The sequence below is a fragment of the Saimiri boliviensis genome, chromosome 3, assembly GCF_048565385.1.
Source record: "Saimiri boliviensis isolate mSaiBol1 chromosome 3, mSaiBol1.pri, whole genome shotgun sequence".
In the NCBI taxonomy this organism is placed as follows: Eukaryota; Metazoa; Chordata; class Mammalia; order Primates; family Cebidae; genus Saimiri; species Saimiri boliviensis.
Genome location: NC_133451.1, coordinates 8517250 through 8720674, shown reverse-complemented (window position 1 = coordinate 8720674; position 203425 = coordinate 8517250). Strand labels below are relative to the sequence as shown.

At 45.2% G+C, this 203425-nt stretch overlaps 5 protein-coding genes and 1 long non-coding RNA gene across 14 annotated transcripts; 2 read left to right on the top strand and 4 right to left on the bottom strand.

Moving 5' to 3' along the window:
- Positions 1–41405: 41405 nt before the first annotated feature.
- Positions 41406–45657, bottom strand: DRD5 (dopamine receptor D5). The gene has a single exon (XM_003934678.4). The coding sequence runs from the start codon at positions 45149–45151 to the stop codon at positions 43745–43747; it is 1407 nt and encodes a 468-aa protein (XP_003934727.1). The 5' UTR covers positions 45152–45657; the 3' UTR covers positions 41406–43744.
- A 24495-nt stretch (positions 45658–70152) lies between these two features.
- OTOP1 (otopetrin 1) lies at positions 70153–107490 on the bottom strand. Its single transcript, XM_003934677.4, has 6 exons — positions 107024–107490; positions 94311–94447; positions 86677–86735; positions 84552–84682; positions 79306–80243; positions 70153–70890 (listed from the first exon to the last, which is right to left on the bottom strand). The coding sequence occupies exons 1-6, from the start codon at positions 107424–107426 to the stop codon at positions 70720–70722; spliced, it is 1839 nt and encodes a 612-aa protein (XP_003934726.3). The 5' UTR covers positions 107427–107490; the 3' UTR covers positions 70153–70719.
- A 5261-nt stretch (positions 107491–112751) lies between these two features.
- TMEM128 (transmembrane protein 128) lies at positions 112752–131357 on the bottom strand. Of its 4 annotated transcripts, none has more exons than XM_074395888.1 (5): positions 131221–131357; positions 129169–129310; positions 124093–124251; positions 121607–121715; positions 112752–117411 (listed from the first exon to the last, which is right to left on the bottom strand). In XM_074395888.1, the coding sequence occupies exons 1-4, from the start codon at positions 131315–131317 to the stop codon at positions 121616–121618; spliced, it is 498 nt and encodes a 165-aa protein (XP_074251989.1). In that variant the 5' UTR covers positions 131318–131357; the 3' UTR covers positions 112752–117411; positions 121607–121615. The 4 variants fall into 4 exon arrangements, with proteins under 4 accessions (XP_074251989.1, XP_074251988.1, XP_010343590.3 ...); XM_074395887.1 differs by lacking the exon at positions 112752–117411 and adding an exon at positions 119377–120059 and having other exon boundaries at positions 131221–131355; XM_010345288.3 differs by lacking the exon at positions 112752–117411 and adding an exon at positions 119377–120059 and having other exon boundaries at positions 131236–131353.
- LOC120363664 (uncharacterized) lies at positions 131352–144477 on the top strand. Of its 2 annotated transcripts, XR_005579128.2 has the most exons (3): positions 131352–131592; positions 132159–132264; positions 144232–144477. It is a non-coding gene; the product is annotated as an uncharacterized LOC120363664 (long non-coding RNA). The 2 variants fall into 2 exon arrangements; XR_012516805.1 differs by having other exon boundaries at positions 131352–132264.
- Positions 144478–147062: 2585 nt separating this feature from the next.
- On the bottom strand, positions 147063–170468 carry LYAR (Ly1 antibody reactive). 2 transcript variants are annotated; one of them, XM_010345287.3, is made up of 9 exons: positions 170268–170468; positions 164420–164593; positions 162627–162741; positions 156576–156683; positions 156391–156474; positions 154055–154469; positions 153024–153110; positions 147899–147984; positions 147063–147387 (listed from the first exon to the last, which is right to left on the bottom strand). In XM_010345287.3, the coding sequence occupies exons 2-9, from the start codon at positions 164539–164541 to the stop codon at positions 147253–147255; spliced, it is 1152 nt and encodes a 383-aa protein (XP_010343589.1). In that variant the 5' UTR covers positions 164542–164593; positions 170268–170468; the 3' UTR covers positions 147063–147252. The 2 variants fall into 2 exon arrangements, with proteins under 2 accessions (XP_010343589.1, XP_010343587.1); XM_010345285.3 differs by having other exon boundaries at positions 170318–170468.
- Positions 170469–170530: 62 nt separating this feature from the next.
- On the top strand, positions 170531–202151 carry ZBTB49 (zinc finger and BTB domain containing 49). Of its 4 annotated transcripts, none has more exons than XM_074395884.1 (9): positions 170531–170637; positions 174153–174270; positions 179615–179785; positions 181676–182781; positions 187144–187190; positions 193993–194066; positions 195915–195997; positions 196088–196249; positions 201343–202151. In XM_074395884.1, the coding sequence occupies exons 3-9, from the start codon at positions 179634–179636 to the stop codon at positions 202017–202019; spliced, it is 2301 nt and encodes a 766-aa protein (XP_074251985.1). In that variant the 5' UTR covers positions 170531–170637; positions 174153–174270; positions 179615–179633; the 3' UTR covers positions 202020–202151. The 4 variants fall into 4 exon arrangements, with proteins under 4 accessions (XP_074251985.1, XP_074251986.1, XP_003934723.2 ...); XM_074395885.1 differs by having other exon boundaries at positions 174153–178871; XM_003934674.3 differs by lacking the exon at positions 174153–174270.
- The last annotated feature ends 1274 nt before the right edge of the window (positions 202152–203425 follow it).

The window sequence follows — 203425 nt, the reverse complement described above, 5'->3', positions numbered from 1 at the left end:
TTCACATATTTTTATCACACACATATCCACCAAAGAACTTGCATCCAAAATACATGAAGAGCATTCAAAACTCAACAATGAGAAAACAACTCAAAAACTGGGTGAAAGCTATGAACAGGCACAATGTGTACACGTGGCAAATAAGCATGAAAGGCAAGAAAGGTGGATCATGATTAGTTATTTGGGAAACCAAAATTAAAATCACAATGAGATACCCCAAACCTATTGAAATGGCTAAAATAAAAAATCCTTATAGTACCAAGTGTTTGCAAGAATGCGGAGCAGTGAGAACTCCCATAGTTGGCTGGTGGGAATGAAAAACAGAAACAGCCAGTGGAGTGGTGATCAAAATATTGTCTGTTACTGACTGAAGCTGTACTGGAGAAAGCATCTTAGGCATAATTCCTAATATGGAATCCCTGAGCTGACTGTACTACCAAAACCTATAGGCTTTTCACCTGCCCCCACCAAACACACACACTCACAAGGGCTAGACTATCCCTGGATGGAGGAATGGAGACTACGTCAATCCTGTGGCAATTCCCACCACAGAGAAAATAGTAATTGTGACAAGGACGTCCACCTTGACTAAACTCTAGTCCAGCTCCTCTGAGCACTCTTCTCCACTAGACCTTGGCCTTGGCCTGCAGCCACAGTGTTAGCAAGAATCCTGCTAAGACAGTTCAGTGAAAAGCCCCCTGCCCCTGACTCCTAAGCCAGGCTCTCTCAGTAATTTTCCATCCACTGACTCCCTTATCCTGCTCCTTGCTCTAAATCCTCAGCTGGCCTTGTTGTAATCAGAGTTGAGTTCAACCTGTCTCCCCTATTGCAATAGCCTGGAACCCTCCTGCAATAGTTTTGAATAAAGTTTCCCTTACCTGTTTCAGTCTGTCCAGTGAAATTTTTCTTCAACAATACTCACAGCTCTATACTTTATCCAAACAAACAAACAAACAAACAAACTTGAGGCAGAAGAGCAGTCCTCCTTGCTTGGGGGAGGAGTGAGTAAAAAAGGTAGAAGTTCCTATTTAAGAGACCCAGGAAGAAATGTGAGAAGGACATAATGGTCGGTTTCACACACAGTGTCAGATGGAGATGAAAGTCTTGCAAAGGACACCTGCTCAGTATGGCCAGGGTCATCCATGATCCAGCATCCATCTCTGGAGTGTAGACAATAAAGGAAACTGAAGATGCTGGGACTATAACAATATTGAACCTATAATCCTCAACCCCAATTTGTCTTACAGTTTGGAAAACTATAATTAATGTAGCACTGGAAGGCACTCACTCAAAAGAGTGTTTAGCCACGTATTCACTGATCAACCCAAGAATACCACACAAGTGCTCTACCAAACACCAGCAAACAGGAGGGAGAGGCAAAGCCAGTGATTGGCTGAGCTTGGCTTCTGGCAGCAGGGATTGTCTGCTGCTCTTGCAGAACAGGATGGAGTCACCCATGGCTTCCAGAAAGATTAGGGAGCTGACATTAACAAGACAGAGATTTGGTAGGGCAAAAATCTCCCTGCTTTTTATTATTTAATATGACTGACAATTAGGAGAGTTGCACTGAGAGTTAGGGGTGTTCCCTTATAATGAAGGCTCATTCATTTAGCAAAAGGACACAGAGTGGACATTACACAAACAAAAAATATTTCTAAAACAAGTTTTAAACATTACAGTAACTAGGACACTCGTACAGACGTGACTATATGAGTGGATGTGTTTGTGCATGTGTGTTAAGCATATAAAACATTCCTCTATTATTGCATATGTTTACCTACTCTAGGATGGATCAGCTGGTGCTTATCTGGAAAAATGAAGAACTGCTTCAGGAGGACAGGAACCTTGTCTGTTTGATTCTCCACTGTATTCAGCCAACATAGTATCTGGCCATGCATAGAAGGTGCCTGACAAATATTGATTGAATGAGTAAATTAATGAATGGATAGGCAGCATCATGGCCCCTTCAAAGATGACCAGGGCCAAATCCTAAGAATCTTTGAGTATGTTAACTTACAGGGCAAATGGGGCTTGGCTGATGTGATTAAAGTGAGGATCTTGAGTTTGGCTCATTAACATGGATGACTGAGTAAACCCAGTGTCCTCATAAAAACATAAGGGTCCTTATAAAAGGGAGGTGGCAGAGTCAGAGTCAGAAAGGAAGTGATACCAGAATAAGGGATAAGAGAGAAAGAAAAATTTGAAGATGCTGCACTGCTGGCCTTGAAGATGGAGGAAGGGGCCATGAGCCAGGGACTGCAGGCAGCTTGTAGAAGCTGGAAAAGAAAAGAAACTTACTCTCCCTTAAAGATTCCAAGGTGTTGTGTCTCTATGAACACTTTGATTTTAGGATTTTTGATCTCCAGAACTGTAAGATAGTACATCTGTCTTGTTTTGAGCCACCAAGAGGGTGTATGTGTGTGATCACTTCTTTAAATTTTAAACTTTTTGTGTTGAAATATTTTCACACTTACAGAAAACTTATGAAAAGAGAAAATCACCCAGATTTCAATTTTTTCAGCTACACTGAAGTATAATCAACTCACAAGGGCTAGACATTTAAGACTCATACATCTTAAATTGCATATAAATTACATATTTTTAAGATGTAGAACTCAATGGTTTAAGTATACGTTATGAAACCATCACCATAATCAAGCTAATTAACATATCACCTCATATATTTACCATTTTTCTTTCTTTTTATGTATGGGGAGAACATTTAAAATCTACCCTCTTGGCAGATTTTAGGTATACAATGCCTGAAACTGTAGATAAGCATTCTAGATAAGCACCGTGAGATCTTCAGAACTTACTCAGCTTGCATAACTGAAACTTTGTACCCTTCGACTATCATCTTTCCATTTCTCCCCTTTCCTCATCCCGTGGAAACCACCATTCTCCTCTCTGTCCAGCCACAAGCTTTTAGTAATTAGTTACAGCTGCAACAGAAAACTATTACAGAGAGCCTAGAGCAGTTGTCTCCAGAGCAGTTAATGAGTGAGCAGAGCACAAGATGCTTTATTGTGATGTGAGAAGAAAACGTTAGAAAGTCTTTTTATGTTCTTCTTTCTTTCTTTTTTTTTTTTTTTTTTTTTTTTTTTTTGAGACAGGGCCTTGCTCTGTCACCCAGGCTGGAGTGCAGTTTCAGCTCACTGCAGCTTCCAACTCCCAGGTTCAAGGGATTCTCCTGCCTCAGCCTCCTGAGTAGCTGGGACTACAGGCATGTGCCACCATGCTTGGCTAATTTTTGCATTTTTAGTAGAGATGGGGTTTCACCATATTGGCCAGTCTGGTCTTGAACTTCTGACCTCAAGTGATCCACCTGCCTCTGTCTCCCAAAGTGCTGGGATTACAGGTGGATTGCCATGCCCAGCCTCATTCTTTATTTTAAAGCAAATATTATTGAACTTCATTTTACACGATTCTAACACTTTCTTAACCCAGACACTCCTCAGCCTCTCAAAGCACTGGGATTACAGGCATGAGCCACCACACCCCGCCTCATTTTTTATTTTAAAGTAAATATTATTTCACTTCATTTTACATGATTCAAATACTGTCCTAATCCAGACCAGCCATTACCTTGCTTAGACACCTTGGCTGCTGCTTCTTACAGACATTTTGAAAGACTTTTTTCCACCTTCCTTCAGAATACCAAGAAGGCTGACTTTTAATCCCACACATGTGACACCTTTTACTCTCTTTCTAGTACATAGTAGGAACCAGAAAAATTGCCTTTGTTGGAGGGAAGAACAAATGAAGCATGCAGATGTAGTGACAGGCTCACCGGCCACCCTCCCCAGACCATGAAACTGAAGGCCACACCCAAAGGGCACAGGGAAAGGAGCTTTAAGGATCTTAGGTCTGGACTTCATGGAGCAGAGCTTCTGTAACAGCTGTGATCTGCCCACCTCTGCCCTGTGCTTGTGACAGTCAAAACTTCTATCTAGTTTAATATACTCTTATGGGGTTTCTTTTACTCATGACTAAACCTAAACTCAATCCATACAGGTTATGAAAGGAAAAGGCACAAGGCAAATGAGAATACATGAAGCCAACCCAATTCTTTAGTCACTTAGCAAGTTGTTTCTGCGAGGCACAGGTGCCTCCAGGTTAAAGGAGCCTGGATTCCTAGTCCTGGATTCGCTATTCACAGTAGCTTTGATGGGGTTCTGGAGCTGTCCGTGGTGCTGGCTTGGGCTTTCCACCTAGCAGTGCGGATTTCTCTTCAAGTTTGCATGAATACTTTCACTCTATTGCCTATGATGCTGGAAACAACCTGTGAAGTAAATATCATTGGGTGATTTTATATGATTCAAATCCTCTTCTTCCAGCTTCAAATCCAATTAGGTTTAGTGCTCCTATCACTACGCTGCAGGACTTCCCTGTCTCCAGAATGATGACTCTGATCTGTTTTCCTACCTGTGTGTACCACATCTGCCTGCTAATCCCTTTCACTGTGACACTTTGACATCTACTAACCCTGTGGTCTTGGTGGACCGTGTCTACCAGCACATGCCCGTGTGTAATCCTCTACCACATTGTCTCTTGACTTAGCCACGCAACTTCCTTTGACCACTGAGACATCAGAAATGTGACACAAGCAGAAGCTTGATAAACACCTGTGCTCTAGCACTCTCTCTCCCAGAATGCTGATGTCATCACATGAGGAAGCCCAATCTGGCCTCCTTGAGGATGAAAGACCATGTAAAGGGAGAGCCCAGCTGTCTCCACTGTCCCAGTTAAGCCCAGATCCAGGTGACCCTCCAGCTAGATACAAGTGAGCCCAGGAGGAAGTAACAGAAGAACCACACAATCAAGTCACAGAATGAGAAATAATAAATTATTGTTGCTTTAAGCCACCAACTTCTGGCACGGTTTGTTAAACAGCAATAAATGGCTAATACAGACCTACTCTTTCTGGCCACATTTTTCTCCCCATTCAGTGAGTTCTTCAGCACTTCTTGGATCCCCAAACAAGACCATAGTTAATATTCTCTGGATTCATGGTTCATTCGTTCATCTGCCAGACCTTTTTATTGAGCATTTGCTTTATGCCTGTGCTAGGTAATTGAAATACAAAAATAGCTGAAACAAATGTCTACCTTCAAGAGGCTGAGAAAATGGTAGAGAAGACAAATCACTGATAGCCAGAATGAGTCTAGTGTTTCCTCTGTATAGAACGTCCTTCTCCTCCTCTTTACTTAGATACCTTCTATTCATTCTTTTTTATCTTTTTCCTTTTTTGTGACAGAGTCTCACTCTGTCTCCCAGGCTGGAGTGCAGTGACACAACCTTAGCTCCCTGCAACCTCCACCTCTCAGGTTCAAGCTATTCTCTTGTGTCAGCCTCCCAAGTAGCTGGGATTACCCAAGTAGCATGTGCCACCACACCTGGCAATTTTTTATTTTTATTTTTTATTTTTTGTATTTTTAGTAGAAATGGGGTTTCACCTTGTTGGCCAGGCTGCTCTTGAATTCCTGGCCTCAAGTGATCCACCCACCTCAGCCTGCAAGTGCTGGGATTGTAGGCATGAGCCAAATCACCCGCCCCATTCATTCTTAATGACTATGCTGAGGCACCCCTGCCTCTAGAACTCTTTCTCTGACTTCCCAGTCTGGGCTAGATTCTTTCCTTTTGACTTTCATAGAAGGCTGTGTTCACTTTTACTGATGGATTTATCACTGCTTTAGGATCTTTCTGATTCTTTTCCACTTGCACATCTCCTGTGATAGACTCTGAGATCCTTAACTACATTATATTTATCTTAGGGCTCCATGTTTCTGGCACCTAGTAAGTGCTCCTTACATATTCACTGAAGAAATGAATACCATCACAAAGATATAAAGAGAATGTGATGGGTGCCTTGTGAAGGGAATGAGTGTAGCTCCAGGTGACGGGGGCAGGTGCACATGCAGATGTGAGCTGTATCTCCAGGGAGGATTAGGATTGCATCAAACTGAGAAGAGGGAAGGAAGAAATTCAAGACAAAAGGCTGCAGACATGGGAATAAACAAGCAAATGGAATATTCAGCAAACTGTTGGTATGGACAAGTGTGGTGGCTATGAGAGTAAGAATGAGACATGAAATTGGTTGATGATTTTGGTCTAGACGCTGAAAAACCATGAATATCACACCAACACCACTTCTTAAATATTTCTGCAACCCACCTGCCCCACATTTTCCATATATGGCTGAACATAGGTCTATTCAGAAAACACTCAATTCTGATACTCCCTCTTACTTGAATAAGTGCTGAGATTCTGAGAGTTCAGATCACTATAATCAGCCTTCTCATTTTGCTTTCACTAAACATTCAGTTATGAACCCCAAAGAACAGAGGTCACATTGAGTGACAGGTACCCAGCAGCTTCTCATGGTGTAAGATATTTGCTATAATTTACACTAAGATGTGACTGTAATTATCCTTATCAAAATCACTTTCCCTGGCAAATTTGTACATTAAGTCAAGTAAATTTCTTCTCATTAAATCACAGTATTTGGGGACTGCAGTTTGTCTCTGCCAAGAACTAGAGCTTGGAAGTAATAAAGGCAAAGAAAGAAAACACTTGGGTTCCCAGCAGGAAGTGTGGGTGGTGAGGAGAGAGGCAGTATTTCAGAAGTGTGTCGGAAGCCCGAACCGCCAGCAGTTCCATGACTATGTGCCTCTTGAATTTAGAGCAGTCTTTAAAATGTGGCACTTCTCAGCTACCTCCACATTTGGCAAATTGAGAATGTTGCATCTAGAGGCAAGGTCTAGATGCGGAGAGGACATCTACAGACAGATATTTTTAGTGATGTGAGCAGGTACTTTAGAAAGGGGCTTATAGTTTCAAACCATCAGTCAAAAGAAAAATAAACATGTTTACACTGGAGCTATGTTAAGTATTTTCACACATATGATTCTCTTTGGTTTTCACAACAAGACTTCAGGATAGGATATTCACACTCTCATAATGCCCACTTCTTTTCCTTCTTGGAATTTAACACAATTCTACTTAAATAACTTTGAGTAGAAGTGGGGAATGCTGGATATGTCATTTCCTGCTAAATCTCAGCAGTTGCTGCAGTTTCTACATATAGTTAAGTGCTAAATAAAGTGCTGCCGAATGAATAAACTAATTTGTGGATAACATAATTTTTTAAAATCTGGGATTGTTGAGGGATATAGGAACTAACTTTAAAAGTGCTGATAGTCACCAGGCCAATAAAATTTGGCTGAAACCAAGTGGCGTGTAATAACACACTCAACGAATGAATGTTTATTACTTAGGACTCTTCCATTTACCTGTGACAGAATCTGGACTCACAGTGGCGTTAACATAAAAGAAGGAAGTTTTTTATTTGATTAACTAGGAAGTCCAGTAAGGCTGATGTACAGTAAGCTCATGTCATGTCTGGATTCAGGGGCTCAAATAACATCTTTCAAAGTTTCAACTCTGCCTCCTTTATTTTTTGCTTCTGCTTTGTTCTGCTTGGTTTCATTCTTCAGTTTCTCAAGATGGCAGCCTCCATAGCCCCAGCCTTGTGTCTTCTCAGCTTAGCCACTTCGGTGGGGAAAAACCTTCTGTCTCCCAGTGTATCAGTTTATCTATGGCTGAGGAACAAAATATCCCCAAGGCTTAGTGGCTTGAATAAACAACCTTTTCTTTCCTCGCAATTCTGTAGATCAGCAATTCAGGCTCAGCTGGGCAGTCCTGTGGATCCCTGTGGTGTCTCCTGAATTTAATCAGGCATTTGTGGCCAGGTGGTGTCAGCTGAAGGTGATTCATCTCAAATGGCTTTATTCACATGTCAGGGGACTCAGCTAGGATGGCTAGAATGGCTGGGACCTCTCTCTCTCTCTCTCTCTCTCTCTCTCTCTCTCTCTCTCTCTCTCCCCCTCTCTCTTTTTCTCTCTCTCCTCTCAATATGGTCCTTAGACCAAGTGTTACCATCTCCAAAAGGCCCCATTCTGACAAAGCAGCAGTGTTAGAGAGGAGAGCAGGAATAGAACCTGCAAGGCCCCTCAAGGCCGAGAACTCAGAACTCATACAGCATCTCTTGGATTGATCAAACCAAGTCATGGAATGAACCCAAATTCAAGGAGAGGGGAAGTAGACATCAGGTCTAGGTGAGAGGCCCCAAAGTCACACCCCAAAGGGGCATGCAGGATGAGGAGTTATTATGGGCAGCTTTGCAAACGATCTGCCACCCCCAACGTCCAGCCTTCACTCTCACGAAGAGCTGTATTGGCCCTATTCAGGACGTTTGCATATTCCTAAGTCCATCCCAGTGGCCCAGGAGGGTTAGTTACTCTGATTGGCCAGCTTGGTCATGTGCTCAGCCCAGAAGCGGTGGGCAGGGGAGAGGGCAAGAAGTAGAGTAATCTCACGGACAATTCTTTCAGAGCCACCTAGCATCAGGGAGGGAATCTCCCGCAAACCAGAAAAAGGTTGGAAAAGTGTGTTTGGGAAACAAAACTAAAGCTAACGTAGTTCAAAGCAGGCTCTGTTCATCATAAGGGGATGATGATCAGCTGTGAGAGCCTGAAGGTAAAGTTCAAAGTGTCAAAGGGTATTGCCCATTGGCCCCTCCAGGATGAAACTCCCCTAACTTACAGACTCAACCTGTCTGATCTCTCATTCCTTTGGAAATGAATGCATAAATCTCCAAGCCAAGTGCCAAAAATGGAAAATACATCAATTAATCCATGTCCCTTTTTCTCATTCCATAATCCCTCGACAGATTTCTGATTATAACTTGGCTTCCTGCGAACTGGTTAGGCCAATTTGAACACTAAATTTTCTTAATAATACTATTTTTTGCAGCAAAAATTAGTAAATTCTCATGCCTGGCTCATATGTCAGTCTCTCATGAGACTACTAGGTGTGTGATTCATTTCTAGTCCAACTAACTCTCAGATACAAAAGGAGATTTCATCTTGAAGGCTAAAAGACATACCACAGTGAATTTACCAGAATCTCAGTCCTTAAACAGTCTCCCTGAGGCCTCGCTGGAGATGCCTGAGTTCATGCTGCACCTGCCTCTAGGTATTGTCCCCACTTCATCTCAGAAGAAACTAAGGATGAGAAAAATGACTTGCCCACAGTCACAGCTGGCAACCATAGTGCAGAAAGGGGCTCTTCACCACCCATTCAATGCAATCCACTCATCACAAAACACTTAACTGTGGCTCTACTATGCACTTGGTAATGTTCTCGGCGTTGGAGATATGGTGGTAAAGAAGACTGAAAATGTCCAGCCTTCTATGAGGCTGACATTCAAGTGGATAAACATGGGAAATAATCAAATAAATAAATAGACCACCAAAAAGGTCACATGGTGATGAGTGCAGTGCCAACAATTAGAATAGGGTGACGTGCCAGAAAGTGGCTGGGTTGTGACTTTAGATTGGATGGCCAGAGAAGAATATAATAATAGCATAAAAACGTCACCCATGAGCTTCAGGTGCCCACCTATAAAATAGCTTCCCTGGACAAAGTGATCTTTGCATGCATATGTCTAGACAGGAGGCCAGACTTAACAATGTGTTACATGAATTAAAAATAAAAAAGAGAACTTGGTGATGGTGGCTAAATTAGGGTTGTATAATTTGGAATAAGTTAAAATAATTAATAGTAATAGCGATATCCATAATGTTACATGAATTAAAAAAAAAAAAACTTGGTGATGGTGGCTAAAAATTAGGGTTGTATAAGTTGGGATAAGTTAAAACTGTTAATAGTAATAGCAATAGCCATAATTTATTCAGTCCTCTGCTAAGTGCCTACAATAAATTGTCTCTGATTCTCACAATATGCCTGCCAGTGCAAGAGTTGGTCTCACTATGTAACCAGTGAGGAAACTGGAATTCGCTGAGGTTAAATAACTTATCCCAAGAGAGACTGGGAGAAGGTAGGTTGTGGTAGATCCTGCAGGCTAGGCTGAAGGGTTGTCTGGAATATGTTCAGCTGTTTGCTTCTTCTCTCCAAGCTTTCCACAATTCTTCTTCTTCTACCAGAGCCACGCTGCTCCCTTCTCTCCACCCCAGTACACACAAGAGACTGGAATCAGGCGCCCCGTGGTCAGCAGGGTATTTCCGTGTGAATGGAACAGACAGTGGGCCACCCATGGCCAACCCTGTTCCCTCCAATCCTCACTAGCCAGGTGGTTTTCTGGCTTCAGAGTCCCACATTAATGCTCCCATGACCCCTGCAACCAAGACAGCTGGGCCAGGGACAGCAGGATGTGATACCCACGGACACCTGATCCACACACTCAGGAAACTTCCAGGCAGGAAATATTTGTCCACTTTTGTCCATTTGTATAATTTCAAAATTGAGTCTGACTCTGACCTGCTCAAGATTTTCTAGTTGATGAATAATGGAGCTTGGATTTGAGCCTAAATACTCTAAACCCTCATTTCACGTACATTTTACCAAGTCACATCATGTCGAGAAAATGAACAGATTTTCCCAACTAGGGCAAATTAGAATCATTCTTTTCCATTGCATCAGGGGACTCCCAAGAAAGGCCAGTTGACTCAACAAATGCTGCCCATTTCCAGGGCTGCAGTGAAAATCCTGATGTCTGATTCAAGAAAGAATCAATGCTTCCCAGCTGCAGTCCAAGCCAGAGCCATTGTGTTGTACCTTCTTTTGTGTGAATGGTGCCCCTGGAGTTGTGCAGGGCAGCTCTGACCCCAAGTCCACACGGGACAGAGGAGAGAAATTTCTAAGCCAAAAGACAGTGTTCTCTCTGGTTCACATTGCTGCTCACTTTGGAAGCATGTTGGAAAAGGGAGAGGACAAACTTCCTCAAAGTCTGGATCTCTGAGCCTTCATCCTGCATGTGAGCAATCTTTATTTGTGGGTGCGAAACGCTGGTGGAAGGATTTTAAAGTCTCTCTTTTAAATGTGGAACCATACTAATAACTGAGGTTAAGTAATTTATCCCGAGAGGCTGGGAGAAGGCATGTCCCAGTAATAATTATTACTACTATTGTTACTATAAATATAATAATTATTGTTACGGATAATCCCAGGGACTGAGAATGTGTATAGAATGTGGCTTGTAAGCTGAACAGGGCTCTGGGATGTAAGGAATTGCCAGCAGGTTGGTAGAAGCTACACCAAAGAATATCGCTCTGGAAGAAATGTTACTGGCAAGCTCAGTCTCTGCTTCTTTCCATTTTTCCATTAACTCAAAAACCATGATGGGGAGCACCCAGTGTGTGCCCAGCACTGGCAATATGTAGGTGAACCTATCATACCCCCTGATAGGGAAAGACAGCCAGGTGCACAGTCTCAGGGCAATGAGGGGAGAGCTGGCATGGAGGGAAGCATGGAGCACTATGGGATTAAAGCAGGGCACCCAACTTCACCAAGAGAGTCAGAGAAGGCTTTCTGGAGGAGGTGGGCTCTCACTGAAGGGAGCCACAGATAAAGAAAAGGGCCTGTCCAGCCAAAGGGAAAGAGCCCCTGCTCAGAGGCCCTAGACACATGACAATGTGGCACATGGGGAACATGCATGGGGCTGGTACAACTGGCCCACAGGGTGTTTGGGGAAGTGGAAAGGTGTAGTAAGGTTCTAGACTTGAGAAGCAGACAGGGTCTTGCATTCTATTTTAAGGAATAAGGCCATTGTGCTGAAAGCAAGCTGTTCCCAAAGTGTTCTTCCTGGAATTGCAGAGTCCCAGGATGCCTGGGAAAGACAGTTCCATGGGAAAACTCTCACACTATCCAACTCCCTTGGAAAGTCACAGGGTGCATTCACATAATAAAAGTCCTGAGAGGCCCTGCAGCAAAAACCTGTTTCACTTTGTCTAACTCCTTTGTCCATTTTCATACTGCTATGATGAAATACTCAAGACTGCGTAATTTATAAAGAAAAAGAGGTTTAATGGACTCACAGTTTCACATGGCTGGGGGGGGTGCCTCACAATCCTAGTGGAAGGTGAAGGAGGAGCAAAGGCATGTCTTACACAGCGGCAGGCAAGAGAGCAGGTGCAGGGGAACTGCCCTTTATAAAACCACCAGATCTCATGAGTCTTATTCGCCATCAAGAGAACAGCATGGGAAAAATCCTCCCCCATGATTCAATTACCTCCCACCAGTTCTCTCACATGCCACGTGGGAATTATGGGAGCTACAGTTCAAGATGAGATTTTGGTGGGGACACTGGCAAACCATGTCACCCCTCCCTTCCTAAGCCTATTGGACCAGGAAGAATGGAATATTTATCATCATCCCACAGAACACTCTGGGAAATCTGCCAGAGCCTCTGGGGAGACTTCAAATGCTTTTTCTAAGCCCAAGAATAACCTCATCAGCTTGGTGTACTGGAGAGCTCTCCAGAGGGAAACAACGACCTCTTTATTAGTCTGCTCCACATTTCTCCAGAAATGTCACCAATTACAATTGTTGTAACAGGTTATTTCCTAGTGTGCCCTGAGCTTCTCCATCCTCCCGGCATGCCTCCTTCGTCACCAGCTTCAGACCCATTTTTCAAGGCTCAGTCTAGATGCTACCTCCTCCAGAAGCCCTTCGTGATCCACCAGAGAGGTAGGATGGTCCACACTCAGTGCCCAGGGTGACTTGTAGCCCAGTGAATGGTGACACCATGGGCCTCGGACACTCCTTCCTCTCTGAGCATTCCTGCTTGGCTTCCTTTGCTGCTCTTCCTACACTTACAGAGGCCCCACCATCCGCCTTCATCCCTCTCACATCCAAATGCCATCCCTAGACACTATTTCCCATCTCCATGATTTCAACCACCCAACCTGCCAAAGGCTGCCAGACGTGTATTTCCAGGCTGGATCTCCCTTTCAAACAGCAAACCTGTGTCCAGATACCCACTAGACATCTCCACCTGGACACTCACAGGCACTGCTCATCAGCACGTCCAAAACAGAGCTCACCTGTGCTGAAATCTGTTTCTCCTTCTGTGTGCCCTGCCTCAGAGAACAGCAGTCGCCATCTACCCGTCCAGGCTAGAAACCGAAGGGCCGTGTGGACCCAGGTGGCCTCTTGGTCACCACGTGCAGTCAGCATCCAAGTCCCGACACCACTCCCGGAGAGCATGCTTCCTTTCCTCTCACGCTCTGGCACTGCTCCCCGTGTCTGGTCCTTGGTGTTGCCTGTCTGCATGGCTGCATTGCTGCCATTGCTCTGCAGCCAGTCTTGCTCGAGCTGCTGTGATGGTGGTCCACGCTGCAGCCTGCACCCACTCCCCCTACTTCCTTTCCTGAGTCCTCGCTCCAGCCATACTTGCCATTCCTGGCTCTGTCTCCTTCCTTCACCACTCTAAGATTTTGCATATGCTATTCCCTTTGTCTTGGATGTTTTTCCATCTCTTTTACCCTGGAAGACTTCGAGCTATCCTCCAAGTCTCATTTCAAGGGTCACCTGGCCTAGATTGCCCCTCAGGGAAGCTTGGGTGCTCTTTCTCGCAGCCTCCATGGCCCCACTGAGCCTCTGTTTCCTCATAGGGAAGTGACAAACTCTATGAGAGAAAGTAGGCAGCGTCTACACCATGACTGGACTAAAGAGGGCACTCAGTCAGTAGCTTGGAGGTGAGAAGGGACATCCTGCCCCATCCCCAGGACAGTTGCTATGACCTGCACTTGAGACTGACCTCTAAGTCTGACTGCAAGGTTGTTCAGGTCTTCCAGCCAAGCCCATCCCCTCAACAAGAGAAGCTATTTTGAGAAGCTTCATCCTGCAGAGAGTGAGGATAAGAAATGAATAGATACAACCTTTAGACAACTTAGTCTAAGCTTTATCAAAGCACAAAAACACAATCTATCTTGGTGATTATTGTATCAGAGGATCTAACATATCCACTAGCACAAAGGCAGTATTTAATAAGTATATCCTTCATTCATTTATTCAACAATTCTTTCCTGAGAGCCTACTGCATCAGCTGGGTCCAGGCACTGAGAACACCATAGTTAAAGCACTAAGTGCTTTGATGTTCAAGAGCTCTGTCCCTCTTAGTGCTGACACTCTATGGGGTCAACAGACCACAGACACATAAAATCTAGTGATAGCAAGTGGTACTGAAAATACTTACAGTGAGAGGTCAAAGTGTGATAGAGCATCTCCTCATAGCTGTCAACAAAGGTTTCCTCAATCTCTCATGCTGGACAGTGAACTATTTTAGTGACGAAGAGATTTCAGGCTGGGATTGAATCCTGGCTTTGCTGTGTACTGGCTTTGGGACTTTAAGAAAGTAACAGAAATTCTTTGAGCCTCAGTTTCTAATCTGTAAAACGGGGAGAACAGTGCCGATGTTAAGTGTGGGTGTGAGGATTTAAATAGATAATTTATTTAGCACAATTCTTGATAGATACAAGACCAGTAAATAACAATGCATACTGCTAGAGGATGTAGTTAAATCACAGGCACAAAGTACCATATGTCATCACCATCAAAATCATCATCATCACAATAACAACCTCAAGCTCATATTGTGTTGAGGATGTTTAAGAATTTCCCATGGACTCCATTTAATCTTCGAACAACCCAACAATTATTAGACTTATTTAACAGATGAGAAAACAGAGAGAGTTAGACAGATTGAGACCTACAAAGGCTTTGCCAAGGACAAATAGCAAGATAGTGCCAAAGTCAGGCCCCAGTCCAAACCTTCCAATTTCCAGACAACATACTTGCCAAGCAAATTTCATCTCCTCTGATACCGTATATCTATCAAGAAAATGGTTGTGAAGTGAGTTCCTGCAGTCCAGCATCTACAGAGTATTCTGGGGAAGTTAACTGGGGTCTTCAGAAAGAGTTCTGTGATCAAATACACTTGGGAAATGTTCTTGGGTTGGACAGGATTAGAAAGCTCTTTACCCGGCAGGCACTGTGAGAGGCCTAGGAGGGAGGATCAGTTGAGCTCAGGAGTTTGAGACCAGCCTGGCCAACATGGTGAAACCCTGTCTCTACTAAAAATACAGAAAAATTAGCTGAGAGTGGTGGTGGGTGCTTGTAATCTCAGCTACTTGGGAGGCTGAGGCAGGAGAATCACTTGATCCCAGGAGGCAGAGGTTTGCAGTGAGCCGAGATCATGTCATTGCACTCCAGCCTGGGTGACAAGAGCAGAACTCCATCTCAAAAAACAGAAAAACAAAAACAAAAACAAACAACAAAAAAAACCTCTTTACTGCTCACCTTTTGGAAGAGATAAATATGCTAATTATGCTAATGAGTATGGCGATTCACTCAGTCCCATCTTCCACATCAGCCACAGAGCCCTTCTTTCCCAAGCATGGCACTGGCTGTCCCTGAATGTCCCGAGGAGGTGCTGTGGGACCGGCCTGCAGGCCCAACATTGTATTTTCCACATTGCCAGGATCCACAGATCACCACTTGTTTGAAATTCATTGCTTCTCATTATGAGCTCTATTTAAAAAAATGAGAGAGCATTTTTAAGAAACATTTTTCCCAAACCCTTTAATCTGTACATTCCCTGTCTCTAAATATATACATATGCATCCCTATTTCTCTGCTGGAATGGCCGCCTAAAAGATTTGGTCCCAAGTAAATAAGCCTGGCTAGTAAGCACTTGTCTCATGCTGATAATCCCATCATTAGAGAAGCAGGAACAAGGCCACACTTGGCAAAGCAGGTGGCCTCCTCCAGGGAGAGCTCAAGTGGATGGAGTAGAGCTCCCGGTGCTGCAGCCCAAACACAGCTGCCCAATCAATCAGCCGGGAGTCTGTCTTCTGCTCACCCTTGCCTGAAATGTTCACCATTAAGTGATCCCCTGAGTTAGATTAAGAAAAGCCTTTAAAAGGCATCACATTCTGAAGTTTTCACAGCACTCCCAAACCCATTGTCCTCAGCTGGTCTCCCTATCCTGCAATCCACCCTGTTTCTTTGCATTGTCCCTGTTATAATTTAGATAACTTAGATTCACCACATGCAGGAGATGCCACCTGAGCAGACCTCAGCTGCTGCTAGCGGGGGACAGTTCCTGGGCACCCTGATGGCTTCTCACCTCAAGGCCCTCTGAGGCTCAACTTTTCTACCTCAGAACTTCTCTGAAGCTACAGCAGCTAGCTCAGCCCCTAACCCAGCAGTTCAGGAGAGTTAAAGTCTGCAGGAACCACTCTCAATGATGGGGGGTGAGGCTCACCGGGCTTGTCCCTCAGCCTCTTGGGCTTCCGAGCTGCAGTGTTGACTGCATTCTGCACAGCTCATTAGGGTCTCCAACAGGGTTGAACCCATAGTGTGCACCTCCAACCGGCTTTTCCTCGGTGAGGTTATAATTATCCTCGGTTAGTGGCAGCTACTGCTGGAAAAAACCACTCCAAAATTGTATTTAGCCCATAAGTGTACCAGGCAGTGACCCAGGAGGGGCTTTTCTGGGTTGAGCTAAACTGATCTTGGCTGAGTTTGCTCACGTGTCTGTGGCCCAATGGTAGCAAGGCTGAGAGAGTGTGGGAGAAGGTCTTGGATGGCTTTGCTCACCTGCCAGGTGGTTGACTGCCTGTCTGCTGGAGTAAAAGAGGGGACTGAGCCATGTGTCCTTTTCCCCCTGACAACAAAAGCGACATTCAAATGAGCCATGTGTCTTACACATGTGTTAGAAGCAGGGTTCCCAGAAGCAGCCAACACCAGTCTGCAAGGGCCTTCCATACCTCTGCTTGTGTCATGGTAGCTGGTGTGGCAGCCGTGAGAAGAACCTGGCAGACCTCCAACTACAAGACTATGCCTGACTGCATGAGTTTACTAGGACTGCCGGAACAGAACACAGTTATCCCTCGGTATCCACGGGTTTTCAGGACCCCAGGGATACCAAAATCCACAGATGCTCAAGTCCCTGAAATAAAATGGCATAGTATTTGCATCTGACTGCACACATCCTCGCATCTACTTTAAATCATCTCTAGATCACCTGATGCGATGTAAACGCTATACATAAATAGTTGTTATACTGCATTATTTCATTGATGGATTATTATTTTTAGGGTTCTTTTTTTTCCTGAATATTTTTTATCTGTATTTGCTTAAATTCAAGGATGCAAAACTCAGAGATTTGGAAGGCTGACTGTACCAAAGAGTGGGTGGCTTAAACAACACAAATGTATTCTCTCACAGTTCTGGAGGATAGATGTCCAAAATCAAGGTGTCGTTGAGGTTGATTTCATTCTGAGAGCTCCCTGCTTAGCTTATAAATGGCCACCTTGTTTCTGTGACTTCACATCATCTTCTATGCATGCCTGTGTCCAGATTTCCTCTTTTTATCCCATCATATTAGATTGGGATCCATCACACTCCAGTAGGGCCCCATTTTAATTAAGCATGTCAACAAGGACCTTTCTAAATAAGGTAACATTCTGAAGTACTGGGAGTTAGGACTTCAACATAAAAATTTGGGGGTAACAATTCAACCCATGTCCATGACCTAGAGCCCAGCTGCAGCACTCTGAAATTCAGCTCTGCACTGAGTTCAAGCTCCCCACAAGCCACTCCCAGCCAGTAACTGAGCTTGGCAGGGATACTGAGGCAGGCCCCTTCCTGGTAGAAATAGGATTCCAGAAGTCCTGAACCCTGTCTATTTCTTTTTATACCTGCTTACAATTTAGCCAATTCTTTTCTACACTCACCTCTTTCTTACAGTGGTGACCAAGGGATACTACTAACGTTTAGTTTCCCCGGCTTTTCATAAGCTTCACGTTCCTTCAGTACATTATCTGCCTTTCAAGTTAGACTTACAACAGCTTTACCAGATATTTCACAGATTACCATCTTTCCAAACCTCAGTAACAATTCTTTTGCTGACTGCCATCTGGCCCTAGAGCCACATGTTTTAGGGTTTGTGTTTTGGCAGCTCCCTACTCCTGGTACCATAACACCATCTACCAAATCTACCTGTAGGTCATGAAATTATGTAGGGCTTCACCAAAACTGCTATGGAGGGAAGGAGAGGAACAATTGGAATGGAGCTCAGAAAGCTGCACTCGCAGAGTCATTCACATGAGATTGAGAGTGTGCTGCTGGTCCACATCAAAGGATGGGGACTACTATGGTCTGAATGTCTGTGTCTCTCCAAATTTCATATGTGGAAACTTAATCACGGTGATAGTTTTAAGAGGTGAGGCCTTTAGGAGCTGATAAAGGCATTTGGGCAGAGCTCTTCTGAATGGGATTAATGACCTTATAAAAGAGATGAAAGGGAACTGTTGACTCCTTCCACCATGTAAGGTTGTAGCAAGAAGGCACCTTCTTAAAGCAAAGAGGAGGTCCTCACCAGGACACTGAATCTGCAGATGCCTTGATCTTAGACTTTCCAGCCTCTAAAACTGAAAAAAATAAACTTCTGTTGTTTATAAATTACCCAGTCTTAGATTTTTGTTTGAGCAGCACAAAGGAACTAAGACAAAGGTGATGAAGACCATGCGGTGTCTCGAGACTTCCTCCAGCTCCAGTTTGCTGGTCTCCTGCTGGCATTTTCTGTCTGTAGGGAGGAACAAAAATTTCATCTTGCTTACCTGCACTTACGAAAAGTCAAACTGAGTCATGTTGAGAGCCAGGGAACATAGGAGTCTGCTCTTCTGCAGAAGCAGTCAGCCAGTTGAAGGCAATGTGGAGTGATGGGGAGAGAGCAGCGATGCTGGCACTAACTCTTTTACTGTGGCATCCATTGTACCAGCTGCCATACTCCTGGCTACTTCTATACTTTATCTCTATTCATCCTACAATTCATATTAGCTTCCCCATCTTCTAGAAAGGAAAACTCAGACCCAGAGGTACTAAGCAAGTAATTCAAAATCATACACATTATCTGTGATTAAGCCTGAGTTAGAACTGGACCTCGGTTTTCCACATTTCTGCCCTTTTCATGAAACTACCTAACTTTGATCCTCAGGTTTTTCCATCTATGATATGGGACTCCTGGACTAGAAATCTCTAAGTCCCTTTTACCTCCGGGATTCTCTGTCTCTAAGGATGAGAATAACAAAACTCCTTTGTCTCTAGCTCTTTCCAACTCAAAGCCCTATCACGCTCATTACACCTAATCACCGCAGCCAGAAGCGTTAAATAAAATGGATGGATTGACATTGGGGGTAAGCGAGGCGGGGGATGCTGGTGGTGTGGAGAAACAACTCTCTTTACGTAATGATTGCCACTATGATTTGGTTATAAACAACCCATGAAGACAATCAGGCGTCTCTGGTAGTCCCTGATTGCAGTGGATATTGGAAAAGAGTGACCACACAAATGCTCCAGGCTGGTTGGGAAGGTGCCACTTATAAATCAGCCGGGCTGAGTGCATTGCATAAGCTGAGCATTTAGATTAATAATTTTAGCCAGTTGATTAAACACAAGAATATAGAAGCCTCCTGTTATTTCTCAGAAGATAAGACAATGGCATTCCACGGCCAGTGTTTACTGTGGTCCCCAAAGGGAGTTCCAGTTTCTTCCCTCTGTACCTACATCCCTTGGAGCAACTGGCTGCACCCGTCCATCCTGACTAAAATCCCTGGAAAGGACCAAAGAGGGGATAGGGACAAAAATCAAAAATAAATCTCATCTGCTGTCTTTCCAAAGAACCCAGCAGCCTCTATCCATCTACCGTTCATTTACTCCTCATTCCACACACTTTCCTGTTGCCCCTGCTGAATGCCAAGCACTGGGCTGGAACTCTGGGGACTATGGAGATGGAAAAGGAGAATATAGACAAAGGAGTTTTGTTATTCTCATCCTTAGAGACACAGCTTTCTGTAAGCAGTAATTGATTAAAATATATACATCAGGATTGTAGGATTATGTGCACTCTAGCCTGGGAGACGGAGTGAGACCCTGTTTCAAAAAAATAAAAGAATTGTAGGATCATGGAGAAAGCATCTTAAGTGTCTGGTGCTGTGAACAGGCAACACAGGCAGAAACTGGTGGCTAGGGAATCAGAGAAGTTTTTCAGGAGGGAGCATTTGACTTGGGCTTGGACTGAGCATCACAGGGCAATAGAGAAACAAGTTTATGGATAATTCACTGACTTGGTGGCAGTTGGTAACTTGAATCTTCCTTCAGATGATTGGAGTTGGTAGCCCAGCTATGAAAGTGTAGGTTACAGATGTCTCAGTCAGAGTTTGCAAATGTGTGGACGAGGCTCATCCGTATGTAGAGATGGGCTTCTGCCAAGTCATGAGAGTTTTGGTCTGTCTCCTTCTCACTTCTAATGTTTGTGTCTACATGCTTGAGTCCAGAGTGGTCATGCAAAGAGCAGAACCCTGGAAACATCACACCAGCATTTGGTTCGAAGCTTAGCCATTTTCTTTTTTTTTTTTTTTTTTTTTTTGAGTCTCACTCTGTTGCCAGGCTGGAATGCAGTGGTGCAATCTTGGCTCACTGCAACCTCTGCCTCCAGGGTTCAAGTGATTCTCCTGCCTCAGCCTCCTGAGTACGTGGGACTACAGGCGTGCACCACGATGCCCAGCTAATTTTTGTATTTTTAGTAGAGATGGAGTTTCACCATGTTGGCCAGGATGGTCTTGATCTCTTGACCTCATGATCTGCCTGCCTTGGCCTCCCAAAGTGCTGGGATTACAGGTGTGAGCCACCGTGCCCGGCCAAGCTTAGCCATTTTCTAGCCATGGGAACAAAAAAAAAATTACTTAACTACTCTGAGTTCCAGTTTACTTGTGTATAAAATGGGGATAGTGATACCGGTGTTATGGGGAAATTGTGAGAATTAAAACAGTTGAGGAGAGGTTAAGTTGTCCTGGGGCCACCTCTGTCATTGCAGTGACCACACTCTGTAGTGAGAGCACCTTGAGAGCAGAGCTGCTATGTGATTCATCACTGAAACCCTGGTTCTTGGAACACTTCCTGAGAGCTATTAGGTACTCAAGAAATGTTTAGTGATATTGTGGTAGATCATAATATTGTATTATTATTCAGCAAACATCTGTTTTCCCTCCTTTCCATGAAAGTGGTATACTTCCCCACTCCACTGACATTGGGCTTGGCCATGCGACTTGCTTCAGCCAATGGAATGTGAGTAACTCAGTGAATGCCACATCCAAGCAGAGGCATTAAATATAAATGTTCCTGCATGGCCTCTAGTGATCCTGTCCTCCAGCATGAGACGAGCATGCTTCAAATAGCCGCTGCTACTTCCCTGGATCCTCTCCCGAGAGCCAAGTGAAGCAAATAGGAACCCAATTCACCATCTAGATCCAGGCCCATCTGAATCTAGCCAAGCCCAGAAGAGCCCTGTAGAACCAGAGCTGACCTATGGATACGAAAAGTAAATGCTTATTGTTGTTAGCATTGAGATTTTGAGATTACTCGTTATGTAGCATCATCACAACAAAGCCTGACTAATACATTGTACAAAGTTAATTGAGTACTGGCAATGTGCCAGGTATTGTTCTAAGTGCTTTATATAAAGAATCCCATCTAATCCTTACAGCACTGCGTGGAGTGGTGTGATAAGTATCCCCATTCAACAGATTAGAATTGAGGCATCTAGTCAATCCCATTCCTGTTACTCCTCCCCACTTCCTGCATCCAAATGAACCAAGCCTCCTGCGTTCATTAGAACCACAGACCAAGCCTGCTGGAGAAAGACAGGGCTGTGGAGATGGGAATGAATTGGCAAACAGCTTTGGGATGACAATGTTAAGGTCAGGGAAATACTCTCAATAACCTCAAATGAGTATTGATGTTCATGAGGGCTGGTCAAAAAGACATAGAAATTGACATCTTTAAGTGGAATATCTGAGGACCCTTCCTCAACCTCAGGACTTAAGTCTATGGGAGTATGAGCCACATAGCCGTGAGAGGCAGGGGGTTCAGTGAGAAGGATAAGCTCTAGAGTCTACTCATGGGTCTGAATCCCTGCTGCTTGTACACTGCGATCTTGAGCAAGTTACTGACCTCTGTTCCTTAATTTTGTTACCAGTAAGGTGGTACTATTACTTGTACTTACCTTCTGGATTTGTTGGGACATTAAATTAGTGTTTCCAAGGTGCTTAGCACAGAGCTTTTGCATGTGGCAAGCACCCAGTCAATGCCCATGACCATGGCCCTGTGCTCATGCTGCTGCTCGTTAGTTCCCCCTGAGGTCTTTTGGAAACAGAGGGTGCGAAAATGCCCTCTGTCCACACAAGGAAACAGGACTTGGGGACAGAGGACCTGTGTCCTGACCAAGGCAAGGCATCCCTCACCATATATGCAGGGGCACATCCTTTCTTATTGCCTTTTTTTTTTTAACAGCAATTAAGGCTTTAGCCCCTTTTGTTGGCATGCAAGGTACTTTCTTAATGGCCTTCCAGCACAGCCAGCACAAAAATGCTTTCCAGCACTCAGGGAGAAAATTTCTAATGCACACTAAATCCAGAATTCAAATGAAGAAAATAGAGGCATCAGGGGTCTCTTATGAGACTGAGTGACTCAATTACAGGGGATGTGGAGACTTGGGGAGTAAGATTGATCATGAATCACCAAATAGAAAAGCCCTGGAATGGCTTTCAGGAAGAATCCTCCTTGCAGTTTTAACTTTCACCTGCAAGTAAGTTTTCTCACTGCTCAGTATAGCAGGGTAAGGACAGCAGCCTCAGAGCATCCACCTGAGGATAGAATGAGTTAATGCATGAAAGCTCCTTGCCACAGGGCCCAGCACAAATTAAGCAGTCACTCAGTGTTGGCTATCATCTTAGGTGACATTGGTCCCAAACCCAGACCTTCACTCTGGCCCTCAGCTCATACACCCACCTGGATGGCCCATATGCACTTTAAACGTGAGTCCAAAATGGAATCCAAAATATCAGATCCCCTCATTGCCACTATCAGGTTTGCTTTCCTCTCAAGCCCCTGAGGGGTCCACAGAAGCAGAGAGCATGATGAGAACCCATCTTTAATTCTGGGTCACTAGCACTGGGGCAAGGAGTAGGCAGTCACTACATCTTCAGAGCTTGTGAGTTTTAGTTTGCTTTGTTTTGCAATCTGTCATCCCCACACTCTTACTATATGAGACAGTACCAAGCCAGACAAGCATAGGTTTAAATCTCTACCATGTCACTTCTTAGCTGTGTGACCTTGAGCAAGGAGTTTGAGCTCTCTGAGCCTCAGCACCTTTAGCTGTACAATGAGAATGAGCAGGCCTCCTCACAGGACTGCTATAAAGAATTAATGAGGCCAGGCATGGTGGTTCATGCCTGTAATCCCAGCACTTGGGGAGGCCAAGGTGGGTGGATCACCTGAGGTCAGGAGTTCAAGACCAGCCTGACTAACATAGTGAAACCCCATCTTTACTAAAAATACAAAAACTTAGCCAGGCATGGTGGTGAGCACCTATAATCCCAGCTACTTGGGAGGCTGAGGCAGGAGAATTGCTTGAAACCTAAACCAGGAGACAGCAGTTGCAGTGAGCCAAGATGGCACCATTGCACTCCAGCCTGGGTGACAAGAGTGAAACGCCATCTCAGAAAAAAAAAAAAAGAAAGAAAGAAAGAATTAATGAGATGACTCTGCACAATTCCTAATGTGGCATCTGATATGGAATGAGTTCTAGTAAATGAGCATTTTTTACACTCATAATGACGCTGAGATGTATCATGATGGTTTCATTATTAGAGATGAGAGAAACGAATTCAGAAATGTTAAATCATTTACTTAAAATCACACAACTGGGACTCATACCCAAGCCCCTTGCTTCCTGATCTGATGCTCATTCCTTGTGGTCTGAAATGTCAAGTCATTTTACCAGAATGGCAGGGGAGAGGGGGATGGACAGTTGCTTAAATTATTTATTTCATTTTAACAGCCTCTCTTCCTGCAGGAGGGGCTTGCAGTAACAAAGGCCTGGCACCTTTGAATTTGTTTTCAGTCCATTTTTTAAAATCTTCATTCCCTTTAGCTCTTATTGAAAATGGCTTTCTACCACTTTGCACAGAAAGATCTCTTTCATGAAATACCAAAACCAAACAAAACACAGGCCTTTGAAATGCTGTTTTGCCGCATCCTAAGAGCTAACATTTGCCAGTTGTAAATTAACATTCCTTCTGCTTCGTTCAGTAGAAAATCAATCAGGGCCCTAAAATCCCTGCACATCTGTATTTAATCCACAAATAATTTAACAATGTTCCATCTTAATGGAATATGGGGAGAAAAGCATAAATGTCAGCAACTTCTTTTACATGGAAAGAACAATAGGGTATGAACTTGTTTGTGCTCCTGATGTCCTTGGAAATGGATTCCCCAGGACCAGGGGTGCCCTCCCTGCCAATGATGCACAGTGCCGCAGCAAGGACAGCGAACTGGGAGTTGGGAGACCAGGATTCCAGTTCACAGCACCTTGCTGGAGTACTTGGACAAGTCCCTCACTACTCAGGGCCCCAGTTTCTGCATCTGCACAATATGGGGCATAGACAACGTGATTTCTGAAGTCTCTAGCCAGATTTCAAGTTTGCTTAAAGCACATAGAAAATTGCTAAAGAGAAAAAACTATAATGGCTGTTTCTGTTCAGGCTGCAAAATCTTGTGGATTAATTACATATTTAGGTACGAACTGTCTCAGAGGGTCTTTCATTTAAGAAGGAGGATGTGGGCTACAGCCATATACCCTGAAAATGCCCAATCTCATCTGATCTTGGAAGCTAAAAAGGGTCAGACCTGGTTAGTACTTGGATGGGAGAAAATGAAGGTGGAGATAGTTCTTTGTGAATACAGATGTGTCTGCTTATTTGTGCACATGTGTACTCACAACTGGATCTTGAGCACATGTGTATTGTGGAGGCATCTGTGTGCCTGTGGAGTGTGTGTGGTAAGTAGCTGGTGTTTGTTTGGCTGCAGAGGCACAGGAGGTCAGTAACAGCCGGTGGCTGCATGCAGGGACACTAATAATTACTCATTTCATACAAACTTTGTAGCAACAACATTAGCTATTCTACTTCTGACTTTATGAACACAGAAAATGTGACCAGACACAGTGGCTCTTGTCTGTAATCCTATCCCTTTGTTGGGGCTGAGGCAGAAGAATCGCTTGAGCTCAGGAGTTTGAAACCAAACTGGGCAACATAGTGTGACCTTGTCTCTAATAAAAAAATTTTAAAAAATTAGCCAGGTGTGGTTGTTCATGCCTATAGTCCCAGCTACTTGGGAGGCTATATCAGGAGGATCACCAGAGCCCAAGAGTTCCAGGCTGCAGTGAATTATGATTGCTCCACTTCACTCTAGCCTGGATGACAGAGCAAGACCCTGTATCCCTGCCACAAAAAAACAAAGAAGAAGAAAAGAAAAAAATAGACATTAATAGAAAACCTCTCCTGTTTTGCATCCTGGAATAGAGAAATGAGCAGAGCCTTTCAAATCAAACAGCAGTGATTTCATGTCCTGCCCCTCACCCAGCATCTCTGAACCTGAATATTTTCATCCAGGTTGACTTAGGATGAAATGGAAAAAAGTTTACAAAGTTCCAGGGGTATAGTGAAGGACTTAATAAATGTTTTTCTCTTCCATTTCTTCTATATTAGTTATCTATTGCTAAGTAACAAATTAACCCAAAACTTAGCAGCTTAAAACAGCAAGTGTTTATCTGATAATGGTGGGTCAGGAGCCCAGGCAAAGCTTCATTGGGTCTTCTGGCTCAGAGTCTCCCAAAGGCTGCAGTCAGGGAGTAATACAAGGCTATGGTCCCATCTGAAGGCTCAACTGAGGAAGGCTTCCTTTCCAAGATCACTCATGTGGTTATTGGCAGGTTCAGGTTTTGGCTGGCTCTTGGTCAGACAGTCCTGCTACCTCCAGTTTCTTGCTGCTGGGCCTCTTTGTAGAACACCCCACAACATGGCTGCTGGCTCCCTTCAGAACAAGAAAGCAAGGGAGCAAGAGAGGGTGAGCAGGATGGAAGTCACTGTCTTCTTATAACCTCTCAGAGGTGCTGTTCATCAGTCTCACCATATTGTGTTTGTTAGGAGCAAGACATTAGGTTCAGCCAACATGCAAGGGAGTCGAGAGGATTGTACAGGGGCATGAATACAGGAGGCATGGATCACTGAAGGCCTTCTTAGGGGCTGCCAGGAAGTCTGTCTTCCAGCCCCCAGTAATTCACATTTCCCACACTAAAAATGAGTAATTATTAGTGTCCCTGCAAAATACACTTGCCTCCTCCCAAGGTCCCTAAAAGTCTTCTCCTTCAGCATCAACTAAGGTCCAGAATCTCATCATGTCAGGTCTTGGGGTGGGGGCTTCTTGGGAATGACTAGTCACATGCAGCTCCTACAGTGCAGTTCCTCCTGATCTGAGGGCCTGTGAAACTAAAGAGACACACTATCTGCTTCCATACACCTAGCATTAAATGGTATAACAGGCATGGGTTAGCTCTATATCTGTCTCCTTTTTCTCTAGATGTTTCATGAGACAAGTATTTTAATTTTGTATTCCACTAATTTATTCATTCAATAAATACTTATAATGTACGTACTATAAACTTATTTATTTTGCATTCCCATTTTAACAAGGAGGAATCTGAGAATCAGAGGCAAAATATTACAGTTTGACCCACTGAATTGTTTTCTCTTCTGTGAAAGGACCTCTAGGATTCTCTATCAATGAGGACTTTCTAGTCACAGCTACAGTGATGTTTGAGTTTAACTATTTAAACCACCAATCACAAAGATTATACATTCAAATTCTTTTATGTGGCAGAATATTTAAGCTAAAAAAAGATCTAGATACTCATTAGATTTATTCATTGCTAATAAGAGTTCATTTAATATTGTAGCAAAGGCAAGATCAGGGAAAGATCACGGCAGATAAATTTCAGACATGCCTAATGAGAGTGTAGACCAATGGTGTTTCTCAATTGTGCCTACACATTCTAACACATTCAAATTTTTTTTTAAGTGAAGCTTAAGCCTTATCCCTTAGAAATTCATATTTAACTATTTGGAGTGGGCCCCAGACATCAATATTTTAACCTTCTTTCATTTTTTTTTTAAGATGGAGTCTTGTTCTGTCGCCCAGGCTGGAGTACAGTGATGCGACCTTGGCTCATTGCAACCTCTGCCTCTCAGGTTCAGGTGATTCTTCTGCCTCAGCCTCCTGAGTAGCTGGGTCTACAGGCATGCACCACTACCGTAGTTATCTCATGAACGAAGGACAAATGTGAAATCGAAGACAAAGACAAAAGGTTCTGTTTGAAAGAAGGGGTCAGGGGCTCTTTGTTTCTGGTGAACAAAGGCCCTGAGCTTTCACAGCCCTTCGTATTTATTAAGTAAAGTCAACAGGGAGGAGGGGGTGATTGTCAGTCAGCTACTTGACTTATCACAGGTACTACTTTCCTTGTTCAAGAGGTTCCAGATGTTCAGGTAGATAACCTCAGGATCACAGATCTCCTCAAGGAGCAGGGGACCTGGGGCGTGACTGCCCTCACATTCCTTCAGGTGGCAGATGCAGTTTGTCAGTTTGCCGACGTCCTGCTTTCATGAGGACAGTTTGCTATTTGCTCATGTAGCCTCCAGAGACATATTGAATTGGTCACACTGCACATTGTTGGGGTCACCAGCGTCTCCCCCTTTTAGTTTTTGCATTAATTGAATGAAGGTAATTCCAGGCTGGGCAGCTTTCAATTGCCAGTTGGTGGTCCACCCAATTCTACGACTATGAACAGAAAATAGAGACATAATAGCATTATTCCTATAATGATAAAGGAAACATTGAGATTGTGTTTAAGGTAAGTCCAAGGGTGAAGGCTCTCCAAGCCCTGCTGGAATTCTGTCCAAGCTTCTTTTTTTTTAATGATTTTTTTAAATTGCATTTTAGGTTTTAGGGTACATGTGAAGGACATGCAAGATTGTTGCATAGGTACACGCATGGCAGTGTGGTTTGCTGCCTTCCTTCCCCTCACCTGTATCTGTCATTTCTCCCCATGCTATCTCTTCCCTCCCCCCATCCCCCTGTCCCTCCCCCATTTCCCCCCAACGGACCCCAGTGTGTAGTGCTCCCCTCCCTGTGTCCATGTGTTCTCATTGTTCAACACCTGCCTATGAATGAGAACATGTGGTGTTTGATTTTCTGCTCTTGTGTCAGTTTGCTGAGAATGATGGTTTCCAGGTTCATCCATGTCCCTACAAAGGACACGAACTCATCATTTTTGATGGCTGCATAATATTCCATGGTGTATATGTACCACATTTTCCCTATCCAGTCTATCATCGATGGGCATTTGGGTTGGTTCCAGGTCTTTGCTATTGTAAACAGTGCTCCAATGAACATTTGTATGCATGTGTCCTTATAGCAGTAATCAAAACAGCATGGTACTGGTACCAAAACAGAGATATAGACCAATGGAACAGAACAGAGGCCTCAGAGGAAATACAACATATCTACAACCATCCAATCTTTGACAAACCTGACAAAAACAAGCAATGGGGAAAGGACTCCCTGTTTAATAAATGGTGTTGGAAAAACTGGCTAGCCATGTGCAGAAAGCAGAAACAGGACTGCTTCCTGACACCTTACACCAAAATTAACTCCAGATGGATTAAAGACTTAAACATAAGACCTAACACCATAAAAACCCTAGAAGAAAATCTAGGCAAAACCATGCAGGACATAGGCGTAGGCAAGGACTTCATGACCAAAACGCCAAAAGCAAAGGCAACAAAAGCCAAAATAGACAAATGGAACCTAATCAAACTCCACAGCTTCTGCACGGCAAAAGAAACAGTCAGTAGAGTGAATCGGCAACCCCAACAGAATGGGAAAAAATTTTTGCAGTCTACCCATCTGACAAGGGGCTGATATCCAGAATTTACAAAGAACTAAAACAGATCTACAAGAAAAAAACAAACAAGCCCATTCAAAAATGGGCGAAGGATATGAACAGACACTTTACAAAAGAAGACATACAGGAGGCCAGAAAACATATGAAAAAATGCTCATCATCACTGGTCATCAGAGAAATGCAAATCAAAACCACATTGAGATACCATCTCACACCAGTTAGAATGGTGATCATTAAAAAATCTGGAGACAACAGATGCTGGAGAGGATGTGGAGAAATAGGAACACTTTTACACTGTTGGTGGGAGTGTAAATTAGTTCAACCATTGTGGAAGACAGTGTGGCGATTCCTCAATGACCTAAAAATAGAAATCCCATTTGACCCAGCAATCCCATTACTGGCTATATATCCAAGCTTCTAAAGAAGGCTGATGCTCTCGAGTTTGCTTATTCAAGTCAAGAACCTTGTTTTGTAAATCACTGATATCAAAAGTAACATTGGATGTAAAACCTCCTTGTAAATGACCCTTTACAAGGTTCCATGGATATTCACTTTGATTGTATTCCAAATTGGTTACATAAATGTGAGTGTGGTTAAAATGACAGCGCAATGGGTGCTGCAATTGCAAACTTTGTACGTGTTCTCCCAGCCACAAAATAGTAGTCTTCAGCATTGCTACTTTTGTTTGTAATTCAGCATCAATTTATCAATTTCATTTTGGAGCATCCATGCCTGGCTGGCCATATGTGTCCAATTTTCTACACGTTGGGCTGCTTGAATAGAACTATGTAGTGCTACTGAGGACACTACAACAGATGTTATTAGTGTGACCAAGGAGATGATACCAAAAATTTTCATGCCTAAGGCTCTACGAGCATGCTGAGTGAGCCGGGCAAGAAGAAATCTCACAAAATGTAAAGCACAGGTAGCAGCCCATGGTTCAGACAAATTGACAGGAATCCATAATCCAGGAATATGACTTAGAATTGTTAGGGCGGATATGTTGTGTGTTTGTATAGTGCTATGATTAAGGCAATGATATAATTGACATGAGACACAAGTCAGTTGGGTGATGTTTACCTGTAGTTGACCCTTCTTAGCTGCTAGAAAAACATAAAGATTGAAAATCCAAACCATAAATTGAAAGATAACATTTCTGACAAAGGTGATGTTAAAGCTGCGTTGAACAGAATTACTATTATTGGATAGCGTTCTGACCCAAATGCTACCATTCATACATGGGAGCACTGCTTTCCAAATTGACTCCTGAACTGGGCCCCTTTTTCCTAGATAATACCACCGAGGTAAGGGTAGGCTAAAGCCAGTGCCGTGCCAAGCAAGTTCTGCAGCAGATTGGGATTGAATCCCAGTTTGAGGTGACAAGGACGAAGTTTATACCAAGAAGTCTGATTTACATCTTTCCCATCTAACTGGTCATGAGGACCCCAGTCAATAATGTCTCCTATTAACATGAAGTGCTGTCTGGCCAGGGGACCAAGACACTGGGTTCAAGGAGGGGGGTGAGAATTTTCAAAGGGAGTCAATTTCACATAATCGATACAATGTGGGTGATGGGGCCGGGAATAATTAGCAAACACACCAGTAATATTAATAGAGCTGAGGCCTAATAAATACATCTTTTTTTCCTGGTGACTTAACCATCCCTGAGATAGGACTGCAAGACAGCCATGGTTGAGCGACGTATCCATGGTGCTACATAAAGCGAGTCCTTCTAAAGGAGCAGTGTAATTGATGCTATTGTTCTGGGTGTTTAATTGTTCTGTATCTTGGGGAGCTAGGGGTCCTGGAGCCCATGCTCTTTGATCATGATATATTGCAAGAGGAGTGTCACTCCAGAGTACCAGTTGCACTGCTAGGGTGTTGGGAATATGTGCCCAATATGTTTTTGCCTACACAGGGGAGACACACCACACAGGACACTACAGCTAGCATTGCCAAGAACATGGAGTCCTGGCGCTTCAGCAGTTTCTCAGCTTCCTGCGTGGTTTTCTTGATCTGTCCCCATGTTATGGGTTTGGTTGTCATTGTGACTCTAGTCGGCCCTCATTCCGTCTTCACATTCAGATCCAGTTGGCTCATGGCTGGTGCTGGAGGGACTGTGCCCATGGTTGGCCACCATGGATCCCTCCAGTCTGCTGTTCCATGGTCGCACCCACCTGGAGGGCACCCACACCGTCTGTCCGTCTCCCATAAAAACACAAGCATACCCTCGTCCCCATGCCAGCAAATCCACCGGGACTTTCCACCGTCCTTCTTCCGGGGATTTCCATAACACTTTTAGATTCACTTGCCTCTTTTTCTCTAACACTTGCCGATGTCTTCCTGCTGAAATCTTACCATCCGTACCAGGAGTCAAAACATTTAAAGTAAACAAGGCTAAATGCAACTTTGTTTGAGGTGGTGATTGGTCTCCTATTCCCCCTTTTAGTGTTTTCAACATTCGTGTTTGATATGCCCCCTCAACAATCCCTTGTCCTCAGGGATTGTATGGAATTCCTGTTTTGTGTCTAATTGCCCATAATTGTAAAAAGTTCTGGAAAGCATGACAGACATAGGTGGGTCCATTGTCAGTTTTGAATTGTTTAGGGACCCCCATATGGGCAAATGATGACAGACAATATTGTCGGACACAACCAGCTGTCTCTCCTGTTTGACATGTAGCGTGTAACGTATGAGAGCAGGTATCTGCAGTTACATGAACATAGCTGAGCTTGCCAAAGGCTGCTATATGTGTAACATCCATCTGCCAAATTTCTTCTGGAGCTAAGCCTCGTGAGTTACATCCTTCCACGGGTGTAACACCCAAGATGTGTTGGCAGGTGGAACAGGCTTGCATCATGGCTGGAGCCTGGTTGCAAGACAGATGAAACACGCGAGTGAGGGCAGGGGTGTTTTGGTGTAATAATAATAATAATGCATAGGAAGTGTGGGCCTGTTGAAATACAGAACCAATTAACTATCTGCTTTCTCACTGCCTAGAGATAATGGCCCAGGAAGTTGTGTGTGTGATTGGATATGAGAAATATGAAAAGGAGCAGTACAAGAACAAATAACTTGTTGAAGTCTTAGAAATAAGCTAAGGAGTTCTGTCTGGTTCTAGGGTGCTTTTAATAGTGACAGTCTCAATGTGACTGGCTACATTTACAACATAGGCTGAATCACATTCAATATTGACAGGAGATAAGGCTGTGAACTGCTGAACCTGAATAACTGCCAGTGATTCTGAACGTTGGGCTGAAACCCTAGGGGTCTTGACTGAGTGAGTTTAGGTCCATAAATATCTGCACAGCCTTTAGAAGAGCCATCAGTAAAATAAGTCTGTCCACCTGGAATAGGCTTGTGATGAGTAATCACAGGGAGGATGAAAGGGTGAACCTTGTAAAATTGCAAAATCTTATCTGACGGATAATGGTTATCTACATCTCCTACAAAATTCTCGAGAGTGATTTGCCATGCAGTCGACATTTCCCAGGCCGCACCTGTCATTGGGAATCTAAGAAAACAATAACCTTATCAGGGTCATATCCTGTAAGCATTTTTGATCTATGTCTGCCAATTGTTATAAGTTGTGTGATTAAAGAAAGGTAAACTTGCAAAGATTTTACTGTTTGATTGGATAGAAAAAGCCATTCTATTCCCATTATAGTTTTGTCTATGAACTATCCTAAAAGTCCTGGTGGAGAATGGGGAGTGGGAAGAACAAACAAAAGCAAAGGCTTTTGTGGGTGGAGTCGGGAAGCAGGTGGTTCCTGGAGCATTTGTTCTATAAGCGGCAAGTCAGCTTCTGCCTCCTTAGTAAGTTGTTGGGGAGAATCTAGTGAAGAACCTCCTCTCAGTGTTTGATAGACATGGTTGAGTTGATAAGTAGCAATACCTAGCATCGGGTGCAGCCAATTAATATCCCTCAATAATTGCTGGAAATCATTCAGAGTTTGTAATCTGTCTCTTCCAAGAGCTACCTTTAGAAGCCAGACACTTCTTTCAGTAACAGTAGTTCCTAAGTACTGATATGAGGAGGTTGTTTGCACCTTTTCAGGAGCTATTTTGAGATTCAATTCAGTTAAGGCTTCTTTTATTTCTCTAAATAGAAGGTAGGACTGTTGACCATGCCTTGGGGTAAAACTTTCCACTGATAGCAAAAGACAGGCTCTCTGATTAATAGATGGCACAGAGAATGCAAATCGAGGTTTGTCCTTCTCGTGTAATGGAATAGTAAAAAAACAATCCTTGAGATCTATAACTATGAGAGGCCAATCTCTTGGAATGGCTGCTGGGGATGGTAAACCTTGCTGTAATGCACCCATTGGTTTAATCTATGCATTAATAGCTCTCAAGTCATGTAGCAGTCTCCCTTTTCCTGATTTTTCCCAAATCACAAATACTGGTGGATTCCAAGGGCTCACTGACTCTTCCATACGTCCTGCATTAAACTGTTCTTTTACTAGCTGATGAAGTTGAGTCCACTTCTCCTGTGGTAGGGCCACCGACCCACCCATTCAGGTTTATCAGTCAGCCACTCTAACAGCAAAGCCGTGGGTGGAGAAGTATCAATGACCCGCATTAGAAATCCCAAAAGCCCAGCCCTTTTCTGTTTGTTTGCCCAGTTATAGATATTAGGTCAGGGCTTCCCTGCAGGGACTTTCCTAAGCATTTTCCACTCTGATAACGCATCTTTTTCAACATACCCCATGCTGTAAGTCTCGGCCCCATAGATTAACAGCTATATTTGCAACATAAGGTTGAAAAGTACATGATTGCCCATCTGGACTGAAGCAGGGTAAAATTTCAATACTCTGCTGAACACTTTGAGCTGCTCCTATTCCTGCTAAGGATGTAGAGGTTAATTGCAAAGGCCAAGATGAGGGCCAATTGCTTTTAGATGTTACTGATACATCTACTCCTGTGTCCATAAGCCCATAGAACTTCTTTCCTTTAATTTGCACTACACAGGTGGGCCAATTAGAAGCTATGGGTTGGGATAGGTAAATTTCCCATGTAGCTGTGCTTCCAAATCCTGATTTCCTTGTCTCCCCTTTCATAGAGAAGGGTGAAACTTGCAGGGAATAGCAACAGCTGAGCAATGTATTCCCGCGGTCCAAAAACCCAGAGACCCTGTGACATTACAATTACTTTAATTTCTCCTTCATAGTCAGAGTCAACAACTCCGGGGATGACGGTAATGCCTTGAAAGTTAAGACAGCTTTTACCCAAGATGAATCCCATATATCTTGTTGACAAAGGTCCCCAAATGCCAGTGGAGATTCGTTCTCTAACTGGGAGATTAACACTCTGCACTTCTGGGTGTTCCTGGGGAGAGGGAATTAATGTTCCTCTGGGGACTCACCCCTTGAAGTGGGATTGTGGTCTGGATGGGGAATGCCCTCATTGTTTGAGGGGCCCGGGTCCAGGACCCCCTCTCGTTTCCCAGCAGGGGAGTGCCGTTCTGATGAAATTTTCAGTGGCATTGATTAGCCCAGTGGTTTCCTTTATTACAGCGAGGGCAAATTCCTGGCGTTTTTTTCTGGAAGGTGGGGTGCCGCGTTATAAGATACCTTCTGCCCATTAGTCCGAGGACATTCCTTTTTGAATTGCCCAATATTTTCACAGTTGTAACATTTTTCCACTTTAGGGCTTAATCTTTGGGGAGGTGGGGATTTAGATTTGTTTACTACTAAATTAGCCATGGCTTGAGCCAACTTCATATGGGACTCAGTTCCTACATCTCGACTGGCTTTGAGAAAATTTGTCAAGTTTTTTGCTCATTTTACCGGTGCCACTGCATGTTCACAATCCACATTTGCATTTTCAAAGGCTAGAGTCAGAGTAAGCATCTCTGTAGCAGCGGTATGAGGAATCTGGTGCTGCGTGGCCTCTTGTAGTGGTGCGATAACATTTGCATAGGGTTCCTGCAATCCTTGCATGACATGTAGAAAAGATTGCACTGGGACCCCTTCCTCGGGGATGGTGGCCCAGGCATGTCTGGCAGCTAAGGCTTACTGATGGCAAGCAGCGTCTGGGAGTTTAGATATTACTGATACAATCGCTGCACCAAATCTGAATAAGGACCACTACCCAACAGCATATCCTCTGCAATGTTTCTGTGTCCAGCGGCACGATTCTGTCTAGCCTGGTCTGCACACATTTCTTGCCAATTTAGATTCCATGTCAGATATGCACTAGCAGGCAAGCAAGTACAAGCTAAATGCTTTATATCAAAAGGTGGGAGGCACATAGCGCCAAATACAGATTCTATCAATCTAAAGTAAACAGGCCCTGTACTCCATTACTAACCACACTAGCTTTTAATTCTGTTAATAGCTTAAATTCTACAGGAGTGTGTTCAGGAATGAGTCATTGTGGATTGTTTGGATTGGGCATTACAGCAATAGGAAAAGCCTCAAGGTCCTAAGGGCTCTCCAGCTATAGCTGCAGCACACAGAATTTTTGGTATTGGAGTCTACTCTCTATTTCTGCAACTGAAGGAGGTGGTGCAGACCAGCTCTCCTCCTCTCTCTCCTGTCTCTCACTTCCAATGGGCGCTGTTTATAAGACAGAAGCCTCTTCCAATTTTTGAGAGTCAGAGCATGGCTCCTGCTGTCTAATTGAATAAGAAGGGGATAATGGCAGGAGGACAGTACGGACCAAACTCCAAGCAAAGAAAACAGAGGGATCTACTTTAAAACCTTTTTGATGAGCCCATTTCAAATCTTCTACCTGGCCCCAGTTTTCCACATCAAGGGTGACTGTGGGAACCATGAGTTATATGTAATGACTTCCTGTAGAAGCTTAGCCAGTGTTTGAGAACTGACATGAGCACCAGCTTCTTCAAGTAAAACTTTAAGCAACTGTACATAATGTTGCTCCTCAATAGACAAATTCTGCCCCATGTTACCTGATTCAGAAATCCCGCTCCCAGTACCTCTTTAGGGCACTGACCTTACATCCACTGCCAGAAGATTCATCCTGGGGTTCCTGTCTGCCTGTAGTTTCACTACCTCTGCTCCAGGAGACCTTCTTCGTTCAGGTCCCTGTTCAGGTGCCACTTGCCATAGTTATCTCATGAATGAAGGAGGATGAACACAGAATTGAAGATAAAGACAAAAGGTTCTGTTTGAAAGAAGGGGTCAGGGGCTCTTTGCTTCTAGTAAACAAAGTCCCTGAGCTTTCACAGCCCTTCGTATTTATTAAGTAAAGTCAACAGGGAGGAGGGGGTGATTGTCAGTCAGCTACTTGACTTATCACAGGTACTGCTTTCCTTGTTCAAGAGGTTCCAGATGTTCAGGTAGATAACCTCAGGATCACAGATCGCCTCAAGGAGCAGGGGACCTGGGGCGTGACTGCCCTCACATTCCTTCTGGTGGCAGATGCAGTTTGTCAGTTTGCTGACATCCTTCTTTCATGAGAACAGTTTGCTGTTTGCTGATGTAGCCTCCAGAGGCATATTGAGTTGGTTACACCCCCACCTTCTTGGGGTCACCAGCACACCACCACGCCCAGCTAATTTTTGTATTTTTAGTAGAGATGGGCTTTCAACATATTGGCCAGGCAAGTCTCGAACTTCTGACCTTCTGATCCACCCACCTCAGCCTCCCAAAGTGCTGAGATTACAGGCATGAGCCACTGCACCTGATCAATATTTTAATTTTCAATTGGTTCTAGGACAGATATGTTTAGGGGCTACTGAGAGACCAAGAAAAGCAAGTACGTAGAATATTCAAGCATCCCCCACCTCCCAAGCTCATAGTAGAAATCATTTATCAACCAGGCCCCTCAACATCATTGGTTGAAATGCAACCTTGGAGTCTGTCTCACCCCAGGACTCCAGGCAGCCCCTACCGATTAAGCCAAGTTGATACAGGAACGGGGACATATGTGTTAGCCCTGACAAGCCATACTGGGTACGCTTTCCCAAATCTACAAATCACCAAGGGTGTGGAAAAATAGAGCCCCCTCCATGTTATGCAGATCTCACTCATGTAGAAAACTGAGATCTAGTTACCTATTGGAAAGGGCCATTGGAAAAGCACAGGAAAAGGGCCAAGATAGAGAGAAAATTTACAACTAAGTCTGATGAGAAATAGTTTCAGAACCTCAAAATGCTTCTCCTGGAGAGGACCCATGGGCAATATACATGAAGGAGCTCTCTTCTTCCTGGATCCCTCTGAAGAGTTGTGTAAAGCCCAAAAGGGGGGCTTTCCAGGAGCAGATGCTCCTCAAGTCCCACTTCTGTCACCAGAAGCATAACCTAGCTTGCTATTGAACCTCTCTCAGCCTCCTTTTCCTCCTTTTTCAAATGAAGACAGTGATATCTATTTCACAAAATATTGTGATGATTGCATGAGAAGACATTTACAAAGCACCTCACAAAATATGTAGTCAACAAATGCTGCTTGTCACCTCTGTTCTGTCAGTGTTGGTGGAGTGCTGGTACTCTCAGTTCACTAGGAGTTTTGAGGACAGGAATAGAAGAGAATAGAAGAGAATCGGAACAATGTTCTGAGTGTTTTCCCTAGAACTGGCATTGTGTTAATATCCTACAAATGGGAGACACGTGTCCCATGGTCTCATACCTGGAATATCAAAATGATACTTCATTAACAGTGTCAAAGCAAAAGTCTGATGGCTCTGCCTGCTCTTGTGAGTAGGGGTACTCATATTCCCTTTAAGCATTTCCCCCAATTTGGCCTAGAGTCCTGGGGGTTCCACGTGGGCTCAAGAACGTTCTCTTCTTAACTCTCCCCTCATGTCAACAGCTTCCTCCTGTCAAGCTTGACATCTTGTCCTGTTTCTTCCTATTCTAGGTGTGACAAAGTCTAGTTTGCTGTTTACTCTCTTATCCCTCTCCGGGATGTTGACTCTTCAGTTCTCTGTCCCTGGTAGCTTCCCACACTGCCTGTAAAATGGAGTGCAGAACTGTACTCTCAGGTCCTCAGAACACAATCACAAGCAGACTGGTTTTTTGTTTGCTTGTTCATTGTGACAGAGTCTCATTCTTGTTGCCCAGGTTGCAGTGCAATGGTGTGATCTCCGCCCACTGCAACCTCCACCTCACGGGTCCAAGCAATTCTCCTGCCTCAGCCTCCTGAGTAGCTGGGATTACAGGCGCCCACCACCACACCCAGCTAAGTTTGTATTTTTAGTAGAGACGAGGTTTTACCATGTTGGTCAGGCTGGTCTCAAACTCCTTACCTCAGGTGATCTGCCCACTTCGGCCTTGCAAAATGCTGGAATTACCGGCATGAGCCACTGTGCCCGCCCCATTTTTAAATTCTCATTGTGTCCATGCCCTTACACATTTCACATGAATCATATCACATAACCCTGACAATAAACTGCAAAGTAAGCAACTAATTATCCCCATTTTAATATTTTTTTAAAACCTAGGAAGGTAACTTAATCTCTTTGACTTCCAGGTCTCATGAAACATTAGAGATTCAATATCTGAACTAGAAGTGATGGTTTTTAAAATACTTTTGCTGGGTATGAAAACAAATGCATGGAATTTGATGCATGTACATAGGTAGGCATAGAACTAGGTACAGACGCTCATGGATATGTGTACATGCACATATGAATATGTTTGCATGTATACCCATGTATCCACTTCCCAGCTCTGTCTTTTGAGAGGATCTAGAAACAATGTTACCCTAGTAACAATAAATACCCTTGTGCCCAGATCTTGATTTCTACATAGCCATTCTCTGCTAGAAGGAACCCAGGTCTCCTTGGGAAAATGGCTGACTCCAAGGCTTGGACAGAAAATATACAAAATGAGTCTGGCGTATCTTGTGTTGAAAAGTAACCTCTAACTACTCAAAGAATAGTGACAGCATGTCAAAAGGACACAAGAACCAATTTAAAAGGCTCCCACTAACCAAATCTAAGGCAACCTAAACGTCGTGGTAAGTTAGTATGATAAGTATGGATACCCTCTGAGAGATTTGAGGGCAGGGACAGTCTTAGAAGACAGTAGAAAACAGTGTCCTGAGTGTCGCCCCTAGACTGAGCATTGTGTTAATATCCTACAAATGGAACACATGTGTCCCCAGGTCCCATACCTGGAATGTCAAAATAGTATTTCATTAACAGTGTCAAGTAAAGGATTATAACCTATTATAAAAACTAGAGACCCAGGCTGGGCATGGTGGCTCATACCTGTAAATTCCAGCACTTTGGGAGGCTGAGGTGGGAGGACTGTTTGAGCCCAGGAGCTTGAGATGAGCCTGGACAACATAGAGAGACCCTGCCACTACAAAAATAAATGAAAAAATACCTTGGCATGGTGGCATATGCCTGTGGTCCCAGCTACTTGGAAGGCTGAGTGGGAGGATTGCTTGGGCCCTAGAGTCCAGGTCACAGTGATCTGTGATCATGCCACTGCACTCCAGCCTGGACAACACGGTGAGACCCTGTCTCAAAAACAAGCAAAACTAGAAACCCAAGGTTCTATGCTGATGTAAATATATAAACGAATATTCTTCCTTACAGTGGAAAACCAACAATAAATTTAGAAAGATGGTAAATTTTTTTTAAAAAGCACTGTTTGACAATCACAGTAATAACTGGTTCAGGTAAGGGTCACTAATAAATGCTAAAAACAATGGGTACAAATTTGAGAAATAATAGGATATTTTCATAGTCTCAAACTACTTCTCCAAAGGAAATACTTACTAATTAGAAGGAGTAAAAACAGTAGACAGCACCATAACCCCATGAGCAAAGTTAACCTTGCCAGTGATGGAACTAATTGACAGCACCTGCCCCCCACGTGATGCGCTGGAGGAGCTCAGCATGGCATCTCTGATATTCCTGCCCAGAGTGCATGACAGAATCTAATCACAGAAAAGCACCCAAGAACCCGAGCTGAAGGACAATTCTACCAGGTAACTGGCCAGGTAATCTTCACAACGGTCAGTGTCATGAAAGACAAAGCGGCAGAAACTTTCAAATTACAGGAGGCAGCTAAATGCAACATATGGTCTTGGATTGTTTTGTTATAAAGGAAATGATCATGAAGTCTGAATAAAGTCTGTGGATTAGATGAAAGAATTGGTGTACCCATTACTCAGATAAGGAAGCTGGAACTCAGAAAGCTGCCCAGATTCAAATGACTAATAAATTGTAGAGCCAAAATTCGACCTCAGGGAGGTGGAGCCTCCAATTCCAGGCAGGTGGCCTTGTGGACAGGTAGCTGGGACCTGGAGTGTGTCCACCCAGTCACGGCCTCTCAAGTGCTGCAACGAGAGTGTTTGGGGCTGGATAATTCCCTGTGCACTACGGGCTGTTTAACAACATCTTTGGCCTCTACTTACAAGATGGCAGGAGCACCTGACACCCAGTCATGACAACTAAAATGGTCTCCAGACATTGCCAAATATCTGAAGCATGCAGGGTGCAAAACTCCCTCTGTTGAGAACCGCTGACCTCGAGGTGAACCCTGGTTCCACTCCTTACTTGTCACATGACCTTGGACAAACAACTCTTCAAGTTCCTCTGTGCCCGGTGCCCTCATCTGTAAAACGGGAAGACAATAACATGTGAGGTTAATGTGAAGAATAAATAATGATCTGGGAAAGCACTTGGCCCGTCATGTAAGAGCTACTTTGCCCATAACCCCAGGGTGCCTTCCCTCCAAACACGAAGCTTATTCACAGAGCAGGTACACAGTGAAGAGCTGCTGTCGTGTAGTGGTGGGGATGAGTCAGTTAACCGTTTCAGTAATAAATGAACAAAACCTGATGTTCTGATCTGTGCACTAGTGCATTTGCTGACTGAAGAAGTTCTGGCATCCTCTCTCACCATCAAAGAGCAGTTAGGATTAAAGACTCGGCCGGGCGCGGTGGCTCACGCCTGTAATCCCAGCACTTTGGGAAGCCAAGGCGGGTGGATCATGAGGTCAAGAGATAGAGACCATCCTGGTCAACATGGTGAAACCCCATCTCTACTAAAAATACAAAAAATTAGCTGGGCATGGTGGCACGTGCCTGTAATCCCAGCTACTCAGGAGGCTGAGGCAGGAGAATTGCCTGAATCCAGGAGGCGGAGGTTGCCGTGAGCTGAGATGGCGCCATTGCACTCCAGCCTGGGTAACAAGAGTGAAACTCCGTCTCAAAAAAAAAAAAAAAAAAAAAAGACTCTGTGGCCAGGCTACCTGGATTCAAGTTTAGCTGTGCCACTCAGGAGGTGTGTGACCCCAGGCTGGTTATTTAGCCTGACAATGCATTCATTTCCTTATCTATAAAAAATGGAGTAACAAGAGTGCCTACCTCACAGGGCAGCGAGAGTCAGATGAATTAATACACTTGTTGTACCCAGCAGGACTGGGTCTCCATCATGCCTGCTGTGATTGCTGCTATGGCAATTATTAATCCTATCACACTCCTCTTTTGTGGCCCTCCAGCCACACTCCTCCAAGGGTGCCAGGACCAAGCCCATGTCCAAGCCCATGTCCACTCCGTCTGCCTGGATTACTGTCCCTCCCAGACATTAGCAGCGCTCCAACTCTTACCCAATCAAGGTCTCTCTTCATGTGGCTCTTTGGACAGGCCCCCCACCACCCCGACCTCCATAAATAAAACAGCAGCTTCACCACCCTATTCACCCTGGGATTTTTGCAACATAGCAATATCCTCTGCCTGGCATTATCTATCCTGGTCAATACAGCACAGTGCAATGCAGCACAGTGTAGTGGAGCAATCTTTATTGGCTTATCTCTCCACTGACTCACATAAATGTTCCAAGACAGCAGAGAATTTGATTGACAACTACATTCCCAGCATCTAGAACAGCGCCTAGTGAATAGTACATAATTATAATGAATGGTGAATGATATTTTACAGAAGGGAATTCCAAAGTCTTCACATAATTCATTTTCCATAACACAGGACTTATCTAAACTGGAGCCTACAACAGTGTTTTTCACAAAAGATTTTACTTATAACAACCCATGCTTTAGAATAGAATATTGTAAAGACTTCCAGATCAGTTAGATTTGAGTCTCTCAAACCATGGCTGTGGACTCCAGAGAGACAGTAATAGGAATTCCACCAAACAAGGTTCACAAGGTGAACAGCAATGGGAGATAATACAGAATCTTGCCCCACTGGAGGGTGCATCATGCACAGAAGCTCTAAGAAGTCCTGTTGAGAAGACAGATATTGAACCTGGGTTTGCTGAACTTATTTCACCAGAGACCCCATCCATTAACATCTGCATCACAAAGCACAATTTGGTAAACAGTGATCTAGCATAAGTCTTTCCATTTACAGACACAGACAGAAAATGAGTCCCAGAAAGGTTAATTGACTCACTCAAGGTCACATGGCAGTCTCCTGAATCCTAGAGCAGGGTGCTTTTCACTGCTCCCAATGTTACCTAATGGTTTGCTTAGCTATCCATTCACCAGAGGTCAGAAACTGAACACAGACCTCAGGTTCCAGTATCATTTTGACTAAATTACATATAAAAATTGATGTACTGGATAGGATTTGCTTTCAGCCTCACTGTTTCAGAAATAGTCATTCATTCAACAAATATTTATTAAATGTTATATGCCAGGAACTGCACATTTTGCAGTGATCAAGATATGGTTGCCCAGAAGACTGACAGTGAAATTATCCTTAAAGAGATCAAAATTGATTAAACTGTCCTTGATAAAACTGCTTCAAAGCAGGGACTTGTAAGAAATTACATATTCACATTTCATTTGCTTCCGTTAACGGCGCTCATATTTAGATCTGATGTTAATAACATGCTCTCAACCGGTGTGGGTCTGGAATAAAACACTCCCCTTGACTGTGACTGTGCACACGGCAGAGAGGAAAAACAAAATGATTGGAGTTAGTTGGGCTCTTCTATTGAGCACCTAGACCTACAGATTTTCCAATTTCAAGTTCATTCACATTTCATCTCTGGCTTCTACATTTTAGTTAAAAAGCATTCCCCTATTTGCTATTGTCCACTGAGGAAAATGCCTACTTAAAAAACAGGATTTCTTTTTTTAAAGCATCTTGATTCACACATTTCAAAGCTCTCCAGAAAACACGATTTCTCAAAAGCCATGTCATTCTAAAACATGCTACAGATTTCACATGGAGAAAGAGCGAAATATTATTCTACACAATCTTTTCAACAAACTGATGGCATCTGTCTAGGAATCAGGAGAGTTGTCTTATTTCAACAACAACAAAAAAAATTCCAAATGAGAAAAAAAGAAATCTAGGCTTGAGAAGATCTAATGCCTTGCCACTGAAGCCATGTTTGGGCACAGACCCCACCTGTGTATAAGTAATAAAAAGAAACCTGAGAAAACAGAAGCTGCCCAAGGTCCTTTGCCTTGTGTGTATCTTTAAGGCCAAACTGTACCCAGCAAACATCTTTGCATTTTAAGGATGCACTCATGGTTTCTTCAGAAGCCCTTCTGAAACACAAGGTAGCAAAGCAAACATAGTCACCCCATCATGCAAATAATTTGTGTTTATTAGACACCAGAATAAATGAGTGAGAATTCCTCGGCTGTTATATAGAGACACCCACCAGCACAGAGGGAAGAAATGACATAGCACAGAGCCACGGCAAGCCAGACCCAGGAAAGCTATGCTCCCACCACATCCTTGCACACACACCCAACCTGCTGTTTAAAAATCAATTTAAACACTAACAATGACTGAAGAAGCCATTTGTTTAAAAAGGGAGGGGAGAGCATATTTTTTAAGGACCAAGTATCACTTTTTTTTTTTAAGGAGCCAGCACCATACTCTCTTCTCTAATAGGATCACCTCTGGCAGGCTAAGTACATTTGACTGAGTTTATTGCAACTGCTTCTGCCAATTCTTTGAACTACCAATCAATGGGGTGAGGTTTCTAAGCACAGGAGCTACTACTCAGAAACACATGATAAACTGGGCAGCGCTGGAAAGGCATGTATTTGCGTGTGTGTGCATGCTTGCCGATGTCACTGCAGTTATGCAGATCCAGGAGGGAGTTTCTTAATGCCGTTTAATGGAATCCATTTGGGGTAAAAGGTATTATTTTGCCTAAAGAAATCTCTCCCTCGCAGTCCAGCTCCCAGACAGACTCTGCCACAGGGTCACCATCTGGGGACGTCTGATAGATCCGGGACATGCGATCGAAAGGGCCCTCCTCCTCGTCATCGTTCACCGCGTTGGGCATCATGTGGATATAGGCAGCTGTGATTTCCTTCTGGAAGACGGTGTCCTGGTTGTAGGAGATGAGCTCATTGCTGATGTTCACTGTCTCCACCGGCGTGCGGGAGCAGAGGTGACTGCACCCCAGCAGCTGGGCAAACACCTTCCGGAAGTCGGCGTTGAAGGCGTAGATGATGGGGTTGAGTGAGGAGTTGGCCCAGCCAAACCAGACGAAGACGTCGAAGGTGGTCTCACTGACGCAGGGGAAGCCAGCCGGGGGGCCTTCGGGGCGTCCACTGCAGAAAGGGACCATGCAGTTAAGGATGAAGAAGGGCAGCCAGCAGCACACGAAGACCCCCATGATCACCGACAGGGTCTTGAGCACCTTGGTCTCCTTCTTGATGGAAGCGCGCAGGCTGGTCTCCGGCGCGCAGGCAGCGCTGCGGCAGCTCTGCGCGTGCTCCGCGGCCCTCTCCAGGGAGGAAATCCTGCGGATCTGCACCTGGGCGATGCGGTAGATGCGCGTGTAGGTCACGATCATGATGGCCACCGGGATGTAGAAGCTGACTAGAGAGGAGGAGATGGCGTAGGTTCGGTTCAAGCTGGAGTCACAGTTCTCTGCCCTCACGTCGGGTTCCCAAACGTCCTCCCAGGGCGTCCCATTAGCCAGGTTGTTCGGCAGGTCCGGCCCGCCCCAAGAGCCCGCCTGGTCCCTGTGCCAGTTGAGCTGGACTGGAATGAAGGAGATGAGGATGGACAAGGTCCAGGCCAGGCCGACCATGACCAGGGCCATGCGCTGGGTCATCTTGCGCTCGTAGCGGAAGGGCCTGGAGATGGCCCAGTAGCGGTCCACGCTGATGACGCACAGGTTCAGGATGGAGGCGGTGGAGCACATGATGTCGAAGGCCACCCAGACGTCGCAGAACGCTCCAAAAGGCCAGTAACCGGCTACCTCGGCCACCGCCTTCCAGGGCATGACCAGCAGCGCCACGAAGAGGTCTGACACGGCCAGAGACACGATGAAGACGTTGGTCATTTTGGCGCGCAGGTGGCGGCTCCGCACGATGGCAGCGCACACCAGCAAGTTGCCCAGCAGGGTCCAGATGATGAGTAGGGTCAGCAGGCCGGCGGTGACCACCTGCGCCGGCCCCAGTGGCGGTGCCCCAGCCGAGCCCCCCAAGGCGTTTCCCTGCGCCAGCTTCTGGTGCATCGCGAACTGCCCCGGGTACGCGGTGCTGTTGCTCCCCGGCGGCAGCATTTCTGGCTGGGCTGCAGGGGCAGTCTGTGAGCCGTCCCAACTTCAGCCCTGCGACCCCCGGGCAGCCCCATCGGGCACCCAGAGGATGCACCCCCTCGGCCAAGGGACCCTCGATCCCCGGGGTGCGCTCACCGTGAGCTGCGCCGGGCCCCGGGGCGCGCGGGGGCTTCTCTCGCCGCCTGAAGCGCCTCTGGCTCGGTGGCCGCGGTGCGCCCCTCCAGTCTCGGCGCTGGGGACAGGAAGCCGCTGGTGCTCGCTGACGGCCAGGGTTGTTCTCGGGAGTTCGCAGCGCACCGGGCGGCAGCGGCAGCAGCTGTGTCGGGTTCCGAGCCAGAGAAGAAGAGAGCGAGCCGCCACTGAGGGGCTGGGGCAGGCAGCCGCGGGCGCCGGGAGCTGCGGCGCTGCTGCGGTCCCAGGCTGCTCCCCTGCCCCGCGTCCCGCCCCCCGCGCCTCCGCGCTCGGCTCTCTGGCGCTCCCGCCCCACCTGTGCCTTGGCGCCGTCGCTCGTCGCCCTCAGAGCTCCAGAGTCTAAGGGCGATCCTGCAGTTCCGAGAGGCGCCCCAGCGCCAGACCCTAGCCTCAGGAGGGGAAAATTCTCCCCGGAAAGACAGAAAGGTGCTTGGAGCAGCCCTGGAGCCGTAGCCCCCGCCACGCTTGGGGAACAAGAGGCGGGGTAGGAAAGAGGACTCGAGGGCTTCCAGAGGGGAAAGAGCTTGTGTAGGGTAAAGGGGGCGGCCTTGGATTGCCCACAGACCTGAGCCCCAATCCGGACTTTATTCTTGGCTCTGCAACTTTGAGGGCCTTTACCTGGCCTTGGTTTCCTTCTCCGCGGTGTGGGATAATGATTCCTATTCCTGCGGCGATGTCAGGGGAAGCCGTCTAGGAAGAGGTGCCCAGTAGAAAGTGTCTCCTAGGAACATGCTCCTGCTTCCCCCAGCCCCTCCCTCAACACCCTGAGATCAGGTTAAGCCTGATCTCTTGGGAGACTGTCCTTTCCCCGCCTCCCCACCGCCCGCAATCCTTGAGCGATCTTTCCATTGGGGAATAATTTGGGATGAACCCAAAAGACCAGAGGAGGAAGAGAGCTCCCCAGAGAGCTGGAAGCCTCTTCTTTCAGGGCACTTTTAAGATGGATGGATAAACAGCTCAGTGTTTAACAAAAAAGGAACTGAGGGCGCCCAAAACCCAAACTGGAAAAAAAAGAATGGTGGAAAACAGTGAAGAGAGAAAACAGTATTCCTGAGCTCTGCGCACACCTCCCAGCTGACAAGTGGCATTTATGAAGCGTTTCTGCCTCTGCTGGTGTTAAGCTCAGCTGAAGGCAGCTGGGAGAGAAAGAGATGTGGCAGCAGCCGGCTGCACAGCTCCGTCTGCCACCGGCTGGCCCAGACACCTGCAGCATGCTGAGGTTTAGAAACACACTGGAATCTCTCCACCATTCCATCTCCTCCTCCACCAAACCCACCTGCACCCTGAACCAACACCTGCAAGTGTCCCAGCTTCTCAGACATAGGCTGCTCAGCCGAAGCAGTCCCTTCCCCCAACCTCCTTCCCTTTTAGTGTTTTCTGCTGCTGGAGAGGGCAAGACTATCTGTCCAGGTGCCTAAACCTGAAACTAAAGAGTCATCCTCACCTCCTGTCTCTCCTCATCTTCTGGGAGCTGGACCACTCCTCTCACCACTGACATCCCTGTCCAGAACTGTGCCTCCTCCACCCTGTTTGATGGTGGCACTCTCCTGGCCTCCAGGCTCTGCCCTGACCCTCTGTCTTCCCGGCAGGCAGTGATCTTTCCTGAATGTGACTATGATCATCTCACTCCCCTGATGAGACACGCTCACTGTGTTTCATGATCACTCCCTGTGGCCCATGTTCCTGGCCAGGCATGCAAAGTCTTTTCTGCATCTTGCCCTAATCTTTGTCTACAGCTCCTGCTTCTTCTCCTGCCATCCCTCCACATACAGCCTAGATTCAAGCTGCCACCACCATTGCCACCGCCAAAAAAGAACACCCATTGTAAATGGTCACGTGATAATTCCTCAATCTGGAATGACCTTCCCCCTATCCTCTCCTCCTGGAGAACACCAACTCACGATGTCAGAAAAGAACTTGGATTTTGGAGACAGGGGTTTGAATTCCAGTCATTCATTCTTCTATTCAGCAAATATTTAACAAGTACTGACTTGTTCGAGATGTTGTTTTACTCACTGGTTATACAATGGGAGGCAGAGAGAGACCCTACTCTAAAAGTTTGAAGCCTAGATAGGCTTTAAGCCAGGAATAATCCAAAGAAATGCACAATTACAAATGTGACAAGGGCTGTGAGGGGAAGTTCACAGCCTTATGGAAGTACACAATTGTTGGGGAGGTTGGCCAAGGCAAGATGTTTAGGGAAGGCTTTCCTGGAGAAGTTTCTCTTTGGGTTGAATCACAGTTAAGTAGGCAAAGAGGAAGCCAGAGGGAAGGGAAGTATGGCAGACAGGAAGAATAGGCACTTCACCAGCTTTGGGATCTTGGGCAGGTCGCTTGATCTCTGTGAGCTTCAGTTTCCTCCTCTGGGAAATGGATTAATATAGTCATTTAAAAAGTGTGATGAGACCAAAATAATTAATGCATGTGTTCAGAACTAAACATTTTTCTTCCTCTACTGTAACTGTGCAGTTTCTTGACCTGGGCTGCCCTCCAGAAAGGATTCCATTCTGGCTTTTGTGGTAGTCAGAGAATGGATGCGTGATTAGATCTGAAAAGCTGGAGGAGTAAGGAATGGTCCCAAAAGGAAGAGACTGTGTTTGTATTCACAATAAAGAGCAGAGAAGTAGGGAGAGGGCCTGAAAGCTGGGGGTGGAGTTTTGCAGGGAAGATTGCGTGAAAGAGATGAGGGAACTGGAATCTGGGGGAAAGTAGATAGGAGATTAAAAGGGAATTCTAGAGAACGATCCCTACTGATTTCACAGAACTTAAGAAATGAAAGTAAAGGTCCAGTTATGGTGGCTCACACCTATAATGCCAGCACTTTCAGAGGCTGAAGCAGGTGGATCACTTGAGATCAGGAGTTCAAGACTAGCCTGGCCAACATGGTGAAACCCTGTCTCTACTAAAAATGCAAAAATTAGCCAGGCATGGTGGCATGTGCCTGTAGTCGCAGCTACTCAGGTGACTGAGGCAGCAGAATCGCTCAAACCCAGGAGTCGAGGGTTGCAGTGAGCCAAGATTACATCACTGCACTCCAGTCTGCTGGGCAGGAAAGCAAGACTCTGGAATTTAAAAAAAAAAAAAAAAAAAAAAAAAAAGGAAGGAAAGAAGGAAGGGAGGGAGGAAGGAAGGAAGGAAGGAAATAGAAATTCAAGTAAAGAATTTGAGTTTGAAAATTGCCTTTTGTCTACCAAACTTGAGCCTGAAAGACTGGACAACACGGATCTCTATAAATTGTGCAAAGCACTCAATGTTAGAACCTCTCCATCCTTTAAGAGCCAGCTCAATCACTTCTCCAGAAAGACTTACTGAGTCCTCTGCACTGAGCAGGTGTCCTGTGCTCTAGGAGAGCACTGGGTTGGCTCCTAGTGCAGCTGTTATGACCCTAGACTGCACCATCCTTCACATCACCGTCCGGCCTCCAGAATCCCAGCTTCTTAAATCAAGAAATTGTGTCTTGTTCATGGCTGAATCCCCCAAATGAACACAGTGAGTGAGTGCTTGACAAACTTTGCTGGTAATGAATGAAAAAGGGGATTTTGTACCCAATACCATGTAATCAATGCACAGAAGATTCAATCAACCAAGAAAGGTACACAAACACTGGCCACACACATTGACATTTGTTTTCAGATATTCCACTCCAGTCCCCCTGACTTCCACCAATCCATTCATTCATTTCACAAGCATTTCTGATGGGGTGGAGGCAGGGCCATACAGGGTATGTAAGTCACCATCGGGTGGGTTTGTATAATGAATATAAAAAACTTCCAGCAGAGCATGGTAAAGTATACCAAGAAAGGGCTCTTCAGCATCGCACAACTGCACTCCAGCTTGGGTGACAGAGGGAGACTCCATCTCAAATTTAAAAAAAAAAAAAGTGGGGGTGGGGGTGCTCTCTTTTTCTAATTAGCACAAGATTGTTCTACTTCGGGTTCTGCTGCAACCATCTCTCAGACCCTATTCCTTGTCTTTCTTGGGCTTATATTATTGAGGAGAGAGAGAAATAAACAATTTCAAAATACTGTCATATAATGCCAAGTCCTATAAAGAAAATCGAACAGAATAATGAAAGAGACAGTAGCAAGACTAGAGGGAAAAGCTGCTTTAGAAAGAGTTGCCAAGGAAGCTTCTTTGCAATCAGAAAGGTGACAAGGATTTAGTCAGGCAAATATCAGGGGTAAATCATTCTTGGAGGAAAGAAAGCCCAGGCAAAGGCCCTGGGGCAGATTGAGCTTATTTGATAAACAGGTAAAAAGGTCAGGATGTCTGTAGCAATAGTAGCCAAGGGAGGGAGAGGTATGAGACAGAGGAGGTGAGCCCTGTTGCCATGGTGAGACCATGAGGATTTATTCTAAGTTCCGGATACCTGGAGTTCAAGTCCCCTGAACTGGATGATAACTACAAGCCCTCATATCTCAATGCTACAGTCTTTAAGTCCCTGTTATAAGAGCTTGGAATCTTCAGAGATGACAGGAAACACCAGAACGCTATGGCAGAGCATATCTAGGGGCCTTCTCCCAGCTCAGACCCTTTGACTGTAAAAAGACACAGGTTTCAAGGCTGAGATTCACAAAACTCTAGCAAAGGCAGCACAAACACCGACCAATGACAGCAGGTGCTGCCTGTCACCCTGGAGCAGCAGACAGGTTCCAGAGCACCCTTGCTGTGCCGGCCTCTAATTGTTGATTATAGGAAGGCCTGGGGTAGTACCCAAAGCTGGGATGTCCAAAGTAGCTGGGACCAGTCAGGAGGCTCAGGGCAGTGGGAGGAAAATGTTTTCCTCCCTGGTAGAGCCACAGTGGGGTATCCAGGCTGGATATCCGTGGTGAGGAGGCCCATGGCACAGCGCCAAGACCTCGGGAACAAACCCCATTGGAGCTGAATCCAGAAAAACAACCTTTTTCTAATTCACTCTCCCCTACCCTCGTGTAATCATTATACTTTCGGGTGTACCTGGACTACTCTGAAACATTCAAAACATTCTTCATCACCTCCCCAACATGTGCATCAGTCTTTGCTTCCTTTTTACTTGCTTTCACTTGCCCCTTGTGGAAGAGATGGCTCCCAGCAGATCCCTCCCTACATTTGCTGGGTTCCCTTACTGTCAGGTGGAGGTTGGGAGCCAGATTCTGGCAAATAGAATATGGGCAGAAGTGATGTGAACCACAGATCTGAGCCTTAGAAACATCCCACAGGTCCTGAGCTTTTCCTCCAGCTGCTACAGTGGGCTTGGAAGCCACGTGTGTTCTAGAAGTATAGCTACAGATGGAGAAGGCCCATGTGTTAGCTAGTCTCCAAAGATGGTGCATCAGGCCATTCTTGCATTGCTATAAAGAAACATCTGAGATGGGGTAATTATAAGGAAAAGAGGTTGAATTGGCTCAGGGTTGTACGGGCTTTACAAGAAGCATGGTGCTGGCATCTGCTCCACTTACAGGGAGGCCTCAGGGAGCTTACAATCATGAGCAGGCACATCACGTGGCCAAAGCAAGAGCAAGCAAGAGAGTCGGCAGGTGTGGGATGGGACATGCCACACACTTTTAAATGACCAGATCTCACAAGGACTCACTATCTTGAAGACAGCTCTACCCCCATGGTCCAAACAACTCCCACTAGGCCCCAACTCCAGCACTGGAGATTGCAATTTAACATGAAATCTGGGTGGGGATTGATATCCAAATTTTATCAGAGGGCCTCCCCTGGAACCAGACCTCCTGATTTCCAGGCTCCTCCCATGCTGTTTCTGGGCTGGCCCCCCGGGAAGCCAAGAATGCAGTGGATCTGATGCTGCTTGGGGGCTGAGGCTTGGCCATGAGGGGGCTTACAGCTGCCACTTTGGTCTTTTGGAAGCTTTGTTCATGAGAGTCTCCGTGCTGGGCCCCAGCCACCATGCTATGAGAAGTGAAAGTCATGTGGAGAGGCCACGTGGAGGTTTTCTGGTCTAGAGCACAGTTGAGCTCCCAGAAGACAGCATCAATGGCTGGCCACATGAACCAGCTGGCATGGACACTCCAGACCAGCCTGTCCTCTGTCACCTTAGCTACAGGGAAGGCCCATGACTCCAGAAGTGTCCTGTCATTAGGCTGAATCCCCTGGCCTCAGTGGTCCACGAGGTGTGGAAGCATGTCCCACAGGGCTCAGATGGAGTTCTGGCCAGGATTGAAGTGTAGATGCTGGTCTTCTTTCTGCCGGGTGGCTCTGCTGTGATGTGGTGGGCCTCGGGTTTCCAGGTGGTCGTTTTCCTTATCTGCAGTAGAAGGAATGAGGCCCATATAGAGAAGAGAGCAAATGACAGGGAGAGAAAGAGAAAGAAGTAGGGAGAGGGAGGAAGAGAAAAAGAAGGAGGGAAGGAAGAAGGAGAGGAAAGAAAAAGAGAAGAAAAAGAAGAAAAGGAAGAGGAGAGAAAGAGAAAATTACTTCTTTCAATCTCTACCTTCAGTGACACCATGGTCTTCACAGTCACAGAGTCAGTAAGTCACCCTTTAGCTGAAACATGTCTATGTGAAGTTTCAGTTGTCACGCACATCTGACAAAGCCCTGCCTAGCACACGGGATAAACCATGTTCAGCAGTGGCACGAGAACAAGGGACTGCCTGGCTGGTGGGCAGCATGAGAAATGGCTGTCCAGAAGATGACACGTGGGGTGCAGGGCAAAGTGGAATTCACAGCCTACGGGGTGGAAGTGAATCCCTAACAGAGGGACCAGCATGGGCGAAGGCTCCGAGGCGGGAAGCTTCACATGCAAAAGGATACATTTTTGGAACACTAAAGAGTCTCCCTGTTATCCAAAAGATTGAGTTTCCTATCATTTTTTGGCCAGGCGTGGTGGCTCACACCTTTAATCCCAGCACTTTGGGAGCCAAGATGGGCAGATCGCCTCAGGTCAGGAGTTCAAGACCAGCCTGGCCAACATGGTGAAACCTCATCTCTGCTAAAAACATACAAATTAGCTGGCTGTGGTGGCAGACACCTGTAATCCCAGCTACTTGGAAGGCTGAGAGAGAAGAATTGCTTGAACCCAGGTGGCAGAGGTTGCAGTGAGCTGAGATCACACCACTGCACTCCAGCCTGGGAGACAAAGCAAGACTCCATCTAAAGAAAAGACCAAGTTTCTCATCATTTTTGAAAACTGAGAGTTTTCTCTGTACCCATAAGAACTTATGATGCAAAATAGAATATAATATGCAGCTAGATCTCCACAGCCCTCAGTCTTCCCCAGGGAGGGCTCCACAAGCTGCTTGTCTGGTAGGGATGGTGGTTCCTGTAAGCAGTGGGTATCCTCTTACCAAGGCTCTTTCCCACAAAGAGTTGGGCAGAATTAAAACCTACTGGAAACCAAGCTATCTCTCTGACGTTGGCTTGTCAGAGCTCAGCCTCATCAGCACAGACTCTAACCAACTGAAGCAGCTAGTAAACTCCTGCCTCATTTCTTCCAGCCAGAGCCCTGATCTCAGGGGTTGACAGCGAGGAAATGATCCTTTCACACGCCTGGCTCCTGCAACATTGTACTAAGAGGATTTTCCTCAAACAGTTTAGCACAGAGCAAGTTTTCCTAATCCAGTTAGCAAATATTCTTCTGTTTGAACTCACTGACCCTCCATCTTCTGAAGATGTATTTTAAATTGGATTTGCTTCACTGAGACAAATGGTAAAACAGATAAGAAAATGGGTGGGATTTTGCTGCAGCCACTGCTGGTATCAAAAGACGACTCAACTCTGTCCTACAGCAAGAGAAGCTCCGTTCCTGGCTGAGGGACACACTCTGAGCTCCCAGCCACCAGCCCTGCCAGTGTGCCCAGCTTGACACAGGGCAGGGAACGTTGTTTGTCGGGGAAAGGGCAGGTGGCCTGGGTGATGAGCCAGCCACCTCATCTCCAGCACAGGCCCCTGATGGTGGCCCTAAAGCCTCCTCTCAAAATCCAAAACTCAGCTCCCCAGTTCAGGAGCAAGGAGGTTTCTGGCAGGTTAAAATGGTTAACTCAGCCAGGCACAGTGGCTCATGCCTGTAATCCCAGCACTTTGGGAGGCCAAGGCTGGTGGATCATGAAGTCAGGAGTTCAGACCAGCCTGGCCAAGATGGTGAAACCCCATCTCTACTAAAAATATAAAAATTAGCCAGTTGTGGTGGTGGGTGCCTGTAATCCCAGCTACTCAGGAGGCTGAGGCAGAGAATTACTTGAACCTGGGAGGCAGAGGTTGCAGTGAGCTGAGATCGTGCCTGTGTTCCAGCCCGGGCAACAGAAAGAGACTCCACCTCAAAAAAAAAAAAAAAAATGGCTAACTCAGGAGTTTGGCACCTTTGAAAGGCAGCACTGTGTAGACAGAGGAAGAAGGATGGGCTTACAAGACAGTTCTCGGTTCAGATCCCTCTCTGACTTACCAGCTCTGGAACCTTGAGCAAGTGACTTAACCTCTCTAAGCCTCAGTTACCTCATCTTTAAAATGGCATCCCTAATCCTTACTATGAAGAGACATCGTGGGTAAGTGAGATGCTGTGATTAAGAAAGGGAAAGTCCCTGTATTGGTCAGGTTTTTTTCACAGCACTGCGATATAATACCCAGCCCCAGGGGCTCAGCAGCTTAAAACAAGTGTTTATTTCTTGCTAATAATTTGTAGTCAGCTGGGAAGCCTTGCCTTGGACTGGGGGCCAGGCTCTGTTTGCTTCTGTGTGTCTCATTCACAGGCCAGTGGTTCCCTGGAGCTTGCTCTTCTCACTGTGCAGAGATGGGGGTCAACGGAGCCACCCGATGCCACATTCACTTAGACCCTCCAGTCAGACCAGGTGTGCACTAACTCTGCTCATGCATCTCTAGCCAAAGCTGGTCATGTGCACAGCAAGAAACCTGCTCTGGGCCAGGCCTGGTGGTTCAGGCCTATAATCCCAGCACTTTGGGAGGCCAAAGCAGGTGAATCACAAGGTCAGGAGTTCGAGACCAGCCTGGTTAACATGGTGAAACCCTGTCTGTACTAAAAATACAAAAAATTAGCTGGGTGCCTGTAATCCCAGCTACTTGGGCAGCTGAGGCAGGAGAATTGCTTGAACCCGGGAGGCAGAGGTTGCAGTGAGCTGAGATTGTGCTACTGCACTCCAGCCCAGGAGACAGTGCGAGACTGTCTCCAATGAAAAAAAGAAAGAAAGAAAAATCTGCTCTGTCCACAGGGAAGTCACAGGAATGTGGAGAGGCCAGGATGAATTGTGAGCCAATAATACACTCCGACAGTCCACAATAGTGGACGTTATTATTGATTCATTATCTCAAATGGCTCCACCAGCCAATCCCTTCTATCCATCCCGGTGCCACCTCCTAATTCAGGTCCTCATCGCTTTTTGCTTGCATGGCCAACAGAGCCTTCGAGCAGGTCTCTCTGTGTTGATGTCTTCACCCACTCCTCCTTCCTCCACCTAACACTCTACCGTCAAGGCAACCCTCCTAAAACACAACCACAGTGCTCTTCATACTCCCCACGATTCCCTGCAACGCACATTATTAATCATAATCCAATTAATAAAAATGAATGCATTAATTCCCGGCTCCTCAGTGTGGCCTTTCACAATCTGCTTGTCCAGCCTCGTCTCTTGCCTCCCCAGCTTTGCCCCAGCAGACCCCTCTCCCACGCATTCCAGGGCTGTCCCCTCCTCCCAGCCTAGTTCTTTCAGGCCCTGTGCCTTTGCACTTGCTTTTGCTCTGTCCGAAATGTCCTTCCCACTTCTTCCTGATGGGGATGAATGTCCACTCACCTTTCAAACCCCACACCAGTGCACAGTGGGGTCTCCCTAAGACTTCAGGGTGGTAGCCACCATCTGTGCTTCTGCACCTGCCTCTAGCACAGCTCAACACCCCACTGAAGTGGCTGATCTGTTCAGTTGATGCTGTGCTGACTTGCTTTTCTTTCTCAGCTGCAAACCATCCAAGGTGAAGTCATGTTAGCCTCTTGGAGTCAGCCTGACTACAGTGAACCCATTGATGTGTATTGCATAAATGAACATATGGTAGCAGTGACGAGGGCTCACCAGCTATCTGTGTACTCTCCATGCTTCCCAGGCTCTTTGGCAGTTTCACTGGGTACTGGCTGAGTTCTGGAAAACAGGAATGCGGCAGAGTGCTGCAGCTCTCCTTGTCGGGAGCACCTAAGAACTGGCATGACTCTCACCCTCTCTCCTTCTGCAGTGACCTCGTGTCAAGAAGGCAGAGCTGTGGAAATGAATCTGCCTGGATACCTGAGTCACCAGGTGGAGGAAGGATGCCCTATAACTGAATTTCAGATGGTTCTGGGAAAGATAATGGAGTAGAATAGACTATATAGATGGAGAAAGTAAATGTGGCAAATAACAATTGTTGAATGTGGGTGAAGGGCATAAAAGTTCTTTGCCTTACGATTAATTCTTCTGTAAGTCTGAAATTATTTGAAAATGAGAGAAATGCTTTCAGCTATGAGTAACAGAAAGCCTGACTTCTTGTGGCTTTTGCAGTAAAGACATTTAATTATCTAACATAACAGGAATTAAGAGGAAGAAGGCAAGGGCTTGCAAAGGCTCAGTTATGAAGCTGAGTCCGCAGGTGCCTTTTATCATTTTGTCCAAAGGCTCCACCTTCCTAATTATTACTGCTTTATGTTCTTGCAGCCTCATGGTCATAGGATGGCTGTTATAGCTCCAGCTCTCATGACCAAGCTCAGACTCCAGGAGCAAGACAGGAGAAGCTATATCAAAGGGGCTTTTCTTGATGTGTCTTCACCTTTAACCAGTGAAGAAAATCTTCTTTGAAGGACCCAGCAGACTTTCTCTTATGTCTCATTATCCAGACATGGATCACAGGACAGTCCCTACTATCAACTATTTCAAGTATCAGGCAAAAAGAAATAAAATGCCCCAGCCTGGCTTAGACCAACCGTGAGTCATCACCTGACACTGGACACTTTGTTTCTCCAAGCAAAATCAGGATTTTCTCTTAGCAAGCAAAGGAATTGCTCATGGGTAAGAAATTAACAGGGTGTGCCGTAATAATTAATGTTTGCCACCGATCATCTCCTCAGGCTGATGCTGTGCCAGACATGGGCTGACAGAGCTGAAGATGCAGTTCCACCCCCAAAAGCTCATGGTCCCTGCTCTCACGGCAATCCTGGTAACTTCCTCACTACAGTTATCGATCCAGACCACGGAAGTCTCTTTACTCCTCAAACAGGAAGGAGTGCCAGGAAAAAGTGACCTCACTGAGCTGATTTGAGTTTTTCCAAAAGCAAATAAATAAATAAATTTTAAATCTGCACAGCCAAATATAAAATAAATCATATATTTTTTTGGGAAGGATGAGTTTTGGGGGTTGTTTTTTGTCTTTTTTTTTTTTTTTTTTACTTAGCTTTCTGTAGTATTAAAACTATCTCCCACTTCCTCATTTTTGTCTCAAAAGACGTTAAGCATTGGGCCAGATAGAGTGGCTCCTGCCTGTATTCCCAGTAATTTGGAAGTCTGAGGTGGGTAGATCGCTTTAGTCCAGGAGTTCAAGATGAGTCTGGGCAACATAACAATAGCCATCTCTACAAAAAAAAAAAAAAAAAAAAAATTAGCCAGGCATGATGGTGGATGCATGTAGTCCCAGCTACCTGGGAGGCTAAGGTGGGAAGATTGCTTGAGCCCCAGAGGTCAAGCACCTGGGCAGCAGAGCAAGACCCTCTTTGCTTTAATGGGAGGGTTCTAGGTTCTGTGACCCACCTTAAGAAAGATGAATCTTAAAAAAAAGACCTAAGCGTTCATTCATTTTAGTTCATTTGAGGATAATCATTGAGCTCCTCTTCTTCCAGCACCAGGGATAAAGAAGGGGAGCGAACAGACATTCCCCCTTCCTCTTGAGGCTCACAGTTAATTGCTAAAGAGAGAGCACTATTTGGAAAGTCCCACACATCATTGTATGACCAAAAGATATGACAGATGCAAGGAAGGTGTTGTGAGACTTCACGACAGAGACACCAGACCTGGTCTCGAGGTGAGGGAAAGCTTCCCTGAGGCACTGGTTTAAGTGGGGATCTGAAGGAGGAGGAAGAATGAACTCGATGAAAGGAAGAGGAGGCAGCAGGTGCAAGGCCCTGCCATGACAGGAGGGAGCACGGCACATTCAAGGTTCCTTGGTTCAAGGTTCACGTTCAAGGAACTCAAGAAGCCGGCAGTGTGGATTACAGAGGAGGAGTGTGGCATGAGGGCAGTGGCTTGAGGTGAGGACAGAGAGGATGGCATGCAGGACCGAAGGGGCCGAGGCAAGGATTTTGATGTCCATCAAATCGGAGGGTGCTGCGCAGAGGAGGGGTAATCGCGAAATTGCCTTTCTCACATGGCCACCTAGCCACAGCAAAGACAGACGGGTAGAAGCACAAATGAACTGGAGAGATCGTGAGGAGGCTGCTTCAGAAGGTCCACGGAGAGGTGATGCTGTTAGGGAATTAGGTGGTAGGAATGACGGTGGGAAGAGGTGAGTGAAATCCAGGTATGTGTGGGCAGGATGCGATGGTGGAATGTCGGTGGAATGGGTGCTTCTGAGGCCCTCCCAACGTCCTTCAGTTCAAAATACTCAGGCTGAGGCACCGCGCTTTGGGGTATCATGTTCTGAGCCTCGGCAGAGCACAGTGGCAGGAATGATGACATGAGACGGGCGGACTCCAGCTGTGTGTGGGTGGAAGCAGCAGGTGTGGGTACTGACTGCAGCTGGGCTGTAGGGCTGCGGAGGTGCGAGACTTTCCTCTCCCATCTCGAGGGTCATGGCCGACGCTCCTAGAACAAAAGACACATTAACAAGAGAAAAGCAGAGCAAGTTTATTTAGTCCAAGTTTTACGTACACAGGAGGTTTCAGAAATGATGACTCAAAGACTCAGGGAAAACTGTTGATTTTTATGCTTCACTTCAATGAAGAATGGACAGCTGGGTAGAAATGTGATTGGACAAACAGGTGCGACCCACTGGGAACAGACTGAAAGTGGCCCCAGCAAAGCTCATATTCTTCTCGGCCTCTCTTTGTAGCATTCTTTCCTCCCGGATATGGGGCAGGATCCCTTCTGAAATGAGGCTTTTCGAAGGAGAAGGAGAAGGCAGAGAGTGACCTGTCTAGGTTTTACGGTTTGCTTCAGCAGGAGGGTTTCTGGGTTCTAAGGCCTACCTCAAGGAAGATGAACTCTGGTTTCTGTGACTTACTTTGGAGGAGAAAGATGAGCGGGAGAGAGGGGGTCAGAAGGTTGGAAAGACCTTGCTTCTGAGGCCCTTCCAATGTCCTTCAGTTCAAAATTCGCAGGCTGAGGCACCATGCTTTGGGGTTTCATATTCTGAGCCCCAGCAGAGCATAAGGGCAGCATCAAGCCAGCCTTTGCAGCCTGGCTTGCACACTGGGCAGATGCTGGTGCAATCCATGGGGTTGGAAATGTGGAGGGAGAACCAGCTGGCTCCGTATTGGACACCTTGAGTGTAAAGGGCCTTTGAGACACTCAGGGAGGTGCTGGAAATCACCAGCCTGGAGCTGAGAGGTCAGCTTGAAAAGCAGCATCCGGATGCAGGTGGGCCCTTGGCTGTGAATTAGACAAGCAAGGAGAGAAAGTGAGAGGTCAAGAGGACCTAGCAGGGCCCCTGAAAACTCCACATGGCTAAGAAGGGGCAAAGAGCTACAAACAGTCCTGAGAGGGAGCCGAGGGCAGAGCCACCTGGAGGGAATGTGTCATCGAAGCCACACCTGCCCCTGCATCCGCCCCTCACTCTGCAGATGGGAGCTGGAGATGCCGAGGGGCTTGCTCTGTACCCAGGTCACCCGGCTTCATCCTGGGCAAACTGAGATCACAATCCCTGGCTCTCATTTGCCCTGTTTTTAGCCTTTTTTTTTTCTTTTATACTCTTTTTACATTTTTTGTGCATACATAGTAGTACATATATATGTGAGGTGCATGAGATATTTTGATACAGACATGCACTGTGAAATAAGTACATCATGAAGAATGAGGTGTTCATCCCTGAAGCATTTATCCTTTGTAATACCAACAAGCCAATTACATTCTTTTAGTTATTTTTAAATGTGCAATTATTATTGACTAGTCATCTTCTGTGCGATCAAACAGTGTGTCTTATTCACTCTTTCTAACAGCCTCCCCACCTGCCCTCAGCACCCCACTCCTCTTCCAGCCTCTGGTAACCATCCTTTGACTCTCTAGCTCCATGAGTTCAATTGTTTTGATTTGTAGATCCCACAGATCAGTGAGAACATGCCATGTGTATCTTTCTGTGCCTGGCTTGTTTCACTCAACATAATGACCTCCTGTTCCAGCCATGTCATTTTCTGCTTTTGTACAAGGCACAAAAAGCAGGGCAATGGGACTCAGTGGATCTTCCATGCTACTCTGACACACTACTGCAAACCCAGTGGCTTCAAACAGCGCAGATACATTCTTTCATAGTTCTGGAGGCCACCAGCCCAAAACAAGTCTTGCTGGATGGACTAAAACTGTGCTGTCGGCAGGGCCCTCGCCAGAGGCCCTAGAGGAGAATCTATTCCTGCCTCTTTGGTGGCTGCTGGCATTGTGAATCATGCCCACATCATTCCAATCTCTGCCTCCGTAGTTACGTCATCTTCCCTTCCGTAGTCGAATCTACTCTGCCTCCCTCTTCACCTGTAAGGATGCTTTGTGATTACATTGTGTGTCCACACAGATAATCCACGATAGTCTCCCTGGCACACGATCTTTGAATAATCACATCCACAGAGTATCTTCTGCCAACATCCCGCACACTAGTTCTGGGGATTAGAACATGGACATCTTTGGGGTTATCATTCCCCCTTTCACAGGCTCTCTGGGCCACGTACAGAACCAGTGCTCTGAGAATTGTCTTGCTAGCCTCATTCTGTGAGCAGAGAAATGCCTGGTCTATACTCAGCAGCAAGTCCTGGAGGCAGAGACCAGAAATTACGCATCTCCACTGAAGTAAGAGCTTGCCATGGGCGGGGCACCATACCCACAGCTGCACAGGCATCCCCTCGATTCCCTCAGAGGCCCTTTGAGGTCGCTCTCTTATTGCCGGCAAGTTGCAGGGTGGTGAAGGTAACTCACAGCAGAGACCTGGCCTCAAAGCCTTGTGTCCCTGGGGAAGGACCAGTCATCAGGAGCCTGTAAACACAAGAAGAAGAGGCAATCCGAGCCCTTCCCCAGGAGCCTCACCCTTCACCCTGGCTGGAATCCTGCCCTCCTTTCAGGGCCCAGCTTAGGGACAAGGAGCAGCAAGATCCTACCTCCAGGGCAGACCCTCACGTATTTCTGCAATGCATCTGCAGCCCATGGTCTGAATGAGCATCGTGCATCATAGCACTTGTCAATTGCTGGCGGGCTCCAAGCTGAGGGAATGTGCTTGTTCAGGGAAGGGCACCCTCTCCCATTTCTCCCCGAACCACGCTTCTGCCGTGGGACCCTACGGACACAAGGGCCCTCCCCTTGCCCTGTTGCTTCGTGTGGCTTAGTCTTGCTTAACGAACCTGCTAAGTGTGGAGGCTGAGGCCTGCATCTAGGGGAAGCAGGGACCACTCGGAAATGGTGAAAGTATTTTGTTAAAGGGGTGCCTTCCCATCACAATTGCTAGGCCTACGATGAGAAGATATTGCAGGAGAGCAAAGCACGACTCGGACTGCAGAAAAGATAGATCAATAGGTGGGGCTTTATGTGGTTATCCCAGCACCCCAGGCTGCTGACCCCACCCACACTCAAGCTTAGCCCCTGTAGCTTAGAACCCAAGGGCGCTTCTGAGCTGAGGCAGATTTCAGGGAGTACTAGTTAGGATAGGTCAGCTGCAAGTAACCAACCAACAAACCAAACATACAGCAAACTAAATCCAGCCCACCACCAATTTCTATAAATAAAGTTTTATGTGAACATAGGTGTACCCATTCATTTACACATTGTCTGTGGTTGTTTTTCAGTTTATAGTTGCAACACAGATCTTATGGCTCACAGAGCCTAAAATATTTCCCATGGGGCCCTTTACGGAAAAAGTTTGCCCACCCCCCTGCTTGAACAACGACGGCACTGAATTATCTCCCGTCACAAGAGGTCTAGGGGAGGGTCGCGCCAGGGTCACGTGGAGGCTCAGCAGGGCCATCGCGGCCCCAGGCTCCTGCGCCCTCCTCCGCACTCGGCCTTTCTTCTCCGGCTGGTTGCTTCATGGTGACAAGCCTGCTGCCACAGCGCCAGGCTTGACTGCCTCTCACAAGCACATTCAGGCCAGGAGGAAGGGCAGGCTTCCTCACACCTCTGCTTCTTTCGGGGCCGAAATCCCTCCAGGGCGGTGCACCAGAGGCCCCTTCCCTCTCAGTGTTCAGGCCAGGGATCCGCAAGCATTTCCAATAAAGGGCCAGATCGTGTTTCAGGCTTGTCAGGCCACATACGATCTCTGGAGCATATTCTGTGCATGTACACTCGAGCTTAGACCTCATAGCTTAGAGCCCAAGGGTGCTTTGTGTGTGTGTGTGTGTGTGTGTGTGTGTGTGTGTGTGTGTGAGAGAGAGAGAGAGAGAGAGAGAGAGAGAGAGAGATGACCCTTTAAAAATGTATACTCCATCCATTCTTCTCATGGGCCATAGTTTGTCAACGCCTGGGCTGGAACTCCTCACGTGCCCACCTCCATGCCCATCTCCAGCAAAGGGGTAGGGGGCTTGGCCCTGATATCAAAGATGCTTGGCTTAGAATGATCATCCCAAACTGATGTCCCAGAGATGCCTGCCAGAGGCGTGCAGGCAGCCGTTGCCACCGTCAGAAAGACAATTTGAACTTCACTTCCTTCTCCGGCAGAAAGGAGTGCTTGGCTGCTGGCTCTCTCCTGTCGGAGGAGGAGAACAGAACGCACCCACCAAGCTCTGGAGAGGTGGAGACACGGACCCCCTGGCAAGCCAGGTCTGAGAGCCAGCGGAGGGAAGGAACGCGTGTTCGCAGGCCTCCTTCTCAACAACCAGGCTTAAAGCGCCACCTTGTGCCTTGAAGGAGAAAGGAGATCAGGGCGAGAGAGCAAGAAGCCAGCTGGGGAATCTTCGCCAAGGTCTCAAAAACTAGAGAAGGAAACGCGGCGATCACCAGGGCCCGCGGTGGCCGCCCTGGCCCTTTCCAAGCCCTGCGATAGTCTGATGCTGGGAGGGTGGCCCTCATGTCCATGCAACCACCTCAGGGAGGCCCTGGGAGAGGAGGGGGCACAGCTCCTGCTCTCATGAGGCAGGCAGCCCCATCCAGGACCTGACTGGATGGGCACCAATAAGTAAGAAATCACAGATGACAGCAGGCTGTGAAGGGGTGGACAGGGTGCCGAGGTGAAGCCTAATGGGCTGGACAGTGAAGACCTCATCACAGAGGGACATCTATCTACACAGGACCTGAAGGGTGAGAAAGATGGATCCTCGCACGGAGCCAGGGGAAGTGCACGCCCCAGAGAGAGCGGCACGTGCCAACATCCTGTGGGGCAGGCAAGATTGGAATATCCAAGAGTGGAAGCCAAGCGTGGTTGCAGCCGTACAGGAGGAAGGGCGATGGGGGAGGGGAGGTAGAAGACATGACTGGCATGAGAAGAAGACGAAGTTGCAGAGCCCAGATCACGACAGTTTCAATAGACCATAGGTAAGAGTTTGTGTTCTCTACTAAAAGCAGTGGCTCATACCTGTAATTCCAACACTTTGGGAGGCCAAGGCAGGCGAAACACCTGAGGTCAGGAGTTCGAGACCAGCCTGACCAACATGGTGAAACCCCATCTCTATTAAAAATACAAAAACTAGCCAGGTATGGCAGCGTGTACCTATAGTCCCAACTACTTAGGAGGCTGAGGCAGGAGAATCGCTTGAACCCAGGAGGTGGAGGTTGCAGTGAGCAGAGATTGTGCCATTGCACTCCAGCCTGGATGACAAGAGTGAAACTTTGTCTCAAAAAGAAAAAAAAAAAAGGCAGTGGAAAGCCATTGAACAATTTTTAGCAGGTGACCTGATTTGATTTACTTTTTTTTTTTTTTTTTTTTTTTTTTTTTGAGGCAAAGTTTTACTCTTGTTGTCCAAGCTGGTATGCAATTGCACCATCTTGGCTCACTGCAATCTCCACCTTCTGGGTTCAAGCGATTCTCCTGCCTCAGCCTCCTGAGTAGCTGGGATTACAAGTATGTACCACCATGCCCGGCTAATTTTTTTGTATTTTCAGTAGAGACAGGGTCTGTCCATGTTGGTCAGGCTGGTCTTGAACTCCCAAACTCAGGTGATCCGCTCGCCTTAGCCTCCCAAGGTGTTGGGATTACAGGCCTGATGATTTACATTTTTTAGACAAGCAGGTTCACTATCATGGTTATGGTGGTCCCTGCCTTACTAAAATTGCTGAAACCACCGTGCCAGAATTACTCTCCGATCTGTGGGTTAAAACACTGCTCCCACCTGTCCCTGCTTCCCAGCATCCCTTAGCGGCTGCTCTCAGGAGGAACTAATATCGCATTCACTCCCCTATCACACCCAGCAGAAGTGCCCCCTCCTCAGCCAGCTGCCCCAGCCTCCCCACCCCACTCAGTCCCACCCACACCCGCATGCCAGGGACTCTCCCACCAGGGGAACCCCCTGTAACCCCCAAGTTCCTCCAAAGCCTGATAGGGACCAGCGTGCCCTGCAGGGAGTGGGACCTAGTGGGTCCGGTGGAGGAACTGTCCTTGCTGAAACTGGCTGGGTCCTGGCAGGGAAGTGGTGACTGGCGTCTCTGACACACGCTACAAGAACCCAGCGCAGCCAGTGGAGTTCAATCAGCACACCTTGTGCCCATCCCTTCGCTTGGTACCTTGAGGCCACTGCCTACCCGGCCACGTGCCCCCTTTCAGGCTTGCCCTGAAGTGCTGGGAAAGGCGCAGCGGGAAGGGCGCCGGCGCCCCCTGCAGGTCGCGCGCTCTCATAGCAGGGCTCCCATTCTGGGCGGAGAAACCAACTGCTGGCCGCGGCTTTCAGCAGCAGCTGAGGCTGCCTGCTGGGAATCAGAGATGCACCATGCTAAGCAAAGAGCAGCATTTTATAAGTGGGTGAAAAGCCAGATATTCTGTCAGCTGACTTGATTGCTCTGTACGCATATCCCTGAGCCATTGTTTGACGGACATTTTTACTGAGTTGACTTTTTTTTTTAAAGATGATATGACTAATTAAGAGAAAAGGCAATGGAATTTTTAAAACCGGCATGATTGCCCCGTTGCTCCCACTGGCTAGCTACGTACATGCGATCTAACCAGGTCAACTGTGAGCTGGGACTTCACAGACAGACATGGAGGGAGATGGCTGCGGGGAGGGTTTTGTTAGCTGAGAGGGTCTTGCACCTGGAAGGCAGTAGCAAGCATTTTCCAACTGGAGTTTTTGGCTGACATATGTGGTGGGGAGACAAACAGGTCTAATGTGCCCCCGGGCATGGGCAGTGGGAGGATGCTGGTGAGTTTGGTTCAACACTTTGGAGTCTTGTGGAAGGGGTGCTCTTTTCAATCACACACAGGCACCATGGGAGCCTGTTGTCACCTTGGACGTGACTCCATGCGCTTGCCCTTCCATCCTGCCTCGACAAGAGTCATGGCACCTGAAATGCATGAGTTCAAATCCTGGTTTCACGGGCTCAGGGATGAGCAGAAGCTACCAAACACACAGGCCCCTCCTGTGTACAGTTACAGCGGGTCGAGGAGTAACTTGGAGCAAGCTGCTGTGACAAAATAGCACAAGCTGGGTGGCTAATCAACCACAGACATTTATTTCTCTCGGGTCTGGAGGCTATCAGGGTGCTGGCATGGTCGGGTTCTGGTGAAGGCCTTCTTCCCGGTGACAGACAGTTGTCTTCTCATTACTTCCTCACGTAACAGACAAGGGCTGCACAAGCTCTCTGGCCTCACGTACAGGCACTAATCCCATTCACAAGAGCCTCATCATCGTGACTTCATTACCTCCCAAAGACCCCACCTCCAAATACCACCACATTGTGATTAGAGCTTCAACATACGAATTTAGGGGAGAAACACACATTCAGTCCACTGCAGTAAGAGGTTATCCTGATCAGATGTGTGCCCAGGACATAGTTCTCTCAGGGAAGAGCGAACTTGGAAGGCAAAACACTGTTAGGTTTCCTAATGTTCACAGAGTCATCCCTGGAAGAGCGAGTCTGGTGATCTTACCAGCTAATTGCACTGAGCTACCCCACCTTGGGGACCTACCTGCCAAGGAGAACAGAACACCACTGGCTTTGACACCCCTCTCTCAACAATGATGGACGAATGCTGGAAATCTACCTTCTCAGGTGGCTTTGTCTAACTTCATCTTCCTTAGGCTGACTCTCTTTTTTTCTTCCTCTCAAATGTTTTTATTATGAAACATCTCATTTAAAAGTTCATTCAAGTACATTTAAAAGTACACTTAAAGAGTGCCTTTTGAAAGTACGGATGAAAACACAATGAATACCTCTGTACTGATCTATTTGCTTAAGAAAAATATTTCAGACACAGCAGGAACTCTGTTGCTTGGTTCCAAGACCCTTCTCACTACACTGAACTTGGTGAACATTCTTTCTTCAGGTGTGTTTATAATCTTATCACATATGGACCTGTCCCCCAATAATTTTTTTTTCTAGACATCATATTAATGGTATCATACCAATTATCCTCCTACACTACTTAATTTTTCATTCAACGTTGTTTTGGGGGACTATCCATGTTGATACACGAATTTGGGCGTGTTCATTTTTTACCCTTCTGAAATATCCCCTTATGGAAAGAATCCCTAGTGTGTCTATCTGCACTCCTAATTGACAGGCATTTAGACTGTTTTCCATCTTTCCTAATTACAAGTAATGCTGAGTGAACATTCCTGAACACACGTGTGAGGCTGTCTCTGGAGCACAAGCCAAGGAATGGAATTCTTAGGTCATAAGGAATGTGTGCCTCCAGCCTTAGTCAATATTGCCCACTGGTCTCCAGTCTGATCTTATTAATTTATGCTCCCACTAGCACTGTATATGAGCCTTTCTTTCACATCTTGCCAACTCTTGCCAATCTGATAAATGGGAAGTGGTAACTCATTATCATTTCAGGGTGTATTCCCCGTATACTACCCGAGATCTTAACACCTGTGTACTGCACATTCTGGTTCCTCTTTGGCAAATTGCCTCGGCATTAAGATAGCCAATGTTTCTTGCCACCTACGGTGGTTGAGTCAGAATGCTTAATTACTTGGAGGTAAAAAACCACCTGGCTGAAATAGCCATCCCTGAGGCTGCCTGCTGGAGATAAGAGATGCTCCATCCATCTTCAGATCCTTTCTTGGAAACGTGGAGCCAGGCCAGCCATGCAGGCTTTTCTGATGCTGCCCTCGTCCACAGTAGCATCCCCACAGCCTGGATCCATTATTCCCAGCATTACGATGGCTACTTTATTTCCTTGACAGAGCCCAAAACCCATAGCTGAGGCCTCAGGCCTGCCCTAATGTGCTTAGAACAGGGTCAAAAGCAACGCCAACCAAAATGGGGAAACCAGTATCCTGCTCAGTCACTGCCGAGTCAGCACAAATCACTCCAGAGGACAGCTTGTCACTGACCTCAAAGACTCAGTTACGAAGGTGCTCACCATTGTTTATCGTAGGACCAAAAAAAGGAACCACCTAAATGTCTCTAAATGTCCAACATCATGGTTTGAAAAAATAAGGAATGGTACATCCTTCCATGGAAGGTACTTTAAAGCCACCCAAAATCATACTGCACATGGATACACAATGTCAAGGAACCTTGCTCAGGAGTCCTAAGTTGGCGTCCATGGACTCCCAAGGAGATGCTTATCAAAGGGAGTTGGCACCCCCTGAGATGCTCATGAAAGTGCAGATTTCTGTGCCCCACTCCAGACTGAATCTGCCCTTCCAGCTTGGAGAGCAGGAATTCTAACAAGTTCCCCAGATGCGTCTCAAGCACACTAAAGCCAGAGCATCAGTGCCTGAGACCCAAAATAGGGAAGAAGCACTCTGGTGTATCAAGAGGAAAAAAGCAAATTACACACAAATGCAGTGTGTTTAAAAACCACCCCCTTCATGTGAGTGTGGGTGTGCATGTACTTCTGGAAAAAAAAAAAAATGGCCAGGTGCGATGGCTTACACCTGTAATCCCAGCACTTTGGGAAGCCAAGGTGGATGGATCACCAGAGGTCAGGAGTTTGAGACCAGCCTGGTCAACATGGTGAAACCCTGTCTCTACTAAAAAAACAAAAATCAGCTGGGCATAGTGGCTGGCTCCTGTAATCACAATTACTCCATAGGCTGAGGCAGGAGAATCACTTGAACCCAGGAGGCAGAGGTTGCAGTGAGCCGAGATCGCGCCATTGCACTCCAGCTTGGGAGGCCAAGGCGGATGGATCACAAGATCAGGAGTTTGAGACCAGCCTGGCCAATATGATGAAACCTCATCTCTACTGAAAATACAAAAATTAGCCAGGCATGGGGGCAGCTGCCTGTAGTGCAAGCTACTCAAGAGGCTGAGGCAGGAAAATCACTTGAATCTAGGAGGCGGAGGTTGCCATGAGCTGAGATCATGCCACTGCACTCCAGCCTGGGTGACAGAGAGAGACTCCATCTCAAAACATATTTATTTATTTATTTATTTAAGGGACAGGGTCTTACTGTGTCACCCAAGCTGGAGTGCAGTGGCATGATCTTGGCTCACTACAGCCTCAAACTCCTGGGCTCCAGTGATCCTCTACACTCAGCCTCATGAGTAGCTACAGGCATGCCCCACCACAACTGGATTTTTGTTTTGTTTTGTTTTTTTGGACAGACAGAGTCTGACTCTGTATTTGTGCTCCCTGACGGGTATTAAATTCTTGGCCTCAAGCGATCCTTCCTCCTCAGCCTCCCAAAGTGTTGGGGTTACACAGGTGAGCCGCCATGCCTACCCTGTGTGTGTGTGTGCTAATAGCTACCTAGATAACAAAACTTAAGAGCAATTACTTCTAGATTACCTCAGCACCATGGACACTCGGGCAGATGACTCTTTCGGGTGGGGTGTCCCCTGTGCTGTCGGATGTTAGCAGTATCCCGGGTGCACTAAGTGTAACAATCGAAACTGTATTTGGTAGCACAAAAGGGCAACTATAGTTAACGATAATTTACTGTATATTTCAGAGTAACTAACACAGTGAAATTAGAATGTTCCTAACACAAAAAAAGATACACACTTGAGGTTATCTCAATCACCCTGATTTGATTATTACTTATTATATGTTTATATTAAAATATCACATGTAGTCTACATGTACAAATATTATGTATAATTTAAATTTATTTTAATTTTAATAAATAAATATTTAAAAATATCTGCAGATATTGCTAAATGTCCCCTCAAGGAACAAGATTCCCAGGTGGAGAACCGATTCTCTAGATGGGACATGCATAGATGATGATTTCATTTTTTAGTATCTAACCTATTTTTTAGTTTTTTTCTAAAATAAATGTATTTTACCCATGTTAAAAAAGAAAACAGCTTTGTATTTCTTGCTGTCCCATTGCCTTTACTCTCTGAAAAAAATACACTCAAATGAAAAGATATTCACATTAATACTTAGAGTAAGAAAACTAATTTTATTACGATATTAAAATAGCTATGGAAAAACATATACAAAGGTCTCCCAAATGTCAGTATTCCTTAGACACCTTTGAACTATTTATAATCTTAATCTTTAGGCATCCTAATTGTAATTCTGTATCTTAAAGAAGCAATTCTAAATATGGGAAATGCTTCACAGATATGGTTGATTTTTAGAGTTACTTATAAAAGCAAAAAGTTATAAACACTCTAAAACCAGCCATAGGAAACTGCATTAGTTAAGGTACATTCACTTGATAGACTATCTTACAGCATTAAAATAATATGTATAAAGAACTTATAACAATATGGGGGCAAAGTTTATGCCATATTGTTAAGTGGGAAAATAACTGAATACAAAATCAAATATGTTGCATCATCATTTAAAGGTGTAATAATGACAACAAAAAGAATCACATCAACAGGTTTGGAAGAAATACATCAAGATATTAAAAGTAATTGTTGCCGGGTGCGGTGGCTCAAGCCTGTAATCCCAGCACTTTGGGAGGCCGAGGCGGGTGGATCACGAGGTCGAGAGATGGAGACCATCCTGGTCAACATGGTGAAACCCCGTCTCTACTAAAAATAAAAAAACTAGCTGGGCATGGTGGCGCATGCCTGTAATCCCAGCTACTTAGGAGGCTGAGGCAGGAGAATTGCCTGAGCCCAGGAGGCGGAGGCTGCAGTGAGCCAAGATCGCGCCATTGCACTCCAGCCTGGGTACACAAGAGCAAAACTCCGTCTCAAAAAAAAAAAAAAAAAAGTAATTGTTGGCTGAGCCCAGTGGCTCTTGCCTATAATTCCAGCACTTTGGGAGGCTGAGGTGGGAAGAGATCATGAGTTCAGAAGATTGAGACCATCCTGGCCAACATAGTGAAACCCTGTCTCTACTAAAAATACAAAAATTAGCTGGGCATGGTGGTATATGCCTGTAGTTCCAGCTACTCAGGAGGCCGAGGCAGAAAAATCACTTGAACCTGGGAGGTGGAGGTCACAGTAAGCCGAAATCACACCACTGCATTCCAGCCTGGCAACAGAGCAAAACTTCGTCTCAAAAAAAAGTAATCATTAATTGAACAGTGGCAACATAGGTTACTTTTTCTCTCACTTTTCTGAAACATTCAAATTTTTTACAATAAACATGTATGTATTTACACTGAAAGAGAAAACAGTGAAATTTCTTTTTAAAAATACTTCAAAGTGATCACAAAAATGTGCCGACATTTCAGGTAAGAAATGTTTTTATTTTGGCCTGTACACAAATTTCTATCCAGATGATAAAACTAACTTCAAGAAATTAAACCTATGCGGAAACAATATCAGCTCAATGTGATTGTGTCCCAATTCATCAGCTTTGAGAAGGATAAAATTTTTAAGTATAAATTACTAGGCAGGTGGTCAGGAGAAGGTTGTGTGGAGTCGCATGATAAATGACACACAGAAGACGCTTTTTATGAAAAACAAACTGGATGGATTCTTTCCCAAACCATAATCACATTCTTCTAAATCATTTAGAAGGGAATAGAATAATTTCGGCTTGATTAGCATTTAACTACCCAAGGACAGATTCCAGCCACCTCATGGATTTTGATCTAACTTGTTTACACTCATCGGGGGTGACGGGCAGTTCCAGCCCACAGGAAGCGCAATCTTTGCAGACAAAAGGCGGCCCTTCTCATATTTGTCAGGCAATATTTGTCCAGCCTGGCCACTCCCAGGTGGTTCCAGTGAACTCTCTTGTTAGCTCACTCCTCGGTCTCTTGTGGACCCAGACTATATCTTACAATAGACCTCAAAGAGGGAGGCAGCTGCGTGCATTCGGTAGAAAATAGAAAAAGGCATGGCCAGATTGACCACAATTATCCAGGGTTCAAAGCCAAAGACAATCTCCTCCAATCCGTTGTCATACTCGGGTCGACAGCCAAAGGCGGGAGGTATCCAAAGCTGCAAGAGAAGAGATAATGGCCTGTGGTGGGGAGCAGCTTCCAAGCCACCGCGGAGGCCCCACTCAAGTCCAGGTCTCATGGAAGCCAACCTGGATGAGTCACCCCCGCCAGAACAGTAAGGAGACCTCACAACATTTCCCATGTGCACGGAAACCACCAAATCCTGCCTGCCAGGATCCTGCTCACTGCCTCACCCACGCTTCCCTGCAATCCATCCCGAGCGAGTGCTTTTTGAACCCATCCAATTCTCTCCATCCCTACAGCCCTCGCCCAGCCTCCGTTTCCTCATCTGGAAGATGGGAATACTAACACGTGTCTGAGAGGGCTTAGATGAGAACTAAGTTTTGAAAACTGAAAGCAATGACTTTTGATTGTGTTGCTCCCCAAGCCTACACGCTGTTCCCTGCTTCTCAGTCTCTTCCTTGTCCCAGTTCCCTCCTGCTCTGCCACCCCTTGAGCTGTCAGGCTTCTCAGGGCCCCAGAGCTCAGCCCTGGGCCCTCTCCCGCTTCAGACTGCACACTTCTTCAGCGTCCTCCACTCTTTGGTTGTGCTGGCAGGCTCTAGGATGACCCTCGATGATGCCCAGCTCCTGCAGTCACCCCTTTGTGGAGTCCCCACCCCTTGAGTGTGGGCTGCACCTAATGACCCGCTTCCAACTCACAAAAGACGGCAAAAGACATGGGAAGTCACTTCTGAAATTAGGTTGCAAAGGACCTGCTATCCCTCTTGCTCATCTTCTGTAAGACAGGCGGTAGCAGCCACGCTGCAAAGCACCCTCGTGCTTCAGGGAACTCAGAGCTTCAGTCCAACAAGCCACAGCTGAATCCTGCCAACAGCCACATGAGTAGATTTGGAAACAAATCCTCTGCCACCTCTCTCAAAGTCAAGCCTTGAAATGAATGCAGCCCCCGCCGACAGTTTCAGCCTGGGAATGGCCCTGTACAGACACAAGCTAAACTGTAGTTGGATTCACAAGCCAGAGAAACTATGAAACCATAAATGTACGTTGTTTAAGTTGCTGAGTTCTGGGGTAGTCTCTTACATAGCAATAGGTAACTGAGACACGCAGCCTTCATTAGAACTCCATACAGAACCCGCCCTGCTATATACAGCCAAACTCTGCATCCAGGGATCTGTGTCTATGGATTCAACCAGCCACAGATCAAAAATATTCAAAAAGTAGGCTGGGTACAGGGCTCACACCTGTAATCCCAGCACTTTGGGAGGCCGAAGCAGGTGGATCACCTGAGGTCAGGAATTCGAGACCAGCCCGGCCAACATGGTGAAACCCCATCTCTACTAAAAATACAAAGTATTAGCCAGGCGTGGTGGCACTTGCCTGTAATCCCAGCTACTCGGGAGGCTGAAGCTGGAGAATCGCTTGAAGCAGGGAGGCAAAGTTTGCAGTGAGCCGAGATTGTGCCACTGCACTCCAGCCTGGGCAACAGTGAGACTCTGTCTCAAAAAATAAAAGTAAATAAATTCAAAAAATAAAATGGTTGGGTGTGTCTGTACTGAATATGTACAGACTCTCTTCTTGCCGTTGTTCTCTAAACAATACAGTATAAAAATTATTTACACAGTATTTAAATCGTATTAGGTATTTAAGTAATCTAGAGATGTCTTAAAGTGTATGGGAGGATGGGTAGGTTACATGCAAACACTGCCCCATTTTACATATAGGACTTGAGCACTGTGCATTTGGAATCTACCACGTGGGGCCTGGAACCAAGATCCCTCTCTTCTACTTTGTTCCCTGGCTGCTGTGACTCTTAGCAGCTCTCCTACCTCTTTGGCGGGTCCCTCCCATCTCCTTTGCTGTTTCATACTTTGCTCTGCCCCTTAATGTTGGCCGGCGGTCCAGGGCTCCTCCTTGGGTCCCTTTCTGTTCTCTATACACATGAGCCCCAGGGCTCTCTCCAGTACCTGGTTGTAAACACCCACTATGGGCCTGTGACTTCCCAAGCTAAATCTCCAGCCTGGACCACTCCCAAGAAGCCCAGGCTCATAGTTTCCGCTGGCAACTTGAGTGTCTAAAACACATCTCAAACTCAACCCACCTTCCCCATTTCTCCATCTGATCAGTGACATCCTCCTCCCAGGTGGTCCATCAAAGCTCCAGGTGTCATTCTTATCTCCCTCCTCCTCCCATAACCATGCCCCCTGCCATCCGGCCCATCAGCACATCCTGACTGTGCGCCTCCAAAGCAGTATCTACAGCCCACCTGTGGCTCTCTGTCTCCGCCTGTCCAGCCGGACTCTCTCACCTGGACCACAGCGGTGGCCTCCTACCTGGTCTCCCAGCTTGCACTAGGACTCCACTCAGCTACCAGATTAACTTTTTATGAAAATCAGATCCTGTCCCTACCTTGATTAAACCCCCAGAGTCTTCCCAAAATATTTAAAGTAAAATGTACACTCCCGCATGGGGTGATGAAGCATTCTGTTAACTGATTTCTAACCACTGTCCACGTTCTCCCCACTCACCCCACCCACGTGGCACACAGCCCTTCTTCCTGTTTCTCACACCAGGCCCGCTCAGTCCCACCGGGGGTTCTGCACCAGCCACTGTTCCCTCTGCCTTGAACATGCGCGGCCAGCCCTCCCTGTCTCACGTCACCCTTCAGCAAGGCCTTCCGGCTGAGCTGGTCCATCTGATCTACAATGGCTGCCCAAGAGCTGTCTCCCACACCCTCCTTCCCACTTCTCCACCTAACACATGTCACTACTGGGGGGTCTTTCTTGCTTGATGGTCTCTCTTGGTTGATGGTTTTGCTTGCTGTTGCCTGGTTTCTAAGCCCCAGAGGAGGAAGACCAGAGATCTTAGTCGTAGCTGTACCCTTACCATTCACAGCAGTGCCCGGCCCTCTGCAGGTATTCAAGGGACATGTTTTAAAGGAAGGGAGAGAAGGAGGGAGGGGGAGACAGGGAGGAGAAAGGAGAAGAAAGGAAGGCGGGAAGATGGGACCTCTTCTGAAACCCACATCTTTCTATCTGCTGTTCAGTTGGCCGTAAATTCTTGTTACTTATCCTATTGAGAGGTGACCTATGATCTCTTTCCTTGAATCTGGATGGGCTCCGTCACTACGTGATTAATAAAATATGGCAAAAATGACCCCATGCAGTTTCTAAGCCCAGGCCTTAGGAGACAGGCTGTTTCCGGTTCGAACTTGCGTAGGGTTGGCTCTGGGACCCTTCAGAGTCCAATCACCCTGAGACAACAGGCTGGAGACCCACCTGCGGATGCCCCAGTCAGGGCTGAGCCCAGCCTCCCAGCCACCCCCACTCAAGGCACCAGACCATGGACCTTCCGGACAAGACTTCACCAGCTTCACCCGATGCCGTGAAGAACAGAACTGCCCATCCGAGCCCTGCCAGAATTTCTAACCCACAAAGCCATGACTCACAATAAAAGCCATGAGACAAAAACAAAATCATTCCTGTTACTTCTGTCATACATTTGGGGCAGTTCGCTGCACGGCAACAGAAAACCAAAATATCTGCCTACTGGCTTTGTCCATTTGGATGCCACAGAGGCACCTGAAACAGAACAGGTCCAGTACTTAACTCTGGTCCTTCCTTCCACGCTGACCTCCACTCACTGCCCCCAAGGTTGCCCCTCCTCCAGAGTCCTCCGTGTCCAACCTAGTGTCACCGTCTCCCCAGGAACTTAAGTCTGAAAGCACAGGTCCTGCTTGGCATCTGTCACCCTTTGTAACTTGCAACCTGGAGACCCTGGAGGGTGTTATGATGAGTGAAATAAGCCAGTAACAAAAGGACTAATACTCCACAAATCCACTTATATGAGGAGTCTAGGAGTCAAATTCCTAGAGACTGAAAGAATGGTGGTTGTCAGGAGCGCGGAGAATGGGGACTCCGTATTTAATGGGGTAGAGTTTCAGTTTCGCTGGATGAGAATAACCTGGAAATGGATGGTGGTGATGGCTGCACCATGTGAACGTCCTTCACTCAACTGTACTCTTGAAAGTGGGTGCGGTGGGCAAGTTTGTGTGGTGTTTTTTTTTACCACAATTAAAAATATAATAAAAATAGACTTGTCATGGTGGCTCATGCCTGTAATCCCAGCACTTTGGGAGGCAGAGGCAGGCAGATCACCTGAGGTCAGGAGTTCAAGACCAGCCTGACCAACATGGAGAAACTCCGTCTCTACTAAAAATACAAAAATTAGCCAGGTGTGGTGGCACACACCTGTCATCCCAGCTACTCAGGAGGCTGAGGCAGGAGATCACTTGAACCCGGGAGGCAGAGGTTGCAGTGAGCCAAGATGGGCAACAAAAGTGAAATTCCATCTCAAATAATAATAATAATAATAATAATAATAAGCATGAGTCAGATCCCGTTGCTCACAGATTAGACCCTTCCATGGTTTTCTGTTGTGTTTAGCATGGAGTCTTGATCGTGGGCCCTGTGTGGTCTCCCCTCGGCCCTCTGCTCCGTGCTCCGGGGTCATGTCCGGTGAGCTCTGCCTTGCCTTGCACCTGTGCTTTCCCCGCACCTGCAGCTCTGCCCTGGGAGTCCCTCACCCCAGCCCCGTCCACACCCTTCCTTAGAAGAGGCCTTCCCTGAATCCAGTCTCCCACAGCGCCCTGCCCTTCTCCATCACCACACCCACCCTCTGTTGTCTCCAGGGTGCGGCTCCTGGAAATTCAACTAACGTTTCCAACTCTGTCTTGGCTGGAGTGGAAGCCATGCCTCCCAGACGTGCGCATCAGCACCTGCAGCTGGGGCTGTGGACCGGCTCCCCATGCTGGAGAAGACAGCTCTTGCTCTCTGCCAGACGCCTGTGGCACAACCTTGGGTCAACTGCAAGGTTTCAAAGTGCCGCCCAATGAGCCAGCATTGACATCCTAAGACACCACCCTGTGGATTTCCATCCTCTGGTTCCGTCCCCATAACCCAGCCAGTGCCTGGGGGATCACGGGCCAAGCACACGGAGGAAGAAACGAAGCCCACCCTCCTCCCTGGACTGGGTCCTGGGTCTTGGGTCTGGCCTTCGGGTCCTGACAGACCATCAGCTGCCTCTTGATTCTGGGATTTCGGACTGCGCTATTTTTCTGCAAGTGGGTGCAAAAATGCAAGCCAAGTATTTCACCCAGGGGTCAACCAAAAAGGCAATCACAGACAAACAGCTTTTCAGAACTTAGTTTTTAAAACATCTATTAGGCCAGGAGTGGTGGCTCACGCCTGTAATCCCAGCATTTTGGGAGGCCTTGGCAGACAGATCACCTGAGGTCAAGAGTTCAAGACCAGCCTGATGAACATGGTGAATCCCTGTATCTACTAAAAATACAAAAAGTTAGCTGGGCATGCCTGTAGTCCCAGCTCCTCAGGAGGCTGAGGCAGGAGAATCGCTTGAACCCAGGAGGCGGAGGTGGCAGTGAGCCGAGATCACGCCATTGCACTCCATCCTGGGCAACTGAGCAAGACTCCATCTCAAAATATATATATATTAATCACAGGGCATATATATATACACACACAAAAAAAGCATATGCCTTGAGGAGAATTCTAGAAAGAGCTCTGACTGTATAAGAGTTTGCATTTTGGAATATGCATCTCAAAAATATACAGCCAACTAGTATCCATCTCTCTTTTAACTCTAAATTCTTGGTTGGCTGCTGTGCCCCAGACATAGTCCTGGCATACAGCAGGTGCCTGACAAGTGTCTGCTGGATGGAGAAGAGGGTCTGCCTGCAGCCAAACTCTTCCGGCCTTCCCCCTTTCGAGCTCCTCCTCACTGCCTACCGAGCTGAAGGAAGCCAGGTGATCCAAGGCTGGGGAGGATCAGGTTTGCTCAGCAGACACACAGCCGTTCTGACTTCAGAAGGGACCTTCCCAGCTTCGCGTTCTTAGGGCGATAACAAAAGTCGCAGGCCCTGAATGCACCATCTGAAATTCAGGGGAGGAAGCTCAAAAGCCTCTGAGCTGCTGGGGCGACAGAGAACAGGCTTGATAATGGAGGCTGGTAGCAGAGAGCTAGCTTCAGTCAGAGTGATGGGCAGACACCTCTGTGGACTGGGGCACTCCCTTCCGGCCACCAGTCACCGTCTCTGCAGAGACTCACACAGTGGCAAAGGCTGCTTCCCCCTCCTTCTCACCAGCCCCACCATCCTTCCTCTGTGTCTCTAAAAATACCCCAATGGCATACAACGCTTCTGATTCCTTTTTCTTCTCTATCCCTCCATCACTGCCCGGGTTCAAGCTCCTGCCCTACTTGCCTGGGCTGTTGCAGGGCTTTCTCTCCCAGTCTTTCTGCTTCTGGCCCCATCTGTCTCCATCCTTGCTACACACAGCTGCTGAGAGGATCACTCCAAAGCGCAAATCTGAGCAAGTCCTCCCTTACCCTCAGCATAAAGACTCCAGCCAGGCATAAGAAGCCCTGCTCAAGCCAGAGCCCACCTAGCTGGGCCCCCTCTCCTATATCACATTCTGCGGCTCTGCTTAAAACACGTGGAATTTATGCCAAACTACCTGGTGCTCCCAAAGCATGCCATGGAGTCTTTTGCCTCTGCGTCTTCACACACTGTGTGCCTCTGCCTGAAATGCTTTTCCCTGCCTTGATCATCTGGTGAACTTCCAGTCACCCCTTGCTGATGCAGACAAGATGGGGTGAGTGACTGTTCACTTTCCTCACCCCTGTTACCTTCTGTCAGAGAGGCTGGAAAGCAAACCATCCACTTCCCCAGCCTCCCTTGCAGCTAGGGGTGCCCACGTGAGAGACACTGCCTGGCACCAGCCCTTCCCATGCTTTCTGTCCTGAATCCATTTGTGATGCCTGGTGCAGCTGCAGCCACCTCGTAACCACGTGGCAAAAGCACCACACCACCCATATGACAAGATGAACAGTGCCTTGATGCCTGATGACATGGCTCAGCTGCCAGGCCAACCCCAAGCAACCAACCTCCAGAATTCTCATGAGATAATAAAACATTGTTAAGACTGAAGACACTGCAAATCAAACTGCCTATCACTTGCAGCCAAAAGCACTCCTGATTGGCACTGGGCCTCACTCTAGCACCCCCTCCTCACTGAAGTCCTTCTGGATCCCTGCTCCTAGTACACTTTGACAAGCCTGTCTCAGCACTTGTCCTGCTCACCGTATTAGATTTTCTCACTGTCTCCCTCCCCCATCATATTGCGACCTTTTAGAGGAAAGAGACTTAGTCTTTCCCCTTTAATTTTTAGTGCCTGGCCCAGCCCCTAGCACACAGCAAGACTTCAGTAGGTAATTTGTAGAATATAGGTCTACTTTCCAACCTCATATTTTAATTTTGTCCTTACAGCATTTTTATTACTAGCTGCCTCCATGTCTTATTTTTAAAAGGCAAGAGAAACCTCGATGTCCATCAGTAATGGACTGGACAAAGAAAATGTATTATGGCCGGGTACAGTGGCTCACATCTGTAATCCCAGCACTTTGGGAGACTGAGGCGGGAGGACTGTCTGACCCCAAGAGTTCAAGACAAGCCTGGGAAGCACGGTGAGAACCCATCTCTGCCAAAAAGAAAGTTTTGGCTGGGCTCACACCTGTAATCCCAGCACTTTGGCAGGCTGAGGCAGGCAGATCACTTGAGATCAGGAGTTCAAAACCAGCCCTGTCAACATGGTGAAACCCCATCTCTACTAAAAATACCTTTTTAAAATTAGACAAGTGTGGTGGTGGGCACCTCTAAGCCCAGCAACTCTGGAGGCTGTGGCAGGAGACTTGCTTGAATCCAGGATGCAGAGGTAGCAGTGAGCCAAGATCATGCCATTGCACTCCAGCCTGGGCAACAAGAGTAAAACTCCATCTCAAAAAAAAAAAAAAAATTTTTTTTAATTAACCATGTGTGATGGCATGTGCCTGTGGTCCCAGCTACTCAGGAGGCTGAGATGGGAAGATTGCTTGAGCACAGAAGGTCAAGGCTGCAGTGAGCTGTGATCGCGCCACTGCACTCCAGCCTGGGCAGCAGAGTAAGACCCTGTCTCAGAAAATAAATAAATAAATAAATAATATGGTAGCTATACACCATGGAATATTGTGAAACCTTAAAAAAGAATGAAATCGCATTCTGTGCAGCAACTTGGATGGAACTGGAGTCCTTATCTCAAGTGAATTAACACAGGAACAGAAAACCAAATACCACGTGTCCTCTAAGTGGAAGCCAAACACTGAGTGCTCACGAACACAAAGATATGAACAATAGACACCACTAGGGACTACCGGAGTGGAGAGGCAGAAGAAACCTACCTATTGGGCACTATGCTCACTACCTGGGTGACAGGATCATTTTTGCACCAAACCTCAGCAACATGCAATCTACCCATGTAACAAGCCTGCATGTGTACCCCTTGAACTGAAAATGAAAGTTTCAAATAAAATTAAAATAAGAATAACTTGGTGCGGATTACCGAAATATTGCAGAGGAACAAGAAGGCTGCAATATTCCTCAAGACTTTTCTCTTGGCGTTGCCCTGTAAGAAACAGGGAAGGTGGGCTGGGCTGGGGCTCTCTCCCCAGCTGCTCTCCTCCCGCTTCTCGTCCTCCTTGCCACAGCCTTCTCTCACGTGCACATTTCCGTTGGCTGCTGGTGGCGTGTCCCTGCTCCGGGGAGCCACATCTTCAGCCACGCCTCCACTCTTGAGGCAGAAAGAAGCAAGGGGCATGGTGTTGCCATTGCAGACGGTGACCACCCGAAGGGTTCGGATGTCCTCAGAGAGTTTTTCAGGCTCTCGGTGAATGGACTCGATGATGAAGAGGTTCTGGACATATTTCTCCAGGATCACGAGGATGGAGTAAGGCAGGTTGTACCAGGTGTAGCTGGGGTGGTTCTCTGCACAGAGGATGGCCAAGATTGAGCCCCAGGAGATAAGCCAGGAGCCAGAGGCAGTGCCCACCAAGAGGTCTGAGTCCAGTTTGCGGGCCGGATTTTTGGACTCATCCAGTGATTTTTCATCCATCCTGTAAATCCGGATTCCAGCCAGCCCCGCAGCCCCCATCAGCATCAGCAGGGTGATGGCATACAGGTAGAACATGATGAGTGCCGACTCGCTCTTGGTCTTGGAGCGCCCAATATGAATCAGGTACACCACCACCACACCAATGGTGGCGGCCAGCGCAGTCAGGCCCAGGGCTGCGCCCACCACGACCCCGTCAGACTTGATCTGCATTTTCGGGTGCTGATGGCTGTCAACTTTGCGCCCGATGTTCTTCCATAGGACGTAGAGCATGGTGGAGGCCAGGATCTGATACTCTATGTTGAAGGGGTAGAGGTAGTAGATCCCGTGGGATATGGCAGTGCAGAGAGTTGGGGGCGTGCAGTTACACTGCGGTGTGTGGTCATCTAGAACTGGGGGAGACAGGTAGAGCACAAGGGAGGGCAATGAGCGGGTGCGAGGGGAGGCAGAAAAGCCCAGAAAGCCATTTCCACTGCGGATTCATGCTTGATCTTCCCACCGGATTACAAGCTTTATCATGTCATGGCTTATTATCATGTTTAATATCATAGCTAAGTTGATAGCCATGAGTATCCCCAGAGCATATTCATTACCTCAATCACATTTATTTGGCAGGTTGCCAAAGACAATAAACACAATGACTGTACTGCTGTAAGAAATAGATATGCATACGGCAGACAGATGGATAGACAGACACACAGATGGAAAAATCTGGAAGGACACAAACTAAAAATGTTAGCAGTGGTTATCTCTGGGTGGAAAATGACGGGAGATTTTTAATCTTTTCTAGATTTTGCTTCCCTGTATTTTCTAACTTTTCTAAATTTACATGTGTGATTTTTAAAATTATTTTTAAAAAATACTTTGTAAATGCCATTTTTAATTAGCAAAAGATATGCCTCTTATGACTCCAGTGCTAGCAAGCGTGCAGGAGACGGGTGTTCTCCAGCACCAGTGTGGGGAAAGCAAGTGGGCACCACCTTCTGGAAGACAAGCTGGTGGCGGTATTGAAGGGCCCGCTTCACAGGGTGGGAGATGCTGCAAGTAAATGACGAAACATGTCACGAAAGCCCTAAAGACGACACAGTCTCTGACCCATAATTCCATCTACCCTCCTACTCAAAGGGACAAATAAAGAATGTAATCAAAGAGTCAGGTAAGACCAGGCGCGAGGCACACTGTCTCAGGCCTATAATCCCAGCACTTTGGGAGGCTGAGGCGGGTGGATCACTTGAGGTCAGGAGTTTGAGACCAGCCTGGCCAACATAGTGAAACCCCGTCTCCATTAAAATTACAAAAATTAGCCAGGTGTGGTGGCATGCCTGTAATGCCAGGTACTTGAGAGGCTAACACAGGCGAATCACTTGAACTTGGGAGGCAGAGGTTGCACTGAGCCAAAATCACGCCGCTGCACTCCAGCCTGGGCAACAGAGTGAGACTCAGTCTTGAAAAATAAAGATAAAAAAAGAGTCAGATAAAATTGTGTGTGTGAGAGAGAAAGAGAGAGACAGAGAGAGAGAGAGAGAGAGAGAGAGAGAGAGAAGAAAAAGAAAGAGAAAGAGAGAGAGAAAAACACCTCAGTGTCCAACAATTTAGAAATTGGTAAGTAAATTTTAGTATACCCCATCAATGGGATAGTAGACAGCCACTGCAGATTATAATTGAGATGTGCTTTATGGTTTTTGTTATTTTTGATGTGTGTTTGTTTGTTTGTTTTGAGACAGAGTCTCCTTCTGTTGCCCAGGCGGGAGTGCTGTGGCACAATCTCTACTCACTGCAACCTCCGCCACCTGGGTTCAAGCGATTCTCCTGCCTCAGCCTCCCGAGTAGCTGAGACCACAGGCATGCACCACCACGCCCAGCTAATTTTTATATTTGCTGTAGAGACAGAGTCCGCCATGTTGGCCAGGTTGGTCTTAAACTCCTGAGCTCATGCTATCTGCCCACTTCTGCCTCCCAAAGTACTGGAATTAAAGGCATGTGCCACCACACCCAGCCAGGATGTGTTTTGATAATATAAGAAAGTAATCCCATTTCAAGGAAAATGGAAAAAGTAAGAACAAACTGTATATCTATTTTTTAAATGTAAGCCACAACCCAGTATCAGGCTGTAAAATCAAGTAGCAACCAACTGTTTTGTAGCAGAATAAATTTGCAGTGGACTAGAATAGGATAGAATGGAGTAGAATCAACTATAAGAAAATTTGAGAGTGTCTCTGATATAGTAAAATTAAGTATTATTTTGTCACACACATATTTATGTGTTGGTTGCAATGTAAAATCTGACTCATTAAAAGGTTGCAATAAAAAAAGATCAAATGTATGGTATAAAATCAACCATAAATAAATGGCACACTATGAAAATAAAACAAACATTCACAGCATTTACTGCATTTCTGGGTAAGTGCTGTGGATTTTTTTGAGATAGAGTCTCACTGTCACCCAGGCTGCAGTGCAGTGGCATGATCTTGGCTCAATGCAACTTCCGCTTCCTGGGTTCAAGCGATTCTCCTGCCTCAGCCTCCTGAGTAGCTGGGACTACAGGTGCACACCACCACGCCCAGCTATTTTTTGTATTTTTAGTAGAGACACGGTTTCACCATGTTGGCCAGGATGCTCTCCATCTCTTAACCTCGTGATCCATCTGCCTCGGCCTCTCAAAGTACTAGGATTACAGGCATGAGCCACCGTGCCCAGCTCAGATGTTTTTCTTCACACTTTTTCATTGTTTTAGTTAATGATATGTATATATTACTTTAAAAATCTGAGAAAAGCTACATAATAGCATTAATTTTACTTTTACAGAACATGATACAATTTTCTTTTTTTTTTTTCTTTCTTTTTTTTTTGATATGGGGTTTCCGTCTGTTCCCAGGCTGGAGTGCAGTGGCACAAACACAGCTCACTGCAGCCTGGACCTCCCAGCCTCACGTGATCCTCCTGCGTCAGCCTCTCATGTAGCTAGGACCACAGCCCGTGCCACCATGCCTGGCTTTTTCTGGCAGAGATGGAGGTTTCCCTTTGTTGCCCAGGCTGCTCTCAAATTTCTAGGCTGAAGCGATCCTCCTGCTTTAGGATTACAAGTGCTCAGATTATAGGCATGAGCCACTGCACTCGGTAATAATCTTCAATTCATACAGGGTTTCCCTAGCACTTACAATTCAATACGGTGTTATGCAGAAGACAAGGGAAGAAATCAGGAGGAAATGCTCAGATTAACAGAATGTTAGATCTGACAGCATCCTTTTGTAGAAAATTAATCCAACCTCATCTTTCACAGAGGGTCTTGAAGCCAGATTGCTGGGATTCAAATCACGGCTCAATCATGTATTCACTATGTTCCCCTGGGCTAACTTCTCTGTGGCTTAATGGCTTTATTCAGATGAGGTTAATAATGCCCACCTGAGGCCAGGTGCGGTGGCTCACACTTGTAATCCCAACACTTTGGGAGGCCGAGGTGGGTGGATCACAAGGTCAGGAGTTTGAGACCACCCTGGTCAACATAACAAAACTCCGTCTCTACTAAAAATACAAAAATTGGCTGGGCATGGTGGTACATGCCTGTAGTCCCAGCTACTCAGGGAAGCTGAGGCAGGAGAGTCACTTGAACCCAGAAGGCTGAGGTTGCAGTGAGCTGAAATTGCACCACGCACTCCAGCTTGGGTGATAGGGAGAGACTCCATCTCATAAATAAAAAACTACCTGAGAGTGTAAACTTTCAAGAACAGTGTCAGACACTCAGCAAGTGCTTAACAGCAATTTGTTTTTGTTATTATTGTCATTGCTGCTACTGATATTGATACCAAGGAGGACATGAGGCCCAAACGCTAAGAGTGGCTGCTGGTTGGAGGTGGTGCTTGCGTTGACTCTACCCCACTGATGAGGAAACAGGTTCAAAGTGACTTTCCAGGACAGCCGAGGGTTACACAGCTAGCATAGACTTGCTGCACGGTAAAGCCAGAAGGGATCTTTGCAAGTACATGATTTGGACACCCTCACTTTACAAATGAGAAAAGGGAGGCTCAGAGAGGTTAAATGTCTTTCAAAGGTCACACAGCTTGTACATGATAGGAACAAGCCTGAGACACCCAGTTCCCTGCCCCACATCCCCCTTGGCCTGAATGTTCTAACACAGAAGTGACATAATGTAAAATGCTAGAGGATTTTAGAAGAAAATAGAAAGATTAACCCAACAGGCTCTCAAATACGAGCAAGGGGGAACAGCCATCAGCTAGAATTAAAAGCAAAGTAGTTAGATTAAAACTTTAAATGAACTACAGCCAATAAACCACAACCTACCATTAGACTTGTAGGAATTTTTAAAAGCCATACTTTTACCAGAAAGAACTGGTAATAGAGGCTTAATTAAAAAGACAAGCAGAGGCAACCATCAATCTTCTGTAGTTGAAAACAAAGACCTTTATTTCTGCAGCAAACTGGACCATGAGAAATGGCCATCAGAATGATCACCGTGGGTCTTCCAAATCCCTGAGTCATGGAAGAAATCTTTAATTATGCTCAGCACATATCACTTATGAGAGATTGAGGTTTTGGAAGATTTTCAACAACAGGGCCTGTCTGGCTGGTGCTAAGTTGGATGGCCTGCAATTCTTTGGGACCTGCACTCCATCTCTGAAATCTACAGGTTTCCAAGATATTCCAACATGGCAGAAGGGCCACTCACCTCTCTCACCACTCACCTGTTGTTATGTTCCCAAAGCCCAGAGTAATGAGCCGTTCCTTGTGCTCATTGAGTTGGTGCTTTGACTCATTGAGGACACCGTTGGCCCACAAAAGCAGGTTGGTGAACACCGAGTGGATCACCCCAAACCTGAAAAACACAGGGACTCTGTCCTTGTGCAGCCCTGGGAAAGCCTCAAGCCCCATGGGGTGAGACAGACGTGTGCACACAGTCACACGGCTCCTTCTTAGACATGGTTTCTGGTTTCACCTGGCAGCTCAGGTTCTGGGTGGGTCTCCTGCCTGGCAGGGAGGGGCAGTTCCATGAAACTTTCCAAACCCACAGAATCTTGGCATTCAGCCTTAGTCTTGAACTCACCAGTACTCAACGCAATGCCTACAGAACATCAAAGAAGCTGAGTCTCGGAAGCAGAGCTGGAGGGGTGAAAATTTACTAAAAGCAGACAACCAAAGAGACCACTTGTCCATATTCTGCCCATGGGAAAAATGGTCCAACTGCATCCTCAACTTTGACCCTGCCTCTCCTCTGAGTTTTAACCTCAGCTGATTTCTCTGAGGCTCTCCCGGGCAACTGCAGGCAAAACCTCGCCTCATTTGAACCCTGGCTTCCTTTGGCATAATGTCCAAACACAACTGGAGAAGGAAACAGAATCCCAGGGTGTCTGAGTCAGGTGTTTGCCCATCTGTTTGCCCCTTGCGCTTGCCCAGTTGCTGTAGATCCTGGCCAGCCTTCCCCGAGGCATCTGGGAGGCATTCTATAGAGCCTTTGACAAAGGCAGACAATGCTGTTTGCCTCACACTGGCTGGCTTTTCTTTTACTCGTAATGTGCACAGCTCCTCTTTCTTCTCTCTTTTTTCTGGTCCAAATGGCACTATCCAGTCCCAGGCCCATTGAACCCAGGGAGGTAGCACTGTTGCCACGCATGGCTATAAACTGTTCTACCACGCAAGTTCCCTGCGAGCTGGCAGCCTCCTGTTGGCTTGATCTGGAAACGGTCCACAAACCAATGGCAGATGTCATTTTCCCATGCCAGGCTGCCTGCATCCCAGACTACAACATGGGGAAGGTTTCCATGAGCCATTTGTAATCTCAGTGTATGTTTCCTTCATCTGTATGTGTGTGCGCATGGTGTTTTCTTACATGGTAACAATGCCTTGCGTTTAGCTGATTCACTCCATTATCCTGTCAATGCTTTCCCTCCATCCTCACAATCACCTGGGAGGGTGATGGGTGGACCCTACACGTGCTGAGTGCCTCTTACACGTGCTTTACATCAATCCCCTCTTTCAATCCTCTAGGCAGTCTGTGTTACTGTCTCTGAAGGGCACCAATAGATTCCTCTCTACAGTACTGAAGACTGTCAAGTGGCAGAAGGTTAAAAACACAGGGGACACTGCTTCTCCCTGTGCCTGCCTGATGGCAGGATGGCGATTAAAAAAATAAAAATAAATAAATAAATAAAGATCCTGCTACCTCCCCTTCCTTTCCTGCATACAGACGAGATGTGAGTTTTGTTCTTACTGGGGACAACTCTGAGCTCTTACCAGCTCAGAAACGAAGCCAGCAGAGATAAGAGAATCTGGGAAAAACTCGCCTTAATCTTGTCCTTATAGGATTTATGGCTCTTTGTTAAATACTAATTAAGCAAAGCCCCTAAACCACTGCTTTGACAGAAACATGTTAGAACTGAGGTCCCTCCCACATGATGGGCACAGAGCAAGTGTCAATAAACTCCTGCTAGTTTTTCTCTTGTTAATCTGACCTTTGTTTTCAGGCCAGCATCTCAACTGAGAATTTATCAGGGTTAGAAAATGAAATTAGATGTTCTTCCCTTCCTCTCTATTTTATAGATGAGGAAACTGAGGGTCATAAGGCAAAAATGTCTAAGATGCAGATTCAAATTCAAAATTCAAGCCCCGCGCCCCATGCTACCTCTGGACTTGTCCCAGGGAGGAGCCAAAAACAGTGGCCCTCTTCTCTCGGCCACAAGTGAGGGCTTAGCTTTCAGGACCAAGTGGAGAGTTGGTCTGTTTTTATAACCAAAGCAAGATGGCAGTGATGAGTTTTGATAATTCTAAATGAATGCCAAATTCAACATATAAAGCAATTACCCACAATTTTACCTTTCCAGTGTTTTGAAAGACTGGATAATATCCTTTGCATGCCCCCAAAGAAAATATACCTAGATGGAAATAAAGAAAGAAGAAAAATAGGTGAGACACTCATCATTACACTTGCAAACTTGAGAAAGTACACAACTCAAAGAAAAAGTGTGGGAAAATTCTGGGACATCAGTGACCTCCTACTCCATCTTAGGTGGCAGTGCCACTCCCCAGCGGGGACAGTGATCCAGGAGTACTATGCAGAAAAGTAAAGTGAGGCCTCTTGGTTCAGGAAGAAATGGTGCTGCAATTGACTAAGGATGTCTTCTGTGAGATGGGATGATTGATTGAGGATGTCTGCTGTGGGACAGGGTATGGAAGTAGTAGCCTGCCCATCATTAATTCTATAACTGGTTTATATCACATTAGTTTTCATCCAAGAAATATTCACTGTACAGTTACTCTGTGTCGGTGGCCAGAAAGGAAATGTTGAGGGCTTGAAATGAATAATGAAATTGATTTGGGCTGGTCTTTTATTTCACTCTGTTACATGTGCTACGTAGTCCCCTGGTTATGTAGTCACTAGCAGCAATGAAGGGAAGGGATTGAAGTCATGGATGCTATATAGCAGGCGTCCCCAAACTTTTTACACAGAGAGCCAGTTCACTGTCCCTCAGATCGCTGGAGGGCCGCCCCATACTGTGCTCCTCTCACTGACCACCAATGAAAGAGGTGCCCCTTCCTGAAGTGCGGGGGTTGGGGGGGGAGGGCGGATAAATGGCCTCAGGGGGCCACCGTAGTTTGGGGATGCCTGCTATGTAGTATCAGACCTGTGAAAATCCTGACTTCCTCACTGAATAGCCTATGGCCTTGGGCAAGTCAGGGAACCTTGCTGAATCTGTTTTCCCATCTTTGAAATGGGAATGATAGGAACTTACCCTAGAGGGTATTGTGAGCAATGAAATGAAATAATCTATGTCGATTACTTAGACTAGCTCCTGAAGAAGCATGTATGTTTTCAATAAATTCACTGATGTTGACAGGCATTATTTGGGCTTCTAAAATGTTTTGGGCTTTATTTTAGACATAAACACATATTGAGCACCTACTGCATGCCAAACACTGCTAGGCATTTTGTAACTTCATCTCATTTAATCTTTGTTTTCTAATTAAGAATTATAAAAACAAGGCCGGGCGCGGTGGCTCAAGCCTGTAATCCCAGCACTTTGGGAGGCTGAGGAGGGTGGATCACGAGGTCAAGAGATCGAGACCATCCTGGTCAACAAGGTGAAACCCCGTCTCTACTAAAAATACAAAAAATTAGCTGGGCGTGGTGGCGTGTGCCTGTGATCCCAGCTACTCAAGAGGCTGAGGCAGGATAATCGCCTGAACCTGGGAGGCGGAGGTTGCGGTGAGCCGAGATCGCGCCATTGCACTCCAGCCTGGGTAACAAGAGCGAAACTCCGCCTCAAAAAAAAAAAAAAAATTATAAAAATAAAATCAGACAATACAAAATAAAATACACTTATACATATCACCTCTTTCACATTCTTTTACCTAAGATTTACTGTCTTACTCAGGAAAACACATTCAAGGCACTAATTGTCTGGAAACATCCAATAATAAAAATAGCAGTGACTCCTCGTTAAAGCATTCAACCCAATAACAGGGAAACGGTTAAGTAAATTAGCAATTATCGATGATTTAACATGAGACAGACATTTAATTAATGCTTTTTTATAAAAACTACCTACCAACATTAAAACCTTTTCATAGTGAAAAATTTGTAATGGGAAATTCTACGTCCATTAACTTTGACAAGAGTGCACACTGTAAGTACAAGTAACGGAGGAAATACGTAAGAGCAATAACAAATGCTGCTTTCAGTTGATTTGTTTACAGATGCATGTTTATTATCTTTTCCACTTCTTTCAGTAATGTTACATTTTGTTTTTTAAATAAATGCTTTTTGGGTTTTTTTTTACTTTTAGAATTATCATATGGTCCAACAATACCACTTCTGCATATATATATATATATATATATATATATATATCCAAAAGAAATGAGAGCAAGTTCTCACAAAGATATTTGTCCACCCATGTTCACAGCAGCATTATTCACAATAGCCAAGAGGTAGAAGCAACCCACGTGCCTGCAGATAGATGAGCGGATGATCAAAATGTGACATAAACCATAAAGTACCTGACGCAGGTCTCAATCTATTTAGAGGTTTATTTTGCCAAGATTAAGGACATGCACCTGGAAGACAGGTCTGTGCCTTTCTTTAAAGATTATTTTGAGGGCTTAATATTTTAAAGAGAAGGGGCAAATGTTGGGAAACAAGGAAGACATTTTTTTTAATAAAGGTGTGAGTAGATAAGAGGCAAATGGTTGCATTCTTTTGAGTCTTTGATCAGTCTTTCACATGTGAGATCAGTCTTTCACTATGCATCCATCTAGCTCAGTGAACCCAAATTTCTACATAAGATAAAATAAACACAGGGCACAGGAAGACATCAGGTGTGTATTTGTCTCAGGTGAGCAGAGGAATGGCTTTGAGTTCTGTCCTTTGTCCTGTGCCTGTGAAGATAAGCTATCCATTTACTTTGTGAGGGTGAAATTGAACACAACTGTTTTAGGGTAAAGATCTTGGAGCCCACAAGGAATTTCCTAGTGGGCAAATTGTGAAAGAGGAATGCGGCTTTTTCAGATCTTTGTGGCTGTCTTATTCGGGACTAACATGGAAGGCAGGTTTGCCTGATGCAGTTCCCAGGTTGACTTCTCTTTTTGACTTAGTGATGTGGGGATCCCAAGGTTTGCTTTTCTTTCACAGTGGTATAGACATCCAATGGAATTTTACTCAACCTTAAAAAGGAAGAAAATTCTAATACACACTGCAATATAGATGATCCTTGAGGACATTATGCTATGAGAAATAAGCCAGACACAAGAAGACAAATACTGTATGATTCCATTTGTATGGGGTATCTAGAATATTCAAACTCAAAAAGACAGAAAGTAGAATCGAGGTTGCCAAAAGTCAGGGGAGGGGAAATAGAGAATTGTTTAGTGGGTTCAGAGTTTCAGTTTTGCAAGATGAAAAAGGTCTGCAGATTGATTGTACAACAATGTGAAAGTACTTAACACTACTGAACCGTACACTTACAATGACTAAGATGGGAAATGTAAATACGTTAGATTTACTTGGAAATAGAAATAGGAATTACAATCCAGAATAATCCAGAAGGCATGGAATGCCAAGCCACCAGTGCATTCAGTGAGGGAAGGGTAAGGAGGAGCTGTTATTAGCAAAGAGAGATTTACATAAGCTGCTTAGAAACAGAGTTCACTGGTTCTAGAGGCTTAAAGCCAGAGTTGTCATCAGCTCATTGGTGGAGATGCCAGTGCTGCGCAAGTGTTCTTCCAAGAGCATCTTATCTACATTACTGCAGTCCTGAAGAATGTCTAGTAATATCTAGCCTCATCAAAGCAGGAGATGCATGAGGGTTTTAAAGAAGTCCTTGGAAACAGTTTTTATCTCAGACATGTAAGCAGGAGTCCCCTCTCCTTGGTGCCTTCCCAGCCTTGTTTTGCCTGGGTCTGACAAAAGCGATTTCATCCTGGTAGCTACAGGTTTTACACTATTTGCCACAATTTTTAAATAAATAAATGCTCTGTTTTTTAGAATACCACATACTTGTTTCATATATATATATATGAAACATATATATATGAAACATAAATATATATGAAACATATATATATGAAACATGTATATATATATGTATATATATATATATATATATATATATATATATATATATTCCCATTCTCCAGACACCTGATGTAGCAAAAGCACATGGTAAGTGTTCAACAGGTATAGAATGATTAATTCATTGACTTGCCAAGCCAATAAAATGCCTTAAATTAGAAAGCTGGGATCTCCAACCCACGAAGTAAAAGGGATATTTTAAAAACTCACATCTGTCGAGGTCATTACTCTCCCTAAAGCCTTCAGTGGCTCCCCATTGCCCCCAAGGTGAAGCCCAAGCCTTTAGGTGGTGGTCATCCTTGACCAAGAATTTGCTGCACGCCTAGCCCTGTGCAAAGTGCTATTCATGCACTTGTGCCTTTAATCCCTACAACGTGTGCATGAAGTACGTACTGTGATTGTCCCCACTTTGCAAGTGAGACCCATGAGATCCAAAGAGGTTAAGTAATTTGCCTAAGGCCACACAGCTGTAGTCAGAGCCAGAGTTATGCCATCTGACCAGAGTGCAAACTTACAAGCCCTGCACCAAACTGCAGATCCAGCCTGTGCCCACACATCTCCCCCTACCCCACTGTGAGGAAAGACTGCATGTCCCAAAGACACCGTCCTCCAGTGGCCTCTGACCCACTACCCTGTGCTCCTTCCTCTTTCGCAGACAGTTTGGGACCTTCCCTGGCAGAAACCGAACCGCAACCCAAGTGCCGAAATGCGCTCCTTTGTGCCCCCTCATTGCTCTGGGACACTCTGGTCAAAGCACTGAGCCCAGTGTTGTCACTGTTTTGGGTATTGTCTTCTACCTGACACCCCAGTGGAGTGTGCCACAGACCACGGCTGTGTACCCTTGTATTTCCCATACTGAGAACAAGATTCACCCAATACTTAAAGATGAACTGCATGAAAAAATGAATGAATGAACAAATGCAGTTCTTTTGGCTCGTTAAAGCTTTCCACATTCAGCAGGGTATGGTGGCTCATACCTGTAATCCCAGTATTTTGGGAGGCTGAGGTGAGCTGATCACCTGAGGTCGGAGGGTCGAGACTAGCCTGGTCAACATGGCAAAACCTTGTCTCTACTAAAACTACAAAAATTAGCCAGGCATGATGGTGCATGCCTGTAATCCCAGCTGCTTGGGAGGCTGAGGCAGGAGAATCGCTTGAACCTGGGAGGCAGAGGCTGCAGTAAACTGAGATCGGGCCATTGTACTCCAGCCTGGGCAACAAGAGTGAAACTCCATCTCAAAAAAGAAAAAGATAAGATTTCCACATTATCACTTTATCACTATAAGGCTCTGTCTTCATGGGATTTGGCATCCCTGGAATGAGCAGCCAGTTAACTTTGATCAGCTTGAGCTGCCATAACAAAGGACCACAGAGCATCAGCCTCAATAACAGGAATTTCTCATCTCAGGGTCCTGGGGCTAGAAATCCAAGATCCAGGTGTTGGCAGGGTTGGTTCCTTCTAAGGCCATTCTCTTTGGCCTGTAGACGGTCATTTTCCTCCAGTGTCATGGCTGTCCCTCTGTGTGTGTGCTGTGTCCTTCTCTCCTCCCCTTATAAAGACACCAGGGCCAGGCATGGTGCTTCACGCCTGTAATCCCAACACTTTGGGAGGCTCAGGTGGGTGGATCACCTGAGGTCAGGAGTTCAAGATCAGCCTGGCCAACGTGGTGAAACCTTGTCTCTACTAGAAACACAAAAATTTGCTGGGCATGGTGGCAGGCACCTATAATCCCAACTACTTGGGAGACTGAGGCAGGAGAATCGCTTTAACCTGGGAGGCAGAGGTTGCAGTGAGCCGAGATCGTGCCATTGCACTGTAACCTGGGCGACAAGAGCAAAACTCCATCTCAAAAAAAAATAAAAAATAAAGACACCAGGCGTATTGAATTTGGGCAGCCCTAATGATCTTATTTAACCTCAATTTCTTCTAACTGACCCTATCTCCAAATACAGTCACATGCTCAGGTACTGAGAATTACGGTTTTGGCATGTGAATTTTACAGGGGATACAATTCAGTCCATAACAGCTTTCAAGTACAAGGCAGCCCCTCCAAATTAGTCCCTCAGTAAGCTCCCCAGCGATTCCACCAGGCCACCACTGAGCTAAACTGTTTTCAGGCTCACCGGGCACGCTCTGTCTGTTAGCTTCACTATTTGAGAATGTGTCTGATCTAGAGAAACACTCTAAGGTCATCCAGTGCTGTCTGGTAAGTCAACTGGGTGTACAAACTCAAGGTCACTTTGGATAAAAGACGAAGTTTTTAAAATGGCATCGCTAGTTTTCTAGAGGTAGAAAACTTCACAAAAAACATTCTCAAACTGGGAATCCAAAAATATTTTCAGCAATGGCAGTATCACTGAAACAAGCTCATGGTCTTCCAGGGTGACTTGTCAGGAAGAAAACAATCACTGTGTCTCCGCGGTGACTTTGAGCAAGTCACTTGTCTACTCTGAGCTCCAACTTCTTCCTAAGAAAAAAATGAGGACAGAGCCTGCCATGGGCAAATCCAGAAGATTCTGTGCTCAGTGAAATAAGGCAGACACAGAAAGAAAATTACCGCATGATCTCACTTACCTGTGGTATCTAGGAAAACGTTTTTAATTGAATGCATAAAAACAGAGTAGAAGCTGGGCATGGTGACATGGGCCAGTAGTCCTAGCTACTAGGGAGACTGAGGCAGGAGGATGACTGAGCTCAATTCAAGGCTGCAGTGATCTGTGATTGCACCACTGCACTCCACTCTGGGCAACAGAGCAAGACTCTGTCTGCAAAATTAAATTAAATTAAATTAATAAATAAAAACAAAATAACATAAAGAGTAGAATGGTGGTTGGAGGAAAAAAATTAGAAGATTTTGGTCAAAGTGTACAAAGTTGCAAATATGTAAGATGAATGATTCTAGAGATGTAATGCACAATGCAATGTGAGGACTATAGTCAGGAATATTGTATTATATACTGGAATACAGGTGCTCTTCTCACACCCCAAAAAAAGAGAAAGGCACCTGTGTGAGATGACAGACATAAATATGCTTGACTGTAGTAATCACTCACTATGGCTAGGAATATCAAAGCATCCTGTTGTATGCCTTAAACATATACAAGAAAAAAGAAAATAAATGAGGCTGTTAATTCAACAGTTCAGATCCTGACTCTGATAACGTTACCAGGGATTTCTGCCAAGGGCGAACACTACACTGAAGGCCCATCTAATATTCTTTTCAACCATGAGATTTTTCTGACCCTAAGCTATGTATTTATATTCATCAAATCCTTACTTCTGAGCCACACCAAGCTTACCAGTGCTGTGGGGGGGAAAAATCCGCATACATTTCTAAAAGATTTTAATCCCCAAGTGAGAAAACAAAAGTGTTTCCATGAGTTAGAGGAGGCGCTGCAATGGTACATGGTTTCTACGTAAGAAAAATATTAAAATTTTTTTAAAAGTAAAATTGATTTTGGCAATGGTTGCATAACTCTATGAAGAGACTAAACCATTGAAATGCACACGTTAGATGGGTGAATTATATGGCCAGTGAATTCTCTCAATAAAGTTGTCATATACCCAGAAAATAAAATCCTCTCAAGCCTTTAGGATAGACTCTGGCTTGGCAGAATTTCCTGACTCTTCATCATCAGAAGGTCTGCCTCATAGGATCCCTGCAAAAATGGGTCAAGAGGATACAGTTTGATTTTGCAGTGGAGGCAGCTGAAGAACGAAGCCTCAGAGATAAATTCCAGGTCACCCTGGGACTCCCTGAGCAGTCCGCAGCTGCTCACGCTGGCTCCACGTGCCACATGCCTTGATGTTACAAGTCTTTACACACCCTGGGATACACTTCACAGGTACGAGACAAATAAATAAACATCAGTGGTTTACCTGCGACAAAGTATGCACTGCATGGGTGACAGGGAAAACTCCTTCAGTGGCGGGTAAACATTCTGAAAATCCAATGAAGTATCCAATTTTAAGGCATCCCAGGATGATGGTAATGACTGCAAACAATGTGATACTACCTGAACGTGGGATGAAGGGAGGAGTAGAAACACACACATCGCATTACTATGCATGGATGTCATTTCAAAATAAATTATATTATGTATTAAACCCTTATGTACATGGTCAAATGACTTTTCATAAGGGTGCTGAGACCATTCAATGGGAAAAGAGCAGTCCTAAGAACAAATGTGCTAGGAGAACTGGATATCCACATGCAAACGAATGAAGCCGGACCCTCACCTTACACCATATACAAAAATGAACTCAAAACAGATCAAAGATCTAAATATAAAAGCTAAAAGTACAAACTTTGTAAAAGAAAACATGGGGGAAAGCTTTATGACATTGGCTTTGGCAATAATTTCTTGGCTATGACATCAAAAAGGCAAGCAACAAAAATTAAAATAAATAAATGGAACTAAATGAAAATGAGAAAATTTTGCCCATCACAGTACACTACCAATGAAGTGGAAAGATAACCCACAGAACTGGAGAAAACGTTAGCAAATTATATATCTAATAAGTCATTAATATCCACAACACACAAGTTTGCTTACATTTGATACCTCGTATAATGAAATCCTACAGTATTGTCCTTTTGTGATGGAGTTTCTTTTACTTAGCATAATATCCTCACGGCTCATCTATACTTGATCGTGTGTCAGAATTTCCTTCCTTTTTAAGCTGAATAATATTTTGTTGTATGCCTATACCTCACTGTGTTTATCCATCCGTTGATGGATGCTGGGTTGCCACCACCGTTTGGATACTGAAAACAATGCTGCTTTGAGAGAATGTAAGGAAAATTCTTATATATCAACAATAACAAGCCAGGCGCGGTGGCTCACACCTGAAATCCCAGCCCTTTGGGAGGCTGAGACAGCTGGATCACTTGAGATCAGGAGTTCAAGACCAGCCTGGCCAACACGGTGAAACCTGCCTCTATTAACAAAACAAAAATTATCCAGGCATGGTAGCACATGCCTGTTATCCCAGCTACTCAGGAGAATCACTTGAACCTGGGAGGTGGAAGTTGCAGTGAGCCGAGATCATGCCATTGCACTCCAGCCTGGGCAACAAAAGCAAAACTCTGTCTCCAAAAATCAGTCAATCAATCAATCAATCAACAACATAGGCCAATTTAAAAATTGGCAACGGACTTGAATAAACATATCTCCAAAGAAGACATTAAAATGGCTGGCAAGTACATGAAAAGATGTTCACCATCACTAATTATTAAAGAGATGCAAATTGAAACTAAAAAATACCACCTCACACCTATTAGGATGGCTACTACAAAAAAAAAAAAAAAAAGAATAGAAAATGACAAGCATTGGTGAGGATATAGCGATACAGTGCTCTGTTGGTGAGAATGTATAATGTGCAGCTACAACTGAAAACAGTATGGAGGGCCTTTAAAAAATTCAAAATACTCTTATGGCACGATCTGGTATTATCACTTCTGAGTATATGCCCAAAAGAATTGAAAGCAGGGACCCGAGGGGATATCTGTATTCTCCTGTTCACAGCAGCATTATTTTCAGTATCCAAAAGGTGGAGGCAACCCAGCATCCACCAACAGAAGGCTGGATAAACACAGTGAGGTATAGACATACAACAAAATATGATTTAGCTTAAAAAGGAAGGAAATTCTGACACGTGATACAGTATGGATGAGCCATGAGGACATTATGCTAAGTAAAATAAACTCAATCACAAATGACAATACTGTAGGATTTCATTATATGCGGTATCGAATGTAAGCCCATTCATAGAGACGGAAGTAGAATGGTGGTTGCCAAGTGCTGGAGAGAGGGAAGAATGAGGAGTCTGTGTTTAATGGGGACAGAGTTTCAGTTTTAGAAGATGAAAAAGTTCTGGAGATTAATTGTACAACAGTATATATGCACTTAATGCTACTGAGCTGTACACTTAAAAACTGGTAAGTTGGTAAATTTTATGTATATAAATGCATGTTTTACGATTAAAAATTAAAAATATATTAATAAAATAAATTCAAGGCCAGGCATGGTGGCTCATGCCTATAATATCAACACTTTGAGAGTCCAAGGCAGAAGGATCACTTGAGGCCAAGAGCTTGAGACGAGCCTAAGTAACCCCATCTCTACCAAACAATAAAATAAAAATTACTTCTAAATAAATAAATAAATTCTACTGTTGGGCTGTGAAGGTAAAACTAGAAGTCAGGTGCTGTGCCCTATTCATCATTGTACCCACCCCATATTCCAGAGTCTGACAAATGATATACAATCAACGAAGACTGGTCCAATCAACAGAAGGCTTCTAGAAGCTTTTTCAAAATGGAGCAATCTAAGAATGTCACAGTTCTTCTCAAAAATCTCAGTTCTCCAGTCCTAAAATCCTGCTCTCTAAAGAGTAAGTGTGCAGTGTGCAGGTCATACAGGTATACAGGAATTCTCTGAACTATCTGTGCAACTTTTCCATAAATCTAAAACTTTTCTAAAATAAAAAGTTATTTATTTATTTGTTTGATACAGGTTCTCACTCTGTTGTCCAGGCTAAAGTACAGCGGCATGATCCTGGCTCACTGCCACCTCCACCTCCAGGGTTCAAGTTATTTTTGTGCCTCAACCTCCCAAGTACCTGAGATTACAGGTGTGCACCAGCATGCCCAGCTAATTTTTTGTATTTTTAGTAGAGATGAGTTTTTGCTCCATTGGCCAGGCTGATCTTGAACTCCTGATTTCAAGTGGTTCACCTGCCTCAGCCTCCCAAAGTGCTGGGATTACAAGGATGAGCCACTGAGCCCAGCCAAAAGTTTATTTAAAAAAAAAAAAAGATGGGTAGAGGCTCTATAGTAGTAGCTGAGGAAGGGCCTGTGCTAGATGTACTGAAGAAAGGAAGCCATCTTTGATAATATAATGAGCATTGTTTTGCCCAAAATATAAAAACAAACTAATAAAAAATGCATATTAAAAAGACTGGAAAGGAATATATGAAATACATCTAGTGATGGCAGAAGGCCCCCTCCTCTTTGTTAGGCACCCAAATCCCTCCTAGGACACTCGGTGACAAATGAAAACATTAGTGAGAAAAAGGCAGTGATCATGGGCGCTCGATCAATGTCAGAGTTACTCATCTCTCTCCCGGGCCAGCGATGACCTCCATTTAAACATTTCTCCCACCAACAGAAGGAAACGGGATCAAGTGTGCTGTGCATTAAGGCACTGAGAGGAGACGGGGGCATGAGCCCTAACACTGGGCTATAACGTTACAGTCCCAGCCTGAGAAGCCTCTGCTGAAAAGTAATGCAATCGCCTGGCACTTTTCCACTGCTCAAAGCCTTATAGAAACAATTCTAACTCACATTGTTTTTTAATCCTGGAAACACCCCAATGAAATCAGAAACTTTGTAAGAGTGGAGATTCGATCGCAGTGCTTTGAAATGTTTTGACTAATACGTGGTTGGTTTTAATTACAAAAAAAAATAATAATAAATAGTAAGATGAGGCGAGGCAACATGGCTGAGTGGCGAGAGCACAGACCTGCAACTGTAGAGACCTGGAAACTCGCAGAATACATGAGTCCCTGCAAGTCACTTCCTGCTCCCAGCCTCAGGATTCCCACACAGAAAGTGAGGATGGTCTACAGCATCAGAATCACCTGGAGGGCTTGTTAAAACACAAACTGTGGCCAGGCAAGGTGACTCACACCTGTAAACCCAGCTCTTTGGGAGGCCAAGGTGGGCGGATCACCTGAGGTTGGGAGTTTGAGACCAACCTGGGCAACATGAGGAAACCCGGTTTCTACTGAAAATACAAAAATTAGCTGGGTGTGGTGGCACATGCCTGTAGTCCCAGCTACTTGGGAGGCTGAGGCAGGAGAATCACTTGAACCTGGGAGGCGGAAGTTGCAGTGAGCCGAGATCACACCACTGCACTCCAGCCTGGGCAACAAGAGTAAAACTATGTCTCAAACACACACACACACACACACACACACACACACACAAATTGCTGGGCTCCACCTCCAGATTTTCTGATTCAGTAGGTCTGGGTGGGGCCCCAAAATGTGCATCTCTAACAGGTTTTCAAGTGGGGCTGCCACTGTCCAACTGGGTCCCACTGTGAAAACTACTAGTCTAGACCATTGCTGCGGTTGCCATGCCAAGGGTTCAGTGATAAATACGTAACAGATTTTCTTATACTCTTGAAATCCTCCCTTTCTTCCTTTGTTCATCCATTCCTCCACAGATTCATTCACCCAGTTATTTATACAGCAAGTATCTTGGGGACTCCTACTATGCATGAGGCATTATGCCAAGGGCTCAAAGACAGACATATGAGATTGCTGTAGAAACAAAAATATACAAATATAATATTGCATAAATTGGGGTGTGCACAAAATATCAGAGACATGAGCTGGCAATTCACACTTTTTTTCTGTGCAGCCTGGGAAAGTAGAAGACAGTGGAAGAATCTGCCCCAAGGAAAGGACTGTACCTCAAAAGCCTTATTCCCAGCTAAGATGTTGCCCACGTGTCAGGCAAAAGGCAGAACGATGTTTGAAGATTTACAAAATGTAATTGTTTCAACAACTATTTACTGAGCAGCAACCATGGGCCAGGCACCATCCCAGGCACTGAAGATATAAAGGTCAATAAAACAGAGTTTCTGCCCTTGGGGAGTTTCACATCTAGTGGGGAAGAAAGAAAATAAAACAACAAATAATAAACATATAAAGAATGTCAGGAGTTTGAGACCAGCCTGGCCAACATGGTGACACCCCATCTCTATAAAAGTACAAAAAATTAGCCAGGTGTGGTGGCACATGCCTGTAGTCCCAGCTACTCAGGAGGCTGAGGCAGGAGAATCACTTGAACCCGGGAGGTGGAGGTTGCAGTGAGCGGAGATCACTCCATTGCACTCCAGCCTGGGTGACAGAGCAAGACTTTGCCTCAAAAAGAAAAAAAAATGTCAGGAAGTGCTAAATGCATGAAGAAAAGAAAAGCAGAGAAGGAGACTGAGAGTGGAGGCATGTGGGCAGAAAAGGAGGTGACTGTTGAACAGAGAACAGAGGGTGAAGAAAACTGTCATCCACATAACTCGTCTGACAAAGGACTTTAAACAACTTGTGAACTGGAAGAGTCCCCAAAAGAGGGGAAGATGAAGAGGAGAGCAAATTAGAGTGACCAATCAACTTTGTGGAAGACTGGAGGAGGTGGCGGTATAATGGGTGGAGAGACAGACAGTCAAGGAGGTAGATCATTAGATTGATAGGAGAAAAAGAAAGAAAAGGACTTAAATCCAAATGGATAAACTGCCTAAGATGCATGATTTACATGCCCTATAAAGACTTCTCATACGGAATACATATGTTGAGGCAAAATTTTATTAAATATTAAACCATCTCTACAAAACCCTTAAGTTCAGCCAGGCACCGTGGCTCAAACCTATAATCCCAGCATTTGGGAGGCCGAGGCAGGCAGATCACCTGAGGTCAGAAGTTCAAGACCAGCCTGGCCAACACGGTGAAACCTGTCTCTACTAAAAATACAAAAAGTAGCCAGGTGCGGTGGCACACACCTGTAATCCCAGCTACTTGGGAGGCTGAGGCAGGAGAATCGCTTGAACTCGGGAGGTGGAGGTTGCAGTGAGCTGAGATTGCGCCATTTCACTCCAGCCTGGATGACAGAGGGAAACTCCATCTCAAAAAAAAAAAAAAAAAGAATGAAGTAATATGAATCTGATTGAGAGTGAGGGAAGAAAAAATGGCCATTAATGCAATTTTAAAAATCACAATAAAGTTTTCAAATGCTCAAAAGAGGCAAACATTTGAAAAAGAAAAAGGAAGGAATTTTAATGCAAAATATATCATAAACATCCTAAAGAAAAATGGAGACAGAAACGTCAACTATGTAAGTCATTACTATAAGTTAGAATGATCTCAACCCTCCCACTAAGTAGTAAGCAAGAATAGGGAGATTGAATTAAACACAAAACCTAGCTACATGATCTTTACACAAATCAGACTTTTAACAAAGTAATAAACGTTTAAAATAAAGGAGTGGACAAAGAGGAACCAGGCAATGCAAACAAAAAGAAAGTCGGGGTAGCAATATTAATATCAGACCATACAGGATTTAAAGTTAATGTAATAAGTAGAATAAAGAGTCTTCCTCCTTTATCATGACACATGATAAAAGACAGACTATATAAGACATAACGTCACATGTGTTCCCAAATAAAACAACTTTTGCTTTATATATATATGTATGTATAAGTATAAATATATAAATGTCAAATATATGAATATTTTTTGAGACAAAGTTTCGCTCTTGTTGCCCAGGCTGGAGTGCAATGGAGCAATCTCTGTTCACTGCGACCTCAGCCTTCCGGATTCAAGAGATTCTCCTGTCTCAGCCTCCCTGCTTTATATATTTAACTGCTGATAATAAAAAAACAGAATTGAAAATTACAGAACTAGACGGATTAAGAAGACAAAATATAAGTAAAGACATAGAAGAATTGAATCACACAATCAATGAACTTGCTTTTCTGTGTATATAAAATCTTGCACACCTCAAAACAGAGCATACAATGTTGGATGTCCACGGAACATTGACAAAAGTCATGCTCTAAAAGACTGTAGGACATCAAGTGGCAGAGGCCAGGTACCCATTTCCTACCATTTATTAGTTGATGACCTTGGGCAATTACTTAACTTACCTATGCCTCAGTTTCCCCATCTGTAAAATGTAACAGAAGGAATAATGCCTATCTTGTAGGGGTGCTGAGATTAAATGTCTCATTACATGGAAGTCAACTAGAACAGTGCTCCTTACCTAGAAAGTTCTATAAGTGGGATGTTATTATCATCCCTCAATTGCCAAGAAAAACTTGATGCATTAGAACCAATTAGAAAGTTGAAGGTATTTCCCTGTGGCATCGGGGCCTCCTGACATTCAAAATTAGCCTTTTGTTTCTTTGATGAACCCACAGGAATGGCCAGGGCTTTGCAAACTGCTTCTCGCAACATCCCCCAGCTCCTCCCAGAGAGGTGGCTGGGATTCTTATCTTACTGATGAGGATACCGGGACTCAGAAAGGTGAAGGTGATAGAGCTGATACCTCAGGCCAAGGCTTCCAGGGCCAACACCATTTCCACGATACCCACACCTTGAATTACACTATTATGGGGCAACTCACGGAATGTCTAAACAGCCACCATTTTCTGAACACCTATCATGTGCTCTCTCTACCTTGCCTGTTTATTCCCTCTCTGCATACCGTCCAAAAGACACCTCAAATGTAGCATGTCCACAAGAGAAATGTAACATGTCATTGGTTTTGTGTTACCACAATACTTGAGAATAATCTAAAGACTACCTAGGGTACCCATCTAGTGATGGCAGAGGGACCCCCCTCCTCTTCATTAGGTACCCAAATCCCTCCTAGGATTCTAGAATCTTGAACCCCCCTTAGAGGTGGAAGGTCCCACAGAGTTAGTCTACATTCTATCTCACGCAAGAATGCTTCCAATGCATCCTGACCAGCAGCCATCTGACCTCTACCTGGACAAACCCAGGGCTGGCAGGCTCAGTGTCTCTCTAAGTGCACCCTTCCATCACCAGCTGGTATTTACCCTATTTATTTATTGTATTGTATTGTATTGAAATGGAGTCTCTGTTGCCCAGGCTGGAGTGCAGTAGCATGATCTCGGCTCACTAGCAACCTCTGCCTCCTGGGTTCCAGCAATTCTCTTGCCTCAGCCTCCCAAGTAGCTGGGATTACAAGCACCCGCCACCACATCCGGCTAATTTTTGTATTTTTAATAGAAATGGGGTTTCACCATGTTGGCCAGGCTGGTCTCAAACTCCTGACCTCAAGTGATCCGACCACTTCGGCCTCCCAAAGTGCTGGGATTACAGATGTGAGCCATCATGCCCAGCCTAGTGCTTAATTTAGAATGCTCTTCTTTATACTGAAGTACAGTTGACTTCCCAGAACCATCATCCTCTTCCCTGGAGCTTCTATCATCATTCACTTACTCATCCACCCATCTAATTATCCATCCATCCGCTCATTCATCCATTCAATTATTCAGTAGATACCAACTGTATTTACTACATGTCAGGCACTGTGCTGGGAGCTTGGGATACAATGGTACGCACATTCAGACAGGGTCTCTACCTTTAGGAGCTCAGTCTGGCTAGCCCAACAGTCACTGAATAATACAGTCTCCTGCTTGACTAGTGCTAGAAAGAAAATGAACAGAGTGTTATGAGACTATACATCCTGGGAGCTGCCCCTGGTCTGAAACTGTTGGGAGAGGTTTCCCAGAGGAAATGACTCTTATTTGCTGAAGGACAGAAAATGATCTGGAGCTGACAGGTGCAAGGCAGCAGCACTTTCTACCCTGTGACCTCCGCATCCTTCTCTCTTCTGGACTGACCCTCCTTTTGCTCCTCCTCCTGCCACTCTTTCCAGGGCCCTGTGAAACACTCAAGGAGGATGAGACCCTCCACGTACAGTCTGACTTCCTTTCCAGTGAAAGTCAAGGCTGCATCTGATTTTTTGGCATCCACATTCTCTTGTTTGTGCGAAATCATGACACTGTCTATATTTGCCTTTGGATCATCAAGAAAACAAATGTGTAAGAAAATGCATGCAGTTAAGCAAGATCTTCATGGTGGCCCCAGAACGGGCCTTGGGGATCACTGCTCCCTTTCCTGAGGGACTCGCCCTCTGCCTATTGATCTAAGATTGTCACCAGCACCAGGGCAGAGCTGAGTTCCTGGGTCAAACCTGTCTTTCCAGCTAGAATTCCAGAGGAAACCCCAGTCCCTGTTGGGGCTGAAGGTATTTCCCTGTGGCGTCGGGGCCTCCTGACATTCAAAATTAGCCTTTTGTTTCTTTGATGAACCCACAGGAATGGCCAGGGCTTTGCAAACTGCTTCTCGCAACATCCCCCAGCTCCTCCCAGAGAGGTGGCTGGGATTCTTATCTTACTGATGAGGATACCGGGACTCAGAAAGGTGAAGGTGATAGAGCTGATACCTCAGGCCAAGGCTTCCAGGGCCAACACCATTTCCATGATACCCACACCTCACTTGAATTACGCTATTATGGGGCAACTCACGGAATGTCTAAACAGCCACCACTTTCTGAACACCTATCATGTGCTCTCTCTACCTTGCCTGTTTATTCCCTCTCTGCATACCGTCCAAAAGACACCTCAAATGTAGCATGTCCACAAGAGAAATGTAACATGTCATTGGTTTTGTGTTCCCACCCTGCTCTTCCCTCTGGCTTCCCTATCTTGGGAAACGGTGCAACCATTCACCCACAGACTCAGGCTCCAATGCTCACAGTCAACCTAGAAAGAGTCAGAGAGAGAGGAAGAACCAAAAAATACAATGGATGGATGGATGGTGGATGGTGGATAGATGGATGGTGGATGGATGGATGGATGGATGGTGGATGGTGGATGGTGGATGGTGGATGGATGGATAGTGGATGGGTGGATGGATGGATGGTGGATGGATGAATGAATGGATGGTGGGTGGATGGATGGATGGATGGATGGGTGGTGGATGGTGGGTGGATGGAGGGTTGGATGGATGGAGGATGGTGGATGGATGAATGGATGGATGGTGGGTGGATGGATGGATGGAGGAATGGTGGATGGATGGATGGATGGATGGTGGATGGATGGATGGAAGGATGATGGATGGATGGATGATGGATGGATGGATGGATGGATGGTGGATGGATGGATGGATGATGGATGGATGGATGGTGGATGGATGGATGGATGATGGATGGATGGATGGATGGTGGATGGATGGATGGATGGTGGATGGATGGATGGATGGATGGTGGATGGATGGATGGATGGTGGATGGATGGATGGATGGATGGTGGATGGATGGATGGATGAATGGAGATGAATAAGTGAATGATGATAGAAGCTCCAGGGAAGAGGATGACGGTTTTGAAAAGTCAACTGCACTTCAATATAAAGAAGAGCATTCCTTGGATAAGCACGGACTGACTAGAAAAAAAAAAGAAGAAGAAGAAGAAGAGCATACTAAATGCACCAGGCTGGACACAGTGTGTGATTATCCTGTAATAAGCTCACGCCTGGAATCACAGCACTTTGGGAGACTAAGGTGGATCACCTGAGCTCAGGCGTTTGAGACCAACCTGGTCAACATGGTGAAACACCATCTCTACTAAAAATACAAAAATTAGCTGGCTGTGGTGATGTGAGCACTTGTAGTCCCAGCTAGGAGGCTGAGGCAGGGGAATCACTTGAACCCAGGAAATGGAGGTTGCAGTGAGCCATGATCAAGCCACTGCACTCCAGCCTGGGCAACAGAGTGAGATTCCATCTCAAAAAGAGAGAGAGAGACAGAGAGAGAGGGAGGGAGAGAGAGAGAGAGAGAAGGGAAGAGGGGAGGAAAGAAGAAAAATAGGAGAGAGAGAGGAGGGATGGAGGGGAGAAGGATAGAGGAAGGGAGAATGAAGGAGGGGAAGAAAGAAAATGAGAAAAAAAAGGAAAGGGAAGAGGAAGAGAGGAGGGAGGGGAGGGAATAGGGAGGGAGGGGAGGAAGAAGGGAGGAAGAAGGATGGAGGAAAAAAGTGAAGGACAAAAAAGGGGTCTTTGACTTCAGGAAAGCACAGGTACAGGCTCATGTGTATAATATTCTTTAGCCTAATATTGTAAGTCAATATCGTAAAATAACTCTTTGTGCCTTGTTTTAAACAGCACCAGATTCACTGTCATTCACAGAGAGTCACAAAACCATGAACCTCCCTAAAACAACCATTTTCAGAACAGGAATTTGGGCCAACCCGCAATGGTGTCAAATTTTCCCAAAAGATGAACTAGATCCTGAGCCTAAGAAGCTGAAGTCTCATCTGGATGACAAGGTTCATATCCAAAATAGGCATAATACAAGGCAGAAACGGACAAGGAGCAAAGGCGCTTTACAGAGGGAGGGCCACGGTGGCCCATGGAAGGGAGGAGAAATCCCTGCCAGGCATTTGGGCAGGACCTTTGAAGGAAATGTGGGAAGGAGGCCTGGTGTGTGCTGGGCACCCTCCTCGTCAATCACTGGATCCTATCCTGTGCAGGATTCCCATTCTACAGATGCTGAAACCAGGGTTCAGGGTAAGGGAAGCAATCAAGTAACTCGCTCAAGCTCATGCATGCAAGGAACACAGAAGCCCCACTCTAAGGGAGGTTTAAAGGCAGGTCTAACATGAGAATACAGGTATGTGTCTGCACCACATGGTGTGAAATGCAGTCGGCCTCTGCCGGGAAGGTTACTCAGACACAGGCTTTCTTCACAAGCATGCTGCCCACTACCTCCTCCCTTTCACCTGCACCACCTTTGGCTCTCCTTCAAGTCGGACAGCCCCAGCCAGGCACAGTGGCTCAAGCCTGTAATCCCAGCACTTTGGAAGGCTAAGGCAGGAGGATCCCCTGAGGCCGGGAGTTTGAGACTAGGAGGCAACACAGAAAGACCCTGTCTCTACAAAGTATAACAAAACTTAGCAGGCAAGGTCGTGTGTGTCTGTAGTTCCAGCTATTCAGGAGGCTGAAGTGGGAGGATTGCTTGAGCCCAGGAGGTAGAGGCTGTAGTGGGCTTTGCACCACGGCACTCCAGCCTGGGAGACAGCAACACCCTGTCTCAAAAACAAAAACAAACGTAAAAAAAGAGTGGCAGCCCCTTCAGGAAGGGAGAGTTCCTATCTTGACAATTTCAGCCAATGCCTGTGAGCACCAGCAGGAGCTTCTATCCCTCCCTGCTCCACCCTGCATCCACGCACTCATCAATCCCCCCTCATTTTCTCGGCACCCACTTCGTGCCAGGCCCTGAAGTGGCTCAAGGACCGAGAGACACGAATCACAGAGCTCCCCATTGGGGTGGAGGGTACAGACGTGTCAAGGACGATAGGGTCCAGTGCGGGGGCGGTGGGGGAGGGGTGGCGTATGGAAAGACCTGCAAAGCCAGGAGGAGACGGGGTCGGAGAAGCCTCAAGGCAAGAATGGGGTGAGGCCTGAGCCCTGTCTCAGAAAGCAGAGGGGCAGGTGGGAGAGTGGAAAAGACATTCCTGGAGGAGGGAACAGAACGTGCCGAGTGTGCAGAGGCAAAGAAGCAGGAGATCTTGCGACGGGAGTGGAAAGTCCCTGACAACGAGACCGCAGCACAGGATGAGAACGAAGGAGGGGATCAAAGAAAACGGGCCCTTGGAGGCCACGTGCTAGAAGGCCCTGAGTGCCAGGAGAGAAAGCGGGCCTCCATCACCGGGTCAGTAGGGCCACTGCACGGCTGTAAGCCAGGGGGAGACTGGAGAGGTTTGTGTAACTGTAGCTGACATGATGGAAACGCCTGGAGGCCGAAAGGAAGCTCCTGTGGCTACCCAGGCTTCAAAAGAGGAGAGAAGGAAGGGCAGAGGGGAGAGCCAGGAAACATGCACGGAGACCAAAGCAGACAAGGCTGAAGGGAAGGCGGCAGAGGTGGGAAGGGCGCACAGCCGCCTTAGGATGCGCCCAGCGAGCGAGGAGGCCGAGACCCGCTCGCCCCACGCCTGGACTCACCGCGCAGCCAGCCGGCGCCCGCGTGCGTGTCCTTGAGGCGGAAGAGGCGGCGGTGCGCGGAGCTGCGGCCCACGTACCACAGCATCCACAGCAGCTGCAGCAGCATGAGCGCCGTCAGGAGGCACAGCAGGTCGCTCTTGCCCACGCCCGCAGCGTGCACGGCCCAGGCCAGCAGCAGCAGTAGCCCCGCCACAAACACGTTCAGCCCGTACTGGCTGCTCAGCGCCTCCGCCAGCTTCTGCGGGACGCTGGCGCGCACACCGCCCCGCCGGGGGGCTGGGGACTCCGGGGACGTCGGGGACGAGGGCCAGGGCGGCGGGCAGGCCGCGGGCCCCGACGACCCCTCGACCGAGGAGCTTGCAGCTGCCCGGGGTGAGGCGGGGGACCCCAGGCCCTCTAGCATCTTCGAGACACCCGCCCCAAGTCTGGTCCCGGGGGTGGCCGCCGCCGGGCCCCGCCTGCGCTCCCGGCTCCTGTCCTTGCCTGGACGCCTCTGCCAACCAGTACCCCCCTTTCCTTTTTCAACGCCCCTCCGATCCCCACCCCACGCCCCTGCCAACCTGCCCCCTTTCCTTACACCTCCCGAGGCCCGCCCTCCCCTCTTCTGCCCCTTCACCCTCGGTCAAGGTACCACCCTGTCCACCTACCCGGCGCCCCACCCTGCTGACCCGGGATTCTACGCGCTCCCCTGCCCACTGCCCCTCACTGGGCGACGCCCGGGGCAGCCTCCTGCCTACTCCGGGATGCACACGGACAGCTCTCCACTCCTGATCCCTGGGACACAGGCCAGCCCTGCCCAGACACTCGCGCGTCCTCTCGCACCTCCGCCTGCGCTCCCGGCCCCCGCCGGCCGCTGTCTGCAGCCCTCACCCCTGCGCCGACGCCCGCCGACCCAGCCCCTGTCCCGGCACCCCGGAAACGCTGGGTGACAAGAGGTTCCTCCCGGGGTTGCAGGGGTAGGGAGAAGAGAAGGGGTCTCCCGGAGCCGGACCAAGGGGGTATGCGTGGGGGGCGTGGCTGCTGCCAAGTGGGGAGCCCCGGGCTCTGCAGGGGCGTGCGCTGATCCGGGCCGTCCCCGTGGGTCTCGGTTGGGGAACCCAGAGGCCCAGGTGATCCTGCCTGGGTCCGTGTCCAAGCGTCCGTCGGTCTGTCCTCGTCCCTGCGTATCTGTGTTGTCTTCTCTGCGTGGGTCACTCTGTGTCTGTGTTCTGGCGTATCTGGTTAGGGGTGGAGGAGCGTCCGTCACTGGCTCTCTGAATCGGGGGAGGGGCCGCCTTTTGTGGGTTTTTCTGTTTGTCTGTCTGGTGTGCCTGTGTGTCGTCTGCGAGACGCCCAGACGCGGAAGAAGACCTAAGCCACTTTCCAAGAAGAAAGACCATCCCGCGCCCTCCTCCAAAGGAGCGGCAGCATTTCTGGGCCGTGCGGAGCTGGAGTAGGGGACGCCCGGGGGTCTGCCTGGAGCCACCGGCACCCAAGCGTCTCCACCAGCCCCTTCCAAAGCCCCCGGGGCCTGCCTCATGCCTGCCCGCTCCCAGAAGGGGACAGTGTCCGCCCGGGCGCCCCACTTGTGTCCGGCTCGGGTGCCGCTAAGTGGAAGTCTAGAAAGTTTCTGCAGAAGAGCGTCCTACGGTCTGGCGTGGCGGACTGGAGGCGCAGAATCCCAGCCGCAGGACCGAGATTCTGGGGATTGGGAGCGAGCCTGGGGCGAGCCCCCATCCTGCCCCCGCGCAGCAGCCCGGTGCTGTCCCAGGAAGACACTCTCTCCCTCTTGGTTTAAGGCTCTACTCTTGCTGTCTTGTAATTCTTAATCTTTGAACAAGGGGGCCCACATTTTTGTATTGCGCTGAGCTCAGCAAATTGCAGTCGCGGGTCCTGACTAGTAAAGGAGGGGCGGGGAGCCCTGGGCCGGCAGGGAGTCCACCTGGGGACCTTGCCTTGCCTCCAACATTCTTCCAAGTCTTTCATTCATCCATTTGATCAATACATATTTATGCGTTGACTTATGAATTATTTGCTGGTCTCTGTTCTAGGCTCTGGGGTTTTAGCTATGAAAGGCTCTGCTCAGGTGGAGCTGATGTCAGATAGAGACACAGCAATAGACAAACAGCTAATGTGCCGTCACTGGGAAGCTGGGAAGCATGACCTGTGAGACTTGGCCCTCAACTTCGAGGAGCTTGGGGGTGAGGGCAGAGTAAGCAGCACAGCATCCTTGAGCTGGGCTGCAAGAAGGGGCCCGGGAGGAGCCCAGGTCTGCAGGAAGGCTGAAGGGTTCAGGGAGGAGGCAACACCTGCACACTTTTTTTCTTTCTCTTTTCTTTCACTCGCTTTCTTTCTTTTTCTTTCTCCTTCCTTCCTTCTTTCCTTCCTTCCTTCCTTCCTCCCTTCCTTCCTATTTTTCATTCTTTCTAATAGAGACAGGGTCTCCCTATGTTGCCCAGGCTGGAATGAAGTGGTATGATTATAACTCAAACTCCGGGGCTCGGGTGCTCCTCCCATCTTTGCATCCCAAATAGCTGGGACTGCAGTTTTGTACTAAAACGCCTGGCTTGCTTTTTGTTTGGTTTGGTTTGGTTTTTAAATTATTTTTTGTAGAGACAAGGGTCTCGCCATGTTCCTCAGGTTGACCCCAAACCCCTGGGCTCAAGAGATCTTCCCACCTCAGCCTCCCAAAGCACTGGGACTACAGGTACCAGCCACCGCGTCTAGCATCCTGCACATTCTTTAGTCTTAGGGGTGGTTGGCCAGACAGAAGGGAGCAGGGGTCGGGGAGGGCAGTCCAGAGAGAGGATCCAGAAAACCTACTAGGGACCCTCCACCTTCTCCCCTCCCGTTCCTACCAATAGATGCTGACACCAACAGCCAGAGCAACCTGGAAGCCTGAGCTGAAGATGGCAGAGCCTGTCCACCTGTCTCCCCAGTGACTGGTGAGGCAGCTTCCCTTCCCGAAGCTGGACCTTACATGAATGAGAAATAAACTTCCATTGTGCTAAGCCACCACAAGTCCGAAGTGTTACAGCAGCTCGCAGTACCTTATCCCGTTCAGTACAAAGGTAAATAACACTCTGTCACTGCCTGAAAGTCAGGTGGAAAGCCTGTCTCTGGGCTACCTGCATTTCTTTCTTTTTTTTTGGGGGGGTGGGGGGAGGATAGAGTCTCACTCTGTCAGTCATGCTGGAGTGCAGAGGCACAATCTCGAGTCACTGCAACCTCCGCCTCCCTGGTTCAGGCGATTCTCCTGCCTCAGCCTCCTGAGTACCTGGGATTACAGGTGCCTACCACCACACCCAGCCAGTTTTTATATTTTCAGTAGAGATGAGGTTTCACCATGTTGGCTAGACTGGTCTCAAACTCCTGACTGGGTGATCCTCCCACCTCAGCCTCCCAAAGTATTGGGATTACAGCTGTGAGCCACCATGCCCAGCCTGCCTTTTTTAAAAGAAGCAATGAAATGAAAGTTTCTGGGGGCTAAAATCAGCCCCCTTTTTATTGTAATCTCAAGACAATGTTAAAACTAACCGAGAGCCTGTAATCCCAGCACTTTGGGAGGTCGAGGAAGATCACTTGAGGTCAGGAGTTTGAGATTAGCCTGGCCAACATGGTGAAACCCCATCGCTGCTAAAAATACAAAAATTAGCCAGGCATGGTGGCGTCCACCTGTAATCCCAGCTACTCAGGAGGCTGAGGCAGGAGAATCACTTGAACCTGGGAGGCGGAGGTTGCAGTGAGTCAAGATTGTGCCACTGCACTCCAGCCTGGATGACAGAGGAAGACTTCATCTCAATAAATAAATAAAATTAAATTAACTGAGAGATTTACCCACAGTGTGTTCTGCCTTCTACCGATGAGATTTTTTTTTTTTCCAAAAGTCTGAGCCACATGCATCTGCCAATTTCTTACAACTGATCCGTTCTCTGTGTTGGGCAGATACAAGGGGTCAGAAATGATGCTCTGGTGGTGCTCAGGCCTGCTGTTTTCACCACGTTTAGCGCATCTTACAGCAGCCCACATTGCGCCCTGAGTACTGTGTGGCATGGCTCAATCAGTGTAAAAGCTGGAAATGTCCCGACCAGTCAGCTGCCTCCCAGTGATGGTTCAGAACCATGCAGATGATGGGGAGACATGCTGCCCTCGGACCTGGGCTCCCTTCTTCCAGGGAGGATGATGGGATTTTACAAGGCCAGAGGCCCATTGGCACACTCAGCTACTGGGGATAATAGAAGGTCCCAAGGGGCAGTTAGAACATTGTGCCCCCAGTCACCTTTGGTGGTGGCTATGTAATCCCAGTATTTTTAAGAATAAGAGTTAGACAGTGTTCATGTCTTAGGATGGGTATAACAAAATGCCACTAACTGGGTGGCTTAAAAACAACAAAAGTTGATTCTCTCACAGTTCAGGAGGCCAGAAGTCCAAATAGATGTCAACAGAGCCAAGTTCTCTCTGAAGGCTCCAGCGGGGGGTCCTCACTGGCCTCTTCCAGTTTTTGCTGGCTGCTGGCAACCCTTAGCCTTCCTTGGCTTGTGGCTCTATCACTCCAATTTTGCCTCTGGTGTCACTTGATCATCTTTCTTCTGTGTCTGTGTCTCTTTTCCTCTTCTTATAAAGACACCTGTCATAACGGGTTAAGGACCTACCCCTACTCCAATGACTTCATTGTAACTTACATCTTAATTAAATCTATAAAGATTCCATTTCCAAATAGGGACACATTCTGAGGTACAAGAAGTTATTATTTCAACAGATCTTCTGGTGAGAGAAAAGTCAATCCATAACACACAAATGATAATCAAGATATGGAACTAACCTAAGCATCCATCAGTGGAGGAATGGACAAAGAAAACATGTGTATGTATACACATTGTATACATACACAACAGAATACTATTTAACCTTTAAAAAGAAGGAAATGGCCAGGCACCGTGGCTCATGCTTATAATGCCAACACTTTCAGAGGCCATGGTGGGTGGATTGCTTGAGCCAGGAGTTCAAGACCAGCTGGGCACCATGGCAAAACCTCAACTCTACAAAAAAATATATACAAAAAATTAACCAGACCCACTGGTGTGCACCTGTAGTACCAGCTACTTGGGAGGCTGAGGTAGGAAGATCATTTGAGCCTGGGAAGTCGAGATTTCAGTGAGCCAAGACTGTGCCACTGCACTCCAGCCTGGGTGACAGAGCCAGACCCTGTCTCAAAAAAGAAAAAAAAAAAAGGGGAGAAATCCTGACATTTATAACAGCATTGAATACAAACCTGGAAGATACTATGTAAAGTGACCTAAGCCAAGCACAGAAAGACAAATGCCACACGATCTCATTTATATATACATATGTGTGTGTATGTGTGTGTGCGTGTGTGTGTATGATCTAAAAAGCTGAGGTCATATAGATAGAGAGTAGAATAGTGGCTACCAGAGGCTGAGGAGCAGGGAGAATTGACGGGTTGGGGAGAATTGGTGGATTGGGAGATGTTGGTCAAAGGGCACAAGATTTCAGTTAAGTAAGAGTAAGTTCAAGAGATCTATTGTACAGCATAGCAACTATAGTTAATAACAATTTGTAGATTTAAAAAATTGTGAAGAGAGTGGATTTTAAGAAATCTCACCACAAAAAATAAGTATGCAAAGTAATGCATATATTAATGAGCTCAATCTAGCCATTCCACATGTACCTTGGACTTCAAAATTTGGAAAAATTAAAAATAAACATATAAACAACTTTATTTATCAACATAAGCACTATCAAGTTCAAGATACTTCTGTAAATCATGATATAGCCATTTAGCCCATCCCTAAGGAACTAAGTTCCTGAGAATTCAGCCATGTCAATGTAGTCTTTTAGACATTATTAACTGAAGAAAAAAAGGGTACCCTTTACAGATTTTTTAAGATTAGGAAACAAAAATAAGTTAGGAGGAGCCAAATCATGACTGTAGTGATTTCCCATCAAAATTCTCCCAAAATTGCCTTTGTTTGATGAGAGGAATAAGCAGGAGCATTGCCATGGTGGAGGAGGACTCTGGTGAAGCTTTCCCAAGAGTTTTTTGCTAAAGCTTTGGCTAATTTTCTCAAAAACCTCTCATAATAAGCAGATGTTACCATTCTTTTGCCCTCTAGAAAAGTCAGCAAGATAAGCACCTGGAGCCCCCAAATACTGTTGCCATGACCTGTGCTCTTGATTGGTCTGCTTTTGCTTTGACTGACCCACTTCCACCCTTGGTAGCCATTGCTCTGATTGTGCTTGGTCTTCAGGATAGTACTAGGAAATCCATGTTTCATAACCTGTTGCAGATTTTTGAACAAATGCTTCAGGATCTTGATTCCACTTGTTTCAAATTTCCATTGAAAGCTCTGCTGTTGTTTGCAGCTGATCTGGGAACAACAGCTTTGGTTAAGTGGAAAATTTGCCTTCAGTCAGAATTGTGTAACCTGAACCAACTGAGACATCTATGACACTGACTATTGCTTCTACTATTATTAACTGTTGTTAATCATCAGTCCTCTTTGATTACTAAACAAGATTAATTTTTTCCTCAAAAATTCATGTGTAGGGCTTCATCTTCAACATCATCTCACACCTTCTCAAAACAAGTTATTCATTTGTAAGCTGTTGATTTCTTTGGGGCATTGTTCCCATAAACTTTTCATGAAGCATAAATGATTTCATCATTTTTCACCCAAGCTTCACAATAAATTGATGTTTATTTTTGCTTCCATTTTAGCAGAATTCGTGGTCTCTTTTCAAACTGATGTCTTACCTTTCTTAGTGTCTCAAACTAGATCCTATTCAGACATGTTATAACAAGTTAGTACAAGTTTTACTTGGGGCAGAAAGATTTTGAAATCCATGCATAGTTCATAATATACATTTTTCATGAACTTCTTAAAGACCCCTCATTTTTCTTTTGAAGTAATGTTAGATTTATGGGAGATTTGCAAAGATAGTACAGAGCATTCCTGTTAGCATCTTCATTCACCTAATTTCCCCTGATGTCTTACACACCACAGTACACTTGTCAAAATGAAGAAATTAACACTGATAGACATTGAATCTGCCAGGACCTGGATCTTGGACTTCTAGCCTTGAATGTTGAGAAATACATTTCTGTTGCCGATAAGCCACCTAGTCTGTGGTATTTTGTTACAGCAGCCAAAATGGACTAAGACACTTGAACAGTTGAGGTAACTAAAAGCTGAGGCTGGAATCATCTGAAATTTCTTTACTGACATTCTGGTGCCCGGGAATAGGAAAACACAAAGGCTGAGCTCAGCTGGGACTGGGGACCAGAGCACCTACACATGGCCTCCTTATGTGGCTTGAGCCTCTACAACCTTGTCTCCAGGCTTTGAGACAGAGAGGAACCCAGAAGGGAATCTAGGGAGAACAAGCATTCCAAGAGAGCTATGCAGAAATTGCATGGCCTTTGTGACCTAGCCTTCCAAGCCACACAGCATCGATTCTAGCATACTTTATCAGTGAAAGCAGTCATAAGTCCATCCCATTCAAGGGAGGAAGACAAACAGTCCCTTCTCAATGGGAGGCATCACAAAAATTCAGGGCACTCTTTTAAAACCATCATAGCAGATTCTGCACCCAGCGCTAGTATTAAGCAAGCTGAGCCTTGCCTAGAGAACTTCTATGTTGCTGAATCCACGCACAGTCTCCATTCCTGCCACCAGGTACTTTGTACAATGGCCAATGGAGCAAGCACTGGATGGCTGGGAAAAGAGGCTGACAGACACCCACAGAACAAGCCACTTTGCCCACCTCCTCTATACGGTGTGGCCATTGGTGACCATTCACATGAGATGAAAATCTCCACACTCTGTATCCATTCTTCATCTGTATTATCCATATCCATTCTTCATCCAATATTCATATGGATATTCATCTATATCCCTCTTCTCCCAATCTTGTCACCAATCTTCCAGTTATTTTCTTTTCAAGTTACCAACCATCCAGCCAAATTGCTAGCCTGTTAGCAACCACCCATGAGACAGTGGAGATTTATACTCAGGATGTCCCTTAATCCAGACACAGAGGACAACCAAATGCACAACTCAACATTCTGCTCACTGGAAGGGTTTCCTTCACCACTGTCCCTCAGGGCCACCACTGGGACAGACTGCATTGCTGCAGCTGTCTACTTTGGGTTGGTGCCATCACAGCATGCAGAAGCACCTGCAGCTCAGCCTGAGCTTTTCCTCCTCATTCATGAGAAACTCCCATAGGACCATCGATGTGGATGGGGAAAGAATGCAGTGCAGCAGGAATTGGTCTCAAAGGAGTCTGAACCACCTTCATGTGCAACTTACTTATGGTTTCCAAACCTGCTCAGATTCAGTGTCATCTGCCCCATTTCTACTTAATAATACAGTGCTGCTGTGCAGGCCTAACTTCATGGTTTGGTGGATCAGATAATATCCAGCTCATGATGGAAAGCTCAGGTTCTGTGGTCACTTGTCCTAAGTTAGGTGTTCAGTCTCAACCAGGGCCCAGTAGCAAATAAATTTTTTTCTCAAAAAATTGGCAACTAAAGGACTTGCTACTTCCTGTTCATCAGATCCAATTATAGAACATCACCAATGTAGTGGACCGGTATGACGCTGTGTACAACATCAGGACAATCAAGATCTATATTATGGCACATAACAAAGAGGCTGACCAGCCCTGAAGCGGGACTGTGAAGACATACTGTTCACTCTGCCTGGTAAAAGTGAAACTGGCACAGCCTCTACTATTATGAGACCCTATCATTAAGTTCCTACAAGGGAGCCCAGTTCTACAACCACATTCGCACCTCAGCTCCACCCTACAGCGACACTAGTTACCCGCTCAGTGATGCTTGCCCTTACTCATTTCTTATTTCTTGATAAATGGAATCTTTCGGGCTCTTCCGAAGAACCTGGTGGATAGGTTTTCTAGCCTAATACAGTAAACCCATTTGAACACGTCTACTCCCTCAGAAACTCTTGGATCTCTTCCTCTACAAGCTGTCACAACAATCTTGACATCTCATTTCTTTAATATGGGCCATTACTTTTTCCACGTATGCAAGAGTTGTTAACAGCAGTGGATTAGAATCATCTCTTGAAGCCCTTACAAGGGTATTGAATCCTATGTCGTAAGTTTTGACAACTCTCGCTTATCCAACTTTGTATTCAGCCTGTAATCCAGCACCACCAGGATCTACTCCCAGACATGCTCTCCTGATTCACAGCAGTGCAGGTCCTGAGCACCTTTGCCACATAATCCTTCTCTCTACTTGGCAGGCCAGCCAGTAAAGTGATGACTCCAGTAAAGTGATACCAATATTTGCCCCAGGATATTGGTTGGATGGGCAGGAAGGAATATGGGGACACATGCTGAGGAGGGGAAGCTTTGCTTGGTGGCTTCCTACATCCTCTGAGGCCTCTGCATTATCTTGACCTCGTGTCTATCTTCCAGTAAGGGAAAGCGGTCCCTTTCCGCAGGCCCAAAGGGTTCTGAGGAATCTAAGACATAAGGTTCTCAAGTGTATTTAAATAAATACCCCCATTCCAGTTAAGGCCATAATCCTTCCCTGACTTTGCATAGGAGGTTTTCCTAGACTGAGAATTCAGCCTTCTCTGATACTCTGCCAATCTTATAAGTTCTGTGCCTATTCTTCAGCTGTGTCAACCCTGCAGCTCCAGGACATGAAAGTGTCTTTAAAAGCTACCAAGAATATCTCCTACGTCTTAGGCTTTGTGAATTGTTCTGGTAGAAACACCACCAGCTCAGTCTTAAAGGGGTACAGACAGTATACAATGAAGAGTCCTCTGGACCTCACACCTTTTATGAGCAGGAAGCAGGTTGGAAGGATACTCCACTCCAAAGTCAGTTTTCTTAGTTAAAACAAAAAACAAAGGATGATTCAGAGGATGACACAGAACCCAGAGCCAAGAGCTTTGACACATTTCTAGGAAGCTGTACTGATCCTTAGTCAAGATAGGGGGCCATGTGTCCAGTTGCATTTCAGAATTGCTGTAGACTGAAGCATCCCTTTCTGAATGGGAATGTTGACTGCGATTCCCTTTTTGTCCCACCGCTGTATGATCAGTGTGGATGGCTGGTAACTTGACTTTAAAAATGTTTAGAGGCTGAGTGTGGAGGTTCACGCCTGTAATCCTAGCACTTTGAGAGGTCAGGGCAGGCGGATTGCTTGAGCTCAGGAGTCCAAGATCAGCTTGGGTAACATAGTGAAATCCTGTCTCTACAAAAAATACAAAACATTAGCTGGGTGTGGTGGCACATGTCTGTAGTCCCAGCTACTTGGGAGGCCGAGGTGGGAGGATGGCTTAAATACAGGAGGTTGAGGTTGCAGTGAGCTTAGATGGCACCACCGCACTGCAGCCTGGGTGACAAAGACCCTGTCTCAAAAAAAAAAAAAAAAAAAAAAAAAAAAAAATTAGATTAAAAGGACTCAACACCTGAAGAACCTCATGTGATAAGATCCTGGACCTCAAGCCTGAGCCCGATACTGTAATGAGATGAAACTTTTGGAGAAATCTTGGGGGATAAGTTACTTTTGCATGTGGAAGGAATATTTTGTGGCCAAAGATCAAACTGTGACAATTTTAAAACATGGTCCAAAATTCTTTGACATTATATGCCATCTTTAGGATAGTGGGAAGTCATTTCCTGTCACCCCTATTACCTAGTCCCTTAGCCCTTCCTCCAAAAACTGTCCTACTTACTGTCCTTGTTGGATTCCTGTCCAATGTGTTTTTTTGCTGAATGGTCAGAGACCATTTTCTAGTAGCATAAAACCAAATACAGCCAGGAACTTTAAAGTCCTGTTTCAAATCCTCTCCCAAACCAGGTCCCAGACACAGATTTCAGCTAAGTTCCAATCTGGTTTTTACCCTAGTGAGCCAAGATTCAGTTATCTTTTTTTTTTTTTTTCTTCCAGTTATCTATCTTCCTTGCCAATCCTAGTGTCCCAGCTTCTTCCAAGATGTCTCTACCCGACTAACTAGGGTAGTAGGATAGTTCTTGATCCAGGATGCACATTACAACCACTTGAGGAACTCTTCAAACAATACGGACAGTTTTGCCTACAAATTCAATAGAACTTCTAAGCCCTGGGTGTGTAATACAGGTTGAAAACATGATCTTGACACTGTCAAAGCCAGGGTACACACTTTATCTCCAACTTTCATTTTAACTCAATATAGCTTTTCATTACTCTTACAAGTAGGTGCTCCTCCTGTCAGTTTAGAAGCAATAGTAAGATTGCCTGACACCATTTTTATTTACATAATAGTTATAATAAAAGGGAAGGACCTTAGCTGAGTATGGTGGCTCATGCTTGTAATCCCAGCTACTCAGGAGGCTGAGGTGGGAGGACTGCTTGAGCCCAGGAGTGTGAGTATACAGTGAGCTATGAAGGTGCCACTGTACTCCAGCTTGAGTGACAGCAAGACTCCATTTCTTAAATTAAAAATTAAAAAAAAAACACATAAATAACTTGCATAAGAATTATTTAACAGGAATCAATCATACTCTTGTTTAAACATATTTATTAAAATGTCTCTTTTTGGCCAGGTGCAGTGACTCACGTCTATAATCCCAGAATTTTGGGAGGCCAGGAGTTCCAGACCAGTGTGGACAACATGGCAAAACCTAACTCTACTAAAAATACAAATAATTAGCCAGGCATACTGGCGCACTTGTAATCTTAGCTATTCAGGAAAGCTAAGGCAGGAGAATTACTTGAACCTGGGAGGCGAAGACTGCAGTGAGCCGAGATCGTGCCACTGCCCTCCAGCCTGGGTAGCAGAGCGAGACTCCTGTCTCAAAGTCTCTTTTTTATTCTCACTTCACAGCTGAAAAAAAGATTACAGGTTGACCGCCTGTTCTCTGAAATGCTTGGGACCAGAAGTGTTTTAGATTTTGGAATATTTGCATTATACTCCAAAACCCAAAACCCAATGCTCCAATGAGCATTTCCTTTGAGTGTCATGTCAGCAGTCAAAAAGGTTCAGATTTTGGAGCATTTTGAATTTTGGATTTTGAGATTAGGGATACTAAACCTGTACTGCTAAAGACCTTGCAGCTAGTAAACGGCAGGGTATGATCTGAACCAGACACATGTGGTGCTTCCATCAGGCCGTTGCCGGAAGTCACTTTACTGAGAAAGCAATCAGCATCAGGCATGTGCTGTCACAATGCTTGTGCTGTTTAAATTCAATGTAGACATATCTGCATTTGAAAATGCAAGTACTGTCTTTATAAGGCCTTTGAAGACCAGAGTGATTTCTACAGTTAACTCAAAGTGCTAATAGCTAAAAAGCAGAAGTTATTCCAAAGTTTGCATGAACAAAACTCACAAGAAAGTTATAAAAATATTTTATTTAAATGGCACAGAAAAAAATATATATACTTAAAATGATTAAACATTCACATTAGGAAATTCTAAAAACTCAATAATTTACACAATGATAAAATCTAAAGTGATGAAAAAACATAAAATGCTTTCATTTGGTCCTGTTACCTAACAAAACTACCATAAACACGAGATTACAGCAATTACTGAAGCTGGTTAAAGGCACATGACAACATAATTCCTTTATACACATTCGGCCATTTTAGACATCCTTGTCTAAATCCCTCAAATGGAAGAGTGAACAATTTATTTAAAATATTAAGAGTGCATTATGCACCTATAATGAAACCACTTTCTCCAAAGAATCAACCAGATTAACATTGCAAAATAGTATTTCTATATCACTGACTTCTGAAAATTTTAATAATTTAAGAATATGCAAGTGAAATATAATTTATTCTGGTTTCCCAGGAAACCACTTCATAGTTGCAAAAACACAGTGTAGCTTTTCTGTTAGGGTCTGTCATGCTTTCAGCTAGCTGGATGTTTAATCATTCACTTCACATTGACATGTACAGTCAGGCACAGTGGCATGGGCCTGTAGTCCCAACTACTTTGAAGGCTGAGGCAGGAGGATCACTTGATCCTAGGAGTTCAAGGCCAGCCTGGGCAACATAGAAGACCCTGTCTCTTAAAAAAAAAAAAGTATATGTCCTTAAATCTGAAAGAAAACCAGCATTCATGTACCAAATAAAACATTATATCTTAAACTATTGCATTTAACACTAAAAAGCAGAGTTCACTCTGCTGAGCGAACTCTATCTCCATTACCAATTATAAATTCATGTAAGAGTAAGAGCTCCCAGACATCTGTAAAATCTCAAACCTGAAGAGTTAAAGACTTCACAACATGAGAAGGGGAGGGGTGGGTGATGGGGTCGGGTGAGGAAGTGTTCTGAGATGTGCGGGATTCCTCCGGGCCCAGAGGTGCTGGTGGCACCACGTGTGTACAGGAAAGAAGGGTCTCCCATGAGGGCTCCCAGTGATCCCAAGACACAGCAAGATGCATGGAGACTGGAGACACTGGTATGGGCAGGGATGTGCTAGCAACTATGTTCAGACTGCTAACAGTGAGACTACATCCATTTCTTCTTCACTTGGTTACCACTGACTTTTCTTTAACATCCCACAGGGAGAATACACTGTTTGTTAGCAGAAATGTCAGTTTTCATTAGCTCCTTGAAAATTTAGTGTACTAACTTTTATTTCCATGGGCCTCAGTTTCCACATCTGTAAACTGCTGTATAAAGCAGATTTCCTGCAAGTTCTGATGTAAGTGACCTGACAGGAGGCACTATCTTTGTCCTTTTCACCATGCCCCTAAGCATCTGGAGTATTCTCAATATATACTTATTTAATAACAGAATTTTCTGACACTCAGATAACAGCCTCCACTGTGTAAGGCAGCAGATCTCAGGATGGGGTGATGTGTGGGGAGGCAGAAATTCTATAAATAACATCAAACAAAAGCTGATTGTGTCATCCAACACATTTTTATGAGGAATCCAGGACAGTTAGAAGATGGCAGAATTTTTTTCCCAATTGGGTAAAACTGTCCATTCTTCCTGTATTCCCATTTCTTCAGAATGATCTAGTCAACAGTCATTTAAGTTGACAGAAATTAATATAATTTCAATATAAAATAGTCTAATGTATGAATTTAACTATATTGAAAGGTACAATCCTGTCCTTATGAGGTCTTTGAAAGGCAGGGTACTTTCTCTAAAAAGTAGTCACTTAGAATCAACTTTTACAAAAGAAAAGAGTCTCAGCCCCCACCCCTCCAGCCTGGGCAACATGGGGAGACTGTTTCCACAAAAAAAATTTTTAAATTAGCCAAGCATGGTAGCACATGTTTGTAATACCAGCTACTTAGGAAGCTGAGGTGGGAGGATCGTTTGAGCCCCCAGGTGGTCAAGGCTGCAGTGAGCTGTGATCATGCCACTGTACTCTAATCTGGACAACAGAGTGAGACCCAGTCTCAAAAACCAAAGGAGTCTCAGTCCCTTCTATCTCAGAGTTCAACAGATGGACAATTCTAGTGTGGACAACTCTGGTGTCAACATGACTGAAAATAATTTACAAATAGTCTGTTACAGCTCCAAACACTGAAAATTGTCATAAAAGACATGTTTCAAACGAGTTTATTATCAGAAAAACCATTCCAGATATCTTACCTTCAGAAATCATCCAAGGAGTGAGATAAACATTACAACCCCCATAAACTGGGTAAACAACAACAACGGAGTGAAAAATGACCACACGTGCCATAAAGCAATGTTGAAGCTGAAAAGAACAAAAACAGTTGACAACTCTAATATACATAAATATATTTCATTCTAGAATCTAGATTTAAAGAATTCAAAGTGGAAAAGTTCATCCAGTCAGGAACTTTCTATATGTATCTGTATTTCTCACCTATGTGACTTAGCCAATGTTGGAAAGGAAAACTCCAGATATACAATCACAATTTCTTCAAGAAGGCCCTGGAACTGGACTGAAGGTCTCCTAAGAGGAGTTGACATGGCTTCAGAGAAACTTAAGTCTCTTAGTTCCTGCACCTGAACAAGAATTTAAATGGCTACAGCCCGTTTTCATGACATCACACACTAAATTATCATGGTAAAAAAGACCAAAGTATTTTCTTAAAAACCGAATGAAAGGGCCTGACGCGGTGGCTCACACCTGTGATCCCAGCACTTTGGGAGGCTGAAGGTGGATCACGAGGTCAGGAGATGGAGACCATCCTGGCTAATTCAGTGAAGCCTCGTTTCTACTAAAAAACAATACAAAAAATTAGCTGGGCACGGTGGCACGCGCCTGTGGTCCCAACTACTCAGGAGGCTGAGTGAAGTAGGAGGATCACTTAAGCCTGAGAAGTCGAGGCTGCAGTGAGCTGTGACTGCGCCACTGCACTTTAGCTTGGGTGACAGAGTGAGACCCTGTCTCAAAAAAAAAAAAAAAAAAAAAAACTCCAATTGATATAAAGAGAGAAAAAACTAAGAGCTACATACAACATGAGAAAAGTAGTTTTCTCTCTGGTTGAATTACAGGATGTACTTCCTTTGTGTTTTTCTGTAATTTACACATTTTTTTCCCTCAATGAACAAGTATTACTTTTATAAACCCAAAAAACCCTGTATTTTTCAACTTATGAAGAAGGATAGTCATTGTGGCATTGCTTGAGTACAAACATAACTAAGTCCAACAACAGAAAACAGGTTAAATAAATCATGATATGTCCATTTTATGAAAACTACACAACTGTTTAAAAGAATGAGACACATCTCTATGTACCATATGGAAGAATCCAAAACTATAAGGATCCACTGAAAAATAAAAGAAAAAAATGATGAACAACCACTTTGGAAAGCAGTTTGGCATGATTTAATGAAGTCAAAGGTATGCATACCCTATGATCCAAAAATTTTACCCCTTGGGGTATACACACACACACACACACACACACACGCACATGTGTATACATATGTATATGTGTGTGTGTGTGTGTGTGTGTGTGTGTGTGTACCCTAAGGGGTAAAATTATGTATATGTGTGTGTGTGTGTATGTGTGTGTATGTGTGTGTGTAGGTATACCCACACCTCTACACCCAAAAGAAATGTGTGCACTGTGCTACAAGAGCCATGTATAAGGATGTTCTTCATAGCATCTTTCATAGTAATCCCAAATTGGAAAAAATCTAAACACAATCAACAACGGAAAAGAGGGCCAGGCACGGTGGCTCACGCCTGTAATCTCAACACTTTGGGAGGCCAAGGAGGGCAGATCATGAGGCCAGGAGATCGAGACCACCCTGGTCAACACAGTGAAACCCCATCTCTACTAAAAATACAAAAATTAGCTGGGTGTGGTGGTGTGTGCCTGTAATCCCAGCTACTTTGGGAGGCTGAGGCAGGAGAATCACTTGAACCAGGGAGTCAGATGTTGCAGTGAGCCGAGATTGCGCCACGGCACTCCAGCCTGGCAACAGAGTAAGACTGTCTCAAACAAAACAAAACAATGGAAAAGAGAAATTGGGATTCAGTTATACAATGGAATACTAAACAGCAACGAAGATGAGTAAACAGGCAACAATATGAAAGAATTGCACATAATGCTGCACGTGGGCAGCTACGTGTGAAAGAACACACCCTGTATGAATCTATTTCTATAAAGTTCAGAAACATAGATGAAGCAAAAATAGAATACTTCATGGAAGCAAAGCAAGAGTTACCATGAAGGTGAAGGCAGTATTTGTTCACCTGTGGCAGGACGGAAGGTGGAGGAACTGGGAGGGAGAATAAAGGGGGTTCACAGTGTGCTGGCTCCATTTACACCAATGCTCACTTCATGTGAGTTCATCCACTAATTCATTTTAGTTTTTTCCACTTGTCTACATGTATTGTATGTCATAATAAAAAAGATTTAAAAAGCAATATGTAGACTATGTAGAGAATGTCACCATTTGTGCTTTAAATAACTAGGTCCATAAATAGAAGGGGAAAGAGATACTAATGAAAAGGCAACTAGGGAGCAGGAATGACCAGGAGACTATTTTTCTGTTGTATTTTTTTTTCTTTCAAAGTTTAGACCAAGTATATCACTATCTGATCAAAACAAAAATTGTTTTTCATTCCCGTTAGTCATTCAAAGTTAACTTACCAAATTCCTGCTGCAATAAAGGCGGCAGTGGTAATGGGAATCAGGGCTGGATACTTGACATCATATTCTCCAATTCCACAATACCACTCCAGGTAGACTATGCAGTAAAACGCAATTGATAAGCTAATAAGCAACAAGGCACTGCCACAGAGAAACCAGCTGCGGAGATAAAAACAGTAAGAGGGCTGACAGCACTTAATGAATCATCGGATGTCTTAAATGTTTTTATCAACAGCTGAAAAATCTATTTTTTGTTGTTGTTGTTTGAGACCAAGTTTTGCTCTTGTTGCCCAGGCTGGAGTGCAATGGCATGATCTTGGCTCACAGCAACCTCTGCCTCCCGGGTTCAAGCAATTCTCCTGCCTCAGCCTCCCTAGTAGCTGGGATTACAGGCACCCGCCACCATGCCCAGCTACTTTTGTATTTTTAGTAGAGACAGGGTTTCTCCGTGTTGGTCAGGCTGGTCTTGAACTCCCAACATCAGGTGATATGCCCGCCATGGCCTGCCAAAGTGCTGGGATTACAGGAGTGGGCCACCGCACCCAGCCATGAAATCTATTTCCAAGAAGTATGTCAAGTGGTACAAAGGGACCCAGGCTTTCAGAAAGTCTCAATCCATGGGAGACAGGGGTGAGAAAAAGAGACACACGACTCAGGAAAGGATGAAAAGTAAGACTTGAAATACATGCATTTATATACACTCTTATCAACCAACCAACCAAGGGAAAAGCCTGGTCACAGTAACGCATTTTCTTTAAAAATACAAGGAAGAGGCCAAGCACGGTGGCTCATACCTGTAATCCCAGCACTCTGAAAGGCCAAGGCAGGTGGATCACCTGAGGTCGGGAGTTCAAGACCAGCCTGACCAACATGGAGAAATCCCATCTCTACTGAAAATACAAAATTAGCCAGGTGTGGTGGTGCATGCCTGTAATCCCAGCTACTCCAGGGGCTGAGGCAGGATAATCACTCGAACCCAGGAGGTAGTGGTTGCAGAGAGCCAAGATCACACCATTGCAATCTAGCCTGGGAAACAAAAGCAAAACTCCGTCTCAGAAAACTAAAACGAAAACTAAAAATACAAGGAAGACAGTGGCTTTCTGGCTGTTTCTGAAGTTTCGAGTGTGACAGTATTACAGAAGTTTATCAGTGGGAAACTTAATTTCTCTAAGTTAAGTGGACTTTCTTGGAATACCGAAAGACAACCTGGAAGATCAATAATTCCAATTTTCTCTCATAAAATATTTCTAAATGAAATCTTCCCATTTAGAAAATCTGCTACCCACCGTCTCATCCTCAATGGTAATGCCTTTTTATTCCCTTCCAATTCCACCTATGATCTGATTCAGCCAGTGTGAGGCAACCTAGACAACCCCTCCCTTCCACCCCAGCTGGACTGGGGACCGAAGTCCCTTTCCCTTTCTCCCAACTCAACCCAATACCCCACCAGCATCTGCTTCTCTATGGGGAAAAGCCTGACAGTCCACGTTAGAGAGAGAGAACAGATGGCTACAACAGTTAAGTTACAAAGTCACAACGTGAACCGCCAATAATGGCAAGGTTCTGGATTCCATGAAGGCTTTTTGTGAGGATGCAATTCTGAGATTCAGAGTTTTGAGAGGCAGTATAGTGAAGGGATTACGAGCACAGCCTTTGCTGTATGGATTTGAATCTCAGCTTGAGCAAGACTAGTTTTGTGACTCTAGGCAATTTCCTAACCTCCCTGTGTTTCAGAAATACTGACAGTACTTAACTCAGAATAGCTGTGAGAATTACATCAGGTAGTCAGCAAAATGCTTCTCACAGCTAACCCTAAATCACAATCACTATTATTCCACTCATCCATATTCCACAATCATTATTTTCCAAAGCAAAGAAAAAAATCTGGCTCTAATTGTATGTATAAACCACAGATATGCATGCAGTATGTAAGCAAATATATAGTTTATCTGTGGTATTAAAATTCCACATTCCACAGGGACGATTAGGAAAAACATGTCTAAAAAGACTTCTTAGTGGTGATGATAAAAGGTTGAAGAGTACATGCTGGTGAAGGACATAAGAAAACTTAAAAAGCTACCTGAACAAAATATAATGCCATCAGTCAGTGGTCCTCAAGTCTGGCTTTATATCACAGTCACCTTGCACCTTTCTAAGAGAAACTACCTAGTCCCGGTTTACACAATTCTCAGTCTGAGCATCTGGGATTTTAATTTTACTTTTTGCTTTTAACTCCACAGTTGATTTTGATGCACACAAGCAGAGTTTTTTAAACTGTGATTTTTTTTAAAGCATCAGTGTTTTGTTTTTAATACGAACCTGCTCATCTATCTTTGAACAATATAAAAAACCTTAAGGCCTCAAGCTTCTGAACCTAGGCTACAGCCAGGGGAAAAAGAAATTACCTCAGGTGTCAGAGAATGAGCCTTTTTGCCATTTTCAAAAAGCAGAACTCAGCCGGCACTGTCTTTTATGCAGCCTTCTCATTTCATGGCTGCTCAACACCCCCTAACTCCCTTTAATGAGTCCTTCCCAAGAAAACAATGTGACTCAACATTCTCAGCCTTTGAGAATGCATTATGCCTTTTTCTCTCTAAGATGACACCTTTTTGAGGAAGATCTATGACTTCTACTTTCTTTCCAACACCCACAGCCCTGGTCCCAGTGTCTGCGTTGTGGCTTTGCCACTCAGCAGCTGTGTGGTCCCAGGCACTCCAGTGAACTACTGCAGTTGCCCCCACACATCTTATGTGTGATCATTTCTTACTCTGCCATTTCTTTAAACTTCTAAAAATACCCAATATAAGCACACAAAGAAGTTCTCTCACATCTCCTAACACCTCAAAAACGTCTCAGACCCAAGACTGACCTGGACTAGATACCCCTCCAAGATGCTCCCATAGTACCCTGTGCCCTTCACTTACAGAGCACACACCATGAGGCCTGGTAACTTGTCTGCTGCAGACTAGGAGCTGTTGGAGAGCTAGAAATGCACCTTCCATGTGTTTGGCTCCCACAGCCAAACACATCTCAGGTTCCATAAAGTAACTGATGAAGGAAAGAGCAGCTGCTATTGGTGTTGGTTAAAGCACCCATCCCTTCCAGCCAGGTGCCGTGGCTCACACCTATAATCCCAGTACTTTGGGAACCTAAGGTGGGAGGATCACTTCAGCCCAGAAGTTTGACACCGGCCTAGGAAACATGAAGAGACCTCGTCTCTACAAAAAATAAACAAAATTAGGAAGCATGGGGGTGTGCACCTATAGTCCTAGCTACTTGGGAGGCTGAAGTGACAGGATCACTTGAGCCTGGGAAGTCAAGGCTGCAGACAGCCATGATCACACCACTACACTCCAGCCTGGGTGACAGAGTGGAGCAAGGCCCTGTCTCAACGTCAAAAATAAAGTATCCATCTCTGTCTTCCCAGCCCAAGTTCTAAGAGCAATGACTGAGTCAAGCTGATGAAGATTAAATGTCCATTATACTGATGCAGCTGTGGGAAGAATATGGCTTTGGTGAGTGGTGACAAGCAATTCCTAATACTGAGACCCAGAAACAGACAGGCCTACTCACTGGGTTGCAGGTCACAGTGAAAACCTAGAGACCTTTTCCTGTGAGGGCTGCCTCTGTGAAATGACACCATGGGAAGGCAGACCAGACTCCGCGCTTCCTATGGGCAGCCGCTGTGCAGAAGAAGGTGCTGAGCTACCTTTGTCCACTTCTTCATCACACAGTCAGTCAGTCACGCCACATCCCACAAAGGAGTGACTTGGAAGGGCAGAAGATGGGAGTGTTTAGGGAACGTTTCTCTGCTGACAGTTTAAATAAACTCCCCTCTGCCTACTTTCCCCTGAAGGCTTGTTCCCTCTGGCTTGACAGTCTCCCAGAAGTCACTGCTCCTCCTCAAGGCCCTTGAGAAATCATGTGTCCTACCATGATACCAGGGGACCACAATCCTGTCTGCATCTTCCTAGCCCCACTGATACTTCCAAAGTATTACTCTTGATCCTAAGCACACCAGCCCTCCCAGTGCCAGCTCTGATGCTCACCAACATCCCTCCCCCTTCTATTATCTGAGGGTCCAAGACCCTCTGAAACCAACCCTGAGACCTGATTCTCACTGGCCATAGTTCTCGATCCTTCTTCTCAGTACTCTTTTTTCTGAGACAGAGTCTTGCTCTGTCACCCAGGCTGGAGTGCAGTGGTGCAATCTTGGCTCACTGCAACATCTGCCTCCCGGGTTCAAGCAATTCTCCTGCCTCAGACTCCTGAGTAGCTGGGATTACAGGTGTGTGCCACCAGGCCTGGCTAATTTTTGTATTTTTAGTAGAGACGGGGTTTCACCATGTTAGTCAGCCTGGTCTTGGACTCCTGATCTTGTGATCTGCCCACCTTGGCCTCCCAAAGTGCTGGGATTACAAGCACAAGCCACCACACCCAGCCCTTCCCAGTACTCTTATACTTGGTCTTCATGAAGACCTTCAGTCATTCTCCCACCTTTTTTCCTTAAATGGATTAGGTCTTTCTTAAATCTTCCTCATCCTACAACGTATTTATTTGCACATAAATAATTTTCAGTTCTCTTCAACTCTACTGTGTATGCCCAGAGCACAAACCCTCTTATTGGTTTTACTTTTTCCAGCTTTACTGAGGTATAATTGACAAATTAAAATTGTATACATTCAAGGTGTACAATGTGATGACTTGATATATATATACACTGAAATGATTACTACAAACAAGTTAATTATCACACTCATCACCTCAAATAGTTACCACTGGTGGGGCAACATGGGGAGGAAACAAGACATACTCTTAGAAAAACTTCAAGTATACAATAGAGCATTAACGATAGTCACTATACTGTATGGACATTAGATCCCTGGACCTTCTTCATCTTATAACAAAAATATGTACGCTTTGACCCCCATCTCATATTCATCTTTGTATCACCAGCACCTCCAACACAGGACCTGGCAGACAGTAGATGCTTACTGTTTGAAGAATTCAACTGACAAAACATAACACAAAAAAACATACATATGTTTAATTTATGAAGCAATGAAGTTTTCTTACCTGCTAGTGTGAAAGCTTTCTTTAAGGGTTTTAAAGAAGTCAGCATAATAGGTCACAACAATGGATGCCAAAATCCAGAATCCAGAATGGATATTAAGTCTTGGAAGAGGTTTCTCCTTTTTCTCAACAGCTGTAGAGGTTTCTGCAAATAAGGGAGATTTCAACTTAAGTTACCACAATTTTGTGAAGAAAAATTACACTTAATTTAAGCCAAATAAAATCACTTCTTAGAGCTTAGAATCAGAGTCTCTTCCATTATAAAAATCCTCTGTCAAACCCTTGAGATAAGTTTATATTTACAAAAAATAATTAATCAGAACCCACTATAAAATATAGTCAATACTGCCAATTTATTTTCTCTAAATATATTTTGAAATCAAATTTACATTTTCATAGTTTTTCTGAAATAATGCCACCTGGAAATGTAAGAATTGTAGTATGTTTCACATTTCTTCTAGGAAGGTAATTAGTCTTACTAATTAGGAAAAACACCAAAGGCAAATGTTAGCGCATGAAATGGACTTGTGATCTTCCAAGAACACTTTTATAATTATTATTATTTTTTTTTTTGAGTAGGAGTCTCACTCTGTCACCTAGGCTGGGGTGCAATGGCGCAATCTCAGCTCACTGCAACCTCCACCTCCCAGGTTCAAGCAATTCTCCCGCCTCAGCCTCCCAAGTAGCTGGAATTATAGATGCCCGCCACCACGCCCAGCTAATTTCTGTACTTCTAGTTCAGACGGAGTTTCACCATGTTAGCTAGGCTAGTCTGGAACTCCTGACCTCGTGATCCGCCCGCCTCAGCCTCCCAAAGTGCTGGGATTACAGGTGTGAGACACCACGCCCAGCCTATAAGTAAATATTTTAATTACTTTAAATACAGCTCAAAAGTGGAAATGGCACAACAAAGTTCTAGTTCCAGCACAGCACTATTTAGACAGGTGATGGACAAGTCATTTTTTCCCCGTCTGGAACCCAATCTGAAAGAACGGGTGAATGAGGAAAGAATGGGCGGATGAAGCCAGGTGCTGTGGCTCACGCCTGTAATCCCAGCACTTTGGGAAGCCAAAGCGGGTGGATTACCTGAGGTCAGGGGTTAGAAACCATCCTGGCCAACATGGCGAAACCCCATCTCTTTAAAAAAAAAAAAAAAAAAAAAAATGAGTGGATGGGGGTTGGGTCAGATGGGTGATTTGGGTGATTACGAGAAAGTTTTCAGGGGATTCTGACATGCCCTCTCTCTATGTTCATGTGTGAATCACTGGTCTATATATGAGGTTTTGGGCCTTTAGATGACCATCAGAAACCCTGGGGAGCATGTTCATAATATTCTGGAATATCCTCAACACATATACATTATCATGCCTGGACATGATGTTATTCATGTTTATTTTGAAAAGGTCATAAATGGACATGGGTTTTAAACATTCGGGATAAAAATATCCAAAATGAAGTATCTGTCTCCCAATCTTAACCTCAGATCTAATGCCTAGAAGCAACCACCACTTACAATGTCTACTGAATTCTTCCATATGCTATGCATCTATAGGTGAACATACATCACAGGTTACCTTTTCGTACCCAAACGGCAGCATACGATACTGTTCTGCACCTCCCTTTGAAAATCATCCCCACTGGTACATACACGTCGGCCTGGCGTGCCATGTATAGATTTATCCAAATTTACTTAACCAGCTTTCTGCTGACGGGCAAGATAGCTATTTCTAGTCATTCGCACTGCGCACACATCTTTGTACACTGCGGTACAGGTATGTTTCTGGTAAATTCTTAAAACTTAGAAGGGGTGGTTATTTTTCATTTTAATCGATATTTCCAAACGGGTGTCAAATCAGCTCTCCACAGAATTCTGAAGCTCAGCTGAGATAAAAATGCACAGCACTACGCGATTCTAAGGATCTTTCCCGACATTTAAAGAATCGATTTGCAAAGCCGAAACTCGGTCCCTCCAGACTGGGCCGGGGCTGCTAGAGGCCGGTCGTTTTCCGGCGCCTCGCCACTGAGAACCTCAGGGCGGCTTGGTGCGCGCCTCACCCGGCCTGGGCTCACCCTCGCGGTGCAGCTGGGCCTCGGCGTCCGGCAGGAGCAGGAATCGCCGCCGGAGCTGCTGCCGGGCCTGGGAAGCGTCCATCTTGGTGCCGCCCTGAAATGCGACGGAAGTGACGTCCGACAAGGACTTCCGGAGTCGGCCTCGGAGCTGGGCTTCCTGGCGTTGGGGTCGGAGACTGTGTTGTCTTTGCGGTTTTAGTTAGCGAGCAGTTAGGGTGGAGTCGGCGTCGTGGATTCCGCTCTCAAACCAGCAAGGGGGATTTGAATTCGAAAACACTGAGCTTTCCGAGTCGAAAGGTTCCAGGTTTATTCCGACCTACGGAAGCCCAGGAGGACTAGGATTACCGCTGCCACGAGGTGCGTGCCGGGCCGCGATGAGCGACCGTGAGACGCTGCGTTTCCGAAGCTTTCGCAGGCTCCCGGGTGCCAGAGCCGGAGAGGTGCCCTCTGTCCAGGCCTCCCCTCTCAGCCCCCAGACTTTTGCCTACTTTCGCTTTTCAGGAGTCGCCCGGCACGACTTGAAAGGAGGAGGAGGGCCTGCTGGACAGGATGCTAGAGCCTGGCAGTGACCACTTGGGGGCCCCTGGGCATTCAATCAACTTCTTGGGCCCCGTTTCCTTATTATAGCTGGCTCTAGATTTGTTGTGCGTTTCGGTGAGAAACACCTGTATGTGGTGGTTCCCGTGCGCCTCCTCCTCCCCGCTTGTGAAAAATCGTCTCGGTCTGAAACGAGGGAACGACTTTCCTAGCCAACTGCCGTTTTCCATACTACTCCGGCCCACAAACCGTGTGTTACGAGTTCACAACTTTTTCTCCGTCAATAATCCCGAGTATTAGCCTCTCCACCCTTTCCCACGGAGTCTTGTGCTGAGAAACGGTGGCTTAGCCACGCAAACGTTTACTGAGCATCTGCTATTTGCTAGGCGCTGTTGGGCACCATGCTAGCGGTAGAGGTAAAGATGAGTAAGACGTTGGCCTTGCACGTGAGGAGCTCCTGGTCCAAAGACGACCACAGAGGTATACTACAAGGTAACTCAGTATTTACAAATGTATGAAAGCATCAATGCAGCCAACATTTTCTGAGCAACTGCATGTGATAAAATGGGGAGGACAGACAGAAGAATCTGGTAGAGAAAGCAGCTTCAATACGGTGCCACAATAGAAACACTGTACATAGGGGCTGAGGAAGTACCGAATAAAGGGCGGTTTATTCTGCCGAAGTGTGGGAGAGCAGGGAGAGTGACTTCAGGTGGGTCGAGGGCAGGGGCGGAGAGCCAGAGAGCTACATAGGAAGTAAAATTTGAATTAGTAGGCACTGTTTATTATCATCTATGTGTTGGGGTGTTTGTAAGAGGAATGTAATAAAAAAGAAGAAGAAAAGAGTGCCGGCTGGGCGTGGTGGCTCACGCCTGTAATCCCAGCACTTTGGGAGACCGAGGCAGTCGGATCACGAGGTCAAGCGTTCGAGACCAGCTTAGCCAACATGGCGAAATCCCGTCTCTACTAAAAATACAAAAATTAACCAGGCATGGTGGACGCTTGTAGTCCCAGCTACTCGGGAGGCTGAGGCAGGAGAATCGCTTGAACCTGGGAGGTGGAGGTTGCAGTGAGCCGAGGTCGGGCCACTGCACTCCAGCCTGGGCAACAAAGCAAGTGTACGTCTCCAAAAAAGAAAAAAGAAAGGCCGGGCGCGGTGGCTCAAGCCTGTAATCCCAGCACTTTGGGAGGCCGAGGCGGGTGGATCACGAGGTCAAGAGATCGAGACCATCCTGGTCAACACGGTGAAACCCCGTCTCTACTAAAAATACAAAAAAATTAGCTGGGCATGGTGGCGCGTGCCTATAATCCCAGCTACTCAGGAGGCTGAGGCAGGAGAATCGCCTGAACTCAGGAGACGGAGGTTGCGGTGAGCCGAGATCGTGCCATTGCACTCCAGCCTGGGTAACAAGAGCGAAACTCCGTCTCAAAAAAAAAAAAAAAAGAAAAAAAGAAAAAAGAAAAAGGAAAGAAAAGAGTGCCACATCTCTACTGATTTATCATTTCTTCAGCCTTTCTTCACCCTTCAGAGCACAGGATTTAACAGCTGGGTAGATCATATGGCCTTTCTAAACAATACCTCCTTTTTCCTTGTTTTTTTTTTTTTTTCTTTCTTGTTCTTTCAAGACTCCTAAAAAACTGGATTCATTTCTTCAAAACTAACGAGTCTTTGCCCTCCCATCTTCTCTCTCTCGAACAGGGTTAGAAGCCTTGTTAACAGGAAGTGAATTTGTCCCATCAAATACAGTCTTCTGTTTATTGTCTCCTCGAAAAAGGGTCAGTTCAGGGTCTCCCTGGTAATTGAATACTCCCAAGACATCACAGCTATCCCAGGTTCCCAGACATGGTATGTTCAGGTCAGATCAAGTTTCTCCTTTTGTGGTTTCAGGGCCTTTAAAATTGGATCTGAAATCCTTCAGCGTTTTTTTTCTCTGATATTTTAAATGGCACTACTTGCACACCGTATTGATGGTACTTAAAAGCAGGTTGGAAAAATTCCAGTACTTAATGACCCTGTCTTCATTTCTGAGGTCCATTACAGAAGCCCTTTGGCGGGGTTTGGAGGCTCATGCCTGTAACCTCAGCACTTTGAGAGGCTGATGCAGGTGGGAGATCAGGAGTTTGAGACCAGCCTAGCCAACATGGTGAAACCCCATCTCTACTACAAAAAAAAAAAAAAAAAAAAAATTAACCGGACATGGTGGTGGGTGCTTGTAATCTCAGCTGCCTGGGAGGCTAAAGCAGGAGAATCACTAGAAGCCAGGAGGTGGAGGTTGCAGTGAGCCAAGACCTCCCCATTGTACTCCAGCCTGGGCAACAAGAGTGAAACTCCATCTCAAAAAAAAAGAAAAGAAACCCTTCAGTGTGTGTACTGTGGCACCCTAATTATAGATAGATATGTGATGCCAGCCTTGCTACCAATTAAGAAATTTTCAATGTGGATTACTTGTGGGAAACAATTGAATTTCACTGTGACCTTTGCTGGCCTCCCCTTAGCAATGTGGATAAATCCAAGGTGTTTCTAGACTGTTGAATTCTGCCACCATCCCTGTGAGTCCTTGGGCAAGTTATTTTATTGTTCAAAGTATCAGTTTACTCATCTGTGAAACATCGGGTGTTGGAGTGAAGAGAGTTGTATACAGATGGTTTAGCTTAGTGCCTGGCATATATACTTTGCCTTCAACAGTGGTAGTTATGAGTCACTACTCCTTAATTTGCTTACCGGGCCTTCAAGATCTGGGACTTGTTCACCCATTGATCAGTATTCCCTGTCCCTGGGTTCATGTCTCTCTTCCAAGAATTACCAAGCTTGGCTGGGCACGATGGCTCACACCTGTAATCCCAGCACTTTGGGAGACTGAGGTGGGTGGATCACAAGGTCAGGAGTTCAAGATGAGCCTACCCAACATAATGAAACCCCATCTCTACTAAAAACAAAATATTAGCCAGGCATGGTGGCATGCACCTGTAATCCCAGCTGCTCTGGAGGCTGAGGCAGGAGAATTGCTTGAACCCAGGAGACAGAGGTTGTGGTAAGCAGAGATCATGCCATTGCACTCCAGCCTGGGCAACAGAGCAAGACTCCGGCTCAAAAAAAAAAGAATCGCCAAGCTTTATAGCTATTTTCCTTTTGCCTGTGTTTCCCCCAGTAGATTGGGGAAAACCACCATGTCTTAGTATCGCTCGGTGCCTTGCAAACACTGAACACACAGCAGGAACTCCATTTCCCGTGCTTGCTTTGGTCCTTGAGCACAGCTAACTCTTCTTCAATACGGACATACCTGTGTCTGCCTACCACCCTTCCTCTTAGAAACCACTGTTGTTTTCTATAGTGGCTCTGCTTGGTTCCCAGAGACTGACCCTGTCCTAGGGGAGGGCACAAGACTCAACACAGACCTCTCATTCTCCAGGTCTTAGGCTGGGAAGATGCTCACGATTGCTTTGACAGAGGGAGCTCTGACGTCGGTTGGGCTTGGGGCTGCTATTCTGGAAACAGGGGAGCCCACGTGGGAAGGAAGCGCTGAGAGGCAAGCTAAGAGGTCTTGGTAGCACTGTGCCAGCTCCCAGATCTAGCCAACCCTTAGTTAACCCTGTTAAGGCACTGCGCTCTGGAGCTAGCTGCCTGCCTGGCTGGCATTGCCAGTTCTGTCATTACTGGCTCATTCAACTTACAGCAAGGGTCTTATCCACTCTTTGCCTTAGTTTCCTCAGTTGCAAAATGGGGTTAAAAATAATACCCACCTCATAGGATTGGGTAAAGATTAAAAGTATTAATACATGCAAATTCCTTAGAGCAGCCCATAGAAAACTCTCCGTAAATCTTAGCTGTTATTATCCATTGCTGAGACTTAACAGATTGTCAAATTTTTCCTTTTTTTCCAAATTAAGTTTGAATTTTTTGTTACTTGCAACTCTGAGGCCAGAGCAATACTACCCTGTTCTCTCATCGTGCTGTGTCACTGACCCTTGGTCCTCAGGTATTCTGTGAGCACCTCCAGGAATGAGAATACAGGGAAACCTCTTAGAAAAGCACCTGGCATGTGGAAAGTGCTCAGTAAATGTTAATATCTATAATTTGGGATACTGTTCTTCATTCCAGGAAGAAAGCTAGTATTAAAAAGCTCTTCTATTTATTGTATAAAAACGCAATGAAATGTGTGCCTCTTTCTACATAGCTGTAATTATTCCACCGATAAAAGCTATAGCAGTGGAATCACTAAGTCAAAAGATGTGAACATTTTAAAGACTTTGGATTGATATTTTCAAATAAGCTCCAGAAAGGACTTACCGTGCTACTGTAGTTTAAATTCCCACCAGCAGAGGGCAGGAGAGGCCATCTTCAATGTTTGCACCAACAGTGGGCTTTATCGTTCTGATTTTCTCCTAGTTGTTAGTTGTTGGCCAGGGGGACCTGCCATTTTAATTTGCTTTTCTTTGCAACAGATTTTTTTATGTTAATCGACTATGTAATATCTTTTTCCTTTTGGAATTTTCATTTTTGCATATTTTGATCAAGGCTGTCTTTGAACGTCAGATATGTGGCAAGTCTACTTTTTTTCTAGTTTGCCTTTTAAGTTTGATCATGTTCAACATACATTTAGGTTTATACCTAAGTTTTGTTTCATACCTATGTTTTGTTTTTCACTTATCATACCCTGTGTTGAAGAGAGTTTGAATGGGCTTGCCCCGTAGAGTCTTAAGTGGAGAAGCATATTTCCTGGAAAGTGTTCAGTCGATGTTAGTGTCTATCACTCAGGGGATGTACTGCATGGTAAACACCGCTTGAACCATCTTCAGGTGAGCCTAGTTATTCCTCACCCATTCATTACTCAAACTAGCTGTACCCTGAGAGGTTCTACCCACAACTGAAACCAACTTTAACCAGCCGGTCACAGTTAATACTGTCAACTTGATTGGATTGAAGAATGCAAAGTATTGATCCTCGGTGTGTCTGTGAGGGTGTTGCCAAAGGAGATTAACATTTGAGTCAGTTGGCTGGGAAAGGCAGACCCACTCTTAGTCTGGGTGGGCACCGTCTAATCAGCTGCCAGTGCAGCTAAAATATAAAGCAGGCAGAAAAACATGAAAAGGCAAGACTGGCCTAGCTTCCCAGCCTACATCTTTCTCCTTTGCCAAATTCCTCCTGCCCTTGAACACCACATGTTCTCATGTATAAATGGGAGCTGAACAGTGAGAACACATGGACACAGGGAGGGGAACAACACACACTGGGTCCTATCCAGGGGCAGTGGGCGGGGAAAACATTAGGGAAAAGAGTTAATGCATGCTGGGCTTCATGCTTAGGTGCTGGGATGATCCGTGCAGCAAACCACATGGCACACGTTTATGTAACAAATGTGCACATCCTACATATGCACCCCAGAACTTAAAAAAGAAAATCACTAACATCAATGTGCAAACTTAGTTTGAACAGAGTGTATGAGGAAATCCCCCTGACAACCTTAGAAAAGTCTAAGTGTTGTAAGGTTGTCCCTGGAGGATGGATCCACACACAGTGACGAGTCAGTTGGATGCTGTACTCTCCCTTTGGGCATCACCCTAACATCAACATCACAACTCCTGAGGACACTTGCTGACCCTCAAGTTAAAAAAGACAAAGGAGAGAAAATGTCAGCCTTTCAAGATTGGCAACGGTGAGCAGAATGCCCAGCTGCGAGGGGAAGGACAAGCACATCTGGAATCCCAGCCTGGGTGCTGTGATGGGGCAGGAAGCAGACCTGACATTCAGGAACCGACACAGCACCTGGCACAAGGAGCCCTCGAGATACAGTAGCTAAGTCGGGCGATGGCTCACCCCTGTAATCCCAGCAATTTGGGTGGCAGAGGCGGGCAGATCACCTAAGGTAGGAGTTCAATACCAGCCTGGCCAATATGGTGAAACCCAGTCCCTACAAAAAATACAAAAATTAAGCCGGGCGTAGTGGTGTGCCCCTGTAGTTCCAGCTACTCAGGAGGCTGAGTTACAAGAATCGCTTGAACCTGGGAGTTAGAGGTTGCAGTGAGCTGAGGTCGTGCAGCTGCACTCCAGCCTGGGTGACAGTGAGACTCTGTCTAAAAAAAAATAAGTAACAGTAGCTGCCGTCATTACAATTGTTTTGCAATTACTGCCTCTCCCTATAGCCCCACAGCTCTCAAGCTCATTCACTCAGTAGAGTGCCAGGCGCTTTTGTGGAACTTTATGAAATCTGGATAAATTAAGTAAAAAATAGCCAGTTGCCGTAAAAGTTTATGCCAGTTCTCCTAGCATCTAAATTAGAATCTCATGGCCGCAAATGCCAAAAGGCTTAAGAGATTTTACGCAGGGACGCTAAAACTTACTTTCCGAAACCTGCAAGAGAGACTGCCATTTCAAGTTCAGCTGTATAATAATACCTCTCTGTTCAGTATAAAATAAGTTGGAGCGGGGCTATCCTATGACATGACTACTATAGTATCCTGATTGAACTCAATGGGCCAAATCCCCAAAGCCATGCTGTTAGCAACTGCTCAGTGGAACCAAATCTTTACCTACCTTTGATCTACAGTGGACGGAAGTCAGCTTGGGGTCACCAGGAAGGGAGGAGAGGAGCAAAGGTAGTATTTCAGCAGCTCACAATACGCGCTCTGTGGCCAAACAAAGGCCTGACCTGAGCGATGTCTGACCTTTAAACTCTGACAAACATATGTATTTACTCAGCAATTACAATTTAAACTACCAAAGGGGCAGTTTAATCACTTGTATCAAAGGGAATAAATTAAAGCTTCCCTAGATCGCATAACAACAAGAAACAAAAGTAGCATTTGCACTCAAAAGAAGACAAAGAAACCTCTCTCCTGGCCAGTACATACCATTTTTCTTTTTCTCAGAAGTTGTCTGTATTTTCACTAGGACAGGTAGTTAGAAGCAGGGTCCAACCCCAAATTAAAGAAGCTGTTAAATCTAATGATAAGTGAGCTGAGAGCGAGATCTCGAGTTTCTTAAATGTGAAAAGGACAGTGGAAGGCAGATGTCATTCTTTAAGCTGGAAGAAATTGCTATTTCGTTTTATTTTTAACATCATCCAAGACTGAAATCTGCTGGGAAAACGGAGTCACCATTTTCCAGTTTTATAAGCTAGTGATAACCAGAGACTGCTTGGCAGCATTGAATAACAGAGCTATTTTGAAAAGGTAAACACAGAGACGGAAATTTGAGTAATACTAAATTTCGCTGCATTTTGGGGCAAAATAAATGCATATATCCTCAAATGCCGAGGGTGGCAGTGTAAACTGCTAAAAAGCCCTCTCAAAACTGGCCACATCTGTTAAAGCTGAAATGACTTAGTCATGCCACCTGTGGGCATGTACTCACGGCAATGAGAAAGTATACGCACCAGGAGATGCAGAGAAGACGTCATCAATTTCATTAGAAACTGAGCCACGCTGAAACAGCTCAGTGCTTCTTTCTTTTTCTTTTCTTTTTTTTCTCTTTCCTTTTCTTTTCTTTTCCTTCTTTCTTTTCTTTTACTTTCTTTTCTTTCTTTCTCTTTCCTTCCCTCCCTCTCTCGTTCCTTCCTTTTCTTTTCATTTATTTTCTTTTCTTCTCTTGACATAGTCTCACTCTGTCACCCAGGCTGAAGTGCAGTGGCACCATCTCTGCTCACTGCAGCCTCTACCTCCCAGATTCAAGTGATTCTCGGGCCTCAGCCTCCTAAGTAGCTGGGATTATAGGTGCATACCACCACACCCAGCTAATTTTTGTAATTTTTGTAGAGATGGGGTGTCACCATGTTGGCCAGGCCTGCCTTGAATTCCTGACGTCAAGTGATCCTTCCGCCTCAGCCTCCCAAAGTGGTGGGATTACAGGCGTGAGCCACCGAGCCCAGCCTTCATTTTTATTTTTTGAGACAATCTCGCTCTGTCTTCAGGCTGGCATGCAGTGGCATGATTGTAGCTCATTGCAGCCTCCAACTCCTGGGCTGAAACGGTCCTCCTGCCTCAGCCTCTGGAGTAGCTGGGACTACAGGTGCTGACAGTCATGCGCCACCACACCTGGCTAATGTTTTTACTTTTTGGTTTTTGTAGAGATGGGGTCTCACTATGTTGCCCAGGTTGCTCTTGAACTCCTGGGCTCGAGTGATTCTCCCACCTCTGTCTCCCATAGCACTGAGATTACAGGCATGGGCTACCACACCAGGCTGTACAGCCGAATGTTTCATCAAGAGACGAATCTCATGGAATGTTGGGTGAAAGAAGCAGGACACAAACAGGTACATGCTGTATGGTTTCATTTACATCAAGTTCAAAACCAGGCAAAGCCAGTCCATGCAGAGAGAAGTAAGGTGGGCCAAATAGTCTGTTTCTTGATTGAGGTGTGTGCACTCTTTGAAACTTGTGGAGCAGTACATTTGCATATTACATGTTTCAATATGTACCCCATACTTCAATAGAAAACTTGAATTAAAATATTAACTCATGGCTGGGCACAGTAGCTCACGCCTGTAATCCCAGCATTTTGGGAGGCTGAGGTGGGCCAGTCACCTGAGGTCGGGAGTTCGAGACCAGCCTGACCAACATGGAGAAACCCTGTCTCTACTAAAAATACAAAAGTAGCTGGGCATGGTGGCGCATGCCTGTAGTCCCAGCTACCTGAGAGGCTGAGGCAAAAGATATTGCTTGAACCGGGAGGCAGACGTTGCAGTGAGCCAAGATTGCACCACTGCACTCCAGCTTGGGCAACAAGAGTGAAACTCTGATTAAAAAAAAAAAAAAAATTAACTCATATAGGTTTGGCAGTTGTAGGATTGTGTCTCTGTTCAGAAAAATGGTTGCACAGTAACTGTAGAGTGTCATTTCAAAAATTGAAGTGGATTTCTTCATTTAAATACTGTGTGGTTTGGCCACACTGGTTCTTTGCTGCAGTCCATGCACTTGAAGAGCTTCATGCAGGAAAAAGCAAGGTGTCAGAGCCTCTCTGTCAGGCCAGTGCCTCGGACGGTCAGTGGTAGACATTGCTGGGTTTGTGCACTTCTGTACTTGAAGAGGAGATATTTTCAGACACCTACTGTGTGCTACTTTGTGTACAGTATGTCGATTTCACTCATCTACCATAGAAAGTTCGTGTAAGAGAAAAGCCCCTGAATTATATAGAGATGCTAAATAGCCTGCCCATGCAGGGACCTTTAGTGAGTTAGATACAAAGCTTAGATTCAACATCAAGTCTCATTCTGGCTAGTGGACCCTGTTGAGAACATGTTACCTCATACAGTCTGGGTGAAAATAGAGTGGCAGGAATATGGAAACAATGTCTTAAAACATCAGTCAGGTAATAGATAACTATCTACCTTCCAAGAATCAATCCAGGGGCCTTAAATAACCTGGGGCCCTCCATCCCCACTCAGGCAGAATTAACCAGTCCCTCTCAGGCCTACATTCTAACCAGAACACCTCATAACATTTCTTGTGTTGGCCTCAGTGTTGGCTCTTCTTTCCTGAAGACCTCAGTGCCCGAGTACCTGGCCCAGGTCTCAGCCCAGATGGGAAATCTGGAATGATTTTCTTAGTCCCTGTGACTTAGAATGGGTCCAGTGACACGAGGGCTTGGTGCAGAATTGCAGACAGCAAGGGTACCAGAGGACAGAGGTCTAAACATGTTTGTAGGGAAAGCAAAACTAAAGACATGTAAGGCAACTTCCCAACAGAATCTCGTTATTTGTTTATTTGTATTTTTTGAGACAGAGTCTCACTCTGCCATCCAGGCTGGAGTGCAGTGGCATGATCTTGGGCCACTGCAGCCTCGCCTCGCAGGCTCAAGTGATCCTCTCATGTAGCTGGGAGGACTACAGGCATGTGCCACCACACCAGGCAGTTTTTTGTATTTTTTTAAATAGAGTCAGGGTCTCGCTACATTGCGCAGACTGGCCTTGAACTCCTGGGCTCAAGCAGTCCACCCGCTTTGGATTTCCAAAGTGTTGAGATTATATTAACAGGTGTGAGACACTGAGCCCAGCCTACCAGAATCACTTTCAATGTGAAATCCCACCACATGCTTATGGTCAGTATTTCCTCTTATGAAATTGAAAAGGATGAGCTTTCTCCAGATTCCAACCCTTTTGCTGAAATCCAGCTTACTGGAATGAGAACAAGGATTAACTCCACAACCTCCTGCCCACACGTAATTCAGGAATCACTATAAAGTAATGCTTTCTGTACTTAGTGAATGAGAAACATAATATGCTCCCTGAGTAAAAGAGAAATTTAAAAGGCCTATGTTAGCCATTTCTTGAAAGCTTAATTTGGAGAAGGGATTAAGGCTGAATATATTCTGAGATTAACCACAAAGAATAGGAAAATATATAGGACATGACTTTCTCTTATCTTGGATAAGGATAATAATTGATCTCCAATTTCCTTCCACAAGGGAAGGAGTTAACTATCTTGAGTGCTGTGGTGTCATGGTTCTATATTCAGGCAAAAGTCAACAACACGCAATTATCTGCTTTATGCTGGAGTCCCAGTTCATCATTGAGACAAAAAAAAAAAAAAAGAATAATACCAGCTAGGAGCATCAGTTTTCAGTGATAGAATAAAGAACCACAACGTACTCTCAATAGCTTTCACTAATGGAGATGAATTGGATAAAACCACTTGATCTCTTAAAACTTTCTTTATTTGACTGCAAAAGTGCTATCTAAAAGAAAGCAATCTGTACCAAAGGCGGCTTCTTAAAAAAACAATGTTTAATTCCTAGAAATCTATTTTGGACAAGAGAGGCAATTAGAGAGTAGTGAAATTACCAAAGTTTATTGTTTAAGAGGACCTGGTCAGCTCAAGCTTTAACTTCGAAAGAAATTTAGATGCTTAGAAAGATAATGTGAGAGTTTTTCATAGATATTCACAAAAATCTACAGACCTGTAAAAATGCTGATGATTAATCTTGACTTTTATTCTTTCATTGTTCCCCTGACCACCCTGAGGTGGGTTTAAACAGAGAACTAGAAATGAGATTCTGAAATAGTCTTAGTTCCTCAGAGAAGAGGGATCATCTTACTTCACCAAGGGAACACTTGAGTGATTTTGCAATTTTTAAGCTTTCTCCATGTAAATTCCCCTCTGCCATCAACCCATTTGCATTTTTTTTCTCCTGTTTTTGAGACAGCCTCACTGTTGCCTAGGCTGAAGTGCAGTGGCATGACCTCGCTTACTGCAACCCCTGCTTCCCGGGCTCAAGTGATTCTCTTGCCTCAGGCTACCGAATAGCTGGGATTGCAGCACACACCACAATGCCTGGCTAATTTTTTTTCTTTTCTTTTTCTTTCTTTCTTTCTTTTTTTTTTTTTTGACATGGAGTTTCGCTCGTTGCCCAGGCTGGAGTGCAATGGCATGATTTCAGCTCACCTCAACCTCCGCCTCCTGGGTTCAAGTGATCCTCCTGCCTCAGCCTCCTGAGTAGCTGGGATTACAGGCATGTGCCACCATGCCTGGCTAATTTTGTATTTTTTTTTTCGTGGAGAGGGGGGTTTCTCCATGTTAGGCTGGTCTCGAACTCCCAACCTCAGGTGATCCACCCACTTCGGCCTACCAAAGTGCTAGGATTATAGGCATGAGCCATCGTGCCTGGTCCTAATTTTATTTTTAGTGGAGATGGGGTTTCACCATGTTGACCAGCCTGGTCTCAAACTCCTGACCTCAAGTGATCCAACTGCCTCGGTCTCCCAAAGTGCTGGGATTACAGGTGTGAACCACTGCTCCCAGCTCATTTGTGTTCTTTTGATTTCTTCTGCATCAGTCTCGGTCTAGCTGCCTCATCCAGGTGCAGAAGGAAGGGCAACCTTGGTTCACTTCCTGCCTTCCCACTCATTGTTCTGAGCCTGTTTCCTCACTGGCATGCTAAGCACCTACTCTGTCTCAAATTAAGGGCATGCAACAGTCCTACATTTTAAGTTTTTGGAGGTTAACAGAGTCCATCTTTTCCCAAATCCTGCTTGTTAAGCAGCATCACAGGAAATGGCTGGTACGCACAGTTGACAAACACCAGGAATCCCCAGAAAATAGGACATCAAGGAAAGACAACCACAGTATGTCAAAATGCATGCCTGGCAGGGTTGGAGATGCCCAAGTGTCAGGTTCCTCAGACCAGCCTGAGAACAGGCAGAACATGGTAGAATTCAACCTTATACCCAACTTTGACAAAATGAAGCTGAAAAGCCTTACAGGAATATCATTAGATCACTTTCTAAAGTCCCTGGGAACTTCAATATCATGTGTGTTTGGAATCCAAGTCAGGCAGGCAGCTGCCAAAATTGAAAAGGGTGGTCTCTACAAGGACACTGGAATGACCCCTGGATCATGCTTTGCAGACAGACCCCTGGGGCCACTGCACATACAGCTAGTCCTTCCTGTCACTGACTGCAGACCCTTCCTTGACGAGGAACATCAGAGTCACCAGCATTAATTAGCTTTGCTTCTTTGTCCTTGTAGAATTGAGAGAGCTAAGGTCACCTCCAGCCTCCGTGGGATAAATGCTCTGCTGGAATTCCTGAGCAGCACAGCCAGCCCCAGTTCTAACTTGGGAACCTGGGGTGATGAATGGCAAGAATGACAGAAATGAAGACGGCTGCAGCACTAAGGACACCTTTTAACTGTGTCACATTTGCCTAACTTTGCCTTAAATGTATCATGGTAACTGACAGTTTTGACTGAAAAATAAAGATCACTGATACGGTTTGACTGTGTCCCTACTCAAATCTCATCTTGAATTGTAGCTCCCACAATTGCTGTGTGTTGTGCGAGGGGCCCGGTGGGAGGTCATTGAATCATGGGGATGGTCCTGTGCTGTTCCTGTGATAGTGAAGACGTCTCACAGGATCTGATAGTTTTAGAAAAAGCTGTTTTTCCTGCACAAATTCTCTCTTGTCTCTTATCTGCCTCTCTGGAAGACAGGCCCACTCCCCCACCCCCCTCCCAGGCTTCCATCCCTACCGCCTCAGCCACATGAAACTGTAACTATGAGTCCATTAAACCTCTTTGTTTTTTTGAGACAAAGTTTCACTCTTGTCCAGGCTGGAGTGCAATGGCATGATCTCGGCTCATTGCAACCTCCACCTCCTGGGTTCAAACAGTTCTGCCTCAGCCTCTCAAGTAGCTGGGATTACAGGCACCTACCACACCTAACTAATTTTGTATTTTTAGTGGAGACGGGGTCTCTCCACGTTGGTCAGGCTGGTCTCAAACTCTTGGTGTCAGGTGACCCGCCCACCTTGGCCTTCCAAAGTGCTGGGATCACAGGCATGAGCCCCCATGCCCAGCCGCCTTTTTCTTTATAAATTACCCTGTCTCAGGTATATCTTTATCAGCAGAGTGAAAACAAATACAGTCACAGTGACATACCATGGTCCTGTGGAGCATCATGTGACTCTCATGGGGTGGCCCTGCGTCTGCCCACTGTTCCCAGGTGAGAATTGCGGAGCGCATCTCTCTCTGCTCCCTGGAGTGCCGGCATAGGAAGACTTCTGGACTGGACTTGGGAGTCACAGTTGTTCTGCTTTTGTCCCTAATTAGGTGTGTGGTCTTGGTTGTTTCACTTCCTCAGTTTTCTTTTGCTTTCCAGAACATCTAAAGCTTCTCATGGTCCAAAAATTGTAACTGGTAAGAGTAAGAGCAGTGACAGCACCCACTGAGAGTATCTACTGGGTTTAAGGAACTGTGCTGTGTCCTTTATATGAATTAGTTCATTCACTCACAGCCTTTACCATCCCATTGTCCAGCTAAGAAAAATGAGGTTCAGAGGTTAGCCAGTAAGGGACAAAGCCAGGACCTGACTCTGGCCTGATTCTAAAGCCTCTGTCCTACTCATTCTGACAGTGCCACTCAATTCCATCACTGCACTTACACATGGCACATCCCTAATAGGCACTGAACTCAAGATGCTGCTTAGCTTGGCTGGCAAGTTCCAGAGAGAAGCTGCTCCATGGGCTTCTGGGCACTCAGAGGCTCAGACAGGGCCTCACCCCACCTCTCCCTCCTAACCCTTTAAACCACTTGTTCCATGTCCCAGACTTGCTTTTGTGGGGGAATTGATGAGATATTAATGAAATTGGCTAAGGGGTGATCTGTACCAGAGCACCAGCTTTTAAGGGTCTTGTGGGCAAAACCTACTGAACCATCAATGAGGTGGCAGAAAGGCTGTCCTCCACCACAATCAACCAAGACTTCAAACAGTTTCTGAAAGCATTCAGTCCAGTCAGTGCACTGGAGCAGCCACACAGCTGCACAACGAACTCAGTCTCTGCTGAGCTGTTTTCCTGCACCTCTGGCTTCCAGTCACAGGCCACGCTCCTGAATCCAGCCACTGACAAATTCATCTCTTTGGCTGAAGGCAGACGATGCCAGTGTGGATGAACCTGTTACGGAGAAGCCTCCTTTACAGCACCAAACTTCTAGCTACAGGATTAGCACATACAAAAGACTGACCATTCTCAGACCAGATACTGCAGCTCACATACACATTCTAGCACCACAAAAAACAAATGCACAAAACATAATCAAAAATGTGTAGAAAGCTGGGTGTGGTGGCTCATGCCTTTAATCCCAACACTTTGGGAGGCCAAGGTGGGTGGATCACCTGAGGTGGGGAGTTCAAGACCAGCCTGACCAACATGAAGAAACTCCCCATCTCTACTAAAAATGCAAAATTAGCTAGGTGTTGTGGCCCATGCCTATAATCCCAGCTACTTGGGAGGCTGAGGCAGAATCGCTTGAACCCGGGAGGTGGAGGTTGCAGTGAGCCAAGATCACACCACTGCACTCCAGCCTGGGCAACAAGAGTGAAACTCTGTCTCAAAAATAAATAAATGAAACAAAATATGTATAGAAATGGCTGGGCACAGTGGCTTATGCCTGTAATTCCAGAATTTTGGGAGGCTGAGGCAAGCAGATCACTTAAGGTCAGTTAGGGACCAGCCTGGCCAACATGGTGAAACCCTGTCTCTACTAAAAATACAAAAATTAGCCAGATGTGGTGGGGGGGGATCTGCAATCCCAGCTACTCAGGAGACGGAGGCATGAGAATTGCTTGAACCTGGGAGGCGGAGGCTGCTGTGAGCTGAGACTGCACCACTGCACACCAGCCTGGGTAACAGAGACCCTTTCTCAAAAAACAGCAAAAAAAGTGTATAAATGATGTGGTTAAAATGAACACTTTTTAGTATGATCAAAAGAGGAATTACTTTTTGACCTGTTGCTATACTACATGGAAAAAACTTTTTCACGCAAAACTATTTTGTAAAGTAAATAACTTTTGCCACAACAAATTTACAAGTTTGGACAAGAATATATTTTATTTTTTTCATAAAAGTTATACCAAAAATATATTTTTTCTTAACTTAAAAATACAGCTTCAGAAAGCAAAATTTGAGTTGTTGGAATTCATTACACATTTTATAAACAGCAGTGAAAGGAAGAAGTTAGTAGAATGGAATCCATTTTTAAATACAGAAATGCTCATTTCAAAAGCTTGACTTTGTCTTTTAATAACTTAAAGGTGGGGTTCTTGCTGACTTTCTTGTTAAAGATGACCAGGAGCTCCTCTTCCGATCTGTGATGCTCGTTGGTCACTGTGTAGTACTGAGCTAAAACCTTCACAAAGAAAAGCAAACACCAAATGAGTGTATTTGACCTGGAAATTTATCTTAAAATGTCCTGTCTTTAACCCAGAAATAGAACAACAGTAAAAAATGAAAGAAACCCAGGTGCAAGCTACACAGGTGTGCTCTGCTTGTGGAAACCCAGGCAGCAGCCACGTGTGGGGGCTTGGCTACATGAGTCACCCTGAGATACAAAGTGAAATAAAGGAGAAGAAACCATCGCTCTGGGATAGGCAAAAGAGAGCAAATATCTAAAACAATAATTTCCAAACATAACAAAAATTAAATAAAGGGAGCCTCTCTTCAAAGTCTTTGAAATCAGTCCAAAATCTAGGCACCACCCTGGCTGAGGCTGTGTGAGGGGCTTTGGAGCAGCCTGAAAATCACTGAGACACACACACACACATTTTCAGTGTTTTAAGTGAAAAAAGAAAAAACAATTGTACATTTAAAAATCAGTTCTCCCCAGCTGTTATACACATGGGTTTGTTCACGTGCCATACCTTTTTCCTTAACTTTTTGACTGCTATTTCATTGTCTGGGGCCTGTTTCAAAATTGCTTTAATTGTTCCCTTCCAGTTGAATTTACCTACAAAATAAATAAGAATATGTAAGACGTTTGTTTTGCTGTACAACAAGAAGGGTAAAGAAACACCTTCCGCAACACCTTTCTGCTTCCAGGAAATGAGCTGACCCTCTAGTGACCGGACTCCACTGCACCATGGAGCAATCACTGTGTCTGTTCAATCCCAGTGTCCTGGAAGCATGCACTACCCGTCAAGGACTGGCTCTTAGAGCGAGCAGGTGCCCAAGTGCCATCGGCATGACAACCTCCGAGATGACGAGTTCTATTTAATGAACTCGACACAGATTTCCTAAGCACCCACTAAGATCATGGGCTATCTATGCACAGTAGGGAGGCCGAAGATGAGCAAAAGCAGCCTGACCTGGAATGAGTGAGAGGACACCACCGACTGCTACAGAAGGACTGAAAATACTCATCTAGGGGACTTCCACTTCTGAGCAGATGGGGTAGACACACTTTCCCCATTCCTCCCGCCCACCAACCGAGAACCCTGAAATTATATACACAAGAAACTGAAGATGACTCGGAAAGGCAGAGACCAGCTGGGACCCCGGGGCCCGCGGAGCAGCAGCGGGTGAGCTGCTTGCCGCCTATACCCCAGACCTGGAGCTGAAGCAGCCAGCAACTGAACACCAGCAGGCACAGACAAAAAAGCCCCAACAGAAGCCTGCTCTCTCTTGGCAAAGGACCAGGAAAGGGCAGCCTAACCAGACAGAAAACTTGTATACAATAATCACCTTACCGCAGCCACACCTCACAGAAAAAAAGGAGGCTCCACCCCCATTCGCACCAGCAAAAGCCGAGTGGAGAGCCCGAGCTCTCTACCCTTGGAAGACCGTAATGAGGAACGGTGTCACAGAAGGCCAACCAGGAACTCAGGGCTCTCATCCACACAGGCCAGCAATGAGGCTGCCCCTGCTGTGACGTCAGTGGAGCCTTGCCCGGCAGCCCTGCCCGGCAGCAGCAAGAAGTGGCCGCCCTCAGGTGCTGACGGAGGCTGAGTGGAACCTGGATTTCCACCCCAACGTGGCAGCAACGAGGCCACGCCCCTCTACAACCACCAAAGTCATTCGAGAGAAAGCCGGGTAAAACAGAAAGCGTAAACAGGATCTTACACCTTGCAAAAAACCTAACTCAAAATGGATCATGGACTTCAATATAAAGGGTAAGACTAGGAAGCATTTAACATAGACCTGAAATTTGCTGAAAGGGTCTATCTTGAGTGTTCTCAACACACACACACACACACACACACACACACACACAAATGTAAACTATGTGAGGTGACAAATGTGTTAATTAGCCTGATTGTAGTGATACGTCACAATGTACATGTATAATGAAACATTAAGTTGAGCTGGGCATGGTGGCTCATGCTTGTAATCCCAGCACTTTGGGAGGCTGAAGCAGAAGGATTGCTTGAGCCCAGGAGTTCAAGACCAGCCAGGGCAACACAGCAAGACCTCTGTCCTAACAAAAATGAACAAAGTCGCTGTGTGTAGTGGCATGTGGCTGTGGTACTAACTACTCAGGAAGGTTGCTTGAGCTCAGGAGTTGAGGCTGCAGCAGCCATGCTCACACCAATGCACTCCACCCTCGACAACAGTGAGACCCAGTCTCAAAACTAAAAATAAAATATAGTAACACATTAAGTTGTACACCTGAAATACATAAAATGTTGATTTGTAAAAAAGCTATTCAATAAGATAGTTAGAAAACAAAAACATCTTTAGACTCTAGGGCTAGGTAAAGAGTTCTAGCACAATCCATGAAAAATAAATTGATAAACTGAACTTTATTAAAACCATTTGTCCCAAAAAAGACTATTATGATGAAAAAACAAGCAACAGACTGAAAAAAAATTCACAAACCCTATGTCCCACAAAGGAGTAATATTTAGAAAATATTTAAAAACTCTCAAATCTCAACAGTTAAAAACAAAAAAAAAAACCCACAAAAACAACCGAGATATACAAATTCAAACCACAATGAGCTGGTACCACACATCTATCAGAATGGCAAAAATACAGTGACAGCGCCTAGTACTGACTATGATGTGGAGAAACGGATCACTTACACACCGCTGGTGCGAACAGAAAATGTGTACAGCCAATGGGCACGGGGGCTCACGCCTGTAATCCCAGCAATTTGGGAGGCTGAGGTGGGCCAGTCACCTGAGGTAGGGAGTTTGAGACCAGCCTTACCAACATGGAGAAACCCTGTCCTCTACTAATACAAAACTAGCTCAGTGTGGTGGCACATGCCTGTAATCCCAGCTACCTGGGAGGCTGAGGCAGGAGAACTGCTTGAACCTGGAAGGCAGAGGTTGCAGTGAGCCAAGATCGCACCATTGCACTCCATACTGGGCAACAAGAACAAAACTCCGTCTCAAAAGAAAAAAAGAAAATGTGTACAGCCACGCCTGAAAGAGTTGGCAGTTTTTTCATTTTAAATTGTTGTGGGTACACAGTAGGTATCTATGGGGTACGTGAGATATTTTGATACAGATATGCAATGTGTAATAATCACATCAGAGTAAATGGGGCATCCATCACCTCAAGTATTTAACCTTTTGTATTACAAACAACCCAATTATACTCTTCAATTATTTTTAATTGTATAATTTGATTATTATTGACAAGAGACACCCTGTTGTGCTATCAAATACTAGGTCTTACTCATTCTTTCTGTTTTTTGGATACCCATTAACCACCCCCACCTCGTCCCAGCCTCCCACTACTCTTCCCAGTAGTTCAATTGTTTTGATGTTTGGATCCCACAAACAAGTGAAAACATGCTATGCTTGTCTTCCTGTGCCTGGCTTATTTCACTTCGTGTAATGACTTCCAGTTCCATCCACATTGCTGCAAACGACAGGACCTCCTTTTCATGGCTGAACCCTCCATTGTGTACATGCACCACATTTTCTGTATCCATTCATCTGCTGATGGACACTTAGGTCACTCAAACCTTGGTTACTGTTAACACTGTGGCAACAAGCATGGGAGTGCAGATAACTCCTCCACACAGCGATGTCCCTTCTTTTGAGTACACACCGTACAGTGGGACTGCTGGATTGCATGGGAGCTCTAGCGTTAGGTTTCTGAGGAAGCTCCCAACAGTTCTCCATAGCGGCTGTACTAACTTACATTCCCACAACAGTGCACCACGTTCCTTTTTCTCCACATCCTCACCAACGTTTGTAATTGAGCTGGCAGTTTCTTTAAAAGATTATGGAACTACCGTATGACACAGCACTGGACATCTACGTCAGAAAAACTGACTTCGTTCACTGTGCAGTTCACAGAAACCTGCACATCAATGTTCACTGCAGCTTTATTCATTAATAATCAGAAATTAGAAACCACCCAGGTGTCCGTCAACAGGTGAATGATGAAAGAAACTGTGATGCATGCATAACACGGGCTACTCCTCACCAATAAAATGAATAGATTATTATCAGTTCAGCAACATGGGTGAATCTCCAGAGAAAATGCTGAGGAAGAGTCAATTTCAAAAGGTTACATACCATATGATTCCATTCATAGAACATTCTGGAGATTACAGAAATGAAGAACAGGTTAGTGATTGCCAGAGGCTAAGGAGGGGCTGGGAGTGACGGAAGGGGCAGCGGCTGCAGAAGGGCAGCTGGAGGCAGCCTGGCGGTGATGGAGGTAAAAAGGCATGTGTCAGCATCCGGGCTGAGATGCTGTCCTATGGTGGTGCAAAGTGCCATCCAGGGTGGCAACAAGGTAATGGGAACGCGGATACATGAGGACACCTGAGTCTCCATTATTCCTTACAACTAACTGCATGTGAGTTTACAAGGATCCCAAAACAAAAAATGTAACAACAAAAAAAGCCATTCTAGTTGTCCCCCTTTATCTGCAGGGGTACAGTTCCTGGGACCCGAGTGGCTGCCTGAAACCACTATGGTATTGAACCCTATATATACTCTGTCTTTTCAGTATAACTAGGCACAGCAAAAGGCTAACAATAACTAATAATAAAATGCAACAATTTTAACAATATACTGTAATAAAAGTTATGTGAATGTGGTCTCTCTCTAAGTATCTTATTGGCCTATACTTACCCTTCTTGTGGTGAAGAAGGCACAGAGCAGGACAGCAAGAAATCTTGCCACACTGCTCAGAACAGCACACAATTGAAAACATCAATTGTTTATTTCCGGAATTTTTCATGCCACAGGTATGGGGACACTACTGTTTACAAACTTGAAAACGGGGTTTTCAGCTAAGAGATCTAACCCAATGCTGGTAGTCACTGAACTCTGCTAATAAAGCTGATGCCCATTTGAGTCCTTGGACCTGTTCTTAACCGCAGGATCCCGGGGGCTAGGGGAGATGGCAGAGAAATAACGACTTGCTACCCCTCAACAGGCAGGAGTGCTTCAGGCCTGAGATTCTGAGGTTGGTGATACAAACAAGGAGACCCCAGTAACAGGCCCAGAGATGGGCAGGGGCAGAGCCGAGGGGACTTCTAAGAGAACAATGAAAGGCAAGAACAAGAGAGTTGGGAGGAGGGAAAGGGAACAGGGTCTCAGAAAGCTTTACTGGGTTTAAATTCCAAAGATAACATCCATCTCCAAACCAGACTGCTTTACTTTTCTCCTAAAAGACAGCAGGTGAGAGGCACTGTAAGACTGACTCAAATCCCAGAGAACTGATTTTACTTTCAAACTCTTACACATGCCTCTGAGGGTCAGACCCTACCAGAAGTGCCTGCTTTATACCTTCCTTCCCCAGAAGGGGGCATCTCCCGGCCCCTCTCCCAACCTACAAGGGACAGTGCATTTTTCCCTTTCTTTCTTTGCTCTCTCCCTCGCCCTCCCTCCCTGGCCTCCTTCCTCTTTCTCTCTCTCTTTCTCTCACTCTCTTTTTGAAAGTGGTATGCCCATGGCTCACTACAGTCTCAAACTTCTGAGCTCAAGTGACCCTCCTGCCCCTGCCTCCGGAGTAGCTGGGACTATCGGCAAAAGCAGCATGCCCAGCTGTGCTCTTCACACAATGGCAGTGACTTACCTTTTGCAGGAGCCTCATGGTCTTCTGGTTCTCCACCCTCAGGATGCTCTGGGAGCTTCATCTTTTTCTTCTTAGAGTCTGTTTCAGCTAGGTAATTAGAAAGATTCTGTAAACAAAGATTGTGCATCTATGCTAGCAGCTACCATTTAATAAGGCCTTATGTTAAGCTAGGCACACTCCACACACCATCTCACTTCTCCAGGCAGCCCAGCCCCCGCTTATAAAACCCCCTCCTCCACGCTGGAGATGGAGTGAAGGGAGTTGAGTGGTGAGGTCATTTGCCTGGGCAGGGCCCAGCTCTGCCTGGCCACAAAGCTTATGCTCCCCCCCTACTTGGTTCAAAACACAAGGTCTAGCCAGGCTCGGTGGCTCACGCCTGTAATCCTGGCACTCTGGGAGGATAAGGTGGGCAGATCACCTGAGGTCAGGACTTGGAAACCAGCCTGTGAAATCCCATCTCTACTAAAAATACAAAAATTGAGGCCAGGCATGGTGGCTCATGCCTGTAATCCCAGCACTTTGGGAAGCCAAGGCGGGTGGATCAGGAGTTTGAGACCAGCCTGGCCAACATGGAGAAATCCTGTCTCTACTAAAACTACAAAATTAGCCAGGTGTGGTGGTGCACACCTGTAATCCCAGCTACTCAAAAGGCTGAGGCAAGAGATTAGCTTGAACCTGGGAGGTGGAGTTTGTGCTGAGCTGAGATCGCACCATTTGTACTCTAGCCTGGGCAACAAGAGCGAAAACTCTGTTTCAAAACAAAAACAAAAATTAGCTGGGCCTGGTGGTACATGCCTGTAATCCCAATAATCCCAGCTACTTGGGAGGCTGAGGCAGAAGAATCGCTCAAATCCGGCAGGCGTAGGTTGAAGCAAGCTGAGATCACTCCACTGCTCTCTAGCCTGGGCGAAAGACAGAGCCTCAAAAACAAAAAACAAAAAAACCCTACAAGGGCTAACAGGCTTAAATATCCCAACTTCAGAGCCTTCAGGTTTTCAGAACAAATCCCAGAGCGTGAGCTAGCCACTTACCTTCCGAATGCCTCCGCCTCCTCTTCCGCGCACCCACGTTTGCCTGTTCGTTGCCGGGGCCGTCCTCATGCTCCGTGGCCGCGGGCCCGCCCTCGCGCTGCCGTTTCTTGCTCCTTTTCCCTGCAGAGCCGTTGGCTTCGGGGACTTCCTCAAGGTCGGCCTCCCGTCCCTTTTTACGCTTCTTAGGCTTCTGATTCCTTGAGTTTTCCTGGTGATTTTCTAATTTTAGTTCCTTCTTTTCTTTTTTCCTATTCTTCTGCCGTTCTTCCTTTCTTTCTCTTTTATTCTTCTTCACCTCCCCTTGCTGTTTCATGGCATCATTCCCTTTGGAGGGCGGAACCTTGACGGAGATTTCTGCACGTGGATTTGCCAGCGGGTTGAGTGGCTGTTGATCCTGTTCCTTACTGACTGGTTCCTTATGATTAAGCAAAAGCAAGAAACACATAAATATTCATTTTAAATGTGTAAATAGAGTTGTCATGTTATTGCCTGTGCCTACTACATAAGCTGTTCAAGAAAAATGATCGGCCGGGTGCGGTGGCTCACCCCCTGTAATCCCAACATGTTGGGAGGCTGAGGCGGGCAGATCGCCTGAGGTTGGGAGTTTGAGACCAGCCTGACCAACATGGAGAAATCCTGTCTCTACTGAAAATACAGAATTAGCCGGGCATGGTGGCGCATGCCTGTAATCCCAGCTACTCGGGAGGCTGAGGCAGGAGAATTACTTGAACTTGGGAGGTGCAGGCTGCAGTGACCAGAGATCACACCATTGCATTGCACTCCAGCCTGGGCCACAAAAGCGAAACTCCGTCTCAAAAAAAAAAAAAAAAAAACCGTTTTATTACTTACCGTTTTATAACTGTGACCCCTCACCAACAGCTAAAATGTAGCCGTAAATACACAAAATGGGAAACAACTTCCCCCAGTCCACACCCCTCTGTCTGCACTGAACAATTTCATTCCACTGGAAAAGTGAAGAATCCTTAGGTCGCAGAAGTTAAGACGTTTCATTCCAGCTCACTAGTCACCTTTTAAATGGAGAAGAGTCCTGAGGTGTGGTAGTACCACTGGATGTGTGTCTGCAGATCTGGATTTAACTTCCAGTTCTGGTCATTCCTAGTCACGTGACTAAGGGCAAATTATTTATCTGTTCCAAACCTATTTCCTTATCTGTAAAATGAAAAGTAGTAATACCAACCTTACGCATGGACGGATGAAATAAGAAAAGATCTGTGACGTGCTTATTAGCACGTCGGATCAATACACCAGCCCATTGTGTGTGAAGAGTTTTGTAGATTATCAAGTATTAGAAAATGGTACTGTCACTATCATTATTTAGATTGGAAAGCTATCATTAGAACAGTCACCATTCTTACCATCCTTTTCTTTTTTGGAGGCAGAGTCTTGCTCTGTTCTGTTGCCCAGGCTGAAATGTAGTGGCACGATCTCAGCTTACCACAATCTCCACTCCCAGGCTCTAGCAACATTCCTGCCTCAGCCTCCCAATTAGCTGGGACCACAGGTGCAAGCTAACATAACCGGCTTATTTTTGTATTTTCTGTAGGGACAGGGGGTCACCATTCTTTATGTATGGAAGTGTCTCTGTAATGGTTATCATTATTAAATACATTATTATTATTATTATTATTATTATTTTTAGACAGAGTCTCACTGTGTTGCCCAGGCTGGAGTACAGTGGTACAATCTCAGCTCACCGCCACCTGCACCTCCCAGGTTCAAGCAATTCTCCTGTCTCAGCCTCCTGGGTAGCTGGGATTACAGGTGCACACCACCATGCCCAGCTAATTTTTGTATTTTAGTAGAGATGGGGTTTCACCATGTTGGTCAGGCTGGTCTAGAACTCCTGACCTCAAGTGATCCGGCCACCTCAGCTTCCAAAAGTGCTGGGATTACAGGTGTGAGCCACTGTGCCTAGCCATAAAATATTACTTTAACCACGGAGTGCCTGAGACATCGGCCTCCCTTCTATACAATCTAGATGAGGTTTTCAGCTAATGCCTTGCCTCTATGTCTAAACCAACTCCTTGGCCACCAGGAGGGAGTAAACAAGTGAACCAATTCCGCTTCTTTCTACCTCATTGAACACTCTCCTCAAATGTGGTCTCCTCTGTGATGCCCTGACTCTTCCCTAACCAAGCAAGAGGTTGCAGTGAGCTAAGATGGTGCCAGTGCACTCAGCCTGGGCAATGGAGTGAGACTCCATCTCAAAAAATAAAAAAAGAAGGCTGTCTTAACTTCCAAAACCATGAAATCCTCATTTCGTTATTACTAATTATTTTTGCCACACTGCAAATCTAAAATCAGATCCGACTTACACTGCTGGAAGCCTCAGAAAAGATATTCCACACCTGCTCCAGAATGGATTCATTATGAACTTTTAAACTGTTCTTCATCCAGTTCTGTAAGAAACGAAAAGAAAAAGAACTATGGATCCCACCTGGACAGGTACAAACAAGTTCAGTCACTGATGGGCCCTTCATTCAAGAAAGTCAATTCATACCTGAAATTTTGCCTTTTTCCTGGGAACGTTGTCAAAAGCACTGATTTGCTCTAAAAGTTCTCGCACTTTGGGGCTGACATTAGGTCTCTTTATTAATTCATTAATTTTCTACAGAAAAGGAAGAAAAAGGAAAAACAATAAACAACCAACATGAGTTTCATGAAAGCCAATAAAAAAAGTCCTTGCCATGCCTGAAGGGTTCACATTTTCAGCCCAGATTCTGTATTTATGTCTATGCTTAAAAATATATAGATTAACTTCTATTAACATAGTACTGGAGGCCAGGCGCGACGGCTCAAGCCTGTAATCGCAGCACTTTGGGAGGCCGAGGCGGGTGGATCATGAGGTCAAGAGATCGAGACCATCCTGGTCAACATGGTGAAACCCCATCTCTACTAAAAATACAAAAAAATTAGCTGGGCATGGTGGCGTGTGCCTGTAATCCCAGCTACTCAGGAGGCTGAGGCAGGAGAATTGCCTGAACCCAGAAGGCGGAGGTTGCGGTGAGCCGAGATCGTGCCATTGCACTCCAGCCTGGGTAACAAGAGTGAAACTCTGTCTCAAAAAAAAAAAAAAAAAAAAAAAAACATAGTACTGGAGTCCTAGCCAGACCACTTAGGCAAGAAAACAAAATAAAAAGCATCCTAATTGCAAAGGATGAAGTAAAATTATCTCTGTTCACAGATGATGTGCTCTTATATATCAAAAATCCTAAAGGGCTCACACAAAAATTGTTAGAATAAATAAATCCAGCAAAGTTGCAGGATACAAAATACACATTCAAAAATCAAGCTGCATTTTATATAACAAAAAGAAAGAACCAGAAAGAGAAATTAAGAAAACAATTTCCACTTGCAACAGCATCAGAAAGAATAATCAAAATAAACTTAACCAAAGAGGCAAAAGACTTGTTTACTGAAAACCAAAAAACACTGCTGAAAGAAATTAAAGCAGACACAAATAAATGAAAAACATTCCGTATTAATGGATTGGAAAACTTAAAGTTATTAAGAAGTTAATACTAACCAAGCAATCTACAGATTTGAAACAATTCCCATCAAAATCCAATGTGTGTATATATACATTTTTGCAGAAATAGAAAAATCCATCCTAAAACTCACATGGAATCTCAAGGGATACCAAATAGCCAAAACAATCTTGAAAAGAAGAACAAAAATGTGGATCTCATATTTTCTGATTTCAAAACTTATTACAAAGCTACAGTAATCAAAGCAGTGTGGTATGGGCATAAAGAGATATAAAACCAGCAGAATAGAGAGCCCCAAAATAAACCCTCTTATATATGGTCAAATGACTTTCAACAAGACTATTCAATCGGGGAAAAACCAAGACCATTTCAACAAGTGGTGGTAAGAAAAGTAGATAATCCACATGCAGAAGAATGAAGCTGGACCCTTACCTAACATCATACACAAAAGCTAACTCAAAATGGATTAAATAACTAAACTTAAGGGGTAAAACTATAAACTCTAAGAAGAGAAGCACAGTGGAAAAGCTTCACAACACTGGACTAGACAATAACTTATAGGCTATTACACCAAAAGCATAGGCAACAAAATAAAAAAAAAAACGAATTGACTACATTGAAATAAAAAACTTATATGCATCAAAGAACACCATCAACAGAGTGAAAAGGCAACCTGTGGAATGGGAGAAAATATCTGAAAATCATATCTGATAAAGGGTTAATATCTAAAGTACTGGCCAGGTATGGTGGCTTGAGGACAGGAGTTTGAGACCAACCTGGGCAACAAGCAAGACCCCGTCTCTACAAATGAAATAAATAAATCCATATATAAAATATATAAAGAACTCCTACAACTCGACAACAAAACAAACAATCTAATTTTGAAATGGGCAGAGGACCTGAATAGACATTTCTCCAAAGAAGATATACAAATAGCCAATAAACACATGAAAAGATGCTGGAAATACAAACCAAAACCATAATGAGATACCACTTTGTACCCATTAGCATGGCTATTATCTAAAATAAAACCGAAAATAAGCCTTGTGGGCAAGGCTGTGAAGAAACTGAACCCCTTGTCCACTCACTGCTGGTAAGAATGTAAAATGCTACAGCTGCTCCAGAAAGAGTACGGAGGTTCCTCTAAAAATTAAAAACAGAGTTACCAGTAATCCCACTGCTGGGTAAATATACACACAATAGAAAATTCTTCATCCATAAAAGGGACATAGTGACACACGGCTGAACTTTGACGATATTATGTGAAGGTAAACAAGTCAGTCACAAAAGGACAAACATTGAATAATTTCACTTACATGGAGTACCTAGAGCTGCTGAATTCACAGAGACAGAAAGTAGAATGGTTTTTGCCAGGGGTTGGGGATGGGAGGAATGGGGAGTTAGTGTTTATTGGGGATAGAGCTTCAGTTTGGGAAGACAAAAAAATTCTGGAAGTGGATGGTAGTGATGGTTGCAGAACAATGTGAATGTGTTAACTGTACGCGTTTAAATGGTTATATCATGTATATTTTACCACGGAAAAGAAACAAACAATGTGATTTTAAAAAATGGGTATTATAGGGACTAGGTTATGGTTAAGACAATAAGCATTAAGATCTAATAAAATCTGGGCTGGGTGTGGTGGCTCACACCTATAATCCCAGCACTTTGGGAGGCCAAGGCAAGCAGATCACTTGAGGTCAGGAGTTTGAGACTAGCCTGGCCAACATGGTGAAGTCTCTGCTAATAATATAAAAATTGGCCGGGTGTGGTGGTGGATGCCTGTAGTCCCAGCTACTCGGGAAGCTGAGGCAGGAGAACTGTTTGAACCCAGGAGGTGGAGGTTGCAGCAGTGAGCCAAGATCGTGCCACTGCACTCCAGCCTGGATGACAGAGCGAGACTCCATCTCAAAAAAAAAAAAAAAAAAAAAATCTAATCTTAAATTGCAAGAACATAAGAGAGAAAAATAGTGACCTAGGAATTTCAATTTTCTGTGTCTGGCAATCTCAGTGAAGGAAGAGGAAAAAATAATTATTAAAGTTAGAGATGACAGTAGACATGAAGGATGGTCACCAACCAGGAAACAAGGATCAGTGCTGGAGCTAAACAAATAAAATGCAGGAAAATGTCCCTGCAGTAGGAAAGAAGTGAATCTATAAATAAAGAGACTAGAAGAAAAATGGATACTAAGACAAGCATAAGGCAAAGCTGTTTCAGGCACCCAAGTAGAAAAACAAAAATCAAGAAAACAAGACAAACATGAACATTCAAAAACGAGGCTGCCTTAGCACTCACTGGAACAGCCAGCCCTTTCAGAAAAGAACGGGGCAGTGGAGACACAGGTTAGAGAAAAACACTATAACCCATTTAAGAGTGGTGTTCTCCTGGTTCATCTACCTGCAGTCTGCTTGTAAGCCCAGAGACATCTGGAAGGATCTGGAAGGATGCTCAGCACACATTCACACCGCTTGTTTCTGGCTGGTTGATTTGGGGATTATGTATTGCTTTCTTTTCTGGACTTCTTCTGTATTACTGGAGTTATTTTTATTAAGTGGTTAACATCCACCTATTTTGTATTAAAATGATAAGGCTAAAAAAAAAATCACAGTGGCTCCTGCCTGTAATCCTAGCACTTGGGAGGCTGAGGCATGAGGATTGTTTGAGACCAGCCTGGGCAACACAGTGAGACCCCATCTCTACAAAACATTTAAAAATGTAGGTAGGCATGGTGGCATGCGCCTGTAGTACTACAGCTACTTGGGAGGCTGAGGCAGGATTGCTTCAGCTGAGGAGGTCGAGGCTGCAGTAAGCTGTGATTGCACCACTGTAATCTGGGCGAGAGAAAAAGGCCCTGTCTCAAAAAAAATTAAATTAATAAAAATTAACAGGAAAAAATGAGAGCAGCAGAGCACAGTGTCAGAAATAAAAATGGGTGCGGTCTGAGAGCAACCAGCCCCAAGTATAGAACATGGGAGATGGGGTGGGATCCAGGCAGCTCGAAAGTAGCAACTTTTTGGAATTGTGAGAAATGCCAGAAGTCAGATGTCAGATGAAAGACAAAATGGTCAAGTTGCAGATGAAAGAAGAAACAGTCCCTCCAAGGACCAACATTCTGAGCCCTTTATAATATGAATGACTTCAAAACACCCAATCTACTAATAAAAAGCTTTCGGAGAACAGGGATTCCTCCTGACTAGATTCCTTAATTCTATTTTTCAAATGTGGGGTTTAATGATTTAAGGAAAAGAGCAAAACCCCCACACTGGGCCAGGTGATTCCCCTGCAGACCACACTTACTCTTCTCCATCTGTGAACAATGGCAATGAGGGAGTCAGGGAGGAATCAGACGGGGAGAAACCAGGAGACCATGACAGAAGCAGAAGTGAGTTCTGGAGAGGGCTGCTGAAGCCTGACAGTTTAGACCAGGCATCTCCAAACCTTTTACACAGGGGGCCAGTTCACTGTCCCTCAGACCACTGGAGGGCCGCCACATACTGTGCTCCTCTCACTGACCACCACTGAAAGAGGTGCCCCTTCCTGAAGTGCGGCAGGGGGCCGGATAAATGGCCTCAGGGGGCCGCATGCGGCCCGGGCCTAGTTGGGGGATGTCTGGTTTAGACCAAACGTCAGCAAGCCTTATCTGTAAAGCGCCAGACAGTATTTAGGCTTTGCAGGTTTCTGTCACACTACAACGCCATAACTATTATGGCATTGAGTATTAAAGCAGCCAAAGACCACAGATAAACAAATGGGCATGGCTGTGTTCCAGTAAAACTTCATTACAAAGAGGCAGCAAGCCACCTGTGGCCTATATAGTTTGCTGACTGACCCCTGCTTTAGAGGATTTCATTGAGTGACAACAGCAGAGACGGAACTCACAGACCCATGTACCTCAACCTCAGGGCCTAGGAATGTCATCTGGTTTTTAGAGAATTACAGAGAGAGTGCCCAAAAGTATGGCTGCAGGCAAACGCAAACATCTTAGTTAAGCTAAAGGATTTCACTGGCTTTTCAATCTGCTCTGGGCTGACTTTGTAAGTCCTTTGTGAACAGAAATGCCTTCCTAGTAGTATGCTAATTAAGTAAGCTAGAAATTTACATTTCAACTATAGTATCAAATGGAGTGATTACTTTTTATTGGATTTTAGAAAAACAGAATTTTCCCATAGATGACATTGGTCTTTGCGTTCTCCCACCTTCCTTTCTGAATCCGTCCTCCTGCTACCTATTCTGTAAAGGATCAGTAGCGTTTTGAGAATTATGCTTCCCAGTGAACGAGGGAGTCAAGGCTTCTGCCATTTCTATTGTGCATGTTTTCATGCTATTCTAGTTAAGTAGAAAATTCTTTACATTGATCAAAGTGTCTTTATTTTGCCCAATTCTAATGACTGGCAGACATCACAGATTAACACAGCTTGAGTTAGAAAGTTGCATTATCACTAGAAGCAGGGAAAGATTAGAAGGCTTCCATTCAGTTTTGCAGCCAAGGGAAAGCTAATGAGAATTCTAAACTATTTTTTTCAAGAAATTAACAAAACACATGCATTAAAGGTATAATGTACCACAATTGTTTAAACAGCTAGAAGAATAAATAACTCTTTTTCTTTCTTTTTTTGGAGACAGAGGCTCACTCTGTCACTGGTGCTGGAATGCAGTGGTGCGATCTTGGCTCACTGCAATCTGCACCTCCTGGGTTCAAGCACTTCTCCTGCCTCAGCCTTCTGAGTAGCTGGAATTACAGGAGACTGCTACTATGCCCAGCTAATTTTTTGTATTTTTAGTGGAGATGGGGTTTTACCATGTTGGCCAGGCTGATCTCGAATTCCCAACCTCGTGATTTGCCCACCTTGGCCTCCCAAAGTGCTGAGATTACAGGTGTGAGCCACTGTGCCCAGCCAAAGAACTCTTTTTCAAGAAGTTTTAGTTCAACCTCAGTCTATCCTAGGACATAAGGTTTCCAGGGCTTGTCTGCAGGATGACACATATATTCTTAGTCTCTTGGGCTTCCAAAGAAAGCAGAAGGTGTCAGAGGAAGATACTCAACGAATTATAAAGACATTACCTGAATCCACGCCTGCTGTTTAATGTCGCCTTTGTGGGTTTTACCTTCATAGCCTTTGCCACCATACTTCTGATCTTCACTTATGCATTTCACGTGGTTTTTATAGTCATCGCCCCTTTAAAGTGATCAAAGGTTCTCCCATTAGACTGACACCAAGTTGGAGGCACCGATACCAGCATGCTGCTACTACTCTCTGTATATCTTCACATCTGTCTACCACACACGCACCCATCTATTTCACTTATGTTGAAAACCTCCTAGTCAGAACCACATCCTGCTTCCTCCAAAGTCTTCAATATCAAACCCATCACCAAATGTTTCCCCCATTTTTATAAACACTTTACAATAAATTGATAGGCAGTACTTTTTAGTCATAAATGCATATATACTGAATAAACACAAAAATAAGTATGCAATAGGGTAGTCTTCTTAAATTACAAAAATTATGAATGACTTTCTGGTAATAGACTAGGCAGTCAATAATTAGTTGGAGAATAAATTAAAAAAACAGGTATAAAATGGCAGTACAAGATTTCCTACAGTTCTGGATACCTTAGGGTCCTGGAAAAACTCAATTTTGTCTCATAACTTTGTAAAGCTCTGTGGGGTTCTTCAGGGAAATGTTGGGGACAAGGTCCAGGGCAAAGTCCCCTAATGAAAACTCAATTTTAACCTACTTTATATATCTAGCTTCCTCCTAGGATTAAGTCTGAACAGAGGTTAGCAGTTTCTAAAAAATCACTGCTCTACAGTGAATTAAGAGACTCTTTGCCAATACCACTTAAATGCCTGAGGACACCGGGGCAGATGCTGCCAGAAGCTACCTTCTCGCCTGGACGTTCTGCAGCCAAAAGGGAATCAACATGAAATTCAAGAGGGCAGCTCTCTGCAAACGACCCACCTTAAGAAATGGTGACTAAGTCAGGATCTGTCCGGCCCCTCCCCGCTAACTCCTTACCTTCACAGAGGCCTCCTCAGTGGAAGTATCTCTTGACACCCTCAGGGGGCCAGGAAGAGCCTCACTTCCACCAGCAGCTCTGATTTTCTAGGGAGGACATATCAGTCATCTGCCCCACTGTGAGCTCATAAATTCACTTTCTGGTTCATAAGTCCATCTCTTCACTGTGATGGGCACACGATACCCGTGGTCTAACAAAAGCAGCTCTAACCCCCTAGAGCCATCTTCCAAGTGTTGCTTCCCTGGGTCTGGTAACAGTGGCAATGCAATAGCAACCAGTGTCACCAACTGCATGCTCGAATCATAATTCCCCTTCCCCTAGTCTCTTTAACACATCCTCAAAAAGCAAATTGTTTAGTAAGGCACATTTTATTTCCCCCCTGAGATGGAGTCTTGCTCTGTCGCCCAGGCTGGAGTACAATGGTGCAATCTCAGCTCACTGCAACCTCTGCCTCCCGGGTTCAAGCGATTCTCCTGCCTCAGCCTCCTGAGTAGCTGGAATTACAGGTGTACCCCACCATGCCAGCCTAATTTTTTTATTTTTTAGTAGAGATGGAATTTTACCATGTTGGCCAGGCTGGTCTCAAACTCCTGACCTCATGATCTGCCTGCCTCGGCCTCCCAAAGTGTTGCGATTACAGGTGTGAGCCACTGCACCCAGCCTAGTAAAGCACATTGTAAAGAATCACATGAATTTTAATCAATGGACCATACCAGTTTTTATTCTTAATTTACTTCCTCAAATGTGCCACTATTTTTCTAAGCTTTGTCATGCCAAGGCTTCCAAAACTGGTCTGGATTTACTATGGATCTACATGAATTCTGTGAAGCTTACCAGAAATCTTTACCACAGTCAATGCAAGAAAGGCATTCACAGTTTCTGCAAACAGACACATGCTTTTCCACTTGGATTTTCTTCACTGATTCACCACATGCATTGCATGTAAAAAATACCATTTTAGGTAAATGGCTAAATATTCGCTATCCAAGACAGGCTTTAGGTCTTGTCCTAAAAAAAAAGATAATTATCATTATAAACTGAAGCTTCTCATTTCAATAAATGGCTCATGCAACTAACTTTTCAACCATAATTTCACATGAAAATAACAAAGTTGATTAGCAATCTACATAAAACTCCACCATTCATATAAGTAAAACTAACATTAACAGTGACAATAGCTAACATTTATTGTGTCCTTATCTTGTGCCAGGCACTATTCCCGGGGCTTTACATGTATTCACTTATTAAATCCCCACAGCAACCCTATGATGGAAGGACTATCATTGTTCAGAATTTATAGGAGGTAACTGAGATGCAGAGATTACGTAACTTGCCCAAGGACGCTCCGTTAGCAGAACCAGGATTTACACCTGGCAGATTGGCTCTCAAGATGATGAGCTTTGAGGGTGTTAAATCTTACTTTCCCTAATATCTTAAACTCTCTCAATTATATAAACTTACAGAACGCACTGCAATTTAGGTGTTCACTACAAACTACTTCAGGTCCTCAAACATACTAAGAACACAGCAAGAGGAAAACTGAGTGAAGTTTAGAAAGTGGAGAAGAGGCAATTTTATGGACATAATTGCTATGGCACTAACAGCATTCATATCAATATTACTATACGTCTACAGATGTTAAAATGTGGACATGTGCCTCAGCCGTAATGGACAAGGGCCTCCTTCATGTGGCAGCTCGTCAGACAAGTCAGAAAGAAATGGAACCACGAGTCCCAACTGCTAGGTGCTGAATTACCGGAGGAGTTCATGAACCCTGGGGAGCCCTCCAGCATGAAGTATGTCTGTACACGTACATAAACATCATTTTAAAATTTCACAGAAATGCTACTGTGCTCAAGGAAACACACATTCATCTAAAAGTGTTAGAGAAGTCACAGTGATTTTCCACACTTACATAATGTTTTAATCACTAGATTTTAAAACAGCATTGTTTTACATTATGTTTCACAGCAAAAATACTGAGAACTGTTTAACCCAGCGCTTTCTTGCTCATTGTGAAAATAAAGGTGAGTGTCAGGTAAACCGATGTAATTTACTTCAGGGAAGGACTTCATCCAACAGTCTTTCAGATCCACCCTTGTTTTGCAGAGCATTCTCAAGCATGAAAACACCATCACTCCTCCACCATGTTCTGGATCACTGCTGGTAAGGTCACACCCAAGCAATGACCAGGGTTATTTATGTCCATTTAGCCTTGAATGGAAATGTACATCCTGGCTGCATCGCCAGGGTTTACAGAGGCCCAGCTGGTCTCTTGTGGAGTTGCCCTGTGGGACACTATCAGACACCAGCTCAGCTTCTATGCTACACACAAACCACAGACCCCTGACCCGGGGTCCCAGACCCCACTCCTCTGCTTACTATCAGTGTATGCTAGTAAGCAGGGGGCATGCGGTCAGCTACAACCTAGCACCAAATCCTCGGGAAAGAAAACACGACTACCCTGGATGTGCTGCAGCAACTGTCATCTTCTCATCTGGTTACTGTAGAGATGTGTGATACTGCCAGGCTCCTGGGAGCTGGAACCACATTTCCCATGAGCCAGCTCTCTCAAAGCTTACCATCTAAAAAAAGCCAAGGATGTTCCACATGCCAGGCAACAAGAGCGGCTATCCTGCCCGACAGGGGAGATCAAAGGCTGAACAAGAGCCAACACTGCATTCTCAAAGAGCCTGGAGGTGTACTTTGGTGTAAGAGCAGGAATAACTCATAAATATTACCAAGAAACAGATTCTCATCACGGGCACAAGGTGAAAGCAGCTGTGGTATGCCAAATTATCTGCTGAAAAACTTTAAAGTACTTTCCTAATAAGATACAACAACAGAAAACAGTCCCTGGACTTAGATATGGCTTAGAGCTTGCCAACCTCTGTTGCTCAGGACAATTCTATCTCTCGACGGAGAGGGAGACAGGAGAAAGCAAGGTTTCAACAAGCCTTAAGATTCAATTGGGAGATTCCTGTCCTGGCAGGTCAGGAATTAAAGGTCTAGGAAGGAAGCTGGAAACCAAATATAGTGTCTGAAAGAAGCAGTAATGTTGACAAAAAGATACTCAAGAGTATCTGTGCAAAACATTCGAGCTCTCTGGAGATTAGCCACATGCTACAGTGTAATTAATATCAATTCGGAAGATGATTAGAATCTGATTACCTGCCAGCTAAAAAATAACTCTCCCATCATTTTCATTTGGTCTTTGTTTAAGGCAGAATGGATGGATTGAACAGGAAGTCAGAACTCTGTCTCTTCCTGCCTTCCTCTGGATTTTACACATGCCATGAAACGGGAACAGGAGTGTCCACTTGCTTGGCTAATGAGCCAAGGTCTGTAAGGAGCTTACCTCCCCATTATTCAGGGCCTGGAGGACAGCCCAGCAGCTGGCCAAGAGTCACCTCGATTACACCTCAAGCCCAACCTAGCCCCAGGGGAAAATATCTGTAATTTATGCCATAAACACTTGCTAGAACTTCAAAGAAAAGCTCAAAACCATCAAAACCTTCAAAGTCAGCATAACTGCACAGCAGGCTTAATATTCATAAGATAAGTGTAAATGCTACAAACTTACAAAAAGCCGTCATGTGGAAATTCAGTCCCTCTAATGGAAGACAGCAAACATTGCCTCAAACAGTAAAGTAAAATGGTATTATTCAAATTCCACAGGACTAGATAAGCATAAAGGAAATTTAATTAAACTTTCAAATGACGCTTTTGGCAAGTATGCAGCATTTATGCTTCTGAAATTATGAAAGCTTAAAACTGCATTGAGACTTTGAAGACACCCTGTCTGCCAGGCTCAGATGGGACAGATTTCAACGTTTAGCCCTAAGTGTAAAAACACGGCAGTTTTTTATGGGGCTGGATCTAAACAGAGTCCTCTTTTCCTTCCCCGGCTCAACTTCCTATGCCCAATGTCCAGTTCCAGTGCAGCCACAGAGATTCCACATGCTTTCCTTCTAGCCATGTGGGCATGTTAAAAGAGAACAGCAAGCAGAAGGTGGTGTTCTTGGACTGGCTGAGGGCATACTTCCGTTCTTGCCCCAGGTAAGTCACTTTAGTTCAGTTCAGCAGACATTTCCTGAATGCTGTCGGTATGCTATCCACCACAGCATAGCCTGGGGCCCTCACTCAGTTACTCCACGTGCACTTCTGGCTGCCTCCTCTTCTGTCTGTACGGTCAGTTTACTGAGCTCTCATCACACGCCATACCCACAAAAAAGATGACGGAGTCTGCACAATAGAACACATGATCACGAGCTCTCTACAAAGCCATGTCCCATTTATGTCCGCCACGACTTCTATGATCATACCACCACCATCTGGAGGGAAAACTCAAGGCGCAGGAGGGTAAGTGAACTGCCCAAAGTCACAGTAAGTGGGACAGGTAGCCTGAAAGACCAGGCAACAAGCTCAGGTTCCCATCTTGCCTTCATCTTGACTTGCTGTGTCCTGGCTGTTTGCTTGGCTTTTACTCAGAATCTGAGACCCTGAGACCCTTGTCCAAAGAGAAAAAAAATTAAAGCCTCCACAATATGACTTTCCATGTATCAATATTAGAACCCTAAGCCTTAATTATAAAGCCTGTGCGCAGTGGGCAAGGAGACCACCCATGTCACAGGAGAGGCTGTCAGGTGGGCAGCAAAGCTAGCTGAGTGACAGCAGCCAGTGGTCAGTAAGGGACTGGGAACTTGACAGGTTTCTCTTAACAAGATGGTTGCCAGGTTTTGTTGGACCGGGCCCTGACTTGGGTAGAGGGTCTGCTAATGCCAAAAAAGTCATTAAAAACTAAATGACCTCAAGGCATCTTAACCTCCAAGAATCTGCTTATCTACAAAATGGATCTAATACCTAACTCAAAGCATTGGGTGGAAAGTTTTAAGACACCAGACTGCCCAACTGTAGAAAGGTTTCTCTGTGACCTACTAATCTGCACATAAATGCCATTACACCCAGCCCTCTCCCAAGCCCCTGCTCCATTAAATATGACCATCAACCCACCCATTTATCTTTATAAATTCACTCCAACCTTCTCTGGCTCCTCACCCCATGGGTGCCTACTCGACCACTATGTGCCCTGATAAGATGCCCTTAGGTTTGGTTCTGGGATGGGAATGATTTTTTTTTAACCTTCCTCCCTCTATATTTTTGTATTATTTATTAAATTTTTTCACAAAAACAATATTGACTATCTTTTTTTTTTCTGAGACAGTCTTGCTCTTTCGCCAAGGCTGGAGTGAAGTGGTGTAATTTCAGCTCACTGCAAACTCCGCCTCCCGGGTTCAAGGGATTCTCCTGCCTCAGCCTCCCCAGTAGCTGGGACTACAGGTGCGCGCCAACCTACGTCCAGCTAATTTTTGTATTTTAGTTTAGAGACGGGGTTTCACCACATTGTCCAGGCTGGTGGCGAACTCCTGACCTCAGATGATCCACCTGCCTCAGCCTCCCAAAGTGCTGGGATTACAGGAGTGAACCATAGCGGCTGGCCGGCTATTCTTAAAATATCCTTTCATGCACAGACAGACACTGACCTGCACACCATTACCACCACTGAAACAGCCCACCTGAGGGGTCTGGCTGGCAACCCCAGGACATCCCCCACTGAGCACTGTGACCCTGAGCATGCCACTGCCCCTTTAAACTTGAAGTTCTCTCATCTGTGAAACAATAAGTCAGGCCAACCAGACAACACTCAAGCCCCTTCCATGGGTAGCACTGTGAGAAACCATGGGTGTGGTGTGGGAGAAAGCACAGACATACTCTGTCCACCATCCTACCTAAACCTTTACATGTGGGGCTGACAAGGGTTACAACGGGGGACACTGACAAGGAGAGGACCTCTCCTTTGTTCCTTGCAAAAGCCCTAGGAAGTAAGTGCACCCATCTCCGCTAAACAGATAAACTGAGGCTTACAGAAGCCATGTCTCTCTGCCTCCCACCCCACCCACTACATCACCAGCACTGTTTTAAACACCATCCCTTCAGTCGAGTAACTGTCTTGTGTCAGGCACTATGCTAGACCCTGGGAGCCTGGGGCACAGTGTGAGTAAGTCCCAAGTTGGACCTGTCTGCAGGGAAGTCGGGTTGCAAATACACACCCACCTCATTCCCCTTCCTCTCTCCTCAGAGGGAGGTGCTGCAGAGTGCACCTAGAACCTAACTCGGAGGTTAACACATTTCTACTCATATAATCCTCATCACAGTCCTCCGAGTTAGGTTCTATATGTTATGACAGATGAGAAAACTGAGGCGCAAAGAAGTTAAAAAACTTACACCAGGTTATCAGCCATCCAGGTGATGGCGACCCAGATTCAGAGGCAAGTTATTCCGGCCCTAAGTCCGTTCTCTGGTTCTCCACGTCCTAAGGCTTCCTCCTTAGGGACTGAGCTCCCAAGACTCAAGAGAAGAGCCCTGTCCCCAACATGCAGCAAACCTGAAGCCCAGTCGGGTGGTGACCAACCGTCCGGGTTTGGCCAGGCCCGAGGGGGTTCCCAGGACGCGGGACTTTCAGTTTTAAAACTAAAACAAGTTGGTGACCCTAAGTGCAGGACTCCCGCCACCACCCCAGAGCACGAATAAGATCTGAATGGAACTCCTTCCTCCAGGCGTATGCCAGAGGAGCCGACAGTGGAAACGCCTGCATCGGCCACCCCGTCCCTCCCCTACTCACTCTCTGAGCCCCAGCCATCTAGGTCGGACCTCTGGGCCACCGTCCCTCACCTCTCAGCCAGCGCCCGCCAACGGTTTCAACCGGCCGCAGGGAGCACGCGGAATTGCCGCCGCCAGCCCAGCGCAGCAGCTACCGGCCTCTCACGCTTCGCGGCGCAGAATTCACGCCGGAGCCACTCAGCGCGCCTGCGCACCAGGACCACACCCCTCCACCCGGCGGAAGTGACGCCAACGGAAGCAGGAGGGCGGTTCCGGCAAGCCAAGGGGGCGTGGTCGGGATGGTTCCGCGGCCGGCCGAGACCGGCGAGCGGGCCTGAGGACAGAGGCAGCAGGTGTAGAATAGGCGACGGGACAGAAAGCGGCCTCCGAGGGTAAGGGGGCCGGCCTCGAGAAGGCATGCGGGGCTGGCGAGGGTGGGAATGGCCCGGAAGGGGAGGGAGGCCGAGCGTCCGAGGGTGGCCCAGCAGGGCATGGACCCGCCGCTCCCTCCGCATCGCAGGGCACTGGAGGATACCGCGGAGCTGGCGGCCCCCGCGGGAGTCAGCGGGCATCTGCTCTGTGCCGGGCATCGCAGGGGACGCGGAATGAGACCCAGAGGGCCAGGTTCCGGGCCTGGGAGCCGGGCCTTCTCCCTCTTGTAGCTCCCTCGGCCTGGACACCCCACCCGCGTCCTCTCATCTCCAGGCTTTGCCCGCAGGAAGCCAGCCCCACCCGCCTCCGCCCCGCGCTGCCCATCTCTCGGTTCCTGTTTCCTTCCACCCTGTAGTTGAGAGTAGTGCTTAAGACTGCAGAACCCACAGCCTAGCCCAGTCTCATTACGGTGTGGCCCCTCTGAGCCTCAGCACGGCATCCGTAAAGCGGGTATCATAGCGGCACCTGCGTCGCTGGAACCTTGTCTGATTTCATGAGTTGTGCCTGTAAATCGCTTAGAGTAGTGGCTGTCACTTAGTAAGTGCTCAATACACGTTAGCTGTTCTCAGCCCTTAAGACAGGGTCTGGCATACAGTGGTAGTCACTAGGCGTTTGTTGCTTAAAGGAATGAATGAAAGTTGAATGGAGGATGCACAGAGTGTTGTGAGAAACCTTAACCCCAAGGTGTGTGTATGTGGGTGATAAGGAAGGTTTCACTCTGGAAATGAGCAGTGTTGGGCCTGGAATAGAAGCTGTATTCGTTTCCTAGGGCTGCAAACAAAATGCCGGGTGGCTTAAACATCATAAATTTATTTTCTCACGGTTCTGGAGGTTAGAAGTCCAAGATCAAGGTGTCATCAGGTTTGGTTTCTTCTGAGACATTTCTCCCTGGATTGCGGATGGCCACTTCGTTGCTGTGTCATCACATGGTGTTTCCTCTGTGTTTCCCCATCTCTGGTGTCTCTCTTTGTATCCAGATTTCCTCTCTTCATAAGAACATCAGTCAGGTTGTATTAGGGCCCACCCTAATGTCCTCATTGTAACTTAATTACCCTTTTACAAGCCTGATCTCCAAATACAGTCACATTCTGTGGTTCTGGGGGAACACAGTTTACCCATAACGAAAGGAATTCACAAGAATGGACAAGGAGGGATATGTTTTCCAACAGAAGTGACAGAATGGACAAGAGGCTTAAAAGCAGGGTGCTTAAGGTGTTTTTTTGTTTGTTTGTTTTTTTGTTTTTTTTGTTTTGCGTTCAGGGCACATATGTGTACTTCAGTCATGTTTGTGCTCTCCTGCTTTTTTTTTTTTTCCCATTTTGTCCCCCTGAAACCTCAAAGAGGGTGAGCCCTCTCTTTTTTTGTCTGGCAAACTTAACTCATGTTTCAGCCTAGATGTGTCTTCCGGGAAGTTTTCCGTGACCCTTCCTTCCAAATTAATTTCTGCTTCCTCCATTTAATAACTCTGGTACAGTGTGACAATTGTTTTTCCCACTAGACTGATGCTTCATGAAGACGTGGATGACCATGTCTGATGTGTTTGCCATTTTACCTTCAGTGCCTAGAGTATAACGGGCCCTCTGTAAAGTTAGGTGAGTGATGGAAAACTGAGGTACAGGCAGGGAACTACTTGTCAGCATTCAGTCCTCTCGACAATCTGTTGTACATATTAGGCACAGAATATCTGTTTAACTGAATTGGCCCTCCCAGTATAAAGCTAAGACAAGACTCCAAGTTTGTTTGCTTCAAGCCAGTGCCTTTCTGAGTTGGGTGGAGGTGAGGGGCTATGAGTAAGCCATTTGGAAAGTATGATGATGGGCAGACTCCTTAGGAGCCCTCTAAGGTAAGCTTGGTAAATAAGGTGTGTGAACTGTGGGCCCTTGGAGAAGTAATCTATTAATGGCTCAGCTGAGAAAACATCCACAAATTCTATCCAGTAGTATTTGACCTGTTGGTAGAATTGAGGGGCCTCTGCTCTAGGAGTCTTCTCTGCAGGTTGAAACTCCATTCTGGCTCTTGTTTCCTTTAGAAGCATTTCTTCATTCACATTGATGTAAGCCTTTTCTTGTTTCTTTACCCCCAATATTTTTGTTGTTTGATGCCATTCATACCATCTTTCCACCATCACATTCCTTGTACAGATCTGTAGCTTTTAGAACAAGAAGAAACCTTAGAGCTCATCTAGTCCAGTGGGGAACTCCTCCATTGTTATGGATGAAAAACTGAGGCCCAGAGTCTGATCCATCCAGAAATATGTATTGAGTGCCTACTATGTGAAAGACACTCTGCTAGGTACCAGAGATACATTGTTCAGTAAGACAGATGGAGTCCATGTCTTCACCACAGAAAATCTTTGCTGCTTGTCACCAGGTGAGTTAGCTGCAAAGATGGAAGAGAACCTTGTGCTCCTTCTGTCACACTACAACACCTTGTGTAGCACACATTAGTCCTGAACTGTGCAGTCCCTTACCGCAGTGCTTGTCTGTGGGATTACCTGGACGATCAGGCTTAGGCAGTAGACTGAAGAGGCAACTGCTTCCGATCAAAGGAAATAGTGGTTATGAGTGTGGCTTTGGTGTCAAATTCCCTGGCTTTTAATCCCACCTCTGTCCCTTATTGCTTACCTATTACTTTTTAGCTGTGTGACCATCTTCTCTATACATGGTCAGGTTTTCTATTGCTGTGTAACACACTATCCCCAAATTTAGTGACTTAAAAACTATTTTATCTCATAATTCTGTGGGTTAGGCATTCAGGCAGGTGTCACCTGGGAAATTCTTCAATTCTATGTGGTGGCAACTGGGATCACTCAGTGGCATTCAGCTGGAGGAGGGGGGTAGCCTGATGAGGTCAGGATGGCTTCTCTGGGAGCCAGCTGAACCCTTCTCTGCCTCCATGCATTATCTCTAGTTGAGCATCTTACAGGTGGCTCAGGCCTTCCATAGCCGGTGTTCCAAAAGATGGAAAGTGAAAGCTGTTAGCTCTTAAGGCCTGGGCCGGGGAAATGAGCACAGCTTTATAAGCACAGAATCTGATTAAGGAGGAGCCTGTGCAGATTCAAGGGAAGGAGACCTAGATTCCACCATCCCATGGGAGAAGCATCAGAGAATTTGTGTCTGTCTTAAATCTACCAACTTCCTCATTGTTCTCACCTGTAAAATGCGGATAGTAGTAGTACCTGTCTTACAGTAAATGTTACTAAGTGTAAAGGGCTTAGAATAGTGCCTGGCATCTAGGAAATGTAAGTATTTGTTATAATCATTATTATTAGTTATAAGATCCGTTTTTGTTTATAGTTATAATTTGTAGAACACATAAGAAATATACAGTTTTTTTTTTTCCAGACCTTTTTATAACCTTATTGGGGAGGTACAGGATTGACATCATGAAGAGATTTTTATTTATATTTATATTTAGAGAACTATACAAAATGATATGAAATAGTTATAATTTTTTTTTTTTTTTTTTGAAACAGAGTCTTGCTGTGTTGCCCAGGCTGGAGTGCAGTGGCTTGATCTCAGCTCACCTCAACCTCCTCCTCCCAGGATCAAGCAATTCTTTTGCCTCAGTCTTCTGAGTAGTTCAGATTACAGGTGTGAGCCATCATCCCTGACTGTTTTTGTATTTTTAGTGGAGACAGGGTTTCATTATGATGGCCAGACTGGTCTTGAACTCCTTGCCTTAAGTGATCCACTTGCCTTAGCCTCCCAAAGTGGCAGGATTACGAGTATGAACCACTGTTCTTATAGTAAAAGTCAATTGTGTAACAGTTACAACTGCATAGCATCAAATCTCTGGGGTCATTCCAAAGAACTTTTCCTTTATCACTTCTGTAGAGCTAGAAAATGTCTAATTTTCTAATTAGACCTCTACTTAATTTACCTAGACATTTACATTTGTATAATTAGACAGTTTTACCTAATTTTAACAGTTAGGTCCATGGAGGAGGGTTTCGTGTGTGTGTGTGTGTGTGTGTGTGTGTGTGTGTGTGTGTGTGTAAAATGTCTTTATTCCCATGGGAGATAGCATAGCATAAAAATGTACACTCCAGTGTTTAGGGACCAGGATTCAAATTCTGACTTTGGCATATAATAGTTGTATGATTTTGGATAAGTGACTTAAACTCTCCATATCTCAATTGTTTCTCTTGTAAATGGTGGTAATTTGGTTCTTACCGAGAGAGAACTGGGTGAAGGGGAGTGGGGACTGCCAGACATTTTTAAACCATCAGATCTGGTGACAACTCATTCACTGTTACAAGAACAGCATGGGGGAAATTGCTCCCATGAGCCAGTCGCCTCCCACCAGGTCCCTCCCTTGGCTTATGGGGATTACGATGTGGGTGAGAACACAAAGCCAAACCATATCAGATATGAAGTGCTTAGCACAGATCTGTGGTCAGTAGTCAGTAAACGATAGCTAAAAAGAATGATAAACTTGGAAGCCTTTTCAGGCAAGCAGCACGGCGGGATGTATAACTGATTACTCATGTGGCTGTTCACTATCCTTGAGGATTCAGCACGGGAACAGTATCCGCCACCTACCATCATGCCTTTCTTTCTATACTCTTGTTTGGGGTAGCATTAGCCATCCCAGTACCTCAGTGTTACTCTTTGTTCCAGTTTTCTCTGAATCTCATGGTGATCTCAAACCAGGAGATCATACCAGTACCCCAAACAAAGCTTTCTATGAAGAGATGAAGAGAATCAAGGTCTACACTTGATAAGTGAGGTGATGGGGGGATGAAGTTTAGAGATTCTAAGTTGAATCTATTCAAGCATGCCATTGAAGAAATTTAGCAAAGAATGGGAGATTGGAACTGGTAGCTGAAGCTAAAGTTTCACATTTAGGAGTTGTATTAGAACATGTGAAAGCCAAGAATGAAAGTGATTGCCAAGGGAAAGAGGAGAGGGCTACCATGCTACACCTTAAGGAGCATCAGTGTTTGCAAGGCTCGAGGGAGACAGGCATAGGATGGGGAACGGGACAGATCAGGGACATAGGAAGAGAACCAGAAGAGTTCTGGGAAAAGGGATTTCAGGATGGGAGTTGGCAGACTACACTGCCATGTGTGGCGGGAAAGATGGAGTGGATGGTTGGGGACTGAGGAAAGGTCGTTGGGAAAATCTGTTTCAGCAGAGAGAGTGGTAGCAAGGTGCAAGGTGATATGGTTTGGCTGTGTCCCCACCCAAATCTCATCTTGAATTGTACCTCCCACAATCCCCACATGTCATCGGAGGAACCTGGTAGGAGTTAATTGAATTATGGGGATGGGTCTTTCCTTCGTGGTTCTCATGATAGTGTGATAGTGAATGAGTCTCACGAGATTTGATGGTTTTAAAAAGGGAATTTCCCTGCAGAAGCTCTCTTTGCCTGCTGCCATCCATGTAAGATATGACTTGCCCATCCTTGCCTTTCACCTTCCCCCAAGATTGTGAGGCCTCCCCAGCCATGTGAAGCTGTAAGTCTAATAAACCTGTTTCTTTTGTAAATTACCCAGTCTCGGGTATGTCCTTATCAGCAGTATGAAAATGGACTAATACAAGGTGAAAAAGGAGTCATGAGAAAGTAAAGTGGGGTATGTAGATAGCTATTTTGAAAAGTGTGAAAGAGAAGCCTGTGGTGACTAGAGGAACCTAGAGGGAGGGCTTTATTGTTACCCTGTTTTGCTTTGTTTTCAACATGGGGCAATCTCGATGTGTTTGTTTGGAGGAACCAGTGAGCCAGTGAAGGATAGGGTGAAGAAAGCTTCATTGATGGAACCAGGTTCTAGCGGAGGCAGGAGGAGTGAAGGGGCAAGAGAAAGTTCACCTTAGGAAGAAGGAGGAGGCACATTTCATCCCATAAAGCCTAAGACATGAGGGAGGGCTGAGTGGGACATTTGGAACTGAGTAAAATGTAAGGCACTATGGTTACCAAGTGGGTTCAACCTTCTTTTATTTTATGTTATTTATTTTTATTTTTTGAGACGGAGTCTTGCTTTGCTGCCTAGCCTGCAGTGCAGTGGCACAATCTCTGCTCACTACAACCTCATCCTCCCAGGTTCAAGCGAATTGCCTACCTCAGCCTCCCCAGTAGCTGGGATTACAGGCCCCTGCCATCATACCTGGCTAACTTTTGTGTTTTTATAGAAATAGGTTTTCACTGTGTTGGCCAAGCTGGTCTCGAACGCCTGACCTCAGGTGATCTCCCCACCTTGGCCTCCCAAAGTGCTGGGATTACAGGCATAAACCACCATGCCCGGCCGGTTTCAACCTTTTTAGTGAAGTTAATGTCACAGTCATTATATTTTTATGAGTGAAGGAAAGAGATGTGGTGGGAATGAAGACACTGGGAAGATCACAGAGGAGCAACCCCAAACGCAGAGCAGGTTAAGGATCATGGTGCTGGGCACGGTGGCTCACACCTTTAATCCCAGCACTTTAAGAGGCCAAGGTGGGCAGATTGCTTAAGCCCAGGAGTCCCAAGGCCAGCCTGGGCAACATGGCAAAATCCCATCTCTGCCAATTTTTTTTTTTAATTAGCCAGGTATGGTGGTGCACACCTGTAGTCCCAGCTGTGGCGGGAGGATTGTCTGCGCCCAGGAGACTGCAGTGAGCTGTTATCATGCCACTGCATTCTAGCCTGGATGGCAGAGCTAGATCCTGTTTCAAAAAAAAAGAATGGTGGGAAAGTAGGTGACAGCTCAGCTGAGCCCTGATCTGGAAGATGGGAGGGGCAGGTATGAGTAAAGTATTCCCAGGACAGAACCAAAGGCTTTTGGAGGATTGCACAGGAAGAGATCTGCAGCCCACCTGCTCAGAGTCACGGGAAGGCCTGGGATGCAGATACCAGGCTCCACTATAGACCGACAGAACAAACCCAGGATGTTCCCAAGAATCTGCATTTTTAAGAGCTCCCCAACTGATTCTTAGGGATAACACTTACTATAGGATCCTTCCGCATGCCAGATACTAGACTAAATATTAACACAGGTAACCACGATAACCTGTGAGATAGGTTGAGGACAGAGAAGTCATTTGCCCAAAGTCATATAGCCAGTGAGTGGGGGAACTAGGTCTGCAGTCCACTGGCCAAGAACATAGCTGGTTTGGGGGGGCCGCTGGTGGTTCATTGTGGCTGGCACATACTTGGAGTAATGGGAGATAACTCTAAGTGAGAAGGCGTATTGAAAAGCTTAGATTTGGGCTTTAGTGATTCAGCAGTGCTTAAGTACTGAGAATGAAGGCAAAGAAAGCAGATGATGGCTTTTTAGATTTTTAGTACCAGACTGCCTTTTTTTTTTTTTTTTTTTTTTTTGAGATAGGTTCTCTCTCTGTCACCCAGGCTGGAGGGCAGTGGTGCGATCATGGCTCACTACAGCCTCAACCTCCTGGGCTCAAGTAATCCTCCCACCTCAGCCTCTCAAGTAGCTGGGACTACAGGCATGTGCCACCATGCCCAGCCAATTTTTGTTTTTATTTTTCATAGAGACAGGGTCTCACTATGTTGCCAGACTGATCTCCTGTACTCAAATGATCCTCCTGCCTCAACCTCCCAAAGTGTTGGAATTACAGGTGTGAATCACCATGCCCAGTTCAGACTGCCACCTTAACCTTCATAATCTTGTTCCAATCTTACTCCATTTCTTCTGACTATTTCTCTTCCATAAATCATCCCCTAGTAGACTGCGCTCCTCGGCATCCGAGACTATGGCTTACTGGTCTGAGTATTCCAGTGTCTAGCTCTTAATTATTTTGTTTAGTCCTGTGTCATGCACTTTTGTGTGTGTGTTTCCCTCACTGCAGTTTAAACTGCATGAGAGTGGCGACCTGAAGAGTTTGGTGCATTGTTGTAGCCCTAGAGCCTGGCACACGGTAGTTAGTTGGTGACTAGATGCTGAATGGTGAAACTTCCAGTGTCCCATCTCATTTGGAGTTAGAGTCAGGGTTCGTAACAGGGCCTGCAAGGCTGGGCATGACCTGACCCTGTGGCCCCTCTAATATGTTGTCTCTTACCACTCCCTCAGCCATACCTGAGCCCAGCAAGCTCCTGCCTCGGAGCCTTGGGGTTTGCTGTTCTCTCTGGCCCAGGTGCCTGCACAGCTCCTTCCCTTCCTTCAGGCGTCTGCTCAAGTAGTGCCTTAGAGAAGCACAAAGGCACCAGTGAGGAGACTTGCTGCTTTGTGATGCCTCTTATATCATTTCTGGTGGTGGTAGGTATTTTGACCTGTACCTTATCTCCCAAAGTAGGTTCCTAATTTTCCCAACTTCTAATTCAGTGACCTGTGTATACATGTTGGATAAATATGGATTTGATCTCAGCCAGCTGGCTTTTCTTTCACCTTATTCTTCTCTATATATGTGTATATTATTTTATTTTTCATTTGACATATTCCTTAGTAGACACAAGAGAAGTACATATAGTATTGGCATGGTCATATTCTAGATTTGTACTGTTTAAATATTGTGGCTTTTTTAAATTTTTATTTTTTAATATTTTTTAATATAAAAAAAGATAGGGTTTCACCATAATGGCCAGACTGATCTTGAACTCCTGACCTCAGGTGATCCACCCACCTCAGCCTCCCAAAGTGCTAGGATTACAGGCATGAGCCACCACGCCCAGCCAATATTGTGGCTTTTAAAGTATAAATTAAATGAGAACTTTAATCCCTCAGCCACATTTCAAGTGCTCAGTGGCCATGTGTAGCCAGTGGCTACTGTATTGAACAGTGCAGATAGAGATCATTTCCATTATGACAGATAATTCTGTTGAACAGCACTGGTCTAGATGCCTTAGAAACAGAGAGGTGTGTGTGTGTGTGTGTGTGCGCGTGCGTGCGCGTGCAACTGCAATGGGAAAGTAAAGCACAGATCAGTCAGTGAGTTTCAATGCCGTTTAGTTTCCAGTGAGGTCTTTGAGACTATCTGTCATATTTGTGATTTTTTGCTGTAGGTCTCTTGAATGGTTGAGCATGGACCCTGTTGCTACCCACAGCTGCCATCTCCTCCAGCAACTGCATGAGCAGCGAATCCAAGGCCTGCTTTGTGACTGTATGTTGGTGGTAAAAGGAGTCTGCTTTAAAGCACATAAGAATGTGCTAGCAGCATTCAGCCAGTATTTTAGGTAGGTGTTTCAGACTTCATTCTCCCAGCTGCGAATTAAGGGTAAAGCTCTTCTAGTATGGAAGTTATTTTGACCAATTTTGTTCTCTTTGGGTTTCACTGTCTTTATATTTTTATAACACATTGGATTTTGTGCGAGTTTTTTGTTTTAATTTTTAAGTTTGTTAATCATTTTTATTATTTTTGCTTTTGTGTTTAGAGTAACCTGAAAAGAAAAGAGGCTCTTAATGAAAATGAATTTGGGATGATTGAAAGTATTTTGGTTCTTTGTCTTTTATTTTAATAATTCTGGTTGTCAGTCTTCTAATGTATTTCCCATCCTTTCAACATAAAATGATGGAGGAATTAAGTTCCTGGTTAGAATTTTTCTTTGATAAGAAATCAGAGAGGGAAAAACATACTCTGTGTATTGTGGTTTTTTTTCTTTTTTTTTTCTTAATTAAAGCATTTTAGCTTTTGTTTCTCATGGGAATATTCTACAAAAACCTTATAGTCATTTTAGCTTATATGAAATATTTATTTATAAATAATAATACCAAGAAGTTGTTTTTCAGCTTATTTAAACATTATTCTGTATTCCTAGCTACTCAAGAGGCTGAGATGGAAGGATCCCAGGAGGTGGAGGCTGCAGTGAGCTGTGGTCGTGCCACTGTACTCCAGCCTGAGCAACAGAGCAAGACTCTGTCTCTTAAAAAAAAATTGTTAGAGTTAAGTGATTCTGCATAAGTTCATTTTGTAGTTAGCATATCTATCTATCTTTAAATACAAAGTCTCTTTTTTAAAGTACTTTTTGTTTCCAAAATACATACGGTTTTACTGCTTTAGTAGACAACGTGGGACATGATTTGCTCTTTCCTTGAAAATCTGGAATCATGAAATTAAGTCTCAGTTATTGTATAGGCCACATTACACATTGTAGTACATCAGCTTCTTGAGGTAGGTAGCAGGGTTTTTTCCTGTGCAAAATGGTCCCAAACTCTTGGGTTTGCTATCACCTGTTTTTTCTGTCTTCCCAGAAAAATTAAAATTTGATTGTGATATACAGGCTGTTTGCACTTAGAAACAGAACTGGAGGCTGTTTAGGGGAAGTAGGTGACTGTATTTGACAAAATGTTTTCAATTTACGTGCCTGAGCTTATTATTTCATACATAATGCAAATTTGTTCACCTGTGACTGTGGCTTGTATCCAGAATAAAGTGCCTGGGCTTTAGAGTGCCTTTTGTTCTTCATTAACTCATAGGGTTTTTCTCACTGTTGGTTTTTAAACCCCTGGGTTGCTGAAAAACCTAACAGCCAAAAAAATTACTGGTTACAAAGGAATGTATGTGGAGGGTTGGTTTATTCTAGCTATTTTTATTTTATTTTAAGTTTTCTAGGCACTTCGATGTAGAAATATTTGTTTATATGGTTTGTGGCCTAAAATATAATACTTGTCAGACTATGAAATATTGAAAACTGTATATTCTTTAGTTTTGTATATTCTATTGGTATGTAATTAACATATATGGATAATTACATTTTGAAAAAATATTTAGAACAATCTTTTATTTCTTAGGTAGGTCATGTTGGGAATTATCTCAGAATCTTCTTGATTCATGGTTTATCAGTCATATTACTATGTGTAATTTTTTTAATTTATAAAATTGAGTGTATTTCAAAAATTTACTTTGAGATATATTTGAAGTTTGAATACCCAATCCGCTAATTTAATTCATCTGAATTATTTAATTGGATGGTTTGCTAAATTGTTTTAAAATTAAAACGTACTTGTGTTAAAAGTCCTGACATTCATAGGATAGTATTTTTTAATATTAATATATGAATGTTATTTATAAGAAAAAGATGGTATGAATTTTTGACACTGTAAACAGATGTTCTTTCTTTTATCAGGAGCCTCTTTCAGAATTCTTCAAGCCAGAAGAATGATGTCTTTCACTTGAATATTAAAAACGTCAGTGGCATAGGGCAGATCCTGGACTTCATGTATACTTCTCACCTAGAGCTTAACCAGGACAATATACAAGTAATGCTGGACACAGCACAGTGTTTGCAAGTTCAAAATGTTCTGAGTCTGTGTCACACATTTTTAAAATCAGCCACTGTAGAACAGCCACCTGGCATGCCTAGTAATAGTACATTGTCTCTGCAAAGCGCCCTGACCCCTGATGCCACTTGTGTTAACAGTGAAAACAACTACCCCCCTCATCTACTGCCGGAATGTTCGGCAGGCACACAGCATAATAAAGTGTTGGATGAATCGCATTCGCATGCTTCACCCTCAGTGAATCTTCATCACTCCACAGGTGAAATATCAAAACAAGCCCCCGATACTTCAGACAGCACCTGCACAGAACTGCCTTTCAAACAGCCAAGTCACTATTACAAACTCAGAAACTTTTACAGTAAGCAGTACCATAAACACGCAGCTTGTCCCAGTCAGGAGCGAGCCGTTGAGCAGCCTTGTGCTTTCAGCACCTCCGCAGACCTTACCACGGTAGAAAGCCAGCCTTCTGCTGTCAGTCATGCCGAATGCATCCTGGAGTCTTCTGAGCACTTACCTTCCAACTTCCTGGCCCAGCCTGTGAATGACTCTGCCCCAGACCCTGAGTCAGATGCCATATGCCAACAACCTGTCAAGCAGATGAGGCTCAAAAAGGCCATTCATCTGAAGAAACTCAATTTCCTGAAGTCGCAGAAATCCGCAGAGCAAACATCTGAACCCAAGTCGGATGATGGTTTAGCAAAGAGGGTGGAATCTGCTAGTGAAAATACCCTAGAGAAAACTAGCAGCCAAAGTACTGAAGAAAAAGAAAGTGAAGAACCGGTCAGTTGTGAGAATTATAATTGCAGTAGTGAGACGGAGAGGCCCGAAGACCCGGCAGCACTGGAAGACCAGTCCCAGACACTTCAGTCCCAGAGACAGTATGCATGTGAATTATGCGGGAAACCTTTTAAACACCCAAGCAACTTGGAGCTTCATAAACGGTCTCATACAGGTACACTGATTCAGTACCCACAGGCAGAAGGGAAGGATGTAATGCAGATGTTGAGACACCACTGGCTCGTCTTGTTTTTGTAAGAAGTTTTGCTATTGCTTTATGTCGTTGATGTTTTTAAACAAAATAAGGGGCATTAGCTACTTTTTATTTTGTACTTTTGGTGATGCATCTGACTTAAAGTTTCGTAAATGGTTTTATAGAGCCACTTTAAAAAGGTGCACACTTTTAATTTTTATTTCAGCTGTTTTTATGTGAGAAACCATCTGTCTTTAAAGAAGTATAGTTAAGTTTTGTGCACCCAGAATTTCAAATTAATTCTAAAATGGATTAGCTGTATTTAGTTGCCTTTTTAGAATTAGATTAAGCTTATTTTTTGAAAGCATAATGTAGATCAATTTAGACTAACATAATTTACTTTGAATAATTCTAAAAGTTCTCTTGGAAGGAATTTGAGTATCTAATTTGTAAAATTTCGATTTGGGAGGCAGAAGGTAAACTTTTTAATAAAAATCAGCTTTAACCATTTGATATTCTCAAATGAAAATTCTTCCAATTTAAACATTGAAATTTCAAAGGTTTATTATCTTAATTCATGCCTCTTTCTCTTTCCCAAAAGTTTTTTTAAGGTATACTATATATATATACACACATATATATATGTATATATATGTATGTATATATACGTATATATACACATTATGTTAGACAATACATATATATTACTTTTCTTTCTGTAATTAAACATGAGTTTAATAACACATTACAGATGAACAATTACCTTATAGGCATGAGAAGTAACATACAAGATGCTTCCACAACAACTGCTTTTAAGGTGTGTGTATAATTGTGTTTGTTGATGTGACCTTCTGTTATCACTATGGATTCCCAGTTTGCATAGGTGTTTACCACCTTGTATTACTGGGAAATTTCATTAATAATTATAAAAGTCCTTGATACATTTTAATGCATTTGAATATAAAGTACTGCTGTTATCACTAGTAGTTCAAAATTATTCCATGTGAAGGCACTATCACAGACTTAGTTTTGCCCTGAAGAAACTTTAGATTGTTCTGTTTTGCCTAAATCTCCTACAGCGTAATGATTATTGCAATTTTTTTTTTTTTTTTTTTTTTGAGACAGGGTTTCACTCTTGTCATCCAGGCTGGAGTGCAGTGGCATGATCTCAGCTCACTGCAAGCTCCACTTCCTGGATTCAGGCAGTTCTCCTGCCTCAGCCTCCTGAGTAGCTGGGACTACAGGCATGTGCCACCAAGCTCAGTTAATTTTTGTTTGTTTGTTTGTTTATTTAGTAGAGATGGGGTTTCACCCTTTGGTCAGGCTCGTCTCAAACTCCTAACCTCAAGTGATCTGCCTACCTCAGCCTCCCAAAGTGCTGGGACTACAGGCATGAGCCACCATGCTTGGCCTGATGGCTGTAATTTTTAATTTTTGTGAAACTTACCTGCTTAGCTTTTAAAGGTATCAAAAATTGTTTATTCTGGGAGAACCTCTTTGAATGACAGATACAGTCATGGCAAAGATACTTACAGGGACATAAATACTCTACTGAGAAGAGCAGCAATTCTCAAAGTATTGAGACCCTTTTGGGAGTCTGTGAGGCCAACAGTCTTTTTTGTTTTGTTTTGTTTTGTTTTGTTTTTGAGACAGTGTTTTGCTCTTACCCAGGCTGGAGTGCAATGGCTCAATCTCAGCTCACAGCAATCTCCGCCTCCCAGGTTCAAGCAGTTCTCCTGCCTCAGCCTCCCAAGAAGCTGGGATTATAGGCATGTGCTAACATGCCCAACTAATTTTTATATTTTTAGTGGAGATGGGGTTTCACCATGTTGGCCAGGCTGGTCTCGAACTCTTGACCTCAGGTGATCCACCCTCCCAAAGTGCTGGGATTACAGGTGTGAGCCACCATGCCTGGCCCACACTATTTTCAAAATAGTCTAAGATGTTACTTGTTTTTTCCTCCTCTCATGAGTGTACAGTTAGTCTGCCCAAGGCTACATGGTATGTGATGAAGTCCTCACCTTGATGGCCAGTGAAGTGTGTATGTATCTGTTCTAAAGATGACTCTGTTTTCATTTCTAATATGGTAGATATCAATTTTATATATATATATATATATATATATATATATATATATGTATGTATGTAGTTATTATGGGCTATAGGTCATATTAACAAAAGCTTTTTAGGACCTCCATTTTAAGAATATGAAGGGGTCCTGAGGCCAAAAAGTCTGAGGCTCACTGGAGTAGAATTGTTAACCTTGGTCATTTATTAGTTTTAGTAACCGGTGACCTCTCTCTTTTCAAATTCTTATGTCTCTTATGGGGCTTCAACTTATTATCTGTCACCCCCAATAATTTCAGACATAAATGCAGTTTCATTTATTAGAATACAGAATTAATATAATTATTAATATATTATTAATAATATAAATATAATTATTCTGTGTCAAGGACGCCATTAGACATTTTCAGGATAAAATAAAAATATCTAGCCAGGCACACTGGCTCACACCTGTAATCCCAGCCCTTTGGGAAGCCGAAGTGGGCAGATCATTTGAGGTCAGGAGTTCAAAACCAGCCTGACCCACATGGTGAAACCTTGTCTCTACTAACAATATAAAAATTAGCCGGGCATGGTGATGGGCACCTGTAATCCCAGCTACTTGGGAGGCTGTGGCAGGATACTTGCTTGAGCTTGGGAGGCGGAGGCTGCAGTGAGCTGAGATCATGCCACTGCACTTCAGCCTGGGCAACAGAGCGAGACTCCATCTCAAATGTGTGTGTGTGTGTGTGTGTGTGTGTGTGTGTGTGTGTGTGTGTGTATGTTTTCTAGAATGAGCCCAGAAAGGCAGCAAGCCCAAACAATATAGTAGGAAGGGAAATCATTGTTGTTACTTTTTAAAGAAGATCTTAATGAAACCATTTGACTTGAGGGAAATGGGGAAAATGAAAGGTTCTCGGTGTTTAAAGTCTATTCATTAGGGTTATATTTAATCAGCTCAAAGGCAGTACCATCGGGTGTGCTTTTAAATTCGGATCATTTTCTATAGAACACATTTCAGAACAGCTGTGTTTTTGTTTTTGTTTTTGTTTTTAAATTGAGATAGAGTCTCACTCTATTGCCCAGGCTGGAGTGCAGTGGTGCGATCTTGGCTCACTGCAGCCTCCGCCTCCTGGGTTCAAGCGATTCTCCTGCCTCAGCCTCCTGAGTAGCTGGGACTACAGGTACGTGCCCACCAAGCCCGGCTAATTTTGTATTTTTAGTAGAAACGGGGTTTCAGCATGATTGTCAGGCTGATCTCTAACTCCTGACCTTGTGAACCGCCTGCCTCAGCCTCCCAAAGTGCTGGGATTATAGGCATGAGCCACCGTGCCCAGCCTACAACTGTGGTTTTTCTGTAGTAGAGTACCATTCTTACAATCTATTCTATCCCCAAGTGCAGTTATTCAGTTACTGAAATTAGAGGTGATAAAGAAGTCGGCAGAGGAGCACATCTCCCATAATGAAATCTTACTTTCTTCCTTGAGCAATCAAGGCAGGAAGACTGTGGCAAGGGACTCTTTCCCTGTCACACTCATGCTTCAGGAGGTCCCATTCTGTTTGGGGTTCTCTGTGTTCATACCTGGTGTGGTGTGAACGAGTGACCCTGTGTCTGTTAGGAATTGGTGGTTGGGTGGCGTCAGGCTGAAGAGCCAAGTGAGCAGGATCGTGCTGCTCAGCAGAAAAACTCCTCTCGACTACAGGAAAAGACTACTTCCGGGACGTGGGTCTGCTTTGATGCAAATAAATACATTTGATTTTAACATAGGTTCTATTTGGACAACTGTTTAATGTTTTAGAGGAAAATACAGATTTTGGCCAGGCTCGGTGGCTCACGCCTATAATCCCAGCACTTTGGGAGGCTGAGGCAGGCAAATCACTTGAGATCAGGAGTTCAAGACCAGCCTGGCCAACATGGTGAAACCCCATCTCTACTAAAAATGCAGAAATTAGTCGGTGTGGTGGCGGGCACCTATAATCCCAGCTACTTGGGAAGCTGAGGTAGGAGAATCGCTTGAACCCAGGAGGCAGAGTTTGCAGTGACTCAAGATTGTGCAACTGCACTCCAGCCTGGGTGACAGAGCAGGACTCTGACTCTATATAAATATAACTTTTGTCATCTCTGTGTAGAAATAAAGGCAAGAGATAACTATAAGGAAATAGACACTCCCCATTTTCATACTGTTATCATACAGAATGTAATGTCATTTTGACTGTACATAGAAGGTCATTTAAACAAAAAATGATTGAAGAACTATTAGTAATGACTTTACAAGTTGTTGTTTTGTTTTGTTTTAGGTGAGAAACCTTTTGAATGTAACATTTGTGGGAAACATTTCTCTCAGGTGGGAATACTCTTATTTATTGTTAATAATTGGAAACCTGAAACAGTGTTGTTTTATTGGAAATGAGACATACTTTGTACTTGTGAGAGAAGCCTCTGATGATATCTGTAACCTAAAGACTTCAGAATAAATCAGGAAAAATCCTTTACAAGAAAACAGATTTCTAGTTCTTCGAGAGAAAATAGCACATTTCATGTGTGAATTCTTACAGTACGTTTTTCCCTCATTAAGGATGAGTCCAAACTTAGTATATGTCTTCCGTTTCACGAATGAAGGTCAGTAAACAACCTGGAGCTTGGTGTACCTGGAGGCTGCACATTGTGCTGGCAGAGGCCGAAGACAAGTCATCTCCTTATTCTTGTTGGAACTGTAGATTGTAGGATGTTGGAAAAAAGATGAAACAAGTTTTGTTTCCTGTTTTGACTGCTGCCTTCTGACCTTTTAAGGTCATTTGGACACGTAGTCCTTTACTCCTTCAGGAAGCATTTGTTATACCCTCCCATGGGCCAGATACTGTGCTGGGCATGGGACACAAAGAAGCCTCGAGACCTAATGTTTTATAGAAAATGGCTTGTGGGAACCTACCTTCCCTCTGAAACAGAAAGTAACTATTCACCGCCGTGTGCGGCGCCCGGGCTTCCAGAGGTCAATCAGACAGAAGCTGCTCCAGGGCGTGAGTGCGCAGCTTCAGGGCACAGTCACTGGCACGACTGTCTCACACAGAGCATGGTAGATCCTGTGGCCGCCGCATGCTTCGGGAGCTGAGATACAGGCCCCGCAGAGCCTGGAAATGGCAGGCACCGTGTTTTCTGGCATTCCCCCGAGAGCTGGCTCTTCCGGTTTTTATCTTCCTCTGTCGAGGGTGTCAGTTGCTTTTCTCACACACCCAAACCTGCCACCTTAATGACTCTTCACCCTCCCAGTCTTTGACCCTCTGCCTGCTGGGATTCACCAAGGCCTTGTGTCTGCCTTCTCGTACTGGGTTGGGTTGTATCCCCCTGGGCGGTTAGTTTTTCTGGGTTGGGCCTGGGGCTGTGTCTTCTTTCCCATCCAGGAGAACACGCAGCAGCCAGCAGGTGCTCAGGAAGGATTTGATGAGCTGCGCTGAGTGCCCATCAGTCCAGCTGCCATTCTTGATGAGCCACCCCCACCCCCATTCTTGCCCGTCTGGCCTGGGGTTCAGAGCTCAGCCTCTGGGGCTGGATAGTCTAGAATTGAGCTCTGCCTCTGTCTGGGCTTAACTACACTGTGACTTTTGGCAAGCTCACCTTTTGGCCCTTCAGTTTCCTTACCTGTGAAACACTAATAACAAGATTACTTAACCCCACAGAGTGTGAGGAGTAATGAGTTAATAAGGGCAAGTCTTCAGAGCAGTCCCTGGCACCCAGTAAGCCCTCAGGAAACACCAGCATTCTCTGCCTGTTGCCATCCACTTCTGTCCTGTCTGTCCTCACGACCCTCAGATGCCGGTCTTTCTGAGGCACCTCCCTGCCCCCACCATTTTCATCTCAGCAGTTTTAGTTTGATGGGAAAAGCGTGAGACTCGGATTAATAACCATTAATGATTAGCAGTTCCAACTTCTCTGGGCCTTATTTTTCTAATTTTTAAAATAGGGATAATACTACGTCATGGAACTGTTGGGAAGATGAAATGAAAAACTAGGGCTGAAAGCCTTTTATACATTTAAATTATAATGAGAGCAGAAGTTCTATGATTTTCACGCCTTCTCTGACTCTACATTGCCGACCCTATAGATTAAAGCCCAACGTTCAGGCGGGCTGCAGTCCGCCTCCACTCCTCTCTCCTGGCACAGATGCTTGGTGCTCACATCAGAGATTCTGATTCTGTGATTTGGAGTGGGGCTCAGGTATTGGTATTTTTAAAAATTCAGCAATTTTGATGTGCAGCCAAGGTTGAGAACCACTACTACTGTAGCCCTTGACCTGTACTTTACTCTCTTAAATCCTACCACGAGTAGCCCTTGCTTGATCCAGAAATCCTTCCCTTCTATATTTGTCTGTGTACTTTTGTTAGGTTTCTATGACTGTAGAGTGATATGTAGTGATGGTATTCAGATGTATATTACTGCTTTATTTTCATAGTAAAGTATGGATTTTGCTGAACAAGGAACTGTTTTAATGTTTGTTGCAAGCCTACAGTGTCTATGTGCTGTCCATGAGCTCTGCCACGTGCTGGGAGGAGGGGGACAAAAATGGCCATGGCCTCCAGGAGATTGGTTTTTTTTTTAGACAGAATCTCACCCTGTCATCCAGGTTGGAGTGCAGTGGTGCGATTGTGGCTCACTGCATCCTCTGTCTCCTGGGTTCAAGCGATTCTTCTGCCTCAGCCTCTTGAGTAGCACAGATTACAGGCATGCACCACCATGCCCAACTAATTTTTGTATTTTTAGTAGAGACAGGGTTTCACCACATTGGCCAGGCTGGCCTTGAACTAGTGACCTCGTGATTCGCCCACCTCGGTTCCCAAAGTGCTGGGATTACAGGCATGAGCCACTGTGCCCAACCCAGGTGCTTATTGTTTAGAGGAAGAAACAGACATGTAAGTGATCAAGTACAGTGAAATGTTGGAAATGCTGACAGGTATCTATAGGAACAATGTGGGCAAAGAAAAGATAGTAGTCCTTTCTACTTGAAAGGTGTGTTTGGGACAGCATGAGGGCATGAAGTGCTTGAGAGATTGCTTAGGTGGGCCCTGCAGACAAGCAGGCACTGGGCAAGCCTGTGTCCCTGGCATGCTGGAGCAAGAAAGTAGATTGCAAAGGGATGTGTAGTAGAGGATGCCTGCTCACCCATCCTCCACCATATACCTAAATTCTTTTCTTGTAATGAACTAGAATAAATGTTTGTGGTTATAGGGAATTGGATTGCTCCTGTATAAAAATATTTACAAATAAGAATCTCTCATCCTGCTTACTGATAATTTAGTATTTAGTGTGTTAGTCTTCTTTAAAAAGTTAACTGCAGCCCACATAATGAGAATGGCACACCAGCATAAGGAAGTTAGCATCATCTTAGAGGGACAACCAGAGCTGCATCTGACCATGAGACTGGACACTGTATATGTCCAGATCTCTGCAAGGAAGAGTCATGTCATACTTTAGAGTGTGACTGAGTCACACTCAGAGGGAAGTGTTTCCTCTGTGGCGTAGAACATGGACTGTTTGGAGGGCATTGGAGAGAAACCAAAAGAGTGACAAGTTTTGAGCGCTTGTCATGTGAGAAACGGGAAAGAAAATGAGGCGTAATGCGCTGTCCTTTGGGAGAGGAGTAGGATTGTTTTTGTTCCCCCAAGCAGGTAGAAAAAGAAACACTGGGCAACTGGTACAGAGATGGGTTTTGAGAGGCACTACTCTCCCAGCAGCGCTGTCTGGCCAGCTGTCTGCTGAAGTCCGGGGGTGTTAGTGCCTTCTGCAGGATTACTGTATGGGAGGCATTTCCAGGGTGCTGATGTGGACTCATGCCAGAGGTGACAATGTCACCCATCCATGGTTGAAACACAAAAATAAGGGCAATTAATGAGCTTTACCCAAGCTATTACATTTTCATCTCTAAGGTTATATTGCCCACACTTTTACTGTTAAGTGTCATTTTATCAAAAGGGTAATTATTATTTAAGTGATATCTCTGTGAATCCTTATATTTTTTTCTTTTTAATTTTATTGCCTCGTGAAATCCTAAAGTTTAGACCCTGAGCTAGCTAGACTTTTAAGATCTGGGATCCTGGCTGGGCACGGTGGCTCACACCTGTAATCCTAGCACTTTGGGAGGCCAAGGCAGGTGGATCACGAGGTCAGGAGTTCGAGACCAGCCTGACCAACATGGTGAAACCTCGTCTCTACTAAAAGTACAAAACCTCACCAGGTGTGGTGGCGTGGACCTGTAATCCCAGCTACCCAGGAGGCTGAGGCAGAAGAATCGCTTGAACTCGGGAGGTGGAGGTTGCAGTGAGCTGAGGTCATGCCACTGCACTCCAGCCTGGGTGACAGAGCAAGACTCCATCTCAAAAAAAAAAAAAGAAAAAAGAAAAGATTTGGGATCCCTTTTATCTCTAAATGATTACGATTCCTGACTTTTTAAAAATATAAACACTCAGCTACCGTTAAGAGTGTTCATGATTGGAAATAGATGATAGACGCTGGGTTTGTTCATGTTTAAATACTGAGGTTGAAGTACCTGTCAGAAGGAGTTTATTATAAAAATTGCTCGAGGCAGATGTTAATTCTTCTGTACAGCAGAGTTTTTCTGTTAAAAATTTTAACAACTCCATCTGAAGTTAAAATGGTATTAGAAAGGATCAGAGTTCCTTTACTGCTAATAACTTTAACATAGGTTTAACAGTTCAAACTTTGGAGTCACTAGGCAAACCTGAATTAGTGAATTCAATCCCAGTTTCATGACCCAAGACTGGTTCTTACCTCTAAGAGCCTCTGTTGACTTCTCTGTAAAACATGAATAATACTGCTTTACAAGACATTATGATGATTAAGTTAAATACTCTTTGCAGCAACTTAGCAAAGAGCTTCATTCATAGTAAGTTCTTAAGAAATGATAGCTATTATTATTATTATCACTTGCTAGAATTTTTGTGGACACAACTATAGATCATTTCTAAGACATGGTCTGTGCACCTAGGATATCTTTAGTACTAGAATATATCAAAAGTTTACAAAAAAAAAAAAAAAATTGACTAAAGCTCTAATAATCTGGGCCTGAGTTTGCTGTGTAATCTGGAGTAAATTATCTGAATGTATTACTGGATATTTTGCCTGGCTCATCCATTAGTTTTATAGAATCTGCTTTTATATTGTTCATCAGAAATATGCATTCCTTTATCAGAGAGAAAGATGATTTTCATTATCTATTTCTATTACAAAATAGGTAAAGAACATTTTTTTTCCTACCACTTAAAATATTAAATAGAAGATCATTTGAGTATATGTCTTTGGAAAACAAGTAATTGTTAAGCCATTTTTAAAAAGGAAAAATGCAGCATTGCTAAGAATTGACCCAGAATGCATTTCAGTCATAATACATAATTTACAAAGTAACTGAAAACAAGCGGGCTCTATTTTAACAGTTCAGCAGATGGTGCTATTCAGATTATTATATAACCGATCAGCTTTTCTGACATTTGCAAGTGACTAATTTAAAACACTGGTGTATTATTTTAACTCTCCCTTATGTGGCAGAGTTACTGTCATATTGAATATTCAGAACACACTATTTCATTCATAGAAACTTGTGTATCCTCAAGTTTTCCTCACGAGTAGAGGAGTTTAGATTCACACCAACCAGTATTAATTTCTGGCCCCACCATGTAACTGGGTCAACTACTTTATTCATCTGAATAGAATGGTAGTTGTACAGTTTATCTGAATACAGTGTTAGTTGTGTTATTATCTCAAGAAAATAGATGGTAATTTGATAATACATATAAAGGCCTTATTTGAAGTTCAGCAAGTGTATATTGCTGTTGATATTTGTTTTATTGTTATTAGTAGCCATTCTATTAAAAGCTGTACATTTTCCAAAGTTTTTCCAAACTCTTTCTCTTTGGTTACTGAAAATCTCAGTTTTTTCTAAGCCATATTTATCATATTCTTAAATGTAATGCCTAACTCTGTTTCCTAGCATTTGACAGACATGATGAATCTTCCATGTTATATAGTCCACAGATGGCATTTTTTGATACTTGGGAGTTCTGGTTTCCACTCACAAGTCGATATCAAACTCATCTTCAAACCTTAACCATGAATCTTCATCTTTGCATTTTATTTAAAATACAATTTGCAAATTCAAAAAATCACGTGTGTTAGTTGGCTAGTATTCATTCTTGGTTTTTGCTTATCTTGTGCATGATGCCAGCTCATTTTTACCACTGGGTATATTAGCTCATTTCAGTGCGTTTTCTTTTTTTTTTTTTTTTGCAACAGAACTCTATACAAAATTAAAATGGGGAAAAATAACAGGTTGAGACTATTAACTTAATTACAGCAATGAAAGATTTTCTAAATCCGAATTTGAAACATGAGCAAGTAGCTTTTTTAATATCTGAGGCATTTGCAGTTTTAATTTCCCTGAACTTTCAGTATTTAGGATTGATTTTCTATTGATAGTACATAGAAATCCGTCTGATGATCTCCGTTTTGGTGTTATTCTGGGCAAAGCCTTACTAGTTTCAGAAATTAGGAACACAGTGGCCCAGCACCTGAGAGGCTGCTGTGATCCTCCTGATTTGCACGTTTGTACAAAGGTAAAGATAAGAAACCTGTCAGAAAGAACCATATGTACTTGCCAGAGGAAGTACTTTTTAGATATCCGTTACCTTCTTTGTGAACAAAAGCATGTTTTTTAGAAAGAAACAACACTGAAATCAGGATGTATCATGCTTTTTTGTTTGTTTTAAATGACGTTTCAAATACATGGCCCAAATAAGATACATCAAGGCCTGCTTAAAGTACAGGCTTGACAGCCACCAAAGTAGCCTCCACAGGGTGCTATGTAAGAGGGAAGCACTGCATAGGACGTGCCTGAGCTAGGACATAGCCGAGGGCTCACGTGGAGGATGGAGTAGAGATGCAGGTCGGGTGCAGCCGGTGGCCAGGCACTCTGGCTGTTCTTGATCCCCTTGCACATGGCTTCTTTTGAGTTGTGTGTATCTCATCTTCTGGAAGTTGGATTGAAACCTGGCTAAATGTGTCAGTTTTCCTTTTGAATGTATATAATTTAAAAAACAAAAAACTTTCATTATTGGTGTGTTTTTCTTTTCCTCTTTTTGCAGGCAGGTAACTTACAGACTCACTTACGACGACACTCTGGTGATAAGCCATACATCTGCGAGATCTGTGGAAAGAGGTCAGTGCTGGTCGTGTTCTTCTGTTTGGAAGGGAGCATGATGCGTCTGTGTCTTTGGCAGTCAGTGTCCTTCAAAGTGGTGGCTCACAGATGAGCCACATGTGGGCTCATTCTGCCACTGCAGAAAACAGGTTAAATTCAAACCTCCTGGCTTTATACATGACACATAAGAGAATAATAAAAAGAAAAGTTAATTCAAAGAAAGAAAATCTAGGACAGGAGCCCCAAAGTGGAAATGGGGCTTTATGTGGAACAAAATTATTTTATACTAAAATTTTCATTCATTCTAAAAATGTCTCTGAAAATGTAATAGATTAATGCCCCCAAGGAGGTGACTGTCTACTAGGGGAAATAGGACTTGCCAGCTGAGTGACTAGATTTCAGGAGAGAAGGAGGTATTGGAAGGTGCCACAAGCCACGGGCCTCTAAGAGCTTGTGAGAGTTCCGACCCTGGGAGAAGGGAACTGAGTCTTTCTGGGTGGGTAGGATTTTGACCTGGGGAAAGAATCTGATTCTTGAGATGGAATAAAGTGTGTGGCAGTTGGAATTCTCTGCACTGTGGTGTAAATGAGGAGCTCCTCCCTGCTGTGTGTGCAGGTGGCACCCTCAGCCCTCCCTCCCACCCTTGGGCTGTATGTCAGTCAGGCCTCATACTCCGTCATCTGGTGGTTGTGCCAGAACAACAGGCATCAGCCGGGACTATACTAGTCACGAAGCTCTGTGCGCACCTTTGTTATGTAGCTTTTACGTTCATTTATTTAATCATTCATTGATTCAGCATTTTTTAGATACCTGCTGTATGCTAAGTGCTACATGGGACCATAAATATAAACAGAAAAGGCTGGGCGCAGTGGCTCACGCCTGTACTCACAGCACTTTGGAGGGCCGAGGCGGGCAGATCACCTGAGGTCAGGAGTTTGAGACCAGCCTGGCCAGTGTGGCAAAACCCCATCTCTACTAAAAATACAAAAATTGGCGGGCGTGGTAGCACACATCTGTAATCCCAGCTACCCAGGAGGCTGAGGCAGGAGAATCACTGGAACCCAGGAGGCAGAGGCTGCAGTGAGCCAAGATCGCACCACTGCACTCCAGCCCAGGCGACAGAGCAAGACTCTGTCTCAAAAACAAACAAACATGTAACTGATCACCTGCACAGAGCATCTGCTCAGTGAATACTGGTTCCCTTTCTTCATTTAGTTCCCTTGTTTTCAATGTTAGGACTGATAGGTGTAAGTCTCTGCTGTGGCTCAGAAAGACGAGAGCTTATTCTCTGAGGATATTCACAGTGGAGGGTGACGGCCATACATCTTGGTCCCTGAGACTCTGAGCTCCTGTTTGCATTTTATTTTATAGTGAAAAGAGCCAGGGTTGCACCTGGCTAGACCAGGGCAGAACTCACTCCGGGCTCTCTCAAAGTCATCCTCCTTGGGTTGGCAGCACCCAGCTAGGGTCTCTCCCATGAGACCCCAGGAACCTTGGCAGAACGGCAAGGGTAGAAGGGGCGCTTGACTGAACTGTGAGACTCCTTTCTTACTCTCTTTATAGCCCCTAAGGCAGTGATGCTAAACCATAGAGTATCTGGTCTTGCGCTCTATAAAACTGAGGAAGAAAGTATAATGAAATCAGGTAGAAAAAAATGTTTTAAAAACAAGACACTTGCATCATGTTCTGCTTTCCTTAAAAAAAGAAAGGATTTTTTCAGTGCACATTTCAGGTGAAACCAGTCCAGTTCAGATTCCATTCTGAACAGTGTCAGGAGCAGATATCTCCTCCATCAGTGAGCTACAGTTATAAAGGCCCACAGTAATGTAGAAAGGCTCTTAATTGAATTTTTAAATTACATTCTAGGTTTGCAGCCTCTGGCGACGTCCAGCGTCACATTATTATTCACTCAGGAGAAAAACCACACTTGTGTGACATCTGTGGTCGAGGTACAGCTGAGTGTTTTCCTATTTTTCTTGAAGATTTCTGATTAAAATGTTCTCTGTCCTTCAGCTTAACACCTGTTATGGTCTCTCTAGGGTTTAGTAACTTCAGTAATTTGAAGGAGCACAAAAAGACACACACGGCTGATAAAGTCTTCACCTGTGATGAGTGTGGAAAGTCTTTTAATATGCAAAGGAAGTTAGTAAAGCACAGAATTCGGCACACGGGGGAGCGGCCTTACAGCTGCTCTGCCTGCGGTGAGTTTGGGTTTCCGGCTGTCCCCTAGTCATCCGTGTGTGGGAAGGGCTTTGCTCCCCAGCCCTCATTAGCTGATTGCATGTCTGGGATGAGCCCTTTGTTTTCTCTGAGGTGAAATGGAAGTAGTACTGTTTACTGCCTCACGTGATCTCTCGTTCGTTCCTTCACTTGTATGTCAGGCATTTGCTGCTTGTCTTTGAGGTATTAGGAACTGTCCTAAATGCTCCCAATATAAAGGTGACTAAGACAGAGTCCCAGGTGCCAAGGGTCTATGGTCCAGATGGGAAGAGGGAGGGTGGCTGGGAGAGTCGGGGGGGAGCAGAACGTGCAGCTGCACATGAAGAGAGCGGCCCAGGGCTGCAGAAGGGGGGTCCCACCAGAGCATTAGGAGCACATGCTGGGGTCAGGGTGGGCTTCTTTAGACCCCAAACTTACAGAGCAGAGGTCATTCTTGTGAGCACTTGATGCTTTGTTCTGAGCATCCAGGAAGGAGAGTGGAAAGCTGGCAGCCCGTGGTTTCAGGCACCTGACTGCTCCGATGAGGATGTGGAGACTCGGTCAGGTAATGCATGACCCATGATGACAGTGCTGGAGCCAGGATCCCTACACACATGGCCGCTAAAGAGGGGGTGTGTGTACCCATCACAAGTAGTTGAGGTGCTTGTTGAGTCATGGGCAAAAATATGAGTGACAGCAACTTTATGATGATGTGTTTAGACCAAATAAGGACCAGCACAGAGTCCAGCTTAGGGAGCCTGGATTCAAGGCACCATTCCAAGGGACTCATTCTGATTGTAGCTGGAATCTGAAACCGGCAGGATTTCTCCACATAACCAGAGGAAACCTGGTTTCTGTCCCTCCATTTAAATTGTACACAGATCTTCTGGATACAGATTTAGGCAACTCTATGACCATTCTGATGACTCTTAGAAAGTGAGATTTCATCACTTTAAATCACTAACGTAGGAGCCTACCATGGTGGTGTGTGCCTGTAATCCTGGGTACTGGGGACGTTGAAGCTGGAGGATCTCTCGAGCCCACGAGATCGAGGCTGCAGTGAGCCGAGGTCACACCACTGCCTGGGTGACAGAGTGAGACCTTCATCTCAAAGAATCAGTAATGTAGTCTCAAATCACTAATTTAAAATATCAGTTCTAAATAATTATCGAAGCTGTGAACTTGATTTAAAGGTAAATTTTCTCCTCCCTCCCCAGCTAGGCCTTGCTGCTGCTCAGACCCTGCAGTGGAGGGAGCAGAGTAGCCCCTTCTGTCCTCTCCGCCCCGCTTAGGGTTATACCCTTTGCCTGCCTCACTAACTCGTTTCCCACCCTGACAAGGTCAGCTTTGGGGGACTAAGGGAGAGCCGAAGAGAGCAAGAATGTTATGTGACAGGGTCAATTTTTTAACAGCTTTGAGACAATAGTCCCATACCATAAAATTTGCCAATTTCAAGTGAACAATTCAGTGAGTTTTGGTAGTTTGACAAAGTTGTACAACTCTCACCGTGGTCTAATTTTAGAACATTTTCATCACCCCAGAAGGAAGCCCTATACCCAGTAGCAACCCCACTCCCAGCCCTGGCCCCTGGCTGCCACTCCAAAGACAAGTTCTGTCTTTGTTACTACTTCTAGATGTTTCCTATGCATGGACTCATACAGCATGGGGTCTTTTGTAGTCGACTTCTTAGACTCAGCAAATCAGCTATAATATCCATGTACAAATGCTTGTGTGGGGGTGTGTTTCCATTTTCTTGGATCTATAGACAGATCGATGTTAAGAGGGCTTCACGTGCTGAGCGTTTCAGTGTTGAAAACTCACAGGCTTGCGCTCTCGCTGTCTCATGCGCGCCTGGGCTTCATGGCTCTTCTCAAGTCTCCTTCCCTCTCATCTCCCAGCGTTTCACTGCACTTTCCAAGAGGCAGGCATGCACGCGGCCATGTGTGTTCCTTGAGCTGGCCTCTTTCTTGGCTCCCTGGGTTTATTAGCCACTTACTATAGGGAGGGTTTGCTGGGCTTTCACTGCCCTTCAGGCATCCTCCCCGGCTGATTCAGAGCAGCTCCAACATGCCTCTTGTCCAGTGGGTGGCAGCACTCAGGCCTGATTCAGGGGCCTGCAGGCCCACAGCAGTGTGGCATCTACCTGCCTGTCCCCCACTAGACCTACTGTGCAGGAGGTGGACGCTGTTCCTCTGCGCCCTCCTCACACCAGGAAACAGGTGGAGCCAAGCTTCTCTCTACCTGAGAGATGAAAGAGAGACAACCCCCTTTTCCCCTTTCTTGGTGGGAATTCTATCACGACTAAAAATTCTACATATTAAGGATGCTAAAAGTGGTTGTCCCATCTTGTTCAGTAATTTATTGAGAATTTATCATGAAGAAACAACGTAAAGAAAGATAAAAATGGCCAGGCGCGGTGGCTCAAGCCTGTAATCCCAGCACTTTGGGAGGCCAAGGCGGGCGGATCACGAGGTCAAGAGATCGAGACCATCCTGGTCAACATGGTGAAACCCCATCTCAATTAAAAAAAATACAAAAAATTAGCTGGGCATGGAGGAGTGTGCCTGTAATCCCAGCCACTCGGGAGGCTGAGGCAAGAGAATTGCCTGAACCCAGGAGGCGGAGGTTGCGGTGAGCCGAGATCGCGCCATTGCACTCCAGCCTGGGTAACGAGCGAAACTCTGTCTCAAAAAAAAAAAAAAAAAAGATAAAAACTTTGCTTGGCATGGCATGGTAGCTGACGCCTGTAATTCCAGCACTTTGGGAGGTCAGGGTGGGCAGATCCCACCTAAGGTCAGGAGTTTTAGACCAGCCTGGCCAACATGGTGAAACCCTGTTTCTACCAAAAATACAAAAATTAGCCAGGCATGGTGGTGTGTGCCTGTTGTCCCAGCTACTCAGGAGGCTGAGGCACAAGAATTACTTGAACTTGGGAGATGGAGGTTGCAGTGAGCCAAGATCATGCCACTGTACTCCAGCCTGGGCGACAGAGACTCCATCTCAAAAAAGAAAAGAAAGAAACCTTATGTTAGAGCAGCAGACAGTTGGAAGCAGCCAGCACATGCAGCAGTGAAGCTTCTAATTCACAGAACACCGCAGGTCTGAGTAACGTGTGTGCTGTAAGGACAACACGAGGACTAACTGTGCTTTCACTCTAGTGTGAAGGAGCCCGAGCCTGACGCGGTGGGCAGAACACAGACGTGAAAGCACAAAGGCAAAGGTCACTGTGATATGTTGCTGCAGTGTTCTGGTTTTTTAAATCTTTTTGAGACGGGTTCTTTGCTACTCATGCTGGAGTGCAGTCATTGGTGCCATCACGGCTCACTGCAGCCAGGCGATCCTCCCGCCTCAGCCTTCTGAGTACTGGGATGACAGACATGCACCACCACACTCAGCTAACTTTTATTTTATATTTTGTAGAGATGAGGTCCCACTATGTTGCCCAGGCTGGTCTTGATCTCCTGAGCTCAAGCAGATCCCCCGCCTCAGCCTCCCGAAGTGCTGGAACTAGAGGTGTGAGCCACCTCACCTGGCCTACAGTCATTTTTATATGGAAAATGTGCCCAAAGTTGAGTGCATGTAAGCTCACATCCAGTTGGATTATTCAAGGACTTTAAAAAACATACCCCGCCCATTGCTTGACTGGAGCTAGGTAGCTGAGAATTGACATGTAAAGTGAAAAGTTCCAAATATTTATCCATGTAAGTTGTGCGGCACATTCTTGGCTACTCTGTGGCCTTTGTAAGGTTATGTGCTGAGTTACTTCTCATCTTACCTTTTCCAGTGGTGGAGCTAGATCCCTTCCCTTTCACATTCACAGAGAAAGGAAATAGATCCTGGAGAGGAATGCATAAAATTTTGTTAAAAGCTGAATACAGGGCCAGGCGCCTTGGCTCATGCCTGTAACCCCAGCACTTTGGGATGCTGAGGTGGGTGGATCACTTAAGGCCCAGGAGTTCAAGACCAGCCAGGCCAACATGGCAAAACCTCATCTCTACAGAAAATACAAAAATTAGCCTGGTGTGTTGGTGCATGCTTGTAATCCCAGCTATTCGAGAGGCTATGACATGAGAATTGCTTAAACCCAGAAGTGGAGGTTGCTGTGAGCTAGAGCACCACTGCGCTCTAGCCTGGGCGACAGAGCAAGACTCTGTCTCAAAAACAACAACAAAAACAAAAGCTGAATACAGGCTGGGTGTGGTGGCTCATGCCTGTAATCCCAGCTCTTTGGGAGGCTGAGGTGGGCAGATCATTTGAGGTCAGGAGTTCAAGACCAGCATGACCAACATGGTAAAACCGCATTTCTACTAAAAATATTAATATAAAAATTAGCCAGACAGGGTGTCAGGCATCTGTAATCCCAACAACTCAGGAGGCTGAGGCAGGAGACTTGCTTGAACCTCAGAGACAGAGGTTGCAGTGAGCCAAGACCATACCACTGCACTCCAGCCTGGGTGAAAGAGTGAGACTCTGTCTCAAAAAAAAAAAAAAAAAAAAGCAAAAACAACAACAAAAAAAAAACACCCGAATACACAGACACCTTTAGAAAAGATGTTTCTAAATTATAGATTGGCTGTGTTAGATTTAGGAACATGTCGGTGAAACTGATGAGGAGAGCTGTGGTTTCTCAGCATGGGCTTGGCAGGTGCCCAGGGTACCCATGTGCAGGGATACTTGGTGAGAATCAAAGTCTCACACTGAGACACTCAAAACCCAAAGGCTGTTCATTAGAGGGGTCCACAGCTGGAGAAGCACCTCCCACAGGAATGGAAAGCCTTCCAGAGTGAGCAGGAGCTGTGAGGTGACTCCCTCTCCTCAGATCAGGGTTGTTCAGTGTCTTAGGAGGGAGGGGAGAATCCTTCCAGAATGGCTACTGTAAAAACATCTTTTTCCAGCCTGGGCATCATAGCAAGACCCTATCTCTGCCAAATGTATATATATATTAGCCAAGTGTGGTGTCATGTGCCTGTAGTCCCAGCTACTTGAGAGGCTGAGGAAGGAGGATTGTTTGAGGCTAGGAGCTCAAGACCAGCCTGGGCCACATAGTGAGACCCTGTTTAAGTAAATAAATAAATAAATGTTTTTCCTTTTCCAGGGAAGTGTTTTGGGGGATCAGGCGACCTCCGCAGGCATGTCCGCACTCACACTGGGGAGAAGCCGTACACGTGTGAGATCTGTAACAAGTGCTTCACCCGCTCCGCAGTGCTCCGGAGGCACAAGAAGATGCACTGCAAAGCTGGGGACGAGAGCCCAGACGTGCTGGAGGAGTTCAGCCAAGCCATCGAGACCTCTGACCTCGAGAAGTCTCAGAGCTCAGACTCCTTCTCCCAAGACACATCCGTAACGCTGATGCCGGTGTCGGTGAAACTCCCCATCCACTCAGGGGAAGACGCTGTGGCAGAATTTGATAGCCACTCTGGCGGCTCCTATTGCAAGTTACGGTCCATGATCCAACCTCATGGAGTTAGTGACCAGGAGAAGCTGACTTTGGATCCTGGTAAACTTGCCAAGCCACAGATGCCGCAGGCACAGCCTCAGGCATATGCTTACTCGGATGTGGACTCCTCAGCCGGTGGTGAGCCACTGCAGGCGGATGGCATGGCCATGATCCGCTCCTCTCTGGCTGCTTTGGACAACCACTGCGGTGACCCCCTGGGCAGTCGAGCATCTTCCACCACTTACAGGAACTCAGAGGGTCAGTTTTTCTCCAGCATGACCCTCTGGGGGCTAGCGATGAAGACACTGCAGAATGAAAATGAGTTAGACCAGTGATGGACTGCACTTCTCCACAGTGGAGGCTTGTTCTCAGTTTGGCAGGCTGCTATCAAGCCTGCAGGAGGGCCAGACCCAGTGGCTCACGCCTGTGTTCCCAGCACTTTGGGAGGCCAAGCAGGTGGATTACAAGGTCAAGAGATCGAGACCATCCTGGCCAATATGGTGAAACCCTGTCTCTACTGAAAATAGAAAAATCAGCTGGGCATGGTGGCGCATGCCTGTAGTTTCAGCTACTCAGGAGGCTGAGGCAGGAGAAACGTTTGAACCTGGTAGGCAGAGGTTACAGTGAGCCGAGATCGCGCCACTGCACTCCAGCCTGGTGACAGAGCGAGACTCCATCTTAAAAAAAAAAAGACTGCAGGAGAACCCAGTTTCCCCATGACTGTTCCTTCTAACTAGCCAGAGAAGAACTAGGTTCCCTCCTGGTGAAGGCTCATAATCTGAAGCATTTTGAGCTGGGGGTCTGGGGAGGAGAGCCTCCTGGTTCATCATGAGGCAGCTGCGGGAGGGAGTGCTAACGTCACTGAAGCCAAAGGCTTGATGCTGTCTCAGCAGCTTCAGCTCGAGGGAGAGTGCGTGTGTCAGCTACTGTACATGTTGGTCATGTTAAAGGAATTAGATATGTATAATGTTACAAATATTTTTGCATTTTTACAAGATTGAAATTTGTAGCATTTTATACTAAGTATTCACACAGAATTTATTTGTATATGAAACTCATACCATAATTTAATTTGAATAAATGAAGTTTTTCTATATATTTCCTCTAGCATTTTTATTAATCTAAAGACTGTAGGAGTATAAAAATAAATAGCAGCGAGGACTCACCCTGCAAGGATAAGGGCCACATCTGCCAGTCTGCCCTCCTGGTACAGCAGGTTTCTGAGTGGTCAGAACAGCCTGACTCCTGGCTGCCACTCACCCTCTCAGGATCTTCTCTGGGGTTTCTTTTTTACAGTACGAGAGGAACATCTTCCAGCATTTTTACAAGGCTTGACTGTTACGATTATCTACCTGAAAATACCTGCCCAGGGCCCGGCCCTTGAACAGGCTTTCTAAATATGTACTTCCCCTTCCCAGTGGGCTTGACGGTCTTTGCAAAAAGATGTGTTCATGGCACTGTCGCTAGAATATAAAGGTGAGTTTGTGGAGGGAAAGAGGTGGCAACTTTGTGGCACGTCACAGGCTATCTGCTTATAGCACTGCCTGCACAGAGGACTGTGTTGAGAGCACCCTTGACTACTCATGAACAGCTCTAACTCGGAAGTACAAGGTACCCAGCGAGAGACCAGTGAGGAGGTGAGGCCTTTCACAGAAGAACAGCACAGTTGCAGAGTAGGGTATCAGCCCTAAAGTCCATTTCAGGTGCATTTCCTGGCTTCCCAACCATCAGCTGCACTGTG

Coding starts and splice junctions, on each gene's coding strand:
- TMEM128 (XM_074395888.1), bottom strand. CDS start 131,317: ATGGACGCTTCCCAGGCCCGGCAGCAGCTCCGGCGGCGATTCCTGCTC. Junction 129,311..131,220: donor CGAGGGTGAGCCCAGGCCGG/GTGAGGCGCGCA, acceptor CCTTATTTGCAG/AAACCTCTACAGCTGTTGAG. Junction 121,716..124,092: donor TTTATTGCAGCAGGAATTTG/GTAAGTTAACTT, acceptor TGTTCTTTTCAG/CTTCAACATTGCTTTATGGC.
- LYAR (XM_010345287.3), bottom strand. CDS start 164,541: ATGGTATTTTTTACATGCAATGCATGTGGTGAATCAGTGAAGAAAATC. Junction 156,475..156,575: donor GGAAAAAGGCAAAATTTCAG/GTATGAATTGAC, acceptor CGTTTCTTACAG/AACTGGATGAAGAACAGTTT. Junction 154,470..156,390: donor TTTCTGAGGCTTCCAGCAGT/GTAAGTCGGATC, acceptor CTTAATCATAAG/GAACCAGTCAGTAAGGAACA.
- DRD5 (XM_003934678.4), bottom strand. CDS start 45,151: ATGCTGCCGCCGGGGAGCAACAGCACCGCGTACCCGGGGCAGTTCGCG.
- ZBTB49 (XM_003934674.3), top strand. CDS start 179,634: ATGGACCCTGTTGCTACCCACAGCTGCCATCTCCTCCAGCAACTGCAT. Junction 179,786..181,675: donor GCATTCAGCCAGTATTTTAG/GTAGGTGTTTCA, acceptor TTCTTTTATCAG/GAGCCTCTTTCAGAATTCTT. Junction 194,067..195,914: donor TGCGAGATCTGTGGAAAGAG/GTCAGTGCTGGT, acceptor ATTACATTCTAG/GTTTGCAGCCTCTGGCGACG.
- OTOP1 (XM_003934677.4), bottom strand. CDS start 107,426: ATGCTAGAGGGCCTGGGGTCCCCCGCCTCACCCCGGGCAGCTGCAAGC. Junction 86,736..94,310: donor CAGTGCATACTTTGTCGCAG/GTAAACCACTGA, acceptor ATTTCCATCTAG/GTATATTTTCTTTGGGGGCA. Junction 80,244..84,551: donor CTTTGGGAACATAACAACAG/GTGAGTGGTGAG, acceptor TGTCTCCCCCAG/TTCTAGATGACCACACACCG.